The 288,358-nt window shown below is 40.0% G+C and overlaps 1 protein-coding gene, 1 long non-coding RNA gene and 2 pseudogenes across 5 annotated transcripts; 2 read left to right on the forward strand and 2 right to left on the reverse strand.

Annotated features, from left to right (window-relative positions):
* Nucleotides 1-3,965: 3,965 nt before the first annotated feature.
* Nucleotides 3,966-129,717, reverse strand: LOC129047867 (uncharacterized). Its single transcript, XR_008509718.2, has 9 exons — nt 127,845-129,717; nt 115,716-115,824; nt 110,929-111,142; nt 92,561-92,792; nt 37,644-37,767; nt 16,377-16,551; nt 15,423-15,749; nt 5,850-6,120; nt 3,966-4,374 (listed from the first exon to the last, which is right to left on the reverse strand). It is a non-coding gene; the product is annotated as an uncharacterized LOC129047867 (long non-coding RNA).
* On the forward strand, nt 39,107-41,265 carry LOC129047866 (large ribosomal subunit protein eL33-like; annotated as a pseudogene).
* A 4,473-nt stretch (nt 129,718-134,190) lies between the features above and the next one.
* On the reverse strand, nt 134,191-220,457 carry CEMIP2 (cell migration inducing hyaluronidase 2). 4 transcript variants are annotated; one of them, XM_002819862.6, is made up of 24 exons: nt 219,878-220,457; nt 201,308-201,650; nt 197,382-197,522; nt 196,210-196,771; nt 191,280-191,449; nt 185,983-186,171; nt 183,535-183,704; nt 181,885-182,094; nt 181,227-181,432; nt 181,024-181,093; nt 176,847-176,975; nt 173,707-173,795; nt 169,221-169,352; nt 167,793-167,828; nt 166,224-166,379; nt 163,383-163,560; nt 160,544-160,759; nt 155,861-156,069; nt 151,901-152,083; nt 149,255-149,474; nt 145,777-145,875; nt 141,265-141,419; nt 136,557-136,660; nt 134,191-136,211 (listed from the first exon to the last, which is right to left on the reverse strand). In XM_002819862.6, exons 2-24 carry the CDS (start codon nt 201,636-201,638, stop codon nt 136,015-136,017), a joined length of 4,152 nt encoding a protein of 1,383 aa, XP_002819908.3. In that variant the 5' UTR covers nt 201,639-201,650; nt 219,878-220,457; the 3' UTR covers nt 134,191-136,014. The 4 variants fall into 4 exon arrangements, with proteins under 4 accessions (XP_002819908.3, XP_054376015.2, XP_002819909.3 ...); XM_054520040.2 differs by lacking the exon at nt 219,878-220,457 and adding an exon at nt 212,392-214,043; XM_002819863.6 differs by lacking the exon at nt 185,983-186,171 and having other exon boundaries at nt 219,878-220,444.
* A 36,427-nt stretch (nt 220,458-256,884) lies between these two features.
* LOC112134883 (glucosamine-6-phosphate isomerase 2-like) lies at nt 256,885-257,405 on the forward strand (annotated as a pseudogene).
* The last annotated feature ends 30,953 nt before the right edge of the window (nt 257,406-288,358 follow it).

Genomic DNA, 288,358 nt, shown 5'->3' on the forward strand with positions numbered 1-288,358 from the left:
GTGGAATTGTACTCAATCTCAATCAAAAGGGTTTAGCCAGGTGTTTGCCAACAGACAAGGAGGTATTAGGAATTTCTCTTGGCCTCACTGTTGGTCCAGTTGGGTGCTGGACACATCCCCTTCTCAGATCTGCTGCTGGGAGGTAAACTGATTTGCACAGCCCTGGCACCAATTTCTAGGTCTAGCAGTATTTGCCCCCATGGTTCTGCTGGCCTTGGTGAGTATTACTTGCACCTACGTGGTCTGAGTTTCCCGTGCCCTAAAAGACAAGGCCACCACTAGCACATACAGGAGCTTTGTGTGAGGCATGCGCGTGCGCACACACACACACACAGGCGCACACAAATTTCAAAAAGGAGCTTATTTTTGGAAGAGCCGCATCTGCCCTGTTTGTCTGAGGCAGAGAACAAACCGGACAGCCCTAACTCAGGTAGCCCTGGCTGAAGAAACGGAATATATTAAATCCCTTAATCCCATATGCACTGCTCTTAAGTTCTTCTATCTCTATGCCTGACTGCAGAGCCTACAAAGGGGTGTGGGGCACTATCACCTTTGTTTATCTTCCATCCTCTTTCCCTGCAATTGTCTTCCATTTCTGATGGTTTTAGAGAGAGAAATACTAATATTTAGGGGAAGCACGTAGAGAAAGTACTTTGGCTTCCTCAAAAGCGGCACCAGGTTAAGGGGTGAAGATTCAGTTCCTTTTTATGTATAGACTGTGAAGTTGTAAATTAGGAGTTAATAACAAGAAAGGTACAAAGTGGATTTTTTTTTTTCTACTTTCTGATCACATTGAAACTTAAATCACTGCTATGTTCTAGTCCAGGGAAGTTTCTCCCAGATACTAGCAATTGTTCAACTATCAGTGTTGGTCTTTGAAAATATTATAAATTCATTTTTTAAAACACATTCCTAAGAGTTTAGTGGAAAGTGGGGAACTGTGGAGTTAAGGACTGCTAGCCAGATGCTATTTTAAGCTAGTAGCTGATAATTAGTTTTTAAAAATCCATTGCCCCCTACTAATTTTAGAATCCATCTGAAACCATAGTCCTCAGTTGACATTACTACTGTTATATTAGAGGTAGTAATAGTGGTATCAAAAGTACTTTGAGAATTTTAATAAAGCCAAATATCCTATTTGCTTGCAAATATACTAGTGTAATGGTACTCTTCAGGGAGAAAAATGTTCTAAATGATTTTGAAAGGAGAATCTTTACAAGGTGTTCCCTTGATGTATTAATGGCCTATCAAGTCTTTTTAAATGAATCTTGTAGAACTCAGTCAACATTAGCCATAATAAAAGATGTTTGCAATGCTTATTGTTCAAATTAAAATGAAGGAGTAGAAATCACTTTAAGAGCCTCTCTTATCTATTTCCATAATGAAGTATTCCATTTTGGGGAATTGAAAATATCCAGATTTGGAGAATATAAAAGAGCCAATGTTTTGAATATCTAAAACACATCGTACCAAGAAATTGGGTTGTATCCTCTTAATAGAAAATGAACTTTTAAATATCAACAAAGGAATTTTTTAAGTTATGGTTTATCTGAACACAAAAAGGGGAAAATAGACACCACTTGAGAATGGAGGAGGGCGAGAGTCAAAAAACTACCTATTGGGTACTATGCTTGCTACCTGGGTGATGAAATCATTTGTACATCAAACCCCAGTGACACACAATTTACCCATGTAACAAACCTGCACATATACCCCCAAACCTAAAAGTTGAAAAAGAAAAACTAAATGAATAAAATAAAATGAAATTATGGTTTATCCACTTTGTAGAATATTATATAGTTACTAAAAGTAGCCCAGAATGCTTTAAAATAGTTAATATTTTATTAGGAAAAAAAGCAGAAGAGAGTTTCTATACAGTATGATTCCAATTTAAAAAAATACATGTATTTTATACTAGCAAATATACCATGATATTTAATAGTTGTTTGTGCTTGTTGAGACTGGGTGGTTTTTATAAACGTTTCTGTATTTTTCTGTATCTTCTCATTTCTCTACAATAAACACATTTCATGTTTAAGATTTTTTTTCAAAAGTCACATGTTTTGCTTTGAATTTAAAAGCAACTACCCGATAAAGTTTTCAACTCTCATGCCCATGTTCCCTGTGAAAAATAAACCTCAGTCAAATGTCCAGCGAAATTATTTTTAAATATTAGAGGCTTTATTTTAGAAATTGAATGGCTTTATTCTAAAATATATGAGTTAGAAAATAAAAACTTTAATTATGCCAAATTAATAGAAATGGAGGAATTTAATACAGAAGGCAGAAGATGGACAATCATACTCCTTTCCAACAGTCAAAACATATTCCAATCACCAAATGAAAGTGTTTATAAATCAGTCTTCATATTTGAGGGTTAACAAAAATAGCTTTTTTGGTGAATGACTATAAACTGTTTCTAAAGTTTTATTTCCAGAGATTCTACACACATCATTTAAAAATTAGATAGATACAAGTAATCAGTTGCCTTCCACTTGAGAACCAACCAATGCCACATCTCAGTAATTTGACAAGACAGGGTACCCAACCAGCACCTCATTTGGAATTCTTCTGGTAAGCTGCCTGGTATGAAGCTGAAATAAAAACCTACCTTTGGGGAATCCTGTCCTCAAACCTACCTTTTATGGAGCTAACATCCCAGAGGCTAAGAAAATGAAAATCAGGTCAACAGAAGAAGAAAATATGACAAGGAGGTTAAGATTTATTGGAGAAAGAGATCAATGTCCATGGTCAGCTGCAATTTAGAATTATTATGATGACAGTCATGAGTGTTTGATGTTTAACCTTTATACATTTTTAATTCAAGAGCCTCTTCCACACTCAGTTTCTCTTTCCTCCTATTAAGCCCCTTAAATGCTGTCAAAATAAGATTCAAACTTGACTAAATAACTAAGTATTAAACAGTTCTCAAAGTTGTTGATTAAAACAATCCCAGATGAAAAATAATTTTTTAGATACATTATTGTAGCCAGGAAAAAAAAAAGTAGTTAGCTGAAAGCAACTAATTGAGTCTGGAGAACAAATAGGGGAAAAAAATCTCAGAATAACCAAAATAGATTTTATCACAAATACAAAAATTATAAACAACAATACAACAAAAATATATTAGTGAGCACATTTGCTTCAGTTCTACTTACATAGCATTTTAAACTTTTCTGCTACTAAGTAGAGGAGTGAGATGGATCGAAGTCATTTAAAATATGTTCAAAGTAAAGAAGATGACTATAAAGTACGCACCATTTACAAACCAGCATACTAACCAATCCTGACCAAAATAAAACTGAAATTGTGACTTTAAATATATGTTTAAGATTTTTTTGTTCAGAAAATTTTAATACTAAAATACTATTTTTTATTGTAACCCACAATGAAAATTAATTTTACCAGTAAAATGCTAAGAAAATTAACAACTGCTAAGGCACCAATAGAAAATAATAAATACACATTTTGTTTGCCCCAATTATTTGAAGTGTAAGCTATTTAAAATATTGCAATGTACACTGAAAATAATATGCCAGTTATTTTACCTACATAATGCCTTGATATTTTTAAGGGACAACTTCAAACTTGGGAGCTAAGGTTAAATTTCATTTTACTCAAAGTACTGAAATTATTGAATGCTTCAGAATATATTTCTTTCTCTCTAATAGACAATTCATAGGCAATAGTCATAGTACCTTATTTCTGTATTAAAGAAATGTTTTTCTACTTTGCACTTGAGTTCAATCACCCAAAACACAACCTCTGGGTTCACTACACTATCACATTCTCCACAGAAATCTGCAATGAACACACAATGAGCTTTACAAAGAACTTTCCACAGCTCAGACGAGTTTAATACACCTAATCCTCTTCTGTAACTTCCTTCTAAAGTTTGCTAACAAATCTCCACCAAGGATCAAACCAGCAAGAACACTTTGGTGTCTTGAATTTAAAAGGCTCCTTTGATCTCCTACACAACTTAGCAGCTGCATTTCTGTACACTTAAAAGAAACACGAAACTCACCAGATTTGTTTGTTTGTTTTTCATTTGGGCAACCTTCAAACAGATGAACTATAATGACTCCAGCTGTCTCCTCACTTCATTCTGCCAAAACCAGGAGGTGCGACAGGTGCGGGGAAAGCTGCAGCCAGCCACGTCGCTGTGCAGGATTGAGGGGGAGGGGTCTCACTCCAAGGGCAGTGGGAGAGCCTGGGCAGGGAAGCCTGCCACAGGTTGCAGTGGTTGGCTTTGGCAGCCCCGTCTTCTAGCTTTGCTTCCAGTCGGTGGTGAGTTTGCAAATGACAGCTAACCCCTGTGGTCCAAGGACTGACTCTTAGAGTAAGCACCAAGTGCCTGTGTCAACTGTGGAGCTAAATCAATGCAAGGGGGGGAAATTAAATTAATAAAGAATCCTCCATCCGGTCACACCAACTGCCACCGAAAGCAAAGGAAATCACTTCTTGGTTTCCTCAGGATTTCATTGATTTTCCTAACTGGATAATAATTACCCCAACCCTTACCTTATACTGTCTGTGTAGTGCATTGATTATTAATACTTGCAGAAAATGTTTCCTGACCCAGGTCCTATTTATAGCCAAAGTCTCCTTTGTTGACAGCGCCTTGCGGGATCGGGAGGGAATATACCATTTACCCTGCACTGCATGGAGCTTTGCCTCACCAAGGCTCATTACTTGCACTAAATATGAAATATGATGGTTCATAATAATGACAAAACACAATAAAACAGCTGGTGGCTTCATCATTGTTCACTTCACTTGTTTATGCATAAGTAAGTGCACACCATTAAGGTGAATCAGCTGAACCCCCAGCATCCTGATGGTGATGAGAAGGTGCTGCCTTCTGACATAAAAATCTCACCTTGGGAGTGTGCTCAGTTCTCTCCAGAGATGCCAAGAGTTTGCTCCGTTTCCCTCCATTATGTAATGCTCCAGAAACGGGAAGGAATCCCATCTAACTCGTCTTTCACATTTCTAAGAAAGTAAAATTCCTATCTTTTTTTTTTTTTTTTTTTTTTTAAACAGAGTTTCACTCTATCTTGCCCAGGCTGGAGTGCAATGATGCAATCTTGGCTCACTGCAGCCTCTGCCTCCCGGGTTCAAGCAAAGTGATTGTCCTGCCTCAGCCTTCTGAGTAGCTGGGATTACAGGCACCCACCACCATGCCAGGCTAATTTTTGTATTTTTATTAGAGACAGGGTTTCACCATGTTGGCCAGGTTTGTCTTGAACTCCTGACCTCAGGTGATCTGCCCTCCTCGGCCTCCCAAACTGCTGGTATTACAGGCATGAGCCACCGTGCCTGGCCAGATCACCACACAATTTTTCTTAAGCACCTTCTGAACTGATCCTTAGACCTCTTCCTGCCTTCTTAAATCAAAATCCAAGAATGCTGATTTTAATGAACTATTTTTAAACTTGGAGTGTTTGGAGAACGATGACAAAAAATCAAGAGTAGACCAGATTAAAGCATATGGCAATAATATGCAGTATATTTGGTACGGCTAACAATCCTATAGCAATTCATTTCAACATTAGTCAAATGATTGTAGTAGCAAGACCATAAAGAGATCTTTAAAAGGCCTACATTTCAAATACTAGGTCACTGAAGCTCCCAAAGGCTGAGGGACTTGCTTGATGCCCCATAGCAAGTCACTGGGACAAAAGGAGTGAACCTATGTCTCCTATGTTCCAGAACTGTATTCTTCCTATGACCTCATGCTTTGTGCTTACTAAATATTATGCTTCTTTCATAATAAACTTAGTGGCTTAAAAGATAAGTGGCTTATCTCACAGTTTCCATGGGTCAAGAGTCCAGGCATGGCCTACCTGGATCCTCTGCTCAGTCTCACAAGGCTGCAATCAAGGTGTTGGTCAGACAGCATTCCTTTTTGGAGCTCAAGGTCTTCTCCAAACCCCTTGTGGCTGTTGGCAGAATTTAGATCCTTGAGATTGTATGACTGATGTCATTTTTCTTGCTGGCTGTCAGCAGGTAACATTCTCAGTTCCTAGAGGCCACCCATATATCCTTGCTGTGTGACCGTCTCACTACATGGCAGCTTATTTCCTATAGAACAGAGAATCTCTCTCTCTCTCCAGTCTGCTAAAAAAAAGCCATATATCATAATTGAGTCATGGGTGTGACTATCTCTTACCTTTACCATATTCCCATGACTAGAAGCAAGTCAGAATTTCTGCTTGGATTCAAGGGGATGGGATTATACAAGTCCATCACTCCTTGGAGGTCATCTTAGAATTGTCTACCACAAATATTATTTAAGAAAACAAAAAAGCACAGACATATATGTGCAATAGTCCTACCACTTCTTAAAAGCCAAAGCTAAAAGACTAGTTGTGTCGATTATTTCTGTTCAACGGTTGCACCTTATATTTTGGTTCTTTTTCTGTTTTTGTTTGTTTTCATTGTAGTAGCCTTCTTATTCATGTAGGGCCTTTCTATTCATTCTGGGTTGTTGTTGTTGTTGTTGTTGTTGTTGTTGTTGTTAGCACTCAGGTCAAGAAAACCTTGGCCATGGTCTAGTTTAAGGATCAGGCTATTTTGCTTGAAACAGAAGGGACAAGTCTTTTTTTGATGCCATGCTGAGGAACCCAAATGCTTTTACAAATGGGTTTTACAAATGCCACGCAGAGAGGAGAGGGCATCAGAGATGGAAAAAAAATGGCAAATAAAGAAAAATTTCACTGTGTGACCTGAGCAGCTTTATGCCCATCCATGCTCATCCATGGATGAGTGTTGGGTTTTGGAAGAAGATAGGAAAACACCTGTTTAGCAGCGTTTGTGATAAAAACCTGAAATTTGAGATCTGGGTTTAGCTTTATGAACTTTGGCAGTCAATGAAGCCTTCTGATTCTCTCTTTCATATATGTAAATAAGGGATTAATAACTTCTCAGGCTGTTGGTGAGAAGTAGAGGAAGAAGTTAATGGCATCTTAGCTAGCTATCACTCAGCATAAAGAAAGTATATTTCACTTTGGGACAAAGTCAGAGTCTGGCTTAGGTAATGTTGGCCGTAGCCACCAGGGTTGGTACATTATTTGATTGAATCAACATCTTTGTGGAGCATGGAAATTATACATACGTAAGGTAGTATCACTTAAATTCATTTGTTGTATTATAAATTACAAAATTAACACAAGTTTAGTGTAACAAATAAAACAATGCATAACGAAAACAAAGATCTCATCCTGTGCTTGCTATACATTCCCACTGCCTAAAGTATGCGACGTTAAGTCTAGCATATACTTTTCCATATCCTTGCACATATGTGTGTGCATCAATATATACACATATATGTAGAAATGTATAGACACACATATCGGTGATTCTTTTCTTAATAAAGTTAAAATTACACCGCACAAACCACTCTATAAACTGAAACTTGACAAAACATCATAGGCCATTCACATAGGTTCGTACATATAGAGCTAGATTTATCTTTTCCCCCTAATTTGTGTGAGTGTGTGTATTTGGGGATTGTACATTTGTTTTTTAGTCCAGATATTTTTTTACTTGCTTTCCATCCATCAACTTTCCTTTGCCCTCATCCTCATCACCACCACCCCCGCCCCCTTGCCCAGGTAACCCATGTTAAAACCTAGTATGTATCTCTCTAGTCACATACACACACCTACACACAGGCACTTCCATGGGAGAGTTGCTATCATTTTATAAAAACTGGATCCTATTATACACATTTCTCCAAATCTTTGCACAGTTAATAGTATTTCATGGAAATCTCTCCCAGCTAAGACTAATAGAGCCCTAATTCATTCCTTTTAATAGATGTATAACTTTCCACGCTATGAATGTGTCATAATTTATTTAACTATTACAATGTGGTAATAACCATCCTTGTATATATTTCCATTTGTAGTTAACTCTTTATTTCTATGGAACACATTTCTATAAGTGAACTTGCTAGGCCAACAAACATGTGTGTTTACTTCTAATTTTAATACATATTGCCACCTCTCTTTCTAAACATTGTAACAAACTCTGTCATGGGGACATGAATGTACTCTTTTAGGTGTTTGTCCCATAAGACAGGCCTTTACATTGTGTATCTCTTTAATTTTGCCAGTCTAATGCCAGTAAATTGACATATCGTGTCAGCTTTTCATGTGTTTATTGAACATATACATTTTTTATATTTCTAGTGACTTGTCCTTTTCAAGTTTTCATTGCCCTATGTATGGGTATGTTTATAAATCCTTTGTCATTTGTATTACCAACACTTTTTCCAAACCCATCACCTGCTTTTTACTTTGTTCATATTACATATTATAATTGTTTTTAACTTTTAATAAATACATCTCTATTTTTCTTCTATATGTTCTGAGTTTCTAGTCCTGATTATGAAGCTCTCTTCTACCTCTATGTATTTTCTGGGTTTTACTGCAATTTTTTATTTGTATATTTATTTGCATTTCCATCTTTAATCATGATGCAGAAACATATATATAGCTTTAAGTTCTAAGCTCATTCTAGCTTCGTATTTATAAACTCATTCCAATTACTAGAGTGAATTCCTAAAGCCATTCAAATATTCAGTGTTAGACCGATTCCTTTTTTTTCCTAACTACTAGCCTTATAGTAATATTACAACTCTGATTAAATCTGATATTTTATGCTCATTTTAAAGGTTATCAGCATATTCATTCCTAAAACTCTTTCATTAAACTTAGGTAAAATAAGTAAAAAGTAATTCAAAATATTTTATTGTTTCATTTTATTATGGCATAATTATAATAACTGCTCCCATTTATTCAATGCATAGCAAGATAATTTATTGAGATGTTAAGGTATGTTTTGATTTTGCTGCAGCAGGCCTTTGCTTAAACACAAGAGGCATTCCGCAGAAAGTAGAAAGTTGCCAACATCAATCTTCCTTACTGGTTTTTGTTTCCAGAGTGTGATCTCCTACAGGAGATTATGTTGGGTTGGCCCAGAGGAGAAGGGAGGGAGTGTTTTTGGGTGGGGCGACAGAGACATGAGAGATATCTGTACAGCTGCAGGTCTAGGGAAGGTTGGAACTGCTCCCTCCTCCCTGCCTGTCACATAGGAAAGCTGGGCTAGAAATTCTGAGGTTCCCAGCATTGGCCAATGAAGTCCCAAAGCCCTGCCTAGCCTAGAGGCAGCACAGGGTCATGTGGAATGACAACAGAGAGAGAAACACACATGAACTGTTAAATATTTTAGCAATTAAAGACCTCCATATTCTTTACTCAACTCTAGACAAAGGGAAGGAAATCCATGACTGAGGTTGGAGCTTAAACAATCTAACAGAAGGCAGGCTCCAAAGAGATTAATACTGCTTAGAAAACTATAGTGTGGCCTACATATATGCTTCTATTTCTTGAAGTAAAAGTCATGCCAATTACAAATAATGTGTACCAGGCATTATGCTAAGTTCCTTATATAGATGAAGTTTTATTTAACACTGATTATAGCCTTATGAGTATGGTACTGTTATTATGTCCTTTTGTCTGCATGTTACAGATAAAGAGAGTTAAATTAGCTCATCCAATATCACATCACTGGCGAGCAGCTGAACCATGATCACTTTTAATCATTATTCTATACTGCTTCAAGATGACATAAACAAAAGCCCTTTGTCTACTATGACACTTTATAGAACATAAATGCCATGTAAGTTATTGCTGCAAATGGAGTAGGATAATATTTGGGGCTACTAAATTTTCTTCCTTGCCTGCCGTCACCCACCTGTCTTTTTTGAACTTGTTATCCTTTCCACCAGTAAAGCGGAGCCACGAAAAGGAGGCTCAGTTCCCTGGATAAGGAGAGGGCAGATACCTCCTTTAACAAAGAAGTCATTACTTGGCTTTGAGTTTCAAATAAAATGTTTTTATACCCAGAGGAAAAATAATTCTCCAAAAGCCAAAACAGTTTTGACTATTCAGAGCTAGGCACTAAGGTGAAAAAGAGTTATATTTTAAATGGAAAAAAAAATTTCAGAAAAACTTAGAAGACTGAGCTCAGAGGGTTTATAAAATTAAGTCATAAAGTATAGAAGAAAGAGAAGGGTTTAGAAGATGCAAGACCAGGGTTAACATGCTACGTAGGTCACTAAGACAGTTTCCAATAACCCATTTCACTGGGTCTTGGCTGTGGGGAGTATAAAATAATAGGACCCCCAAGGAGGCTTAGTGGAATAACAGAGAAAGTCTGTTGGGCCTGGCTTTCCAGGGAATATCTTGGAAAGAGTGTAAGCTGCCTCAAGGGAGCCTGGCCTTCAGCCTGGCAATGTAAAAACATGGTGCTTACATGATAAAAATAGCACATGTGCATGGACCCATGGGAGCCTGAGAGACATGCACACTCAGAGATGGTGCAGAGAAGGCAGCTGAGGTTTCTTGGTTTCTTGGGCTTTCTTTCTTTTTTTTCCCTTTTCCGTTTTTTTTTTTTTTTTTTTTTTTTTTTTTTTTTTTACAGAGTTTTGCTCTTGCTGCCCAGGCTGAAGTGCAATGGTGCAATCTCAGCTCACCACAACCTCCACCTCTCAGGTTTAAGCGATTCTCCTGCCTCAGCCTCCCGAATAGCTGGGATTACAGGCAGACACCACCACGCCTGGCTAATTTTGTATTTTTCGTAGAGATGGGGTTTCTCCATGTTGGTCAGACTGGTCTCAAACTCCCGACCTCAGGTGATCCACTCGCCTCTGCTTCTCAAAGTGCTGGGATTACAGGCGTGAGCCACCGTGCCTGGCTCTTGGGCTTTCTAGAGACTAAGAGATCTTGTGAACCAGAAAAGATATAAATTTGAGGTGAGTGAGATGCAAAATATAAGGCCCTCAGGATCATAGGCATGTCAGGACCCGGACACAATCAGGGATGCCAGCTGATGGCCAGTAACCAGGCAGTACCAGCACAGGATGCCCAGTGGCCAAGCAGGACAAACAGCACCATAGCCAGGAGCCAAGGGTCATTCCAATAACACTTTTCACTGGGTCTTGGCTGTGGAATGACCGCAGAGCATGCCATTAGATGCTCCCCTTCTAAACCTATTGAAGTACTAAGTCCTGTTTTAGTGTCTGAGGACTATAACTGAAGATATTTTGTCACTGATGGAAGCATCTGCTTCAGGCTAATTGGAGTGAAAGCTGTAGCCTCTCTTTTTAAATCTGATTTCAAATAATACTTTAAATAGTTATCGAGCACTTGTGTTTTGGGCTCTGTAGTAGGTACTGAAGATCAGGTGGCGACATGACAGAAATGAATCCTTCCCTCATGGAGCTTACATACCAGTGAGGAAGAGAGACATGGAGATGCTTTGTGGCCCAGCGTGGGAATTATAATAATGAGAGGGCACCAGCAACTATGGAAGAACACAGAAGGACCACTGAAGCAGTCTTAGAGACAAAGGAAACCTTCCTGGAGTATGTGAGCCCTTGGCTAAACCCTAAAGGGAAAATCAGCCCTTTGGTAGAGGTGGACAGGTGCAGAGAGGAGAAAGACTGCTCTGGCAGTAAGAACAGCAGGTGCAAAGGCTGGGATTGCACATGGAGCTTGCCATATGTAAGGAGTTGAGAGTTTCAGTTTGGCTGAAGTATTCAGTTTGGCTACTGCATACATACATATATACTCCTCCAGATTTCTCCTCCTTTCAAACAGCAGCCTTCACAAATGAATCACTAAAATCTGAAAGCACCGCTCTCCAGGATCCACAAATGTTATTTTCAGTTTCTCAGGAAAGATTTCTCCTATTCTCTTTGCATCCTCCCCACTGCCCAATTCTCATAGCCCAACCTTGAGTTCAGTAATTCTTAGGTAAAAATGCAATGATGGTGGGCAGGAAGTTAGCTGCCAAGACACTGAAGAATTAACCTCCCTAGGTATTCTCTATATATAAAACCACAGTGGGTAATAATATCAATAAAGCTTAATGTTAGAGGTTCTCAAAATTTCTCAGTTCACTTAGTGTCTTAGAAATTTTTTTCACAGCTCCTCTAGACATAAATATACTCAACATTTACTAAAGTGGTTAGGTCACAGCAACTGCAAGACATCAAAAAGGAATGTAGCACATCTAATGTTAAATCTGTAAACTACCTCAAGCTAGTATTTCATGTGGTAGCCAACTGATTTTTTTTTTTTTTTTTTTTGAGTCTCGCTATGTTGCCCAGGCTGGAGTGCAGTGGCGTGATCTTGGCTCACTGCAAGCTCCACCTCCTGGGTTCACGCCATTCTCCTGCCTCAGCCTCCCGAATAGCTGGGACTACAGGCACCCACCACCACGCCAGGCTAATTTTTTTTTTTTTTTGGATTTTTAGTACAGATGGGGTTTCACCATGTTAGCCAGGATGGTCTCGATCTCCTGAGCTCGTGATCCGCCCACCTCAGCCTCCCAAAGTGCTGGGATTACAGGCGTGAGCCACTGCGCCCGGCTGTATCGAACTGATATTAAGTATCACTGCATTAACCTCGAAAAATGGAAAATCTCCTGTGGCATCTCTGTAAGCTCACTGCAGAACCCTGGGACCCCTTGCTGCAGATCTTATGCAATACATATTAATATATACCAGTCCTGGGGGACTGCTTGCACTCAAATCCATTGCTTGCTTTTCCCCCCTTCTGCTCTGTCTTGTAGGAGGGCTGACTCTTAGAGGCTCCCTTGTCAACTGACTTCCAGCAAGAGAAATTGGACTGTCTACTTTGGTGTAGGGCAAGGTGGGGAGGAAACCAGGTTTTTCTCCCATTTTCTTTCTGCTCATGTAGCATTTCTGGCAGCAAGTAAGCCTTTCCATGGCTCTAGCCCCTGCCAGACAGCCTACCATGGACCAGCTTCCGTCAGTCACCTCATTCACTAGGCTCTTTAACATCGTCTCCTCTCATTGTCTTCCAGACTAATGGTGTATGGGAGTCAGCCTCAAAGATGGCCTGTAATGATGTGCATAGTTCTAAATTGGGTCCCCCACAAAAAAAGAAAAAAAAGTTATACTGAAGTCCTAACCCTCAGTCCTGTGAATGTGACCTTATTTGAAAATAGGGTCTTTTCAGATGTAGTCAAGATGAGGTCACTAGAGTGGGCCCTAATCCAATATGACGGCCATCCTTATAAAAAGGGGAAATTTGGACACAGAGACAAATGCACTCACAGGGAAAGTGCCATGTGAAGATGAAGGCAGAGAACAGGGCAATACACCTGTGAGCCAAGGAAGGCCAAAAGTCACCAGCAAATCACCAGAAGCTCAGAGAGAGGCATGAAATAGATCCTCCCTCACACCCCAGGGAAGGAGCCAACCCTGCCAACACCCTAATCTTACTTCTAGCCTCCAGAATGGAGACAATAACTTTCTGTTACATCACTCAGTGTGTGACACTTTGTAACAGCAGCCCTAGCAAGCTAATATTCCCACCTGTGGAATCCAGTCTGTGTGGACTGGACTTAGGGACTGACTTATAACAAATAAAAAATGAAGTGAGGGGATATTGCTCCAGATATTAAAATATGAGAATCTGTCTTGAGCATCTCCCTCACTCTCTTAAACTAGTTGTTTTGGGAAGCCAATTTCCATGACATCAGCCTACCTTGTGGAGAGGCTCACATTGCAAGGGACCAAAGCTTACCAACCATCACCTGAGTGAGCTTGGAAGCGGATCCCTCGCCCAGTCAAGCACCAGTAGGTGAGGCTGCAGCCCCAGTCAATAGCTTGATTACAACTTCATAAGAAACTTGGAGCCACAGAAACCTACCTAATCTACGCCCAGATTCTTGACCCTCAGAACCTTTGTGAGATAATATTTTGTTGTTTTAAGCCAGCAAGTTTTGGGTCATTTGTTAGACAGCAATAGATAACTAACATAAGGTAGCAATGGCTTCCTGCTGTTATCAACCTTTAGATTGATAAGGATTTTGTTTCTCAGTTTTCCTGTCACCTGTGTAGGCAATCTGGCATTAAATTTCCTCTGTTTTAAACTCACAGTAGTTTCTATTTGGAGCTTGGCTGATATTTATGTGCAATTATCATCTACTCTAAAGTATAGGACTAATATAGCTGCTAAACTGCATCCATACCTATTTTATATATTCAAAGGCAAGCCTCTTCCAAGAATTTTAATAAACCCTCCAAATAATCAGAATATAGCATTCCTACCTTTCTTTTCTGATAGCCAAGAAAAAATGTCATGAACTTGGTGTCTTAGTAAGTGAACTTATAGGAGCAATGTTGATTTTCACTTTGATTGGTCAGAAAAATCTTCAAATAACTGTGAATGAGAGCCAATATTTCTAAGATCATTTCAGCATCTCAGGCTTTTAGATATAAAATGAAGCAAACATTAATTATTTATGTACTGTCACTGTTATGTATGGTCATAAACAATAGCTGACATTCCACAAGGTCTTTTCCAAATTCCAAAGAGCTCTATGAAAAGATGATATCTTAGTGCCAACTCTAATGTCTTTGTTTTTTTAGACCGGTAGTTTCTATCTAGCCAGCTTCACACCGATTTGAAATGAAGAAGGAAGAAATTGTTTCGTTTTTATTTTTTCTCTAAAATGGTATTTGGGGACATTTATCTCCTCTTTGAATTCCTTATAACTGGGAGTTTGCAAAGGGACTTTGGAACTGTATGTCAATGTATTACTTTCTGAGATATTTCTGTAGGCTATTCATCTGCCCATAATCACTCTTTTTCATTTTTCCAGGCCTCAAACCAGTGCGCTTCAATTTCTGGGGAGCTAATTACTAATCTGAACATTGCATTTCACATGCAGGAGCCAGATTTTAGATTTTTCCTCATTTTTTTCTTCTTCTCACAGAATTCTTCAGCTTCTGCTATTTTTCCAATGATTCCCTTTTCTTAGGTACCTTGTTTTGCAACCCCATTTCACAGGCATGGCAGTCTGAAAAAAATTATACTTTGCCTGAAATGTAACAACAGCATTCAAAGCATTGAGACAAGATTTTTGCATTAGGACTGATTTTTTCCATTATATTCTGTTTGCATTTCATTATTAGAAGCCTTCAGACTAGATTCTTGATTCTATAGGTCAATATATTGTAGCTCATTAAAACTGCATGTTTTGGAGGGCAGTTAGAAATGAAGGGTTCTGAAGACTAGGTGGTGGTTGTGATGGTGATTTTTTATCAAGATAATTAATACATCCTAGAAAGTTGAGATTATCTCCAGATGTGGGGTATTTGTGGGCAAACCTCAGAAGCAAAGAATCTTCTCCTAGTTTCTTCTTTACATAAATATCATCCTTTCTCACTGAACCACAAATACAAAGTGGTGCTCTGAAATGTTCAAAACCACCTAAGAATGAAATAAACTAGAGGTAAAATAGACGCTGGTGAAGAAATTAACATGAGTCAAGCCTCAGAAAATCCAACAAGGAAAAAGAAGCTGTTCCCATACCTTTATTTTTGCTCCTTTTTCACTGAGAATGGCTTCTGGTGCTATTTGTGTTCCTTTGGTCCCCTGGGATTCAAAATCACCCTCCACATTCTGGAAAGCCCACATCCAGCAGCAGCACCTTGACAAAGGTGAAGACCACTAGTTCATGTGGCTTGTTCATGAGATCTTTTCACCTCTTTTGTGATCATCAAAGAGATTAAAATGATTTGATTTCGAATCATTCTCAAAAGGTAAATATTAACATTCTCAGGCCATTTGGCCATGTGTCATCCCAGACCAGCTTCCAAGGGAGGCCAGGGGACATCCTGCACACTCCTCACAAGTACTCTGAAACAAAAAGATGGTGAATTTGAACAAATAAGTAGCCTCTCATAGATCTCAGGTGTAACTCAAATACAAGTGGCTTCCAAGTACAGAACTCCAGGGTTCTTTCTTTAAGGAGAAGTCATATGTTGGAAATAAATAAACGTAACTCAAGGGTTATGTATAATATCTTTGTTTATCACAAAACTTTTTACTAGTGGCAAAAGTTATGATTGCTTTTACATGGCTCATGCCATCATTATGTATTCTGTATGTTATAAAGGAAATCAAGAACATATTGAATTTGGAGCACAATTCTGGATAATGTATCAGGGTTAAAAGTTGTAAATTTTAATAATGCTAATTTTAACATCTTTGATATTCACCTGAGCTTCTGCAATACTTTGAAGGCAAAAGGAAGATGACCTGTACTTAAGTGAATGTAAAGCAATTGTGCTTATGAATTTTGTTTCTCAAATAAAGCAAGAGCTAATGGTATGTAAAAGCAATTACCACTCTGCCCCAGCAAAGTTGTTAGGTCAGCAAGGTAGAAGAGGTTAGAATTGCTATATGTGGACTCTTTTTATCAGTCTCAGGAGTAATGCTCCAAGTTCCACAGGAAGGGAGAATAAGGAAATGAAAAAGTCTCACCTCTAAAATTTATATTACTCCCAGTTGGAAATAATACTATAGATTTCCAGATCACATGGCCACATACCATATGAACAAGATCCTGGAAGTCAGGCCAACTGGGTTTCTAATCTGCATTGTATCAATTTTTTCTTGTCTGTTTTTCAGCAATTTCTCTCAGCCACAGTTTCTTCATCTGTAAAATGGTGATAATATAATTCCAAGAAAATTTCCAAAATTAAATTAAATAATACATACACAATGTTTAATTGTGGTACCTAAAAACCATTGTTTGTCTGACAAATAAGTTTATTTTCCAGTAGAAATACAAAACAGAAAGTGCAACAGCATATATTATTTTTATATTACTCAATATTTGGCTATTATCACACTTTTTCTCATCTCCATTAATACTGATAATTAACAGTTAACTTTAAAATATGAGAGCCTTAGAGATTTTGCCATTTTAAAATCCTCTTTGGATTCAAAATAAGTCAAATTGTTTGCTTTCTTTCCGAAATAAGGAACTTGGTGTGCATCCCACTGATCAATATTTTTATGGATGTAATAACCAAGTCACACCAGCTACATAAATAGTCTCGCAGTGAGCATGATACAGGTCATTCATATGAAATAAGAAAAAAATCAAATTAAATCCATAGGTTAGTGAAAGGAAAATAAAACGGAACACCAATTCACTGTGCCAAAAAGAAAAAAAATTAAGCTGAAAGCTGAGTCATGCAAGAAACTGCCTTTCCCTTTGTTCCTAAGCAGATAACTACAGATAAAAGATTAAATATCTCCACAGATAGCCACTTTATGTTCACCTTGTCTTATGTGAAGTGCTGATTTACTGAGCACGAGACAAACACATAATTGACTATTCCCCTATCCCTTCTCTCTTGCAACATGTGGATTCTGTAATGTGACCATACCCTCCCTCTTTCCTCTCTAGCCTGCTTTTCTCCTTTAAATATTGAAGCCCTCAAAATCATCTTTGGAGAAAAACACAGTCTGCAGGACTGTTTCTGTGATTTTGTATTCCTTTCTTCCAGGCATGTCCTTAACCTTGGCAAAACAAACTTCTAAGTTGATTGAGAGCTGTCTCAGGTATTTTTTGGTTTATATGTTACTGCCATTTAAAAATAGATTATATTGTATATCATCAAAGTGTTACTTCTGATGTGATACTTCTGAAAACAGGGAAATATAGGCCTGGGAAAGCAGGTCCTTTTTCCTCTAGACATAAACTGGATTTGTAAATAAAACGCCTGCGTCTTTCAAGCTACAAAAATATATAATCAGCTATGGGGGGATACAGAGGTCAAAATTCCTCTCCCCACTCCACCCACCATCCCAAATAAAACAAGATTAAACCTGGAAAAAAATTATGCAGAACAATTACTTTGGGGTTCTGGCAATCAGCCAAAGACAGACAACAAATTGGGAAGCATTTATTCATTGAAATCTGCTTAACTTTGGGTAAGAACAGTAGAATTCCATGATCTTTTTGTCTAGGGCTGCTCCCATAACACCTCCCAACCAGCACCCCCCACCACCCCCCTACACACACACACACTTTATCCATGAAGTTGTTTTACAAGAGCTGAGTTGGCCAAGAAAACCAGCAGCTTTGTTTCAAAGGAGAAAGACTTGATTTGGGGCACGAGGTGAAAAGCCACACACAGTGAGCCAAAATCATCTTTGGAGAAAAACGTGCCAGTAAAAGAGCCAAACTCAGCAGAAAATAAATGGGGCAAATCCATAGTTCTGCTAGCTTAAGATTGAAGTTAGAGCAAATGGTAAGCCAACAAGAGAGATAACAGGAAGAGCCTGGAAACGAGAGAGACACACAAGGGCTAGATAAGCAAGCTACACATCCCCATATGACTGGTAACCTAAATATGCATGTGAGGGAAATTTGAAGTGGCCTGGTAGAAAGTAAAAGCTAAAGCAAAAGAATTACCTGAACTTTGGATATGCTCCCAAGACCACGAACAGATCTACCAGCAGTAGGTGGGAGATTATGGGTGCAAGGTTTTTGAATACAACTTAAGCTGAAATCATTGGTTGACAACTAAAGTATATAGACACAGGAACAACCATCAGGAAGCCAGACAAGAAATAAAAATAAGAGTTTACAAACTGAGTGGAAACATTTGTGACCATATACTGCAGGATAAATTCTGCAGATCAAGTTCAAGAAAGTTACAAAATATAAAATAAAGCCCTGAAAGGGAAACATGAAAATTCAGGAGTACTATGATACACCATCTAAAATGTCAAATTTTCAATAAAAAATTACAAGACATGAGAAGAAACAGGTACATGTGACTCATACCCAAGGGGATCAGGGGAGGACAGGAAAAAATAAATACTAACTAACTTTGAGTCAGTCCACATGTTGGATTTAGCTGACTATAATTTCAAATCAGCTAACAAAATTATGTTCAAAGAATTGAAGAAACCACATTTGAAGAATTAAAGGAAAATATGATGAGAATGAATAAACAAATTAGAAATCTCAATGGAGAAACAGAAATAAGAAAAAAGAAACAAATAGACACTTTAGACTTGAACAATGATCAAAATGAAACATTCAGTAGATAGGCTGAATGGAATATTTGAGATGTCAGGAGAAAAAAATTAATGAACTTGACAATAGGTCAATAGAAATTATCTAATCTAAACAAATTATCTAATCTAAAGAATAGAAAGAAAAAGTTTAAAGAAAAATGACCAGAATCTCAGAGACTTATGGGGCAACACCAACTGTACCCAACACATGTGCAAGGGACATTACAGAATGAGAAGAGAGAAACAATGAGTAGAAAAACTGTTTGAAAAAAATGGGTAAAAACTTCCTAAATTTGTTAAAATAACATTAATCTAACAATTCAAGAAACTCAATAAACACCAATTACTATAAACGCAGAGATTCACACCTAGACATCTCCCAGTTAAAAACCTGAAAGTCAAAGACAAATGTCAAAATCTCAAAAACAGTAAGAGAAAAATGACTTATCACATACAAGAGACAGCAATACAATTAATGGCTGACTTCATGTCAGAAACAATAAAATCCACAGGGCAATAGAATGACATATGCAAAATACTGAAAAAATAAACCCTGTCAGTCAAGAAATCTATATTTAGCAAAACCCTCCTTCAAAAATAAACAGGAAATAAAGATATTCCAAGATCAATTAAGACAGAAAAATCATTACTAGTAGATCTGCCTCATAAGAAATACTAAAGAAAATCCTTCATGCTGAAAGAAAATGATACCAGAGTTAACTCAGATACATAGAAAGAAATAAAGTGTACCAGAGTTGGTAAATATGCACATAGGGATAAAAGGCTGTATAAATATACATTTTTTTCTTTTCCTTTCTTGACTTATTTTAAAAACATAAGATTATATAAAGCAGTAATTGTAACACTGGATTATAAGGGGTTTATATATATATCATGTAATATATATATGATAATAATAACACAAAGGAGTGGGGAGAAAAAGGAGCTATGATGGAATAAAGTTACTATTTTGCACCTGAATTGAGCCAGTATTAACCTGAGTGATGAATTAAAAGTTACTTCTGCCTGGCAGCCATGGCTGTGTGACCCCAGACCCAACTGTTTGAACCAGGGGTGGACAACTGTATTAGAGGTGACCCCTATATTGTCCAACTGTCACTTAAACTTTTGCACCGAGAGAAGAAGATCTGGCCCATTTAGACCCTCTTTCAGGTATTTGAATTGGGAAATAGAAATGTTGTGATCGACTGCAGAAGTTGAAGAAGAGAATAAATGAGGGTAAATAGGAGCTGAGTTGGCATCATTCAAGCCCAAATTATGGACAAGATAATGTTATGGTGCGTGAGGGTGACAGAATTCTGAGTAAGCAGAGCAAGCCAACTGGAGGAAAGTGAGAAGGAGAAAAATGGAATGGGAATGCTGTGAGAAGCAAGCATGAGACATCAAGTGTTGTGGGTTGAATGCTGTACATCAAAAACACACGTTCAAATCCTAGCCCCCAGTACCCGTGAATGTGACCTTATTTGGAAATAGGGTCTTCGCAGATGTAATCAAATTAAGATGAGATCGTACTGGATTACAGTGGGTCCTAATCCATAATCCAATGATGGGTGTCCTTAAAGGAAGAGGTAAATGTGGACACAGAGAAACACAGAGAGGAAGGCCATGCAAAAGCAGAGACAGAGATTGCCACTAGCCAAGGGACACCAAGGATGGCCAGCAACCACCAGAAACTAGAAGAAGCAAGGAAAGATTCTTCTTGGAGCCTTCAGGGGAGCATGGCCCTGCTGACACTTTGACTTCAGACTTTTAAGTCTCCAGAACTGTTGAGAAAATAAATTTCTATGTTTTTAAGCCACCAAGTTTGTGATACTTGGTTATAGTAACCCTAGGAACCTAATATACCAGGTAATGTTTGAATGAAGAAGAGAACAGCTTCTATTCCTGAATCCAGTTCCCAGGTAACCTGGCTGAGGCCACTTACCCTTAGAATCTCATGAGAGCTCCCTGAATCCTAAACATAGGCTTGTCATGTGAATATGAGTGGGTCTCTCCTTCTTGCATCAAAAGGAGCCAAAAGAGAACATGGATGGCAACACAAGAAGAAATAAGCTTCTATTTCCAAGTCCAGCAGTACCAGTGATCATGCTTTCCACAGTTTATAACTAATTTAAAATATAAAGTAGTTAAGGGGATAGAAATGGCCCTAGAAAAGGTATAGAAAGAAAGAAATCTACTTACAGCAAGTAAGCTGGCAGTCTCAAATATTGCCCAACTATATATTTTCATTGCTGAGGGAAAATCTATAAGAAACAGTACATTAAGACATCAGCTAAGAAGTGCTCTCTCTGTTTTTCATGCTTCTCTAGCAAACTGGTTACTGATAATAAATTGAAACTGGGTTTATGGTCTGCTAATGGATGACTCAATAATCCACTCCTGTGCAGGGATAATATAAATGTGTGAATTCACATCTATTAGGCACTGTTATTTATGTGTATAAATTTTTCTGGGCCACAGTGCCTAGATATTTGATCAAACATTTTTCTGGGCATTTCTGTGAGGGTACTTTTAGATGAGATTTACATTTAAATCCATGGACTTTGAATAAATTAGATTGCCTTCCATAATGTGGGTAAACCTCATCCAATCAGATGATGGCCTGAGGAGAATAAAAGACTGACCTCCCCCAAGCAAGAATGAATTCTGCCAGTGTGAAACGAACTCAGACTCAAACTGTAATACTGGCTATTCTCTAGGCCTTTAGCCTACTGGCCTGTCCTACAAATTTTGGACTTGCTATCCTCCAAAATTATGTAAGTCAATTCCTTAAAATCTCTTTCTCTCTCTCACACAGGTAGATAGATAGATACATACATACATATAATATATATGTAATATATGTGCATATATATATATACACATGATACAAATGTGTATATGTGTACGCACACACACATCCTATTGGTTCCATTTCCCTGAAAAACCCTGACTAATATAGGCACTTTCTATGTGTAAGTTGCTTTTACTTAAGAATTCACTAATTCAGATTTTAACAAATGTTAGCTAAGCATTTACTAGACACTGTACTAGGAGCTGAAAATATAAGAAAGAAAAAATAAAGTTCAGAGAAGAAAAAAAGAAATGAAATGAAAAGAAAAAGAAAAAGAAAAAAGTCCCTGACCCCAAGAAACATGATCTCACCAAAATCTCACAATTGCTCTGTTATTATCCTTATTTCACGTAATAACACTTAGCTTTGGAGAGCATAATAACATGGCAGTCACTAAATCCCAAGCTAGGCTTTCAAAGCCAGCACTGTAACTCCAAACCCTGGACTCTTTTAATTACTCTCCATTGCTTCCCTTGGATAAATTGAATAAATAAATAAATCCACAGACCCATGGCTGGATTCAATTCCAACTTAACTATTCCTGTGATTGAACTTTTAAAAATTTTGATAACAACATTCACTCTCCTTGGCCTCATTTGTGGTGAAAATGCTAGGGTAGAGAGGAAAGGTGAAATAATATAAAATTATACAAGATACCAGTCTCCTCTTACCAGGTTCATCGGCCCCTAGAAAATTGTGAGTGATGAGGAGGACTCTCTTAGTCAATTTAGGTTGCTATAACGAAATACTATAGACTGGGTGACTTAGACAACAAACCTTTTTTTTCATAGTTCTAGAGGCTGTGAGGACCACGATCAAGATGCTGTCAGATTCAGTTATTGGCGTGGGACCTCTTCTTGGCTTGCAAACAGCTGCCTTCTCACCGTATCCTCACATGGCAGAGAGAAAGAGCACATTCTGGTGTCTCTTCCTCTTCTTATGAGGAAATTAAGCCAACCACAAGGGCCCCACCCTCAAAACTTCATCTTAACCTAAATACTTCCCAAAGATCCCATCTCCAAATGCCATCATGCTGGGGGTTATGGCTTCAACATGAATGTTCATATGTTGAAAATAACAAGTCCATAACAAGTACCCTCTACTGCTGGTTATTCAAAAAGAGAAAGTCAAGCCTTATCAAGAACTATTACAAACTCACAATTAATTTACACTTTCCAGTCTTATTAATTCTTCCTATGCCACATTTATTTACTGTCCCTTCATTGCCCTTGGCTCAACGCAAACATAACTATAAAAACCATGACCAGAGAATTTAACTAGTTTGGAATAGGTTTGTTTGTTTGTTTGTTTATTTATTTGTCATTTTGTGCAGTTTACTACAGAGATAAATTTTTCTTTTCAGTCAAAAATCAACTCACCTGATAGATTAAAAAACTCTACTCAATGGAAAGCTGTTCAAGCAAATACAAGAAACATTTCACCCTGAGTTTCATCCTGGTGGTATTCCAAGAAATTTTATCCCACAAATCTTATCAATGAAATTGGTAAGAGTATCTTAAGCCTCCAAGGAAGTGCCCAGAAACTTCTGAAATCTCTTTCTTCTGTGAAGCCTTTCCTGCACACAAATCTGCTCCTGTCTTGGGCAGACATAATTAAAACATGCCACAGGGCATAGTACACACTGAAAGGTAACATAAAATGGCAACTAAAGTATTAGACATGCCTTTTCTCACTGATTTCATTTTCTAAACTTTTGTTGATTACTTTACTTCATGTTTTTTGAAACATCTCTTCCATTGTCTATCTCCTGATGATCTGCCCACATAAATGAGCTCTGCCCTAGATTACACACTCCTAAAATGTCAATCACAGCACCAACAAAGAAAGACATTGGCTATCCACATTCTATGCATTTTTCAAAGTCTAGCTCAAATCCTACATCTTCACAGACTCTTCCTCTGACAACTCACCTGTAACCATTTATTCTCTTGGAACACCTATCTATAACTTCTGTCACTTTGTGACTCACTCCAGCTATTAAACATATTTGTTTTTGCAGTGGCTCACATCTGTAATCCCAGCACTTTGGGAGGTCGAGGTGAGCAGATGGCTTGAGTTCACAAGTTTGGTACCAGTCTGGGCAACATGGCAAATCCCCGTCTCTACCAGAAAATACAAAAATAAGCCGGGCTTGGTGGTGCATGCCTGTAGTCCCAACTACTTGGGAGGCTGAGATGGGAGAATGGCTTGAGCCTGGGAGGCGGAGGTTGCAGTGGGCTGAGATCACACCACTTCACTCCAGCCTGGGCAATAGAGTCAGGCCCCTTGTCATATATATATATATATATACACACACACACACAAATACACACATATTAACATATATACACACACGTATACATATATGTGTGTATATATATTTGTTTTTGGAGAGAGCCTCAGAATGGAAAACCAAGCTGAGAATGGCCATCACATATGAAATTTGCCATTTGAGAGAGCTTAGGGAAATGAATTTATGTTAAAAGAAGGAGAATTGAGGTGGTACGTTTGGTTCAAGCTCATTGGGTTCTTCCTGAGGGGAGGGATGATTATATGTTTGTGTCTAACTCTCAAATTATTCACAGTACAGTTTTCAAGGTTTAGTTCCTGAGTCCTGGGGTGAGAAATGGGCTGCAATAAACATTACATTAAAATGAAAGAACTGTATCATCTATTTGATAAGAAACTTTGGAGATTGAACTGCTTTTCCGCAGAGGGTAAAAATGAAGCAAAAGACATTTTCAGCATACCAGTAACGTGATATTCAGGATTTTCCCTTAGAAACAACAGAGGATAAGGCCAGGCATGGTAGCTCACGCCTATAACTTCAGAGACTCAGGAGAATCACTTAAGACCAGAAGTTTGAGACCAATCTAGGCAACATAACAAGACCTCATCTCTGCAAAAAATAGGAAAATTATAATAGCTGGGTGTGGTGGTGCGCACCTGTAGTCCCAGCTACTCAGGAGACTGAGGTGGGAGGATCCCTTGAGCCCCGGAGGTCAAGGCTGCAGTGAGCTATGATTGTACCACTGCACTCCAGCCTGGACAACAGAGCAAGACCCTGTCTCCAAATAATAATAATAGTAATAAATTAAATTAAAAAGACATAACAGAAGATACACAATCAGACACTCCCAGGCTCAGGGTATTGTCCACACCCAGAAGTCAGGCTAGTGGGAGTCTTCAGTGTTATGACCTCAGACAAGCTCAATAAGCTGTAGCAAAAATGTCATGGTGTTAAGATGGAACTACAAAAGGGAACATGTGTGAGAAATTCTTTAGCAGCCTAGGGGGTTAGGAAGAACTTCAGAGAAGCTGAAGCTTTTTAAATGATACAGCCCTGGAGGGAGAAAAATAAAGAAGGCCTACAGGATATTTTTGTCTAAAAATTCTGTTACTCTTTTGGACAGGTTGGGTGGCATATTTACTGCTCTTTATTTTTATTTAAATATATTTGGGAGTATTCTTTAATTGCAGATTCTCTGAGGGTATATACTTTATTGCACAGTCCTCCCTCAGTATCCAGGGATCAGTTCCAGGACCCCCATGCATGCAAAATCTGTAGATATTCAAGTCTCTAGTATAAAATGGCATAGTATTTGCATGTAACTTGTTCACATATAACTTACCCCCATACAGTTTTAATCATCTCCAGATTACTTAGGATACTTAACACAATGTTAGTCCTATGTAAATAGTTGTTACACTGTATCAGCTTTTTATTTATATTATTTTTATTGTTGTATTGTTACTTTCATTGTTTTTTTTTTTTTCTGAATGTTTTAGATCTGTGATTGGCTGGTGTGCAGATGCACAACCTGTGGATACAGAGGACCAACTGTACAGGCTTTTAGTACCTCCCATTCAACACAGTTGCTGGCTATTGAAAAACACATGCACACACACTCATTATTGGTTAAACTGAATTAAGAAATGCTTTTTTATTATGATAGTGAGAATGCTGAGTTCTTCTGCTTGTCTACTTCAAATATAATCTACTGGTCTTGCTTTTGCATATACAGGATGCATAAGATTTGTAAGAAAATAAGCAAGTGGCAGAAAATTAATAGAGCAGACAAAGCTAAGGGAAATTAGTTGGGCAGCTTATGCAAAGCCTGTATTTTGGCTGATGTTCAACCTCATTTATTTATTTTTTTCTTTTATTCATCTGGGACTAAAATGTGTGTTCTCTCATTTCAAGAGTAAGAAAGCAAAAACAGAGGGATTGTTTGAGTCACAGCAAATATATTTTCCAAAGAAGATTATATATGTCGCTTACAAGTTAGATTTGAAGTGAATAGTGAAGGGAAGGGATTAGGAATTATGTTACAAAACTACGAAGAGAAAAAATGAATTAAATAACGTGGAGGAGAGCAGTGAATATTGAATCTATAAACTCTGACCAGTCTTATCCACATTTTGTATTCTTGACCCTATAAATTGAAGATATTGCCACTTGTGTGGGGAAGGGGTATGAAAGATTAGACCACGATATTTTAAAACAAAGTGGAGATGCAGCAGAGGCTGTGATTTGCCTCATGAAAATTTATTGAATCCTAGTTAGTTTGGAAGCTGTAAGAGAAAGAAAGAGCTAGGACACTTTAAAGCAGCATTGGTAAACTATAGCCCATGGCTCAAATCCAGTCTACTGCCTGATTTTGTTCAGCCGATAAACCTAAGAATCATTCTTACATTTTTAAATAGCTGAAAAGAAAATCAAAAGAGAAATAATATGTGTGACACGTGAAATTATAAGCAATTTAAATTCCAGATTCCATAAACAAAATGTCATAGGAACATAGGCATACTTGTTTGTTTCTATGGGTGCTTTTGAACTATAATGGCAGACTTGAGCAGTTGTGCTAGAGACCACAGTATGTGCAAAACCCTAACTATTCACTCTCTGGTTCTTTACGGAAAGTTGAATGACTGTCGCTTTAGAGAATTCAGTTGGATAGCAAGTTTGTTTGATTTTAATCTTCACAACTTAACGAGGGCTTTATGCATCAGTACTTTTGTCAAATTAGAGTGGTTGCAGGAGGATCTTATTCCAGTAAACCAATCTGCCTGTTTCTATATGAGTATTTGCACTTTTGAGGAAAACTCAGTCCTCCTAAAGACCAAAGTGGTTATTTATAGTGATTTCTCTTCATCCTACTAAGTATAAAGAGCATGATTTATTTTGATACCTCTCACCTACAACCATGTTGTCAAACAAAATTGTCCCTGTTCTATAACATAATTATGTCATTACTTTTCACATACAACTATAACATCTTTCTGGGATGCAACAGACCTTCAGAACAAGAGAGTCGATGTGGATGGTCGATGTGGATGCAGTTCATAACATAAATTAGTAAAATGGGTGATGATAGAGTAGATTGTTGATATTAACTCTTTGCCCATGTTTAAACTTCTGCATTTTCCTTCCAAGGTCCAAATAAATCCAAATATTTTACCACATTTAATATACCAACCTCGAACTTTTTAAATCTGGCAGTATATAATTAAGAAAATCTTTCCACTACTCTTGCCTCTCAATATGATGAGGTTTTTATATAATATCCCTTCTTGCTTGTATCTTGCTTCTTACAGACTCCTTTTATTGCCTATCAACTTTGATATTTCCCATGAGTATTTTTCTCCTCCTCCAAAGCTCAAATAACAGTAAACATTAAAGATAATTGTTGCTCCTGACACCACTTAACTAATTCAGAGCAAATACCCAGTTGTACTTGTTAAAATTCAGGTTTCCAAACAAAAACTCCGAAGGAGTTTCAGAATTCTTTATTAAATTTAAAACACTTACATTTTTCTCTTGGGATGGGTGCTGTAATTTTGGGCTAAATATCCAGTCTCCCCACACTTGAATCCCAAATATTCAAATTATTAAGTTATAGAAACACAAAGCTATATATGGCTTTTATCAGTTATTTATTTAGCTCCAACTGAGAGAGATTTGTCTTAAATTACCATGAGCTCTGCTCCTTAATATAAGGAATAAAACTAACTTCAATAGAGTTTGGTACAGTACCTAGCATAAAATAGATATACAGTATATATACAAGTTACTTTTTCGAATGAGCAAAAGTAATTGCAATGAATAATTATGTAGTGCTATTTTAACTTTCCAAAGCATTTTTCCATTTTTATACTTCACTGTCTCAGACATACGAAGATACGTGTTCTCAAAGGCTGCGCCTGCCTGACCTTTGACCCTTTGTCAAAGCCCCAAAGGGTTGTTTCATTAGGCACAGTTTGGTGAATATTAGGAGTTACAATTTCAGGTGTCCAGCTAAGGAGGCGGCTCAGATTTGTTCATTATCTAAGCAAGAGAAGGAATTGAACCTTCTTGAAAATGTCTGGGATCACAGAGCTACCAAATACCCCAAAGTAACAACTACTGTCCCAGGAAAGCTAAATAAACCTATAAATGTACTAATGCAATCAATGGCAAGTTAGCAAGTAATCTGAGATGGGTAGTGCAAGACACAAGTCACCCAAAGAACCACAAGGTACCCGTGTTACCTCAGGATACCAAGCATCAGAAAAAGAGATGGGATTACCTAGCCATAATTCCACACTTCCCTTTAAAAAAAAAAATTATACATATATATATATGTTTGTAGAGATGGAGTCTCGCCTTGTTGCCCAGGCTGGTCTTGAACTCCCAGGCCCAAGTTATCCTCCCACCTCAGCCTTCCAAAGTGCTGGAATTACAGGTGTGAGCCATCACACCCGGCCACACTTCCTTTTCTTAGAGAAGAATCTACCACCCCACAGCCCTGGAATGCTCAGCCCTGTAAATAAAGACATCTTGCCTCACTGGCCAGAGTCAATTGGTCTAGAGCTGCACGTCTGACTCAAAACAGATTGTTCACATTCATTCAGGTCTGAGGAAATAGGTTACTGAGTATAGTCACCTTTTGGTTTTCTTTTTTTGTTTTTTTTTTGAAGTTTTGTTTTTTGTGTTTTTGTTGTTTTTGTTTTTTGACTGCCAGGAATCTAAGCCGTGTTGAGTTTGAGAAATTTCCTACCTCATGAGACCTAGTGGGAAGCATATCCCTCTTTCCACAGTGGAACCTGAATTGCCCAATAATTGCTTTCCCAGCCTCCCTTGCAGCCAAGGAACTGGCGCATGACCTAGGCTTGATCGATCAGAAATATCTGCCCTGAACTTTGGATTGGCACCTAGTGATGCACAGTGTGGGAATGCTAGAGAATTGTGTTTTGAGAGCACTGAAGAGAACAGCAGTGGAAGCAGCAATAGCAGAGCCCAGTGCCTTCAGTGTCAAAGGTGCAAACTGTGGGTGCCTGACAATCAACAGATGGGGAGTCTTCCCCGGACATGACCCTGGCTGTCCTTCTGGTTGAGAAGTCTCCCTTGTTTCCTGCCTATTTTCCAAGCCTTCTCAACAATTCTAGGAGCTTTCCAATATTGCCTAGTAAGTTCCTCTTTTACTTAAATTAGCCATGATAGTTTCTGTTGCCTGCAACTGAGAAGAGTAACTGAAACACAGAGTCTAAGTCAGTTGGCTGCCAGCACCAGACCATAAAATAGGAAATGTGGGAGCCGAAGCTGTCATTTGAAAATGACCACAACAGGCCATGCAAATAATAGAAGACAATCTACAGGTGCTCCAAGAAAAGCAGACACCAAAGACAATGAGACGCTGGAAAGAAAAAGTAAGAGAGCGTTCGCACCCTCCCTTAGTATCCTCAAGTCTCAGTCCCACAAGAACAGGCCATACTTCATTTCTTACCTGTGGATTGCCTTAAAATTACCTGTTGTATCCTTAAAATAAATCTTTCATTTTATAAAATTTAATTCATTTTTTAAAAGACTTGTATTCCTTGCAACCAAGTATGTCCTGATTAAGTCAGCCAGAGAAATAGAAAACCATAGTTATCTGCAAATACACAAAACATCATGATTAGGACACAGAGGGATTTAGAGTACAAATCATGAGAGGACCCTCTCTACCCTCCTTCTCATTTGGTGATGACTCTACTTTCAGTTCATGGGTGCTAGAAACATGTGCATCTACTACTGTATTAAAACTTATTAATTAGTAAGTTATTTCTACTACTAAGTACATACGAAAATCATTAGGTCATATCTATATGCCACCCAATATAACCACTACTGTGATCTGGTTTTCACTCCAAACACCACTTCTGACATCAAATGTGTGGGAGTTTTTTCCCATGCCAACCAATTGTCCAACCTTGAAACACCAACGGTGTGTCCTACAATTCAATTCAATTATGATACTAACTACCTGGAGTTAGCACAAGTCTGCCCCAACTTCAGATGACAATCACAAAACTGAACCACCTGTACTTCTGACCAATGAGCTATAAGTCACAGGTTCTCATGATTCCCTCTTCAGGTTTGATAATTTGCTAGAACGGTTCACAGAAGTCAGGGAAGAATTTTACTTGCATATACCAGATTTTTAAATAAAAGATACAGCTCGGGAACAGCCAAATGAAAGAAATGCATCGAGCAAGTTATAAGGGAAGAGTGTGCCAAGCTTCCCACCCTGTCTGGGTGTTCCACTCGCCCAGCACCTTGGTGTGTTCGCCAACCCAGAAGCTCTTCAAACCCCATTGGTGAGGGGTTTTCTGAAAGCTCTATTATATTGATCAAATCACTGATCACTGATCATTAACTCATTCTCTATCCCCTCTCCCCTTCCTGGAGGTTGAGTTGGGGCAACAGCACTGAAAATTCCAACCCTTAATTACATGGTTGATACCTCTGGCTACCACCTCCTATCCTGAAACCTAAGGGCCCACCAAGAGTCACCTCCTTAGCATAAACTCAGGTATGGTTGAAAGGGGCTTGCTACGAATAACAAAAAATGCTTCTATCACTCAGAAAATTCCAAGGGTTTTAGGAACTCTGTGCCAGAAACCAGGAACAAATACCAAATACAATTTTTTTTTTTGTTATATCACAAAATCACAATAATAGAGAAAGATTTAGCTAAAACGTTAACTCTGAGTTGAAGGCTAAGAAGGCTCCCTGGAACATAAAAGCAATTATAATACCACAGAGGAACCATCTGTCAAGATAGACTCTGGATTACAGAGAAGATGGTGGTGAGGCCTGCTGACAGATGGAGCCTCAGATCCACTCTGGGAGGAGCGGTGGACAGCTGGCTTCTATGGCCCAGGCTTCTGGCCATTTTTTCACACTCATGACTACATCATGTCTGCTCCCAAATGTGGACAAAAAGCTCTGAGCAAGCTACCCCAAAGTGGGCTGACAACAGCCGGGAACCCTACAAGGCCAGCACCGCAGTCCACTCATGGCCCGTGAACCCAGAAAGTGCTCAGGTTTGTCCTGTCCCAGGAAGCGTGTCAGAAACCAAAGACAGATCATCTGCTCTTCCCTTCTGTCCTCTGAGCCTTTCTGTCATCTTTTGTTCTTTTCATTTTCCAGGTTAGCCAAGAGGGAAAACAATGAAAACCCTTTAGAGAAGCCACTTTGCCTCTGCTTTTGCTCTTAAAGTGTTCCTGAGTAACTTCTCGGCAAGGCTCCTTCTTATCAAAGGAAGCTAAGGAATGATAGCTTTGAAGACGAAGAAAGCCACAAACCTCTGTAAGCCAGTTTTAAAACAAAAATCTGTAAAATACTTCCAATATGAAAATTCTAAGAATCTAAGACTTTCCACTGAAACTAGAAAATCCCATAAGGTCTCATAATATAAAAATAGCCCTATTTACCTCAGTGATTTGTTGCAGGAATCAAGTGAATAAATGTGAGAGCGGTTTGAAAGGTGTACAGTACTAAATAGTGAGAAAAAAATACTAAAAAGTCATCATGGGGTAGTGCTCATACTAGTAGACACAGTTATAGCCACTGAAATTAGCAAATTATCAGGATCCAGAACCTGATCTTAGAAGATCATAGTCAAATGAATCCATGTATGGGATGCACTTAGAACAGTGCTCCATGGTAAGTACTTTCTAAATATTCGCTATTTTATTATGATGATTACTGGGAATAACAGTGGGGGTGCTGCTGAAGATAGTGGTAGTATATTATATATTGATACCTTTATTCTTATCATTTTTTTCAATAATGGGATGGGGTCTTTGACTTTATTGTACCATGTAACTTTCTTATCATCGAGACTTAAGTGTTTGGGAATTATCAATCCCTTATGCTGTGATTACATTTACCAGTATTTTATACCCAAGGAGGCACTGTCTCACTACCACCCAGAGACCCCAAATTCAACATAGCTGCTGCCAACAGACCAGTGATTACTGTCGCATTTGGTTATGACCCCTTCTCAAAGCCTACTTTTGCACCAGCTCCTCATAAAATCCCCAAAGCCATGCATTTCTTTTTAATTAAAATGAAAGACAATTTAGTTTGGAGAATTTCACAGCAGCCCTAAGGCATCATAAAACCCAACTGGAAGAATCACTGCCTAATAGCTAAATAGTCTTGAAGACAGCCAGAAACCTTTCTTATGTCATTCTAGAGTGTCTCAAGACGTAGTTAAAATACATAACAGCTGATCAATTTTATGCACTATCATAGCCACAAAACCAACCTATATCACAACCTGCTACAGCAAAAGGTCACTTCATGGGTGGCCCAGGGCCCAGCCATTAAAATGAGCCTTCAAGTTAGTTTTACCCATTGGCAATACTAGCATTCAACTGTCACCCTCTCCTTACATTAGCATGCTGTGATTATTCCCAGCAGTGGAGCTGGGCCTCCATGGTAACGCTCTTCAGGGAGCTGGGGAAGCTCTTTAATTATTAAAATGAATAATTCTTACCAACACACTTAATTGGGAAATATTACATGTTAAAGGGGCACTAATGGAACAGCTCTGAGAACCAAGCAGTGTGATAGAGTATGCTTTTTGATGTGAATTTTAGCAATAGTCTCCTCATCCCATCGCATCATGCATTATTTAGTTGCTTCTTAAAAAAATCTATCATTTCATTTCTAAGTGGAGATGGAATTATTGAACGCGCAAAAGCAAAGCTGTGAATTACTCCCATGCATTTGAACCATAACCAGCCCACAAAAAAAAACAAATACAGTGAATCGTCATATTATCTCTGACTGTTAGGAAGTCAACCAAAAAAGACCCTGAATATTAACATCAACCAGTTAACACAGAGAGTTGAGTTAGCTTTACAGAGGGGTAGCTGCAGTATTCCCTCTATCAGAAACAAAAATTTGTACATTGAAAGCATTTGTCTAACTTCACCCATGAAAATTCTTTTTTTTTTTTTGAGAGAGTCTCGATTTGTCGCCCAGGCTGGAGTGCAGTGGTGCGATCTCGGCTCACTGCAAGCTCCGCCTCCTGGGTTCACGCCATTCTCCTGCCTCAGCCTCCCAAGTAGCTGGGACTACAGGCGCCCGCCACCACGCCTGGCTAAATTTTTTGTATTTTTTAGTAGAGACGGGGTTTCACCGTGTTAACCAGGATGGTCTCGATCTCCTGACCTCGTGATCCACATGCCTCGGCCTCCCAAAGTGCTGGGATTACAGGTGTGAGCCATCACATCAGGCCAAAAATTCTTAAACATACTTGCCATAAGTGTGTATTTCTCTGCGTTATGTTATGTATTCTCAGACAAATAAGACTTATTCCAGAAATAGATAAAAGAACTCAATCTTTTCATGAACATGTCACCCACAAATATAAATAATTTAAGTGCTGTGGCATGGTTCTCTTAATGTTCTTCAAAAAGACAGTTTCTATCATTAAAGAAGAAAAAAAATCCAAGGGCAGTGTTCTTATTCATGATTACAAAATGAACTGAGATTACAAAATAAATTTCTATGACAGAGAAAATGATAGAAGCACAGGGCATAATAATACTGGAAAACTAAAGAATGAAAAGCAAACATTTTTAATACATTGACAAGAGCTTTTTGTGCGTTCAGTTTAATTAACATAAGATTTCATAAGCATTGAGTGATCATTAACATCTCACATGCTGCCCACAGGAAAGACGATACCATACATCTTCTAAAAATTTCTCCAATGGTCACTGGCGCTCCACCCACAGGCTCTTTGAGCACCAGAAGGATCCCATAGGGAAAATGAAATTGCTTGCAGCATGTTAGTTTTTCCCTGACCTTGGCTGGTCCCGTGTCCACCAGTACAAATCCTCGGCATTGGCCAGGTCTGTGTTTCCCGGGATTCTTGATCCTTGCCTTCACCCCTCACTCTCCCCCACCAGTTTGCCCCCACTGAATGTCAGTTTAGCAATTAAAAAGAATGATCAGTGTGCCCCTCAGATAATGCAAATGTCAAATTACACTGCTAGCTCCAAATTCCCTAGTTGGCTTTCTAGATCCTCTAGCTTTCTGAATCACCCTCTTGTTTCACTGTATCTGTCAGGCTGCCTGGTCTCCAAATGCTGAGAGGAAAATCAAAGAGTCACTTGCCTGGAAAGGGGTAATTTCTATCAGTGACATTTCCATTAGGAAGTTTCCTACCGAGCTGCTCTCATCTTAATACCAAATACTCATATTAATGTCCCTCCCTAACTCAGGTCCCTACACTAATTTTTAAAATTAAAATTCGAATGATTTATAATGAACGACTGCTAACTGTCAGGCTGCAAAACCAATGACTCATGGGCACCCTCCTAGACTTCCATGTGCCTGATCTCTACTGTGTGTTTTATGTCAGACCTCTCACTGTTTGGGAGATATCATAGGATAAGCTTGCACAGTTTTTAGTTGTTTAACAGCGCTTGCAACACAGAATACATGTAAACAAATAGAGCAGAGGTTTTCAAACCTGCTTTAGCAGCAGCTCTACTCTCAAGTGAAATTTTACAATAAACAAATATAAATACATTATTTATGATCATGTATTTACTAAATGTATGCATTCATATATGTAACAATTATATTAAGTCAGTTTGTTTTAATGAAAGAAAAAAATGCAGAAATCAGAGATTTACATGAAAATTATGTAATAACCTTTGCATCCAAGTTATTTGCATATTTTTTGTTTGTCTGCACAGATAACCTGTTTCTGACAGCTTGTCTGTATTCTCAAGCTATTCTTCAATTAGGCAGAAATGGCAGGGGTTTTATTCCAAGGCCTATAGAAAATCAAGATAACCCGGCACAATAAATTGTCATATAAGTGGTCCTGAATGTGTTAAAATTTGGTACATAACACACTTGAGTTATTTCACATATCATGTTTTAATAGTTGAATATATTTGTACAGGAAACCTAAATCACTCATTTAGGAATCACTAAAATACAACCATGAAACACTAAGTCTTTGTAGAACACAATTTGAAAACCCAACTGATGCAGATTCCATTGATGTTTAGGGAAATGTAAGCAGCTAAAGAGATAAGGAAAAAGTTAACTTGGAGAAAAGGCTGTGGCTGTTACCCTTGGTAACTTAATTCCCTGAGCACTTGGCTGTATCCATACTCCACCCTCCAGCACTGATTACATTCTTCCATGCGTTGTAGGAAGGTAAGCCTGTGGCTGTCCCCTGTAGGAGATCATATGCAACTCAAGACATTGTTGCATATCATCGTTAGAGACGGAATTGTGTCTTCCCCAGCCCCACAAATTCATACATTGAAGCCCTAACCCCTATGTGACTCTAGAGACAGGGCCTTTAAGAAGGTAATGAATGTTAAGTCTAGTCCAATAGGACAGATGTCCTATAAGAAGAAGCAACAACAGAGAGCTCTCTCTCAACATATGTGCCACAGAGAGATGAGCAATGAGAGGATCGAGCAAGGAGGTACGATCTGTGAGCTGAGGAGAAAGGCCTCGCCAGAAACCAAGCCTGCTGGCACCTTGACCCTGGCCTTCCAGATTTCCAACCTCCAGAACTTTGAGAAAATACATTTCTGTCATTTAAGTCACCCAGTCTGTGGTAGCATGTTATGGCAGCCCAGGCAGACTAATACAATCATAAAATGAATATTTCAGAAAACATTTTTAAAATGAACACCACAAAAGCAATTTCTTTTTTTATCATTGTGAGGTCACCTGAATGTGATGCACTATAAAATGTTCAGCAGGATTACTTTGTAATGACTGTCATTATTCTTCTGTTTGAATGAAAGCAAAAGTTTTGGCAGTTAGGTTTGAAACATGGGTGTCCATGGGTTTGATGTGATCTCAGCTCTATCTAACAGCCCCATAGATCATTGTACAGGGCTTTACATACACTGTTAGACTGGTAACATGTTAAATTGAGGAAAGACATCTTTGATTTTTTTGAGACTAATCTACTTGGATTTTATAGTTTCTTTTTCTCGATTTATGTTTTTTTGATTTATATTTTTCCCATATTTTACACTAGGGATAACAAAAGCATTGCACAGGTATTGCCACTCCACCATCAGTGTCTGTGACAACCAGGAGCAATTGATCCTGACCCCTTCTCCCCTCTAGGTTTAAATATAGACTCAGAATCCTTTTTAACACAGTTCTTCAGGTGGCCACTCTCAGTCATGTGAAAGGAAAATTATTTACAAACACTGTTTTTTGTCTTTTTGTTCAAATGTGGCTTTAGATATCAACATTTGATAAAATTTAAACATTTAATTATGGGTATGTCATTTACTCACTGGATGAGATGATTTTAGTCTGATCAGAGGTGCTGACTTAACTCCAAGGGCATCATTCATTCCCTGGAGTTGTGTGGTCCACAGATATGTGACAGGTTTTCCCCTCATTATTCACATTTGATTTTATTTATCAGTTTTAACTATTTTTAAACAAAATTCTTTTTTTTTTTTTTTGAGACGTAGTCTCACTCTGTCACCCAGGCTGGAGTGCAGTGGCACGATCTTGGCTCACTGCAACCTCCGCTCCCAGGTTCAAGTGATTCTTCTGCCTCAGCCTCCTGAGTAGCTGGGACTACAGGCACACACCACCACACCTGGCTAATTTTTGTATTTTTAGTAAAGATGGGAGTTTCACCATACTGGGCAGGCTGGTCTCGAACTCCTTACCTCGTGATCCGCCTGCCTCAGCCTCCCAAAGTGCTGGGATTACAGGCATGAGCCACTGCGTCAGGCTAAACAAAATTCTTAAATAGGAGATAATATCCAGCAATGTTAACTTCTTGCTTATAAAAACAACTAATTTGTTTTTAAATATCTTAAATGCCTTTAGTAATTTTTGAATAAACAAAATTTTTTACTATTATTAACTATTATTAAAAAGAACTTAAGATGAGACCTTCAGTTTGGAATGGCAGACCCAGTGTGGACCCTCCAAGTTTTTCAACAAAATATCATTATAAGCGGAAAAGATAAAAACATACTACATTTCCAAAATCTAAGGCAGATATAACACACTGCCAAGCCTGGGCTATTTTTGCTTTATCATTATAATTAATAAAAGAGACTATTTTTGCTTTATCATTATAATTAATAAAAGAGATTAAAAATCACATTGATATCTAGAAACAGAGAAAATCTTGGAGGCCAAGAAGCTAGAACCAAACACCTCAACTTGCCCCCCCAAGCAGTGACACTAAAATGGACGTAAATGGCACTCAAGTGCCATGGCCATCTGCACTCAAGTGCCCTGGCCATCTGCACTCAAGTGCCATGGAGCCAAGGCCATCTGCATTTTCCCTTTCTTCAAGTATAACTAAGTAGGGACAGACACTATGAAGTCTGGTCCTTTTGAAATATATTTTTTCTTCATGCAATCCTTTGAGAATGATAACATTTTTTCTCTGGATGGTACCGTGGATTATTTTTCAAAGTTCTGCTCTTCCTCTGAGTCTGCCAGATATACTTGCCTCCCCCTTATACTGCAGGCTTCTTCCTTAACCTTAGGTAGGCTAATTTTCATTACTCACCCTCAATCCATGGATGATTTGCCTGGGCTCAGCAGCGCTTGCCAATGGACAAGCTGTGTAAATGACCGGTGGTCCTGCTCTCCGTCCACTCATGCCCAGCCCCAGTCCAGATGCCGCGTTCATCCTGGCAAGTAGAAGGGAGCAACATTTTGACATTAACTGTTCTGGGCTTTTTAGAAATTATTTATTTTTATTGTGTTCTATGTATTTGAGGTATACAACATGTTCTGATACACATATACATAGTGGAATGATTACTGCAGTCAAGCAAATTTATATCCATCTCCTCACAGTTACCTTTTTATTTTCTTTTTCTTTGTGAGTAGGGGTGTGTGTGTGTGTGTGTGCATGCACAGGTGTGCTAGTGCATGCATGTACTGAGAACACCTAAAATCTTCTCTAACTGCAACCTCTGCCTCCCAGGTTCAATTGATTCTCCTGCCTCAGCCGCCCAAGTAGCTGGGACTACAGGCGCCTGCCACCATGCCCAGCTAATTTTTGTATTTTTAGAAGAGACAGGGTTTCACCATGTTGGCCAGGCTGGTCTGGAACGCCTGACCTCAGGTGATCCACCCTCCTCGGCCTCCCAAAGTGCTGGGATTACAGGTGTGAGCCACCGCACCTGGCCAGAGCCCAGTCCCTTTTAAGGACTCATCTGAGTAGGTCATATCCACCTAGAATATATTTCCCTTTCTTGAAGTCAACTGTGCCATACAACATAACCTTGTCATGGAATGATATCTCATCATATTCACCTACTCACAAAGAGAGGAGATTATACAAGCACAAGGATCACTGGGGTCATCTTAGAATTCTACCTACCACACCTCCTTTCTCCAAGTGTATCAAAAGTCGCAAAGAGATGCCTGATGAGGGCAAGGCCCCAGTACCTCATCAGACACATCCAGACAGTCTCACTTGAGGTTCTTCAGTATTAATCAATATTTCGATATGTTCATGCATTGTTTCTCATGGAAAAATTATTTACAGAAGTTGTATTGCAAGCCTGGCACTGTGTTAAGTGCTGGAGACACACGATGACAAGAGGTATGACCCTTGCCCTTGTTCAGTGGTGCAAAGTTAATCAAATAAACATATTATGTAAAATTGTGTCTTTGATTATTACAAAGGATATGAGGTATATGGTGATATAAGATCCTATAAGGGGAATATTTGACCTCATCAGAATAAAAGAACAGAAGCAGAGGCTGCTGGCTGCCCACCAAAACCCCTTCTCAACTTCCATTAGAGAAGAAGGCACAGGGCTGCCCATCTGCACTGCACTTCCCAGCTTCTTTTGACTTTGGGAGTGGCTATGTAAAGAAATCCCCTCCAATGAATAGAAGGCAATAGTGCCACTTCCAGGCCTGGGCCATTAAACTCATTGTCACTCCTATGAGTGACAAAGGCATTGCCCATGGCAACCACGAGTCACATGTTAAGGATGGCAGAGCTTCAGTCAACTTAAGTCCTTCAATGACTCTATGGAGCAGACTCCTCAGCCACCACCAGACTACCAGTGCTCTCACCACCAAAACCACTCCGGACTGTGATGTGAGAAGGAATGAAACTCCTCTTTCATTTAAGACATTACTTTTTAGGTCCGTTTCAGCAATTCAGGCTTCCCTAAGTAATACAGAACTACATGCTGGCAGGCAAAAAAAAAAAAGCTTTCTTATATTATGTTTATGTGATGTGTCTCTGAAAGGCTTTCACATCTACTGGGAGATGGAATTCTTTCAATAACCCCGTGAAACAGATAGTAGGCCATCTATTATAGGACCCATGCACCCATGCAGATGAGGGTCAGAAGAATTCAGTGACTCAGGGAGGGCCCCACAGCTCAGTAGTCATTCTGGAAACTCCATCACTGACTCACCATTTGGATTTACACAGCTCACCTCTCTCTTTCATCATTGATAGGATATGGTCATCCCTGTCTTTCTACCTAAGAGAGAAAAATTCTATGGGGGCTGGTCTGTGAATCCCTTACTAAAAATGACACAAATGTGATATTCAGTTCCATAAGTTACACAGGTAGGAGAGATTTAGCTATATTATTTGGCAATGCCTTTTTAATTGTTTACTCTTCAATATCTTAGCTCCATTGGAAACAGACTGATAGGCAAAACCAAATATAGGCTGCTAAGCTACTATTGGTCTTAGATCTCTTAAATTGTAACATCTGAGGTAATGTCATTTTTGATCTCATTCTTGATGGAGTTCTTTTGACTGTGTTTACTTACCTGTGTATGTTATCAGAAAACGTACCATTTCAAAATTTTTTATTCACTCATGTTCACCAAAAGTTATGAGCATTTACTCTGTTTAAAGTCATTGTGCTAGCCCCTGGGTATCCAGTAGTAAACAATGTGGGCATAGTCCTTGCCCTCAAGAAGATTATAGTCTGATCAGAAAAGCGGACAATAAACAAGAAAATATGCAATCTTATTTAATTATAAATAGTGATTGATGGAAAGAAGGAATGAAGAAATGAAGATGACGAGAACTAGGACACACTTTTTATCTCTAGTTAAATCTTCTAAAATGCATTCTGCAGAATTAGAATTACTCACAAATGTATTATTTCCAACTTGCTAAGATAGCCTATTTTCTACCCTTGGACTGCTTAAGTAGTTTTGCTTCACTTCTAGGAAATGCAGAGCTACATTTGGTACTTAGCAATAGAATGGTTCCTAACTCAGCTGTCTTTCTACTTCTTCCAAATTGTTTCTGCTTTATTTTCTTTTTCAGGTGAGAAAAATACATATTTTAATCTCAGTCTTTCATTTCAATCCCCTACTCATGCAGTGTTCCCATTTTTAAGCCTAAGAGATATCGCTCTGATGTTCCTTCCTTTATTTTATTTTTCAGGTGAGAAAGGAAGGGAGGGAAGGAAGGAAGGCGGAGAACAAACACTAATAAATGAGGGCCTTGCTCTTTTGCACGTAACATCCTGATGATCTGTTCTTGGGCCTTGACGGGGTGACCAGATGTGACGTGTGTGAGGAAACCCAGGCACTTCTGGTGGCTGAGGAAGATGGAAATCCCAACTTGACACTCACAGACGATGGCTGAAGCAGGCACAACCACAGGGGCAGAAATCTGACTGCGAGAAACCTGGACTCTGACTCGAACACCTGCGAAGGACAGGGACTGGGACCCTTACTTATATTACTGTGTACCTAGGAGTTACAAATCATTGCTCTTCCCGCCATCTTGGCTTCTGTGGAGGCCTGTTGGAAACAGGACTTCTAAAAGGAACTATGGCTGGAAGGCTGCGGTTCAATGCCATTCTTGCCGGCTATAAGCAGGATCTCTGGAACCAAAGGGAGCACACAGCTCTTCTAAGAATTGAAGTTGTTATGCCCGAGATGAAACAGAATTCTTTTTGGGCAAGAGATGCGCTTATGTATACAAAGCAAAGAACAACACAGTGACTCCTGGCAGCAAACCAAACAAAACCAGAGTAATCTGGGGAAAGGTAACTCAGCCTCATGGAAACAGTGGCCTGGTTTGTGCCAAATTCCGAAGTAATCTTCCTGCTAAGGCTACTGGACACAGAATCCGAGTGATGCTGTACCCCTCAAGGATCTAAACTAATGAAAAGTCAATAAATAAACCTGGATTTATGCTCTTGAAAAAAAAATCATTGACACACTGAGTTGTGACTTTTCTGGCACCCCATTCGGATATTCTATATGATGGGTATGTTTTTATTTGCTCTGTGGCCTTGGATGAGCCACTGAAAGGCCTTCAAGGTTAAATTTCTATCCTGTCTCATAATGACATCTTAACCCCTCAATAAAGTATTATATTTTTAAAATTAAAAAAAAAACAATCTGAGAGATACTTCGATTCAAGGTTTAAAATACTCCAGAACCATCATTTAATTTGAGAAAACTATGTCCTTGCCCTGAAAGCCAGAGTAGAAACTGTGGCCCTGTTATCATAGTCCTGTTTCCATAAAGCCTGTTCTATGTCCCCAAACAGGTTGGCAGAAGAGTTGTAAGGATTTGAGGGCCAGGGTGATGAGGGAAAAGATTTTAGGAAATAGAAAAAGAAGAACAGTTATTGAGTGCTTATTATATATTCTAAGTGCTCTCATAGCATTCTCTTGCTAAATGCTCACAACTCTACAGTTCTAGCCTTCTCAGAGATTCCCCCAGCCCACACCACGTGGTCCAGAGAGGTCAAGGTCTTATGTCATGTTCTCCCTTAAACCTCTCTGCATCTCTAAACCCATGGGGCAGAGGTTAGCCCGTCACGTAGGTAGCCTTGTGTCATTTTACATGTACTAATTTCCACATTTAACTAATAAAAAACTTGCCAGAAATTGGATTGGGATTTTTTTTTTTTTTTTTTTTTGACACAGAGTTTCACTCTGTTGCCCAGGCTGGAGTGCAATGGCACAATCTTGACTCACTTCAACCTCTGCCACCCACATTCAAGCAATTCTCCTGCCTCAGACTCCCAAGTAGCTGGGATTACAGGCATGTGCCACCATGCCCAGCTAATTTTTTTATATTTAGAAGAGACATGGTTTTACCATGTTGGTCAGGCTGGTCTCAAACTCCTGACCTCAGGTGATCCACCCGCCTGGGCCTCCCAAAGTGCTGGGATTACAGGCATGAGCCACTGTGCCCAGCCCTGAATTGGGATTTTTCGCAGATTATAGGCTCAGGGCCATATGACAATGAGAATAAAACTTTAGGGCTACGTATTTTAATCTCAGTCTTTTGTTTCAATCCCTTGCTCATGCAATTTTCCCTATTATTAAGCCAAGGAGATATCACTCCAATATCCCTGGCTCCCTACACAACAAAGAGATGTGCCACCTCAGAGCTGAAACCTTGGGGGAACTCAGGTCGCAAACATCCAAGAATAGAATGTATGGCTTCGCTGAAGCAGAGTGGCACAATGACATGTGTCTTTACAAATTTAACAGGCTATAATCAGCTACAGCTGCCATGCAATGGCCTGTCTTGGCATCCACCAGCCTCTGTCCATAACATAGCTTCTCAGCCGGTTTAGGTATGGGAACCACACAGCTTCTAAAGTGAAGGAGGCTTCTCCAGCAAAACTGAATGACATATTCAGATGCTGGGTGACGATTCATAATATTTAGCTATTTTGTTAATTAATATAAAAGTAATTTCTTTATTCAGTCACAGAAACATCAATGTATCTATGCTGAAGCACCATAATTTTATAAGCACAGTTATTGGGGGAAAATGTTACCTTTTTGTCCTAAAAAGACTCTCCACGCATGTAGCTAGGGAAAGCTAAGGTCAGTGGGAGAGTTATATATGCACACTTCCACCACCATCACCACCACCACCTCCTCCTTCACCTCTCATCCAGGTCTGTCTTAGGCCCGTTTTTCTTTTTTTTCTTTTCTTTTCTTTTCTTTTTTTTTTTCCGAGACAGGGTCTCGCTCTGTCACCCAGGCCGCAGTGTGGTGGCGCAATCTTGACTCACTGCAACCTTCACCTCCCCAGCTCAAGTGATCCTCCCACCACCTCCGCCTCCCAATAGCTGGGACTACAGGCATGCACCATCACACCTGGCTACTTTTCATATTTCTTTTTGTACAAACGGGGTTTTGCTATGTTGTCCAGGCTGGTCTTGAACTACTGGACTCAAGAGATCCAGCTGTCTCTGCCTCCCAAAGTGCTGGGATTACAGGAGTGAGCCACTGCACCCGGCCTGTCTGAGACCCTTTAACCCATTTATGCCTGAGGTTGTACTTTTTTGAATTTTTGCAATCAGACCTTGGCAATGATCTTGAGCAGTAGGATATAAATAACTCCCACATATGGGAGGTCAGGGTGGGTGGATCATGAGGTCAGGAGTTGGAGACCAGCCTGGCCAACGTAGTAAAACCCCATCTCTACTAAAAATACAAAAATTAGCCAGGTGTGGTGGTGCGCGCCCGTAATCCCAGCTACTCAGGAGGCTGAGGCAGGAGAATTGCTGGAACCCGGGAAGCAGAGGGAGGTTGCAGTGAGCTGAGATCATGCCATTGCACTCCAGCCTGGGCAATAGAGCGAGACTCCATTTCAAAAAAAAAAAAAAACTCCCACATACTTAGCGTTCCAATATGGAACACTAGGAACAAATGGGTTTTAACCTTGGGGGTTTTAAGTGCTCCCATGGCAATGATCCATCACAGCATTTATCATTCTCTTGTGACTCTTTTCTCACTTGCCTGTATCCTCCCTAATACAGAAGGTTGAGGACAGAAACCACATTAATATTGTTGACCATTGCATTCCCAATACCTTACTCAGAAACTGACACATAACAGGCACTTACTGAGTATTTGCTGAATGAACAAATACATTTCTTCTGCTCTTAGTCCCTCCAGGTTTCTTCTCCACTTTGATCCTGCTTCCTTGGCCTTGAGGTGTGCTTCCTGACCTCAGACTTTACCTTCTGCCAGATGGCTTCTCACATGGATCGATAGGTTGATCTGTGGTTCCTCACTTCGTGAATTTTTTCAAAATTCGTATTTGCTTCATACATGTGTTGATTGTCAAAGAAGTACAATTAATGTACATGCAATTGAGGAGTGGGTTTATGCATCACAACCTGGGATAGACGGAGGATTTATCTTTCCTTGAGGTCACAGGGAGACAGTAATATTTTAGGATCACCTAACATCTTAAACAATTATTCCAAAGGGTTTTTTCTCTGCCTGATTCGTGCTGCTAAGCTCTTTCTACATCTGACTTTTTCCTAAGTCCCTTTTTAGTATTATAAAAGTACTATTGCTCCTTGTTAAAATGATTTTTTTAAGTACAAAAGGTGAAAACAGGAGGAGTAATAAATCTCCCGTGGTATCCATGTCTACAGTCACTATGAGCATGTTTCCATCAGACTTTCTACCCTAACTCTTCTTTCACAGCGGAGTCCTGTGATCCAATGCCTGCTCCTTGAATGTGGGTTTTTTCTGAGGATCCTGTCATCTTTTCTTCATCTTTTCTCATTTTCCATACTCTCCCTGGGATACCATACTGACTTCCAAGGCTTTAGGTAACCTGTGTGTTATTTTAGTGGCAGTAGAGGCTTGAACTGCCACTCTCCCTTCTCCAATTTCAAAGCCATGGCCAATGGAGTATGCCTACAAGGATCATTAGCCAAATAAAACACAGTGTTTATTAATGGCATTAACAAAGCAGAGCTTGGTAGAACCTGGATTGAAAAAAACAGCTTAGGCTCAGGATCACGGTGATACCTTCTGCTTGTCAGCCCTGAGACTCAGCTATGCCTGGAGTATTTGAGCAACCAAGGCCAGCACTGTATGGCAACCCTGGGTCCACTTACACAACTACCCATGTGGATGAGAATCAGAGGTCTGCCTTGCCAGCCCAGACACAGGAACAGAGAGACCACCCCAAAAAGAACATGCTTCCCTCCAAAGCTTTGATCTGAGCTGATCTTGCTTTGCGGTTTACAGCTGGCCCAGCCAATCTGATCAATGGGGGAAGACAGAGCAGAGAAAGAGAAAGACCACCCTTTCCACGGGGGAGATTCCTTGACACTAACCTGACAGCAGCGTAGGTCCAGAAAGTGGGAGGAAGAAGAGGGCATACCATTAATACAGTGGCCCTACCCACAGTAAAATGCTGCCCTTTAATTTCCAGTTTAGAGTTATTGATTAACCTTTTCTCTTTTAGTAAGGAGTGAATGAGGGGTGGGTGAGAAGAGAAAAAGCACCCTCCCTAGCACTCCTCCAATAAGTCCAATTATCTATGGGCTAAAGCTGCAGTGAAAGGAGAATGCTGCTCCCCTAAAATGTGCTGAGCACATAGAAAGAACTCCATAGGCATTTGTTGAGTAAATACATACATACATACATAAATTCTGACGTTTGAATCTGTTTCTTTAGCTCAGTCCCCTGTCACAAACTTCAGACGTGTATATTTCCATTTCTCCCATGCTTGCTTTCTGTAAACCAAAAATAAAATTCTAAGCCCCCTAATTGATGGATAGATCCCCCTTCTCAGCCAAGGGCATTCCAAAATAAACCTGAAAATCTAGTTCAGATCATGATAGGAAGGTGGGGTCAGACACGTCTCATGATTCTACCCTCTCCTCTTGGGAATGTAGGCCCGACTGACCAGCATTAACATTAAAACAGAGATCTTAGAAGTGACAAAACAGACTTTTTGTAGCAATAAGACACCAAATTCCAGCTGTATTATAGCATCAAATGACAAATAGCCGGCCCTGGAAGAAAGCAATTGAAGTATTTTACCTCAAAATATATTTCTTTGACATACTTTAAAATGACGCTATAAAGCTGCCTCTTACAGGGATAATCTCGATTCTGCAGAGAATCCCCTTTCCGTTCCAGGTCTTTCCTCAAATCCATGAGAGAATTAACCAAGAGTGTGGCAACATTTTAGGTCCGATAAGAGCTCTGAAGCCTGCTACTTGGGGGTTTCATCTGCATGATGAAACCTTGGTCTCCACCACCCCTTATCTTAACCCAGACATTCCATTCTATTGACTCCAGGTCTTTAGATAGTAACTCTTTCAACCAATTGCCAATCAGAAAATCTTTGAATCTGCCTGTGATGTGGAAGCCCTCCTACTAGGTTGTCTTGCCTTTCCATATTGAACCAATATACAGCTTACATGTATTGATTGATATCTTATGTCTCCCTAAAATGTATAAAACCAAGCTGTAGTCCAACCACTTGAGCACATGTTCTCAGGATCGTCTGACAGGCTACTGGTCACTCATATCTGGTTCAGAATAAATATCTTAAAATATTTTACAGAGTTCCACTATTTCCATCAACATTTCTATTTCCCATCTTAGTAAATGGAACCATTATCCATGCAGTTATTCATATCATAATATTCATCCAGCTCCGCATAACTCTCTATTAAGTGCAGACCACTCCAAAAAGAACTGGCTTAACCCAGTAGTCAGACTATTTCTCTCTCTCTCTTTCTCTCTGCACCCTCCTTCTCTCTCACTCTCTCATTTCTAAAGAAATACAGGAAGAAAAAAATTGTCTTATTCAAAGGAATTTATCGAGCCTCTTGATATCTAAGAAACATTCCTCGAAGGCAACAAAGGGTGGACTCGTTTCTTACATATATCTCACTGTATTCCCTTACTTGATGGATAATTAGCCTGCAAACTTTCTTTTTTATATCTTAGAAATTATCTCTTTTAGAAAATATGTAAGGGCGGTTCCAAGATGGCCAAATAGGAACAGCTCCCAGCGTGAGCGACGCAGAAGGCAGGTGATTTCTGCATTTCCAACTGAGGTACCTGGTTCGTCTCACTGGGGCTTGTTGGACAGTCAACATGGAGTGTGAGCTGAAGCAGGGCGGGGCATCACCTCACCCGGAAAGCGCAAGGGGTCCGGGAATTCCCTTTCCTAGCCAAGGGAAGCCGTGACAGATGGTACCTGGAAAATTGGGACACTCCCACCCTAATACTGCACTTTTCCAAAGGACTTAGCAAATGGCGCACCAGGAGATTATATCCCACTCCTGGCTTGAAGGGTCCCACGCCCACGGAACCTTGCTCACTGCTAGCACAGCAGTCTGAGATCGAACTGCAAGGCAGCAGCCAGGCTGGCGAAGGGGCGTCCACCATTGCTGAGTAGGTAAACAAAGAAGCCGGGAAGCTGGAACTGGGTGGAGCCCACCGCAGCTCAAGGAGGCCTGCATGCCTCTGTAGACTCCACTTCTGGGGGCAGGGCATAGCTGAACAAAAGGCAGCAGAAACTTCTGCAGAATTAAACATCCCTGTCTGACAGCTTTGAAGAGAGTAGTGGTTCTCTCAGCACGGAGTTTGAGATCTGAGAATGGACAGACTGCCTCCTCAAGTGGGTCCCTGACCCCTGAGTAGCCTAACTTGGAGACACCTCCCAGTAGGGGCCAAGTGACACCTCATACAGCCAGGTGCCCCTCTGAGATGAAGCTTCCAGAGGAAGCATCAGACAGCAACATTTGCCGTTCTGCAATATTTGCCATTCTGCAGCCTCCACTGGTGATACCCAGGCAAACAGAGTCTGGAGTGGACCTCCAGCAAACTCCAACCAACCTGCAACTGAGGGTCCTGACTGTTAGAAGGAAAACTAACAAACAGAAAGGACATCCACACCAAAACCCCACTGGTACGTCACCATCATCAAAGACCAAAGGTAGATTAAAAACCACAAAGATGGGGAGAAACCAGAGCAGAAAAGCTGAAAATTCTAAAAATCAGAGCACCTCTTCTCCTCCAAAGGATTGCAGCTCCTCACCACAGATGGAACAAAGCTGGACAGAGAATGACTTTGGCAAGTTGACAGAAGTAGGCTTCAGACGATCAGTAATAACAAACTTCTCTGAGCTAAAGGAGGATGTTCGAACCTATGGCAAAGAAGCTAAAACCCTTGAAAAAAGATTAGACGAATGGCTAACTAGAATAAACAGTGTAAAGAAGACCTTAAATGACCTGATGGAGCTGAAAACCATGGCACGAGAACTACGTGACACATGCACAAACTTCAGTAGCCAATTTGATCAAGTGGAAGAAAGCATACCAGTGATTGAAGATCAAATTAATGAAATGAAGTGAGAAGAGAACTTTAGGGAAAAAACAGTAAAAATAAATGAACAGGCAGGGTGCAGTGGCTCATGCCTGTAATCCCAGCACTTTGGAAGGCTGAGGCAGGTGGATCATGAGGTCAGGAGATCAAGACCATGGTGAAACCCTGTCTCTACTAAAAATACAAAAAATTAGCCAGGCATGGTGGCAGGTGCCTGTAGTCCCAGCTACTCTGGAGGCTGAGGCAGGAGAATGGTGTGAACCCGGGAGGTGGAGCTTGCAGTGAGCCGAGATCGCGCCACTGCACTCCAGCCTGGGTGACAGAGCGAGACTCTGTCTCAAAAAAATAAAAAATAAAAAAATAAAAGAAATGAACAAAGCCTCCAAGAAATATGGGACTATGTGAAAAGACCAAATCTACGTTTCATTGGTGTACTTGAAAGTGACGGGGAGAATGGAACCAATTTGGAAAACACTCTGCAGGATATTATCCAGGAGAACTTCCCCAGCCTAGCAAGGCAGGCCAACATTCAAATTCAGGAAATACAGAGAATGCCACAAAGAAACCCCTCAAGAAGAGCAACTCCAAGACATAATTGTCAGATTCACCAAAGTTGAAATGAAGGAAAAAATATTAAGGGCAGCCAGAGAGAAAGGTTGGGTTACCCACAAAGGGAAGCCCATCAGACTAAGAGCGGATCTCTTGGCAGAAACTCTACAAGCCAGAAGAGAGTGGGGGCCAATATTCAACGTTCTTAAAGAAAAGAATTTTCAACCCAGAATTTCATATCCAGCAAAATTAAGCTTCATAAGTGAAGGAGAAATAAAATCCTTTACAGACAAGCAAATGCCAAGAGATTTTGTGACCACCAGGCCTGTCCTACAAGAGCTCCTGAAGGAAGCACCAAACATGGAAAGGAACAACCGGTACCAGCCACTGCAAAAACATGCCAAATTGTAAAGACCATCAAGGCTAGGAAGAAACTGCATCAACTAACAAGCAAAATAACCAGATACATCATCATGACAGGATCAAATTCACACATAACAATATTAACCTTAAATGTAAATGGGCTAAATGCTCCAATTAAAAGACACAGACTGGTAAATTGGATAAAGAGATCAGACCCATCAGTGTGCTGTATTCAGGAGACCCATCTCATGTGCAGAGACACACATAGGCTCAAAATAAAGGAATGGAAGAAGATCTACTAAGCAAATGGAAAACAAAAAAAAAAGCAGGGGTTGCAATCACAGTCTCTGATAAAACAGACTTTAAACCAACAAAGATCAAAAGAGACAAAGAAGGCCATTACATAATGGTAAAGGGATCAATTCAACAAGAAGAGCTAACTATCCTAAATATATATGCACCCAATACAGGAGCACCCAGATTCATAAAGCAAGTCCTTAGAGACCTACGAAGAGACTTAGACTCCCACACAATAATAATGGGAGACTTTAACACCCCACTGTCAACATTAGACAGATCAATGAGATAGAAAGTTAAAAAGGATATCCAGGAATTGAACTCAGCTCTGCACCAAGCAGACCTAATAGACATCGGCAGAACTCTCCACCCCAAATCAACAGCATATACATTCTTCTCAGCACTACATCACACTTATTCGAAAATTGACCACACAGTTGGAAGTAAAACACTCCTCAGCAAATGTAAAAGAACAGAAATTATAACAAACTGTCTCTCAGACCACAGTGCAATCAAATTAGAACTCAGGATTAAGAAACTCACTCAAAACCACTCAACTACATGGAAACTGAACAACCTGCTCCTGAATGACTACTGGGTACATAATGAAATGAGGGCAGAAATAAAGATGTTCTTTGAAACCAATGAGAACAAAGACACAACATACCAGAATCTCTGGGACACATTTAAAGCAGTGTGTAGAGGTAAAGTTATAGCACTAAATGCCTACAAGATAAATCAAGAAAGATCTAAAATTGACACCCTAACATCACAATTAAAAGAACTAGAGAAGCAAGAGCAAACACGTTCAAAAGCTAGCAGAAGGCAAAAAATAACTAAGATCAGAGCAGAACTGAAAGACATGGAGACATAAAAAACCCTTCAAAAAAATCAATGAATCCAGGAGCTGGTTTTTTGAAAAGATCAACAAAATTGATAGGCCACTAGGAAGACTAATAAAGAAGAAAAGAGAAAAATCAAATAGATGCAATAAAAAATGATAAAGGGGATATCTCTACCAATCCCACTGAAATACAAACTACCATCAGAGAATAGTATAAACACCTCTGTGCAAATAAACTAGAAAACCTAGAAGAAATGGATAAATTCCCAGACACATACACCCTCCCAAGACTAAACCAGGAAGAAGTTTAATCCCTGAATAGACCAATAACAGGCTCTGAAATTGAGGCAATAATTAATAGCCTACCAACCAAAAAAAGTCCAGGACCAGACAGATTCACAGCCAAATTCTACCAGAGGTACAAAGAGGAGCTGGTACCATTCCTTCTGAAACTATTCCAATCAATAGAAAAAGAGGGAATCCTCCCTAACTCATTTTATGAGGTCAGTATCATCCTGATACCAAAGCCTGGCAGAGACACAACAAAAAAAGAGAATTTTAGACCAATATCCCTGATGAACATTGATGCAAAAATCCTCAATAAAATACTGGCAAACGAAATCCAGCAGCCTATCAAAAAGCTTATCTGCCACGATCAAGTTGGCTTCATCCCTTGGATGCAAGGCAGGTTTGACATATGCAAATCAATAAACGTAATCCATCACATAAACAGAACCAAAGACAAAAACCACATGATTATCTCAATAGATGCAGAAAAGGCCTTCAACAAAATTCAACAGCCCTTCATGCTAAAAACTCTCAATAAACTAGGTATTGATGGGATGTACCTCAAAATAATAAGAGCTATTTATGACAAACCCACAGCCAGTATCATACTGAACGGGCAAAAACTGGAAGCATTCCCTTTGAAAACTGGCACAAGACAGGGATGCTCTCTCTCACCCCTCCTATTCAACATAGTGTTGGAAGTTCTGGCCAGGGCAATCAGGCAGGAGAAGGAAATAAAGGGTATTCAATTAGGAAAAGAGGGAGTCAAATTGTCCCTGTTTGCAGATGACATGATAGTATATTTAGAAAACCCCATTGTCTCAGCCCAAAATCTCCTTAAGCTGACAAGCAACTTCAGCTAAGTCTCAGGATACAAAATCAATGTGCAAAAATCACAAGCATTGCGATACACCAATAACAGACAAACAGAGAGCCAAATCATGAGTGAACTCCCATTCACAATTGCTTCAAAGAGAATAAAATACTTAGGAATCCAACTTACAAGGGATGTGAAGGACCTCTTCAAGGAGAACTACAAACCACTGCTCAATGAAATAAAAGAGGACACAAACAATTGGAAGAATATTCCATGTTCATGGGTAGGAAGAATCAATATCATGAAAATGGCCATACTGCCCAAGGTAATTTATAGATTCAATGCCATCCCCATCAAGCTACCAATGACTTTCTTCACAGAATTGGAAAAAACTACTTTAAAGTTCACATGGAAACAAAAAAGAGCCCACATTGCCAAGACAATACTAAGCAAAAAGAACAAAGCTGGAGGCATCATGCTACCTGACTTCAAATTATACTACAAGGCTACAGTAACCAAAACAGCATGGTACTGGTACCAAAACAGAGATATAGACCAATGGAACAGAACAGAGCCCTCAGAAATAATACCACACATCTACAACCATCTGATCTTTGACAAACCTGACAAAAACAGGATATAGGGAAAGGATGCCCTATTTAATAAATGGTGCTGGAAAAACTGGCTAGCCACATGCAGAAAACTGAAACTGGATCCCTTCCTTACACCTTATACAAAAATTAATTCAAGATGGATTAAAGACTTAAATGTTAGACCTAAAACCATAAAAACCCTAGAAGAAAACCTAGGCAATAGCATTCAGGACATAGGCATGGGCAAGGATTTCATGACTAAAACACCAAAAGCAATGGCAACAAAGCCAAAATGGACAAATGGGATCTAATTAAACTAAAGAGCTTCTGCACAGCAAAAGAAACTACCATCAGAGTGAACAGGAAACCTACAGAATGGGAAAAAATGTTTACAATCTACCCATCTGACAAAGGGCTAATATCCAGAATCTACAAAGAACTTAAACAAATTTACAAGAAAAAATCAAACAACCCCATCAAAAAGTGGGTGAAGGATATGAACAGACACTTCTCAAAAGAAGACATTTATGCAGCCAACAGATACATGAAAAAATGCTCATCATCACTGGCCATCAGAGAAATGCAAATCAAAACCACAATGAGATACCGTCTCACACCAGTTAGAATGGTGATCATTAACAAGTCAGGAAACAACAAGTGCTGGAGAGGATGTGGAGAAATAGGAACACTTTTACACTGTTGGTGGGAGCATAAACTAGTTCAATCATTGTGGAAGACAGTGTGGCGATTCCTCAGGAATCTAGAACTAGAAGTATCATTTGACCCAGCCATCCCATTACTGGATATATACCCAAAGGATTATAAATCATGCTGCTATAAAGACACATGCACACGTATGTTTATTGCGGCACTATTCACAATAGCAAAGACTTGGAACCAACCCAAATGTCCATCAATGATAGACTGGATTAAGAAAATGTAGCACATATACACCATGGAATACTATGCAGCCATAAAAAACGATGAGTTCATGTCCTTTGTAGGGACACAGATGAAGCTGGAAACCATCATTCTGAGCAAACTATCACAAGGACAGAAAACCAAACACCGCATGTTCTCACTCATAGGTGGGAATTGAACAATGAGAACACTGGACACAGGGTGGGGAACATCACACACTGGGGCCTGTCGTGGGGTGTATGAAGGAGGGAGGGATAGCATTAGGAGATACATCTAATGTAAATGACGAGTTAACGGGTGCAGCACACCAACATGGCACATGTATACGTATGTAAGAAACCTGCACGTTGTGCACATGTACCCTAGAACTTAAAGTATAATCTAAAGAAAAGAAATCGTCTCTTTTAGAAGATTAACCCAAGTTTACAAAATTTTCTCTTTTTTAACCGCAATCTCAGCCAAAAATAGCCCCACAACACAGCCCTCTTTGGATATTATTTGTTACATATACTACATTTCTTAAGCAAATTAAAATAAAATTATTTCTGCAAACTTTTTCAACATTGCACTGGTTAAAAATACAGCCCATTGTCTTTTCATGCTATGTATTTTTTTCCCTTGGCTTTAAAATAATGGGAGTTATTTTCAACTGCTGAATGATTGATCAAGAAAAAGCACTGTTTTCTCTGTAATACGAAGTTTTCAAGTCAATGTTAATAACTTCTTTTCCACATAATTTTAAGACATCTAATCTCCTCCACAAATCTCTGAAAATAGCCAAAACTCAAAGTATCAGGAGGAAAAATCCGTATCAATAGCAGTATCTTCATTATATTTCATGTTTTTTAAAATTTACCAAACAGTTCTCATCTGAGCAAGAGCCTGGCTAGTTTGTTTATAGAACATTTTGTAGTTTACTAGTTTGATGTTGCTAGAAGTGATTCAGAAATGTGTGACATTGAAACTGCCTTTGCATAAATTATAACAGAAAATGATGGTAGTAAAAGAGATCTGATCTAACCCCCTGCCCTCCCCATCTTGCCTTTCCCTTAAGAATTCCTGGGCTTAGGCTAAGCTAACTTTGGTAGACATTTAATTTATAGTTCAAATGATAATAGGCCTTTCACAAAAACTCAACCACCTTTGTAAAGATAACAAAAGGCCCTCACGCGAGGGGGAGGAGAGGAAACTGAATTCTGCTAAGGTGTTGACTGGTCACAAGATATGCAAATTTACTGTTGTAGATTGACCTTTTGAACTATCTTTTCAGGTTTTATATATGTGTGACACCCATGGCTCCACCTGGACTCACTGACTGATGATTCCACACTTCCATGCCCCACCTAGAAGTACCTCAGTTCTAGAGGACAGCTTCAACAACCCTGTGGTTTCATCTTGGACCCAACGAATCAGCAGTAAGGCCTAGCCACCCCCATCACTTCCCCCAAACTGCCTTTGAAAAAAAACCTAACCTACGAGCCTTCAATGTGATTGATTTGAGTAATAACTCCGTTCTTCTCCCACATGGGGTGGCTGGCCTCATGTCAATTAAAATCTTTCTTTACTGCAAATACCCAAATAGTCTATTCATCCACATTATGGAAATTAATATATTTTGCTCTATAAACTGGTTCTTGGCATTCTCAGCCATATTCATGACTTTTTTTTTTATTATCTAGCACACATGAAGTTATTAAAGTAATTTTTTCAAGATTGGGCATTTTATTCCAGGGAAAGTATTTGTAATAGATTCTAATTTATGAATTTATTCAACCTTAATATCTGTAGGCAGGATCATCTCTGGATATTAAATACTTGAAAAGTTTATATTCCATGAAGTCAGAAGTCTGACCTCTAAGCATGGGCCTACCACTTCTCGGCCTGGTGATCGTGAGTAAATCAGTTTTCCAACCTGCAATTTTTAATTTGCAAAATGGAGATGATGGTAATACCTACCTCATAAGAGTGTGGTGAAAATTTAATAAACTTATACATGTAATAAGCCAAACATAGCTCCTGGCATATGTAGACATTCAATAAATGCTATTTTCAAAGAAACTAGGGGTGAATAATTTTACATCTTTAAATAAGGAAAGTTTTTCCATGCAATGGTGTTAAAGCCAGAAACCATAAATGAAAATATTACTGTATTTAACTGCATAAAACAAAGTTTTTAAATAACAAACACATTGCAATCAAGGATAAAAGATAACACCTGGAGAAAAAGATTTGCAACATATGTGCCAGGAAAAGGGTAAATACCCATAGTGCCTCAAGTTCTTATAAATCAGCACAAAAGAGAAAGAAAAAAGGGTAAAAAAAAAAAAAAGAATAAACAATTTAAAAAGAAATAGGGCTAGTAAATATATGAACAGATGTTCAGCCTCACTAGTAATCAAAGAAATGCAAAAAAACACAACAGATTGGTTATAATTAAAAAGATGGACAAAGCCCAGGATTTGCAAGTGTGCAAGCAATAGGCTGCTCTCACACACTTCTAGTAAGTATGTTTATTGATCTAGTCTCTTTGGAGGGTTATTTAGTGATACATTCCAAAGTTCAAAAGATGTAGTCTCTTTTCTTTTTTATGTTAATGTTTGAATACTCTACATATTTTAATATATTTCTAAAATATTCTATATAAACATATTCTATAATATTTTATGTATTCTATCAGACAAAATAAAGCTAGCTTCGTTTTGGAAAATTAAAGTAGTTTCTTTCCCTTCTTCTTAGGGTTTTTATGAGAATAAAGTTATATTCTCTTCCAAATGAGATCTCAGGCAGCCTTATAGGGAGTGAGTGGTCATTGCGGTAATGATTGCTAATATCCCTGTGGCAACCTGTGGATTGCAAAGTATGCCACTTACCTTAATCTTACAACTACTGAACATAAACAGAGCTGGAATTATTATTGATCCCTTATAAATGATTATGAGCCTCAAGCCTCTTTTAATTCCCAAGTCAAATCCGGCACTGCCCCAAAGACTGTTCAAAAGAGGAAAATGGCCAATATTCAGGGACCTGGACCATCTTCTCCACAGGCTATCCCCCAGGGGGCGCTCAACTGACAGTAAATTAGACCTGCAAAGCATCTTCAGGCTCTCTTGCCTGTGGTTCCTTTACCATCTGTTGAAAGGTAAAGAAAATCTCTCCTCATTTCAAGTTTGTAAAACAAGTCTTTTTTGTTGAAGCTCCTTATCAGATCTGTCCATGGGGCATGAGAATTTTCCCTTCACCCCCTCATAAGGCTTGAAATTTTCTTTGTCATCTATGCTCACATCAGAAATTATGCTGGGAAAAACTATGACTAGGCAAATGACCCTGTAGTGATTCCAGACATCAAGTTCATGGAAGCTTCACCCTTGCCCCACCTCCACCCCTCCACACCCGTCAGGCCACTGTCCTGCATTAGATATTCAATATGATTATCCGCTTTTCTTCTCACAACAGTTTTTCAAGAAGGGATGTGAGAAAACACACATACACACACACACACAGCTTCTGAAGCTCATTTATATCATAGCATAAATGATGCCAACAGCAACAGCATTTCATAACCATGGAACCAAAAATGCAAGGTAAAATAATGAAGTTATTGTAGGTGAGATTTCAGGGTATTCAAATATTGACAAATCATTTTGAGGTGGGTTATTTCTGACATCACATGATGATGGTGCCACATAACATATGTCCAGAGAACATAGGCCCAGCTTTAGCTAGACATAGGTATCTAAATTCTGTTAATCAGTAGATTCTGAAAGTTAGGGAATTTTTCTGAAATTCATTCTAATCTTCTCTATGGGACTTTATAATCTCACCGGCAATTGTTTGACTGGTTAATAGCTGATATGAGCATCAAGTTTAGGATGTTCTAAAAGCCTTAAGGGACTTGAATAGTTTCTAACAGCTAGAGAAAAATATGCCAAAGTACAGAAGTAGCAACTTTCTGGCCTGAAAGAAATCATAGCAATTACTACAAAAGAGCTCTATTAATGAAATCCTTCATTTTTTAAGTTAACAAATAAAGGTCAGGTATACTATGGTGTAATAGCATGGAGTTAATGAAAATAACAATGCAGGCCTATACTTGAGGACATAGAAAACTGTCCATGATATTTTTAAGTAGGTTACAAAAATATGACTACTACGGCCTCATTTTTGTAATGTAATAAAATAGGGGCCAGATGCCTGTAATCCCAGCACTTTGGGAGGCTGAGGCAGGTGGATCACTTGAGGCCAGGAGTTCAAGACCAGCTTGGCCAATATGCTGAAACCCCATCTCTACTAAAAATACAAAAATTAGCTGGATGTGGTGGTGGGTGCCTGTAATCCCAGCTACTCAGGAGGCTGAGGCAGGAGAATCACTTGAACCCGGGAGGCGGAAGTTGCAGTGAGCTGAGATCATGTCATTGCACTCCAGCCTGGGCAACGAGCAAAACTCCATCTCAATAATAATAATAATAATAAAATATGGTTTTATTTTGGAGAAGGAGGAATTAAACTGATATCTTTTCATTCTCAATAATCTGTAGTTCCAAGTCATCCTATATCTATCTTTAGCATCAATATCCATGTTGTATGACCTTAGGGAGGCTCCGACAGAATGTAGAATGGACGCTCCTTCCAATACTAGGAAGCCACCTAAGGCTGCTCCTTCCAGAATAATGGTTAAAGAAAGAATAAGGTAACAAGGTAGAGGACACAGATTCCCAGGCCTCCTCTATTGGGCTGATGCCTCAGAGAGGAGGAGGTGAGAGCCCACCTGGCAGATAGTTTGAAGAGAATGCAGAAGACAAAAGAACTTTTTCTCTGCTTCCTTCAAGAAACACTGAATTGCTGCAATGTTTTCCTCTGTACTTTTAAAAGAAAAATTTCAGCCAAATTAAATTTAAAGTTTAATTGAGCAATGAACAATTCACGAATCAGGCAGCCCCCAGAGTCACAGCAGATTCAGAGAGACTCTATGGATGCCTCAGGTTCAGAACAAATTTATAGACAAATAAAGTGAAGCAATGTACAGAAATTGGAAGTGAGGTACAGAAACAGCTGGATTGGTTACAGATTGGGGTTTGCCTTGTTTGAACACAGTTTGAACACTCAGCAGTATGAGTAGTTGAAGTGTGGCTGCTGGGATTGGCCAAGACTCAGCTGTTGTTACCGGCACATACTCCTAAGTTAGGTTTTCAATCTTGTCTACCTATTAAGTTAGGTTACGGTTAGTCCACAAAGAGTCAAATATAGAAGTACAGAGTCCTTGTCAGGCCATACTTAATTCACTTTAACAATTCTTAATAGGCATCATATAAGAAGTGAACATACTGTTGGAAAATAAAAAAGATAGATGACCTCCATTGTATCCAACATACCATAAGGGCAAAAATGAACACACACAATTTTGTATGTAAGAATGGGGGTAAATAACACTTGCCCAGTAGAAATGAGAAAGGTAGAGCTAGATAAATAATGTGGCATATGACTTAGAGGAGATGATCTTCCAACTTGATCTGGCAGCAAACTTTTCTCCCCTATAGTAGATAGATGCTCCATCTCAATTCAATGCCCTAGCCACTTTTTGCCAAGAGAAATTGACTCCGTTCTCTAAACTAGACAATAGACCATCTACAGGTTTCAATTACTCACGACGAGTGGTCTGATGAGTAGAAAAAAAAATGTATTCAGTGATCAACTCAAAGAAGAATCTTCCCTAAGGAAATTTTGATTAGGATTCTCTAATAGCACAGCCAAAGAGAAGATCTAGAAAAAGCAGGCTTTGATTAGCAAATAGGGGAGAAAAAAAGGATGAAAATCTCATGGTTTGGATTTGAAAACTGCTTATGTGCCATTTAACACAATAATATGTTGCCAAAAACAGTCAGGCTGTGGAAATCATGACCTGTAATCATCAAAAATAGAGCTTATGTTGTCTTCAGCCCCAACAAATTTAAATTTAGGACAGATGATATTTCTAGCCTCATCTCAGCCAAGTCAAAGAGATTGTTTTCCTAATTGTTCCTCGAGTATGCTTTTCTAAGAACGAAAACCTTTACAACTGTAATTGACTCTTCTAACCAATTGGAGTTGCCAGTTGGTTCTGAGCCGAAGGCCATATCCAGGGAGTTCCGTAAACTTTGTGCCGTGCCAAGTATATAATTCTGGTCTCTAAACTTTCACAATATGCTTTGAGAAAGTGGCAAAACAAAGTAAAAATTGTTATTCTGGTTAAAGCAATTGCTCAATGGAGCCCAAAACTTGTGGAAGAAAATCTTAGATTGAAAACCTTAGATTCCGACTTCTTGGATATGACACAGACCATGGTACTACAGCGGGTACAGCAGCCTCCAAGACATCTGCCTGCTAAGCTAATGGAACAAAGTTATCCAACCATGAGACTGGGAGTTAAGACTCCTGACTTTAATTCTGACGTATATGATGTATTTGACACACTCTTGCTTCAGTTTTTTTAGACATCACCATCCAATACCATTTTAATTGTTTGGAAATCCTCCAATTAAGGTGCTCTGTGATTCTATTTTCCCTTTTTGGAAATTCAAAAAGGGCTTAGTCACCTATGTTATTAGAGAGGACCAAAAGTTGAAAAGCTGCAATGGAAAATACTTCAAATATCATTGTGTGACTGCTTAAGCCAGGCTTAGTCTCCTCTTTTGTCCAATATTGAAAGTGTTTCTTTTTTCTGATCACATGGTCTAACAGAGAGTGGTAATTTCAAATAAGAAGTATTGTCGGGCATGGTAACTCACGTCTGTAATCCCAGCACTTTAGGAGGCCGAGGTAGGCAGATTGCTTGAGTCTAGGAGTTTGAGACCAGCTTGGCCATCATGGTGAAACCCCGTCTGTACCAAAAATACAAAAATTAGCCAGGCACATAGTGGCACACACCTATAATCCCCACTACTCAGGAGGCTGAGGCATGAGAATCACTTGAAACTGGGAGGTGAAGGTTGCAGTGAGCCAAGATCGTGCCATTGCACTCCAGCCTGGTCAACACTGTAAGACTCTGTTTCACAAAAAGAGAAAAATATAAATATTAATTGAAAACTGTGTAACAATGTAGTACTATGTCCATGTTGCAAAATAAAACAGGCAGATGAGATTTAGCACCTGCCTACGGGAATCTATAGTTCATATATTTGAGTTAAATGCATTTTGCACCTACTACATGACAACATAGGCATAATCCCTGCCTTAACGGAGCACACAAAATGGTGAACATGATCAATAATTAAACAAGCAATTACAATGCATCGTATATGTGGTGTGTTAGAGGAAGCCCAGCATGGTGTGAGAGCACAAGTGGGCACCTCAGATGAACTTGGAAACTCAGGCAAAGCTTTCTGGCCAGGCACAGTGGCTCACACCTGTGAGCACTGTGGGAGGCTGAGGTGGGCGGATCAGTGGAGATCAGGAGTTCAACACCATCCTGGCTAACATAGTGAAACCCCGTCTCTACTAAAAATACAAAAACTAGCTGAGCAAGGTGGTGGGCGCCTGTAATCCCAGCTACTCAGGAGGCTGAGGCAGGAGAATCATTTGAACCCAGGAGGTAGAGGTTGCAGTGAGCCGAGATTGCACCATTGCATTCCAGACTGGGCGACAAAGTGAGGCTCTGTCTCAAAAAAAAAAAAAAAAAAAAAAAAAAAAAAAGCTTTCTGGAGGAGGCGGAAGTCAGAACAATAAACAGACTTTTCCAGATAAAACAGAGAGCAATGTTAGGAATGTTCCCAGTTTTAAAGAAGATTATGCTGGTGAGAGTAGGTGTTTAGTTGTGGCTTATTATTATTCATTCACCAATTCCATAAATATTCATTCAATTTACACTATGTTTCAGATATATAGTAAAATAAATTCCCTTTTTAGTTTTATTGTATTAATACTAAAAGTAATAGTATCAAAAATAACATTAATAAGGCAAGCACCATATGTTTATTAATTTTGTCTTTCATTCAACAAACACTGGACTGGAATGCCTAAGAAAATAGCTGACATTCATCAAATTATTACTCAAGTTGCAGACATAAAAGAAGTCAAAATCAGGCAAAGCTTGTGCCATAACTCATGTCAATTCCATTGGTTAGACAATTATTCATTTGTATTTCAATCTTTTGTGCTGTGGAAAACATTCTAATTTGAAAAAAATATAGAAAGTTGTCAGGTATCTGTGATTCGATTCCACTCATTTCATTCATATATAAATACCAACTATACAAAATAATGTTAATAATGTTTTGTGGGGTCTAAAATATATATAACATTAAAATGCATGGAAACAGTAACATAAATGGAGATGAGGCAATAATGTGTTAATGTTTAAAAACATGTTTTCAAAAAAATTATATTATTTTATGTTTCTGTGGTATAAATACTCACACTATGCCAATTTCAAACTACCAGTGTTCTAACAACAGGCTTGCAAAATTCCCAAATATTTATCAGTCAATCTTCAGGAATTGGTATAAGCCATCAGCACACTACTGGGCAGAGCTAAAGAGAGAGAAGCTCTTCTAAGTTTGTTGCATTATCCTGGATATATTTAAAATAATAGTTTATGTTAGGCTCTAATAAATAATAATATATATTGTAATTTCTAAGTAACTATTAAAAGAAAAAGTGGAGATATGTATGACTAAGGAGTAAATAGAAGGAAAGTGGAATAATATGAAATATTTAATTGGCTGGGTGTGGTGGTTCACACCTGTAATCCCAGCACTTTGGGAGGTGGAGGCAGGAGGATCATTTGAGCCCAGAAGTTCAAGACGAGACTGGGCAACATAATGAGACCCTGTCTCTCCAAAACAAAAAATTAGCTGAGTACGGTGACAGGTTCCTGTAGTCCCAGCTACTTGAAAGACTGAGGTGGGAGGATTCCTTGAGCTCAGAAGGTTGAGGTTTGAGCAATAATTGGGCCACTGCACTCCAGTCTGGGTAACAGAGTGAGACCCTGTCTCAAAAAAGAGAAAAGAAATATTTAATTAATCAAAGAGAATGCAAGGAAGGAGAGTGAAATGGTGGGACAAATAAAAAGCTAATAAGACTGTAGACTTAAAACAAAATATATCAGTAATTATATTAAGTATAAATGGACTATATACCCTAATTAAATGTCAAAGTCATAAGGCCTAAAGAAGAAAAATTACATGACCATACAAATGTGCAGAAAAAACATTTGACAATATCAAACACCATTCATGATAAAAACTCTCAGCAAACTAGGAATAGAGGGAAACTTCAACTTGATGAAGAACATTTGCAAAAATCCAACAGCTAACATTATGCTAAAGTTAGCTTTCCTGCTAAAATCAGAACAAGACAAGGATGTCCTTTCTCATCATTCCTTTTCAACATTCACTGGACGTCCTAGCTAATGCAATAAGATAAGAAAAGGAAATAAAAGCTGTATTGAGGAGGAAAGAAGGAATAAAACTACTTATGTTTACAGAAGACATGATCATCTATGTAGAAAATCTGAAAGAATCTACAAAAAAATTTCTAGAACTAGTAAGTAATTATAGCAAGTTTGCAGGATACAAGATTAATATGTTAATTGCTGCTTTCCTATATACCAGCAATTAACAAGTGGAATTTAAAATTAACACATTATCACTTACATTAGCACTCACAAAAATGAATACTTAAGTGTAAATCTAACAAACTATGTGTAAAATCTATATGAGGAAAACTACAAGTCCGATGAAAGAAATCAAAGTAGAACTAAATAAAGAAGAGCTATTTCATGTTCATGGATGGAAAGACTCAATATTGTCAAGAAGTCAGTTCTTCCCAACTTGATCTATAGATTTACATCAATCCCAATCAAAATCCCAGCAAGTTCTTTTGTGGATATTGACAAACTGATTCTAAAGTTTATATGAGAGGCAAAAGACCCACAATAGCCAACTCAATAATGAATGAATGTCAGCCAGATTACTGACACTACCTAACTTCTGGACCTACTATAAAGCTACAGTTATCAAGACAGTGTGATACTGGCAAAAGACTAGATGAACAGAACCCAATAGAGAGCTCAGAAATAGACCCATATACATATATAGTCAGCTGATCTTTGACAAAGGAGAAAAAGCAATACAATGGAGCAACAAATGGTGCTGAACAACTGGACATCCTTTTGAACATCAGACCTTACATTCTTCACAAGATTTAACTCAAAATGGATCATAGAGTAAAACACAAAACTATAAAACTTTAAAAAAATGATATTGAAGAAAATCTAGGATCCTTGGATATGGCCATAACTTTTTAGATGCAACACCAAAGAAAGGCACAACCCATGAAAGAAATAATTGATGAGCTAAAAGCTTCTTCTCATTGAATAACAATGTCAAGAACATTAGAAGACAAATCACAGGTTGGGAAAAAAAATTGCAAAAGATACATTTGATAAAGGACTGTTATCCAAAATATACAAAGAATTCCTATGACCCAACAATAAGGAAATGAACAATCCAATTTAAAAAGTGAGCAAAAGATCTGACTAGACACCTCACCAAACAAGATATACAGATGGCAAGTGAGCATATGATGTTCATTATGATATTCATCATATATCATTAGGCAATTGCAAGCTAAAACAATATTGAGATACCACTATACACTATTAAAATGACCAAAATTCAGAACATTGACAACGCCAAAGCTGTCGAGGATGTGCAGCAACAGGAACTCTCATTCATTGCTGGTGGGAATGCAAAATGGTACTTTGAAAGACAGTTTGGCAGTTTCTCACAAAACCAAACATACTCTTACCGTGTGATTTTGAAACTATACTCCTCAGTATTTACCCAAATGAATTGAAAACTTATGTCCACACAAAAACCTGTACGTGGATGTTTATGGCAGCTTTATTCATAATTGCCAAAACCTGGAAGCAACGAAGATGTCCTTCAGTAGGTGAACGGCTAAATAAACTATAGTACATTCAGAAAATGGAATATTATTCAATGCTAAAGAAAAATGAGCTATCAAGCAATGAAAGACATGGAGGAAACTTAAATGCATACCACTAAGTGAACTAAGCCAACCTGAAAAGTCTATAAACTGTATATAACTATGTGACATCTCAGAAAAGAAAAACTATGGAGACGATAAAAAGATCAATGGTTGCTAAGGGTTGAGGGGATGGAGGGATGAATAGGTAGAGCACAGAGGAATTTTAGGATAGTAAAACTATTCTATATGGTGGATATATGTTGCTATACATTTGTTAAAACCCAAAAAGTGTTCCAGCATGGGCAACATAACAAGGCCTCATCTCTACAATTTTTCTTTTTAATTAGCTGGTCATGGTGGTGCAAGCCTGTAGTCCCAGCTACTCAGAAAGGTGAGGCGGGAGGATTGCTTGAGTCCAGGAGGTCAAGGTTGCAGTGAGCTATGACCATGCCACTGTACTCTACACCAAGAGTGAATCTTAAAGTAAACTATGGACTTTGGGTCATAATGATACCCCGGTGCTAATTCATGGACTGTAACAAATCCCCCACTCTGCTCCGGATGTTGATAGCAAGAGAGACTATGCACATGTAGTGACAGGAGGTATATGGGAACACTGTACTTCTGCTCAATTTTGCTGTGAATCTAAAACTACCCTAAAAAATTAAGCTTATTAATTTAAAAAAACATACTCAACAGGAAGGTAAATCGCAGCAACTCCACAGTCCACAGTGTCATCAATTATCCCAAGTTACTTCTTTCTCTCTCCTCTGCCAGTCTCAGTGTGTGGCCCTCACCCTCATGGTCTCCTTATGGCCTCAAGATGGGAATTTTACTTCCATCCCCATCTCAACCCTCCAATCAAGAAGCACAAGGAAGCGACAAGAGGAAAGGAGGGCACCACTATTAGGAAAGGAAAACTTTTCCAGAAATCACTGCAGGCTTTTGCTTTTTATCAGAACTGTGTCATGTAACCAATTCTGGCTGCAAAAAAAATGCTACTTTTTTAGCTGGGCACATTAGGGCTTTCTTAGTTAGAACTATGGGACAAAATAGATCATGTAGACAAGCAGCAGTATCTGCCACATAAAGATTAAATAAATGTGAATTACTTTTATTTACAAACAAAACTAAGAGATCAGATATACATACCTAAAAATATATGTGTGTATATGTATATATTTAGTCCTGAAGCTCCCTAGTTCAATGTTCCCATGCAGTCTTTGTTTGGGATGCCTGTAAAATCACTAGCAATAATAATAACTACTAAGTATGCCCAGGCCCTAAAATATGTGTCTATATTATTAAGTTTATCCTTACAATATTCCTAAAGGCAGCTAGTATTATTATACCCATTATACTGATGTGGAAACTTAAGTTTCAAAGAAATAATAACTTGCCCAAACTTATATAGGTAGTAAGTGGAATAGTTAGCATTCAGATTAAAGTCTGACTCACTTAAAAAACACTTTTTCTAAAATTTCTACAGGACCACCTTTTTCCTTCCAAGAGGAATACATTTACCACTCGTTAACAAAGTAAGCCTGACCATCCTTGCTCGCTTAGCAGTTTTTTGCCCAAATATTTCTCTCTCAGACAGAATATATTTCTCATTAAAATATGGTCCATAGTCTGAACAAGTTTCTTGAGTGGTTTTTAAAAAATATTTCTCTTTCATATCCGCAAAATAAGGTCTTTTAGGCGTAGAAACAGCTAGTTTCCTTTTAGTTCTCACCCTTAACCAATGGTCACATTGTTCCTATTAGAGACACTGCAGTTCTCAGCGATGCATTTTAGTAGTATCTTTGTAGAAAAAGTATAGGTATTTTTTTTCAACACTTAGACCTTAGAAGAATGTGAGGAAAGGGCAGGTGGGAGGATAGAGTCCCTGCAGTTTATTATTTGAGAAGACAAATTGCTTTTTCACAGAGGATGAACGATGATCAGAAAACAGCAGTCACTGCTAAAGATACAGCATTGTTAGGATGGTTTAAAAGGAACTGGTGTGTCAGTGGAAGAGCAAAGTCCAGGAAGACCCCAGGGGGAGATAGTGGGCCACAGTCTGCCAACCTGTGCTGTGACTATTTCCTTGCTGTGAAAGCAACAACAAAGCCCTGAGTTGCTCAGATAGATCATAGAAAACTGAGAAGTGCACACACTGGACTCTCAATGATTAAGTAATGCTTGAAAAAGGAAAAAGAGCTAGAGTTCCAACCTGTTTTTCCTTCCCCATGGCCAGTTTTTCCTAAAGCATCCTTATAAAGGATGGTGTATACTTACAGTCAGGAAATGAGGCAACCAGGCCCAATAACATGGTTCTAATGGGAAGCTCATTAAAATAGAAGGATAATACTTTTTTGCACCATGTCTCCCATAGAACAGAATTAAAATGATGGGTTGTTTTCCAACAGAGACTCAGTTAATAACTGTGGATTACCTTCCTAAAATAGAGGGTCATATTGAATATTGCAAGTAGCTAACAAAAGACCAAACTGAGAACCATCTGCAGTGATGTCTTTATAGACATTTCTCATCAGAATACATGGAAGTTGTGGTAGATACTACATATTGATTCACTCAGCACACACTCAGACCCTCTCTAATGTGTGCTGTCATGTACTAAAAAGCTAGTATTTGCATCCTTCAGATCCTCTTGTAGACATACCTGTGAGAGACCTATATTGCATAACACAATGGGAGGTGGCAGCTATCTGGGGAGATCAGATATTCTGACAAGAAGAAGCATTTGGATCTCCTGTGGGGCATCTGGTGGCTGAGGTTCTACTCTCATGCCGCTAATGTCATGTATGCCATGCAACAGGCAACAGCAATGGGAAAGTTTCCATTAAAACAATTTAGAGTTTAGAGTGTCTCTACACTATGTTGTTCCTGATTGTACAGTATCCAAATTTAGCTCGTTGGTCCTTTTAGAAATTTATCATACCACTCAATGCTCCAAAATTAATCACTTTGTGATTAAACTACCTAGAATAGATTCCGTCATCTGCAGTTACTAATCCTGGCCCATATAGAAATTTGTACCAGAAATGTTTGCTAAAAAAATGGATCCTTTAAGGAAATGAGAATTTAATGCTGGTTATTGTATTTATCCCATCAGGCTGCCATAACAAAATGCCATAGGCTGAGTGCTTAACCAACAGAATTTTTCTTTCTCACAGTTCTGGAAGCTGGAAAGTCCAAAATGAAGGTGCCAGCCAATTTGGTAACTGGTGATGGCTCTTTTTCTTCCTGGTTTGTAGATCTCAGGTTTCTTACTGAGTCTTCCCATGGGAAAGAGAGGAAGTTCTCATGTCTCTTCATCTTTTCACAAAGACACAAATCTCATCATGGAGGCCCCACTCTCATGACCTCATTTAAACCTAACTAATTATCACCCAAAAACTTTACCTCCAAATACCATCACATTAGGAATTAGGGCTTCAGCATGTGAATTTAGCGGGAGACAACATTCAGTTCATAACAGTTATATATTCTGGCTGGATGTGAAGACAGTCAGAGATGGCTAGCATTAGAGGTTGGGGCACTAATAGTATAATGTATTTCGATGTAATTCAGTGTCAAACTGTCCCTATGGTCACCCTGAATGAAGGAGCTAGTAGAAGGCTTTGGTGGGCCAAGTTACTGCTGCAAAAAGCTATTTTGAAGAACATGGGGCATACAATGGTTATATGGAAAGTGGGCTAGTGATTTCTAACTGTGGTGGAGTACTTTCATAAAGAAAATGACAAACTCAAGGTTTTAAATCCTTAGCCAAAGGCACAGTTGGAGAACCATGACTTCCCTAATGTGGACATTATCACTTGTAGCTACTGGCAGATGTAACCAAACAGAACTTGCAAGGTCTGATCCTATGGGTTGCTAAATTACAATATAAGTTGAATTCCAACCTCACCCAAGAGTCTTATATGACAGGGCACTAATTTGGAAAGTGGGACTTCAAGAATGGAAATAGAGATATCAGTGGAATTTGGACAACTTCAAGTTATCCATTCTCTCAAATACCACTGACCCTTCCTTTTAGCAAAGGTAGCATTTGCCACCCTCTTTCTCTCTTTGTAAATTATTTTAAAATAGAGATGGAGTCTTACTTTGTTTCCCAGGCTGAGATTGAACTCCTGGGCTCAAGCAACCCTCCTGCCTCAGCCTTCCAAAGTGCTGGGATTATAGTCATGAGCCACCACACCCAGCTCGCCTCCCTCTTTGATAAGACTTTTGCTGCCTCACTTGAAGATTTTGTAATGTTTCTTTAAAAGGAGTTGTCCTATTCTAAAATTCATATGGAATCAAGAAAGAGCCTAAATAGCCAAAGCAATCCTAAGCAAAAAGAACAAAGCTGGAGGCATCAGGCATCACATTACCCAACTTCAAACTATACTACAGAGCTACAGTAACCAAAACAGCATGGTATTGGTACAAAAACAGACACATAGACCAATGAAACAGAATAGCTAGGCCATAAATAAAGCTACACACCTACAACCATCTGATCTCCAAGAAAGTCAACAAAACAAGCAATAGGGAAAGGACTCTCTATTCAATAAATTGTGCTGGGAGTTAACTGGCTAGCCATATGCAGAAGATTGAAACTGGACCACTTCCTTATGCCATATACAAAAATCAACTCCAGGTGAATTAAAGACTTACATGTAAAACCTAAAACAACCCTTGAAGAAAACCTAGGACATACCATTCTAGACACAGTCCCTGGAGAAGATTTTATGACAAAGATGCCAAAAGCAATTGCAACAAAAACAAAAGTTAACAAATGATACCTAAATAAATTAAAGAGCTTCTGCACGGCAAAAGAAACTAGAGTAAATAGACAACCAACAGAATGGGAGGAAACATTTGCAAACTATGTATCTGACAAAGGTCTAACATCTGTAAGAAACTTAAATTACCAAGCAAAAAACAAACAACCCCGTTAAAAAGTGGGCAAAGGACATGAATCTCTACTTTTCAAAATAAGACATACATAGGGCCAACAAGCATATGAAAAAAAGCTCAACAACACTGATGGTTAGAGAAATGCAATCAAAACCACTATGAGATACTAGCTCACACAAGTCAGAAAGGCTATTATTAAAAAGTCAAAAAATGACAGAAGCTGGCAAGATTGTGGTGAAAAGACAATGTTTACACAGTGCTGGTGAGAATGTAAATTAGTTCAGCCACTGTGGAAAGCAGTTGGCAATTTTTCAAAGAATTGAGAACTACCATTCCACCCAGCAATCCCATTATTGGGTGTATATCCAAAGGAATATAAATTGCTCTACCATAAAGACACAGGCATGTGTATGTTCACTGCAGCACTATTGACAAAAGCAAAGACATGGATTCAACTTAAATGCCCATCAAAGGTAGACTGGATAAAGAAAATGTGGTATATACATGTCATGGAATACTACACAGCCATAAAAAAGAATAAGATCACATCCTTTGCAGCAACATGGATGAAACTGGAGGCCATTATCTTAAATGAACTAACACAGGAACAGAAAACCAAACACCACATGTTCTCACTTATAAGTGGGAGCTAAACATTTAGTACACACGGACACAAAGAAGGAAGCAATAGACACCAGGGCCTACTTGAGGGTGGGAGGAGGGTGAGAATGAAAAACTACCTATTAGGTACTATGCTTATCATCTAGGTAACAAAATAATATGTACATCAAACCCCCACAACATGCAATTTACCTATAGAACAACACTACACCTGTACCCCTGAAACTAAAATAAAGTAAAAAAAAAAAAAAAGTTGTCAATTTTCTTTATTCCTGTCATTTTCTTAGTACCTCCAAATCTGTTTATTTTTTATTTTTTATTTATTTATTTATTTTTTATTTTATTTTATTTGAGATGCAGTCTCGCTCTGTCACCCAGGCTGGAGTGCAGTGGCACAATCTCAGCTCACTGCAACCTCCGCCTCCCGGGTTCAAGCAATTCTCCTGCCTCAGCCTCCCAAGTAGCTGGGGACTACAGACACCCACCACTATGCCCGGCTCATTTTTTTTTCTTTTTTTTGTATTTTGTTGTAGAGTTGGGGTTTCACTGTGTTAGCCAGGATGGTCTTGATCTCCTGACCTCATGATCCGCCTGCCTCGGCCTCCCAAAGTGCTGGGATTACAGGCATGAACCACCGTGCCCAGCAGTACCTTCAAATCTGTAACAAAAGTCAGATGCCAGGATTTGTCAGGAGGTCTGTTACAAACCCAGAAAAAAAAAGCCTTATGCACCAATAGAATTGTGAGATTGTATATATTTATACCACCATAATCATCAGGGATATGTGCAGATATAGATTCTGAGGGTGATGAACAGAGTTGAGGGGGAAAAGTACTTTAAGTTCAGGCTGATATTTTCATATGGGTACACTTAACAGACTCTAGATTCACTGAGCTTGTTTGAGTAATTGGCAATGGTTCTGATTCCTCAACTAGCTGATAAAATTTAGCCTTAATGGGGCTAAAGTTGAGATCCCAGAAATCCTTGGCAAAATGTAGATGAAGGGAGCTAAAGATTGAGGATACAGGAATATTAAAATGGATGTATTAGGTGTGGCCCATTTAACCACCAGTGAAGAAAATACCAGGATTTCCTAAAGTTCCTAGTGTCTGTCTTCTGTAGGCCAGAAATGAACATGGGAAAAGCTGCTGTTGAAATACATTATGTAATTTCAAGGAAAATAATGAGATCCTGGAGCCACAGTGGCCAACTGACATCGTGTAACTGTAAGAAACAGTGAGAGTGGCTACTGTAATAGACAACAAGCCTTAATGGTAATAAGAATGATTTGATCTGCAAGGGTCTTTGACAGTGACTTACAAATCTTGCAGTCCTTTAGATAATAGGATTGGCAGTGCACAATTTTTGATCAATTGATCAATTTTGATCAATTTTAATGTAACAGAGAAAACCCTAGGTTTGGCAATGGAGCTTTATTATAGTCCATTAACCAATTCCATACTTGAGTTGGTTCATGGCCCCAGGGATCTTTGAATCAGGAGGAAAATGGTACTGTTGAAGGACCCTCAAAGAAGCCTTCACTGTGGCCATTTATCCGAGCACCTAGGCTCTGAGGAAAGGAAAATCCTCAACCCTTTGGGGATTGAATAATCCTAATGCTAACCTCTGGGAGTCCGGGACACCATTGTCATCTACTCACCTTAGTGGGAGCTTGTGTGGATCAGATGATAAACTCATTTTTTATTGAATCATATCAATTTCTTTAAATTCACTTTGTGGTCATTTCCACGATCCTTGAGTTTACAACTGAAATAAATACATCTGGAAACTGATCTAAACTGCACTCCAACTGACTTCCTTACCCACTGAGTAAAGACTTTCAAGGCCAGGAATGGCGATTCACACCTGTAGTCCCAGCACTTTGGGAGACGGAGTTGGGAGGATCCCTTGAGGTCAGGAATTCGAGATCAGGCTGGGAAACATAGCAAGACACCATCTTTACTAAAAATAAAATAAAATAAATAAATAAATAAAAAATTAGCCAGGCATGGTGGCATGGCCCTGTAGTCCAAGCTACTCAGGAGGCTGAGGCAGGAGGATCACTTGAGCTCAGGAGGTTGAGGCTGCAGTGAGCATGATTGAGCCGCTACATCCTATCCTGGGTGATCCAGCAAGACTCTGTCTCAAAAAATAATGTTTAAAAAGACTTTCAACTTAATAAACTTAAAAATGTCACATCTATAAGAGAATTGGTAAGCAAGATGGCAATACCATTATGTCTCCATTTAGCTTGCCTGTTTAACTCTTGTAGAAAACAGCTGTTTCCCGGTGAATAACAGATTGTAAACTTAATCTGATGTTAATTCCAATTGCTGCTGCTTTTTTCATTTTAGACTATTTACTGGAATATTCACATAGCACTTAGCGTATAATAAATATGCAGTCTGGGAAACGCTTTTTCTCTTTTCCATTATGAAACTCCAGAAGCTGTTTTCCCCTAGTAGGGTTGGCAGATTCCCTATATCCTTTTGTCACAGGGCTCTATCTAATCTATGGTTTTTTGCCACAATTTACTCTGCAGAGACATGACTATTTCACTACTCCATAAGACATCATGCCAGTCCACTACTTGAATGAAATGATGGTGACAGGACCTTGTAAATGGAAAGGAGCAGGTACTTTAGATATTGTGATAAGACACATGCATGCTGGAGTGTAGGAGATGAATTCCATGGATATTCAGAAGTTTCTGAAAATCTCACACACATACTTCTTCCTTGGCACTCTGTCATCAATCCAAGTTCATGACTATCCAGACCAACCATTAGCCACTCAGTGAAGTTTCTGGCAGGCTTGATGCTTTGGGACAATTGGTGGGTTAACATACACTACATGTTGGCTTGTTGCTTCCAATCACTCACTGAGTAGTTTGTAAGGCTGCCAGCTTTGAATAGGGGCCCAGAAGCATGAATAGGCTCCCAGTTCTCTAGCTGCAGGGCAAACAATTCGGCCAATTGCCCATTATAATCCAGCAAATTCAATGATGTTTAAGGTATCTGTCACAAATCAGATGTTATTTGATCATTGTGACAAGACTGGACAGGAGGATCACAGCAAAAGTCCTTCGGAATTTAAAAAATAACCATTATCTCTTTAGAAAATCATGGCTCTAAAAAATAGTTTCCGACTTGCTCCTAAGCCCTGAAAAGATGGACAAAGGGACACAAAGTGACCATGAGATCTGTGATGCACGTGCTAAACTGGGATTGAGCCAACAACCCATAAACTGCTGCCCAGAAGCACCTCATAACCAGTGAAGTTTTATGTTTAATACCAGGCTCAAGTAAGTCCTGAAAGCACAAATAGACTGCATGAGCATGTACCGTTAGATACATACTCCTGGTAGGTCTACTTCTGCTGTACTGCCACATGTATGACCTGATGGGAAGTTACCTTTCAGGAGCTGATTAAAGAAGGGGAAAAATATTTGGCTTACAGATAGTCTTGTTCAATATCCTGGCACAGGCCATAAACAGACTACTGCCTAACGACAGCAAGAGACGACAGCCTTAAGCAGGAGTGACCTTAATCAGGAGTGACCATAAAGGACAGCAGGAGAAATGGTGGCAGACTCAGATCTACAATTACTCCCAGAGGGGAGTGGCTAATGGTTGGTCTGGATAGTCATGGACTTGGATTTATGACAAAGTGCCAGGGATGAAATATGTGTGTGAGATTTTCAGAATTAATCAAGTATTAATATGTTTGTATACAAATGCTCATCCAATGTCCCCGCTTCAGAGAGTTTATCAATAATCATGTTGAGAAGATGACTTTCTCTGTTTATGTCAATTGGTATCTTTATCCAGTTGCTTAAGGATTTCTCAATAGAGTCATTTATCAAGTAATGATACTGGCAGGACTGAAAAAATGCACTGGCAGAATGGCACCAAAGCTTATCTGGCTAATACCACTGACGATTGCCCAAACTTCCAATCACAAAAACCACCACTAGGGAATAGACATTTATCCTGGATATGAATTGCCTTTCCTGCCAGCTTATGCCAACATCCCCATCCTTGGACTCTCCATTAAAGTAGACCACAAAATATTGCTTCTGACCAATGACCTCATTTTTATAGCAAAGAAACTAAAGCCAGCGTTACAAAAGACACTGATCTTAATGATGTTTTCCATCACTCAAAAGCAGTTGACTCTGTTGAATACTGGAATTGCCTAGCAAAAACTCATAACCACAGCTAGGAGTTTGGATTGCTACTGTTTTTTTTTTTTTTTTTGAATGTCACTAGACAATTAAACTTTTATTGAAACACAAATTGTGGTACAGAAATACATTTCAACAGATTTAAGTCCAACACCAGTGAAAGGAGAAATTACGGCACCAAAACTTTCCTACCTCTATCATACCATTATTTAGATTATGATTCAATCTACATTTCTGTTTTCTAGGCTTTGTCCCACACAAATCTGTGCAGTTTTTCAATATTAGAATTCTTAATTCTATTAGGAAAAAAAAAACAGACCTCAATATCTATTGAGATATCGTTTATGAACAAAGTCCACCTTGAGCATTGGTCTTCAAAACAGAGCACCTCAAAATATTAGGTGCTGTGCTCATTACAGAAGCAAACTGAGCACACAGACTGAAAAGTTCCTCAACGAAACTTTCAATCAACAACATGCTTCAAATAAAAGTCAAACAGCATTCCAACCACTTGATTTCAAACCAAGTAGATTTTAGGTTTAGAAACACTTTAAAAACATATTTCATTTATAAATACAGAAGGAACAAAAACATCACCACATCAATCCAGAAATTATCAAAATATTTAGAAGACAAGAAACATAAAATTTAGTCAACTTTGCTATTTTCTCGGTTCCTTAAAATCCCAGAATATCTGCAAATATAGCTAAAAGATACCAACTCTTGAAAGCCTATATTTCTAGTCATTTCCCCTTGAGTATTTTGGAATTTTATGTTATGTTTTACTTAGTTACTCATGTATTCTGCTCCATGATGTTTATCTGAATAATTTGGACAATTCTCATTCGGGACCATCATTCATTTCATCCTATGAATGCCATGGTGAGGGAAACACCTGGATTGCTATTCTATAGTTAGTTCTAAACAATATATGAATGCTGTGTCTCCATAGCCAAAATATATGGGTCCACGACTGGACTAGTGTGCTAGCACTGTCATAAGTTCCACAGACTGCGTGGCTTAAACAATAGCAATCTATTTTTTCATAGTGTGGAGCTGGAATCCAAGATGGAGGTGTTGGCAGGGTTGGTTTCTTCTGAGGGCCATGAGGGAAGGAACTGTTTCAGGCGTCTCTCTTTGGCTTATAGAGCGACTTCCCTCTGTACCTGTCTGTGTCCAAATTTCCTCTTCTAACAAAGAGAAAATTAGATTAGGGCCCATCTTAATGACTTTATTTTAACCTGATTATCTCTGTAAAGGTCCTATTTCTAAATATAGTCACATTCTAGGGTTTTGGGGGTTAGGACTTCAACATACGAATGTGGAGAGGACCACAATCTAGCCCATAACAAAGATCAAGGGAGTGAAATTTGGAATAGCATTTCTCAATGTTACTACTCATAAACTCTTGACAAAATTTATGTTTTCCATTATTTGGGGCTCTGCTTGTTTAGAGGTCTTAGCATCTAAGGGAAGGACAACTTTAGCTGATGAAATAATGGTTTTATTGATCTAGAAGGTAAGAATGCCATCTGGCATTTTGAGCTCCTCAATCTCCTAAATGTTTCCTGTAAAGGGCTGGGGTAATACTTCATTGGTTAAGATGACTGATCATAATAATCAAGAGGAAAGGAGCCCTGAGCTCCACAGTGTAAGCAGAAAAGCATATATCTGAATGCCAGTAATTGCTCTGGATCCTCTCCTAGTATGTTCAATGGCAATAGTCAAGAAGCAACCTCAGCAGCTGTACAAGGGCAGGACCTCTGAAGTCACATCCATGGGAATAAAACTACGAGCTATCTCATCAGGGTCTTATACCCTAACTGGGGGTAAAGGGAGCATGGAATGAGGAGTGAGGAAAGTGTAGAAATGATGAGTATAATATATATTCATATTTCTTCCTTGCTCAAAGATATTAACTCATCTTTTCTTTTGTTAATTCCTTGTTCTCTATTATTTCATATATGGTGTGATAATGATGAAACAATCTAATTGTGGTATAGTAAGACAGAATTATGATCAGCTAGAAAAGGAGTCAATGAGGCTGGGCACGGTAGCTCACGCCTGTAATCCCAGCATTTTGGGAGCCTGAGGCAGGTGGATCATGAGGTCAGGCGTTTGAGACCAGCCTGGCCAGCATAGTGAAACCCCTGTCTCCACTAAAAATACAAAAAATTAGCCGGGTGTGGTGGCAGGCACCTGTAATCTCAGCTACTCGGGAGGCTGAGGGGGAAGAATTGTGTGAACCCAGGAGGAGAGGTTGCAGTGAGCGGAGATTGCACCACACACGCTCCAGCGACAGTGTGAGACTCTATCAAAGAAAGAGAGAGAGAGAGCGAGACAGAGAGGGAGAGAGAGAGAGAAAGAGAAGGAAAGAAAGAAAGAAAGAAAGAAAGAAAGAAAGAAAGAAAGAAAGAAAGAAAGAAAGAAAGAAAGAAAGAAAGAAAGAAAAAGAAAGAGAGAGGAAAGGAGTCAATGAACTTTTTCTGTAAAGGACCCAACAGTGAACATTTTAGTTTTAGGCTTTTTTAGGCTTTGTGTGTCATAAGGAAACTACAGCAATTACTCAAATCTGCCACTGGGGTAAAAAAGGAGCCAAAGACAACATGTAAACAAATAAACAATTTCAATATACATTTATTTTTCAAAAATGAGCAGTAGGCTGGATTTGGCCTAAAAGCTGTAATTTGCCAACTCCTAAACTAGAGGATAAAGGTACATCCAGACGTTTGCGGTGATTGGTGAGATTTTGATTCTCCCCTTTAGAAAGAAGGTGAAGGATAGTTGTTTTCATTTTTTCAAGAAAATGGGGGTGTTGATGTTTTGAAGTTTAATTACAGGCCTTTGTGGGCCCAGCAAAGGAGATGGACTGTCAACAGTATTGCAAACTGGCTCACTTAACTCCTAACCCAAACCTCTTTTATCACGCTTTCCTGTACAATAGAGGCTGGAAAGCTAAAACTTCATTTCTAAGAACCCCTTTCCACTGAGGGTTTGTTTTTTTTTTTGAGACAGAGTCTTGCTCTTTCGCTGAGGCCGGAGTGCAGTGGCGCTATCTCGGTTCACTGCAAGCTCTGCCTCCCGGGTTCACGCCATTCTCCTGCCTCAGCCTCCCAGGTAGCTGGGACTACAGGCGCCCACCACCGCCCCTGGCTAATTTTTTGTATTTTTAGTAGAGACGGGGTTTCATCGTGTTAGCCAGGATGGTCTCGATCTCCTGACCTTGTGATCCGTCCGCCTCGGCCTCCCAAAGTGCTGGGATTACAAGCGTGAGCCACCACGCCCGGCCTCCACTGAGGTTTTACATGTGACTTAAGTGCCACCAAGAAGATGCATTCTACAAGCCCTGAGGGGAGAAGTGAATAAAGTGGGTACAGCAGTGCTCAAGCCCATTAGCTGTTGGGGCAAGCACAATGGCAAGAGTGCTTCGTTCTCTGCAATGGTGGAGCTTTTACTGTGTGGCACCAAATATCATTAGAGTTGAGCAGAAGGCAGCATTGGAGGAAGACTACACTAGAACCATTTTTGGCAGCATTGGCTTGGTGGGGTCCTCCAGGCTGCCTTGTTTTCTACTATTAGCATCCAAGCTTGCTTTACTGCCCTCCAGGAGAGCAGAATACTAACAAATTCTACTTTTATCATACAAAATTCTCCCTTTCTGAATACAAACTCTGTTTTAATAATTTTTGATTACCCAGCAACTAGTTTAATGCCTAGCACAGAGTCAACATATGTTAAATTGTAGTGAGTTGAAATTAGTGCCTTGTTATTATCAAAAATAGAAGAGATTGTTGCCTAAAATATATATGGCTAGAGAATGCTATAATGGTCATACCAATTGTCTTTTCCCCCTACCAACCAACTTCTGAAACCTTGGCAAGGGAAACTAACAACACAAAAACTTTTGAAATGAGGTTCAGAAGTGGACGGCCCAGATTGCATTGGGGTGAAACTTCACTTTTCACAAAGTCAGATCTCCAAAAGCAATGCGGGGATACACACAATGGCTGGTGTAGACATACATATGTATATATATCTGAAATAATTCATTTGCATTCATCATTAATAATTAAATCATTAGTATACTTTCAATATCTCAATGGCAGAGCCTAGATATTGGAGGAGAGAACACTCATAGTCTAGCTATTGTGTACAATATGCTTTAAATACATTTTTCTTGTTTGATTCACACAACATTCACAAAGTAGACATAGTTTAATCTTCACAGCCCCCATAAAATAAATATCATGAGAAACCAAACCAGGTAGGGTTGGTTGAGTAACTAGCAATAGACATTTATTGAAATGCCACTCCTAGAATGCATCATTCTCCCCGTTGCCTCAGGCTTTGGACAGGTCTTTCCTCCGCCTAGAATATTCTGTGTGCTCTGTATCAGTGAATTACTATTTATTCACCTTTCAGATCTTAGCCTACACAGTACTTACTCAGAAAAACCTTTCCTGACCCCAACCAGATCAAGTTCTTTTGTTACTCCCTATGTTTTCTTCTCAGCACATATTACAGTTTTCAACTTGTTGTGTGGCCATCAGATTTTTCTGTGTCCTTTACTAACTTGTAGATTCACTGAGGCTTCATAGATCTGTCTCTCCATATCCCCAATGCCCAGCACAGAGCCTGGCACATAGTAGGCACTCAAGAAGTATTTCTTGAAAGAATAAATGCATGAATGAGTGAATACAACGTGCCAGGAGTTGCGCTAAGCACTTTGCCCTATCTCATTCAATCCTCACAGCAAACCCATGAGTTATATCCTAGTGTTATCCCTGTCTGGCAGACGAGAAAACTGAGGAGCAGAAATATAGTAACTTGCCAAGGCTCACGTACCTTATGAGTGGCAGAGTGGAGATCCAAGTCTGAGATCCTTCCACTATATTGTATTACTATAATATATTTCAATTTGTATTTTCAGGTAGATTCTTATTGCCCTTCATGTAAAAGTGAAGAATAAAACGAAGTCACTACAAGAAAAGATGGCCAGGCACAGTGGCTCACGCCTGTAATCCCAACACTTTGGGAGGCCAAGGTGAGCGATAAAGTTAGAGGACGATCGAGTTTGAGTTGACCCAGGAGTTCAAGACCAGCCTGGGCAACATGACGAAACCTCATATTACAAAAAATACAGAAATTAGCCAGGCGTGGTGGTGTGCACCTGTAGTCCCGGCGACTCAGGAGCCTGAGGCGGGAGGATTGCTTGAGCCTCAGCAAAAGAGTGAGACCTTGTCTCAAAAGAAAAAGAAAAGAAAGAAAGGAAAAAGAAAAGAAAAGACAACATTCATGAACATGGTTTAATTACATGTAAAGGCTGCTACAAATGGAAGAAAGCACAATGTCGACTCAGATTTGAGATTCTTTTCACACTGTGGTAGCAGGAGGCAAAAGCTGGGGATTTCATAAAGCAGACTTTGCACTGGAAGAGCTTTAAAAATAGCTCAGCAAATCCTGCTACACACACTGAACTTTCATAACGCCATCATTTAAAAGGGTGGTCATTCTGGATTTTTGCAAAGTTACTAGACAAAAAAAAGCACTAAAGTCATTTTTAAAAGTAACTTAAAAATCCTCTATAAATAGATAAGTAGGTTATCTTCCATACAATTTCACATTTTGGGGGAAACTTTTCAAAAATGTCATCATCTGGATTATTTTACTTGTAAATGGACCTTTATTTTTGAATATATATGTATATTCAGATTTAATTTTATATCTCGAGCTTTTTTTCTTTTCTCTTTTTGACTTTTGGAATCTCTTATCTTTCTGCTACATTCATTAGTTATTACTCCCACTCCAGGGGAATCCATTTTAATAACCTAATCTATATCTTTTCATATATTACTTATGTTCACATAATTCTATTTAATCATATACTTATATATACACATCTATACATTGTCAGAACAACTTTTTTTGGTTCTAGTTTAGCAAGAAGAGGTTCACATTATTTATGCTTTTCTGTGCCCTGCTTTTCTCAACCCCTCATGGAAATCCCTCCAAGTTGACTGGGATCGCTCTAACTCATTCTTGTAAAACAGCTGCATAATATTCCATATTCTTCCTGTTGATAGAAAATGCTGTCTTCCTATGGGCCACTAGAGAGCACCATTGAAGCAGTGTCAAGTTAAGCAGAGTCTCGTTTGGGGTAGAAATTTGGAGACATATTTGTTATTAAATTTACCCCTTCATCCTCACTGTTCTGATCAAGATTTTGTTTGTTCTCAGCTGAAGATGCAGAATTGTTTCTGACTTCTCCACAAGCCTATGCTCAAGGAGGGAACTCAGAACTCCCTAGCTTTCTCCAAGTGTATCTTACCTACTATTTCAGCCCCAGTGAGATGATAACAGGCTTCCCAGGGTTGCCTGTTCAGATTCTCCACAGTTGTTCACAGACCCAGGGGAAAAATTCTCTGCAGAAATATTATGATTGGCATGACAAACAAGAACAGCCCCTATCAAAGCTGTAACTTCTACTGTAATTCATAGAGGACAAAAAAATTCCAGTAAACAGGCTGAGAACTTGACACGTTACCTCCCTTGATATTCACAGCAATCTTTGAAGTAAGCAAACTTGTTAACCCATTATAAAGATGAAGTGTGTGGTATCTCTATACACACATGATAAGACACACATCCAGATGCAGACCCTTACAAGATACCTTGGGTTTTTCCTCATGCCCATCTAGTAAGTCCGTCACTGTGTGGCCCTTCGTGCATCTCCATCTTCAACCCTTGGCACCATCTGTCTCCATCCAAATTCAATGCAAATTCCCCAGTTTTTCAAAAACTGCAGAGTTCTTAGAGCTTTGCATTTGCTATTCCCCTGTCCTGTGTGCTCGGCTCCCTTCCTCAGAGTATCATCCTGACCCCAACCAACCCTTTATCTGCAAGGCAAATTCCTCTTTGTTAAAGAAGTCAGCTTACATTTTGCCATCTGCGGAGCTTCCCCGGGTAAACTAAATATTCCTTGTACTTTAACGTAATGGAAAAAGTTGCTTACTTATCTAACTTCTCTACTAGAAAAAATTTCTAAAGCTGAGACTTACTGGTATTAGTCTCTCTGTACTACTGGTATTAGTCTCTCTGTACCTGGCACAGTGGTTGGTACATGGCAGATGTTTGATGTACATTCAGAAATGAAAAAATGACTGAGTGAATGAGCTGTGAGGGCTCTCTCTGAAAGAACCAGAGTCAACTTCAATTCCTAGCAGCATTAAATAAATAAATAAAAGCCAACAGACTTGGGTCCCTTTTTTTCAGAGAAGATTTCTGTGACAAATTCATTTACCAAGCCAATCTGTAGCAAATAAAGAGCCCCTGGCTTTTGTTCTGCAGCTGAGCCTGCAGCACGACTTTGCCTGTGGATCTGGACAGCTAAAATTGAAGAAAGAGCAAGGGTGTCAGGCCATTCATATATGCCCAGGATCTGCTATTAGTTGCTGCTGAGAGATAAGGTTCAATTTTTTTATTAGAGTGGAAGTACTTCAGGCTCCAGAATTATACAGCAGCCATTGGGGTGACAAAGAGAGAAAACTCACCTTTTATCCAAAAAATGTGTGGTAAAAGTATATGTGAGTTTTCTCATCAAAAACACACACAGGGACTGTTTGGCTTGGTTGGGCTTCCTTATCATTTCCTCTTGCTAAAGACAGATCAATGCTCCTGGGGAAATAATTGAAGGCCCAGTGCAAAAGTCACTGGGCCCACAATTACTAACGTTACTACTTATGTGGTGTTTTCTTTCCAGCAAACTCCAGATGTTGCTAAGGAGAATGCCCCATCATTACATCTATTGACCAGAGCAGTGCTCTTTGCTGCCCAACAACACCACATTCTCTGGAAGCTCATTCTAATGAGAAACTGGGTTATTGTGGGCTTCTTCACCAAGGAACACAGTCAAGGTGCTATAGCCCAGGTAGAAATTGCAGCTACAAATGCATATATTCAGGGTTACTGTGAGATCTTTGGAGAAGTTTTCCTCTCTCTCACAGAAGTTGGCTTTCTACTTTGTATATTGGATGTTTCCAATCTAATCAAACAGAAATACATATAAAGTATTTTTCTTCTTCATGCCCCCAAATTTTAAACACATTTTTAATATAACAGGATCAGAGATTTGGATGGGGGCCCTAAACTTTCTCGGCTCCTTGCAGGGAGAACTCTACTTAACTCATCCCTGGAAGCAAACTGCCCACCCTGTTCTCAGAAATACCTCAAGGAGACTTGGGACCACCTGCGCATCCTGCTATCTCTTAGCACAGTTTGCTTCCTTGAGGCTCAAATACCATTGTCTCCATTTCCTCTACTGCTCAAGTAGAAGCTTAGCTTTTCCATTACTTTCATTTCCTCTGCCGCCCAAGTAAGAGCTCAGTTTTTTTCCATTGTCTCCAGAGTCTATAGAGCTGTTTTGTGCCTCTATATCTTTGCACATACAATTCGATCTGCCTGGAAATCTCCTTACCCTTTCTCACAGTAAGAAATTCTGTTTATTCTCCAACACTCAGATCCTTGGCAAATAGCCCTCTCATCTCCATATTCTGCTGCTCTTTAAGATATTAATTACTAGCTCCTGATACTAGCAACAGCCCTTCTGAAACTACATTATTCAAACTATGGTCCTTAGACCAGCAGCAGCAGGAGATTAAAAATGAGAATTCATGGGCCACACTCCTGAACTACTGAATTATTATATCCTAAAATGGGGTCTGGGAATATGGGTTTTAACAGGCTTACCAATCTTTGAGAAGCCCTACTATGCAATAATTTAATCTCAGATAACCTTTGGCATTGGTGGATTTAACACTCTTAACAGATGAAAAGGATCGTGGTAAGTAGTTATTATTTTACTGAATAAAATTGGAACAGAATCCTGAGACAGTCATTAGTGAAAAAGAATCTATGTAACAGCCCAGACTCTACATCTCCCTGAGATTATTGCTCTTCATTTTTGATTACAGACATATTTTGGAAGAAAATTATTTGGCAAACTTGAAAACCCACAGATATCTCCCTTGAAAATGTCAAAGGTCAATGCTTTTGCCTTTTGCACATTATTTCGGAATCATTCCTTTGCATGTTTGTCTCTTAATAGCCATAAAGACTAGGCCCATCTTGGAATCCCAGGATTGAGCACAGGCCCTGACACATAGTGATAATTTAATATGTTAACAGGAAAAAAAATGCAGGAATGAATGTCCACAACAGAGCATTTCTTTCTGAAAATTCACTGCCTATTTTTGACAATACAGCCATCAGACTCAGTTTTGGTTTAGTCTCTGCAAATAGTTTTGGCATCTGCTAATGTTTCTCAAAGTGTGTTCTCTGGACCAAATGGCCGTCAGCATCATCCTGGGTATATATCCTGTGCAGATTCATAGACCCATCCTATAATATTGAATCTGAATCTCCAGCTTTGGGTATACAGAAATCTCAGTGATTTTTATGTAAACAATGTTAAAGAACCACGGGATTATATGACTACTCCAATTGAAGGCACTCTAAAATTGGTCACTAACCAAAAAATAAGAAAAAAATCCCCAACTAGATGGCTTACCATCTAAATTCAGTAAGGGAGAAGTCCTAATGAAGTAGAGAAGAAAGCAAAGATCCCATGGAGAAATTTCATTATGCAAAGATTCCAGACAATCCCATGAGTTTCATTGCATGTTAAGATTGAGATCCATATCTTTGTCAATAGCTGCTTTGGGAAGTGGGAAAAGAGTTTAAGAAGTTTTTTTTGCTAAGCTACTCCTTACATAAGAAGCCAGTGAAATATACTCCCAGGAATTCAAATCAAGGGAAGGAAAGCAAGTGGAGGCAGTAGAGGAGTTGTTTTTGGTTTTTGTTGTTGCTTTTACAGGAAAAAGAACTAAACATAGAGCTATATATTCTTCCCAAGACCACTTCTCTCAAAAGAGCCTGATGCAAAGGCCCAGTAGACACCAATTCACCATGGTGTGCCTTCAAGGGGTTCAAAATGAGGTATCTATTTCACGAGAGTTCTTTAACTAAAGACGCCTTCTCCTGTTCCACAATTTAAGATAATATCTACAATAGAAATACCCTAGGAAGAAAAAAAATAGTTTATTTTCATAATATAATATGGGGAGTTGGTGGTGGAGGTACGCAATTTTTAATCTCCTTAAATCACCTCATAAGAAAGCAACCAGAGCCAAACCAAATAGCCACAGACAATAATATCTGTAACCAAATCAGGTAATAAGTTGTCCTCATGAACCTGAGTAGACGTGGGTGGGAACAAATCATCAAACCCCAGGGAGTCTCAACACGTATGGGGGGGAAGCCATGGAAAGTAAGGGGACATCTAATGGATGTTGAAAGAAGATAACTCCAAAAAATATTGGCTGGAAAGCATGGTCAGCCAATTTGAAGATGGTGGCTGAATTGGAAGGGCTTTTTGCAGATGAGACCAATGGGATGGCAGTGATATTTTAAGAGGCTGATTTAATCTGGAATTTATGAACTGTGGAAACATATTTGCCCTAGTACTCTTTCAAGAAAAAGCGCCATGCCAGAAAAAACTTCTCGGAATAGAACCCAAACTGACCAACAGGTGAAAAAAAAGAGAGAGAGAGAGAGGAGAGGGAGAAGGTTCAGATAAAGTTGGGATGTGTAATAAAACCAAAGATCTCCAAAAGTATGAGGCCTTGTTTTTGAACAAAAGCTATTAATCAACAAAAAGACAGAATTCGACAGCAATGAAGCTAGAAATGCTATCCTGACTCAACCCTTCCTCCTGAAAGTTGAGGAAAACTTACTTCATATAAAAGCAAGCAGCAGAAAAAGATTACGGTTGAATTCTGGACAACGATTTTATAAGGAAATAGAAAATAAGTCACAGGAAAACACGCCTGCAGATAATGAAAGCACTCTAATGCCCACAAAACAGATGAAAACTATAACCTTATTTTTTAATGAACTAATTAAAATTGTAAAATGATAAACCTATGTGAAAGAACAACACAAATAAAAATTTTTAAAACTCGGAAACGAGGTGTTAGAACCAAGGACAAAATTAAGCCGGTCGCAGTGGCTCACGCCCGTAATCCCAGCACTTTGGGTGGCCGAGGTGGGCGGATCACTTGAAGTCAGGAGTTTGAGACCAACCTGGCTAACATGGCGAAACCCCGTCACCACTGAAAATACAAAAATTATCTGGGCGTGGTGGCGCATGCCTGTAGTCCCAGCTACTGGGGAAGCTGAGGCAGGAGAATCACTTGAACCCGGGAGGCAGAGGCTGCAGTGAGCCGAGATTGCGCCGCTGTACTTCAGATTCAAAGATGGAGAACTAAGCATTTTAGGACCAAGGAAAACGATATGCAACTTAGCAAGCTGGATTTGTTTCGGGCTTTTACCAGCCCAAATTTTGCTCAGAGAAGTAGCATGTATGTTACTTGGCATGACATGACCAGGTCATTATGGTTATCAACCATCATGCCATGCTGAAAGCGATAATGCAATGGGCTCTCCCACTCTGAACCTAAGGCAGATGCCATTTTTACCTCTCGACATAAAGTAATATAGAGCATGGATATGACTTCAACTAGGAACACTACTGAATCCTCAAGGCAAAATGATGGCGTCTGAAGAAACATAAACGCGTACACAATTTTCCCCTTGTTAGAGTCAGGTCACATTCTACCTTTTATTTTTCATTCATCTCAATAGATATTTATTATATAGCTATGGTTGGACTCATACAGTATATAGCCTTTTCAGATTGCGTTTCACTTAGTAATATGCATTTTGGATTCCTCCATGTCTTTTTTTTTTTTTCTTTTTCTTTTTTTTTGAGACGGAGTCTCGCTCTGTCTCCCAGGCTGGAGTGCAGTGGCGTGATCTCGGCTCACTGCAAGCTCCGCCTCCCAGGTTCACGCCATTCTCCCGCCTCAGCCTCCCAAGTAACTGGGACTACAGGCGCTCAACACCAGGCCCAGCTAATTTTTTTGTGTTTTTAGTAGTGACGGGGTTTCACCGTGTTAGCCAGCATGGTCTTGATCTCCTGACCTCGTGATCCACCCGCCTCCGCCTCCCAAAGTGCTGAGATTACAGGTGTGAGCCCCTCCATGTCTTTTAATGGCTGAATTTCTTTTTATACACGTAAACTGTGGGTGTGGGGAGGGTAAAAGCACATAGCACGTCATGAGTTGAGACTCCAATGTTGTTTTCCTTCTACAATAAAGCCCCAGGCTCACACACCTTACGTTATGATAGCCCACTGGTCAACCTGGGAAGTGCTTATATGCTAATTATCCTAAACCTGTTTTGCTACAGTGTGTAGTCTGTGTCAGGCATTGTGCTACAGCTTAAGGATGAAATATAGGAGTCCCAGGCCCAAAGAGTTCACAGACTGGTCAGAAAGACTACACATAAATGCATGAATTGCAATAGAGAATAGTAGGGGCTTTAGGGGAGGGATAACAAAGAGCTTCAGGATCATACAGGATAGGACTGAGCCTTAGTCTAGTCCGTCTGGTTTCTATGTCGACTGTGTGCTCACTGCTGACTATTAAACTGAAGGGCCGATAGGATAAACCAGCTACTTTCCAAAACTGGTCAAATGAAAAAACACTGGGCTCTAGGTAAGGTCGGAGTGCCCTCTACTGAAACAGGAAGATGGAATTAGAAGACAAACTAGTCTGAGTAGAAAAACATTAAAATATTCTTTCTATCCTTTCATTTGTAGAAATGAATAAAGATCCACCTCTTACAATAATAACCATCTGAAGTCTAGTAGATTGTGCTTACTGGGATGGAAAACAATAGGAGGGCAGGAGAATAGCAAGCAGATGTGAACATCACAGTGGCAAAACAAGTTTAGGATAACTAGCATATAAACACTTTCCAGGTTGATTTGGGGGCTATCAAAATCAAAGGTGTGTTAGCCTGGGACCTTATTGTAGAAGGAACTGGAGCCTCAACTCCTGACGAGCAATCATGCGCTTTCACTCTCCCTGTTCCCACATTTTATGTAAATAAAAAGAAATCCAACCCTAAAAAGACACGGAGGAAACCTAAATGCATATCTAAGTGAAAGAAGCCAGTCTGAAAAGACTACATACTGTATAATTCCAACTATATAATGCTTGGAAAAAGTCAAAACTATGGAGATAGTAAAAAGGCCGATAGCTGCTAGGGGTTAGAGGGGCTGGAAGCATGAATAGGCAGAGCACAGAGGATTTTTAGGGCAGTGAATCTACTCTGTATGGTAGTATAATGGTGAATATATGTCATTACACATTTGCCCAAACCCATGGAGTGTACAACACCAAGAGTGAACCCTAATGCAAACTATGGACTTTGGGTCAAAGGATTGAATTAGATTTTTTTTTAAAAGAAATTCTGGCTCAGGGCAAGTCTCAGAAGGTAAAACAAGATCATAAAAAGGCAATATGTAAATTGAACATTGTATCTGTAAGCACATGGCCCGTCAGTGGGGCAGGGCACTCCCAGGCTGGTGGGGGTGGGCCCTCAAGCAAGCCACTTCTTTCTTTGCTGTTTTACTTCAGTCTGAATGTCAGTTTGAGTTCTACAGTTTAAGATCTATGTTAAAAATAAGTTAGTTATGATTACAATCATTGCTACTTTTGAGTGAATGCTGAAATTTCCACTAAATCAATCAGAATTTAACCAGTTTCTGGAAAATGTAATGATAAATAGGTTCATCGATTGTAACAAATGCACCATGCTGGTGCAGAATGTTGATAGTAGGGGAGACTGTGCATGTGTGAAGGTGAACTTTCTGCTCGATTTTGTCGTGAACCTAAAGCAGCTCTGAAAAAAAATAAGATCTTTTAAATAATTTTTAAAGAAATTCAGGCTAATTCCATCATAAGGGCAGGTCTCAGAAGGCAAAAGAAGATCATAAAAAGGTAATCTGTCTTGCCATCTAAAGTGACTGTAGGTAAGAAGAGAGAATGTGTGAAGGACAGATGACATGGTAATACGAGCCTCAAAGAAAGCTGCCTTATTTACTTCCTCTTGCTCAACCTCCCTATCAAACAGCAAGCTACAGAGACAATATCATTACATATGCCAGAAATTGGCTAAATTCTGACTGATTTAGTGGAAATTTCAGCATTCACTCAAAAGTAGCAATGATTGTAATCATAACTAACTTATTTTTAACATAGATCTTAAACTGTAGAATTCAAATTGACATTCAGGTTGAAGTATGACACCAAAGAGAGAAGTGTCTTGTCTAAGGGTCCACCTCCGACAGCCTGGGAGTGCCCGCCACACTGACTGGCGATGTGCTTACAGATCAGTGTTCATTTACGTTATGCAGCAGAAAAGACAGAGGCTTCTAAAACTGGAAGTTCTGCCATAAGTGACTCTTGAGCAAATGAGATATTTTATAGCAGCAATTGGGGCTGCTTTTTTTTTTTCAAACAAGGACATATGCTAAATGTGGATAACTGTCCTTTAGGTTAGATTATTTGGTCTGAAGTCCTTTTTCCACCTTGAATTAGCTTCCAAAAATGGAATCCCATATTTTGAAACAGTGTTGTTGATAAATCTTGAGAAATATCCCAAGAGGAGCACTGTAGTCATTTACTTAAATGGCATTTAGAGTAATTAACAGTTTTAGAATTTTTCCTGGCCTCTTTAATTATCCAGTGAGGACTAAATATTTCATCGCTCCTGCATGATTAACGTGCTAGTACAGATGAAAAGGTAAGGGGAGGTCTCTGTAGAACAGGTGCCGAATGCCTTACTTGCAATAAACATCCCGGCCACCATGAGTTTGGACATCTGGTAGAGATTTTGTAGTGATATAACATCTGGAATTTAATTTGCTACATGTAGTAGAAACTCCTTCTATTTTTAAAAAAAACCTCTAGTTTATTCAAAGCAATTTGCAGTCTTATAATCCATTCATACCCCCACCCAGCCCTTGAGAAAAAAAAAATCTCCACAATGCCTATTGTGAAAATCCTTGGAATTTCTTGGCTTTGCAAAATGATAACTTAATGCATTTTAAGCAACGTTATTCCAGTTCCTGCTTCCATGTTTCCATCCATTAATAAGCTCTGGCTTTATAATTAAAGTGACATAGTGTGATATTTCAGCTTAATTACTCAATGCTGTCATCTCTTTCAGGGCCTGTGAATTCAATAGTATGTATGGAGGCCCAGTAAGAAGTGAGGGAGGAGAGCAAGCAGAGAGTTCATTTGCATTTATTGAGTTCATTCGTGTTTATGTGCACAGTGTTCTTCTGCTGTGGAAATGGACTTTTGTGACTGCTCTTTTCATAGTTCAGTAGATTGCTCACTCCACTGCAAATGGCTGCTAGCAATAAACACCCTTACTTTCATCTGTGAGACCCAATCATTTCCTGGAGATAAAGATGGCTTAGATTAATGTAAAATACATTCCAAGACATTTCTTGGATGGAGTCAGAATATTTAAAGAAAACCTAACAGGCAGACCTTAGATAAGATGGCTCTTTTTTGCTCGCTCTCTCTCTCCTTTTTTTTTTTTTTTTTTGCCATCCTCAAATGTGGGGCCAACTGACCTTTGGAAAGCAAGAAGGGGCTATTAAATGATATCAACCCCTTCTTCAGTCTCAGGGTGGCAGAGCTCCCTCTCTAAGAAAGCAGGTTGCCCACCAGATGAAAGGCTGGAAGTTGACATTCAGACCCTGGGTGTGCCTTTCACAGTCCTTTCTAAACTTGTCCTATGGGCAGTTTTGTGTGTGATATCAAGCTGATAAGTATTTCTCGGAATGATTTCCTCCTCCATTGAACCAGATCCTGAAAGGAAACGTTGATTCTGGCTCTTCCCTAAATTATTCATCCTCAGCATTTCCTACCATCATTAACATTAAACAAAAACTGTCCTCAAATAGTTATGACTGTTACAAACATCTTATGTTCATTTCTTTCAGTGATTTCTCCTTATAATAAATTCTGCTTTTGGATCCAATATATCAAATTCCGCCTGCTAAAGCACTTACTATTTTTCTAATAATTGAAACATGAGTTTACTGCCTGTGAAAAACATGTTCAATCCAGAAAAACACATCCTCATAGTCGAGACCTTTTGAAATGTAAACATTACATATGGGAAACATACAATATGGGAACAGTTTAAGTGGGTTTCTCTAAGTCATTACCAGATGATCTTCCAGTAGGCTTTAGCCTCAAGACAAAATGAAACCTAAAGTTGCCTGAGTAGATTTGTGGTAATCAGCTTTAAATATATTAGACTGGGAACATATGTTTTTTAGGCAAAGGAATCTTGATGCAGCAAAACCTTTTGACATGACAGAGGAAGGAAATTGATCTGAGTAGCTATCTGTAATATGCCATTTGCTGTGATCAGTCTCTCGTCTAGCCTGATCTCTGGTGTCCCTGTTTGTATTGGAGCCATTTCCTGCCTGATAGTACGTTCCTGTTCAACACACCATGCCTGGGAAAAGGCAGTACCATTTACCCCCACCCAGGCACAAGCTGTAAGACGTCATCAGAACCCTCTGTTTCCGTTACTGGGTGTTGGTCATTCTGCAGGGTTTGCATCTTTCTCTATTTACTTCCTGCCCAGTTAAGGGAAATCAAAAGAAGTGTCCAAAGATTTGGTTTCAAGATGAATTGACAAAGCTCAAAAAAAAGAAGACAAGGAGGAGGTGAAAACATAGTTCAAGGTCCAAGATTTATAATCAGAATTTTGAAGCCTATAGAATTTATCTGTTCCTTGCTACTCAAAGTATGGTCCATGGACCAGCAGCACAGGAATCATGTGGAAGCTTATTATAAATACAAAACCCCAGACCCCACCCAAGACCTACTGCATCAAAACCTGCATTTTAACAAGATACTCAATTAATTTGTGTGTGCCGTGAAATATGAGATATACTGATCCAAGTCAAGCCTTTTATTTACAGATAAGGAAACTGAGTCCCAAGTGAAAGGCTTATGCCAAACCACAAAGCTATTCATCCCAGAGGAGCTGGGACTAGAACTTTAATATGAATACTCTGGCTAGTCTTCTTTCTCTGTATTTGAATGGAAGACATACAGCTCATGCCCTGGGGACAAAATTTCTTCAAAATTGTCATCCTCTTCAACTCACAGATTTCTCATTCATCAGAGCTTCTTCACTTCTCTCCTCATCCATGTTAGATTCCATTACAATCCTCATCCTGCAAATTTCTGAACTCCCCTTGAAACATCTTCTCATTGTTTCACACACTCTGAGCAAAGCACCTACCATGAGTGAGCTCAACCAACCACTTTCTCCACACCTGCACCCAAACAGCTGAGCAAGGCTGGAGAAATATCATTGAACCATACAGATTGCTGTCACTTTATATTTACAGTCAGCAATCTCAACTAAGCCCTCAACAGTGTCCACTAATCTTACTATATGTCTACAGTAGTATAGTACATTTTCTACCCTTTCATACTTTTTTCAATTTCCTCAAAATTCCCGTTACCTATTATCTCTCTCTCTCTCTCTCTCAGACAAAATCTCGTTTTATTACCCAGGCCAGAGTGCAGTGCTGCGATCACAGCTCACTGCAGCCTTAACCTCCCAGGCTCAAGTGATCATCCCACCTTAGCCTCCTGAGTAGTTGAGACTACAGGCACACACCATCACTCCTGGCTAATTTGTTTTTTTATAGATTTTTTTTAGAGACAGTGCCCCTCTATGTTGCCTGGGCTGGTCTCAAACTCATGAGCTCAAGTGATCCTCTCGCCTTGGCCTGCCAAAGTGCTGGGGTTACAGGCGTAAGCCACCACACCCAGCCCATCACCCATTCTCAAGTAATGATTTGTCTCCAATTTCGCTGAGACAATATAAGTAATTAGCTATTAAACCTTTCAACTTTCTACCACTAAATCTACATACCCGTCTGCACCTGCCCACACCCATATTCTCCTTTCCCCTCTCTCCCACCTCTTAACACACTAGTTTGCAATGGGCCCTGTGAAACCACCCACTCTCCCCTTCTCAGGAAGGATTCTTGCACTATAGATCATTTTTTCTTTTCTGAATATGCCATATGTACACATCCTTGCTTCTGAATCAATCTCATCAGCATTCAGTTATATCCCAGTACCTCCCTTCTTCAACAAGAAGCAAGGAGGCAAAGCTTTGGAGAGAATTTCCTTAATCTGGGTTCTCTCAATTCTCTTCCTCACAGCAGCTTCTTGAAAGAGTGTATTCTCTACACAAATACTGTTTACTTTTCATCTTTTATTCACTATTTCTTTACTTTGTTGATTTTATAAAAGTGGCACATGCTCCTTTTTTAAAAATTTAAGCAATAAAATATTTTTTAATTATGAAAACAGCCCCAGAACTCCCACAACCCAGAGATAATCATCCCTTGTTTCTTTGTAATCTCTCTTTTATATTAATATATGTCAACATGAAGGGGGATAGATAGAGTAAAAAATACAAAATGAGATATATTCTATATGCTGCGTTTTAAAATGTAAGATTTAATTGTATTTTTTCAAATTCATTTTTCCCCAAACCTTGTTTATTTTTTATTGTACTTGAATTTAACAACAGAACAAGTTTAGAAAGCAAAATTAAAAGACGTCCCTGGCCAGGTGCAGTGGCTTATGCCTGTCATCCTAGCGTTTTGGGAGGCCGAGTCAAGCAGGTGGTTTGAGCACAGGAGTTTGAGACCAGCATGGGCAACATGTTAAAACCCTATCACTACACACACACACACACACACACACAAACCTACAAAAATTAGCTGGGTGTGGTGGTGCACACCTGTTGTCCCAGCGACTCAGGAGGCTGAGGTGGGAGGATCACTTGAGCCCAGGAGGTTGAGGCTACAGTAAGCTGAGATCACGCCACTACACTCCATCCTGGGTGAAAGAATGAGAACTTGTCACCAAAAAAATTAAATTAAAAAAAAAGAATAACTACTTTGAACAATAAGAAAAGTAGTCTTTTAACCTATCAGAAACTCAAAAGAATGCAACATTTGTCTCTCACCTACCTGTGGCCTGGAAGCCCCTGAGATGACTGGACGGGGGGTGGGTGGCTTGTTTTGAGTTGTCTCCACCCTTCTGGATGGAGTTAATGTACTTCTTACATATATTGATTGATGTCACATGTCTCCCTAAAAACCAAGCTGTGCCCCGACCATCCTGGGTACATGTTGTCAGGACTTCCTGAGGCTGTGTCACGGGCACGTCCTCAACCTTGGCAAAATAAACTTTCCAAATTAACTGAAAAAAAAAAAAAAAGGAAAATTAGTCTTTTATAATTGTCTTCACATTCTTAGTTTCATAGCTTATCTTGTTAACTGTGTCAAAGTTTTTAATACTTATAATCTGTTCTGTAATTATCATCCTTCAAGTATTGTGTTCTAGTTCTCTATTTAAATATATCTAATCCTCAACACTGATTATTTTTACTGTAGGTTTTCCATTTCTGAGTATATTCAACAAATATATTTGAAGCATCTAAACATTGGAGATGAGAGTAGAAAAACAGGTAAGAGCTTTGTTTTTATGAAACATATTCTAGAACAGGAGAGAGAAAACAGAAGTAAACGAGACAAACCAAAAACCAATATAACTTTCAGATTGTGTGTGATAACTACTGTGTACCTTATATAAGGACATATACTGAATAAGCAAGGAAAAAGCTATTCTCATCAAGAAAGGCTTCCCTTTGGATGTGGCATGTGAGCTGAGTCCTGAATGATTCAAAAGAGCCAATCAAAGAAAGGGATGGAGGAGCAGGAAGAGGAGGGACATTTTACATAGAAGGAACAGAAAATGCTTACGGCTACCTAGAAGGAACAGAAATAACCTTGGCGTATTTGAGTAACAGAAAGTAGGCCCATGTGGCTAGAGCTCAGTGGGAGACCAGGAGAGGGGAACATGTGGTTGGAGATGTAGACAGGAGTCGGTTCACAAAGGGGTTTTACGCCAAGGCATGAAGTTGCAACTTTATTCAAAAGGCAATGCAAAGCCTTCAGTAGGCATAAGCAAGAGAGGGAGAGAGGGATATAAAGTGATTTATGTTTTCAGATGACCAGTTTGACTCCTGTGTAGAGAATAAATTGAAAGAGGAGATGAAGTGAAAAGGTAGAAGCAGGAAATTCAGTTAGGAGATTATTGTAGTAATCCAGGCAAGAGATGATGGTGGCTTGGACTAGAGAGATACCAGCAAGGATACAGAAGAGTAGCAAATTTGGGATATATATTATAAATAGAGGGGATGGGACTTGCTAGTGGGCTGGAGGTAGAGAAAAATAGAACCAAGGACAAATCCTAGTGGTTGGTTGGTTGGTTTTGTTTTACCGAGCAACTGGGTTAAAATTGACGCCATTTACAGAGAGAAAGAAGGCTGGAGAAAGTATAGGTTGGACTGGGAACAGATGTCCAGGAATTTCACATTTGAGATATCTACTGAAAAATCCATCAGACAGAGGTATCTACGTCTAGTCCAGAGATGAATGGAGAGAAAAATTTAGGAGTGCTCAACATGTAGATGCAATGAACACCGTCGGAAGGATTGAAATCACCTAGGGTGGGTAAAAGGTCCACAGTCCTCATTTTGCAACAAAATTATCTGAAAACCCTAAGAAACACTTGTGGCTGGGCACAGTGGCTCAGGCCTGTAATCCCAACACTTTGGGAGCCCAAGGTGAGAGGATTGCTTGAAGCCAGGAGTTCAAGACCAGCCTGGGCAATATAGTGTGACCCTCGTCTCTACTAAAAATAAAAAATAAATAAATACTTCTGCCCAGTTCCTAACCCCAAAATAAATCAGCGTGTGTGAGTATGGGGTCAGCATCAGTGTAGATAAAGAAATGGGCCAAGGGCTAAACTGTTGGGTACACTAACATTTAGGAGAATCCAGTAAAGGAGGCTAAGAAGTCGCCAGGGAGAAAGGAGGAAAACTAGGAAAGTGTGCTGTCCTAGAGGCCAAGAAAAGAAAGTGTTTCATGAAGGACGGAGAGGCTGCTCTTCTGCTGAGACATTGGGAAAGATGAGGACCAAGTAATGGCAATGTGGAGGAGAAAGTTGAGCAAGTTGCCACCTGCTTTTGTTTTATCAGCCATGTAAAGGGAGACCATCAGCTGAGAAAGTGTAGGAACACAATGACACTAAAGGTTGGAGGAGAGAGAGGAAATTGTGTAAATGTTATTTTGAAGAGTCAGAGAGTAAACAGAACATTCAAGTAAAGCCAGGAAGTGTCAAGTGCTGATGTGAAAATTAGGAGAATAGTGAGTTTACTGGTATTAACTATTCCAACCCCATTCAGGTGCTCAAAGTGGGCAAGTAGTTGGCTTTCATAATGGTAGGGTTTTTGTTTTGGCTTTAGTTTTATTTTTGTTAGTTTGTTTGTTTTGCCAAGTAAACACTATGAAGGAAGACAGGGAGGCAAGACAGTTAACTTAAACTCCTAGTTTCCCAGGGGTTAATTACAGTGACAGAACATAGCGTCAACACCTTCAACATGGGAAATCTCGTGCTCTAAACCAAGCAGGGGGGAAATTTGCAAAAAAACAAAAAGGAAATAAAAAGCATTATTCAGATTTTCAAAGGAATGTGCTTTTAAGTAAATCTAAGCTGGATAAAGAGAGAATGAGACTGGAAAGCTTGATAATGAAATGCTGAATAATGAAAAGTGGTGGGGTTAGTAGATGGGGATCCCCACGAAATAGAAGAACTGGTAGGGGGCTGGACACAGTGGTTCACGCCTGTAATCCCAGCAGTTTGGAAGGCCCAGTGGGAGGATTGCTTCACCCTGGGAGTTTGAGACCAGCCTGGGCAACATAGTGAGACCCTATCTTTATGAAAAATTTAAAAATTAGTCACACATGCTAATGCACACCTGTAGCCCCAGCTATTTGTGGACTGAGGCAGGAGGATCATTTGTGCCCCAGAGTTCATCGTTGCAATGAGCTATGATCATATGACTGCACTCCAGCCTGGGCAACAGAGTAAGATCCTAGCTCTGAAAAAAAAAAAAAAAAAAGAATTGGTGGAATGTAGACCTAAGAGTGAGCCAGAGGATCAGTGGTGGTGAGACCTTTCATTCTAACTGCGTTCAACTCTTACCTTTGTCTGCTGCATTCACTATGATATTGTCAGTATTTCCTCTATGTAAATAATTTGATTTTCAGCTGTGTACTCTACTCTCTGTTGTTTCTAATTTATGTATGTTTTACAATATTGTTTCTTAAGTTATTCGCTTGACTCTGAAATCTGTCTCATTTTGTTCTGCTTTTTGTGTTTTTTTTGTTTTTGAGGTTTTCCTGCCATCGTGTCCTTAAATTCTTATTTTATAAATTCCTGTTTTTAACAAGGAATCCTATTTCTAATTCTTTTATGACCCAAAGGACCCATGGAAATGTGGACTATTCAACAGTGTTTTGCCCACTACATTCCTTCTTCCCTCCTTAGTCTCTTCTTCTTTTCCCTCCCTTACTTCCTTCTTTTCCTTCTCTTTCCTCCCTTTCATTCCTTTGTCTGCCTCCTGTCCTTTCTTTCTTCTCTTCTTCCTTCCTCCTTCCCTTCTTCTTTCCCCTTACTTCCCTCCATGCTGCCTTCTCCCTTCTAGCCTTCCTTCCTTTTCCTCTTTTCTCCCTCTTCCCTCCTCTCTTTCCTTTCCTCCTTCCCTCTTTCCCTTTTTCCTTCCTTCTTTCCTTTTTTCCTTTTCCCCTCCTTCCTTCATTTTTCCTTTTTCCTTCCTTCCTTTTTTTCCTTTTTTTCTCTTCCTTTTTCCTTCCTTCCTGCTTCTTTCCTTCCTTATTCTCAATTTATCTAGCACCATCGCTTGGTTTTTTGTTATTGTTGTTTCACACAAGTTTAAGGCTGACAGCTCTAACCAGAACTTCTCTTTACTCTGGTAGACTGCAACTCAGGCCTCATTGGCACCCTTTGCAGTTCATCTAAGACTGTGCCGTTTTCTCCTCTGGGCAGCAGGTGAAGGAGTGAATGTTGTATTAGACCCATCTTCCTGTGGCCTGTGGTGCAAGGGAACAGGAGGACCTTCTGCTGGGGCTCTGAGTAGCCTCAATCCACAATGTGAAGACATGAGCTCTTCTATTTCTTCAGAGTTTTTGTTTGTTTGTTTGTGTTTTTGAGATAGTCTTACTCTGTCACCCAGGCTGTAGTGCAACGGCACAATCTCGGCTCACTGCAACCTCTACCTCCTGGGTTCGAGTGATTCTTGTGCCTCAACCTCCCGAGTAGCTGGGATTACAGGCACGCACCACCACACCTGGCTAATTTTTGTATTTTTAGTACAGACAAGGTTTCACCATGTTGGCCAGGCTGGTCTCGAACTGCCCTCAAGTGATCTGCCCACCTCGACCTCCCAAAGGTCTGGGGTTACAGACATGAGCCACCACACCCAGCTAATTTCTTCAGAGATTCTCTTAATATCCTGTATGACAGCATATCACCTGGCTATTGGCGCCAGTCCCCCAAAACCTTTCCCATGGGGCAAGAGTGCCCAGAGCCTTCGTGTTATTGCCCAATTTCTTGGAAAGCCCTTCTTTTCTCTACTGAGACCCTGTGATGATACTTAAGCATTTCTCTTAACTTTCCCTAGGCTTCCTACTCACCCCCTCAGTCTCCTTCTCCACAAACTTGGGAATTTTGACAAGAATGTTCAGGACTCTATGGACTTCCCATCTCTCCCATGCTGTCTCTGGAAGGTGGGTGTGGGTTAGATGCCATGCTAGGCCCAGCCATGGTAGTCTTCTGATTCTTTCTTTAGCTACCAGGTTTCCACAGTTAGTGAAATTGGAAACTTCCCCTCATTTGACTGCAGCTGGTGAGCTTACTGTTGGTTTTGATTATATTTGTTGTTGAGATGCAGATTTTTGTGATCCTCTTTCACACGACTAACTGGGAAGCACCAAAAATGAAATCTCTCCCTCTGCCTTCTTGTGAAGACAGATCTTAAATATGTAAATAAACAAGAAAGTTTCAAAGCATTGCAACAGAAATAAAATACAAGGAAAGCAACATTTCTTTGGGTTTGTCTTACTAGCTTTACCTTCATTACTCCCTGGAACTATCATTTATAGGGATCTAGCCCTATAAATGACAAGTTGTTGCTTTAGTTGGATGCCGTGAAGCTCTAAATAAAACTGCTCCTAAGTGGATTGTGATGTCATACTTAATAAAAACTTTATTTTATGGGATACTCATGGGAACAATGACAGGTTAGACACACTAATCTGTCTCGAGGTGGTGGGCAGGGGTCGGGGGGGGAGGGACTCCTGATCTCTAGCATTTACAAATTTCTGTAGTATAAATACTTATACCATGCTGATTTCAAGCTACTAACGATTTAATAACTGGCTTGAAAACTCCTAAATGTTAAAAAAAAAAAAAAAGAAAACTCCTAAATATTTAACAGTGGGCTCTTGTAAGTCAATACAAGACAGCAAAAGCCAAGTCCTTCAGTCTGTGCCCCATTGGGGCTGATACTCTGGGACCTAAGCTCCAGTTCTCATTTTCAGAGTGGCCTTGAACAAGTTATATAACTGTTCTTAGTCTCCATATTTTCATTTTTATAAAAGGATCAATAATATGATAGAAATGTATGATGGTTAGATCCCATAATGTTTGGTTCATAAAATCTTCCTAATTCATCAAGCACATACATGATAGAGGGGGAGAGGTCTATCATGAGCTGAGCTGTGAACTTGAGATTCTGAGGAGCTTCAGAATAAATGAAAACAGGTTCCTGCGCTCGCTCCCCATATAATTCGTTTGTTAAATTGCATCCCCTCTCTTTCCGTCCCTCTTTCTCACATGCATACATGTCCAGTTGAAGCCACCTGAATGTTCGATGTTGAAAGCTCAGTCTCCCGCTGTTGTCCTGACTTCCTTAGGGAGTTCTGATGAGTCATTCTGGCTCCGAGCCCCGCCACTTCCTCCTCCTGCAGAGGAAGCTCATTTTCAGCACTCACACCCACAAACCACACAGGAAAGCGAGAAGTGGGATTAAGTGAAAATGTTGAGCTCCTTCCATTGCCTCTGGTCCACTATTATACATGATCTTGCCAACTGTGCCTTGACTGTAACTGCTGCTTGTCTGAGAACTGGAGTGGCCCCTGGAGCACACATCCCTGCCTGTGCATTGCCTGGAAAGTCGAGCTCTATAGCCAAGGAAAAGCCTCCTGATTGGAAGGCAGAAAGCACTGGGTTTTGATCCAGCTGAACTGGATACAAAGATCTTAGTCTCTTCATCAGCAACCTGAGCATAAATAGTTAGGCATACTTCATAGTGTTATGTAAAGATTAGTTGAGATAATGCACGCAAAATGCTCAGGAAAATGCCTGGTACATAGAATATCCTCATATATGTTAGCTAAAATAATAATAACCTTTTCTTGAGACAGGGTCTGGCTGTGTCACTCAGGCTGGAGTGCAGTGGCACTATCAGGGCTCTCTGCAGCCTTGACTTCCCAGGCTCAAGCAATCCACACACTTCAGCCTCCCAAATAGCTGGGACCACAGGCATGCGCCACCACACCTGGCTATTTTTTTTTTTTCTGGTAGAGATGGGGGTCTCACTATGTTACCCAGGCTGGTCTTGAACTTCTGGACTCAGTGATCCTCCCACTTCAGCCTCCCAAAGTGCTGGGAGTGCAGGCATGAGCCACAGCTCCTGGCCAATAATTATTATCATCATTAAGTAGATCTGCCTAAGGATATCTTTCCAGTCTTTGAGAAGCTTCCCCTATGACTATTTTAAAACATGTATCCTTTAATAAATTTCAAACTCACTATTCAGGATTTGTTTCACTGAGTTGCTATTTTTAAATTTATCCAAAAGCTCTTTCATAATCTTTTATGCCATTTTGCCTAATAGGAATTTTTCTGTATGGTTTTGCTCTAGATGTCAGTCTGGACTGTTTTAAAAACCTCATACAAGATTTGCTTGTTCTCCAGACATTTATTTATCATTTGATTGAGAAATCTTTTTATCTTTTTTCTATTATTTCCCTTTTTCTTGATTTTTACAATGCAGATGGAAAAAGGAATCAGCATTGGGCTGATGGCCATGGGTGCTTAGGGAAGCCTGGATTCATTTATTCATTCCACACACATTTGTTGAGTACATTTCTTATGCCTTTGTGTCAGGCACTACTCTAGGAGATAAGCTCACAGGGAACAAAAACACAGTCTCTAGCTTCAAGGACTCCTGAGACTAAGCAGAAACTACAGACAAATCAACTGGTGATAAATGTATGGTGTGTTAAGTGCTAGATACAAGAATTCATATATCACTATGGGAACCTGTGGGTCACAGGGAGCTAAACTGGGAAAGGAGGAGACAGGGAAGTTTTTTTGAAGTTTGCAAGTGACTTTCAAGAAAAGAAAGTGGACAAAAAAAATCCCAGGCAGGGCCGGGCACGGTGGCTCACGCGTGTAATCCCAGCACTTTGGGAGGCCGAGGCAGGTGGATCACGAGGTCAGGCGATTGAGACTATCCTGGCTAACACAGTGAAACCCAGTCTCTACTGAAAATACAAAAAAATTAGCCGGGCGTGGTGGCGGGCGCTTGTAGTCCCAGCTACTTGGGAGGCTGAGGCAGGAGAATGACGTGGACCCGGGAGGCGGAGCTTGCAGTGAGCCGAGATCGCGCCGCTGTACTCCAGCCTGGATGACAGAGCGCGACTCCGTCTCAAAAAAAAAAAAAAAAAAAAAAAAATCCCAGGCAGAAGGAACAATAAACACATAAGCACAAAAACATGAGGGAGCCTGGTCTACCAGCAGCCGCATGTGGTTGTATTTGTTGGAAATTAGGAAGAAGGTAGGGAAGTTCCAGCAGTGGGGCCTTACAAGCCAGGTCAACCTGTTTATAGAACATCCTGATATCAATAAGGAGTGATCAAAAGATTTTAATCAGGGGAATAAAGAGACCAGACTTGTGCTTTGAGATGTCACTGCAGGAGCGATATGGAAAGACTTAAAGTGGGGCAAGCCTGAAGGTGGAAGGAGGTAAACACAATGGGTAGAGAACAAGGTTTGAACTGAGGAGATAGCAGAGGGAACACAGAGAAGTGGAGGGCTATGAGAGAGATGTGACGCAGCAAACTCAATAGCTCTTGGTGACCGAATGGACATGATAGATAAGGGAAAAAGAAGAGTCAAGGATGACTCTTAAACTCTTGGCTTAGATATCTAAAGACTGTGGTGCCATCCAATGACAGGAAGCACAAGAGGAAGAATAGATTTAAGGGGTTAAATAATTATTCGTTTTAGATATCTTAGGTTGATTTGCCTGTGATACGTCCAGACCAGACCAGGTGTGGCTCACGCCTATAATCCCAGCACTTTGGGAGGCAAACGCAGCAGGATTGCTTGAGCACAACAGTTTGAGACCAGCCTGGGAAACATGGCAAAACCTCGTCTTCACAAAAAATATGAAAATTAGCCAGGCATGGTGGCGTGCACCTTTAGTCCCAGCTACTGGGGAGGCTGAGACTGGAGGATCACTTGAGCCTAGGGAGGTCAAGGCTGCAGTGAGCCGAGATTGCACCATTGCACTCCAGCCTGGGTGACAGCATGAGACCCTGTCTCAAAAAATAAAAATAAATGTCCAGGTCAGACAAAAGTGTTTCAGAGTGGTGCAATGTGTCTAGTTTGGAGTTTGAGAGACAGATCTTAGCAGAATACAGGTGGTAATCGAGGTCACAGACATATATAGGGAGTCAGCGGAATGAGAAGAGAATAAAGAGTCAAGGAGGACAGACTGATGCTATGGTTTCCATGTATGTGTCCCTCCAAAATTTACATGTTGGAACTTAAACGACGAGGTGAAGGTATTAAGAGGTGAGGCCACCTGGAGGTGATTAAGCCATCAGGGCTCTGCCCTCATGAGTGGGATGAGTGTCTCTATAAAAGGGCTTGAGGGAGTGAGTTCACCTCTTCTGCCCTTCTGCTTCCTCCACCATGTGAGGATACAGTTTCATTTCTTTGGCCATGTGAAGACACAGCAAGAGGCACTATCTTGGAAGCAGAGAGCAAGCGCTCACCAGACACGGACTCTGCTGACACCTTGATTTTGGACTTCCTAGCCTCCAGAACTGTTGTCTGTAAATTATCCAATACAAGGTAAATTTTGTTATAACAGCAAGCAAACGAAGACAACTAGTAACCATAAATAGCAAAAAAGAAGAGAAATAAAAAGGAAAAGCCAAAGGATAGAAAGGAAATAAGAAGAGTGGGAAACCATATTAATACTTAAGATTTGTGGCCAGGTATGGTGGCTCACTTCTGTAATCCCAGCACTTTGGGAGGCCAAAGTGGGAGGATCACTTGAGCCCAGGAATTCAAGACCAGCCTGGGCAACATAGCAAAATCCTGTCTCTATTTAAAAAAAAAAAAAAAAAACCTACAAAAATTATCTGGTGCGGTGGCAGACACCTGTGGTCCCAGCTACACAGGAGGCTAAGGCAGGAGTTTTGAGCCCAGGAGATTGAGGCTACAGTGAGCCGTGATTGTGCCACTGCACTCCAGCCTAGGTGACAGAGGCCTCATCTCAAAAAAAAAAAAGAGATTTAAGGCTCAGTTCAGGTACCACATTTTCCAGAAAGCAATTACCTGTCTCCTCCTCACACCGAAGCCCCATCCTATAAAACCCTCAAGGGTATGGTCCAACTTTTACACATCTCCACATCTCTAGCACCTAGAATGGTTTTCTGACACATTGTATCTATTTGGTCCCTCAATATATGTTTTTTCAAAAAAATTGAAATCAAGGGAAGAAAGACACTCAAATGAGAGGAAATGATCAGCTCTGTGAAATACTTCCAAGAAGCCAAGTCAAAACATTGTACTTCTAAACAAGACAGTCAATTTGCAAGGTTCTTGGCAAGAGAACTTAGTAAACTAAAAGAGGCAGAAACCAAATAACCCTGGGAGTGAATTGAGACAGTGGGGAAAGAAAAAGTAGATTTCTCTTCTGAGAACTTTGTCAGTGAAGAGTTACATCACTTCATATAATAGCTGGTAAGGAAAGGATTTTCACCATAATGGCTCTTGAAATATTATGCCACTTTTGAGGCAATTTCTTCTGCTTTATTACAATGACTTTTTCACCCAAAACATACGAGACAAATCCTCTATAAGAAGTGATATTTTGGTATTCTGGTTCCAGGCAAAGTCACACTCCCCAATTTACTTGACACAACAGTTTCTCATCAGAGAGTATCATGCAAAACAAATTTGAATTGCACTCATGTTTGTATAAATCCAAATCTGTTTTGAATATGTGAAAAAGAGGCTAGGGAGATGGCATCTTCTTCAGTCTTTTTTCACACATAACAACTCCACATTTCTAAGCATTCTCTTGTCTGGACTTTATTTTATGCTGCGAGTGTGTTTCTATGCTATAAGATCACTTTCACTGCACTTTGAGTGAAGACACCTCAAGCCCCCAAATAATTGAAAAATTGTTGAAGAAGATGATGCAAAGAGAAATAATTAGCTTAAGAAATTTTCATTCTATCACATTTAATGCACAAATTATTGACTTTCAGAATGTTATCCATTACTTGTAAAAATTTGTTTTTATCATTCAATACATATTTACTAGCTATGAAAATGATTTGGGTATCATGGGTTCTGATGAAATTCATCAAAATATTTCCATTAAAATTAATGAAAATATTTTCTTTATGGAATGGCTTTTCATTTAGCAACAGACTTTTCAGAAATGAATTTAAATTGTTAAAGGAGGGACAGGTGTTGTGAAAATGGGAGGGTGATAGAGAGTCATGAAGATTTTTTTTAAAGATGGAAGATAGTTTAGTGCAAATGCATATCAAAGCAAAACAAAAACACATTAAGAGAGAATGAAGATATAGAAGTCAGAAGGCATCACTGATAAAGTGATTTCCTGAGAAAGTAAAAAGGAAAGAAGATCCAGAACACAGGTGCCTTGGACTAACGTGGAATGAAGGCAACTGTTCTCATAGAAACTCAGGGGAATGGAGGAAATAAAGGCTTCAGATTCAGATCAGTGGGTCAGGAGAAGGAAGGTGTGATGCCCAAATTTACATGTTAACTTGGCTGGGCTGTGGTGCCTAGCTATTTGGCAAACACTAGTCTAGATAGTGCCATGAAGGTATTTTTTAGATGTGATGTGCATTTAAATTAGTAGACTTTTCTGAATAAAGCAGATTACCCTCCATATGTGGGTGGGTCTCATCTAATCAGCTGAAGGCCTTGAGAGAAAAGACGGAGGTCCCTGGAAGAGGAAGGGATTCTGCCTCCAGACTGCCTTCGGGCTCAAGACTGCAACATCAGCTCCTAACCAGAATTTCCAGACTCCCAACCTGCTCTGCACATTTTGTACCTCCCAGCCTCATAATGGTGTGAGTCAATTTTTGAAAATAAATTAATCTCTAGACAGGTAGAGAGATAGACATAAACATCATATAATATATGTAGGGCTAGGCATGGTGGCTCATGCCTGTAATCCCAACACTTTGGGAGGCTGAGGTGGGGGATCACTTGAGCCTAGGGTTTGAAACCAGCCTGAGCAACATAGTGAGACCTCATCTCTACAAAACATAAAAACTTAGCTGGGTATGGTGGCACACACCTATAGTCCTAGCTATTTGGGAGGCTGAAGCGAGAAGATGGCTTGAGCCCAGGAGGTCAAGGCTACAATGGAACCATGATCATGCCAGTGCACCCCAGCCTAGGCAACAGAGCGAGACCCTATCTCAAATATAAATATATATATATATACACACACACATGTTGTACATACACATATTTATTGGTTCTGTTTTTCTGGAAAAGGAGAAAAGAAGTTCAGGAAGTTCAGGGAGAAATGATTTCTGGCCACTATTCCCTGGATGAAATCCTGGATGGCATCATCCACTGAGAGCTGAGGATGCTGCTGAGGGAGCATTAGGAAACTGGCAAACATTTGCATAGTTATTGTGGACAAGCAGGAGGTTGCTAACTCAAAATGTGCAGAAACATTGTTAGAGCAATTTAGAGATACTGACAGCTCAGTGCTGCAACAGCAGAAGACCACCTCTGTGAGGCCCCTGTTCCTGGAGTTACGTGTGGTTGCATAGATTCTGTATGAATATACAAGACTTGATTTTTGGTGGAGCATGGGGAAGGATCTGCTGTGTAGAACTGTTAATGAGAATTTTATATATATAAGAGGGAATAATACATTTTTTTACAAATGTATTTATTCATTTTCTGCAATACAAATAAGAATACATGTGATGATTTATCCTTTCAAAATCCAAATATCCAAGTATCCATCCCCATATTCAACAGGTGATATTTTTGCCATATTCTCATCAGATCATTTGTTTTCAGAAGTAGACATAGCAAATATCATTGAAGCCTCAATGTTTCTCCATCTCTCCTCAGAAGTCATTAGCATCCATGTTTTCATAATTTATCTTCCAGGTATTTTATGCATAAGCAATATTTATATTTATTTGACATTGCCATTTCCAGTAAAATAATAGAGAATTGTTTTTTAATGATTTTGTTGTTTAAATAAATGTCATCTTACTGTACAACAGTTTGCTTTTCTCTACTTTTTGTTTTTGAGTGTTATCATGTTAATACATGTAACTGGAAAATGAGATTTTTTATTATAGTTTTTAAGTTAAGAATAGAATAACTAATTTATTTTACTTGAAACATCTTTTTACAGAGAGTTTCTTCTTAAATTTCCATCTTAAATTACACCTTTCTAATTTAAATGAACAGTTTTTATATACTGATTGTATTAATTGAAATAAGAACAAAATGACCAACAAAGTTTATTTTTTTAGCTAACACACACACACACACAATTCCCTATTATGAATATTTTAACAAATGTAGTTTCCTAAAACAAACATACATTGTCTCAAGTTTACAAGTCAACATTCTTGCAATCTCTACTAAACAAACTTTTATATATGGCAGGGAAGTTCTTTGCTCTTTCAAGTAAATAGTCTTAGATAAGAGATCATTTCATGATAACTAAAGACAAAAGAAGCACAGATAAATTTTATAATCATGGCAACTGGAATGTAAATATTCTCTAAGCTTCTGCATTATCTTTTTCATCTAAACAAAGAATAAGGGCTAACCCAGTGTTTGGGATTCTGAAAAACACTATGCTAATAACCTCATTGAAGTTTTTTTATTAAGTATTACTGAACCATGTGGCTTAGAGTTTCAACTGTAATTTTAACTGAAGCTGATTCTAAGTATTTGAGGTAAATAATGTTCTATGATATAGAACATTAAAGAATCTATAGGCAGGATCTATGGCCACAGAGTAGCAATTCATGTTAATTCTTCACAGTATTCCATTGTATAATGATCCTACATTCTAATCTACTCTCTGGCAATAAGATTAGTTTATTTCCAGTTTTTAATTATCACAAGGAAACCCGCAAGAACGTTTATGCATATGCCTCTGAACTCACATGCAAGAGTCTATGTTCCACATTAAGTGGAACTGCTGGATCACCGGGTACAAAGAATGTGCATCTTTGATATGATACAAAGATCATATCTTTACTAGAAATTGTCAAAATTGTTTTGAAGAAGTTGCACCAGCATAGCCTCTCACCACTCCTGTGTGAGACTTCTGGCTTGTTTTTCCACATCCCAAATCAGACTTGGAATTATGAGACTTTTAAGTTTTCACCAATCTGCTGGGTATAAATCTGTGCCTTTAATCTGTATTTTCCTAGTTACTGGTGAGACTATGCTTTGCTTTTGGATTTTGGATATGCTTTGTGGCCATGTTGGTTTCCTCTTCTGTGAATTGTTTGATCACATCCTTTGCAAATTTTCTCAAGGTCTTGTATTTTCTTTACAGGTTTGTAGGAATTCTTGATATATTCTGCATACAATTGTTTTTTCAGTTTTATGTGTTGCAAAAACCACCTTCCAGTGTGTGGATTTAGTGCTACCATTTTAATTTGCACTTACCATTCTTCTCCTCCTCCTCCTCCTCCTCCTCCTCCTCACTCTTATGTTTGCTCCATTTTTGCCTTCTGTTGTACTTATAACATTTATAAATATATACATATGTGAAAGGAAAATAAATCTTGGGATAAGCCAAAGGGGAAAGTCAAGCTGGGAACTGCTTAGGGCAAACCTTCCTCCCATTCTACTCCTAAAAAAGACAGCTACTGAAATTTAAAAAGCCACATAACCTCCTTCACAATTTGTCCACAGGGAAATTCCTTACAGACAAAGGTCAGATAGAACTCAAAGTCATTCCTCTGCTCACTGAGATAAATGCATATCTGCTTGCTTACTTTGGAGAGGCTAATCAGAAACTCAAAAGAATGCAACCATTTGTCACTTATTATTTACCTCCCCACTTCGAGTTGTCCCACCTTTCTGGACCAAACAATATACATCTTTACACATACTGATTGATGTCTCAAGTCTCCCTGAAAATGTATAAAATCAAGCTGTGCCCCAACCACCTTGGGCACATGTCATCAGGATGTCCTGAGGCTGTCACAGATACGTGTTCTTAACCTTGGCAAAATAAACTTTCTAAATTTATTGAGACCTGTCTCAGATATTTGGGGTTCACACATATATAGTCCATTTCTTTTCCTTTGGGTTTTAAAGCTATACATAGTTTCTATTCTTTTAATGGTCACTCACGTTTTTTTTTTTTTTTACCTACATGCTTAGTCTTTCCAGTAAAGTCAGCAGGAGTGGTTCCCAAAGCATAGACCCCAGAGCAGCAGCCTGGGAACTGTTAGAAATGCAGATTCTCAGGTCCCACCCCAGACCTAATGAATCAGAAACTCTGTGGGTGGGTACACAACCTGTGTGTTCCAAATGATTCTGACGCATGCCAAAATTGGAGAAACACTGGTCTAGAATTACTTAAGGATTTCTATCCACCTTCTCCTACCCAATCTCGTAAGAACCCTCATCCCTACTCCACCTTCTTCCTTGGTATTCTTGCCTGGAATTTTGACGTCTGTGCTGTGTTTGTGTGTGGGGGTGTGGAAATAGTGTCCATAGTTAATTAAATAAAACAACATTTCAGGAAGATTAGTTTCTCTTGGGGTTTTTGTTTTGCTTTGTTTCATCACAATCCTTGGATCTCTGTTAATGGTTCTTTCATTAAGGATCTGAAGTTGTTAAATTTTCCTAATGCATTTTTGAAAGTCTTTATATGGTCTTTATTTTTGAATCCTGGTTCATTCGGGTTTAGAATTCAAAGTTTGCAGTTATTGTCTATCAGTACCTTGAAAATATTAATCTGTTGTGATGCGGTATCTGTTGCAGATGAGAAGTCTGTTGATCATCTAATGAGATCTGTTAGCAAGAATTCTGTCTTTCTGTCCTGTGTTTTTTTTGTTCTTTTGTTTTGTTTTGTTTCAGAGAGAGTCTCACTCTGTCGCCCAGGCTGGAGTGCAGTGGTGCAGTCTAGGCTCACTGCAACCTCCATCTCCCGGGTTCAAGCAATTCTGGTGCCTCAGCCTCCTGAGTAGGTGTGATATGTTTTGGCTATGTGTCCCCACCCAAATCTCACCTTGAATTGTAATAATCCCCATGTGTCAAGGGCAGGGCCAGGTGGAGATAATTGAATCTCGAGGGCAGTTTCCCCCATACTATTCTTGTGGTAGTAAGTCTCATGAGATCTGATGGTTTTATAAAAGGGAGTTCCCCTGCACATGCTCTCTTGCCTGCTGCCTTCCACCATGATTGTGAGGCCTCTCCGGGCATGTGAAACTGTAAGTCCATTAAATCTTTTTTTCTTTATAAATTAACCAGTCTCAATAAAATAAATAAAATTTCTTTATTTGCAGTGTGAAGAACAGACTAATGCAAGCTGTGATTACAGGCATGAACCACCACACCCAGCTAATTTTTGTATTTTTAGTAGAGACAGGGTTTTGCCGTGTTGGCCAGGCTGGCATCGAACTCCTGGCCTCAAGTGATCCAGCTGCTTCAGCCTCCCAAAGTGCTGGGATTACAAGTGTGAGCCACTGCACCCAACCTTCTCCTGTGGTTTTAAAAACTTTTGTCTTTACTCTTGTTCTGCAATTTTACCATCTTGTGTCTACATGTGCATTTATTTCTATTTATCCTTTTCATTACTCTTTGTGCATTTTTAATTGTAAGGATTTGTGAATTTCTTTGTGAAAAGTCTTCAGTTCTTTCTTTGAGTATTGTTTCTCATTATCCTTTTTTCCCTTTATGTATGTATATATGTATGTATGTATGTTTACAGAGATGAGGGTCTCACTATGTTGCCCAGACTCGTCCTGAACTTCTCAGCTCAAGTGATCCTCCTGATTTAACCTCCCAAAGTGTTGGGATACAGGCATAAGCCACTGTGTCTGGCCTGAATTTCTAATACAATTGTTCAGAGTACTTTTTTCTTCAGCTGTGTCAGCCTAGAGTTGATCCAATCTATTGTGTGTGTGTTTTTTTTTTTTTTTTAACTTTTCAGATTTTGCATACATGATATCTAGGCGGTTCTATTTCATATATAACTGTTCTTATGTCCTTTCTGCCTTTTTTTGTTTGGTTAATTCTTTTCCTTTTTTTTTTTTTTTTCCATTAGAGATGGGGCTCTCACTCTAATGCGCAAGTTGGTCTTGAACTCCTGGGCTCAAGCAACCCTCCTTCCTCTGCCTCCCAAAATACTGGGATTACAGGTGTGAGTGACTACACCCAGTCCTTTTCCTTTTATTTACCACTCTGATGATCCTAAACTTGTGTGTTTAAAGCCTTCTTCATCTTATTCTATTATTTTATTATTTTCTTTCTATTTATTTATTTATTTTTGAGATGGAGTCACTCTGTCGTCCAGGCTGGAGTGCAGTGGTGCAATCTTGGCTCACTGCAACCTCTGCTTCCTGGGTTCAAGCAATTTTCCTGCCTCAGCCTCCAGAGTAGCTAGAATTACAGGCGCCTGCCACAACACCCGGCTAATTTTTACTTTTTTTTATTAGAGATGGGCTTTGCCATGTTGGCCAGGCTGGTCTTGAACTCCTGGCCACAAGTGATCCACCCGCCTCAGCCTTCCAAAGTGCTGGGATTACAGGCATGAGCCACCGTACCTGGCCTTATTCTATTATTTTAATTATATGTAAAGTGAATTTGTCACAAATGTTGGCTTTCTCTCTTAGACTAGACTTCTTCACATTTTGGACTGTGTACTTCAGCTCATCTTAGGTAAAATTTTTTTCTCTTTCATCCTTTCCAGCCAGTCTCCAGTTTGGGGTTGTTTCTACCTGGTCTTTCAGAGCTCTCAACTTCGACTTCTAGTGGTGGCTCACAACTACCTCTCTCCCCCGTACGCTGTGTGGTATTGCAGTTATTGATGATCTGCCAAGGTGCAGGGCTTGCTTAAGATTTTGGTTGTATGCTTATACAGTTTCTTTCTTTCCTGGTTACAAAACTTCACAGAAATGATAGCCCTAAGGAGTTTTCCAGACTCGTTTCTTAACCAGGGGAAATTCATTCAGTCCCCTAGTTTCAAGAAACTCCTGCTCCCTTTCAGACATAAAGCCCAGCAAGGCCCATCACCAACCCCCAATTATAACTTTGTGGGTTTGTTGTGTTTCTGATACATGGAAATATTATTTATTATTGGTATACCAAATGCTTTTATTTTCTATTTTTATGCTAAAGATGGCATTTCAAAGAATAAATTTATAAAGGCTACTGAACTGTATTAGTCAGTTCTTGCACTGCTATAAATAAATACTCAAGACTGGGTAATTAATAAGGACAAGAGGTGTAATTGGCTCACAGTTCCACAGGCTGTACAGAAAGTGTAGTGGCATCTGTTCAGCTTCTTGGGAGGCCTCAGGAAACTTACAATCATAGCAGAAGGTAAAATGAGAACAGCACTTCACACGGCTAGAAAAGAAGCAAGAGAGAGAAGGGGCACCTGCCACACACTTTTAAACAACCAGATCTCATGAGGACTCACTATGGGATGACAGCACCAAGGGAGATGGTGTTAGACCATGAGAAACCACCCCCATGATCCAGTCACTTCCCACCAAGCCCCACCTCCAACACAGGGGATTACATTTCAACATGAGATTTGAACAGGGACACAGATCCAAACCATATCATTGACTCACAGATTCTGACAAGAAATCTGCTTTGTTATGTTTTTAGGGCCCAGGAAGGTAAACAGAATGATGCAGACTTCCAGTTTCTGGTCTGACATGTAAGAAGCTTGGAAGTCATCACTCTGTCCTAACAACAAGTAAAAAGCTGAACAAAATGAAAATCAATAACTTTTCCTAGATCTGTCAGAGAAGTGAGGTCACATCAAACTGCTGCCCTCAAAGCTGGAGAGACAGACAGGTAGTTATGGAGAATAATAACTTACCAGAGCAGAACTCCATGAGCAGAAACCTCCACAGGAAAGGCTAGGAAAACCTAAGCTATAACTGAAGAGTTGCTGAAGCCTTGGTGTGGACAGGTCTGAGAGTTAAAAACTCCAGAGGGGCCATTCACAGGAACAACCTCATGCTTTTGTGAGTTCTCCACGATCTCTACCAGGTTCTCACGATGAAGGCTGGAGAGAAATCCACTGAGACTTCCTGCAGGTGGAGGGGAAAGGGAGCCATTTTAAAATATGCCAGAGCATTCTGTGCATCTTAACAAAGTCTGCTCTCAAGAGTAACTGTTTTACCAGTGCCTACCTTAATGGGTTATTTTAGAGCCTAACCAACAGGGAGTAAGGGAAGAACCTAGCTCCAGCCCCCTTAGCCATCCTGTCCCACCCAAGGGGAAAGAGAGAACTGAGAAGCACTTAGGAGGTTCACAGCCCAGCCCAGGGGCACAGACTTCCTCTCTCCCCACACCTTATGCCACATTGCTAAAGGTCTATTTACTGGAATTACTTTCACCTAGTATGTCATGTCTAGCTTTTAAGAAAAGATTATAAGGCATACTAAAAGGCAAAAGACACAATTTGAAGACACTGAGCAAACCTCAGAACCAGACTCAGATATGGCAGAGATGTTGGAATTATTAGATGGAGGTTTTTTTGTTTGTTTGTTTGTTTTAGACAAGGTCTCATTCTGTCTCCCAGGCTGGAATGCAGTGACACAGTCACAGCTCACTGCAGCCTCAATCTCCTGGCCTCAAGCAATCCTCCCACCTGAGCTTCCCAAGTAGCTGGCACTACAAGTGCATGCCACATGGCCAGCTATTTTTTTTATTTTTTTTTTAGAGATGGGGTCTCACTATGCTGCCCAGACTGGTCTTGAACTCAGGGCCTCAAGCAATCTCCCCACCTCAGCCTCCTAGAATGCTGGGATTATAGGCATGAGCCACTGTGCCCAGCCCAGATCATGAATCTGAAACAACTATGACTATGTTAAGGACTTTAATTTAAAAAGTAGAAAACATGCAAAGACATATGGGTAAAGTAAGCAGAGAGATCGTTACTCTAAGAATCAAAAAGAAATGCTAGCGATCAAGATTACTGTAACAGAAATGAAGAATGCCTTTGATGGTCTCAATAGTAGACTAGACATGGCTAAGGAAAGAATCTCTGAGCTTGAGAATACCATAGTAGAAACTTCCAAATCTGAAGACGAAAGAAAGAAAACACTGAAAAAACAGGAAAGAATATCCAAGAACTAAGGAACAACTTCAAAAGGTATAACATATGCATAATAGGAATAGCAGAAGCAGAATGATGTATAATAATCATGTTCACATATATAATCAATTTAATGTCATCTTCTAAGTTCTCCTGGAAGATAAGACAATTACCCTCACTGTAATTGTTTGTGAAATTTCTTCATAACTAGGTTATAAGCCTCACCAGAAAAGCAACTTTGAAATCACACTTCATATGCAGCAACGTAGAGACCATGTGGACTCTCATTTTAAAGTACTTTCAGTAAGGTCTAAACAAGTGGTTGCAAACTCTCAGCACACATGCCATGGTTGATCTAGGTAATTGTTTGCTGTATTCTATCCCACCATACTGTGGCAGTACCTCATGATCCTTCTCAACACAACACACTAGGTAGTCATTTCCAATTTTCTGGAGTTAGCCCACAAAATACATTGTTTACCAATATTTCCTAAGGTGTTTATGTGGCAACTTCCTTCTACAAAACATTAATTTGTGAAAAAAAAGGATTAATAGGGTCCCATGAGTTTGAAAACACTGAATCAAAATTACACACATTCTTCTTCTAACTGTGAGACTTCATCGTTTTCATGATGTGTCTATTTTCTAAACTTTCTAAACCAGGAAGGTGCAGCTTGTAAAACAAGCATGCCCTGGAGCATACTTGGACAAATATTATTCTAGAAATATTCATGGATACATTGTTTACAGGAAACTAGAGGAGTTTGGGAAGGGTGCCTAATGTTTTTAGGTTAGTGCTATAGTACAGGGATTTTGCGGATTTTCTTCACCAAGGCCAGATGCTAAGTATTTTAGACTTTACAACCCATAAAGTCTCTTTCACAGCTACTCATCTCTGCTGTTGCAGTGCAAAAGCAGCCATAGTCAATCCTGGGTGTGGCTGTATTCCAATAAAATTTTGTTTACAAAAAGAGGAATGTGGGTTGTAGTTTGCCAACCCCTGCTACAAAGAATAATAATGATGCTTTGTCATAAAACATTTTTATTCAACAAATACCGAGTAGCTACTGTGTGTTTTTTGGTTCCATAAATATTGTTGGATGCATGAATACAGTAGTCACCTCTTATATGTGGGTTATATATCCCAGGGCCCCCAGTGGATGCCTGAAACCACGGAGAGGACTGAACCCTGTATATGCTGTTTTTTCCATCTAATAACCAAGATGGCGATTGTGACTAGCAGGTGGGTAGCATAGTAGGTAGTGTATATAGTGTGAATACATTGCGCAAAAGGATAAGTCCCATCCCAAAGGGACAGCATGAGATTTCTTCACACTACTCACAATGGCATGCAATTTAAAACTTATAAATTTTTTACTTCTGGAATGTTCCATTTAATATTGTCAGACCAAGGGTGACCATTGGTAACTGAAACCACAGAAAACAAAACAACAGATAGAGGGGGGCTACTGTAGGTGAAATCAGCGTGTCAGGGAGAGACCAAGGTGTTTAAGGCACAGACACTGTACAAAGTCCTACACCTTTACAGTTGACATTTACTTATGGTTTTTTTGCTTGGCTTTTTGTAAAATTATTATTTATGCATCACCATTCCACAGAGGAGGGAACTGAGACTCAGACTTCCTTTGGTGGCCATGCCCGAGGTGGCATCAAGGAATACAGGATGCATAGGCACACCACCAGTATAGCTTTTCTAAGTTACTGATGCTTTGTGTGTCAGCTTGACATTGCCCCAACTTATGGTGTGAGTCCTACAAATATTAAAACCACAATAAAAACATCACAAAAAAACAACTAATTTGCTTTAGGTAATCCAACCCTGCAGTGTTTATGTGTTCCAGGATGGGATCTGTTCTTGAGTTGTTCAAAGAAACCGATTACATCTTTTTCCCACATCCAGTTCTCCCTGCTGAACTTAAAACCTGGCCAGTAGCAAGGAAAGATAAAGGCACCCTCTGTTTTTTTTCAATGTTTTGTTTTGAAACCCTGATGGAAAAGCTTTATTTAGATCTGGCTAGCCTTTATCCTGCAAAACTTCCCAAACAAAGGCTTCATGGCTTGGAGTTTTTCCAGGTCCTGTTGATTCCTGTAAATCAAGATAACCCAAGGCAAGTTTGGGCTTTGTTCAAATCCCTACCACCCTCCATTTCCATGCCTGTTTCCCATGCCAGCTGTTTAGACTACAGCATTCTGATATCTGCAACCCACCGTTAGGTTAGGCTATGTTCTTGCCCAGCGAAAGAGAATCCCAAGATGACAAGTATTTAGCATCTGACAGCTACAGAAGCAGGGAAAGGGAAGCGATTTATAATGAAAAGGAGATGGGTGCCCCCATGTTTACTTTCTCAGGCTCTGTTGCACCATCCTTTCTAATTGTAACCTTTTTGAATAAGTACTAGAAATTAGCCTGTTTCTAACAAAAGAAGCCATTGAAGCCCCCCTTACCCACCCCCCTGCACCCCTATAGCACAACATACTAAATTGCTGATGTGAAACAATTAGCATTGTGGCCAGACATAGGGCTCCAATTCAAAAAAAGGGCTGTGTCCCTTGAAATTCCTTAGGCTTGGCTGCCCTGCTGGCCACAGAACCAGCCACTGGAATGTTTAATAGACCAAATGCTCTCTGCCTAAACCATTTGTTTCTCTTCCTAGAATTCCTATGGAAATTTTCTTATGAAACAAATCTGAGAGTCAGTATGTACAAAGAGCTTCCTTTTGAACAATTGTCTTCCACTCCCCTATTCCCAGCCAGATTGGATGAAAGCAAAAAATGTTCTCAGATTGCACAAGCAAAATTGGGCCTCATAAAGGCTTATAAGAGTTAAAAAAATGTGGGAGCCATTCTTCAATTGGATCAAATGTCTGATCTAAATGAAAGCAAATTCCTAGGATTCCCCTTCAGCTGGCATCATTCAGTATAGCCAGTTCTCAAAGTATTGCTACAACATCCGCCAACAGGGATTGTCACCACTCATAAACATCTGTGGATTTAACTCACCCCAGAGCTCTGAAGACTGGGAAACCCAGGCATTTGTTATTTCTGCAAAACAAACTAACCTTGACCCAACAAGGGACAAAAACAAGGCAAAGCAAAATTAAATGACAAGAGCTAGGTGTGACTGATGGAAGGCAGAATATAGAAACGGGGAGAGGATTTGTTCTTGGGAATGTGTAATATCTAGTAAAGAACACCTGACTGGCTTTAACAGCCATGTCTGCTAAGCACAATTTTTTTACTTACTAAAAACTCTAGTTTGGTGGCTTAACCTCTGTTTGTTTTTTCCCTCCACATCAAAGAGTAACACACTCGACCATGGCTTGTCACATGTGACTTGCATTAACTAGTCGTTCAATCTGTAAACATGCCACTCTAGAACTAGATGTTTTCTGAGATCCTCCAGCACTACAATTCTATGAATGATTTTTATCTTTAGAGTTTCAGAAAACAGTATGGCATCTTTTCCCTTCCCTGAGATTAAGAAAAAGAATTCATAGAAATTAAAGCAGACCCAGTTTCACCTATGAAGGAAAAATACCTACCGTTGTCTGATGGAGACACATACACCAGTTTGAGTTATTGGGGGCAAAATACACAAGACTTCATTTTTCCCCTTCCCACAGCTCTGGCTTCTTGGGCATTTCACACCTCCTTCAGGGGATAACAAAGAATATAAGAAAAGTTAAGACTCATATCAGTTTTTACATAGTATCTGTTAGGAATGCTAAAAATAAGCTAGACAGCAAAGAGTAGTCACAGTTAAGGTTGAAGTTTAACTGTAAATTTCAATTACCATATTTCTGTAAAATTTAATTTTTATATTTCAGCAATACTAAGACACATTTTTATTTTCACATTTAACATCTCTGAAATTGGAATGCAATTCTACATTCCAGGGAGTTGCATTTTACAATTCCTGTCATCGAGGCACCGTCATGACGTAGTTGCCATTGCTGAGGTATGTATAGCATTGGCCACTCCTGTTCGTAGGAATGTCGTCATCTCTGTTGAATGATGTACAGCCTGGTTGCTATGGTTTGAATGTCCCCTGCAAAACTCATGTTGAAACTTAATGTGGCATATTGAGAGATGGGGCCTTTAAGAGGTGATTGGACCATGAGCCAGCATGTTAGCACACTCAGTCCCCTCACCGTGTGATGCCCTGCACCGCCACATGACTCTTCAGAGTCCTCACCAGCAAGAAGGCCCTCACCAGACACGGCCCCTCAACCTTGGCCTTCCCAGCCTCCATAACCTTAAGAAATAAATTCCTTTTCTTTATAAACTACCCAGTTTCAGATATTCTGTTATAAGCAACAGAAAATACACTAATACATCAGTACTACAGCATCGAATTTAACTATGATTTGACATTTAGATAAAAGATTTCAAGAATGTAAAAAGACACAGAAAACAGACCAGAGGGGTATAAATTTGACATAAGTGAAATAAACAGTTTATTGTGTATGTACAAAGACATAAAAACTGAACAGAGAATATTCACTGTAGGAGAAGAATGACTATGCTTCCATATTTTCTTATAAAGGAATAACAAGTGCTTTACGGGAGCTAAAAAAGATGTTCACAAGAATATGATGTCAGGGTTTGTTACTGAGGTGTGTGCAAAATGATTGCCTATCACAAGGCAAAGAAGGCAACTGGGGGCAGGACAAATTGCCACACCCTCTGGAAGAGCTGAGAGACATTTCAAAGCAGTAAGAGGTTGCTGTGATCAATTCATATAAAGTTGTTTTATTTTTTCTTCTCTTTCTTACTTAGTAATACATAAAATAATGGTAAGACTTGCAATTGATGGAGTCTTAGGGTTGATGGGCTGTATCTTCAGCATCATAACTAACTGAATATGAAGTAGACCTTGATAAGAGATTGAAATAATATGTGGTGCTGTACTCATGACTCATCCATGGAAACTCATCCTGTTGGTGACCTCCAGCCCCTCAACCCCTCAGAGTCAGCAAGACCACTGACTGCTCTTCCCAGCTAACTTCACATCCATGGCTACTCAGCCCAGGCCCCCCTAATTAGTCCTTTCACCATGTTCTTACCAATACCTTAAAGACCAGTTTTTTTTCCCCATGATTTTCTATCTTGGTTAATGGCTTCTGCATGTACCTCGTTACCCAGTTTCAAAAAGTAAAACCTTCCGGTTCATAGTAGATGTTCAATAAATGCCTGTTTCTTTTATCATATGCCTCCTCCCCAGCTCACAAATCCCCTCTTCTGGGCCTAACCACACTTCGTGATTTCACAGAGCTCATATAACCAGCTTTCTCCAACACCCATTACATTCACACTAAAAGTTCCCTGTTTTCCAAAAACTTTGATTCCACCCTGACTTTCTAGCAACTTGGTAGCAACTAGAAAAGATAATTTTTAGTTCGCTTTTTGCCACTTTATTCAAACTGCCTTTTCTGTAAATAAATCTCAGGGGAAAATATATATATATATTTATTTATATACATATATATATATATATATATATATATACATATATATAATGGAATTCTACCTGTTTTTGGTTTTAATTCTGCTGAATGTCTCAGCAACACTTGATACTATTTAAAACTTCCTCCTTCCTGAAATTTTCTCCTTTCTGACTTCTGAAATGCCATTTTTTCTTGGTTTTCTTCCAAAGTTTATGAAAACCTCTTTGGTTACCCTTTCTGGAATCTTTGCCTCTATTCAGCCCTCAAAAGTAAAGTGGTCCATTGCATATACATTTCCGTATTATCTCATTCCAAATCCATATTTCCAATTCCAGCCTGAGCTCCAAACAGCATTTCAAACCATCTCCTGGAAATCATCATCTATGTGACTTACAAAGATCTCTGTCAACTATATCCCAAACTAAAATAAACTCCTCTATATTCTGACTGTCCTTACACACAAATACTCAGTTAAGAACACGATTATCTTCACACACCAAGTGAGAAACCTCAGCATCATCTTACACTCTTTCTTCTTCAACTCCAACGGTAAGTACCACCCAGTCTTGTTAAGCTAAATTCTGTGAGATCTATTGAATCAAATCCTTTTTATTTTTATTCATTTATACAAATGTTTAATGAACACCTTCTCTTGGGGATGGCTCTGTAAAGTGCCAGTTATAACCCTCTCCTCCTTCTAAGTTCGATTCTCAGAGATAGATCCATTTTTCAGACAGAAATTAGAGTGTGTGCAATCCAAATGAGGCTCCCTACCACCATACACACAAATACACACATGCACATGCACACGAGCACACACACACACACGCAAAAGCCCAAATTTGCAATCCATCTAAAAAGAGAGTCTGCAAAGCAAATATGTCCAGTCAGCCACATGGGGAATTGTGTGCTGTCTTGCAACCCTTGAGCCTAGAGAGCTTCTAGAAAACAGGCTTGGGATCATCAATCAGGCTTGCTTACTTTGTGGAGGAGATCAGTAGAAGAACATATCCACCCTATAGACTAGCCTAAAACACAGCCCAGAAGAATATTAGCTGCTATGAGTGAATCCCACAATATCACAAATCGGATAAATAATTCTTATTTTGTGAAAAAGGTGGAGTATAAAATGAAGAGAGAATGTAATTGGAAATGTTACCGTAATGCTATCTCACCTGATAAGCGGAGTGAAAGTCCTATATTCGTTTTCTGAGGCTGCTATAAAAAAATTACAACTAGGCCAGGGCCAGTGGCTCACACTTGTAATCTCAGCACTTTGGGAGGCCAAGGTAAGAGTATCTCTTGAGCCCAGAAGTTTGAGATCAGCCTGGGCAACATAGGGAGGCTCCAACTCTAAAAAAAAAAAAAAAAAAAAAAACTACCAACTTGGTGGCTTGATGACTTAAACAATAGAAATTTATTCTCTCACATTCTTAGGGGCCAGAACTTTAAAATCAAGATGTTGAGGGGGTTGGTTCCTTCTGGAGGCTCTAAGGGCGAATCCATTTCTTACTCCTCTCCTGGTTTCTGATGGCTGCTGGCAATTGTTGGTGCCCTTTGGCTTACAGTTGTATAACTCTATTCTCTGACTCTATCTTAACATGTCCCTGGCCCCTGTGTCTCCCTGTATGCTCTATGTCAAATCTCCTTCTCCTTTCTGTTAGAAGAACACTAGTCATTGGATTTAGAGTCTATCCTAAGTGTAGGATACTATCACTTCACGATATTTAAGTAATTATATCTACAAAGACCTTATTTCCAAATAAAATCACATTTATAGGTATCAGAAGTTAAAACTTGGACATATCTTTATCTTTTTGGGGACACTAAACAATCTACTACAAGTCCTTATGAAAGCGTGAGCACAAGGATTCTCCCTCTACTTCTCTTTTATTCCAGGAACTGTACCAGGCACCAGAAACACAGAAATGAGTAAAATCAATGCAGTCTGTGTCCTCACACTCACTGTCCATTCTTCACTTTTCCTACTAATAATGCCTGACCAATTTAAATGGTCTCCTAATTTTTCTCCTGGTCTCAAGTCTAACTAGTGACAGATTTTAAAACATGCACATTAATCAGAACAGGCAAGGTTATGCTACAACAAATAACCACTGTATTTCCATGTCTCTCTTTTTTTTTTTTTTTGAAATAGGGTCTTGTTCTGTCACCCAGGCTGGAGTGCAGTGGCACGATCATAGCTCACTGTAACCTCAAACTCCTGGGCTCAAGCAATCCTCCCACCTCAGCCTGCCACACTCGGCTCATTTTTAAAATTTTTGTTAGAGACAGAGTCTTGCTTTGTTGCCCATGCTGGTCTCAAACTCCTGGGTTCAAGCAATCCTCTTGCCTTGGCCTCCCAAAGTGCTGGGATTACAAGCATGAGCCACCACACCCAATCTTCTCAGTGTCATAAAGCAGAGAAGGCTTGTGTCTTCTTATTCATGTCCCTGAAAGAATAGCTGAGTCTTCTCTATGTTTTTCTCATTCAAGGACCAAGTCTCATGCTTCCATAAAAGCTAAGGCAGAAAAAGGAAAAACGACAAATCGAACAATGTTTCTTAAAATTTCTACGCAGACATGGCACATGTCACTTGCACTCATTTCTCATTAGCATTGGTCCAAGTAAGTCATGTGACTTTGACTCACCTCAAAAGTATACAGAGAAGTATGTAATCCTAATACAGGCTTAGAAGTGTGAAGAACTAGCAATATCCAGTGAACAGCTCTAATAACTACCAGGATCATCCTAATGTTTCAATCTATAATACACGTGCCTTGCTTGCAGATTAAACTATACACTTCTCAGCATGGCATTCCAGGCTTTATATAGAGATCCCAATCTCTATTTTCTGCTTCATTTCTGCCACAAATGCTCCAGCACTTTGACTACTCAAATTCCCTGCCATGCTGTGCCCTGTCTAGCCTCCAGGTGTTTGTTTACACTGTTCCCTCCACCGGGAACAACCTTTGTCCTTACTAATTTTCCAGGTCTCTTCTTAAAGGTCATTTCTTCTATGAAGCCTTTTCCTTAGGTAGAATTAATCCCTCCATCTGTTATCATATTTCATTTTTACATAACTCATTCCTTCACTAATTTATTTCCTCAAGAAGTAAACCACGTGCCAGGCACTGTGCTGCAATAAAGAAAACGGCATAGCCGTAGTCCTCCAAAGCTTTTTGCCTAGCAGGGGAGGAAAAAAAATGTAACAGGCAATTAAAATACAGAATTTCACATGCCACTTGAGGAGAAGGATGAGGTACTATGGGAGCCCATTAGCCAAGAAAAGTCTTGGGGAGGAAAGATCCAGGTGAGAAAACCTTGTATAAAGGCCCATAGAGAAGAGAACTCATGATGAGTTTGGAGAACTGAAAATATGTGCTTAAATACAGGGGAAATGCATGGCACACACTGTAAAGTGAATTGAAGATGGCACCATATCTTGAACTGGAGAACAAGACAGTCTCATACTTTGACAATTCATCAGAGCAATTGGTTCCTTAGTTTGGCCTCTTTGATCTATCAGTTTCTGAGATCTGAGAGGGATATTTCTCTTTGTTGTTGTGTTGGTGGGCTTTGTTTTGTTTTGTTTTTCTGAGACATAGTCTTGCTCTGTCATCCAGGCTGGAGTACAGTGATGTATGATCATGGCTCACTGTAGCCTCCACCTCCCAGGCTCAAATGATCCTCCCACCTACCTCAGCCTTCTGAGCAGCTGGGACTACAGGCACGTGCCAACGCCCAGCTTGTCTTTTGTGTTTTTTTGTAAAGAAGGAGTTTTGCCATGTTGCCCAAGCTGGTCTTGAACTCCTGGGCTCAAGCGATCCTGCTGCATTGGCTTCTCAAAGTGCTGGAATTATAGGTATGAACAACAGCACCCAGTCTTCCTCTTCATTTTGTAATGCTACTGCCTATTAATATGCATTGTCTTTTTTCTTTATACATTTTTTTTGCTGAATATTCTATTCATATTCTACTATTAGTATTATTAATTTTATCAACTTTTAAAAAATTAACAAACCATTTTCTCTTTTCATTTTTAATCATTCCATAACATTTTAAGATGTGTTTATAAACAACACATAATTATATTTTCCTTTTTAGTCCAGAGATTGTCCAATTCAATATTAGAAAAGTGAGTTTAACCTGTATCTATTTTGTATAATTATTAATATATTTACACTGGCCAGGTGCAGCAGTTCACTCCTGTAATCCCAGAACTTTGGGAGACCAAGATGGGTAGATCACATGAGACCAGCCTGGCCAACATGCCAAAACCCCATCCCTACTAAAAATACAAAAATTAGCCGGGCGTGGTGGTGAGTGCCTGTAATCCCAGCTACTTGGGAGGCTGAGGCAGGAAAATCACTTGAACCTGGAAGGTGAATATTGCAGAGAGCTGAGATCATGCCACTGCACTCCAGCCTGGGTGACTCAGCCAGACTCTGTCTCAAATATATATATATAGTGTGTGTGTGTGTGTGTGTATATATATATATATATATACACACACACATGCGCTCACACTGATTTTTGCCACCTTTACATTTTACTTTTTGCCATTCTTATTTTTTTCTTTTTGCTATTTTATTAAACAGATCAATTTTATAGACTTCTTTCTTTTCACTTTCCAGTGTAGAAGTTATGCATTTTGTGTTTATTTTAGCATACAGTCTTACATTTATAATACGCTGACAAAGTGAAAGGTAATCAGTATTTCTTTTCTCTACGGAAAAAGACAAGGACCTTAGCAAACAGTAACTTCCTCCAAACTTCCTCTGCTTCAAGGTTTCCAAGTTACTGTGGAGTATTTTATTTCTAGCTTCTTTTGAAACAAAACACAAAAACAACTGTTCTTGTTATTTTATGGAAAATACTTTTTGAAATTGTGTTCGACATTTTATTGCTTCCTTTGTTCATCATTGCTTCTTGTACTTTATCACTCCACCCTGCAATCATTTATCTTCTCACTGAACCCCAGGGCTTTAGCCCCAGTCAAATAGATACTTTAACCCTAGGGCTGGTTAAAGAACCACCCTCATATATGGGTATCTGGGGTCCCTGATTTGTAACCCAGCACTTTGGAGCGTCCCTCTGGCTCTTCATCTACAGTGCCTATCTCCAAGAGCCAAGGAATCCAGGAGCCCAGGAGGACACCCCACCAGAGCAGGTACAGAGGTACCTCCTCTGAGCCATGTTTCAAAGATCCAGGACCCAGGAATTTCCTCTGAATGGCAAATGTTAAGGGCAGGCTTTCAGTGTAGCTTTCTGGTCCACACAGACCTTTACATCCTGCTCATTGATACTAGTTCCTTCCACATTCCCAACAAGTACAAATTTTGCTTTATGTTGAGCCAGATTTGTGTGAGTTAATATAGAATCTAATAATTCTATATGTCTCAAGAGGAAGGGTTGTTAGGAGGAGCGGAAAGTAGATTTTATATGTACAAAATCCACTGCCTTAATCTTAATTTTACATAAAACTAAATGTATGATTTAAGTGAAATAAAATTAATTGAATTACATTGGTTAATTTTACAATTAAATTGATTGAATTAAAATTATTAAATTATACATTAAGAAAATCCTCTAACTGTGGCCCAAATCGTAATGTGGACCAGATAAGTCTATGATCTGGGGCAAATTACTTTATTTTTCTGAGCTCCAATTTCTCCTTTTAAGAAAGACACTGATGTGGATTGCACATAGTGACTTCCTTCCAAAAAATACAGCATGGAAAAGAGGGAGAGGGCAGAAAAGCAACTCTGCAGCTAAGAAACATGGCAAATCCTACCTGCACCAGGTGATCAAGGTTAACATCAAAAGGGATAAGTCATGATAATAATATGTGCAGCTGATATAATGTGATGGGAATAGTACTTTATAGTCTTCCTCACTGAAACTCAGTCTAAAAGTGAGAAAAATATCAGACAGCCTCTAATGAGGAACATTCTACAAAATAGCTGATCAGTACTCTTCAAAACTGTCAAAGTCATCAAAAAAAGGCAAAGTCTGAGAAATGGCTACAATGTAGAGGAGCCTAAAAAGATGTGACTGATAAATTCAATGTAATATCCTTCATGGGACCCTAGAACAGATAAATAACATTTGTTAGAAACTCTGAATAAAATATAAACTTTAATTGTTATATCAGCATTAGTTAATTAAGTGTAACAAACGTACTATACTAATGTAAGATGTTAGGCTGGGCATGGTGGCTCACACCTGTAATCCCAGCACTTTGGGAGGCTGAGGCAGGTGGATCATGAAGTCAGGAGTTCAAGACCAGCCTGTCCAAGATGGTGAAATCCCCGTCTCTACTAAAAACACAAAAATTAGCTGGGCATGGTGGTGGGCGCCTGTAATCCCAGCTACTTGGGAGGCTGAGGCAGGAGAATTGCTTGAACCTGGGAGGTGGAGATTGCAGTGAGCAGAGATCACACCACTGCACTCCAGCCTGGGTGACAGAGCAAGACTTTGTCTAAAACAAAAAACAAAAAACTAATGTAAGATGTTGATAGGAGAAACTAGGTGTAGGGTATATGGGAACTCCCTGTACTATCTTCATAATTTTTCTATGAATCTAAAGCTATTCTAAAATTAAAAGTCTATTCTTAAAAAATTTAAATGGGGAGATTCGATAAGATAATTTCTAGGAGAGTTTTTAGCCCCAACATTCTGAGATCTAAATGTAAAATAATGCATCTTCAAGTTTAGCAAGGAAAGAAAGAAAATCTCTTCTTAGAGGTAAGAAATTGGATCATGCAACCTCAAAAATAAGTGTATATCTATAAATATAATATTACCATTTCATATGAATTCATTTGTAACTTGTCTACCCAGCACTGTTTTCTGAACGTATCCATATTGATACACAGAGACATAATTCATTCATAGTTAACTGAAGTAGAGTAGTTCAATGTATTCTATAATGTGTTTATGTAGTCCCGCATGATGAACATTAATGTTCTTTCCAATTTTTCACCAATATAAACACAGCAATGAATTTGTCTAAACATGTTTGCTTGTATACATGAGCAAGAATTTCACAAGTGTATATATATAATTAGGGTAGCAAATATACAAAGCTTTTAGATACTGCCAATTTGACCTCCAAAGTATTTGTACCAACTTACTTTCCAACCAACAATGTATTCCACAGTTTTATTTTCTCTACATATTCACTAACCCTTTGAATGGTATTTCATTTTTTAATTTCATTTTCCCTGAATACTAATAGAGTTGCCATTCAGATTTCTATTCTATGAGTTGGATATGATTAACATTTGCCCATTTTTTTCCTGGCTTGCTTTTATTTTCCTCAGTGATTTATAGAATACATATATATATGTATGTATTCTATATATATATTCTTGATAGTAATCCTTTACGGGTTATACTTGTTACAAATATCTTGTTCAAGTTTTTGGTGAGTCTCTTGACTTCGCTTATGGTATCTTTTGTCATACAAAAAATTCCATTGCACTATGGTATGAAAGTTTGTGTTTCCCTAAAATTCCTATGTTGAAATCTAGTCACTAATGCCATGCTATTAGGCGCTGGGGCCTTTGGAAGGTAAGGAGAAAGCAACAAGGCTCCATCTATGAACCAGGAAATGAGTCCCACCAGACATCAAATCTGCCAGCACCTTAATTTCAGACTTCCCAGTCTCCAGAACTGTGAGAAATAAATTTCTGTTGCTTGTTAGCTACCTAGTATACAGTAATTTATATAGTAGCCTGAATGTACTACAACAAAATTGGTACCAAGAAGTGGGGTGCTATTATAACAAATACCTAAAAATGTTGAAGTAGCTCTTGGACCTGGCTAATAGATAGAGGCTGGAAGTGAGATCCATGCTAGAAAAAGCCTACGTTGGCATGAATGGACCATAAAGGGTGATTCTGGTGAGGGCTCAGAAGAAAAGAGCTGTAGAGAAAGGCTGAATCTTCTTAGAGAATACCTACATGATCATGAACAGAATGGTAAAGGCTATTCTGATAAGGTCTCAGATGGAGATGAGGAATATGCTATTGGAAACTGGAGGAAAGGTGATCCTTGTCACCTTTGACAAGTGGCAAATAACTTGTCTGAATTATGTTATTGGCCTAGTGTTTTTGTGGAAGGTAGAACTTATGAGTAATGAAATGGCATATTTGGCTGAATAAACTTCTAAACAAAGTGTTGAAGGTCTGGCTTAGATTCTCTTGAATGTTTATAGTAAAACGTGAGAAAGGGGAAATGAATTAAAGATGGATTTTTAATCAATAAGGAAGCAGAACTTAAAGATTTGGAAAATTCTCAGCCTGTGTATACTGTAAAAAGTGAGAAATGTGTTGGGAGCTAACACCAAGGGTGTGGTCAAATGACCCTTTGATAAGGAAATTAGTGTGGATTGGCCAGGTGTTACTCATCAAGACAATAGAAGAATGACCCTGAAGGCATTTCAGATTGGGGCTGCCACTCACAGGCCCAAGTGCAAGGACCTGGGGGAGAGAATGATTTCAAAGGAGGGGTGATTGGCACCCCTGGGACCTTGGCACCCTCTGCCCAGCCCTGCCTCAAGGTTCTGCTTCCTGCACTTTGTCACCATGCTCCTCCACTGCCCCAGGTGTGGCTCTCGTGGCCCTGATTCAATATGCACTACACCCAGCACAGCTATAAGGGTCTGGCTCCCTCTACCTAAATTTCAAAGGATGACCTGGAGAGCCTGGAGCCCAGGCAGAAAGCAGCCATGAGGTGGGGCCACTGCAGGGGACCCACACTAGGACAATTCCCAGTGGAGCCATGGGGGGTATGGCCACATTGAGACCAACAGTTAGAGCCACTGGCATATGATTACATCTGGGGAGAGCTGCAGGTTCAAGACCCAGGCAAGGAGCCACCATGGAGATGGGGCCTGCTCAAAGCCCCATTAAGAGAACTGCCATGGGAATGGGGCTCCTCAAAGCCATGAGGGCAAGGCCATGCCCCAGTGGGTTCAGAAAGGGGAACTTCAACCCCGCTAGGACTGGCAGGAAGAGCCTCGAGTCAAAGAAGATTATTTTCAAGCTTTAAGGTTTTGAATTGCTCAGGACCCATTACCCTCTTCTGCCCTTAAATAAGCAACCTAACTAGTAGAATGAGTCACAGAACCTGGAAATAGATGTGTGACAAAGATGGCATTACAAATGGAATGGAAATGTCTATCCTGTTCCTGTCCCACCATTGTGTTTGGAAGCACATAACATGTTTGATTTCACAGGTTCACAGCTGGAGATAATTTGTCCCATGATGTGTCATACCTTCAGTCTCACCTATATCTGATTTGAATTATATTTAGATGACACTTTGGACTTAGATTTTAAAGTTGATGCTGGAATCAGTTAAAACTTTGGGGGCTATTGGGATGAATATACTTTTCATGTGAGATGGAGTTTATTTTGTTTCATGGTGTGAGGTAGGGATCTAATCACATTTTTTTCCATATGGAAAACCAATTTTTCTCACATTATTTATTGAATAATTTATCATTTACATGCTGATTTTTAATGCCATCTTTGTCACACATCATTTCCAGGTTCTCTGACTCATTCTACTAGTTAGGTTGAAGGGCAGATTTCTAGGTTTCAACCCAAGATTCTAATGCAATCCACCTAGAATGGAGTCCATGAATCTGCAGTTTCCATAGTTCTGATGGATATTGGCCATAAACCTCACTTTAAGAAACATAGTCCTTGGCTTTGGTAAACAAAAGAGAATGCCAGAGTCCAGGGAAGATGATATTCTTTAATACAGGGTAGCCTCCCCTTTATAACCTGTTCTTTTTCCAAGTGGTACCTGAAACCTTAACATCCACTATTCAACAGCCCATTTCAATGCAACTTGACTCACAGAAGTCTGACCACAGAGAGAAGCTAAGCCCTCATTCCTTCTAAACTAAGAAACTCATACTAAGCAGGTGGGTATATCTAAGTAGCTAACTTCCCCACGGTAATTAACAGATTTAACTTTTCCCTTGAAGCAGGAGTCTACCTACCACACACACCAGTGTAACATTATTTTTGTAGCCCTCAGCAAGATAATTACATTAGTACAACAAATGAACTCTGAGACATATGAGAGCAACACACACACACACATACACACAAAGTAACAGGGAGGGCAGAATTTGCTTAGAAAATTATTCTCTCACTAAGCACACTCAGAAATTCAATGAATAGATAGAGTCCGCTGGCTCTGACCTGCTAGTGGAAGAGCAGAGATGGTAGGAAAAGTGAAAGAAAACCAAGGTAGAGTCACTGTTCTTCTTCCTCATTCTTTACTTCCAATGTTACCATTCTGTAAGTCTAAAATTGGCTACCTTTATGCTTCATATTAGCCACTTGTCTTCTGTAAACAGATAAAATAAAGTTAGCACCAAATAAAAAGAGCCTCTTGTGTTAGGTAGCAACAATAAAAATACTAAATTCTTAATTTAGAAGCTGACTCTCCAAAATATCCAACACTTACACTTGTTATCAACTTTAAATCCAATTATTTTAGATAATATTACAGTAAATTATGACTGAAATCAACAAATTGACTCATTTCAAGGAATTTGAAACAAGAGCCAGAAAACTTAGATTATCAATATAATCTCTATAATAAAATCTAATCAATAATTGTATTGATTATAAAATAAAATATAATCAATATAACAAAATCACACCTTCCCCTCACAAAAATAATTTTGTGTTTGTAACTGACCCTCTTCCTGGGGTCAGTTCCTGGATAAAACTGCACAGGAAGCCCCTAATCCTCATGATTCCTAATCCTGTTTGTGTATCATCTATCCACTTGCATCTTTCCTTAACTTTTCTGGCATATGTTTTCAATATAGAGCTGCAACAAAGGAAAGCTATAATTAACAAATCTCTTCCTCTTAGCTATTAAAATAGGTGACTTACAGAAATGCAAGACATTACAAAAAGAAAGAATTTTCCAGTGCTCACAGAGCACAGCTTCCAGGAAGATGTTAGGATAAACATGCTTTCTTGTGGCCAGGACCCTGGGCCTGGAATCTGAGTAGATTATATGTTTCAGAGCCAGGTACTGTTTCTCATCTAGTATCTGTGTTCTGAGAACATTGCTTAAGCTGGAGGAAAATCACAGTATAATCCATGACCTTCCGGAAGGTAATCAGAAGGGATTCTACTCAAGTACAAATACTCATATCCTGTAGATGTACTGACTTCACTACCCAGTGACTAGTTCTCCAGGGTGTGAATTTTCCAGATCTGTAATTTCCTCTACACACAGATGAAATCAGTCTCATATGGAGGTCAATATGCTGCTGGAGGGCAAAAGTCCTCTAACAGCCAACAAATCAGATATGTCAACAAAAATTCCAGATACACATTACTTTTAGAACTATAAGGTGCTGTGGGCAGATATTTAAAATCATATTGTCTCCCAAGAGAGAATTTGTTTTAGACATGAGGACTGACCTGATTTTGAATTACTTTAGCAAGGGCTGAGGATCCTGACGGTTAGAAGAAAACATGTGAGCAGCAGTGGAGCATGGGTTACGAAACAGTTCTGGGAATGTGGTCTTCCAGTATAACAAGGGCCCCAGGAGTGGAACTTGGGCAGTTGGGAGGGGGCAGAGATGTGACTAAGCAGAAATGGGGCACAGAAACACGGGAAGGTTTGTTGTCAAAGGCACTCATTTTCCAAGTCCTTGAACTCAGCTTAGCTTGTTATATGAATCTTAGCTCTAAACCATTTCACTACATGTTAGCATTTTTTCCTACTTGATAGGAAGGAAAAGTGAAATTGTGTGTGGTTAAAAAACTGAGAGATAGTGGGCTGGGTGCGGTGGCTCACGCCTGTAATCCCAGCACTTTGAGAGGCCGAGGCGGGTAGATTACCTGAGGTCAGGAGTTCAAGACCAGCCTGGCCAACTAGGAACCCTGTCTCTAGTAAAAATACAAAAATTAGCCGGGCGTGTAGCACATACCTGTAATCCCAGCTACTCGGGAGGCTGAGGCAGAAGAGTTACTTGAGCCTGAGAGACAGAGGTTGCAGTGAGCCGAGATCGTGCCATTGCACTCCAGCCTAGCCGACAGAGCGAGACTCTGTCTCAAAAAAAAAAAAAACCTGAGAGATAGTTAGAAATGAGATGTTTCTGGTCCCTGTTAGTTTATGGTACAGAGGGGTTAGAATAGACAAATTATTAACTGAACTAAAGTTTCCTCTCACAAGAATGAAGAGCTAAAAACTATACATACTAGCAGCAGAACAGGGTGAAGCCACATGTTTTCCACGTTTGTGTGTTTTTTTTTTTTTCACATTTCATAGCTCCAGTCTGTACACAGCTGATTTGTTGAGTTATGGTGCTAGGGCAACTAAGAGCATGAATGCAAACCTCATGATGTTCAAACCAAGTCAGTAAATGGGTATTGCCTGGCCTGAGGTCCCATTTTCTAGATACAAGTAACAGCACCAGAGTGTGTCGAAACTAGGGCAGGGTTTGCATCAGGTATCCTCAGTGGTTCCTGAAACTGGCATAATCTTAGAAGTTTGTTTTTAAAAAATCCAGATTCCCTAATCCTTAACCCTCAAAACAACAACAACAAAAAAACTACTAAATTAGAATTCACAGGGGTCTGGAAATGTAATTTTTTAGAAAACAAACCATCAGGTGTTTCTAATGTTCAGGAGCCACAGCTGTTCTCATTTAATCCCCCCTGTAATTTCACAAAAGTTATGAATGGTTCCACTTTATAGATGAGAAACCTGAGGCTCAGGAGGAAGCTGCTCCCAGGACCACCACTAAGTAGAGAGCCTTAGTGGAATCAAACCTAGATTGGTCACGAAAATATCCATACCTACAGCAAATAACTGTATCAGACACTTTACCCTGACTCCACTTCACTTCCTCTAAGAACTATTTTACTTAAAAAACAACTGACTGCATGCACTCTTGAAGGAGGCAACAAGTTTTGTCATCTTTCTCTCCCATCAGAACTCTCTCGTTCTCCTACCCATAGTGGGAGCTAAGGATGTTTCTTGCCTCCTAAGACTTGTAAATCTTGCATTCTCCCACATCAGAAACCTACCTGACCTAGGCCCTCCTCCCTCAGGAACTGGATGTTGACAATCAATATGGGCTGATGGGAGAAGGTGAACCTCCCACACCCACCCTGTTCGCTGGCAAGGGTCAATCTCATTATCCACTACTCAGCCACCTCCTGCAGCCCTCCATAAAGTTCATGCATTAAAAGGTTTTTGCTTACAAAGCAAACTGCTTGCATGAAATGATTCATTCTACCTCACAAAAAATACATCTGAAATTACCAATCAGAGCTTCAATAAATGTAAAATTAGTAAAAAGGGTGGATACAGTTTCATCAAAAAGCAAAGAAACTTATGTTTTTGTTAGTCTGTGCAGCCTAATTGTGGCCAAATGTACATTTTCCTTCAAAATCCTTAAAATAATAAAACGAACTTGCAGAAAATAAAGAATGGCTGGGATTTCAGAGTAGGAATAACTGTAGCCAAAGGAATCATTGTAGTGGTATTTCAGGCATCATGGCAGGAGGACTTAATCACGGGCTCCAAACCTTTGCCCCAGTAACAGCCACATACTCTGCCCAATATCAAATCTGCCCTAGTCAGAAAAAGTTCTAGGGAAGACTGTGTAGATAGAATCATTAAGGTTAAAAAAAAAAATCAGTTTTGTTCAGATGTGTTCTCTGTTGAAGGGAAAGAGGGAAAGGAAGAACAGCCTCACTACATGCTATGAGATGGTCAAACTTTAGTGTTCACAAGAAACATCTGGAGAGCTTGTTATAATATAATATTCCCCGCTTCACAACTCCTGGAAATGTCAGTTCTCCTGTCTGAGCTGGGGCTTGGGATCCTGCATTTTCATCAAGCACCTCAGGCGATTCTGATGCAGGTTTTTTCCTTAAGTTGCTATTTAAAAAATTCTGACAATGTGGGAAGGTTCCAAGAACAGGACAATGAACGCCGGTCTACACTACACTGAGATCAAAGGTTGGTAAACTTTTTCAGTAAAGGGCCTAATAGTAAATATTTTTGGACTGACAGTCTCTATAGCAACTACTCATTTCTACCCCTGCAGCAGGAATTGCCCACAGTTAATAAGTATACGAGAATGAGCTTGGCTGTGTTCCAATAAGATTTGATTTATGGACACTGAAATTTAAATGTCATAGAATTTTCACCTCATAAAATATTACTCTTCTTTTTCTTTCTTTTGTTGTATTTAAAAACATAAAAACGATTCCTAGCTCAGAATTGCAGGCAGAGGTTTGCCAACTCGGATTTTTCAATTGTGATCATGAAGCCAGCTTTTCTATGGATGAACTTTAAAACTTAATTTTTCATATTTAGACTAATTATTTTGTCCCTCTTAGGAAAATTACAAAAACACATCTATAAAGATGTTTTCTGGTCCACCCTTTGCTGTATTTTCAGATATAACATGTTCACAGCTTGCTATGGCTGATAATTTTGGATGTCCTGTGGGGCACAGTTCCTCATTTAGAAATCACAGTTCAGTCAGTCATTCTCTAAATTTACCACATAAAAATAAAAAGTGTGTGTGCCCTTATCCACACCAGGGCCTACTGAAGCATCCTTTTATTAGTTTTTTTCTCAAATTGAAGATAAATAAGGGAAAAACAAAAAAAAACTTTTCTCTTCCAAATGACTCAAATGGCCTAGCAAGTCATGAACAGCATTTTGCCATTTGTGAGCAAGGAACCAGGAATGGAGTTCCTTTATTTTTTTCCCCTCCGTGACCTTTCGTTGAAAACTAGCTTAAATAGTGTCTGCTCACATTTCCAGCACACTGGGTTATAACCAAGTGAAGACTAACAGTAATGATACAAATCTGCTGCCCTATTAAAGGTCTTTACCTCCAGGGGAATTTCTCAGGTTATTAAACATTGTTTAATAAGTGTCTGAAAACCAAATAAGAATTCCAGAAGCTCCAACTCTGCATGATGAAATTAACAAACAATGTCATCATTGAATCTATGTATTGTGTTTACCTACTAGGAACAACAGAAAAAAACACTTGAACTAAGCTCATTCCTTCTTACTGAAATGCTTCTCAACCAGACACATCCAAACATGACCTCATCTCTTATGGAATGAAAACCTACTGTAGTTATCTAAAGCACTCAAGCCTCGATCTGTCACTTCATTACCTTCCCCTCCTCAAGACAAAGTAACCCACTTAATGGCATGAGGATGTGTTGTCTCTTGATGAAGTTAGAGAACAGAGGAGTCATAAATCCTCTCTTCCCATCCCCGAGCCTAAACATCAGCTTAGGGGCTGCTTTGGAGTCATAGCCCATGAGATGGTGTGTCTGCCTTTCATCTTCTTGCCAGCACTCTCTTCCAGCCTCTGAAGATAATATATGGCATGCTGACTCAGGTGGAGAGGCAGGAATCACAGCAAAGACTTAAACCCCAGTCTGTGGATACATGAGAGCCCTCTGTGTTTCTCATCAGCTGGCTGATTTGTGGACGACCACATTTTTGGAGCCCAACCAACTGCCTCACCTGATGGAAAACGCTTACGAACTTATAAATCACCTTTGAATATATTTTCTTGGTAGAAATAGAACAGATTGCTAGCTCCCAATTGCCTGAAATGTATATATCAGTGTATAGAACCAATTTAATGATTTGAGAGGACTGAGGACTAAAAACTGTGTTAAAAGCTTCTATTAAAAAGAGACAATAGAGAAATGTTTTGTTTAGGGCTGGGAGTTTTGTGAATAATATAGGAAATGCAAATAAAAATAATAGATAAATGCAATTTTGTTTTAGTCACAAAAAAATTATAGACTGGAGTTAAACAGTGGGCCTATTATATTAGTGCCGTGGATCCGAAACCTGGCTGCATATTAGAATCATCCAGGGAGCTTTAAAAAAAATTCCAGTGCTCAGGCTGCACCCAACACCAATTAAATCTGAATCTGGGGGGAAGGGAGTAAAGTCTAGGCCTCTATATTTTTTTTAAAGCTCCTCAGGTAATTCCAGTGTGCAGCCAAGATTGAGAACCTCTGCGTTGGAGAATACAGTCCCTGCCCTTCTGAAGCTTACTCTTACAATATTTACTTGGTGGATTCTGTCCACCAAGTGTCTTCCTCACTTCCGTCAGTAACTTCTTTAGAGCTGGAATATGGAATTTTAAATTTATAGATAGAGACATAAATTCACATACAGGCCAGGCACGGTGGCTCATGCCTGTAATGCCAGCACGTTGGGAGGCCGAAGCAGGAGTATCACTTGAGGTCAGGAGTTCAAGACCAGCCTGGCCAACATGGTGAAATCCTACTTCTACTAAAAATACAAAAATTAGCAGTGCATGGTGGCAGGTGCCTGTTATCCCAGCTACTTGGGAGGCTGAGGCAGGAGAATCACTTGAACCTGGGAGGTGGAGGTTGCAGCGAGCTGCGACTGCATCATCTCACTCCAGCCTGGGTGACAGAGTGAGACTCCATCTCAAAAATAATAATAATAATAATAAAATAAATAATAAATAAATTCACATACACACATATATAAAATACATGCACACATCTTTTTATTTAACTTAGGCCCTGATTATTAGTATATAAAACAGAAAAACCAAGTGCCTTGGTAATTTACATATCTTCTCCAAATCTTTAAAGAACCAAGCTCTAAAAAAACACACAAAGATATTTAAGTCATAAAACACACACACACAAACACACACACTCAAACTTTAATGACCTTCAGGAACCATGATCCAATCATATATTTAATAGGTAAGATCTCATTCATCAATATACAAAAAAAAAAACCCCAGAAAACAAAAAACTAACTTTGATTAAGACATGTGCCCTTAGTAAGGGCACTTACAGTTAGAAAGGTTTATCGGTAGCACTTTGAGGTAGCATATTTTGTAAAGTCACAGGGCTGCTCTGCAGTTGCTCCTGGATACAAAGGTAGAGGCCATCAGCCTTTGCCCCTGGAAGAGGAAAGTGAAATTATCTGTACTTATTGCCAGTGTCAGCCTGAACACACTTTCTACCACCCATCCTTGGCCATCCCTCCTCTACACTTTATGCGTGGGGGGTTTAGAACAACATAAAGGCATTTTGCTGCTTCTTTCCTCTTGGTATGGCAGCATCCCAGGCTGTGGAGCCAGTTGCCTCTTGCCGCATGTGATTCACCAGCAGGAGACGCATGCACCCTGTGGAAAGGGAAGCAGGGCATCACGGCACACTTTTTAATTGGCTTTAACATTTCATTAAGTAAGAGTGACTCATTCCTGTAAGGCTTTAAAGAGGTTCATTTCTGAGTATTCTCTCCACGATTCTGACCCTAGAAAGCGCTCCTTTTTTTCCTCCCTGGGTTTAATCATTTTGGGGTATCATTAAGCTTTCTGGGATTTTCCTGGCAGGAGGGTGAACAGAAAAGCTTTAAAAAATCCACACAAAAAAACAACAACAAAAAACCCAAGTGCAAGAGCAATACCAAGAACAGACTTCCTTTGTGCAAGTTAAAATGATACAAGTTTACGGTTCAGGAAAACAACCTACTTCTTAAAACAAAACAAAACAAAAAAGGAAATATTCAGTTCAGCTCTGCATTTTAAACACAAATATACAGTCAAAAGAGGCTAAGGATTAAAGCTGCAAAAATGGTCCCAACAGCCTCAGACTTTTGCTGCAGGAAAATTTTTTGCCCACTGGTCACAGATTAAAGGGATATCTAATCCCCAAGAGCCCTTTTGTCCCAATATACTTCCTGTTTGAAAGTTTAACCCTTACAAGTAATTGATATATAAGTGAATAAAAATAGCACATGTCCAGGCAAAAAAGGGCATGAGCTGGGCCTGAGTTGCCACTTAAAACTGTCATTCAATATCATAGAAAATCCTCCAAGGCTGCCCAGAAACAGGGCCCCAGGCACTGCTGAACATGCCAGCCACCAAGTCAACTGCCACCCGACACAACTGAGCATTAGACTTCAAGTATCCAAGGTGCTACAATAGCTGGTCCTCTAAAGACCTCAGGCTGACTCTCAGAAGCCCCCACTCCACCCCACCCCATTATACAAAAAGTAAAAACATTGCTCATGGTCATTACAAAATACTGGGGTGGAAAGTGAGGAATAAGAGATCTGCTCTCTGAATACACCAGCCTTACAAATACAAATAACGTCTTTAACATTTTGTACAACTAGAAGGTGCATGAAGCTGGTATCCAAGCAAGGATTTCAAATGCTTTTTTTTCTCCCCGTTCTGTATCAAACTGGAAAATGGTTCCGTTGGGTTAACAGTGTCATTTTAAAATGCCATAAATTAAATAAGTTAGTTCACATTTTTTTTTCCCCCAGCACTTAAGTTACAGTTAGTCTCTAATGTGCTTTTGAAGCTTGCTTTAGCAGTTCCAGGTCTCTTCTGCGGACAGTGGTGGCTCTGGGACAACCATATTCGTCCAGCTGCAAAGGTATGAATTGTTCAAGCACCCCAAGGCCCTGTCCAGCAGGACTGGTAAATAGCTTAGTCCATGATGGTTTAAAGTTTCCACTGAATCCCAAAAATATGGTACTCCCTAAAAAAAAAAAAAGAAAAAGAAAAAAATTCAATTTTTATAGCTACATTCCAGCAAGAGAATACAGGAGGTGAGTCGGAGGTGAGCAAAACAAAGGCAGCTATTAAAAAACTCTTGCACTTCCTTACATCAGCAAATGAACTCTCACCACCCACCTTTTGCCCCAGATAACAAACCACATCCCAACACACTTCCTCTCACACTGTGCCCTTATTTAGAAATCATCTTAATGATACCCACTCCAGCAAACAAGCTCATGAAAATGGTCTGGTAGCTGAATTGCACCATAAAATTACCTATGTTGCTGGCCCTGTAAGAACTTCATGGAATAATACAAATACAAACCTTTGTCATAAAGATGAGCTGGTTTGGCTAATCCCAGAGGTACTAGTAAGTGTGAAATGTTCAACTGCTTTATTTCTCCTCTTGTGCTCAACAGAACAATTGACCTGTATGTGAAATTTAGAAAGTCAGAGCCAATTTCAATCCTTCAGCATGAGTATCTTTCTATTGAGTATCTTTCTGAACTGAGTGCTGAATAGAAATATTAGATAAAAGCAGAACTCCAAAAAGAAAAAAGCCTAGATGATTTTTCCATCCAATTCCCACTCTTCCACCCCACCACCATGGGCTTCGCATGTTGCTCTTACAAGGGGTAACACATACAGAAACCAAATCATTTACGTAAGTTCACCTAATGCAGGGCTTCTCAACCCCTGGGCCATGGATGGGTACCAGTAGATTAGGAACCGAGTTGCACAGCAGGAGGTGAGCAGGCGAGCAAAGCTTCCTCTGTATTTACAGCCACCCCCCAACACTTGCATTACAGCCTGAGCTCCACCTCCTGTCAGGTCAGCTGTGGCATTCAACTCTCATAGGGGCAGAACCCTATTGGGAACTGCACATGTGAGGGATCTCGGTTGTGTGCTCCTGAGAATCTAATGCCCGATGATCTGTCGATCATCACCCCCAGATGGGACCATCTAGTTGCAGGAAAACAAGCTCTGGGCTCCCATTGACTTTACATTATGGTGAGCTGCATAATTATTTCGTTATATATTACAATGTAATAATAATAGAAAAAAAGTGCACAGTAAATGTAATGTGCTTCAATCACATTACATTACTGGAGGTGAAGGGCTTCAAACCATCCCCCTTCACCTCCGGTCCATGGAAAAATTATCTTCCATGAAACCAGTCCCTGATGTCAAAAAGGTTGGGGACTGCTGACCTAGTGGATGGTTTGGGGCACAGCTCTTTTAGGGAATAGTCTATTGTTGTTGCTGTTGTTTATAATTTGTATAAATTTGTGAGGCACAAGTGCAATTTCATTACATACATAGGATTGCATAGTGGTGAAGTCAGGGCACTTAGGGTATCCATCATCCAAATAATGTACACTGTGCCTATTCAGTAATTTCTTGTCATCCATCCCTCACCCTTCCTTCTCCATTGTCTTTCAGGGAGTAAGTCTACTGTAACATGGGAGAATGGTTTTGTTTTGTTTCAAATACTCTATTTATTTAATTAAATAAATAAAAAATAAATTTATTTATTAAATGGATAAACACAATTCTAAAAATAAATAAGTAACTAAATGTGTTTTCCATGGTTTTAATTGCCATTTTTGTCACATAGTAAACCAACACACATACTTGGACCTATCTGTGGATTCTCTGTTCTTCTCTGATCTTGCTCTTCTCTGCCAAAACTATGCTGGCCTATGGCTTCATGGTCTATTTTAATATTTGATAAAAACAAGCCCCTTGTATTACTGTAATTTGTTTATATTTTACTACTTTCTCATTTATTCTTCCAGATGAACTACAGTATCAACTGTCAAGTACAGTAGAAAAGTACCTTTTGGGACACTAATGGAAATGTGTCAAATTTATATTTTAACTAAGTAAATGTAATGCACTTGAATCATCCTGAAACCATCCCCCTCCACCTCCAGTCCATGGAAAAATTATCTTCCATGAAACTGGTCCATGAAATTAATATTTATTAATTTTCCCATTCAGAAACAGAGTCTCTCCTTTTATTCAACTTCTGTTGCATATTCTTTATATTATTGAAAGAATAATTATATTGAAAGAATAATTGAAAGAATATATTGAAAGAATAATTATATTGAAAGAATAATTATATTATTGAAAGACTATATAAAGAATAATTATATATTATTCTTTATATAGTTGAAATTTGTGTAGTATGTCTTAATGTGGGTCTTGATAGTTCTTAAGATTAAGTGCCTTAAGTTTCATGCTGGTATGAGTTCTTTATGGTAGTCTTTCTTTCTTTTTTTTTTTTAGAGACAGAGTCTCGCTCTGTTGCTCAGGCTGGAGTGCAGTGGTACAATCTTGGCTCACTGCAAAAGAATATGCAACAGAAGTTGAATATTCACATATATTTAATAATGTGTTTATTTTCTCTGTGTGTGTGTGTGTGTGTGTGCATACATACAAACTCACTGTTTCAAAAACTTTAATCAGAAATGTTCTTGGCCAGCCAGGTGCAGTGGCTCATGCCTTTAATTTCAGCACTTTGGGAGGCTGAGATGAGAGGATCATTTGAGCCCAGGAGTTCAAGACCAGCCTGGGAAACACAGCAAAACTCCATCTCCACAAAAAATTAGAAAAATAATAAAATTTAAAAAACAACAACAACAACAACAAAAACCAGCCAGGCTGGTGGTGTGCACTTGTAGTCCCAGCTACTTGGAAGGCTGAAGTAGGAGGGACACTTGAGCCTGGGAAGTCAAGACTGCATTGAGCTGTGGTCACATCACTGCACTCCAGCCCGGGCAACTGTTTTTTGTTTTGTTTTTTTAGAGATAGGGTCCTTGCTCTGTCACCCCAGCTGGAATACAGTGATGCAAGTATAGTCTACTGCAGCCTCAAACTCTTGGGCTCAAGGGATCTTCCTGTCCTAGCCTCCTCAGTAGGTGAGACTACAGGTATGTGCCCACATACCCAGATAATTTTTAAATTTTTTATAGAGACAGGTTCTCATTACATTGCCCAGGCTAGTCTTGAACTCCCAGCCTCAAGCAATCGTCCTGCCATGGCCTCCCAAAGTGCTGGGATTATAGGCATTAGGCATGAGCCACTGTGCCTGAACTCTTGGCCAGCATTACTGAAACAAAATTTTCAAGAACAAATCAGTGTTTAGGGGGCTCTGAGTAGCTCTTATTAATTAAAAGGTAACATTAGATTGATTTATTTTCAGAGTCATCAAGGATGTCTACAGGAAGTTGAAATTTGTGTAGTATGTCTTAATGTGGGTCTTGATAGTTCTTAAGATTAAGTGCCTTAAGTTTCATGCTGGTATGAGTTCTTTATGGTAGTCTTTCTTTTTTTTTTTTTTTTAGAGACAGAGTCTCGCTCTGTTGCTCAGGCTGGAGTGCAGTAGTATAATCTTGGCTCACTGCAAACTGCCTCCTGGGTTCAAGCAATTGTCCTGCCTCAGCCTCCCGAGTAGCTGGGATTACAGGTGCCACCAACATGCCAGCTAGTTTTTGTATTTTTAGTAGAGATGAGGTTTCACCATGTTGGCCAGGCTGGTCTCGAACTCCTGACCTCAGGTGATCCTCCTGCCTCATACTCCCAAAGTGCTGGGATTACAGGTGTGAGCCACCGTGCCCGGCCTACTGTAGTCTTTCTAAAGCAGTGGTAACACAATCTAAAATTAGTGCAGCAGTCTAAGCACGGCTACCCTGCAGACCTGACCTTCTTCAATAGGTCAGAATTACCCATAAGATCATTTACAGGTCACCCCGCAACCCTATACACATAGACACGTGCTCAGTCTCCCTAAAAGTCACTGCCAGTTGCTCCACACCTTCTTAACACTTTGTTAAAATACAACATACGCATTGAATTTTTGCAAACAAAACCTATCTGCACAACCAGAGGGTGGATCAAGAAGCAGCATTACCAGTATCTTAAAAGCCTTTCTGTTAATGAGTTGGTTTTACCTCTTAAATCTATGGGGTACCTTGCAGGATTGCCATGTTGTCCTAAATATTTGTGGTGAGATTTATGTCCTGGATTGTTTTAGGGGAAGTGAGTGCATGTATTTTCAACATTGGGAAAAATCTTTAAATCCTGCAGGAAAATTGAGGCTGTACAAGTGTCTTAAGCCAGAAGACAGAACTACATATATACATTTAATGTTACATCCAAATAATCCAGTGACTTCATAGAATTTATTGGCATCCGGTTCTATAAAGCATAAGCTATTGGAAAATGATTCTAAAGCTAGATAGGCCTTTAACTTGGGGAAAGCTTAAGTTCCTTCCTTAATGGTTCCATTAAATGAAAGCGGGTATATAAATCAACATCTGTGGCAAAGGCAGAAAACACCCTGAGTTCATCTCCTTGCCTCCAGGCAGGGTCTCACCAACCCAGAAAAAGAAAGGTTTCTCTCCTGTGCAGCTTTCTTCAGAGACATCAAAGAAAACCAATCAGACTAGTGCTCTGTAAGAGCGATTGCACACTCAACCACTTCAAAAATCAATTTACTCTTTTCCAGCCATTTCCAAGTGACCCAGGTGATGACTTCCTGTATCACAATCATAGTGCAATGCTGTCTAAGACCATCAGTGGGACAGAGGGCTGCAAAGGTAAACCGCCTGGAAAATCACTTCAAAATAGTAATAAGCCTTCTGAGGGAGTTGTGGACAAAGTATATCAACTTAATACTAAAAAGTATAATGCTTTGATATTTATTTTACGAGGCTCAAAAAATAAATAAAATAAAAAGTGGGAGGTAATGTTCCAAATAATGAGCTTTTTTCCTCCGAAGAGCCTTCCCACCATTTGCAAAATGTTGCAACATCCAAGTTCTGCCACGGGTAAGCAATGGCTTGTCAATGATAAGCAGCTTAGACGACATGGGCGTCAATCTGAGGTAGGAGAGGAATGAACACATTGCATAGTGCCCTGAATGTCCAGAGAGTAAAAAATCGGACTTGACCAGGCATTATCAGTTTGGAGCACTCCACATCTTTAAAGTGGCTTTTCCCTGTTACAGCACAAGCTTGACCTACCTTGGAGGGATGCTTGTTTTTAAATACTCTTCAATGTGACTGACATCAGCAAGAGGAAAAAGCTTTTTTTCCGTCAACCGGAATGGAACACTGCACGGATCCACAACAAGGAGGAGGACGCCTGCACTTCGGAAGGTAAAGTCAGTGCCATTGACCTGAGAATGCAAAAACATCTTCTGCTGTCATCATCATTTTGAGAACATCTGCAGGATGACTCATTTTTCCGGCCCTTTCCCTGTGTCTTCTAAACCCATGATTCAAAGTATATTTCCGAGATTCAAATTGTGTGCTTCACTTGCTTTTTCCTCACCATCTGAAATTGCGCCTGTGTTCCCAGGCACTGCCTATAGATTCTGCCTTGACTGATGTTTGCTGACTGGAGAAGCTGCTTTGAGCAAGGCATGGTGGCCCCCACTCAGCTAAGCTGGGTGACTTCACTCTGAAGTGCTCAAGGTATTCCTTCTTACACACACTCTCACTGGGGTCAAAGCTTTATAAGTCAATGATAGGTGGCTGTCTCTGTACTTCAGCGTAGATGGCTTATTGTCATATTGGTTCAGAAAAAAATACACACACACACATATAAATATGTATCATGCCTTGATCGACAGGAATTCCATGTTAGTTTATATTTGTAGTTTGCTACAAATAATAGCTCTCCTCTGAGATCAAAATGACAAAGCAACAATTTTACTGGAATTTAAGCTACAAAGTACTACTACATTTATTTCACAACTATTGTGAGCTAAATTTTCAAAGTCATCCTCTTTAAATCAGTGGTTTGTGACTTTTTCAAGAAAAAGGAACTCCAGACATTTCCAAATATCATTAATTTCTCAGCCAAAAATGAAGGAGCAAAACAAAACAACTAAGCACTAATTAAACCCATAGGCACTGTTCCTGTTTATAAGGTGTAAAATTATAAACTATGCTAAAGGCTAACAAAGGAGAAATGTTCTTACCACTACACCTGTCCACGCCTGGGGAAATTATAATATTTAAATTTTACTTCTAATCAGTTTTGATCTCACTGGTATTCAAAATGGCACTTTAAGGCCAGGTGTGGTGGCTCACGCCTGTAATCAAATCCCAGCACTTTGGGAAGTTGAGGTGGGCGGATCACCTGAGGTTAGGAGTTCAAGACCATCCTGACCAACAAGGTGAAACTCCATCTCTACTAAGAGATACACTGGGCGTGGTGGTGCATGCCTGTGATCCCAGCTACTTGGGAGGCTGAGGCAGGAGAATCGTTTGAACCCAGGAGGTGGAGGCTGCAGTGAGCGGAGATGGTGCCACTGCATTCCAGCCTGGGCGACAGAGTGAGCCTCTGTCTCAGGAAAAAAAAAAAAAAAAAAAAAAAGCCCTTTAGCTACGTTTAAATTGCACCAATCCAGTGAAAATACTTCTGGAAGCATTTGAAGTAAATTTTATATGTGGAAAGACTAGACGTGATTTCCTTATGTTTTTAAATCTCAATACTTAAAATTGAGGTACATTTAAGAAAAAAAAGCCTAACAGTCCTCAACATATTCAGACTGCCCCTATGAAAAGTATCCCCAAAGCCTGTTGCTTAAAAAACCCACAATACTTTCCATGAAAACTAAAGCAAAGCAAGGTACTGTGGCCCATGCTTGTGATCTCAGCTACTTGGGAGGCTGAGGTAGAAGGGTCACCTGAGTCTAATAGTTCAAGGTCAACCTGGGCAACATAGCAAGATACTGTCTTAAAAAAAAACCCCAAACCAGCTGGGTGCAGTGGCTCATGCCTGTAATCCCAACACTCTGGGAGGCCGAGGAGGGTGGATCATCTGAGGTCAGGAGTTTAAGACCAGCCCCCTGGCCAACATGGTGAAACCCCATCTCTATTAAAAATAAAAAAAATTAGCTGGGCATGGTGCTTGGCACCTGTAATCCCAGTTACTCGGGAGGCTGAGGCTGGAGGATCTCTTGAACCTGGAAGGCAGAGGTTGCAGTGAGCTACGATCAAGCCACTGCACTTCAGCTTGGATGACAGAGCGAGACTCTGTCTTAAAAAAAAAGAAAAAAAAAAAAACCCCTTATGCAATCCCAGATCTTAGGGAAGAGTTTTCAGATAATGAATGTAAAAAAAAAGTATTGGGGATAAATATGACTTTTCTAGAGTCCCAGGCACCCAGTGTGTAACAATAGAGTCAAACAATCTTTTCAGACTCTGGGGCATAGCCTGCCTGAAATTTTTTTTTTTGGCAAAATGCTCTCCCCATCTCTCATCTCTCTCTCTCTCTCTCTCTCTCTCTCTCTCTCATCTCTCTCTCTCTCTCTCTCCTCTCTCTCTCTCTCCTCTCTCTCTCTCTCTCCCCCCCCATCTCTCTCTCTCTCTCTCTCTCTCTCTCTCTATTACCTAGTAAACTACTAGAACTGTGAGACTCAGCACCCACCTGCTTCCCTTATGCAACTCCCACCAGTTACCATGCTAACAGGCTGGGATCAGGTTCCTCATGCAGCTGACTGCATTCAGATGCTGAGCTAGCAAATTTCATGCCAATAAAATTACATCACGGGTGTATTACAAAATGCAGGACTGCTAAAGGAGGGGAACAAGCATAAACACAGACTAGAAGAATCTAACCTGGTGTGGTGGCTCACACCTGTAATCCCAGCACTTTGGAAGGCCAAGGCAGGAAGATCACTTGAGCCCAGGAGTTCAAGACTAGCCTGAGCAACACAGTGGGACTCCGTCTCTATAAAAAATATTTTAAAAATCAACCAAGTGCTGTAGCATGTGCCTTTAGTCCCAGCTACGTGGGAGGATCAATTTAGCCTGGGAGGTGGAGGGTGCAGCAAGCCGAGATTGCGCCACTGCACTCTGGCCTGGGTGAAGAGGGAGACCCCGTCTCAAAAACAAACAAACAAACGACAACAACAACAACAACAAAATAAAATAATAAAAAAAAAAACCCAAGAATCTTTGAGCTACATTTACATAGGGATAGTCTTAATTCAGAGTTGTGAAGTAGAACTTAAGTTCTGGAGCTGGATGGTAGTGATGGTTGTACAACAATATGAATGGACTTCATGCCACTGAACTGCCCACTTGAGAATGGTTAAGATAGTAAAGTTTATGTGTACTTTATGACAATAAAAAAATTAAGAAAAAAAGTAAAATTTAATTTTCTCCACATATATATGGATTTGTGATTATGTTGCCCACCACTAAAAAACCAAGCCCCTAAAAAGACCACGTGAGATGGCACAGGCCTTGGCTGAGTATTAGTTGAAAGGCTGGATACCTGTCACCCAAAGATTTCTTTGTATGGTGGCACCTAGGTCAACCTGATTTTGGACAAGCCACATGCTGAGACCTGGTTCTCAGTGGCTAACCTTGCTCTATGTGCAAATGCTATTGTTGACACTGAAACTCATGTCTATACTTCCATCAAGCCACTTAGAAAAGACAACTAACACTTTGCATCTTCATTTTCCTCAACTGAAAAAATAGAGAAGAGGCAACCTTAAAATAAAAGGCCGAAGAGATGTTAACTTTCATTTCCCATATCTTAAACAATCTTGAAACTTATTTTAAGTTTCAAAGAATAAGGTTAATGAGTAAACACAATCTACTCAGGAAAAAAACATTTCTTAAATGTATTTAAAAACACAAATGTTTAGGAGGTATTTATACCTCTATTGTATTGCTTGCTACCAACAATAGAAAATGTGATGACAAACCAGTGACTATAGTCAGAAGTAATTCACGTCACCAAGACAGAAGATAAAAGCAAGAAGCTGTGACGGTGTACACATCTGCTTTGGTCTGAATGTCTGTGTCCTGCCAAATATTTCTATGTTGAAATCCTAATCTCCAAGGTAACAGTATAAGCAGGTAGAATCTTTGGGAAGTGATCAGGACACAACAGTGTAACCCCCATGAATGGGATCAGTGCTGTTATAATAGAAGCCTGAGAGAGCTTCTTCTGGACCGTTCTACCCTGGACCGTTCTACCCTGTGAGGACACAGTGAGAAGGCGCCATCTATGAACCAGGCTCACCAGACACTCAATTTGCTGGTGCCTTGCTCTTGGACTTTCCAGCCTCCAGAACTGTGAGAAATAAATTTCTGTTGTTTATTTTTATTTATTTATTTATTTATTTATTTATTTATTTTTGGAGACAGAGTCTCGCTCTGTTGCACAGGCTGGAGTGCAGTGGCGCGATCTCGGCTCACTGCAAGCTCCGCCTCCTGGGTTCAGGCCATTCTCCTGCCTCAGCCTCCCGAGTAGCTGGGACTACAGGCACCCGCCTCCATGCCCGGCTAATTTTTTGTATTTTTAGTAGAGACAGGGTTTCACCATGTTAGTCAGGACAGTCTCGATCTCCTAACCTTATGATCCACCCACCTTGGCCTCCCAAAGTGCTGGGATTACAGGTGTGAGCCACCACACCCAGCCAATTTCTGTTGTTTATAAGCTACCTAATTTATGGCATTTTGTTATACAACCTAGAACAGACTAAGACAACACCAGATGGTACTTACAGAAATAACAGACGGGTCTCCACGCTGGGTTTCTGCTTTATCAGGTGACTGGAATTGCACAGGGAGGTAACTTTTATGAGGATCACTAGTAAACACCACCTAGACAGAGAAGAAGTTCCATATTTATGGCAACTGTTACCTTCCTCCAAAAGGTTCCCTCAATATAAACTTAATTATAATTAAAGCCAGTGGTTGTATTTCTTATTCTGAACTTTTTGTACATATTTCATGACCTAGAATTCCATCTTGATATTCTTAACACAGTAAGTATATATTTGTTCCTCATTTTCTGGAGCAATCCCAGTTTCAAATAAATATTATTCTTGTTATTCACTTCAGTTCCATAAGTGATTAAATAAATGTGATTTATATTTAAATCTTTGTAAACATTTTATGGAAAAACAGGCACAAATATTTTTTAAAGTTTTTTTCAGACCATGGTCCCTCAGTCACTCTGGGACCGAGGAAAGAAGTGTAGATAACAAGGACTACCCTGTTAAGAAACGTTTACTAACTTTGTACATGCGCAGGTCTCAACTCCTCTTTGTGACCTGCAAGGCATTCCATAAACAGAGTTGTGCCTTACAGACAGGCCCCTATTTTTCCCTGTGCTGTTACACTCAGGCAGGGCCTCACTTTCCCACAAGCACTCCACCCTCTTTCTTGCCACTCTGCCTTTGCTGATGCTGTTCCCTTCCCAAGAATGCCCTTCCCTTTTCCCTGTACTCCTCCAAATTACTCCCAGTCTCCAAAACCTATCTCCTCCCTAACGGCCCTCTTCTCATTCAAAAACACTTAACTCTCACACAATTTAACACTTAGAGGTACACTGTCCATATAAATCCATGTTAAAAACTTCCCTGCAAGAATAAACAATCAGCTGGGCATGGTAGCTCGTGCCTGTAATCCCAGCGCTTTGGGGGGCTGAGGTGGGCGGATCACCTTAGGTCCGGAGTTCAAGACCAGCCTGGTCAACATGGCGAACTCCAGTCTCTATTAAAAATACAAAAATCAGCCAGGCAGGTGGCACACATCTGTAGTCCCAGCTACTTGGGAGGCTGAGGCAGGAGAATTGCTTGAGCCTGGGAGATGAAGGTTGCAGTGAGCTGAGATCGTACCACTGCTCTCTAGTCTGGGCGACAGAATGAGACTCCATCTCAAAAAAAAACAAAAAACAAAAAATAAACAGCCAAAATGATCCCAAGTCGGAAGCTGGGTAGTTCTTTGAAGTCTCCAAGTTTGGTGTCAAAAATTCCTGTGAATTTTCCTATTTACTCCTAATATACATGTGTTTGCTTTTGACAGTCAGAACAAAAATTAGGCCGGGCATGGTGGTTCACATCTGTAATCCCAACAATTTGGGAGGCCAAAGTGGGAGGATCGCTTGAGCCCAGGACTTTGAGACCAGCCTAGGCAACATAGTGAGACCCCGCCTCTATATTTAAGAAAAAAAAAAAAAAAAATTACCCACAAATTTTCAAGTAAAAGTGATGTTCCCAGCGACTTCAACTACTTTGCAACTGCACAAAGTCAGTAATCAATACATTTTTAAAAAATGAATTCTGATCAATGCTTCACGCACAAAAGATAAAGAATGCTAAGTATTAGTGCATGGAATCATTTAACAACATAGGCCTAGAATATTTCCAATGTTAATTAAATTATTTTTATATGTTATAATGTTTATTATAAATTATATAAAGTCTCTTCAATGTCGAAGGGTCTTAACAAATCCAGCTTGAGAATTAGGCTGGAAAATTTACTTCCCCACAAAGACTATCTCAAAATGTCACTTTAACAGTCAGATTATTATATCAGCCTGGCAAGGAATCATATAACTTTCATATACAGGGTAGTTTTTGTTGTTGTTTTGTCTGGTTGGTTTATTTTTTATTTTACTTGTATGAGAGAACAGAGGTGGCTCAGAAATATGAGAGACTAAGATTGTGATAGTAGAGTTGCCATTAAAAAAAAAAAAAATTGGCCAGGTGCAGTGGCTTACACCTGTAATCCCAGTACTTTGGGAAGCTGAGACGGACAGATCACTTGAGGTCAGGAGTTAGAGACTGGCCTGGGCGATATGGCAAAACCCCATCTCTAGTAAAAATACAAAAATTAGCCAGGTATGGTCACATGCACCTGTAGTCCCAGCTACTCAGAAGGCTGAGGGAGGAGAATCCCTTGAACCCGCGAGGCAAAGTTGCAGTGAGTCGAGATCATGCCACTGCACTCCAGCCTGGGCAACAGAGAGAGACTCCATCTCAACAACAACAACAAACAGCAAAACAAAACAAAAAAAGACTTACACATTCTAGTGGGAAACATAAATCCACCTCTTTCTTCCTGCTCTTACTGCCATGAATGGATATAAATAATGAAAAAAAAAAAGAGAGAGAAATATGGAACTTATTAGTGGAAGTAATTTTGTTTTCTTAAATCACTTAGAATAGTAAGAAATGAAAAGAAAGATTTAGTTTTCTCCATATTAATAGGCAGTATGCATATCTGTGGTAATTATTGCTTTTTAAAAAAAATTATCAGTGGAACTCAAATGTGAACAGGTATCAGAATCAGCTGCAGGGCTGGTTAAAATAGATAGCCAGGCCTCAGCCCTGCAGTTGCTGACTCAGTAGGATGAGGGTTGGGCCCAAGAATTCCAATTTTCCACAAGTTTCCAGGGGATCCTGATGCTGCTGGTCTGGGGGCCACACTTTGAGAACCATTTCCCTTAGCCCATATTTGTTTGTGTGATTTATAAATCAGGGCAGCTCCATCCTTTGTTTTTTCACTTGGAACTATCTGATTTCCTTTGGAACCCCTTCTGTATGCCCAATTTTAGTTTGTATTTTGCGTTCACTTTCATTGCAGTGTTTTCTTGAGATCCAGTAGGCGGCCATCTAATCAAGAATGTTAGAAGAAGCATTTTCATTTCTAACCAAAGTCAGTCTGTACTTTTTTTTAAAATAAAAATGATAGAGTGATGTGATAGTCTGTACTTTAACTACAGATAGATATAATAGCATATGCTTCAAAAATAAGAGCGGATTTCCACCTTATAAAAAGGAAACAATTTTCATATTAGCTGTATTTTTGAAAAGAAATTTCACACTGTGCCAACAAAGCAAAGTATCTTTTTTACATCACTAGCATGTAAATCCAACAGTCATATTGCAACAGAATCAAACATCTGAGAAAGAAAAAAAATGAGGACCAACATAGCAACCTCTAATTTCAAACTGTGGAAAATCTGCAGTTGTTCAGGGTAAACTGACGTATCACAGGGGCAAGTAACTCTGGTATAAATTTGAACTAGTTGCTTCTTACGTGCTTCACGTTTTAGCATGGGCCAAAATTCAGGAGATGCCATGCAATGTCCATAAATGGGCAATATAGATGTTTCAAAGAAAAGTGCTCCTATTGCAAAGAAACCCTCTGACTTTTTCTCCTTGGCCACAGACCACTTTTCATCCTTGTTTACCTGCCGAGTGCCACAGCCTTGACAGAGTCCAGTGAGCATGGCCGGCATCCGCTTGACCACTGATGGCTTTCTGTAGTACTGTGGGTATGCTTTGGCCATGCAGTTACTGATGTCCTTTGAGTCTGTGGCTGCCTGGATCTTGACTCTTTCACATCCCTGAGATGAACAGTAACTGTGGCCATGCCTGTGGCTTTTGGCTTTGAGATACAAAAACAGTAACCTGCACAAAACAGAAACCAATCCATGTAGTTAGACTTATTCTCAAAAACTTACAAAATTCCTCAAATCAGCTCATGGCCAAAAGGGATATTCCTCCAATTAGTAACTTTTCCTTAAAACATAAATTACAAAATGAATAGTTATTTCTGTTTTCTTTCTATCCTTCAAGGGTCCTAAGTCAAATGCAATAACACTTTAGGAAATATTTTCATACCCTGCTTCCATTGTTGTGGAACATATCAAAGCTGATTTCTGGTTTGAATTAGTTCGATAGGTAATTTGGGGGGATGAAATTTGGTTTGGCTCAAAAATTCCTTGGAACACTTTATACATAATGTGTTGAGTTTAGGATCTGGTAAATTAGTGTGGTTCATTCTTTTTGTTGTTCTCGTTCGTAAATCATTTTGGTTAAGGCATAAAACTGAAATAATAAAAACAGGAACAACTGTGACTTCTTTGGCTAAGGCCAAGATAAAGTCTCAAATCAATTCCTGTGATATTTACGAAGAGCAGATGGACCTAGGTTTCTTCAGTCTATATTAGGGCCAAAACCAGGCAAAATAAACAGTCCATCCCACCCATTCTGAATTATCTTCCCACTGCCAAGATGAATGAAAAAGTCTAACTTCCAGGTAGGAGTTCAATCTCTATCAGCAAACCCAGTCCTTCCAAACCAAAGGAAGTCAAGATTCTAAAAAAACTTGATCAAGTGTGATTGATTACTAGAGATGAAGAATTCACATTTTAATGAGGTCAATAAACAGTACAAAGTTGAGATTATGAGGTATAAATCAGCTCAAATGGCACACTGAGTATCTCTAGGACTGAGAGCATTAAAAAAAAAAAAAAAAATGGCAAAACCCACAATTACTTTTGCACCAATCTAACAAAAAGAATTAGGACCTCGGGATTCTTGAAATACCCAGATCAGAAAGTATTTCCCATCTTTTTGCACTTTTAATAATTAACTTGTCACCAGACTATCCTTCCAAATGTGGATATTCTTTTTATTCTTGGGGAAAATCAAGTGGGAATCTGGAAGTTCTATCATCTACAGAATGAAAGTCCAGGTAGTTGTTTAAGTCTAACCAAAAATTGAAAATCAGTGCTGGGTGTGGTGGCAGCAGCTACTTGTGAGGCTGAGGTGGGAGGATCACTTGAGCCCAGGAGCTCAAGGCTGTAATGTGCCACAACTATGCCTGTGAACTGCACTCCAGCCTGGGCAACACAGGGATACCCCGTCTCTTAAAAAAAAAAAAAAAAAAAAGAAAGAAAGAAAAAGTAAAAATTGGAGACAATTATGACAATAAAACTTTTAAGCTGATAACACTGGCTGGTGGGGGACTGGGAGGGCAAATGAGTTGCATCTTATTTAAAGGCTAACCAGGCACTTAACAACTGAGCCCCAACTTCATTCCCCAAGTCAGTCTTGCCACCCTTCTCCCCACTCTGAACTTCTTGCCTTTCCCCAAACATGCAATGCCATGTTCTACCATGCCCCCATGCATTTGTGCACACTGTCTCTTCTGTGTAAGACATCTCACCCATTTCTTTTTCCATCTCCTCCTAAGTGTTTCTCAAGAATTAGCTCCAGGGTCACCCTCTCAGGATGTTACCGGTTACTCTAGGCTGAACTTCTGAGGCAACCCAAAAGTCGCATTGAATATAGAACCGAGAGCATTCAACCTTTCCTTCTCTAATGACTTGCTTTACATGCCCACATTCCTCAATGGACTGTGATTTTGCAGAAGAAATGCATCTTCTTTCCATTGGTATCTTTATAGTGCATAGACAATGGCACATAGGAGGAATGTCTGCGTGAGGAGAGAGGCTGAAGGAACATGCTACCTGCTGGAAGAGTACAGGAGATGGAGCCTACCATAGCCCACAGGCTGAGAGACTGTAACTGGGTAAAAGCAGTCAAAACCAACAGGACCCCAGAAGAACAGGATTGGAATTAAAAAGTGGAAAGATGCAGCCTAGAGAAAGTTGAAAGCAAATATTCCACAGTTACACAGTGATTTTCAAAAACTCAAGGTCAACTTGAAAGATAGCCTTAAATCAGGAAGAGAAAAATGAGCTTTCACTGAAATATGAACTACATCACATGTAAATAATCATATGAAGAACATTATTATGGGAAAAGATTATTGTAGTTTCCAACTGGGCCTACTGGTTCTTCATCGACAAGGGATAATTTCTCTCCCTAAATTGCCTCAATACATATACAGCAAACATCTTCACTCCATCCCTACTGCCAACTATAATTACGAGCCATTCTAGTTCCCCTCTAAACCTCTAATAGAGATGTGCAGAGAATTACCCACATCAGCTGCTTCATTAAACAGCCGCGATGCTGAAGAACTAGCAATTTCACCATTAAAGAAAAATAGGAATAATTCTCATTCCCTGGTTTCACTGAATTACCCTGTGCTGGAGTCAAAATAGAATTTCCTCTCGGATTGCTTTCTTTGCAGTTCTTCCAGTGAATGCACAGGCTCATATTCTTCGATTTTGGATAATGAACCATTCTGCCGCTGCAAATAGCCAAAGGTAACTTGAAAACTTGTGTTTGATGGATAGCAAAGGCCAACTCGAATCCAATCATTCCTTTAAAGGAGAAACATAAAAAAATTAGTTTACACTTCAGCCATTATCTGTTAAGTACTATAGCGTATGCAAATAACTGGCCTTCACGTGCCACTTCTTCCACTTCCTGCCCATAGTTTTCTCCTCCTTAAATTTCTTCTGTGTGTTGGGCCACTGACAGTGGAAGTTCTGAACCACGGCATACTAACAAATCACCCACCTTCATCTGTTGCTCAAATTTCTCATATCAATAGATACACAGCAAAAATATGAGCCTTTAAAATTTTTTTTGTTTTTGTTTTTTGTTGTTGTTGTTGTTTTTGAGATGGAGTCTTGCTCTTTTGCTCAGGCTGAAGTGTAGTGGCGCGATCGCAGCTCACTGTGACCTCCGTCTCCCAGGTTCAAGCAATTCTCCTGCCTCAGCCTCTCAAGTAGCTGGGATTACAGGGGCACACCACCATGCACGGCTAATTTTTGTAATTTTTGTAGAGACAGGGTTTCACCATGTTGGCCAGGCTGGTCTCAAACTCCTGACCTCAAGTGATCCGCCCACCTCAGCCTCCCAGAGTGCTGGGATTACAGGCATGAGCCACCGTGTCCAGCCCTAAAAATTCTTAGTTTTAACAGGATTTCAAAGAACATTAAAAAGTTGGATAAAACAGACTTAGACACTCTAAAAAGATAAGAAAATTAAGTGAGATGGTTGGGTATAGATGTACAAGACAGAAACACTAATATATGAAGAGTGGAACTGTACACTGGCAAAAGGATTCTAAAGAATTTTTTTGTTTATAATATAATTTTACCTTTCATAAATGTATTAGGATGAGTTCCTAGTGGGAAAATTGCTGTATGTAAAGGTATATGCCTTTTTAAAGCTTTTGATGCATATCACTAAATGGCCCTAGGATTTTCTTAGTGTCCTTAAATATAAAATTAATCCTTTTTAAAAATTAAAAACACTTCCACTTTTTATCATTTTCTCTCTTTTTTGACCTTTTTATTATAGTAAATATACCTACAATAAAATTTACCATTTTAATAATTTCTAGCCATATGGTTCAGTGGCAATAACTACATTCTCAATGTTGTTCAATCATCATCACTATTTCCCAAACTTTTTTGTCATTCTAAAAAATGTTTAAATAATATGTAACAAGGCCTTAAAATTCTTCACATAGCCAGGCAGAGTGGCTCATGCCTATAATCCTAGCACTTTGGGAGGCTGAGGTAGGTGGATTACTTGAGTGCATGAGTTCAAGACCAGCCCGGGCAACATGGCAAAACCCCATCTGTATAAAAAGTACAAAAATTAGCTGGGTGTGGTGGCATACGCCTGTAGTCCCAGCTACCTGGGAGGCTTAGGTAGGAGGATCAACTTAACCCAGGAGGCGGAGGTTGCAGTGAGCCAAGATTGCACCACTGCATTCTAGCCTGGGCAACAGAGCAAGATGTTGTCTCAAGGAAAAAAAAAAATATTGTTCACCTAGGTTTTCAAGTGAAAAAAAATAATCCCACTAAAGAATAGTTAGAAAATGCAGACAAAAGATAGAAAAGATGTTCTATGAATTATTGTCTATAATCGCAAAATGCGGGGGGAGGGGGGGCGGGCAGGAGAAACAACCTAAATGTTCATGGGGTAAGAAGGCAGTTAAAAAAATTATGGCACATCCATAGACACAAAGCAACTTGAGGTTAGAAAGAGGGGAATATACTATATATGTTTACAATGCCTCGCTTTGGTTAGGAGAACTATAGATTATTTCCATTTTCTTTATGTTTTTCTATATTTTCTTTATTTTGTTTAATGAATAAGTACTGCTTTCATAACTTCTGAAAGTGTTATTTTCAGAAATGGCATTATGACAAAATCTATGACTTCCCTATAATTATCTTAAATTGAGGGGTAAAAAATTGTCCATCTCTTCCTTTTGCCTCTGACCATCATGTAATTTTTATAAACTTTCAGCTAATTAAACAAGTATGACTGAATTTCATGCCCATGTGGATTTTTGAAACTTCTAGGCTCAGCATTTTTTTTCACTTTAAAATGTCTTTACTTGCTCAGTATCTGATGGAAAGGTATGCACGGTACTTTACAGAACACTGCATATCATTTTATTGTCATACCTCACCTCCAATTCATAATTCTGCCCAATATAACTTATAGAGTACTGATCACCCTTTGACATTTCTCCATCCTCTCTGACAATTGTTTGTTTCTTTCATTGACTTCTCTGCAACTCACTGATGATATCAGATTGGGCTTTCAGAAATCCCACTCTGGCCACAATGTGGACTAAGGATTGGAGATGGGGAGACTGAAGTGGGGACTGCTCCACAGAGCCAGGCAAGAGATGATGAGGGCTTGACTTAGCCACAAACACTGTGGGTAGAAAGAAGTGGACAGATTTAGATGACTTTAGGAGCTGGAACCACCAGGGTGCAGTTATGGATAAGATGGAGTGATGAGGGAAAAGGAAGAGACAAGAATGAGTACTGGCCTTGGGGCTTGGTTGACTGTGTGGGTGGGGCACAGAGGGCCGCAGCAAGGATTACAGGAAAACAGTAACAGTAATGGTAACGGTTCAGCTCAGAGCACATGCCAGAGCCCTAACAATCTCAGAACAAGGGCATCTGCCACGATGTTCATCATCCTTGGAAGTGACTTGCTTAAAGCTGAATTCCTATATGCTCTAGTCCTTCTATGTTCATTTCAACTGGATGTTTTAAGAGTGTTCTGACAAGTCAGGGCTTGATGACCACTCAGGTGAACAAGCCATTTCAATTTTTCAGGTACAAATCTCAGCAGTTTCATGGAGTCGCATGGGTTAATAGCCACATGTATCTAGATTGATAAGATACATTTGGTTTACCCCTCCCTTTCTAAATAGTCCCATCCCACCTTCCTTGTTTCACCTTCTGTCATTTCCCCTGATACACTCTATGCCCCCATCACACTGAATCCATCATTTCCCCCAGGAGAACTGGCCCTTTCCCAACACTGTGCTTTTATTAATATAACAAGACAGATTGCTTCATCAGACTCATTCCTCACTGCAGCCTGGCTCAACTCCCTTAGGCAGAATTATTTAATAGTTGCTCTATCATTTGTCCACTAAAAAATAGCTTTGATTTATCTGTTTACTTGAGTTTTTTCTACCTGTCTACTCTGAACTCCTAGAAGGCAAGTACTTCTCTCATTCACCTTTATGTCAACTTACACACAATAAACACTTGAATAAATCAATAATAAAAATAGCCCCTTGGATTGCCTGTGATATTAGAACAGACAACTGAGAAATCAAGAAGGGATAAAATAGTGATTTCAGGCAGGGCTAACAAATACCTGGGTTTCATGTCCCAACTCTTTCACTTCTTGCCCCTAGCAGGCATTACTAATCCATCCCACAACTTTCTTCTGCCAAGTCTAAACTCAGCCTCAATAATCTTTTAATTTTTCAGGTAAGCAAATGCTCCACTGGAACATCATAGAAAACTACTTCCCATCCCAGCTAGAGGGAATTAAAGCATTCAGCAGTATTAAAACCTATTGTTGAATGGCTTTATGTGCATAATAACTTGACCACAGAGAAAAAAAATGCTTTTGAAATGACAGGATTCAATTTGTATAATCTCTTAATTCCATCAATACAAAATATACAGCCTCCCCACAAGAGAAGCAAAGTATATAAAATTGGCTTTCTTTGCTTGCTGCAAAGGAGATATAAGTTATTCTTTTTCTCCACTAAATTACTACTCGCTCAACTATTTGAAATAACAGTAACAGAAATATACTTGTTGAAGTTGACAAGGTATAGAAATGTAGTCCGTGGTGCCAGCCCATTCCAGTGGATGGTATATCCCTTCTCCAGCATGACGACGGGCTGGTACTGTGGAAAGGCAGCCTTCTGATTAATACCTCGGAGCACCATAGGGTGGGACGGATACTCATCTCGTGTAATGGTCATAGAAAGATTCTGAGTGCTCCATGTCTGTACATAGACCTTGAAAAAATAATCAAGAAGTAAAGGGAAGAGAATGAAAATTTAAACAGCTAAAAAGACATTTTCAGCACAAAGTCAAGTGTCTCAACTTTGAAAAGGGAGATCCTGTGATCTGTGCCAGACTAAGTGAGCAGCAGCCAACTACATCCTAAGCCACTTATAGTACAGCTGACTTAAACCAGAAATGGTAAAAACAGACCATGTGCTCTGCTAGCCAAGATCTTCATCATCGCTTCCACCACTACAGGCCAGCTTATTCATCAGAATATAAAACTTCTGTGGCTTATACAGCTTGTCAAAGAAATCTCTCAGTCTAAAGAACACACATACAAAAAAAATTAGTAAACTAATGTGAAAACTGATATCCTCTACTCAAATCTAAGAGACTTTCCTCTAAACCAAGAGATGAAAAATTTATATATCTTAGAGCTTTGGCTTTCAATTTTCCATGACCTACGTCAGCCCACAAAGCCATTTTTCACCCATTCAAAAAAAAAAAACAGTTATAAAGTACTGTGCAACAACTGAAAAAACATTAAACTGAGACAAATTTGAAAGTCCTGAATGTATTCCAGTGGCATTAGAGCTACTTGCCATGCCAAAACAAAGCCATCCCCAAATGTATCCTACAAAGGAAAATTCTTAGAACAAATCTCCTAAAACAAATCAATATCTGTAACCAAATTCTCCAGAATATTAAAGCAGCAGCAGAATATTGACATTTAATCTACAATACTTCTGTATTTTTCCCTGTCATTTCTATAATCTTATCCATATTGACTCAATTTTATGTCCTTTTTAACTACCTCAATTATTTAATACTCTACTGACACCACTTAAAGATTTAAAATAGGAAACATTTTTAAGACTATTGATTGTCTTCATTTAAATATATACTCAATATATAATATATATTAATTTAAACATGTTTAACATATTTTATATATATTTATGTATATGTATCTTTACATGTACATTTATATATGTGTATGTGTGTGTGTGTATATATATATATGAGGCTATACATACACTGCATATCTGTCCCCTGCCTTAGTAAACTTAACTCTCCCTATATCACCATCTTTCTCCCTGAGTACCTTTATCCCTCAGGTCATTAAAAAGCACATATTCGGCCAGGCACAGTGCCTCAAGCCTGTAATCCCAGCACTTTGGGAGGCCGAGGCAGGCAGATCCCTGGCAGTCAGGAGTTCAACACCAGCCTGACCAATATGGTGAAACCCCGTCTCTACTAAAAATACAAAAATTAGCCAGGTATGGTGGCGGGTGCCTGTAATCCCAGCTACTTGGGAGGCTGAGGCAGGAGAATCGCTTGAACCTGGGAGGTGGAGGTTGCAGCGAGCCAAGATAGCACTATTGCACTCCAGCCTGGGCGACAAAAACAAAACTCCATCTCAAAAAAAAAAAAGGAAAAAAAAGGCACATATTCCACTAAAAAATATTTACAAATACTTAAATAATGATCATTCTATTTCGAGATCCAATTGCTCCCATTTTTGGCATACTACATCATTTCTAAGTAACAACAAATGGCTGCAGATCTGGGCTTCTGGCCCAAATTTCAAATTCTCAGGAGTAAATTTCTCGTCCATAGTCCTATGATTCCCAGTGTCCCCTGAGGAGTATTAGATGACTTATTTCTTTCTTCATCTATAAATAAAAACAGAATTACTACTCTGATTTGTAATATAGATCAGGTTAATATTCTCAAATACATCAGATATTCAAAGGACTGAATGCTTTACTGAGTGAATGTTGAATAAATGAAAAATATGTCACATTGGTAGTCGCAATGGTAATTTATAAAAGAGCTACCATAACCACATATTTATAGAAACATTTATGATCACATAAAAAATATAGTTTCCGTTAGTGTGTACCTGCCACTTTAAGACAGACAGATAGATATACGCACACATGCATGAATACTCATGGCTGGCAAGAACTTTAGCCACAACTGTAGCTACAAAAAGGCTAAAAGCTTTTTATTATTTATTTATTTATTTATTTATTTATTATTATTTTTGAGACAGAGTTTCGCTCTTGTTGTCCAGGCTGGAGTGCAATGGCATGATCTCAGCTCACTGCAACCTCCGCCCCGGGGTTCAAGCGATTCTCCTGCCTCAGTCCCCTCGAGTAGCTGGGATTACATGTGCCCACCACCATGCCTGGCTAATTTTTTCTATCTAGTAGAGATGGAGTTTCACCACGTTGGCCAGGCTGGGCTCGAACTCCAGACCGCAGGTGATCCACCTGCCTCAACCTCCCAAAGTGCTGGGATTACAGGCGTGAGCCATCACGCCCGGCCTTAGTTTTCATTTTCTAGTTTTGTTTCAGTTCTAGAACTTCTATAGTTCCTAGGCATTGATGGGTAAACTTAATTTGGGGAAGGCAATTCTGATTAAGAATAAGATAAATGGAAAAAATAAATCACATTATAAACCGTGTTCCTTTCTTCTTTATTCTACTGTAGTTAATTCTCCACCCCTTCTGGGACTTAGGCAAGTATTACTTCTTTTTTAGTATTTTTTGTTTTTGCTCATGGGAATGAGAAATCCCATAGCAATAAAGAAGCTAATACCCCCACTAAAATAAACCAGAAAGTCTCTCCCATCTTTATTCCTCTTAAGCCCTTTGTTTAGTCTATAGATAAGGGTCTAAACTTTTTAAGTTTTAAAATTTAAAAATCACTTTCTTTAATTGTCATAATTCAAAGTCAGAAGAACAAAGAAGAATTCTGATCCAAGAAGCTCCAATTATTGAAAGCTCAGGTGGTAGAAACTACATGTAATTCAGGGGGCTCAGAGAAGTGACAAGCGGGAGCCCGAAAACACACTTTTGACCGGCAAAGTGAGCAGAGCTCAGTAGAGGGGAAATAGCACAGCACAGATCCTCCCCAGGAAGAGCCCATGCTACGAAAAGAACATCTAGCAGCAAATCAAAGAAAGGGGCTTCTTTCCTGCCTTTAGGGCTATCACAGTCCAATTCTATGTGGAAAATCCCTTGCTCTTCCTCTAATTCTCGTCTCCATGTTCTGATCATCTATTTCCTTTATCTCCTCTGACAGTCTATTATTAAATCCTGGCCGGGTGCGGTGGCTCACGCCTGTAATCCCAGCACTTTGGGAGGCCGAGGTGGGCGGATCATGAGGTCAGGAGATCGAGACCATCCTGGCTAACACGGCGAAACCCTGTCTCTATTAAAAATACAAAAAAACTAGCTGGGCATGGTGGCGGCCGCCTGTAGTCCAGCTGCTCAGGAGGCTGAGGCAGGAGAACGGCGTGAACCCAGGAGGTGGAGCTTGTAGTGAGCCATGATCGCCCCACTGCACTCCAGCCTGGGTGACAGAGCGAGGCTCTGCATAGTCAAAGGGAGACTATGCAGTCTCAAAAAATAAAATAAAAATAAATTCCTACCCTTTAATTGTTTGCATGGGGCAGAGGGAGGGGGCAGGATCTGCTCCTTTCAAAATCCTGGGCAACTGGTACTTCCATTCTGCAATCTCTTCCATCCACCAAAATGTCACTATTAAAATCACCTTTGCAACTTACAGCTCTTCTCCTTAAATAATACTAAGAGCAGCGGGCACTGAACTATGTGCCAGGCCATATGCTAAATGCTTTACATATATGCATGTACTCTATCTTCACAACAGCCTCCTATGAGAGTAATTACTATTATCCCCATTGTGTACCGACATAGAGTAGTTAATTAACTTGTCCAATGCATACTTTAGAAAATAACAAAGCCAGAATTCAAACCCAGGCAGTCTAGCTCTAGAGTCTGCGCTGTTAACCATATATACTACATTGCAAATTAGTTCAACCTCTTATACTAGGCATCAAGTTAATACACATTAATGCTTAATGTCTTCAAAGAGGTGTTTCTCAATGTATATCATCTCCTCCATATTTTCATAGACATTATATCATAATATAATTAGGAAATTTTCCTTGGATTCCTTTCTTGTCCACTCATTCTAATCTCCAGCTCTGTCCCCGGGAACATCTCACTTTTCATGTGACCTATTGATATTTTGCCTCAAAAGTCAGATTCTTTAATTAAGTAGAGATTAATGACCCCAAAAGCAAAGGATAAAAATCCCTCTTAGAGGGCATAGCTGTAGTGTGGCAAGAAAACCTGAGTCAAGAAACATGGGTTCTTGCCCCAACTACGTTCCAACCACATTTAACCCAGGGTAAATCAGCTCTCCTCTCTGGGACTCACTCTTTCACCTCTTAAACAGATCTAGAGTTGGGGAGTTTTAAGAAAAATTCCAGGAGTCCATGACTCCTAACGAACCGAAAGAAAGAAAAGAAAGGACAGGACAAGACAGGAAGATAGATCATACTTTGGAAAATGTCAATCACACTGAAAAGCTGAAGAGTACTTCTCACAGAAACAGTGCTGGCAGGAGCTGGTAGGAACTTGAGCATTATACGTTTGCTAAGCCTACCTGTGCATAGGTCCCGCTGCAGATCACTGCATTCCACTTAGTCACATTTACACAGCTTGGATGGCGGATCAGGTAGTTGTCCATTCTTCCCACATAAGCATCCTTGTATCCTGTCACAGAGCCATCAATGTCGTGGAATATGGAGTTCTTATCACCATCCATCTCACAATCTTCAAACCAGGGACCAGGCTTTCCAAAAAAGACATTCAGAGAGACCTGACCACAGTGAAAAAGAAAGACATCACAAAGTGAGGGCTCCTGCCATCTCAGCATCCCCTGCAATGACTCAACTGCAGGTCCATTGTGATTGCTTTAAGGTTAGAGCAGTTCTGAGTTACAGTTCATAGTTGTCAGCTATGGCACTCAAGTCAGCCTGAGTTTTCTACTCAATTAAAGACATGCTGGGGTTGGGGGGAATTTCCCAAAACCTTATGGTGTTTAATGGGCAAATGTTAAACTTCATCTTTATTTGTATTCTTCTTTTCCCCACTTAAAAACTATTACCTGTTCTCCCGACAAAACTCATTTGTGGAGAGAGAAAGCAGAAGAGTTGTGGGAAGGGAGACTATGCAGTCACATACATTTGTTAAAAATCATAAACTGTACATATAAGATCTGTGCATTTCCCTATATGTAAATTATATCTCAATGAAATAAAAAATCTATGATAAGTTATCTTCAGAGCTACTTAATCATTTTATCTCCAAATGCTTCAGTTACTTGTTCATATGACTCCCCCCCACCAAAAAAATAAACAGATAAGTACAGGTCAAAACAGAAACACAATTTAAGTGTTGACTTAGTATGGCTGAGTTACTGATAAACTCACTAGAATCTGCTAAAAAGCTTATATTACTATCTCGCTCCTCAATACAGACCAAACTCAGCTCAATAATTTTCACATCCAGTGGAGTTTACTTAAAGCCTTTATCAAACACATAATGCACAGCTGCAAAATGGGCTGCAGGTGACATGTTTTACAGTCTTTAGCTGCTTCTTATTAGCAGTAAATTATACAATACTAACGCTATTGAAGTCACGCAGATACATCTCTTAAATGCTTTTATGCACTTTTTGCCCTGGTGTGTTTTTAAATCAACAGAACATCTAAATGATAAGCAACTCAATGGAAAACTGTGACATCTAGGACAAGTAGCTGCAAGTTCTTGGTTCCACACTTCTCTTTTCTTACGTGGTTAAATCTGAGAAAAGCTTAGAGCATATTTTCCACCCTTTTAAGTAAAGCAAATTTTGCAAACTGCTCCTTTTATAAGCTTCAGAGCATTCCCACCATAGAAAACTCCAGACTGGATGAACTGCTGGACTTAAACAATATGGATTGTATTATGCTGTTATAACTTTAGGACAACAAATGCAGTATCTAACAAACTGCTTTTCAGTATGCCTATGCCAGTGATCACTAAACACGATACATGGAGAACTACGGGGAGGTCCACGCGGGCAGTAAGGAAACAGCAAGTCTCTATATTGGACAGGGGATCCAAGACTCATCCTGCTGATTTATGTGGGTACCATCTACCAGCCTAGTCCTACCCATCCCCTGGAGTCACATGGCCTAAAAAAGAATCAGCCAACCAAGCTGACACTCCAATTTGTACTTGTGCCTCTGATCCACGCCCAAGCTGTTGTAGAAAACCAGACATAGACTTTGATAAACCTATCAAGCTCTATTTTAAATTGGGCAACTATAAAGTTTGTGGGTGGATGTGAATGAGAGAATGATGACTTATTTCCCAGGTGTAGCTGCCTGTGGGAACAGGCAGCTAGATGTCCTGAGACTTCTCTGTCTTGTGCCATTGCCATCATGGAACTGGCAAGATGATGAAAGCCCGGGGGCATGTAATCAGATCGTCCTGTGTGTTAAGGGTACAGGCAATACTGGTGAAATTGGTAAGAAAACGATTCCTGTGGGCTACTGTACTGTAAATGGTAATTTTTACAGTCTATCTGCAATCTTCATAAAAACCTTCCAACAGTTTATATCAGAAATAACCCAATTTCAGCCAGGTGCAGTGGCTCACACCTATACTCCCAGTACTTTGGGAGGCCAAGCTGAGAGGACCATTTGAGGCCAGGAGTTAAAGACCAGCCCAGGCTAATGAGGCCCTTTCTCTATTAAAAAAAAAAAAAAAAAAAAAAAATTTTAAGTAGCCAGATGTGATGGCATATGCTTGTAGACCCAGCTACTTAGGGGGCTCAGGTGGGAGGATGGCTTGAGCCATCCATCCAATTGAGGTTGAAGCTGCAGTGAGCCATGACTTTGCCACCGTTCACATCACTGTACTGCAGCCTGGGTGACAGGCTGAGACCCTGCCTCAAAGAAAAACAAAAAAAAAAAAAGAAAAGAAAAAAGAAATAACCTAATTTGTATCACACTGCCACAGTATTCTGCTTTATTCACAACCTCTTATTCTCTAGTCCCCCCAGAAGAATAGCCCTCAGACAAGTAAAATAGCAGGAAGGATCCAAATCTCTTAGTGGAAATGGGCTACCCAACCAGTGTATTTCACTGAATTTTCCAAAATCATATGTCCTCTTGTTCCTATGAAACTCTACAACCTCTGTATCATCACTTGAAGTCATTTTCCCTATCAAGGTATGACTTGAATGTCAAACATACCCAAAGTCACACGGGACTTCTGTTCTCCCCTTGAACTCAATGGGAGAGAGTGCACGGAATTAGGAGCTAGCTCTGTGTGTATTTCTCCTCCCACTCATACAGACTCAGTGCAAATCCTTTGCGTTTCTGTCTTTGGAAACATGCTATCCCTCCTTTTTTCACCATAGTCACTACATAAGAACTACAGAACATACTTACATGTGGACCAAACTTCACGAGGGAGATATTATTCCTGGGGGTTATCTGCCAGGAATTCTTCATGAGGAAGCCAATTGCACTGCTGTACCTATCTGGAGTTGGCACATATTTTTTGAAAGTGCTCCTTGTGAGATGAATGGGCCCATCATAAATCTGAAAGCCTCTAATTGGGAACGTCCTGTGGAAATACAAGATTTTGTTTAATGCATATGGGCTGTCCCCTTAGCAGCACTTCACTTACTTGTTTTATAAAGACAGCTAAACATCCTGTATGAACTAAGCAAAATTCTAGGATACAGTAGGAACCAAAACAAGATACCTGATTGAATGAAAGGTATGCTGTAGTGGGAAAGACAAACAGAAAAACAAAAGATCATTTCAGAAAATAAGTGCTATAGAGACCATAAGACACAACATTATAATAGATTGGGTGGGGAGAAAGATGCTATTTTAGACAGAATGGAGGCCTCTCTGAAGAGGTGACTTTGTCTTCCTAGAATCAACTCAGTTAAGATCTTTTATTTGGAACCTCAGATACTTTGGTCTTCGTTTCCAAATCTCCAGCCATGAGAACAAAAGACAAGTCTGTGCTTAGGCAGAGAACCGCCTCTTAAGCCACTAAATGATGGTACAAAGGTGAAATGATACATTTAAAAGTGTGAAAGCATGAGCCCTCAAGGCTTACCATGTCAACAGGGTTAAGCTAGACTGAGAATTTTGTTTTATTCATTTTCCCTCTTTCTGTTCAAACACAAACTCCTTAGCCTACTAATCATAAATCAATAACCGTAATTAATGTATAGGAACTGGTAATATTCTGAATTCCTTAAGTTCCTCTCCTATTAATTCTTTAATTGCATGGCAGAAGATCTCTATAGCAACTAATTATTCTACAACTAGGCAATGTTTTACAGCAAAAGCATATATGCTGGCAAGAAAACCAAATAGCCTAGTTTAAAAACCTTCGCATCATGATGTATTTAATATTTCTAAGTATACATCTCAACATGGTTCTCCCCTGTAGAAAAAACTGTGATATGGTCTGGCTGTGTCCCCACCCAAATCACATCTTGTAGCTCCCATAATTCCCATGTGTTGTGGGAGGGACCCAGTGGGAGATGACTGAATCATGGGGGCAGGTCTTCTCCGTGCTGTTCTCGTGATAGTGAATGGGTCTCACGAGATCTGATGGTTTTAAAAACAGGATTTTCCCTGCACGAGCTCTCTTTTTGCCTGCTGCCATCCACCTAAGATGTGACTTGCTCTCGTTGCCTTCTGCCATGATTGTGAGGCCTCCCCAGCCATGTGGAACTGTAAGTCCAATAAACCTCTTTCTTTTGATTTCAAATTGCCCGGTCTCAGGTATGTCTTTATCAGCAGTGTGAAAATGGACTAATACAGGTTGTAAATATATGATAATATTAAAGCTGTTTCCATTAATCAATGAGAAAGTTTGATTTTGGAAAATCCTCTTTACCAAACAGCAAAAAGCATTTTGAAATAAAACTGGAGGTCAATATAAAATACGAGTGAAATTGATTTGGCGACCATCACATTGCAGCCCATATGCCAACCAATACAGCTTTTTAAAAAATCTACACCTTAGAAACAGCAGCAAGAGCCTAATTTTGAAGAGCACAGCACTGAAGACAACCTAACTGGGTTTGAATTCCACCTTCTCTACCTTCAGTAAGATACTCATTTGTAAAACAGGATGCTGGCAGAACCTATCTCATTGAGCTTTGTGAAGATTAAGTAAATATATTTACAACAGGGCCTGACATATCATAAGCATTTAATATATGTTAGCAATTAAAAAATCCATGAAGTTCTTTTCCCAGTGGCTTCTATGGGCTAACAGGAGTTCCACACAGAGTGTAGCACATAGCAGTGTTCGATATTCCACAACGACAAGCACAAGGGGTGAGAAGCCAAGCATAGTGACCTTTTTCCAGAAAATAGTACAGCTCTCCCCCGAGTCCTCGCTCTGCGCCACCACTCCCCAAAACTACAGTCTGTATGTCCCATTCCTCTGCCTTGTTCTAGCCCAACATTCAGCGACAGCACTCCTCTAGGGGAGTTGATTCTTGAAGAATTATGACATAGGCTCAGATGTGAGGCCTAAAAACACTGTTGAATATTTTTCTACCTGGTTTTCTCACAAGTAAAATGAGAAGTCCAAACTGTGCCTCAGAACTGAGATATGAATTATTAGTTAATAGTTTCCTTAAAGCTTTGAAGACGTGCTAAGTACAATTTTAATGACTCCGTGATGATGATGATGACAGAAAACATGCCAAGAGCCTACCCCGTTCCCTTCAACATCTAAACCGCCATTAATTAGACAGCCGTGGTGGGGTTTTGAGTTAACTTTGGCATCAGTCAACTCTCATTTCCTAGGACTCTTTTCAGTAGGTAATTTCCTTTTTCCAGTAGCTATTTCTGAAAACCAACAACACACATTGAGGAAAAACTGACCTAATGTCATAGTTTAGGGTTTGGCAACTTTCTATGGCTCAAGAAGGAAGAAAAAAACAGTTTATAAAAGGTCTTATATAAGGAATGAGAAACAAGACAGGTTTGTTATAAAATTGATAATTAAATCTATGAAATGTTTAATAACTAATGCTCCAAAATTTCAGGAGGATAATACACATAATAATTATAATAGTAGTAGTAGTAGCAGTAGCAGCTGTAGCAGTAGTAGTAATAAATAATAAAATAGGGAAAGAGTCTCATGGTAGGAACCAATCCATCCAGGATTATTACAGAAACTTCCCTGAGGGTTAGGTTTTCCTTTATTGCTTAAATTTAACACTCCACAGCTAAAGCAATGCTTACCTGTTCCTGGGTAATGTCCGAGGCTTCTGGTCTATTCCTCCAGTGCCTACATACTTGTTCTGACCACCCTGAAAGCCGTAATTCCTGCTCTCCCCAACAAAGAGAGATTCAGATACCTCTTGGCTGGAACCTTCATCACTTGGGAAGCTTCCATCACTGTTAAAATGAGAACAATCATTAGCTACATTTCTCCAGAAAATTTAAATGTATTCCCAAATGTAGGCATGCTATAACTGAAAAGCTAAAAGTTTTAAAAGAAGTCAATAGCTTTTTCTAATACATATTCACAAGTCTTCAGAAACTGCTTTTTTTTTTTTTTTTTTTTTTTGGAGACAGGTTCTTGCTCTGTCACCCAAGCTGGAGTACAATGGCAAGAACATGGTTCACTGCAGCCTTGACCTGCTGGACTCAAACAATCCTCCCACCTCAGCCTTCCAAGTAGCTGGGACCAGATATGCGTGCCACCATGCCCAGATAATTTTTTAAAATTTTTGTAGAGATGGGGTCTTGCTATGTGGCCCATGCTGGTCTTAAACTCTTGGCCTCAAGTGATCATCCTGTTTTAGCCTCCCAAAATGCTGGGATTATAGTTATGAGCCATCACACTCAGTCTTGAAATTGCTTTTAAACTATAAAAATACCTATACCTACTTATAGCTTAATATATATACATACATATATCCCTCTTAAGATATATATATATACTTTTTTTTTTTTTAAAGAGACAGGGTCTCATTCTGTCGGCCAGGCTGGAGCAGCAACCTTGAACTCGAGCTCACAGGATACTGCCATCTCAGCCTCCAGAGTAGCTAAGATTACAGGCATGCCACTATGCCTGGTTAACGTTAATTTTTTTATTTTTGCTAGAGACAGGGTCTTGCTATGTTGCTCAGGCTGGTCTCAAACTCCTGGCTTTGAGCGATCTTCCTGTCTTGGCCTCCCAAACTGCTGGGATTACAGGTGTGAGCCGGTACGTCCAGCCCTCATATGAATTAATAAATGATTTACAAATTATATATAAACAAACTTTAATTTAGCAGCAATAATTGACTGCTCTAGACTCAAGCAACAACACTGAGAATGAGGAGAACAAACTTGGCCTGAATATAAGAATTAAATGACATGCATATTTAACATGACAACTAGAATGACTATTATCTATAGAAAAACATATAGAACAAAAAGTTTAGTTCTTAAAGACTGTTGCTAAATTAGAGCAGCTTCTAAGAAAGAAAATATTAGTTTTTTAAATTTTCTCCCTAATTTTACTCCCTTCCTCTTTTTTCCCCTACTTTTTAAGAACTTTAGTCTAAATCAAAAGTGTTTTCTTCTAAGCAGAAATTATCCTTCTGTGAAATTCCAGCTATATTACCCTAGTACTTTGCTATGAATTCAATTAATCCAGAAAAAAAAATGTATTTTTGGCCCTCTAGTGGCATCAGGAAGAGGTTGCTAATTTTTTTATGTTAAAAAAATAATAAAACATTCCTGTGTATTTTCAGAAAAAAAAAAAATCAAGGGTTATTTTAAAGCTTTAAAATAAGTAAGTATTTTCAAGCAATTACAAACCTGGCAAAGGTCAGTCCTATTCCATTATCTGCAAATCTGTAAAAGAAGAGAATGAAGAACATTTTAATTCACCATATTATGTAAAAAGAGGTAATTCTCTCAATATTTAATTATCATGAAATCCAAAAGGTCCCAATATTTACTCTATACATGACCACACAAAAATTTGATTTCACAATAACTAGGAGCACAGAATCTGCAGTGAGGGCACTCAGTTCAAATCTGGGCTTTGCCAATTATTAGCTGTGTGACTTTTGGCAACCTACTCAACCTCTATCTCTCACTTTTCCCATCTACAAGTTGAAATGAAAATATAACCTTCCTCATAGGATTCTTGAGAGTATTAAACATACTAAAGAATTTCTAGTGTTGGCAAGGTATGGTGGCTCATGCCTGTAATCCCAACACTTTGGGAGGCTGAGGTAGGAGAATCGCTTGAGCCCAGGAAGTCAAGACCAGCATGGGCAACACAGGGACACCCTGTCTCCACAAAAAATTTAAAAGTTAGCAGGGCGTTGTGGCACATGCCTGTGGTCCCAGCTACTTGGGAGGCTAAGGTGAGAGGATTGCTTGAGCATAGAAAGTTGAGGCTGCAATGAGCTATGATTGCACCACTGCACTCTAGCCTGGGTGACAGGGCAAGACCCTGTCTCAAAAAATAATAATTTCTAATGTTAGAAACAGTGCCTGGCAAACAGTAAGCAGTGTATCAAAGTATTAGCTATAATTATTATTTTTATAACTATGTTTTAAAAACAACTAGACTGTGGTATATGATTCTGAAGCCATTTCTACAGATTCAACACAATATCAGTTTTTTGGATGAAAAAACTCAGAAACGACGTGAAATGCCAAGAAGCTAATTTCAGTGCCAGAAAAAAAAATACACACACACATTTTTCTAGACTGTTGAACACTAAATCTTAGCTCAACATGCGTGAGACCACTCCTAAAATTATACAAATGGGAAAAAAGTGAGATACTTACTGCCTGAAGTCATGTTAAGACATAAGTCAACAGATTTACTGAGTTGGAATTATAAAGCTTTTATTTTGAATGGCAATAGAAGAGCATCAGAAAAACTAAGGAGTTTTCAAGAGGAAGGGAAAAGATCCAGGTAGTTTTATTTAGCTCTCTGACATAGACCATGCTTGTTATATAAAGTTAAATTCCCGGTTTCTGTTCAATTTCATCAAAAACTCTCATGTCACCGGATAAGTTCTGTTCCAATAAAAGCACCAGAATGAGACAACTTCAAACATTTGTGGTCTTTTAACTCTAGCATACGTCCTCAGAGCTTGTCCTGTCTTAATAATAATAATATGATTCCAAGAATCATCACTGTGCTTTCATGCTACTGGCTTTAAAAAAAATCTGAAAAATAATAGATCAGTGTCATCATATAATAACTTGGTAGAGAATACCCACGCTGAATTTTGAACAATAATATCTCCTCCTCTGACCCAAGCTCCATTATCATTATTTTTAAAAGCAATGAGCCTGTCAATTAGAGCAGCAACACGTGGTTTTTCAGGGTTTGCATCCTGATGAGGTCGAAATCTAGGGGTTAAAAAAAGAATTTTAAAAAATATAACATAAAAGCCATAAGAATTAGCTAGTTATAGTTTAAGTGTCAAGAAGCAGAATTTAAATTTGACCAAAACAAGTGAAAAATTCTTAAGATACAACTTAGTTACATTTTAAAGATTCAAAGAAGAAATTACATTTATTTACACACAAGTTTCCAGAGAACCAACTGCTTTTACATCTTCTTAGTTTGTTTTTGAAAAATCAGTTAAAATGGACACTGCAGAATATTATTGCATAAAAATCATTTCCCAAAAAACCCAGATCAGGAAGTCTGGCATGTCTTTACAAATCCTTAAGGTACATGTTACCAATATAAACTTATTTAATAAATTAATATTTCAACATACATATATGTGAACTAGAGTATAATTTGAGTTGTATGCTGGTTAAATGTTTAGATATAGACAAAATTGGGTTCAATATCATTAAAATGCCTAAATTTAAAATAGACTGTATTTATTTATTTATTTATTTTTTTTTTTGAGACAGAGTCTCACTCTGTCACCCAGGCTGGAGTGCAGTGGCACAATCTTGGCTCACTGCAACCTCTGCTTCCCGGGTTCAAGCATTTCTCCTGCCTCAGCCTTCCGAGTAGCTGGGATTACAGGCACCTGTCACCACGCCCACCTAAGTTTTGTATTTTTAGTAGAGACGAGGTTTCCCCATGTTGGCCAGGCTTGTCTCAAACTCCTGACCTCAGGTGATCCACCCACCTCAGCCTCCCAAAGTGCTGAGATTACAGGTGTGAGCCACCGTGCCCAGCCAGACTGTATTTAATTAACATATTTATTATAAAGACTTAACTTCACCTTTCCTTTTTCTTCTCTCTAAAACAGTTATAAGGACCTTAGTGAAAAGATAAAAATAGTTGGTGTCAAAAACTGTCCACTATAACAACTCAAATAGTCAAACGGCCCCATGATGCTCAAATACTCAAATACATGATACTCAAATACTCAAATGGCCCCATAAGGCTACCTATTATTTTTTAATCATTTCTATCTTAATCTTACAAAACAAACGGAAGAAAAAAAGAAATCACAGCTTTTCAAAAACCAATTCAGCAGGTAGAGATTTTCAACCAGTGAGGAAATATCATTTGCCTAATGCTAATACCATAGCTGTTGGCACACCGTAGGTGCTTACTAAATGGATATGACGGCAGAAGCAGCTGTGGAGAGAAAATAGCAAGTGCAAATGTCCTTAGGCATAAGTGAGCTTAGCATGTTCAGGAACAGCAAGGAAGTTTGCTGGAGAGAAAGAAGCAAGGGAGACAGAATAGAGAGGAGGGCAAGGGCTAGGTAAAGGTCTGGATCTCCATTGGAAATGCAATGGGAAGTCAATGGAAGCATGGAATCAAGGAAGGGATGTGATCAAATTTCTTTTTTGTTCTTTTAACAGATCACTGATTGCTATTTGGAGAAAGGATTATAGAGAATGGACTCTAAGGAGACCAGTCAGAAGGATCTTCATGTGTTTCAGACAGATGTACGTGTGGTATAAACTGGGGCAGTAGCTGCGAAGATAAAGAGTGTCATACCCATCTTTAGATTATATGGCCCAAGTCCCTTTACCCTAACTAGCTCTGACTTAAGAGGTAAAAAGTTTGACTCTAAGCCAACATCTACTCTCTGGCATTGTAGTTCCTGCCAAACAGCTTTGTAGTCATTACATAATAGTAAGCAGATGGAAGAGTTCCGGAACGGAGACATACTGTTCTAAACGAAAGCAGACAAAAAAAAAAAAAAAAAAAGAGTGCTATAAGGCAGCATCTGATTCTCTGCTGTAACCATCTCAACTTTTCTGAACTTCCTATCAATATAAATCAATCATGACACCCCCACAGTGCCCAGGCATGTACAGGGAGAAAAAAAATAATCAGTAACTGACCACTTGCTTTGATTCCCTTTATTTCCATCTTCTTTCCCACTTGGCATACAGACAATAGTTACTTTTTCCCGATTTTCTTATTATCATCATTGAGTTTTCAGCACACTTCTCAACTGTCTCTTAACTGTCCTCTGCTTTAAATGTACTAGTTGGTTCTAATGCCCTTTCACTCTTGTAGATTAAATTTCCTAATTTCAAACCAAGAGCTTTCTTCAGTTAAAATTTTTCATCTTTGGATTCCTATATTTTCACATCTTAAAGACACAAGGAAAGGTTTATGTGATTAACCAGGTTTTTTTGTTTGTTTGTTTGTTTTTTTGAGACGGAGTCTTGCCTTTTTGCTCAGGCTAGAGCACAGTGGCACGGTCTCGGCTCACTGCAACCTCCGCCTCCAGGGTTCAAGTGATTCTCCTGCCTCAGGCTCCTGAGTAGCTCAGATTACAGATGTCTGCCATCATGCCTGGCTAATTTTTTGTATTTTTAGTAGAGACGGGGCTTCACCATGTTGGCCAGGCTGGTTTTGAACTCCTGATCTCAGGTGATCCACCCGCCTTGGCCTCCCAAAGTGCTGGGATTACAAGCCTGAGTCACCACACCCGGCCCTGATTAACTGTTCAGTCAGCTTCCTCTTTGATGAACAGATTAAATATCTTCTGGATGCCCTAAGCCTGGTGTTTAATATATGAGCTGGCCTATTACTCATTTATGCTAGTTTTTATCATTTTTACCATGTCTAAATTGCATGAATATATATATGAACATATTCTAAACACTAGTTCAGTATATGCACAAGCTCTTGTTACTTTTCTGCTATAATCAGTTTTTTTCAATAACAACTTCCAAATGGAGCCCAATTCCTTATCAATATGTATGTAGTTATAAACTAGTAAGAGAAATAAATAATGGAGAGAAGAAAGATAACCATTTTCATAATATCAGATACACACACCTAGTAAGGAACTACTTAAGCCATTATGAGTAAATTGTTTTATTGTCAAGTCTAATTAAAACATCAATGAACTCAAATATATTTACTCTATTCATATATATACACACATATATTCACATATATACACACACATTACTATAATTATACATAAATATATATACATAAATAATTTTTTAAGGCAGGGAAGAGAACCAATTGTGTTTATGGATTTTTTGGCAATGCTAAGCAAAGAACACATTACTTTCTACTAATTATAATAAATTATATTAGTTCTACCAATTATAATAAACTCTTCAAAGCTAAAAAAGCAGCAGTAACCTTCTAGATAGAATTCTTTATTTGCCAGCTAATATTCTCCTCTTAGTTCATAATTTATTCTCATCTATATACTCTTTTTTCTTTTTAAGTTTATCTCCTCTATTTTTTCACTTCATTTGTTGATCAGCTTTTAGGTATCCAGTACTTTGTGTTTTATTTTTTAAAATGCCCACAGTTTCTGGGTTTCTGAAATGCTATCTGATCATCGCATCAACATATTTCAGGCTCAACTTGATGTTTGAGGAATCCTCAATACAAACTAGACTTTCCCCAGTTTTCTTCTGACCTCATGTCTTATTAAAGTGTTGTAAGAATCTGCCTCACCCTGAAGTCAGGCTCACCAACCTATGGTGTGCTTCCTACTTGATTCTCTGAAGAACAATCAGGCCTGGTATTCTTTTCCTAAGTGTCTGTCAACAAAGCCTATTAAATCTAGCACTCTATCAACTCCATAAACTGGTCAATCAATTTAAAGTATGGAAAATAATAATATGTACACAGTTTCTACTGAATATGACTTTAAGTCACCATCTTTTCCAGAAAAGTTTATTTTCATCTGGGACATTTTCTTTATTTTGGCTCATATATAGCATGTAAGAGAACTCTGCTGAAATGCTGATCCATACCTAACGCATTTTGTGATTACAAAAGAAAGTAACCTAGAGCCTGGCTATGATGTAAATCTGAGGCTACAAAGGGCTGAACCAGAACCAGGTTGCTCATCAAATTTGGGATCTTCCTTATGAAATATTAAATGCAGTATTCATTTTGACCATGAAGAATAAATTCTATATGGTTTGGTTTTTCAAGGATTAGACTAAACATCTTAGTTTAACTTATTTTTCAATGAATCATACTGCACACCAAATTTGGAAACTTTCTCAACATATCTCCTCTTTTTTCTTTCTCTTTCTGCAACTCTCTCTAGCATCTATTTATAGCAATGAAAAAGGAGAAAAACATCAATCTCTTTGGTATTTCAATAAGATAAAAGCCCAGTCACAGGACCTGGAACAACAGAATAAGTGGTTTTCAAAAAACCCTTCTATGAACTTTTAAAACTTCATTTTGAATGTGTTACCACAGAAAGAGCACAATTAGCTCCAGTTAGAAAGTTTTGCTTTGGCAAAGTATAGCTTGAGTGTGACTTAAAAGAGCCAGCTTTACCTTGCACTATTGTCCAAACAGAGGTATTCCCTTGGGTCAGCAGCACTAGAGTTGGTTGTTTTGACACCTTTGTCAATAAATAAGCCAGCCTGAAAAATATAAATAATGGACTGGAATGAATATGAATCCCAACTTACAACAACATATACAATGATTCATGAAAATAGATTTTAGCTTATCACTTCTACCAAAAAAAGTGGGGCAGGGAATCAACGGCAAAGGTACTGTAAAAAAAACAGCCACTTTCCTGGATATTTTCTACTCATTTAACTCATTTCACTCATTTAGTCATTCAACAAATACTTACTGGTAGGCACCCAGTGTTACACATTAGTTAACAAGAAAAATATCCTTGTTGTTGCTAACACAAAAACTAGCAGAAAGACATGCAATTAAATAAATAATTATAATCCAAAACGATAAGCATATGAAAAAGGAAGCAGATGAGGCTTGGGCAGAAAAGAAGGGCATCTGGAGGAGGCCTTTTTTGTGGGTGGAGGTGAGAGGATTCAGGGAATGTCTCCTAAAAGAAGTGACCTCTTAAAGCTGAAACCTGAAGGATGGAGAGAAATTAAGCAAAAGAACGGATTGGTGGTGCAGGGGAGGGGGTGGGAGGAAGCAGCTGAAGAGCCAGAGAAAATAACTGAAGGGAATAGTTTGTACAAAAGTCTAGAGATGACAGAGAGCATGGAACAGCCAAGGGAAAAAAAAAAAACCTTGATGGACAAACAAGAATGTATGAAGGAAGGAAATATAATGGAGAAGGCTAAAGAGGAACAAACATCAGATCACATGGAGTTGATATGCTACAGAAGTCAGGACAATAGGAATTTAATAAATGCACTGTAACCAACTGCAAGTTAAGGAAAAAACACTGTAGCTATAAAATGGATAATGGATTGAAAGAGGATTAAAAAAAAAAAAAAAAAAAGGAGGCAAATAAGGTAGAAGATGATTTCAGTAATCCAGAAGAGAAATAAAGATGATCTAGACTCATGGCCATACTAACAGTGGAAAACAGATAAAGCGAGAATTATTTACTAAGTAGAATTGATATCATTTTGTAATTGATAAATTCTGTGGGTGAGGGAATGAAAGCAATAAAAGCTCATATATTTTTGGTTCAGGCCACAGCTGAGTAGTAGTTTCGTTCACTGAAACAGACATACGGGAATACGTCTGGGCCTAAAAATAAGAATTTTAGTTTGCAACATGTTTTATTTATGTCCATAAGACATTCAAAGGGTACTCAGTAGGCAGTAGGATAAGCCTGACCAACCTGGACTAGTACAGATTCGGGAGGCATCAGCAGTTGAAGCCATAAGGACCAGTGTGTGTGTGCACACATGTGGGTGTGTGCCTGTGTGCGCATGTATGTGTTTATGAGTTATTCCAAAATGACATGTTTCTTTTTGAGTACTCCAAGAATTCAGTCTCCTTTGGCTATAAAGTATTATCCTGGACAGTCATTTCCAAATTTAACAAATTAACACCTAATCATCCACTCGTGTCATTTAAATTTAATATTCATATTAATTGAGTAAATTACTGTATGTTAAAAATCAATTAGAATGGGGCCAGGCGTAGTGGCTCACACCTGTAATCCCAACACCTTGGGAGGCCGAGGCAGTCAGTTCACAAGGTCAGGAGTTCAAGACCAGCCTGTCCAAAATGGTGAAACCCTGTCTCTACTAAAAATACAAAAATTAGCCGGGCATGGTGGCAGATGCCTGTAATCCAAGCTACTCTGGAGGCTGAGGCAGAGAATTGCTTAAACCCAGGAGGCAGAGGTGGCAGTGAGCTGAGATCGCACCACTGCACTCTAGCCTAGGTGACAGAGCAAGACTCTGTCTCAAAAAAGAAAAAAAAATTCCATTAGAATGAGGTGCTTTTTATACCATTTACAATTAAGAAAATTTGAGGATTTCTACTATGAAATGCTACTTTCAATAAACATTAACTTAATCAACTATTCAGCTCACAAAAATCAGTTTTGTATAGTTTTTTTCCTCAACTCTTCATCAAGTGATTCTAAGCTCTTCAAACTATAACACACTTAGGTTTTTAAAGGATCCTCTGAGTATCATAAATGCAAAGTATTCCTTTAACTCTGGTGTGGGTCACATCAGAGTAAAGGATCTGGGCATTATATACGTAACAAAACATTAAAGTGCTTGTGAGCACAAAATAAACCAAATGTATTTATCACCAGGGGGTGAAGGGTTAGAGCCAAATTTCATGAAAAAATTGAAACTCCTAATGGCCTTTAGGTTACTTGATCTGTATCATTTTAAATTAGGTCAACTATTCTTAAGCAATATTTCACTATTTATATAATTAGTATAATGCCTAATAGGACACTCTACCAGCCACTGTGAATCAAAAGAAGGGATGAATTATGCTTATCAACCCCTAGAAGCATATTATTTAATGTGTACCTCCCTAGAAACAGGTAACGACATTAAAGATTGGAAAGAAGTTGAGAGGGAGGAAGAGGTGAGAAGAAACAAGAGAGAGGATGAGGACACATGAATCAAATCCATCATGTAATTATTCAGGTTACACGTGCATGTATGTGTTGCACATACCTGTATGCACAATAGGTATGTATAAATGGAATGCTCTCTATATATCCTGAACAGGGAGGGGTTAGGTGTCTGTTTTTAATTACAAATTACTTTCTCTGATGACAAGTTCTACCAAAAACTGACATCTCTCAGCTACAATCTACTACCAGTTTGAATACATCCCCCAAAAAGCATGTGTTAGAAAGTGCAAAAGTATTGGGAGGTAGAGCCTAATGGGAGGTGTTTAGGTCATAACGGATTCACCCTCTTGAATGGATTAATGCTGATTATAAAAGAGCTTGAGGCAGCAAATTTGTTCTATAGCTCTCCCGCCTTCTCCTTGCCCTTCTACCGTGGATGACACAGCAAGAAGAACCTTACCAAATGCTGTCCCCTTGATCTCGGACTTCCCAGCCTTCAGAACTGTGAGCCAAATAAATTTCTGTTCACTCTAAGTTAACTAGTCTGTGATATTCTACTACAGCAGCACAAAGTGGACTAAAATACAATCACAATAGTTCATCCTTTACACTGTCTAGCATATGTACTAATTGTTAAAACTTAGAAACCTACCTTAAAATTTGAATGGACCCTGTTGTTATAAAATATACCCAATGGAGTGAGTTCTGGTTTTGCCAAGAGCTGCAATCCACTGGATTCCCCAGTAGGTTCCTTGTGGAATAAATACCATATTCCAGCATCCTACAAATGAAAGGACAAGCCCATTAAAAGCCTGATTTACACAGATATCTATGAAACACTCTCATAAACTAACTGCTTCATCAGCAAGTTTAATCTTTTTCACCCAAATTTTTCATTATTGCAGGTTCAGAATTGACAGTAAAAAGTTGTACACACATCTCAAAGTGGTTATATCATGTATTTTTTTAAAAAAGCAAATTTAATTTTGCTTGCAGGATTGGACAAAAGAGAAACAATTGGCTGGTATAAAAATTCACTTTCAAAACTTTTCCATCATTATCTACATTAAAAGTTACGCAGAATTAAAACCAAATCGGCTTTCCATGTGACCAAGACAGCACAGACGTTAAGCAATACGGTTTTTAACTGTTTACCTCCAAACCTGTTCAATAGATGACTCATACCTATTAAACAACTGTCCACCAGCACGCAGAGATCACTGACTTCTTTCAAACAAGTCTAATGCCCTTCCTGTCCCGAGGCAAATTTTTGCCAAAGAAAAAAAAAACCACCACACGTATGAATCAGGATGCTGTCTCAGGCTGGGCCCTGTCTGTTCAATTTCAGTATTACTGACCTTAATAGGAACATAACAGTTTAAAATTTTTTGACACTCAAAAATTAGACATAAAAATGGAAATAAATGTTAATTCCCATGACAAATCTTTATTTTACAACTCAATTAAAAATCAGCCCAATGTGAAGGACAACTTCACTTTATGGAACTTCGATTAAATAGTTTGTTAAAACTTAATCATACAGTGTAAAAGGACAGCATTAATTCAAATTCAGCACACATTTATTTAGTGCCCACTATATGCCAGGTATACAGTAAGACTATTCTCAAATAATTCATAGTCTACTAAGAAAGATAGAGATAATTAAAATATAATATACCTAATAAGTAGTTACTAGCTGTAACAAATAGAGTCCATTGGGAGGAGAGATGAGAGAGGAATTATGGAAAACATATATTTATACCTACACATCAAAATGAATGCCATGTGTAACATTTTCCATGATAAAAGTTTACAAATGGGTCTTAATAAAACAAACTACTCTGAAAAATGCTTGCTACCTCAACTCTTCTGGGCACAAAACAGACAAGTCGACGGGATAAGACCTGGAGGGTCAGAAGAAAACTCCATACCATAACCCATAAGCTGAGGGCAGAGTGGACCATCCTAGGATGCAATGGAGATGGAGATGGGAGTGGGACGGGGATAAGGGAGTAGCGGCTGTTTCCTGTTAAAACACAGTGGTGTCAACACAGGTAAAAGGAGCTTTGTAAAGGGCAGTGGAAAGGTACAATGAAAAAATGGTTTGATTTACTTTGGGAGGAAAAACCCTGCCCAAATTAGCTTTTACTGGAACAGTTTTTCTAGAGAGAAAATAAACAGCTCACAGAATAAAAAGAAAGAACATACATGGAATGCTTTCTTCTTTTCTCACATGAGCCACAGTAAGGGTATCTGGCAGCCTCACCTTCTATTTTTCATGAACTCTCAGCAATTTGCTTTAATCTTCAAGCCCTGACTTCTAAAAAGAGCTAAAAGAAATCTTTGTTCTGACTGTTGACGCGTAATGTCACATAGATCAGAAGATGGCTGTGCATCAACTTCTTGGTCATCTTTACTCAAAAACTCACTTTCCAGTTAGAAAATCTAGCACAAACCTCATACAGGCTCAACAAATATTTGATGAAAAATGAATGAATGAAAACCTAAAATGATCAAATGTCTGGGTTTCTGCCCTGTCAAATAAGAATCTTCAATTGACAGGGACCTTCAGATTATGTTTTATGTTTTTAAAGAAAATAACAGATATGAGTTCAAACCATCACCCATTGATGCCTTTTTTCTTGTTATCTCAAATAAATACTCCCTTCAACTAATCTTTTACTTCATCTTAGCAAAGAATGTTAGGTATTTATTTCCTTTTAAAAACTTTAAATAGCCATGATGTATAAATATGAATATTTAGGTATCACTGCAAATTTCATTTTTTTAATTGCAGTCTTCAACACAGTTACAATCTCGATAGCATACTATCTTAAAAGATTCATTTAGCGGCTGGGTACGGTGGCTCACGCCTGTAATCCCAGCACTTTGGGAGGCCAAGGCGGGCGGATCACCTGAGGTCAAGACTTCGAGACCAGCCTGGCCAATATGGTGAAACCCAGTCTCTACTAAAAATACAAAAATTAGCCAGGCATGGTGGCAGGGGCCTGTAGTCCCAGCTACTCGGGAGGCTGAGGCAGGAGAATCGCTTGAACCCAGGAGATGGAGGTTGCAGTGAGCTAACATTGCGCCACTGCACTCCAGCCTGGGGGACAGAGCGAAACTTCATCTCAAAAAAACAAAAAGATTCATTTAGCCTGAGTATGGTGGCTCATGACTGCAATCCTAAAACTTTGGGAGGCTAAGGCAGGTGGATAGCTTGAGCCCAGGAGTTCGAGACCTGTCTGGTCAACACAGCGAAACCGTCTCTCTCTCTCTCTCTCTCTCTCTTTCTCTCTCTCTCTCTCTCTCTATATATATATATAAAATCAGCAGGTGTGATGGCTTGTGCCTGTAGTATCAGCTACTCAGAAGGCTGAGGTGGGAAGATGGCTCTAGCCCAGGAGGCAGAGGGTGCAGTAAGCCACCACTACACTTCACCCTGGGTGACAGAGCAAGACGCTGTCTCAGGGAGAAAAAAAAAGATTCATTTAGGTTTTAAATGAGCAGTTTTAATAACACTAAAACTCTCAATAATAAATACAAATTTCTCCAAACTTATCCAGGGGACATTTCTACTACCCAAAAATATCATTTAGTCTCTTAAAAATTATTCTCATTTGTGTTTTAATTCATCATAAAGAGTTTTGCTGCTTTCCCAAGGAAATGAAATTCCCACGTGTATATAAAGCCTTACATTCAACAAAAGGGTGTGCCCCCTGACCAGAGTGACAACTGTCATGGTATTCTCCAAAATAATCCATTCTCATAAAGAAAAGCTAAGGCTTTTTTGTGGGGTTTTTTTGTTTTTTGTGTGTGTGTTTTTATTGACACGGGGTCTCACTCTGTTACCCGGGCTGGAGTACAGTGGCGCAATCTTGGCTCACAGCAGCCTCCACCTCCTGGGCTCAAGTATCCTCCCACCCCAGCCTCCCAAGTCGCTGGGACAATAGGCACGCACCAGTAGGCCTGGCTTTTTTTTTGGAGGGTGTAGGGGGAGGTGAAGATTGGGTTTCACCATGTTGCCCAGGCTGGTCTCGAACTCCTGAGCTCAAGCGATCCAACAGCCTCGGCCTCCCAAAGTGCTGGGATTACAAGCGTGAGCCACTGTGCCTGACCTAAGCCTATTTTTAGCAACACCCTGAAATTGAAATTATCAGTTACTTGGCCACATATGACTTAAATATGAGAAGCCAGAAAGGTTGTACCTAATACACCAAAAATACACTCTGGAAATAACATAACCCTAGTGATTAGCCCACTTCTTTTCCCCCTTTGGCATCTCTCTTATTAAACTCATAGATACTAATGGGCACAGGCTGGGCGTGGTGGCTCATGCCTGTAATCCCAGCAGTTTGGGAGGCCAAGGCAGGCGGATCACAAGGTCAGGAGATTGAGACCATCCTGGCTAAAAAGGTGAAACCCCATCTCTACTAAAAATACAGAAAATTAGCCAGGCATGGTAGTGGGCACCTGTGGTCCCAGCTACTCAGGAGGCTGAGGCAGGAGAATGGCGTGAACCCGGGGGGCAGAGCTTGCAGTGACCAAGATCGCGCCACTGCACTCCAGCCTGGGCAACAGATCGAGACTCTGTCTCGAAAAAAAAAAAAAAAAAAAAAATACAAAAAAGATACTAATGGGCACAAAGAATGTAGGAGAAATAGAATAATCATCTCTATCATATTCTGCTCTCAGCTAAACAAGTAGTACCAGAAAACAATGTCATGCCTGGGTTACACTGGCACGCATGACATTAAATCCAAATAAACCAGACTATTTATAAACAAGAAAAACATTAAAACACCTGAGGTCACTTTAACATTATTTACCTGTGAGCCTGCAGCTGCATTATTAATCAGATTATTGTTGGGATGAGCAATCCAGAAAGTCGAAACAGCCCTGCAAGGCATTTTTCAAGGTGATTTAAACATTCTTCATAAAAACTCCTGCCCACTAAAAACTTCCCCCAAAACCTCTTCCCCAAAAGTCAAAGGCCCTGACGCATGGGTTTTTCTCTCTGCCAATTACTCACATACAGTCAGTAGCAGGCACAGGAATGTAATTTCCAAACACTTTATCTCGCATGGTGGTACACATGGAGTTGTTCCTATCGGTGGGCAGGAGAGTGCCCGGCTTGGTGAGGAGTCCCAGATTGTGGAACAAAGTATTCCTCTGTTCAATACCATCTTCCAAAAAGAAACAATGACCTAGTGTGTCAAATCCAATGGTGTCTTTTATCTGCAGAAATAAAAGTATATTAATGTCATTGGTAACAAGACTGATTGTGATTTAAGTGACAAGCGCTATCCAGTGTAGCATGTTCAGTACAAGTGGAAAAACAGGTATGAACCTTAGCAGAATGGGCAAAGTGAAATGTCAGGCTTAATTTATCTCTGAAGGGGATAATCTGCTTGGGTCCCACAGGGGAAAAAACATATAAATAAATTGTAAATAAATAAATAAAAATAAAATACAAAATATAACATTGAATTAAATTTAGAAGAGGATACTCTGGGTGGTTGGAAAGGTAGGCTTCCTTCAGACAGAAAAATCGTGGAATGCTCAGAAAAGGCAGGATAGAGCAAGGCATGTGGCTAAAGAGTTTACTTATATAAAATTGAGAAGACATGAGAATTAAAGAGAATTAGCTATTTCAATAATATGGGTTGACCTAATGTGAGGCTACTTACTAGCAAGCCATTTGTCCCATGCACAGTGATGCACCTTGAGAAGCTATGATGAATAGACAGGCCGTCCACAAATGTTGCATATCTGTATCCTCCTTTATAATCCACGTCTCCACACAGATGAAAATGAACAGGATATCGCCCCATCTGCTGCTGACCCATGTGTTTCAATTCCACGTAAGAAAGATGGACTGAAGTAAAATTTTTCATTATCTGTAAGTCAAGGTACTAAAATCAAACTCATAATTTTCAGAATAGGGAAGTAGCAAAAAATATTGTTTTAGTAGAAAACATCCAAAGGAGAATACTTATTAAAACATTTGATTTTCTTTTGCATCCTGTTTTCCCAGATTGCCAGTTAATAATTTAGCAAATGCTTCTTTACAAAAGCAAATGCTTTAAAGAGCCACAAAAATAGCCTCCAATTAGGAATAAAGGCAAATGTAATCAGGAAAGCTGCAATAATGATCTCTGCATAAGTGTTTTGATGTGTTCAAATATTTTGGTCATTCCCAGTCTCGTCTTGTTCTTTCACTTCTATAACCTCCATCAGAGTCTGATAAATAGTTATTTATTTCTAGATCTTCCCCAGTGTTTTAGTTAGCACATAATATTGTTGGCTTAAGTTATTTTTAAAAGTTCTTCTGTGATCCAAAGTTTGAGCACTCTCAATATTTTTAAACACTAGATTTTCAATCATATCACTAAAAACAAGGGAATAGTACTGATCAACATTTCAGAAATCCTTGTAACAGGCGGGGTACAGTGGCTCCCACCTAGCACTTTGGGAGGCCCAGGTGGGCAAATTGCTTGAGCCCAGGAGTTCAATACCAGCCTGGGCAACATGGCAAAACCTTGTCTCAAAAAAAAAAAAAATGCAAAAATTAGCCAGGCGCAGTGGTGTACACCTGTAGTCCCAGCTATTTGGCGGGGCTGAGGTGGGAGGATCACTTGATCCCAGGATACTGAGGCCACAGTCAGTTGTGCTCACGCCACTGCACTCCATCCTGGGTGACAGAATGAGACTGTATCTCAAAAAAAAAAAAAAAATCCTTCTAACAGAAATGCTACTTACAACCACAGCCTACTCAATGCACAAAAAGTGATTTAAAAACACATGTAGCCAAAATGCAGCTCAGAAGTCCAACAGATTAGTATATATTAATAGAACACTGCCTAGCATATAGTAAGTGCTCAAAATTTTTTCCAGAACAAAAATTTGCATACAAAAAATATTTTTATAGAAACATATTTTGCATGTGCTTGCTAGTACTGCTAACCCTTTGGTAATACTATGCTTTTTAAAAAATTAATTGATTCTTTCAGAAATCGCATGCATGGATACCAACCAAGAGCTTTCGGGTTTTTTTTTGTTTTTTTTTTGTTTTTTGTCTCTGTAATTGGTTCTTCCCAATATATTGATTTGACTCTTCATGGAACAATTCTTAAATGGTTTAACTAGAGGTCCAAGTCAACTAACTGAAGTCACAACATTCTATTTTAATCATCTAAAACCTCCTACTTGTCATTTGAGAAACAAAACATGATTTGCTTTTAATATTCATTTATATCAAGTTCCAAAACTTGACAGTTTCTTCAAACATATATTTAGCAACCAGGATTTCAAAGAAATAACCAAATCCTTTTGCCTACCATAATGTGTCCCCCAAAGGTATCATAATCAAAAAATTGGCACTGATTTTCTGCGTAGCACGAGTCCTCCACTTCTCCTTGGATCACAATATTCCGGGTAAGAATTCCAACCTCAGCTCTCATGTCTACACCGTCTATGATCTCACCCATGTGCAGGAACTGAGGGGTTTCTGGTTGATATGACCAAGGAAAAAAAAGAATATTAGAACAAAGAAAACATGAAACTCAGTTCAAAAAGACATTCTCTTCATTCCAAAACCCCAAGATGATCCTGACAACTTATCATCTGCTCCCATTCTCTGACACCTCAGAATCAGAATCCCAGGACACGGGGAATATATATATATACTTTTTTTTTTTTTTTTTTGTGAGACAGAGTCTCACTCTGTCCCCCAGGCTGGAGTGCAGTGGCATGATCTTGGCTCACTGCTAGCTCCGCCTCCCAGGTTCATGCCATTCTCCTGCCTCAGCCTCCCAACACAGGGAATTTAAAGATCATCTAGTCCAGCCCCCACCCACTGCCTGAACCCTCACTATAACTGTTCTGCCAATTCTCAAACCCACACACTGACAGAAAGCTTGTTCCTTCCTGAAGCAGCTCAGTCCTCCCTTCAACAGCACTAATAATCTGGAATCTAATAATCCATAATCTTTCTCTCCAGTTTCTGTCCATACGCTCTTGGTCTCCTCCCCTAGGGCATATAAACAATCAAATGCATAGTGAGTCCACAAAACAAATGGTGTGTAGATATTAATATCAGGGTGTCAAATTGTTTATGCTTTTGCCTGGAAGCTAAAGTAATCTGCAACTGGACATTAACAGTAGATAAATTACCATCTTTTCTTTCTCATTTCTTCTTATTTTATGTTATTATGCATTCTTTTAAATTCCCACATTTACTGGAAGTGTAGAAGCACTTTAATAATGAGCTTTTCACTGATGATCTTATTATATAAACTCAGGAAGGAAAAATACACATAAATCATGGGAGGACAGTTCATGAAGACTCATCATGCAGACTTGTTAACAAGAGTTGGAATTTCCAAAAAAAATTAATGCCAGATGGTATCATAGTTTTGGGGGTTTTTTGTTGGTGGCAGTGTTCTTGTTTTGTTTATGCCCTGTATTATCAAGAAGGAAAAGTACAATATTGACTGAAGCACCGGGAAAAAAGGCCAGGTGAGCCAATCACTATTTTTTTCCAAAGCAGAAAATTTTTCCTTAAATGTTGAAGCTCTACCTATTACTCTAAATTACTGAAAAACTAAAGAAGCACTTACTGAACAGTTACTGTGAACTCTTTTGTTTTATACCATAAATGTATAATGTTGAGTTCAAAAGAAAAGCAATAGAATGAGTGAAATGCACAATGAATCCCATAAATGAAGCAATGTACAAAGGGGCTGTGCCTAGTACCAGGCTCAAAATGAGTACCCAGTGTCAGGCATTCTTTCAATATGCAACTTACAGTAAGAATTTCTTTGTGTAGTCTTTTTTTTTTGAGACGCAGTCTCGCTCTGTTGCCCAGGCTGCAGTGCAGTGACATGATCTCAGCTCACTGCAACTTTCGCCTCCTGGGTTCAAGCGATTCTCCTGCCTCAGCCTCCCTAGCAGCTGGGATTACAAGCCTTGTGCCACCATGCCCGGCTAATGTTTTTTGTATTTTTAGTAGAGACGGGGTTTCACCATATTGGCCAGGCCGGTCTCAAACGCCTAACCACAAGTGATCCACCTGCCTCAGCCTCCCAAAGTGCTGGGATTATAGGCGGGAGCCACTGCTCCCAGCCAGGAAATGTAGTCTTATGAAAATACCTATTTGATTCCATTTTAAATATTAGTGAGTTTTTTTTTTTTTTTTTTTGGCTAATCAAATAGGCACTCGAAAACCACAGGATTTCTTTTAATTAAGAAATACTTCTATTAATAAATGGATCTAATTCATCATTGGGTTTACTATTATCTGATACCAGAAAATTAATACAAAAGAAAATGGACGGGAGGCAGGGGGAGGGAAAGCATCAGGAAAAATAGCTAATGCATGCTGGGATTAATACTTAGGTGAAGGGCTGGTAGGTGCAGCAAACCACCATGGCACACGTTTACCTATGTAATGAACCTACACATCCTGCACATGTAACCCAGAACTTAAAATAATGGAAAAGACCTTGGAAAATCAATTTCTCTAGTGGACATCTCTTTTTTTTTTAATACAAAGAAACTGAAGCAATATGTATCATTAGCAGCAAGAATATTGCTCAATAGCTATTTTTATCTAATATTTCCTGGAATCTAGTGTTTGATGCACTCCACTGCTATGACTTTCAATACTGATGATGGTGATGGTGGTGGTGGTGGTGATGGTAGTGACTGAGAGGAAAAAGGATTCCAGGAATCAAATCCCAAGAAAATAGTGTGTTTCCCAAGAATTACTCTAAGCAGTTTAATACCTTTGACTTTGACCTGAAAATGGCTGCATTCAGAACAGGGAAGAAGAGTGAACTCCTCTGCTTGGTACATGGAATAGTCTGTGCTTGCGACCACAATCTGGTCTCCAGGTTTCCAACTACTAACATCATCTAGCAAATTTAGCTTCACTCCATCTACAACCTCTACCCGGAAACCTGAAAGAGAAACGCCTAAACCAAAAAAAAAAAAAAAAAAGAAAAAGAAAGTGATACATTAACAGTATTTTTTCCCTCTAAAATCAACCCTCACACTGATTCACAAATCAAAAGTTAAGATAACCACGATTCAGCAGATGTTTACACATGCTACCATGTATTAGTCACTCTACAGATATAAATAATAAAAATATGAAAACAGAGAGATCCCTGCCCTCAAGGGGAGAGTGCCCCATGTACCTCTAGCCATGAAGGAACACAAGATGTCACCTTAGTAAACCATTATTTTATACTTTTGAAGAAGGCTCTAGATCCTCAAATCTCTTGCTATATTTAACTCAGTGCAACAACTGTTATACTGACCCCAAACCATCCTAATATGTGACAAGTACATATATTCCAGCAGAAGTTGTCAAGCAGAGGATAGGTCTGTAATAAATACCCAGTGCTTCAAGTTGATCCAAGCACAGAAAAATGGATAGGACATTAGCACACTAACAATCTTAATATTAAGAATAAGAATTTGTGGGCCAGGCGTGATGGTTCACACCTGTAATCCCAGCACTTCAGGAGGCCAAGGCAGGGGGATCACTTGAGCTCAGCAGTTGGAGACCAGCCTGGGCAACATAGTGAGACCCCTGTCCCTACAGAAAACATTGGCCAGGCATGATGGTGTGTGCCTATATCCCCAGCTCCTTGGGCAGCTGAGGTGGGAGGACTGCTTGAGCCAGGAAGGTTAAGGCTGCGGTGAGCTATGATTGGGCCACCACATTCCAGCCTATGAGACACAGCAAGACCCTGTCTCAAAAATAAGTAAATACATAAAATAACAATTTGTGGCTGGGCACAGTGGCTCATGCCTATAATCTCAACACTTTGGGAGGTCAATGCCAGAGGATCACTGGAGCCCAGGAGTTCAAGCCTAGCTTGAGCAACAGAGCGAGGCCCCATCTCTACAAAATATTTTTAGAAGTAGCTGGGCATGGTGGCACACGCTTGTGGTCCCAGCTACTTGGGAGTCTGAGGTGGGAGGATCACTTGAACACAGGAGTTTGAGGCTGCAGTGAGCCACAACTGTGCCACTGCACTCCATCCTAGGCAACAAAGCAAGATCCTCTCTCAAAAAAAATAACATAAAAATCTGTCTCAGAAAACCCTTCATCTCTGTGCCTTTGCTCATCATTTATTCTTCCCCTAAAATGTCCTTCCATTCTTCTTGACCAACCAACATACTGTCCTTTTTATGAAGTTCAGGCAATTCTTTAAGGACTTCCCAAACATTCTTGTTGGAAGCAACCTCTCTCTCTCCGGTATTCTCTTGATATACTGCCTGGTATTGTTCATATCTTCCCAGTGGGAGGACCGCTTACCTCCTTGGAAGCTGCATCAGTGAAGGTAGCAGGGTACATTATTTACGTATGCACTACTCTGTCTTGTTTGTGGTATGTATCCACGGATGTCTACTGAATGGATGAGTATGACCAGTATGATCTGCAGTGTAACGTGAGGTCACATGATGGTGCCCCTGTCCAACTCAGCTCCTTTCCTGGGATGATGTAATTATGTAATCTAATGACTACTAATTACTGATCTTTCCTAATATCTTCTTTGAAAGTCAAAGTTAGTTCCCAATTAAGCAGACAAGAACTGAAAATCTGATCCAACTTCATAACTTGGCTTCTTTTACATGCTATCCAGTATAGAAATGTTTTCTGCTTCTTAACATTCATGATATAATCTGTCATAAATCAAAAGCTGATTTAATGGAAATGTCTATGAAATAGATGAGAACTACTTCACAACACTGACAGAGAAGGAAAACATGACATTTCAAAAGATAGCTGTTTAATAAATATCTGTACTTCTCTGTCGTCTTTCTAATTAACAGCATACTACCCTGTGGCTACTTTAAGATGCTGACTCTAGGATGGGCGTGGTGGCTTATTCCTGTAATCCCAACACTTTAGGCGGCTAGGGCGGGAGGATCACTGAGTCCAGGAGACCAGCCTGGGCAACACAGTGGGACTTCATCTCTACAAAAAAAATCAAAAACTTAGCCAGGTGTGGTGGTGCATGCCTGTACTCCCAGATACTGGGAAGATTGCTTAAGCCCAGGAGGTCAAGGCTGCAGTGAGTTGTGATTGGACTACTGCACTCCAGCCTGGGAGACAAGAGTTAAGACCTTTCTCAAAAAAAAAAAAAAAAAAAAAGAAAGAAAGAAAGAAAAGAAAAGCCTGTAATCCCAGCACTTTGGGAGGTCAAGGTGGGCAGATCACCTGAGGTCTGGAGTTCAAGACCAGCCTGGCCAACATGGTGAAACCCTGTCTCTACTAAAAATACAAAATTAGCCAGGTGTGGTGGCACGTGCCTGTAGTTTCAGCTACTCAGGAGGCTGAGGCAGGAGAATCGCTTGAACCCTAGCCTGGGTGACAGAGTGAGACTCCATCTCAGAAAAAAAAAAAAGAAAAAGAAAAAAAAATATGCTAACTCTAAGGGATGACAATATGAGTGAAAGAAGAACACATTCACTTTGGAGAATCAAAAGTGGGGAAATTCAAGCAAGGAACAACCAATAATATGTATTCTTACAGTCTTTAAAAAAAAATTATAGACATGGTCCCACTGTGTTGCCCAGACCTAACCTTAAGTGATCCTCCCACTTCAAGCTCCCAAAGCTCTAAGATTACAAGCATGAGTCACCTTACCCGGCTCTGCCAACTATCTAGATAAAACTTAACCTGGGCAAGTCTTGGATTCTGTTTTTGTACTCTTGATCTACCCTGCTTTTCTATCTCTCTAAAGCACAGAAATAAAGTACCTAACAAATCTAAAATGTTTTCTGAATATGTGTCTTGCATCCAGATACTAAAGCCTGTAAGATCTTATACAAATAATAATATTAATAATAGTAATTCTAACAACAATAATGATAGCTAATAGTTGTTGAGATCCCACATGCATAATAACCATTCATCAAAACAACCGTGAGAGACAGGAGCTATTATATTTATTAGAGATGAAGAAACCAAAGATCAGGGAGTTTGAATAACAGCTAAATATGGTAGAGCCCCCAATTTAAAGCTAATCTAATTCCAGAGCCCAATTTCTTCCAAAGCCTCTATATTATACTCTCCAAGAATCAAAACAAGCAGGTTAAGAACAAATAAAGAAAACCTCATGGAGGCAAAAAAAACCCCTACCCCAAATTTCACATTTTTGCCAACAAAATAAATTCCCCTAAGAGCAATTAAGAAACATTCTTTTTTTCATATAAAATTTCAGTAATGCAACCACGCTTGTCATCCCAGCACTTTGGGAGGCTGAGATCGACGGATCGCTTGAGGTCAGGAGTTGGGGACCAGCCTGGCCAACATGGTGAAACTCTGTCTCTAATAGAAATACAAAAAAATTAGCCGGGGGTGGTGGCACGCACCTGTAATCCCAGCTACTTGGGAGCCTGAAGCAGGAGAATTGCTTGAAACCAGGAGGTAGAGTCTGCAGTGAGCAGAAATCGCACCACTGCACTCCAGCCTGGGCGACAGAACAAGACTCCATCTCAAAAAAAAGAAAATTCAGTAATGCTTTAGAAAAAGATGACTAACCGGGTGTGGTGGCTCACGTCTGTAATCCCAGTACTTTGGGAGGCTGAGGCGGGTGGATCACGAGGTCAGGAGTTCAAGACCAGCCTGGCCAAGATGGTGAAACCCCATCTCTACTAAAAATACAAAAATTAGCCAGGCGTGGTGGTGGGTACCTGTAACACCAGCTATTTGGGAGGCTGAGGCAGATAATTGCTTGAACCTGGGAGGCAGAGGTTGCAGTGAGCTGAGATCAGGCCACTGCACTCCAGCCTGGGCAACAGAGTGAGACTCCATCTCAAAAAAAAAAAAAAGATGACTACTAGACAAATAAATTTCGATTTGAAAGATCACTAGAATTTGTTTCTTTCTGTTAAATTTTTTTAAAGCCAGAAGGTTAGATGGGGAAGATTTGTATTAGTCACTAACACATTTTTTCTTGGCTTTAAAAGAAAATCCTGTCTTGGATTATCTCCTACTAGCACTACTGAATGGGAAACATAAAAAAAAGTTCATTCTCTGATTCCTGAAGAAAATTTTCTACCTCTTCCAGAAAGTAAGAGTCACTGAGAACATGAGACATGAACAATATCTTACAATAGATAGCTAGAACATACCATCTTTCAGAAATGAGTAGTTATCACTAATGTGGAAATGTAAATAACATTTCCTACAAAGGAAACGTTGACTAGAGGTCTGTCAGTAATTATCCCCTGTCTAGAATACCAGCTATTTGGGAGGCTGAGGCAGAGAATTGCTTGAACCTGGGAGGCGGAGGTTGCAGTGAGCCGAGATCATGCCACTGCACTCCAGCATGGGTGACAGAGTGAGACTCTGTCTCAAAAAAAAAAAAAAAAAAGAAAGAAAGAAAGGAAAAAAAGATGACTGCTTTTTTTTTAGTGGTACTGGAGACAGAACCACTAAACTCCACTTACAGGACAAAATTCCTGCTAAGAAACGCTTCTTATCCACCACCTAGGCTTTTTGGCAGAGGCAAAGAAACAGCAGTCATCTTGGAGGCAGAAAGCTGGGGCTTGATTCCAGCTTCCTCATCCCTAATCTTCATGCCAAGCCCAGAAGATTGTTTCTAGACTAGAGAATGGTCTATTCTAGTTTCAGCACCCCCAACTCAGCTTTGTTCTAAAACAAGCTTGTCCAACTCACAGCCCGTGGGCCACATGCGGCCCAGGACGGCTTTGAATGCAGCCCAACACAAATTCATAAACTTTCTTAAAACATTATGAGATTTTTTTTTTTAGCCCATCAGCTATCATTAGTGTTACTGTATTTTATGCGTGGCCCAAGACAATTCTTCTTCCAATGTGGTCTAGGGAAGCCAAAAGATTGGAGACCCCTGTTCTAAAAGATTACTGGATTTTGTTCTAAAAGATTAAGCACAGTAGGAAAACTGTAAGTTTCAACTTCAACTAGTTGAGAAATCTAACCAGGCAGACTGTCATTTGAACATAATACTATTCTTAGAAAAAAAAAATCTGTCATAATACTTATCAGTGTCTTACAAGAGTATAAACTCTGCTTGCCTACCTTCAATCCATTCACTATAAGCTGTCACAGAGAACTTCTGGCCATCCACGGTATAAAATTCTCTTTGGGCAAGAGCCTTCCCGCCACTGCTATGATTTTCATAATTTCTCACGGATTCATTGCAAGAAGTGCTTCCACCATCAATGACACCAACTAAAGCCCAAGCTTGCCTAGAAGGAAAAAGAGCATGTGCATTTGATTACTTGTCATGGTATTCACAAAATCCCTGACAAAGATGTTATTAAAGAGTGCTGTTTAATTCTCATATTTCATTTTTGTCAATCCCTAATGTTTTTTCTATATGAGGTTGCAATTCCAAACCTTGACTGCACCTAGTTTTCCTAGAAGGAAATGCAGCTACTTTTTAAATACTTGTTTGTCCAGCTCTGTAATAGGTGAAAGACCGATGACTACAATTTCAATTAATCATTGACTTACTTCCTCAATACACATCCACATCACACATAACATTCTGGCCAAAATTCATTTACTTTCTTTTAAAATGATTATCACCTGCTCTCTTTTAAACTATCCATTCTATTAATACAATGTTCTCAAAAATCTAATTGCATAATAGAATTACCCAGGGAGTCTGAAAAATATATCAATGCACAGACCCCATCCCAGATAAAGGGAATCATGTTAATAATTGCAAAAGATTGGGTCCAGCATTTGTAGTTTGTAATAATTTATTTTTATTTTTTGGAGACAGGGTCTGACTATGTTTTTAAAGTTCCCAGGTGACTTGAACATGCAGTTAGGCTTAAAAACCACTGAGTTTGGGCAGTGGTTCTCAAACTTCAGTATGCATCAGGATCAACAGAAGAAAGGAAGGGCATGCTGAATTAGATTGCAGGTCCCGCTCTCTCAGTTTCTGAGGAGGGACCAGAGAATTTGTATTTCTAACAGGTTACCACATTATGTTAATGCTGCTGGTCAGGGCACCATACTTTGAAAACCCCTAAATTAGAGACTAGAGTAGTAATCATCAACCTTCAATAGCCTGGGAGTCTTATCCTTCTTTTATCCCTCTTCCTGACATAATTGATCTAAGGTGCACCCTAGGTGTCAAGATTTTTTAAAGTCTCCAGGCGTGCAGGCAAGGTTGAGAACTGAGTTAGATTTTTTTTTTTTTTTTTTGAAATGGAGTTTCGCTCTTGTTACCCAGGCTGGAGTACAATGGCGCAATCCCGGCTCACCGCAACCTCCTGCCTCCCGGGTTCAAGCAATTCTTCCACCTCAGCCTCCTGAGTAGCTGGGATTATAGGCATGTGCCACCATGCCTGGCTAATTTTGCACTTTTAGTAGAGATGGGGTTTCTCCATGTTGGTCAGGCTGGTCTTAAACTCCCCACCTCAGGTGATCAGCCTGCCACGGCCTCCCAAAGTGCTAGGATTACAGGCGTGAGCCACCGCAGCCAGCAGAGATTTCTTAACGTTGCTAAATTAAATCAAAGCTGTAGAATCACTATCCAACAGATTTTAAATTTTATATACTATATGTCTATTTGTTGACAGCAATGTGTTTGAAAACACCATTATTTCTTTTTCTTTTCTTTTTTTTTTTTTTTTGAGACAGAGTCTCACTCTTGTCGCCCAGGCTAAAGTGCAATGGCGTGATCTTGGCTCACCACAACCTCCACCTCTGGGGTTCAAGTGATTCTCCTGACTCAGCCTCCCAAGTAGCTGGGATTACAGGTGCCCACCACCACATCCAGCTAATTTTTGTATTTTTAATTTTTAGTAGCGACAGGGTTTCACCATGTTGGCCAAGCTGGTCTCGCACTCCTGCCCTCAGGTGATCCAACCTCCTTGGCCTTCTAAAGTGCTTGGATTACAGGCTTGAGCCACCGCACCTGGCCTAAAAACATTTCTGATACTAAATATCTGAGAGGCATGCTCAAACTTGTGACCAAAAGCAATCAATGCAAAGGGACAATTTTTAAAAACCAGAAAATCTGCTTTAAGACTCCTGGTTTAAAACATGAAAAGAAAAATATGTCAACTTCCTACTCTAGAAAAAAAATAACAAATGTAATCTGTGTCTGACAGATGGCTAGATATTCACAGATAAAAGTTAACCGAAGCATGCCTACACCCTTACAAACTCCACAGCCGCCCCTATATGGATTAGCCACTCTTTGGACGACAATGCTTTGTAGCTTTTTTTATACCACTTGATAAAGCAGAAAGAATCAAATAAAGAATGTCTCAATATATTATCTCCTATTTGGAGAAGAAAAGAGAGGAAGAATTATCACAGGCTTCCTTTCTTTACCAGAACTGCCTCAGCAACTATAAAACAATGTTCTTTCTCTTCTATTGACATTATCTCCAAAACACTCCTACTTCCCTCCTCCATTTGAGGGAAAATTTCAGCGCACCAGAACATTATCTTCAAAGGCCTATGTGTTTATGTACATTGGAGATAATGTCAATGCAATGGAATGCTGGCAAAAGATCACAACTCTAAGTTCTCTATGAAATCAAGAGCAATATTTTAAAAGGAATTTAGAAACCAGTAGGGAGAGGAACCTAAGAAAGTCAAAATGGTCACAGCTAATGATCATGCAAAACTAGAAACAATAATAGCATGAAGAAATAGAAGTTGTAATCCCTGGCATTACTGGATAATGAAAAAAGTAGGCCTCTAACTTTGAAAAGATCATGCTTCCACTCCTAGGTTTATATATTATAGAAATATATGCACATGTACATTAAGAGATGGATCAAGGAACATTTAGGGAAGCAATTTTATAACAGGCCCAAACTGGAAAGCCACTCAGATGGCCACCAATAAATAAACGGTGGTATATTCATACAACAGAAAATAAACAGCAAAGAAAATGAGCCTCGGCCGGGCACATGGCTTATGCCTGTAATCGCAGCAATTTGGGAGGCTGAGATGGGAGGATCACTTGAGGCCAGGAGTTTGAGACCAGCCTGGTCAATAGAGTGAGAACCCATCTCTATTTAAAATTAGAAAAGAAAAGAAAATGAGCCAGCACCACATGCAACAATATGAATAGCATTCAATAACTTAACACTGTGCAAAGAAGCCAGACGCAAAATATAATATATTGTCGGCTTTCATTTATATAAAGTTGAAAAACAGGCAAACCTAAACTTTAGTAGATCCCACAAATTCAGGAGCATGGCTCCCTTCGGTGGGGAAGAGAGTGATTAATGCATAGCAGAGGGGAGGAAGGGAACTTCTGGGCTGCTGGCAATGTCCTATTTCTTGACCTGGGTGGTGGCTACACAGGCATCACATTGCAGCAACTTATTAAGCTCTACATTCTTATTTTTGGCACTTTTTTGCATGTGTATCATATTTCAAAAACAAAAACCAGAAAGAAAAAAAAACCCTTTGAGGTTTTCCACATGGAATTCCCTCGGTCTGAAAAAGCTTCCTTCTCCACTGTCTACACAGCACACTCCTGAACTTCTTTCAGGTCTCTTACATTTGGGGAGCCTGTACTGATTCACTAGGCCAATTTAGAGGCTCCTTTTATTAATACTTATGCTCCCATTGCACCCTGTAACTGCAGCATGTCTCACTGTATGATCATCGTCTATTTAGGTCTCTGTTTATCCACTAGATTAACCATGGGCTCTGAGACAGTGTCCTTTCGTCTAAGCATCCATGGGTATCCAGCACTTAGCATCTCCTAAATATCCCCTACATGAATAAAAGTCATTTCTAAAATGTTACAGACTGTTTTTCTTCACTATTTTTGTCTTTCTAGCCTGCTCTAGAATTGCTGTAGGTAATACCCCATTCCAACAATCTACCATCAAAGGAAAAAATAGTAACTAGATCATTACGGCATGTGGGTTTTGAGGTCCTCTTACTTTTTCCACCACAGATATTCCCTGACTTTACTAAAAGCATTCAGCAGAATTAAAATCTTCTGCTTTTTAAATGAAATGTTAGGCCGGCTACTTCCCCTAGACTCAGAACTGCGTTAGGAAATCACAGTTAATTAGAATATGGCACAAGAAGGCTGGGTGCGGTGGTTCATGCCTATAAAGCCAATGTTTTGGGAGGGTGAGGCGGGAGAATCACTTGAGCACAGGAGTTTGAGACCAGCCTGGGCAACAAAGTGAGACCCCCTCCATCTACAAAAAGTTTAAAAATTAGACAGGTGTGGTAGCAACTGTTTGTAGTCTCAGCTACTTGGGAGGCTGAGGTGGAAGTATCACTGGAGCCTAGGAGGTTGAGGCTGCAGTGAGATGCGATTGCACCACTACACTCCAGCTCGGGCAACGGAGCAAGACCCTGTCTCTAAAAATAAAAATAAAAGGAATAGGGTACAAGAACCATAAATAGCAGAAATGAATTCTACTATCTGGATGAATTTCCTAGCCCTTTAACTTTTTACTTCCTCATATATGCCAGGGGTCCATAGACCTGTGCCAATCAAACATGCAGATTCCAATCAGCCTCCAAAGGAGTCCAAAAAAAGAAAAAGAAAAAGGAAAACTGCATATTCTATCCCCTCAGCCTTTTAAGACAGGTTTAAAACTTAGCATGAAATTCTGCCCTAACCTTTAAACTCATTAAGTTGCCTCAATTAGCCTGAGTTTCATATGATCTTCAGAAGGTAATGAAAGGAGGAAATATCTTCAGAGGCAAATTGTCCTTAAACTGCCTGACTGTTTTTCAGTACCACACTTCTGCTCTCAACTTTTCACAAGCCTGGCACTCCAGTTCACAAAGGGCTTCGTAAACCAAAGCCAAGGAAAATAGCTTTTGTATGCGGTGTCCTATTCTCCAGCCCCATGTCTAAAGCTACCAGACATGCAAATGGTAGAGTGGCCCTTCTGCTGCCTGAGTCATGCTGTGGCTGTGGCTCCTTTCCCCACCCTCACCCTCCTCTCACACAGACACGGACTCTGATAGGGATCTGGAAAGAAGGTATGCCTACCTGTAGCCCAGTCCTTGGATCAGTTCACTTCCCAACCGTTCCTGGATCATCTGGATGGTTCCTTGTAAGAGACTTTTAGCAGCTGAATCCCCGACAGCTATGGCAACAATCCGACCTGGATCCTGGAATCTCAGAAACTCCTGAAGCCGCCTGCTCTCATTGTGGTATTCATGGGTATCAAACCTCTCACTTTCCAAAATTTTGGCTGTGTCTTGGTCAATGACCCTCACATTGAGGCCCCGGGAAAAGTCCTTTTCAAAGGTATAGGACCCAAAGGGCAAGCCTGAGGAATTCAGGGTCTTTGCCAACAACGTCCACGATGTCTTCCGTGCCCCATGTAACTCCAGTGTCCCGCCAGCTTCCACACCAATAAACTTTTTGCCAAATGTTGGCATACTTTCACCTTCATCTGACTTGCCATACAAGGTAATTGTCGCTTTGGATTTATAGCGGCATTTTTCTGCTCCAATATGAAGCGCCCCACCATCCTGGATCAGGATGTAATGAGTCCTCAAAGTAATATTTCTGGATCCATCTTTATTGTCCCCAAATACAAGCAGTCCTGCAGGGAACACCACCCTGTAAGCCAACTTCTAAATCATCTTTCTGAGATACAACGAAATAGATTTCACCTTAAGGTAAAATACACTTCCGCAATTAGGTAGGAAAAAAGAATTCACTAAGAATCTGCTTAGAAAACTAAAGGGAAAAATGAAGAGTTCATATCTTAATATACTCTCAATGCCCATGACTATGAATTTCAACCTATTCACTTTGGAGGTTAAATCATTTCTCTTAAAAATATCTAAGAGTCTACAAATCTGAATCTTACTTTTGTATATGTTTACTGATGTTAACTCTCTCATCACTCTCAGAATTGTGACAAAAATTTAGCTCTAAGAGATCACCTCTCTGGAACTGTTTCCTTGTCTATAAATCAAGGGTCTTGATTTGAGTGATACCTAAGGTCTAAGCTCTTAAATTCTATGTTTTTTATCTCTGGATAAATTCTCTGGTTTTATCTCATGATCTTTCCAAATCTCCATGGTCAGAGTGACACCACAAACTAAAGGCTATTCTGCCTAAAAATAGCTTTCTACATAAGGAACATCAAACATCCCCCACATTAAAGAGCAACCTTGCAGTTCCCATAGGCAGGAACCATTACCTACCTCCATCCTGAATGACTATAGAATGCACGGTGGCGTCTGAGGTCAGACGGAGCATATCTCCCTCCTTGATAACAACTTGCTTTGCAGAATCTTGTCCTGGATCCCAATTCCTGAGACGAGGATTTTGATCTGGGCAATTTTCTATAAACACATTGATATTCCATCCAACCCATTAAAATGCATGAATAATATAGCCAAATCTAAGCACTACCATTATTTACTGCAGATCTGCAAAAAATGTGCTAACATATGTTGATTTCCTGCCATTAGAATGGAAATCCCACGCCTTCCCACCAGCAGAGAAACATCTTACCCTTTAATTTCTCATCACATTTCCATTTTAAAGTTTTACCACAAAACTAAATTGCTAGCATCTAGTTCAGGACAAACTTCACCAAAAAAAAAAAAAAAAAAGTTCCCCTGAATCATCTACTCTGGAAATAAACCAATAGTAAGAGGCAAAATTATACATTCTCTTGGGATTCACACTAGAAAGCTGTTTTAGAAAAGAAATATGTTCACAACATCCTGGTAAATCAAAAATGAAAATTGCTAAACAATACATTGATCAGGTCTTCACAAGTTCCTTCTTGTACCAGTGAATAATGAAGTAGGTACTGATAGCACCTCTCTCCAAGACTGAGAAACATCGCTATCTTCAGCCACGTGCACTCTCCCAACAAAATGAAAGAGGCAAGTGGCTAAAGACATAACTTCTCATTTTCAGAGATGAGGAAATTACAGGTTAGAGAAACCAAAGATTACTTAGCAAGCTGAGTGATACGCAAGTTTCCCCTTTTAGAAAATGAGATTATTTACTTGTAGTGTTCCTTTACTGGAATTAGAACTTGCCTCTAGAATAGGTATTATAATAACAAAAATATAACAGTATTTAATTAAAATAGCCATAGCTATTTAATGTATGAAAACTTTAAGGTCCACCATAATTTTGAAGAGGGGAGAAAGAAAATCACGCCTTCAATTTTGATCAACTTACGGCCAAGTATTTGTGGAGCATCAATTTATCCACTCTGTACCAGATATTTTAAAATTTATAAAGCATAGAATCAGCTCACATTTCCTCAGAGTTTATATGCAAGCTTTGGAGGGAAAAAACACCAAGTATGAAATAATGAAACATTAAACAATATGGTAGTCAGTCGAGGTTCAAAAGACCTCAAGCAAAGGAGGCATAGGGCTGGAGTAACTGAGGCAGCTTCATGAACAGGTGACTCAAGAGCTGGACATCAAAGGATGGGCAGTATTTAAATAAGAGGATCATGAGAACACTAGTAATGCAAGTATCCCTTGAGATCCAAGTAGTCCATTTGGTTGCTCAGTCCACAAGGATATTAATGTGCATGTCTCTCTCATTTGAAGCTTATTTTCTTAGAAGTACTAGCACTACCTCTCCCAGAACCTTAAAATTTTAAAAATCCCTTGAAAGCACTGAGCTAAGGTAGGAATAAGCAAGATATACTTGAAAAAACATATGAAGAAATTCCTTTCATTAAGGTGGAAGGTACATGTTTAGGAATAACATGAGAAAAAGTAGAGAGGTAGGGTGCTGCACAAAGATATTTTTCTATACAGAAAAAAAAAAATGATTCCTCATTTTGAACTTGCATAACACTAATGCAAACATCTTCCTGTTTCTGAGCTCTTACAATGCCCTAGGTTTATGCTTTCTCTTATTAACCACAGCTACAATTAGTCTCACCAGTTATATCCTTGGCAATTATTTCATGGAATTAGTTTTTCTCACAGCAGTATCATAACTGTTGATATTTAATGCTTCTGATAAGTCAATGAGTATCAGTATTATACTAAAAACAATCTTTAAGCTTTTCTTCCCATCAAAGAAACAAAAAAACTCTTAAATTTGTTTTGCCTTAATAATGAGGATTCCTTAAACTTTTCTTCTACCTCCCTCTTCCCATAAAACATCTAGCTGAAATTCTCCATAGTTTTATAACAAGCACTGTACCCAGCTATAAAGAAGGAAATCCAGTCTTTTGAGATCTGGAGCCTACTTCAATGGTTATATAATTTCTCTTAATTGTTTTTAATTATTCCCCAGGAGAGCATGGTTCATTAGAACCATCACCAAAAATTCCAGTCTATTTCCTTCCAGTAAAATGTGCTTAATGAGAAAATGTGTGGCCTGTACAAAGCACTGAAAAATAGCTCAGCCAACCCCACCTTCCCAGCTACCCACTTGAAGAGCAGTGAGTGTATTATCAAAGTTATGTAACAGCAATAACCACAGTCAAGCTGACCCTGAAATATTTCAGCATACCAGATCTTTCCACTGATGATCTGCACTTACACTGCCAAAATGTGAAACTAAAGAATGTTGGTTCAAGGAACCATATCAGCAATACCCTGTTTTAGATGGAATATGAAAACACCAATCAAAGCCATAGACTTCAGGTCTGATTTCCCACTAGTCTAGCATCCCTTTACTGCAGAATAGTTGGGAAGTATGAATCAGCACAGTGAACTTGGTTATTATGAATCAGCATACAGAACTTGGTTATTCTGCTGGGAAAAGGAGAGAGGAAGTCATACCGCATGCAATGGAAATCAATGTTATAAGTTCATAATGTGGTCTACTTGTTTGGTCCACAAGGATATTAATGTGCATGTCTCTCTCATTTGAGGCTTATTTTCTTAGAAGTACTAGCACTACCTCTCCCAGAACCTTAAAATTTTAAAAATCCCTTGAAAGCACCCAGGAAAACTAAATAATAAAATATTTGTAAGTCTTATAAGTAGTAAAACGCCTCTGAACTGTTACAGCCACTTAAGGAAGCATTTAACTTGATAAAAATCTGTTGTAGACAAATATGGTACCCAGTCCAGGCTGTTAGAGTCTTCTCTCTTCACAGCCCCGAGCCCTTTGATTTTAGACAGATGGATGGTATTCTTTTATGAGGCAATTCTTTTTGGTATTCTATTAAGGCTGACTGGCAACCAACTTCTTCAAAACTTTTCAAAATATTGATATATCATTAACTTGAAAAGAAAATACCATTTAAGAAATTAAAATCTCCCTGCATAATATTTAACTATGAAGTAATGACTGATTTTTAGACAAAGGTGTCAGAACTTATATATCCTAAAGGATGCTTCCCTTCCAGGATATATATTGTTACTCAAAAATATTTGAAGCTTTTCCTTTGGAACTGCTTCCCAAGCCCATTTCAAGCCACAAACACAAATATTATTATTTTTAGTCACTTACTTAAACAAAAAAATCTAATATAGTTCACTACACATATGATTAAAAAAAAAAACTTGCAGCCGGGCATGGTGGCTCACACCTGTAATCCCAGCACTTTGGGAGGCGAAGGCAGGCAGATCACCTGAGGTCAGGAGTTCGAGACCAGCCTGGCCAACATGGTGAAACCCTGTCTCTACTAAAAATACAAAAATTAGCCGGATGTAGTGGCACTTGCCTGTAGTCCCAGCTACTCAGGAGGCTGAGGCATGAGAATCATTCGAACCCGGGGGGGCGGAGGTTACAGTGAGCTAAGAACACACCACTGCACTCCAGCCGGGACAACAGAGCAAGACTCTGCCTCAAAAAAAGAAAAAAAGAAAAAAAAATTGCAACAGTCCAAAAATCATACCTACCATAAGAATTTAGTGAAGGCTCTCAAAGCATTTCCAAAAGAGGTGCTCCAAGACCTCCCTGAGCACTGGAACAAAGTGGCACAATGGACAGGAAGAGCAACCATTTAATCATTTCCAACAGATTATTGAACAATTCCTCTCATTCATAAGAAGTGATACCTCATATTACCTAACTGCATATTAGTTAGCTAGGGCCAACTTAAGATACATTTTTTTTTTAAGTATTCTACTATTTCCTCCTCTTTTGTCTTCTAGAATATGTTCTATGTGCATACATACACACTTACCATCTGGAGCATATTTTGAGGATATTCCTAAAATGACTGCAAGTGCAATAAAAAATGAGAAACTAGTAATAGCAAAACAAATGAAAGTATTTTTGTGTCTCTTTTGCTTTTGACTTTCTCTCTGGGCTTGCTGTTCTTCAGGTGAGAACGCGAAGGTTGCCCGGTCTTCTCGTCTGATGGAGGTAAATTTGGCTGAAGCTTGACTCTTTGGAGGAGGAGGGGGACGCAATGGGACAACCTTCCCTGGAACATAGCCAGATGAGTGATGACTGTTTCCATTCTGAGGTTGGAGGAAAGCAGGGGAGTGTCCCCTGGAATCAGTGGCATACATGATACACTGTTACTGTGAAAAGAAAAAAAATTAAGCTTCAGTATGTGTAAATTATTTTTTAATTTCTTTTATTTATTTATTTATTCATTTATGAGATGGAGTTTCACTCTTCTTGCCCACGCTGGAGTGCAATAGCATGATCTCGACTCACAGCCACCTCTGCCTCCCAGGTCCAAGTGATTCTCCTGCCTCAGCCTCCCAAGTAGCTGGGATTACAGGCATGCACCACCACGCCCAGCTAATTTTTTTTTTTTTTTTTTTAAATAGAGACAGTGTTTCTCCATGTAGGTTAGGCTGGTCTCGAACTCCCAACCTCAGGTGATCCACCCACCTCAGCCTCCCAAAGTGCTGGGATTACAGGTGTGAGCCACCACAACTCGCCTTTAATTTCTACTTTTTAGAGACAGGGTCTCACTTTGTTGCCCAGACTGAAGTGCAGTGGCATGATCATAGATCACTACAGTCTCGCACTCCTGGGCTCAAGGAATCCTCCTGCCTGAGCCTCCCGGGTAGCCAGGACTACAGGTACATCCCACGATGATTGGCTAATTTTTAAATTTTTTGTAGAGATGGGATCCTGCTATATTGCCTAAGCTGGTCTCAAACTCCTGAGCTCAAGTGATTCTTCCACCTCAGCCTCGCAAAGTGCTGGGATTACAGGCGTGAGCCCCAGTATCCAGCAGGAATGTATGAATCATAAATGGTTTTTTTAAAGTACTTTTTAAATTGTGTTAAATATACCATAAACTTACATTTTAACTATTTTAAGCATACAATTCAATGGCATTACGTACATTCACAAAGTTGTGTGACCATCACCACTATCCATTTCCAGAACTTTTTCATCATCCCAAACAAAAACTCTATATCCATTAAGTAACTCTCCATTTTTCCCAGCCTCTGGTAACCATCATGACTTCTTGAAAATATCAAGTCAGCTTACATCCCTGATCTAATAAACCATGTTGACAATCACCTTCATTACTTGTGTTCTAATGTCACTCCTTCTCAACCCTGGCTGCATACTATAATCACCTGCTAAGGTGAATGCTCAGGGCACCACTGCTAAACAATTCAATCAGGATTGCTGTCCCTGGGATCTAAGTATCTGTAGCTTTTAAATGCTCCCCAAGTGATTCTCATGAACATCCAGGTGAGAGCCGCTGTTCTATGCCAACTGTTCTCAATTTTCAGTGTGCCTAAGAATCATCAGAGAAGCTTGCTAAAAACCTAGATTCCTGGCCTCTTTGCCCTGTAATTCTGGCTCAGCTGGTGCAAAGAGGGCCCTGGATTTTACATTTTTAAAAAATATATCTTGGTGACCCTGAAGCAGGTCACACTTTGAGTATCATTATTCTAAGCTCTTCAAATTGAAGCTAAAAGTCCATGTGTCATGAGGACCCAAAGTGGCCCTAAAAGTTCCAATAGCTAGGCACTTGTGTTTGGGTGTTTTCATTTCCCCACTAGACTTATCTAGTGATTAAGCAATTTAAGTGTTACTATCTGTGTTATCACTCAATGATATAGACTGTGAATTCATTTAGTGAGAAAGTCTAAAGTCTATCTTATCTCTTTAAATCCTTAAATTTTGTTTGAAAAAACAGACATTTAAATATTATGGTTAAGATTATAAAAACAGCTAACACAACTAGTGCCTTATGTGTATGAGTTCATTTAACATATTTAATACAACAAATCTATAAGGGTAGATGCCATTACCTCCATTTTACACATGAGAGAAACTGAGGCCCAGAAAGGTTAATTAACTTCCCCAAAGATCATACAGTTAATATAGAGGAGAACCAGAACTTAAACCTAGGTATTTTTACTCTAAAGTTCAGGCTCTTAACTTACACCACAGTGTCTTTCCAAACAATCAAGAGGCAAAGAATGAGCTTTGCAAGGGTGCTAAGTCTGAAAGCCTATTAATCTTCTCAGGAATTCTTCATAAGGAAGTTTAAACTATACATGCTTCATTTTTAACAGAAGCTTACACACAAAAACAAGGAAATCCTTTTTAATTTTTTACGTTCTCTATAAAGAGCAATTATAAGTTTTTGAATGAAAGAATAAGTTTTGAATAAAACCTTACTTTGTTAATTTGCCAAGAGGAAGGAAGGAAAGAAGGAAGGGGGAGGGGAGGGGAAGGGGAAGGGGACGGGAAGGGAATGGAAGGGGAGGGGAGGGGAGCGGGAAGGGAGGGGAGGGAGGGAGGGAGGGGAGGGGAGGGGAGGGAGGGAGGGGAGGGGAGGGGAGGGAGGGAGGGAGGGGAGGGGAGGGAGGGAGGGAGGGGAGGGGAGGGAGGGAGGGAGGGGAGGGGAGGGGAGGGAGGGAGAGGAGGGGAGGGGAGGGGGGGGAGGGAGGGAGGGGAGGGGAGGGAGGGAGGGAGGGAAGGGAGGGGAGGGAGGGAGGGGAGGGGAGAGGAGGTGAGGGGAAGGGGAAGGGGAAGGGTTCTTATTGCAATGACTGGGGATAAATGTATGGTGTACCCTATGGCTTAACCTCTTACATCCCTTCCTTAACAACTGGAGCATCTCAGAGTCACCTGACTTCATTCAATACCCTTACAATTAATCCCCTTCATCTTCTGCCAAACAGTGAATAAGATTCTAGTCATAAAGGTACTTCCAAATTGCTCTAAACTATCAGCAAACCCATTAAACACAAAATGGTCATTAGAGAAGCCACAAACAAGCAATTCCCAGGACCCAAACGACCTGGAAATTAATGGGGGCAGAAAGAGAATCTAATCAGGAATTGATGCTGATTTTACACGGGGCAAAGAACATTCTCAGAGTCAGTGTGTCTGTCAAAAACACTTGGTTTGTGGGGTTTGATTTCTGAACAAAAGTAATTATTTAGATGAAGCTCAAGCTTCATGACAAAAGAAAAACACCACCATTCAAGGTGCTATTGAAGAACTGCTGCATGTGCCAAGCAGCAGACCAAAATAATGGAGACATACTGCTGGAACAAATGAAAGACTACAATAAAGACCCCGTTATGATCCTCTCTGAACAAATGAAAGGGCTAACATAGGTATTCTTGAGTGACAGCTCACCAGGGTGGGAGGGGAATCACAGCCCTAATCTGCTCTGAAAGGGAGTGGGAATCTTTTGTTTCTGAGGCTGCAATCATCTGATACCTTATTGTTTCAGGGTGAGAGATATTACTTAACAGGCTGGTGGGGGCAGGGGTCTTTGGTGGGAGATAATGGGTCTCCAGATGTGCCCACAATAAAATAAAAGGCATGAGAGGCTAAATGAAGTCACCAGCCTACTGGAAATAATTTGTGTCTTCACGGTCAAAAAATGGATCCCAACACGAAAATTCAGATGGCATCTGTCACAAACTAAAGGGGTCAATAAATCAAAAATAAGCATGGCTGTGTTTTTCCTATAAAGCTCCTGCAAAACATGTATGTATATGTGTATACACATGTTCTGAATCCATTACCTCTATTTTATTGAAAAATATGTAAATGTATAAGCAGCAAATACAAGATTCTTTTCCTAAGAGGTAATATAGTGTTGCACCATATATTAGAATAAAATAACAAAAAAAATCATATTTTAAACAGATAGCTCCCTCAATTTATTCAATTTTTTAAAAATATAAGATACAAATACATTGCTTTAGGATTTCACTTTATGTTTGTGGATTTACTTCAGGTACAATATTATGTATTAATTACTTAAAAATATATTTTATTGATAATTATAGATCTAAATTATTCGTGAAAAAATCGACATTTCATTCATTCAGTAAGCTAATTGTGAGCTCTTGCTATCATTAGAGGATTGTGGTAGGAACTATGGGGTATACAGAAAAAAGATTTACAGCATCCCCAAGAAATGCAATTCCTAAATTCAATTTTAAATCACTTGTTTGGACCACACATTCTCACTCATAGGTGGGAATTGAACAATGAGATCACTTGGACACAGGACAGGGAACATCACACAGTGGGCCTGTTGAGGGGTGGAGGGCTGGGAGAGGGATAGCATTAGGAGAAATACCTAAAGTAAACGACGAGTTGATGGGTACAGCAAACCAACATGGCACATGTATACCTATGTAACAAACCTGCACGTTGTACACATGTACCCTATAACTTAAAGTATAATAATAAAAAAAAGATTTTTTAAAGAAAATAAAATAAATCACTTGTTTGGAAGGCAAGTGAAATTGACCAAGTTTCCCGGCCACTCTCAACAATGGCTGTTTAATCCCTAAAGTTGTTAGTACTTGTGTTTGGGGTCCTGAGAACAAAAGAGGGGTCTACTAGGGAAAAGACAATGAAGTCCTCTCTGGCTTTCAAGGCAAACTTAGGCGCCATTTTAATAATTTCGCTACAGACCAGTATTTCACTTTAATATTCAGTTTGTATCACGTTTTTTTTTTTAAATGGTCGTATTTCTAGTGGAAAACACATGCTATGAAGGAGCACATGAGTATTTTATGACACATTTTTAGACCAACTACAGACTGTGACAACACCTAAAATAAGACAGATAATCCAAAATGGGGATAATCTAAGTCATTCATATTAAAATTGGAAATGTACTCTACAAAGCTTTTAAAACATAATTTTTGGTATTTAGATATTCCTTGAGAGAGTCATTTTGTGAGTATTTATTTACCGGATTATAAAAAGTAGTAGCCCAAAAGGCTTGGTTATGAATCAAGCAAGCAAGTAAGCAAAGCAATCAGAAAATTGCACAGGCAATTTAGGCAAATATTAAATTAAATAATAAAGAAATTACTCAGACTATGAAAACATATCAACTTAAAATATACAAATGCTGTTAAAAAAAAAATACAAATGCTGGAAAAACGTAAGCATTCCAAAAAGTACCTAGTGCTTTTGTCTAATTCTCAGTTGCCCCCACAAAAAGATACCTTAAAAACTCACTGTTATTTTAAATTAAATTCTTCTCTTGGGGAAAAAAACTGGTGTATTACCTCAAAAGCAGTTCAAAGTGAGACAGACTTGTATAATTGGTAAGAGCATCCACTTTATTTGGTAATAAATTACAGTAACTAAACATAGAAAGCAATTATTTTGAGATTTCAATAACATTAAAGGAAATCATGCTTTTTTTTAACCTATAAAAAGAGGCATGATTTTGGCCAAGCGAGGTGGCTCGCACCTGTAATCTCAGTGCTTTGGGGGACCAATGTGGGAGGATTGCTTGAGGCCAGGAATTCAAGACCAGCCTGGGAACCTAGTGAGACACCCTGTCTCTACACACACACACACACACACACACACACACACACACACACACACACACACACACTCTTAAATCAGCTGGTGTGGTGGTTCGATGCCTGTAGCCCTAGCTACTCCGGAGGCTGAGGCAGTGAGGCAGGAGGATTGCATGAGACCAGTAGTTCAAGGTTGCAGTGAGCCATGAATGAACCACTGCAGCCCAGCCTGGGTGACAGAGTAAGACTCTGTAAAAAACTAAAAAATAAAGTAAAATAAATAAAGGAGAGGCATGATTTTAATAAAATTGAGCTATTCTCATTTAATGCTTTCAAACACTGCACTATCTCATCCATGAACCCTTCTCAAGTTTCCATAAATTAGAAGGGCACAATGGCTCACACTTGTAATCCCAGCACTTTGAGAGACTGAGGCAGGAGGATCGCTTGAGCTCAGGAGTTCGAGACTAGCCTGGGCAACATAGTGAGTGAGACCTTATCTCTACTAAAAACCAAAAAAATTAACTGGGCATGGTGGCATGTGCCTTTAGTCCTAGCTACTCACAAGACTGAGGCACGAGGATCACTTGAGCCTGGGAGGTGAAGGCTGCAACAAACTGACTGTACCACTGTGCTCCAACCTGGGTGACAGAGCATGACTCTGTCTCAAAAAAAAAAAAAAAAAAAAACCTCTTACAGGATCATCTTACTTTTTGCCTTATGTTTCAGTTAATTTATGTACTTGTCCATCTGCAGCAGACCACAAGCCTCTTGAGACCAGGAGTGATTGGCATTCTCACAAAAGCTTACATACAGTAGATACTCAACAAATGACTGTTGAATTTAGATCACAAATTCCTGCCAAGGAATTAAGCAAAAATGCTAGATAGATAGATAGATATACTATATGTATATATGTATATATATATGTATATAGGTGTGTGTATATATATATAGGTATATATACACGTATATATATACCTATGTATATATACCTAGCATATATATATGTGCGTGTGTGTGTGTATATATATATGTATATACATATATGTAGTTATTGAGGAGGAAACAAATAGTTGAAAAAATTAAGTCCACTTTCATTCAGAAATCAATTTGATTTTGTCTAAGCATACTCCCAAAGAATGTCTTCAACTACAGATTCCTCTCACTCTCTCTCTCTCTCTCACACACACACAGACACACACACACACCAGGGAGAGAGAGAGAGAGAGAGAGAGAGAAATTTCCTATTTAATCCTTCTTTGACATCCTTGAGGCTCTGGGAAATTTGACTAATTTCTATATCAGTTTCTCTGATTCAGGAGAAAATTGAGAACAATACTACTTAAAGCAAAAAAAGTCTATGTGTTAATTTTTATAAAATGCAATTCTAGTATGAAAACTAATAGGTGACTAAAAGGTATTATTAACAACTGCAGGAAGGAATTCTAAAGATAAAGAGCAGCAAACTACCTAGATAAATTCAACCTTTCACAATATTTTGTAATAGTTTTAACTACACATTATGAAATGCAGTTGGCATACAGAAAAAAAGAAACATTCCACTCCACTTTATATTGTTATGTTGACAGCCATTCAATGCTGTGATCAAAGAGAAAGGCTTCTCAATACAGAGAAAGCGGCAGCAGTTCAAAACTAGTAGGAGCTCTTTAAAAGGGCTTTTAATGTTCTTTCAGCTGCTGAGATGTTAATATGCAAGACTAAGGTACCTATCACTTACGTGGTGGTTGAGGACACTTGCCCCCCAGGCTATATCATCAGTCCCCCCAAATAATCTAGCCCTTCCAACCCAATGCAGAGAAGGTCCCACAGCCACACAGTCCAAGAAATGTATATTGGCTCCATCATCCCCTCATATTGAACAACTAATGAAAATACAATACTTTTGATTCATTTAAGCTCTTTTCAAATCACGCCTAGGCTTTTCAAGAAAACTAATTTTTGAATGGAAGATTCAGGCTTGTGGGAATAGCCAAGAAGTTGGCACGATCTAATCAGGTCAGTTCTTTTTTGATCAAGGACATAATTTTTTAAACAATATTCAACCTAAGGGTCAAGTTACAATTTTTGCTTTCCGAGAGTTTCAGTACAACCGGCCAAAATTTGGCTAAGAACATTTTTTCTTTTATTACGATCTTAGAAGATCTAACACATTCACTAGTATGCCCAAAAAGTAAAAACATGCAGCAAAAAGTAAAAAGAGGAGTGAGCATGAATTATCATGAAAACAGATGCTACTATAATTATTTGTACTTTTGACCTAATAAAATATTTAACCAGATTCTAACTGCCTTGAATTTTCAATTAATAATTCCACATTCCCAACCTCCTACTTTCAGGAGAAGAACACCATCAGGGATCACCATTTAGATCTTCTGGTTTGGTTTGGTTTGGTTTGGTTTGGTTTGGTTTGGTTTGGTTTGAGGGGAAGCAGGGTTAGGGCGTTTCATTTAGTTTTGTTTTAGATTCAGATTATGTCCATTGACAAACAGTGAACTCAACAAATACCCTGTACATAAAAAAGTGTTCAATAAGAAAATAACCTTAGCAAAGCAGACTTTTTAGGTCCTCTAATTCCCCAAGTTTCAAATAAATAATTAAGGGTGACCAATACTCTCAAGAAGATTGTGTACTTAACTATTATAAAGGTTTTCAAAGAGTTTGGGTAGGGAGGAATCTTTTTATATGTAGTTTAGCAGAATATAATGTATCACCTATTCTATTCCCAGAGCACACAGGATAATACACATTTTTTTAAAAAACAACCACTGCAAAGAATTCAACATAAATGCTAGGTCTATACATACAGCTATTTATGAGAAAACAGACATATGGTTGAAACAATTAAGTCAACTTTCATTCAGAGATCTGTTTGATTGTGTATTAGCGTACTCTCAAAGAGTTGAAAACCCTTAGACCTCTAAACAGGTATGGGGCCAAGGACCTTGGCCACCTGAAGGTTCACTGAAAAATCAACTCGCAAAAGCCAGATCAACAGGGGAAAAGACATACAACTTTATCTAACGTGTTATACACAGGAGCCTTCAGAATGAAAACCCAACCCCCCGGTGGGGTACAGAAGTGTGTAAATACCTTCTAGAAATTGCAGAAAGAATGCAGGCTCAGAGCACGGCCGAGAACAGGTTACAGTAGCAAATCAGGTTTTAGCTGTAAGACAGGTTATGTAAGGAGGCTTGGCAAACAAAGGTGGTCTTGTTATGTAGATGAACCTCACCTCACAGGTAGCACCCCTCAGAGAGGAGAGATGGCAAATGTCTCTTTCAGATCTGTAAGGAGTCAGACTTAATTAATCCTTCCTAGAACTGGACAAGAGCCTAGAACCTGGCTGCATTAATGCATATTTTCTATAGATGCAAATTTCCCCCATAAAAGACTGCTTTGCAGGGCGACTTCTGTTTGCTGCTGTTTGCTGACATCTCAAAATATGTCAAAGAAATATACTTGGGGGTAAAATATTTTGATTTCATAAAATAGAAGATTTTCCACAGGACATGCCTTCACACTGTCCCACAAGATGCATTCTCCATTATTACTTTGCCCTTGTCACAGCCCTTCTGTCTTTTTCCTTCAACTCTCAAAAATCAGTATGAGTCACAATCACCTGCAACTGTCTGGCATGTTTCCAAGAAATAAGACACTCTGCACAGTTAGTTTACTTACACAGATCCTTGTTTACTTTTATTATAGCCAGGTCAATGTTCAGAGGTAGAAGGGAAATGCACCAACTCTTAATTATAAACCTCTCCCTATGAAGGGAAAGGACAAGGGACTGAGAACCCCTAATTGTTTATATGTCCCTACCTGCTTTATCTATTTGATCGATTTAGACACATGAGTGATATTCCCAAGTTAAGCTATTGTTATAATAAACATCTGTATGCATCAGACTTCTAGATTCACACCATGTATCACTCAGATTATCTCCTTCCTTAAAGAAAAAAAAAAAAATCTTGCCTGCCCCAAAAACCTATTAAAATATAATACAGCGAAAGCATGAAAAACTGTGGGGGTCATAGGCTTTTGGCTCCCTGAAAGTTCACTAAAATCACTGCCATGAGGCAGTTTGATCCACAGGAGAAAAGACATATTTAATGTGTAAGCATGGGAGCCTTCAGAAGGAAAACCCAACTTCCCAATGAGGCACAGAAGTTATATGACATCCTGAGGTTCCAGGGAGAATGAGGGCTTGGATCCTGGTAAAAAAGGTTATGGGAAGGAGAAGAGGAGGAATTCTATTGAGGGAATAAATGATTACTAGGGAGAATGATTGGATGGGGAAACAGAAATTGACTTCTAAATAGTTCTTTTGGGAATTTAAATGATCCGTGGAGGTAGTCTTTATCTTGAATAGGGCTGTTCGGGTATGGTTAGATTTTTGGTCCTTCCTGCAACGGATAATGAAATAACAGGGAAAGAAGCAGGGATAATTGTTCTCCTTGTTGGGGGGTACAGGGGGGCGGGGGGGGGATGGCAGGGGGTCAGTTCTATCTCTGTAGATAGGGGAAAAGTCTCTCCAGGAACTTTTTGATCTCTAAAGGCTTTTAATTTAAAATACTCTTTTTACCAGGGAAGCCATATATTGCGGTGAAGTACTTTTATTTTCTTCAGAATATTTCAAACCTATAGTTCTAAAAAGACTAAATTTACTAAAAAAAAAAAAAAGATACTAAGGTTTGGATTAGAATAAGTATTATTTAAAGTTGAAAGATTTATTTTCCTGCTTAAAAATTTACTTTTGTATTAAGCTAGTCTTTTTGCTAGAAAACTACTAAAAAACTATAGTTAGGAAATAAATCTCTGGAAAAACAAAAATTTACTATAAATACTAAGAGTTTGCTTAACCTGATAATAACAAAATAATAAATGCCTATGGTCCGTATTTAAGGAATTCAGATTAGCAACTTAGCTACAGTTTCGCTAAAGTGGACACACCTTTGGCAAATTACATTGGCCTCTCCTGTTAAAACATGAATCCCTCAAAACAAAGAGCTGCTATTTATAATGTTTAATGCCGAAAGTGAACCAAGTGAAAACTTAATTTTAAAGTGAAATAAATGACTTTAAAGAAATATTTAAAATTCATTCTTACGTTTCTGTCATTTATGCAAGGTAAAGGAGGCAGCTGTCCAATTTTTCTGATCCCAAATATACTAATTAATCCTATCTCTTTCCAACGATGTTAAACAAGTCTATGAGAAGTAATGCTTGACCCTAAAGCCAATAGGGCTGATACAGCCAAAAGGTTCAAATGCATTATCATGCCCAAAAAGAGAAAAGCGTAAAAGGAAAAAACTGCAGACCTACTACAGACCAAGCGGGGAGGAAGGGTAGCAATTAAGAACAGCTAACACTCTTTGAGCAACCAAAAATAAAAATAAAAAGAGAGCAAAGTACATAGGCTTCTAGGTGGAAGTAAAGAACTAGGAGATAAACTGCAGAAAGATAGATTGTTCTTCAACCCAGAAAATTAGAAAAAAGGGAAAAAGGTCGTTGTACCTACCAGTCATTCTCTATTCCCTTCGGTTTCCTTTTTTCCTATTAATATTTCTCATATTCTTTTTCTCCTTAATTCTTTTTATTGAAAAGCTGTTCTCTTTTCTCCCTTCCTTCCCAGTGATCCTAGACCATCCCCCTTCGCCCTTGTTCTCAACTGGCTGGGAAGATTCAAGAGAGGCTTCCAACCTGCTGGCAGTGACGGATGGCAGTGCAGAGGCACACAATGGCAAGTGCAGGCGCGTCACCAGCCTTGCAGCTGGCCTTCCAAAGAAAGAACCAAAGCTGAAGTCTGTCCTGAGGGAGGCTGATTTAATTAAGGTTATAGCAAAGGGCAGAACTGCCTGTGGGCTGCATTCTCTGCAGAGGGCCAAAGACAATGCATTAAAATACTTCTCAAGAAGAAAAAGCCAAGAAAGTTATGTTGGTAAAATGTTGAAAGGTGGGAAAAATGAAAAGACAACAGGGATGTGTTTGAAAAACAAGCAAAGACCTGCCAAAGTTCATGATCTAGTGATGTACAGATACCAAAATGCAATGACAATAGGAAACAGAAGGAGTATGTTTTGATGTGCCTTTCACACTAGAAATATTTCAGATGAATAATGAGATGCCCAGACTGAAATAATCCAAGGCTGTTCAATCCAGCGTCATAGTAAAGTTTCTATCAATGGCAGGGCCAGGACCAGAACCCAAGTTGACTATTTCCTTCAACTGTAACACATAGCCTATTTTTAATATAACTTAAACCACTTGGAATAAAGCCTTTTCAAACAGGGAACAAGTTCAGTCTTGAGCATCTCTTAGGAGAAAAGGGTTCTGCTAGACACTGGAGACCCAATAGTACAAAAAATAAACATGGTTCCTACTTTCAAGAAGCTCACAGCCCAGCATTTGTGGGGAGAAAGAGTAGGGAGACAACACAAGTAAACAAGTAATTAAACTGAATGTTGAGGCAAAGAAAGTGGGCTGAGGAGGTGATTGCTTGAGTTTATTAAATCCCCATGAATGGAATAGAGTTTAATTTTCTAAAAGCCCTGGCAAATTTACTCACCCAAATGTGCACCACCAGACGATTACTAATATCTTTCTTATTTTGCATGTGTAAACTAAAGTCTACCACTGAACTCCGCCATTAAAATGACGACACGTTGCCCAATAGTGACTAAAAAGTATGGTAGGGAGGGGAGGATGACACACTACAGAAGTCTTTCATATTCTTTGAAAGGGTGTCACCTGCAGGTGAGTTCCAGGCCAGACTATAAAACAGTCATAGTCCCTCTCCTCCTAGGGCATGTGAAACCTAAGCCAAACAAAAGGGCCATCTTACACATTCTCAACAGTTTCCTCTATGTTCCTGAAGACTCAAGGGTGCTACAGAGTCAAAAGGCAGAACTTCTAATGAACAAGTAATTACTCAGCACTAGAGTTGCGGCTGGACTTCACTTAGCCGAATAGGGATACACTGTGGCTAGGAAGAGGGGAACAATGATGTGCACCTGTAGTCCCATCCACTTAGAGGCGGAGGCAGTTGGATGGCTTGAGCCCAGGAGTTCAAGACCATAGTGTGCTAGGACTACTATAGAGCCACGGCACTCCAGCCTGGGTAACCTAACAAGACCCCACGCCAGCTCCATCTCCAAAAAAAAAAAAAAAAAAAAAAAATACTGGCTAGCAGCAGCACAACAGGCAAACCAGGGCTATGTGACAAGCCCAAGTGCCACAAGAACTAACAGGAGGCAAGAAAAAACACTTGAAGGTTAAAGCGAACCTCAGACTCAGCCAAGCCCAGCTCAAGTATAATATTTTTCAAATCCTCATATAAAGTTGATTTTATAGTGGTGGCACTGGTGGCATTAAAAAGCAATGTTAGTACGGGTGCAGTGGCTCATGCCTGTAATCCCACCACTTTGGGAGACTGAGGTGGGAGGATCACTTGAGGCCAGGAGTTCAAGACCACCCTGGGCAACATGGTGAAACCCTATCTCTACAAAAAAAATATAAAGATTAGTTGGGCATGGTGGTGCATGCCTGTACTCCCAGCTACTCAGAAGGCTGAGATGTGGAAAGATAGCTTGAGCCCAGGAGGTAGAGGCTGCGGTGAGCTGTGATCATACCAATGCACTCCATCCTGGGTGATAAGAGTGAGACCTCTGTCTCAAAAAAACATATTTTTTTAATGTTATGTTTTTTCAAACCACAACTTAAAAAAAAAAGAAAACCTCAAGAACTCATTTTTCTAATTCCTCCGAAACAGGAATCAGGCATATGTCCCTGTGTTAAACTAAATCTTTCCCATTCCTAAAATGTTAATAATTAACTTTCCAAACTTCATTGTATGCGAAAAATGACTCATTCTTCAGGGAAGTGAATCACCATTACAGAGACCATTAAGACAACAGAAAGCTTGCTGTCTCCAAAGTGCACACCAATAATTAAGAGTCCCCAAATCGATAACAATTTCACACTGGAGGGGGACTTAATCTGACCTGACCATGATATCAAATTTATAGTGGATATTCGTATGTTTTAAGATACTTACATGAAACTCAGTCAGAGGTCAATTCTTTTCTCGTGGGCTCAATGTGGATTGCCTTAAATTTCAACTCTTTCAGGCAACAATGTCCTAATGACACTTCTAACCAGTGGTAAAGCCTTATTAAAAAATATTAGGATTAAGAATGCCACAATCTCTACCAAGCAAACTTTTCATGACATAAAATTCTTATCAAATATTGAACTTTTACTTATTGTTCAAACTGCAATGGACCCTTGATACAACAAATGTAAAAAGGTTTATCACTCTTCACCATGTAATGAAAATAAATGTCTTGTTACAAATCTCGTTACTAGGTTAGCCTAATAATAACAATTTCAAAGCAGATTTGCCTTATAGATCAAAGGACTGATTTGTTGGGAGATAGCAATTCTGTGTTTTAAGACATATACAGTTTATGAGTCTGTTTCATTTTTTTTAAAGACATTTTAATAAAAACCCTATGCTTCATTTATCTTTGTATTGCTCACAGCAACCAGTACAGTGCCTTGCACATCCTAGGAATGCAATAAAATAGTTGCTGAACATAGTTCCTGACAACCAATATTAAAGGCTTCCCCAAGCAAGTACCAGGGAAACAAAAGAAGTAAACATGACCTACAGCCATAAGTTTTGAAGAAGAAAAAAAAAGAACATGCAAACATATTCTAGTATGCTTTTATTCTATGATTCACAACCCAAATCTGAACAGGGTTTCCAGGAACTTGCTTCTTCTAAAAAATGTGCACATCTACAGTACTTTAAATTTTCATCCTGTTTATAGAAAATACAAGTAAAGCTAATGCTATTTTTACACTTAGTTCCTTATTTCACAGAAATTTGTTACAAGTAATATCACCCCACCATCATGTGTAAATAATAGGAAATGAAAAAATATACATAGTGTCTGCCTTAAACCTGAAAGCAATGACTTTCAAAGCCCAAATGCAAATTATCTGACCATTAAACTAATTAAATTGCTAACAAAGCCAAACAGGAATAAAATAAGAATATATCTGAGAAAGAAAAAAAAAAAAAGTGCTGACTGGAAATAGGGACAAAGGAGTTCTTGTCCCTGCTTGGCTGTTAATTTACTATATGACCTTACCTAATTATTTAGCCTCTCTGGGTCCCAACTTCCTTGTTTTAATATTATCTTTAAGGTCCCTTCAAGTGACATGCTAAGATTCAGCATATGTAGCAGTGTCCAGAAAACTGATTTACATTCATTACCCCCCTCCCCACCGCACCCCTGGCAAAAGGGCACAGTTCACTTGATAGTTTTAAATATCTGAGTTCGGATTTCTATCAAAGGCAATTTATTAAAATGTCAGATGGGCTTAAGTCCATTTCAAGTGGAGAACTAAAGCGACTATTGCTTACAGATTCAAGTTTCGCCTAGACAGCAGCTGCTGCTATTGAGAGAATAGACTTTAACAATCTAGTTGAAAATTATACCTCTTTACAAATGGAGAAAACTAGTAATGGGGATTTTCATACTCTCAAAAAGGCAGATGCATAGTTTTCTTTTTTTTTTCCTTTTCCATATTCATCATATTGAGAGAGAGGAAAGCAGAAGGGCTAGCTTGGCTTGGGAGGCAGAGAGGAGAATGGATGTTACCGTACAAAACCAGACAAGACCCTTTCAATTGATGTACTGTACTAGACAGCCCATTCTTCTCACTAATGCTCACAATCCAAACGAAATGAAAAGATTTCCTGTGGCTGGGATGGGAAGAAGCCTGGATAAGAGAGCAATACCATATGACAGTAGCTAGCTTGAAAGTCTAAAGACTTGCTCTCAAGATGGGATTCAGATCATTCTGGAAAGGGACAATAAAATGAAAATCTGTAGCTGAGACCTGATTGATTAAGCTATGATTTATATCTATTTATAGCTTTAAAAAACTTTTGAAAGTACCTTTTGATACCAGACAGCATTAGCCTGTATAGTACTTTATCATATATTAATACATAGCAAACTTACTCAAATTTAATCCCCAAAACATTCCCATAAAGCATTTTAAAACTCCTTTTTCAGGTGAAGAAGCAATGTGAGAAGGATTAGGGGATTTGCCCACAGCAAATGTTTGGCAAGTGTCACAGCCTTGTTTTAAATCCAAGTCTGACTTCAAGTCCTCCAATCTTCACCATTTTAAGATAGTACTTCTGACACTAGTTTTCAGTCCCTACTATTTTGTCTGATTTAATAAATTTTATTTCTCACAAAATTGCTCCCCTACCCCCAACTGTTCCTTCTCTGGCTTCTTAGAGCATTCTATGCATAATTCTCCCAGACATGCACTTATTGGACCTTCTAATTGTTCATTTCCTTATGTCCGGGGCTAGGCTCATTTCTTCAATAGCAGAGATTGTCATCTCTCTAGTTGCAAATGACACAGGTATCTTCAATCCCTGTGGCCTCCCTGGTTGCAACCACTTTAACTCCTTCTCCTTACCAACATGAATGCTCCACAAAGCAGGTGTTGCAATTGCTTCCAGAGGGTCTGGACCACAATAGGTGATTAATAAGTGCTAGCTGAATGGATGGTGGGTGGGTGAATGATGCAATGCTCATACATATTTTAGAGCACACATTACAATGCACACATTTACATACAGCACTCCATGTGAGTCTAAGACCAGGAATTTGGTAGTGATTATTGTTTCTTCTTTTTTTTTTGAGATGGAGTCTCGTTCCCATCGCCTAGGTTGGAGTGCAGTGGCACGATCTCGGCTCACTGCAACCTCCACCTCCCAGGTGCAAGCGATTCTCCTTCCTCAGCCTCCCAAGTAGCTGGGATTACAGGCGTGCACCACCACACCTGGCTAATTTTTTTTTTGTATTTTTAGTAGAGATGGGGTTTCACCATGTTGGCCAGGCTGGTCTCAAACTCCTGACCTCAGGTGATCCACCCACCTCGGCCTCCCAAAGTGCTGGAATTACAGGGGTGAGCCAATTGTACTCGGCCTGTTTCCTCTTTCTAAAATGTGGCTTGTCTTTCTCAATTTCAGAAACTTGCCCAAAGCATGTAGCTCTAAGTAGTACCCTGTCAACATCAAGATAATGGCCCACAAGACTACATTACCCTCCAGTTTGTCTTCTCTTGATAGCTGTTTGAGGACAGCATTGATTAGGCCTATTAGAACATGACTGAAGTGTTGCCCCATTCTGGTTTCCTGTTATGAATCTGACACTTGTGAAAAGTCACTGGTTACAGACTAGATCAAGGAAGGAGACTACTCAAATAATTAACTGTGACACAGAATATCCAGATAAACACCATGTAAGAATTTACAGATTCTATTTCCCTGTCCACACACAGGAGAGTCCTCGGCTCACTATCTCATTCACAGGTTAATAAGAACACGTGATGGCTCAGAATTCACTTATAATCTTAGTTTTCTGAGCCTTTAAGCACACATACATCAGAAAAAAACAGCGTCAGGAGGACTGAACAGAAAGCCAGAAGACAGATTTCTAGTTCCGCCCAAACTGATCCTCTAATGCAGGTACACAGAAGCTGGGGGGAGTCATTTCAGCGTGAAGAGAAAAACACTCTAAAGTGCTACCCAATGTTTACTAAGCAGAGGACGTGCCTACTGCACATTCTTCTGCTTTGCCCAGAAATGCAAATTAAAAAGAACTCTTTGTATAGGTAATCAGACCCACAACCACAGTATGATACCCAGACCAATTCTGAAAAGAACAAGCGTCCTTCAAGGGTCAAATAAGCATTAGTAGCTCCATTCTAGCCAACCAAAGAAAGATAAGGCTAACCATTTTAAATGTGTTTTTTAACACTGAGCCATTTCCAACAGATTTGCCTGGCTGCTCTGGGGAGTCAGGCCTCCCTCAGCTCAGGTGAAGCCTCTACCCTTTCCCCTCTCTCTAAATTCTTCTCATTTTACCGGGAAGAGCAGCACATCTCAATACATGCAACAGTGCAGCAGCGCATCACTCTGTCACACTGAATCAAGGGGAGTGAACTCAAGGCAGTGAGTAGCTCATGTGCACAATGAAAGTTTTAAAAATTATTAGGCAGTCTATCCTTAATCCCAACTGCTGATAAAAGGAGATATATATCAAAGTCTGTTTTCCTAACCTGCGGAGAATTTAAGTGAGCTGTTTCCGCTCCAGGGCGAGGTCTGGTGACACTCATCAACCCTCAGCAGAGAGCATCCAGGGAATTCAGGACCTTGGTTTTATCGCTAAGGGTGTAGCCACTAGTGCTATTAACAGCAGCACTCTGGGTCCTCGCAGAGAGGGCCCCCCTCGTTTACCAGGATCTCCCAACTCTGCAGAGAAAAGCTGGGAATAGGGTCCAGGGCTAAGGCTATTCCCCAGATTTAAAGGAAGCTGTACACGATTTTAAAGCCTCACCTTACCTCAGCTAACAGAGAGGCAGGGGGCGGAGGGCGGAGGACCCACCAACCCAGGAGAATTGTAAAGAGACAAAGATTACCCCAAACGCACAAGCGCGCGCGCACTGAAGCCCGGACTGCAAAGCACATTCCATCAACCTTTCACTGTAATCGGCTTACTGTAGGGTTTATCCCCTCAGCCCATCCCTCTCCGGAAAGTTTAATGCTGTTCGCACCGACTTTGAAAGGTCCATTGTTCCCTTCCCCGTAAACGTAATGAAAAGAGAGAGGGGAGAGAAAGAAATCAAGACACCGTTCCCGAGGACCCTTTCTTAAGGAGAGGACTGACTCCTGGGGAGTCGGGTCAGTCCCAATCCAGAGATGAAACCGGGAAAGGAGGCGCACGGGGGAAGGGCGGGAGGACGTTTTCCTTTTCGGCAGAAATGCCCAACGCCGGAGCCGGCCAGGCCGCCGGGAGCAGAAAAGGTGGACGAGACCCGGGTCTGCGCCCCCGCAGTGGCCCCCGAGGGCAGCAAACGAGATGGAGCGGGGCGGGGGGGGGTGGGGAGCGGGTGACCGAGTCACTTCTTACCTTCCCCTACCCCGCTTAGCGTCCGTTAACTCAGGTGCCTACACAGCGGTCCAGGGAGACGGAGAGGAGTCCCTGGCGTCCTCGGGTCCAGATCTCCTCTCCATGGCCAGGAAGCCACTCGATTGCCGGCGCCCGCAGCTGCCGCTCGTACTCAACTGGCTGCCGCAGCCTCTGCCTGGAGGTGAAATACTCTCCTCCCGAGAGTGACGCGCACTTCCCTCCGCCTCCGCCTCCTCCTCCTCCTCCTCCTCCTCCTGCCCCGAGCCTCGGGGGCAGGGGCCTCGGCTCGCTCTCTCCCGGAGCCGCCGCTCGGCTTTCTCCGTTCCTTCCCCTCCGGGAGAAAGAGGAGGAGACTCGTGGCCCGGGCGGCGCAGGCCTGAGCGTCCCCGCGACAACAGGGGAGGAGGCGGCGGCGCGGGGCAGAGTGGGGTCCCAGGAGTCGCTCTTGTCCCTGGTCGGCGGGCGCCGCGGCTTGCTAGGGTCGCGCTCAGCCTCCGCCGGCCAGACAAGCAGCCCGGCTCGGCTGGGCCGGGAACTGTGGATTGGGCGGGCGGGCGGGCGGGCAGTGGAGAGCGAGGGAGGTGGAGGGAGAGGAGGAGCCTGCCATCAGAGGAGGCGGTGGCCCCGCCGGGCCCCTCCCGCCAGCCCCGCTCCCCGCGAGCTGCGAAAGCGGAGGCTCAGCGCCACTCGCTGCCGCGCGCTGGAACAGCGCCCGAGCGCACTGCCGGCGGGGCAGAGCCTCAGCCAGCGCCCCCCGCTGCGGCTGCAGGCTCCTACCCTTCCTGGGCGCGCACACCCGCCTGGCCGAACCGGAGCCTGTGCCTCCAGCACCCCCAGATAAGGCTGGTACTGCGCCTGTCACTCCCTGGCTGAGCCTGACACTGCGCCCCCAAAGTCCCCTGGCTGAGCGTGACTGCACCCCATCAACCCTCGGCTGCGTCAGACTTTGACCCCCATCACCCGTAAAGAGATTTCCACACTCCCACAAATGTTCTGAGCGTCCAGTCACAGCCCCCACCTGGCCAGGCGCGAGCGCCAGGTTCTCAGCGCTGTCAGAAGAACCAGCCTGCTCTGGGACACAGGGCAGCTCTTCTGGTCCCTTGGAGCAACCCCAGCATCCCGCTCGCAGGCCGGAATAAATATACTTAGGTCTTCCCACGCCCCCTACCTGCGCCACTCTAGAGTGGCGGCCGCTTGCAGAGGTGGCGCCGAAAGCTACGCCCCGGCCCACCCCAGTGCCAAAATGCCGCTCTGAGGACACCGGCACCGGCCCTGAAGCAGCCCTGCCGCCGCCACCCTGCCCCTTCACTGGAGCTGCTCTCACAGCCTTGGCTCTGGGTGAGGGCGCGGCCCGGGCTGGATCACTCAGACCCACGAGGTCCCGAGCTAGTGACAGCGGCAGGACTGCCAAATCCGGGCCGTCGTCATCCTCGATTTAATTGGAATTGGAAGTTTTCCCTCCAGGAAACTCCTTCAGTGAATAATATACAGGTAGGATAGTTTAGTTTTCAGGGTTGTTCATTCCTCCTCCCTCAACAAACTCAGTCGTGTAACCGCAACACACCCGGCATTGAAGGGGAATCCCCTATTTCAAGGGTATTAGTTCAGGATTTTGTATAAGAAATTACTGTTTCCAAATCTTGGCTGATGATAAGAATCCCCTGGGGCACTTAGAAAAAATTGGATTGCCAGACATCGCCCGATCTACTGAATCAGAGGTATCTGGAATATGTAAGCTTGGGAAACAGGGCTAGAATGCATCCTCTAATTAATTAAAGCCTTGGAAAGATGCCTGCAAAACAGCAAAGCGAGCTAGTGCTGAGATCTTACAGAAACTTCACCCAGCTGCCTTTGGGAGCCGCTGTCCCTTCTGGGAAAGGCAGGGAGGAAAGGTTTTTAAAAGAAGGAAGATAGTTTTGAATAACAAGATGGAAGGGACAAAAGACTGTTTTCATGGTCCAAAGGTGTTTTTCATTGTGCTTAATAAAGATAGAAACTGTGTCACCCCGTGTGCTAGGCTGAAAAATGTTCCCTCCCCAAAGATAACAGGTTCTAAGTCCTGGAACTTGTGCATGTTACCTTACATAGACAGAAGCAGGGCCTTCGCATATGTGATTCAATTAAGGGTCTTCCTGAGTTGGGGAGATTATTCTGGATGATCAAGATGGGTCCTAACTGCAGTCACATGTACTTTTATAAGGGGAAAGGGGGTGGTTAGCACACACAGAGGAGGGCTGTCCACTGTGGAGGCAGAGATTGAAGTGATGCCTCCACAAGTCAAGGAATGCCAGCACAAAGGCAAGGATTCTCCCCTAGAACCTCTGAAGTGAGCAAGGTCCTGCTGACACCTTGATTTTGGCCCAGTGAGACTGAGCGCGGTCTTCTGCTTCCAGAAGTGTGAAAGAATAAACTTCAGTTGTAAGCTACACCGAGTTTGGGTGATATGTTGCAGCATAGGAGGCCTGTGCTGGGCCAGCTTTATATTACAAATATCCATTTTTTGAATCCTTATTAAATGCCAGACACTTTGCTTGGAGTTGGGATATGTTATGGGATATGTTGTCTAATTAAATCCTTCCACTAATTATTGTTTCCGTTTCAAAGATGGGACAGTAGGACTTGAAAATTTAAAGGGTCTTCCCAAGGCCACACAGTAAGAACCTCTTGGAATCAAGTCTGCAAACCACTCAAATGTTAAAAATAGCAATTAGGCAAGGCGCGGTGGCTCACGCCTGTAATCCCAGCACTTTGGGAGGCTAAGGAAGGTGGATCACAAGATCAGAAGATAGAGACCATCCTGGCTAACGTGGTGAAACCCCATCTCTACTAAAAAAAAAAAACACAAAAAATTAGCCAGGTGTGGTGGCAGGCACCTGTAGTCCCAGCTACTCGGGAGGCTGAGGCAGGAGAATGCTGTGAACATGGGAGGTGGAGCTTGCAGTGAGCCAAGATCGAGCCACTGCACTCCAGCCTGGGCTACAGAGCGAGACTTCATCTCAAAAAAAAAACAAAAAACAAACAAACAAAAAAAAAAAAACAAGCAATTAAAAATTTATATACATTAGTCTAATAAAATTTTTGGTTTTAAAAAGGACTTATTTATTTCCACAATCTATGTTTATTGCCCAAACCAAGGGAAATGGATGTCGATTGATAGTGGGGTGGGCTAGTGGGGAGCAGGGGTATAGGGGATCTCTTTAAACTTGCGCTCAATTTTGTTGTGAACCTAAATTGCTCTAAAACATAGTCTATTAACTAAAAAAAAGGGTAGGGGGATTGAATCTGTGTGTGGCCTATCTTTGAGAATTGTATAAACTTTTGTTTTTAGATATTTATCTGGAACATAAAAAATCAAAGGAAACGCCAGGCGTGGTGGCTCAAGCCTGTAATCCCAGCATTTTGGGAGGCCAAGGCAGGCGGATCACCTGAGGTCAGGAGTTCAAGACCAGCCTGGCCAGCATGGTGAAACCCCACTTCTACTAAAAATACAAAAATTAGCCAGGCATGGTGGCACGCACCTGTAGTCCCAGCTACTCGGGAGGCTGAGGCAGGAGAATTGCTTGAACCTGGGAGGCAGATGTTGAAGTGAGCCGAGACCTCGTCATTGCACTCCAGACTGGGCAAAAGAGGGAGACTCCGTCTCAAAAAAAAAAAAAAAAAAAAAATCAAAGGAAACTGATGCGAAAGGAAGCTATGAAGGAAACCAATAAAGTAAGAGGACACAGACTCCTCTGATCAATGGGACTGATGTCACAGATTGAGTTCTCAGGGAAGCAGGCTCTGAGACACTGACAGGATGTTTCACCTGTGGGGGACAGGCAGGAATCAGCATGGGCAAAGGGAGTAGCTGGGGTGTACCCAACAGCCTTCATTGATCCCACTGGGGGATCTGAGACATGGCCCATTGGAATTATTGAGCCTAAATGACTGAACCATTAGATACCCTCCTGAATCAGTCATTGGATGTCGTTCATCCTGGGAAGTGACATGACCTTGGTCAAGGCAGTCTCCAAAAGGGCCAGCTGCTGACAGCACCCAGAGCTGGGCAGCAAGTCCTTCTTTGCAAGCAACTCTGGGCAGTGCATCTCCATGTCACTCACTGATATGGTGTGGATCTGTATCCCCACCCAAATTTCATGCTGAATTGTAATCCCCAGTGTTGGAGGTGAGGTCTGATGGGAGGTGACTGGATCATGAGGGCAGATTACTCATGAATGGTTTAGTACCATCCTCTCGGTACTGTCCACAGGATAGTGAGTGAGTTCTCGAGAGTTCTGATCGTTTAAATGTGTGTGGTACTTCCTCGCTATCTTGCTCCTGCTCTGGCCATGTAACGTGCCTGCTCTCACTTTGCCCCCACCCTCCCTCCCCTGCATGATTTTAAGTTTCCTGAGGCCTCCTTAGAAGCTGAGCAGATGCCAGCATCATGCTTTCTGTACAGCCTGCAGAATCGAGGTCAATTAAACCTCTTTTGTCAATGCAAGAACAGACTAACACACCCACTTACATGTATGTGACATCCTCACCATTGTGCTATTTCTTCCAAATAAGGAGAGAAAGCCCCACAGTGAGTGGGATGCCCACATTTTGCATTTTTTCCTGGTTGTAACTGCATTCACACAGGGTAATACACTGGCTAAGACCTGAGACTCTTTAGTCAGATCACGTGCTGTAGCTCACTAGCACAACCAGATGCTCAGCCTCTCTGAGGCGCCTCCATTTTTCATCTTAAAAGGGAATAATAGTAGTACCTAGCCCATGCAGTTATTATAAGAATTAAATATGGCAATGCTGTAAGGGGCTTCACTGCACTTCTCATTAATGCTCAGCACATTGTGTTATTGGTGCCTCCTGTCATCTCTTCTTCACCCTCCGTGACTGGCTAAATTGTAAATCTGGGGGGACAAGGGGAGATAGCATCTCACTATGTTGCCCAGGGTGGGCTCAAACTCCTCAGTTCAAGTGATACTCCTGCCTCAGCCTCCCAAGCAGCAAGGATAAATTGGAATGTTATATTAGGTTACACTTGCGAAGACTTTGAGGTGGAGATAGGAAATGGAGTGCTCTTGGGGTCCAGGTCATAGGTGAAGGCCATGAGATAAATACAATAAGCACTACCTAAAGGAAGCTGGAACTTTCTTTTTAATGGTGAGAAACAGCGGCCACACTCCAAACAAATGCCAGGCCTCTCCTTCCTGTACCCTGGTGGCCCTAACCCCTCACCACACATGTCGTTGCATCTCCGAAGGACTATATTAAATGTCTGTGGATGCTTAAACAACACGAGGGTTAAGGGCACTGACCCCCACATCTATCCGTGGAAGCTGGCTGGGTGTGGGAGGGTCAATGTCCCTAACGTGTATATATGTATATATATTTATATATACATACACACACACACACACATACACACACACACACATTCACCTTCTCTGTGAAACATTCCAAGGCCAGTCATCGTGGCCTTCCCTTAGCTCCGATGGCTCCATACGCACACCTGCCGCAACCCTGACCACACTGCATTGCAGTTATTTAGCGGGTTTTATTCACAGCCCTTCCCATCCTGCCTGGTAGACTGGGCATCTGAACATTTAGAGATTGAAGATACAGCCTTATTCAACTTCAAATCCTCAGGGCCTAGCACAGTGTTTGATGAGTGATACTGCCCCCTGAGTGGGCAACAAAGGAGTCAGCAGAGGCTTTAGGAGAGAGGAGGGGACCAAATACCGTGATATGGAAAGAGTCTGTGCACCTCTGTGTTCTGCAGCTCCAGGTTTCTGCTTGCTTTGCACTCTCCAGCTCCAAACTAAGACAGAACCTCACTTCACCATCACCCACTCTTCCCCTTTCTGTTTTCCCCCAGGCTGTTAGAAATTAATTCCTTCAAACTGTGTTTCATTCTATGAGGGTCTGAATAGATAGTGTTTTGTATTGTCTTGTTTTGTTTTGTTTTTGAGACAGGGTCTTGCTCTGTCACCCAGGCTGTAGTGCAGTGGCACAATCACAGCTCACTGCAGCTTCAGTCTCCCAGGCTCAAGTGATCCTCGCACCTCAGCCTCCCTAGTAGCTGGGACTACAGCTTGATCCTCCTACTGCAGCCTCCCGAGCAGCTGGGGCTACAAGTGTGTACCACCACACTTGGCTAATTTTTTTTTTTTTTTTTTTGAGACGGAGTTTCGCTCTTGTTGCCCAGGCTGGAGTTCAATGGCATGCTCTCAGCTCACTGCAACCTCTGCCTCCCGGGTTCAAGTGATTCTCATGCCTCAGCCTCCCGAGTAGCTGGGATTACAGGTGCCCGCCACCATGCCCAGCTAATTTTTTGTATTTTAGTAGAGAGGGGGTTTCACCATATTGGCCAGGCTGGTCTCAAACTCCTAACCTCAGGTAATCCACCACCTCAGCCTCCCAAAGTGCTGGGATTACAGGCATGAGCCACCACGCCCAGCCAATGTTTGTATTTTTTGTAGAGATGGGTTTTCACCGTGTTGCCCAGGCTGGTCTCCAATGCCTGATCTCAAGCAATCCACCTGCCTCGGCCTCTCAAAGGATTAGGATTACAGGGGTGAGCCACCACGCCCTGCCTAGGTCATCTTTAAATCATGTTTTTCTGTTCATATTTGCTCCTTTTGCACTCAGTGTACATGTGTAGACTGATGTGCAGGTGACTAATGCCTCACTAGTAAGGTGTTGATACACTGTTTGCCATCAAGAACTTAATTAAAAGTCTTAGAAAAATTTTCCCCCCATTGACCCCTTGCAATAACATTACAGAATGTTAGTGTGACCTTTCTTTGCTGCGGTAACAGCTGCATGTCTACAAAACCATCTGTGCTTTCTTTATTTCCTTCCATCCAACCAGCCTCATTCTCACACTTCATAGGCTCGCAATGAAGGCTGCATGTTTCCTGTCAAACTCTCTGGACACTTGCTTTAAATTATGATGCAAGCAACTCTGATCCAGTATAGCCAAACTTCTGATGCAGTCTTTTCAGAGAAGGGAAAAACATTTAATTATTTTATTTTAAATTCTATTAAATCAGTTGGAATTAAATTTTTCTTTTTCTCATTCAAAAACATGACTTTCACTTTCTGGAAAAAAGTGATATCCCATCCTGATTCCCATCTAACATCTTCAAAATTGGCATAAGTTTCACTGTTGCATAATAAGTTATATAAACTTGGTATTTTTTTGGGGGGTTGGTGGGGGGGCTCTGTAGCCATCTTTATATAAGTGGTTGTGCTTTGCTGCTGGCACCCAGACCCAAAAACATTCCCCTAATTCTCATGTCACAATTGAAGACACTGTCTCTGAAAAGAGAAATGAGTTGCCTGAAGTCACTTAGCTAGAATGAAGTTGCTTCTGTCACTTATTGTGGATTAAGATTTCCTGTGTTGAGGCCAGGTGCGGTGGCTCATGCCTATAATCCCAGCACTTTGGGAGGCCAAGGCCGGTGGATCACCTGAGGTCAGGAGTTCGAGATCAGCCTGGCCAGCATGGCAAAACCCCGTCTCTACTAAAAATACAAAAATTAGCTGGGCGTGGTGGCATGCACCTGTAACCCAGCTACTCGGGAGGCTGAGGCAGGAGAATCACTTGAACCTGGGAGGTGGAGGTTGCAGTGAGCCGAAATCAAGCCATTGCACTTCAGCCTGGGCAACAAGAGTGAAACTCTGTCTCCAAAAAAAAAAAAAAAAAGAGAAAGGAAGAAGATTTTCTGGGTCAAATTTGGTGGTGTGTGCCTGTAGTCCCACGTACTCAGGAGGCTTATGTGGGAGAACCGCTTGAGCCTAGAGGTCAAGGCTTCAGTGTGCCGTGATGGTGCCACTGCCCTCCAGCCTGGGTGACAGAGTAAGACTGTCTACAAAAAAGAAAAAAAAAAATATTTTCTCATAGCATGTCTACAATATATGCAGTATTATATAAATTTGCTGGATGGAGATTACATGATCTGTGTAAACTGAAGAAATACACACAAGAAATGTAGTGGATTTTCATTATATTCACATATGGATATGTACCAGAAGAGTTGATATAGTGAATTTGCATAAGAATTGAGAAACCTGGTTATGAATATAGACTTTAATTTGAAATAATACCAACATCCTGAAATCATGCATTATCTCCAAGGTTTTATCTCTTCCTTCCTGTTCCTTCCAGGCAACCAGCAAAGAAGTATAAACCTGTTCTGCCTAGAAAGACAGGATCCTGTGTAATCTTCAAAGGCGCATAATCAGAAAGGAAAAGCAAGATTAGGAGTACCTTACGTGCATAAATACATAGCTGTCAAAATTCCCCCAAAGTATATTATATCAAAGCTCTCTAAATTTTCCATAGTTATTATTACAAACTTACTAAAGTACAAGAAAAAATAAATAAATCCCTGCAAAGCCTCTGGGCCACCTGGATGACAAAGGAGCTCTTTAGGAAACTTGAGCTCACCATGGATTTGAAAATACACAATTGACAACATGTCAAAAGTTATTATCAATCCAGCTCAATTCCACAAATCTTTTTTTGGACAATTTCCACACTTCTCTCTAAAGAAATGAACATGAGCTGGGCACAGTGGCTCACACCTGTAATCCCAGCACTTTGGGAGGCCAACGCGGAAGGATCACTTGAGGCCAGGAGTTGAAGACCAGCCTGGGCAATAAAGTGAGAACCTGACTCTATAAAAAATTAGCTACGTGTGGTGGTGCACACCTGTAGTCCTAGCTACTTGAGAGGCTGAGCCCAGGAATTCAAAGTTGCAGTGAGCTGTGATAGCACCATGGCACTCCAGCCTGGGCAACAAAGCAAGACACCGTGTCTAAAATTTTTAAAAAGTAAGGGATGAACATGAGACTATTTTGAAAGATAAACAGGATTACTGGATTATGACATATATGATAGATATGTTGATTAATTTGATTGTGGTAATCATTTCAAAATGTATACATGTATCAAATCATCACATTGTATCCTTGAATACACAACTTTTGTCAATTATTCTTTTGTCAATTATTTTCCAGCTCAATAAAGCTGGAAAAAGATTACTTGAAATAATATAAACAAACTAACAGAATCATCAACTACTTTTTGTTTTCAAGAATACAATGGAAAAATGCCATTCATGACAAAAGTAGAAAAATCTGATTTCATAGTCCATTTGGATATAAGAATTTTCTACCTGATTAAATTGAGACATTGTTTTCAGAAAACTATTGTGAAAATACGCACGGTGCTTTAAAAAGAAGGGAAGGAATGTCAACCCTTTCCATGATTGTCTTAACACAGGGTCTTTTGTAGATGAGTTGAACACAGCTTAGAAAACTCAGAGTTCAATTATTTATTCTACAGATATTTATTGTTGTCTTATGTAGCAAACACTGATAGATTCTGGAAGCTGAATAAGACAGCAAAGCCCCTACACTTTAGTAGGGGTTTGTACCCCTAATAAAAGGAAACTGACAAATAAACCAATAACGCAATAACACGGCCGGGTGCGGTGGCTCATGCCTGTAATCCAAGCACTTTGGAAGGCCGAGGTGGGTGGATCACCTGAGGTCAGGAGTTCGAGAGGAGCCTGGCCAACATGGTGAAACCCCAAGTCTACTAAAAATAAAAAATTAGCCAGGTGTGGTGGCACGCGCCTGCAGTCCCAGCTACTCGGAACGTTGAGGCAGGAGAATCATTTGAACTCAGGAGGTGGAGGTTGCAGTGAGCCAAGGGGAAAAAAATAATAATAACACGTGATTATACAGACAGAAATAAGGGAAATAAACAAAATTATGAGTAATAAGTGGGATAAAAGTTACATTGATGGCCTTCCATAAGCCACATTTCCCAATATTTGCATTCTACTAAGGTCCTATCCTACACTGGATCTGAACTTGGCCATGTGACTTGCTTTGGCCACTGTAACAACAGAAGAGTGATGTAAGCACAGGCTTCAAAAGCACTTGCATAGGAGTTGGAGCGGGATTGTGAAAAAGCTTATTTAAGGTGACATGGTCAGGAAAGACATCTCCAAGAAAGTGATAGTTAAGCTAACATCTAAAGAATGTTGACCTTGAGGACAGGAATTTAAAAAGTGAGATAAGTTATGATGATGAGAAAAGAGAGACTGGGCAAGGTGCAGGCTCATCCCTGTAATTCTAGCATTCTGGTAGGCAGAGGCGGGCAGATGGCTTGAGCCCAGGAGTTTGAAATCAGCCTGGGCAACATGGCGAGATTTCTACAAAAAATACAAAAAATTGGCCAGGTGTGGGGTTACATGCCTGTAATCCCAGCTACTCAAGAGGCTGAGGTGGGAGGATCACCTGATCCTCAAGAGGTTGAGGCTGCAATGAGGCCATGATCGTACCACCACATTCTGGCCTGGGTGACAGAGCAAGACCCTGTCTCAAGAAAAAAGAAAAGGAAGGATCAGGGCAGGTTAAGGCTTGAGGACCAGGGAATCAAGGCATGAAACACTGTGGACCCAGCAGATGCCAACGGCAAACTTTTTGCATAATTTCTGCTTGAGCTACCGTTATCCAGATACTACAATAAAACAAAAGAAGTTGTAAAGGTCCAGTAATTTTCTGAACAGACTCTCCACTTTATACAAAAACACAGAAAAATCACTTAGCTAAAAATCAGCAACAATTTTAAGAGGGCCAGACAGCTTCCATTGTTGTGTCATTGGAAGTCCTGGGTTGTCATGTTAAAGCCAGCTAACCTGCTGAAGAGACCACATGGAGACAGTGTTATGCCTTCAATTTTTACTATACTGAGAGGCCATGTGTGGGAAAAGAGGACCAGAGACACCAGAGAGAGAAGAGCCAGCCATCTCAATATCCCAGCTGAGTTTAGCCCCACCTGCCCCACTAATAAATGCAGCCATTTGACCCACCACTGGCAAGAACAGCAGAGGATATGCTCAGCTGAGCCCCGTGCAGATTTCAGAATATAAGCAAATAAAAGAGAGGTTATTTCAAACCACTAAGTTTGGGGTGATTGGTATGCGGCAATAAAAAATCTCAACCCACCCTCTCCTTTTTTTTTTTTTTTTTGAGACGGAGACTCGCTCTGTCACCCAGGCTAGAGTATAGTGCACGCAATCTCGGCTCACTGAAACCTCTGCCTCCCAGGTTCAAGCAATTCTCCTGTCTCAGCCTCCCAAGTAGCTGGGATTACAGGCACATGCCACCATACCCAGCTAATTTTTGTATTTTTAGTAGAGATGGGGTTTCACCATGTTGGCCATACTGGTCTCGAACTCCTGACCTCAAATGATTTGCCCGCCTCGGCCTCCCAAAGTGCTGGGATCACAGGTGTGAGTCACTGTGCCCAGCCCCAGCCCGTCTTCTTAAATGGAGGTGATTTTGTCCTCCAGAATATATTTAGCAATGTCTAGAGTCAATTTTAATTTCACACTCTGCGGGAGGGATGCTGGCATCTAGTGAGTAGAGGCAAAGCATGCTGCTAAGCATCCTTCGATGCACAGGATAAAGGACCATCTAGTCCAAAATGTCAAGAACCAAGGTCGAGAGACTCTGACCTAAACAAAGGATTTTGATAGGTGATTGTCAGTCTTCCACAGAGGTTATGCCAATGTGCTTTCCCAAGAGCAATATATGACAGTATCTATTTTCCTATTGCCTCTCCTGAGTAAATATAATCAGATATATACATCTATAGAAATAAATATAGACATAAATATAGACAAATGTCTTTGTCATAGGAAGAAGTGATATAATAACTTCAACATGTGTTTCTCCAGTAATAATTGAGGGTATCTCTTCACATTTACAAGAGTCATTTGTAGTTCCTTATCTATGACCTAACTGTTCATATTCTTTGCTCATTTTTCTGTATAGCTGTTGTTCTTTTTCTCATTGATTTGTAAAAGCTCTATATGTATTAAGAAAATTATCAGTTGGGCATGGTGGCTCACACCTGTAATCCCAGCACTTTGGGAGACCGAGGTGGGTGGATCACTTGAGGTCAGGAGTTCCAGACCAGCCTAGCCAACATGGTGAAACCTCATCTCTACTAAAAATACAAAAATTAGCCAGGTGTGGTGGTGTGTGCCTGTAATCCCAGCAACTCAGGAGGCTGGGGCAGGAGAATCACTCGAACCCGGGAGGCAGAGGCTGCAGTGAGCCAAGATCGCGCCATTGCACTCCAGCCTGGGCAACAGAGCAAGACTCCATCTCAAAAAAAAAAAAGAAAGAAAGAAAGAAAGAAAAAGAAAATTATCCCTTTGTTTATGATTTGAGTTGAAACTATGCTTTCCCTGTTTAGCAGACAAATTTAGAGTGGTAAATAGCTAAAAAACAAACTATATCAAGAAAACCACACTTAAGTGAAAAGATATGTTTGTAAGCTGTAACTTGAAGCTGTGAAAGAAACAAACAAATGATGTGTCGAGAAAAAAAATACTAATATTTGCTGCCAATAACTGTACATTGGGATATAAAGAGAGCCAGAACATGTGAGGCGGAAGCTAAATGGACTGGGTGCTGCAAACAGGGAACAAGGAAGCCCCATTTAAGGCCAGATATCCAGACTGTGAATCTGAGATACTGAATTTCAAACTGTAGGTAATTATTTAAAATAGTAGCTGGTACATACCACTGGTGAAAGAGGAGACTCCAAGTTCAGACTTTAAGTTACCTTTTACTTTTTGAACACTTGACTCTTCTCCCTCATTCAGCTCCTTCTAGTATAAAAATGACTTTCAACCAGTGTTCTCAAGCCATGCTGTCTCCGATCCAGTTTCAGCTCTATTACTTACTAGCTGTGTGACCTGGGACAAGTCACTTAACCTCTCTGTGCTTTCATTGTCTTCTCTGTAAAATAAGAATATTCATTACCTACCCCCACAGAGTGGTTATGCAGTAAATTAGTCAATCTGACTCATTTATAAGAATACATAGTACACATTTGCATAAAGTTATTTAATGTCGTGAAGGTACACTAATGCACAGACACGTTTACTCTGTTTCAGACAAGTAACGCAATATCATCTGTTGGGTATAATTATCCTCATTTCACAGATAAGAAAACAGAGTCTCAGAAAAAGTAAATAAGACCTATTTTCTTTCATCACCTTTGGATCATCTGCAGTATTAAAGAAAATACTACCGTTACAAGGAAAGCCTGGAGAAAAAAAATCTTAGTCACATAGGAAACTGAAAAACCATCTTCAAATATATGAAGAGCTATTGTGGGGAGCACAAATTAACCTTTTGTTTCTGTTGCTTCAGAGGGCAGGAGTGATAGCAGTAGGTGGAAGATCAATCTATGCAAAATATGGTTCACTCTTTTGAAGAATTTGCTGTTTTCATTTCCCATTGTATCCCCAGTGTATAGCTCAGTGCTTGACATACTGAGATCTCAGCTCTCATTAGATATTCATTGAATAAGTAAATGAATAAAGCCAATTATAAGAGCTATCCAAAATGAAACAGGCTGCTTCAGGAGCACTCCATCCTGGCCATGTCCAAGAAGAGGCTAAGCCAAGCATCTGATGGAGGGTCCGAATAAATGCATATTGTATGCAGGAAGGGATGGTTCAAAAGGGCCTTGACAACACACAAAGTATTATAGAAACTAACAGTCATGGCCAGGCATGATGGCTCACGCCTGTAATCCTAACACTTTGGAAGGCCAAGGCAGGTCGCCCGAAGTTCAAAACCAGCCTGCCTGTGCAACATGGTGAAACCTCATCTCTACAAAAAATATGAAAATTTGCTTCACGTGGTGGCACACACCTGTGGTCCCAGTTACTCAGGAGGCCGAAGTGGGAGGATCCCTTGAGCCTGGGAAGTTGAGGCTACAGTAAGCCATGATAGCGCCACCGCACTCCAGCCTGGGTGACAGAGCAAGACCCCGTCTCAAAAAACAAAACAAACAAATAGATCACAATATCTATCATTTGATAACTTATTATGTGCCAACCACTGTGAAAAACTAAAGTCTCATTGGAAAATGACTACTATCTTCCAATATTTGAAGGTGCTAGAATCTAAAAAGCCCAAGTTCAAATCCTGACTCAACCATCTACTCATTGTTTGACTCTGGACAAATTTCCCAAATCCTCTGTGCTTCAGTTTTGCCAAATGCAAATTGATAAAATGGGAATAAATAATTCCACAAGGTGACAAGAAGGTAGCCAAAAATCTTCCACAAGGTCCAGTATATTTTTGGCAACACATTTCCTTCTTTCCCTGTAATAATCACACACTATAAGGAGCTGTATCTGATTATTGGAATTCACCAAAGATTAAATGTCTTGTTTTATGAGCTTGCTTCCTTGTAAAGGTAGCTTCATGAGCTTCACATCCCTGGATGTGTTTATGAAGAGATTGGACAGGTATGTGCAAATAGCAACACTTATAGAATGCTTGCTATGAGCTAGGCACTGCTGTTTGTGTTTTACAGATAGATAGATAGATATTCATCCTGCCAATCCACACGTTTACAGATGAGGAAACTAAATGCGACTAAGTAATTTGTGTAAGATTATACAGCCAGTAGGTGCCAGGAATGTGAACCAAGGGTGTCTTAGCTCTTAACCACTTCACCAACTGCATATAAGCAATAGTGACAAGGACATTCCACTATTTGTTGGGTGGGTGCTGGTGCCAATGACATCCCTTCCAGCATAGAGATCCATGGGCCCATAATCTCAGTACAGTGTGAACAGCTAAAGGGATTCAACTGTGACAGACTGAAAAACCAATGTAAAACAGGAGGCAAGAGATGCCCACACCTGGAGTGGCCAAAGGAGCAGAATCTTCCAAGCCTGGACAGCATATCACTGAGAGATGGAGCTGCTCAGGCTGGCAAAAGCCCTGGCGTGAGGAGGCGGGGCAGCCAGCCAGACATGTTTCCTACAGCCAGGCCCTAGGTGTCACCAGTGTGACAGGGCCACCGGTCATCCCTCCATTCTTTTGTACGTTCATTTACACATTTCATTTCGTGACAGGAAATAACACTGTCAGCAGCACAGTTGCTCACGGCATGTGCTGCAGGGGCGCTGACGCACAGAGGGTGGAAAGGGCGGAGGTGGGACAACGGGTGTTTGTGCCAGCATGTCAGATACCGTCCTGACCTGCTGCATGCTCTTCCTTGCCCCCGGGGCATGTCTGGCAGCTGCTTACACAAGGCTCAAGTTGTTTGGAGTGGGGGAGGGAGAGGGGACCCACATCACCTATTTGCAGCTTTGCTTTTAAAAGTTAGTATCACCGATTTGGATTTGCGGTTTGGATTTTGAGGGGAACAAGAGGATTATTAGGTCCTAACAGGACTTTTTTTCTCTTGCTCCCCTCTGCCTTCGGAAGTATTTAGATGTAATATCTCGTGCTAACCTCAAGTTGAAAGTGGTAAAGTCATTCTGCTGGAGAAAATGGTAAAAATAATACTGAATTCCGTGTTCATATTCAGTTTGTTTCTAGGAATGACAAACATCAGTGGCTTTTAAATAAAACATTTTTGAGCCGGATGCAGTGGCACATGCCTGTAATCCCAGCTACTCGGGAGGCTGAGGCACAAGAATCACTAGAACCTGGCAGGTGGAGGTTGCAGTGAGCCAAGATCGCACCACTGCACTCCAGCCTGAGTGACAGAGCAAGACTCTGTCTCAAAAATAAATAAATAAATAAGTAAAATATTTTTGTATGATTAGCCCATGTTATATATAAAGACTCAACCTTAGTCAAACTTTGTATTGACACCCTCCCCACCCTGCCACCACAGATTATTTGCTGGTCAAAAGAGGAAAATAGTTACAGGCCAGGGCAAGGAAGGGAACTGTTTCAGACCACGAGAGACTTAAAATGCACAATAATCAAGTACAACATGTAGTCTTTGACTGGATCTTTATTTGAGTGGATCAATGGAAGACACATTTGGGATCAAATGAAGAAATTTCAATATGGACAAGGAATCAGGTGCTTTAAGGAATTATTGTTAATCTTGTTAGCTATTGTCTTAGTTCATTTTGGGTTGCTATAAAAGAATACCCGAGGCTGGGTAATTTATTAACAAAAGAGGTTTATTTGGCTTATGTTTCTAGAGGCTGTACAAGAAGCATGGCATTGAGCATCTGCTTCTGGTGGGGACCTCAGGCAGTTTTCATTCATGGTGGAAAGTGACAGGGAGCAAGAGAGAGGGAAGGAAGATGCCAGGCTCTTTTTAGAAATCATATCTCAGAGGAACTAACAGACGGAAAAGTCACTCATTGCCACCGTGAGGGCAGCACAAAGCCCTTCATGAGAGATCTGCCCCCATGATCCAAAATTGAGGATCAAATTTCAACATGAGATTTGGAGGGGACAAATATCCAAACTATATTAGGAATGTTAATGATGTTATATAAAGAAAAAAAATTTTAATCCACATAATTGTTTAGGAAAAAAAAGAAAAAAAAATTTTTTTTAAATGTATGTTTTCATATGTTTATTTCAGCACTATTTATAATAACAAAGACTAGGAACCAACCCAAATGCCCATCAATGATAGCCTGGATAAAGAAAATGTGTCACATATACACCATGGAATACTATGCAGCCATAAAAAAGAGTGAGTTCATGTCCTTTGCAGGGGCATAGATGAAGCTGGAAGCCATCATTCTCAGCAAACTAACACAGGAACAGAAAACCAAACACCTCATGCTCTCACTCATAAGTGGGAGTTGAACAATGAGAACACATGGACACGGGGAAGGAAACTTCACACACCAGGGCCAGTCGGGGGTGGGGGGCAAGGGGAGGGAGAGCATTAGGACAAACACCTAACGTATGCGGGGCTTAAAACCTAGATGACGGGTTGATAGGTGCAGCAAACCATCATGGCACATGTATACCTATGTAACAAGTCTGCATGTTCTGCACGTGTCTCCCAGAACTTAAAAGTAAAATAAATTTTAAAAAAAGAAGAAGAAAAAAATGTGATTTTAGATGTTCCCACTGAAGTATTAGGGGCAAAAGATCATGACATCTGTTTTTGTTTTTGAGATGAGGTCTCATTCTGTCACCCACACTGGAGTGCATTGGTGCAATCATGGCTCATTGTGGCTTCAACCCCCCAAGCTCAAGCGATCCTTCCATCTCAGCCTCCCAAGTAGCTGGGACCACAGGCATGAGTCACTATGCTCAGCTAATTTTTTTTTTTTGGAATTTTTGTAGAGACAGGGGTCTCATTATGTTGCTCAGGCTGGTCTCAATCTCCTAGGCTCAAGCAATCCTCCTGCCTCGGCCTCCCAAAGTGCTGAGATTACAGGCCTGAGCCACCATACCTGGCAACATCTTTACTTTAAAATACATTAGCAAAAAATAATACATGAATAATAAATAATAAATATGGCAATATGTTGGCAATTGTTAACTCTAGGTTATGGATAAGTGGGTGTTCATTATACTATTCTTTTTTTTTTTTTTTTTTTTTGAGACAGAGCCTCACTCTGTCGCCAGGCTGGAGTGCAGTGGCATGATCCCGGCTCACTGCAACCTCCACTTCCCAGGTTCAAGAGATTCTTGTCCCTCAGCCTCCCGAGTAGCTGAGACTATACAGGCATGCGCCAGCTAATTTTTGTATTTTTAGTAGAAATGGGGTTTTGTCGTGTTGGCCAGGCTGGTCTCAAACTCCTGACTTCAAGTGACCCAGCCGTCTAGGCTTCCCAAAGTGCTAGGATTACAGGCATGAGATGCCGCACCCGGTGTCTACTATTCTATTTTTTATTAGTGAAATTTTTCATAGTACGGAGTTAATGTGTTAGAAGACAGTCACTAATTCTTTATTTTTCACTTGAAAGCCTTTGTCTATTTTATTTTTGTATTTTTATCTTTTCCTTCATTCATTCCCTTTCACTGAACAGATAATGTGGTATATGAGAGACATAAATTGTGGAAAGGGCCTCATCTCACATTTGACTGAAATTTAACAGCTATAATTGTCTTTGATCATATCCCACTCCACACCACTTGGAAAGAAAAGTTAAATGTGCTCTAAAAGAGACTTAAAAATGTTTTTCTTTTCATTTTTTGAAATCATTGCAAACTTACAAAAGTTGCAAGGATAGTTAGAAAACTCTCATGTACCCTTCACTCAGATTCATCAGTTGTTAACGCTTTGCTACATTTACTTTTGTTGTTTGTTTTTTCTTGAGACAGGATCTCACTCTGTCGCCCACGCTGGAGTGCAGTGGCATGATCACAGCTCACTTCAACCTCTGCCTCCTGGGCTCAAGCCATCCTCATGCCTCAGCCTCTTGAGTAACCGGGACTACAGGCACATGCCAAAATTCCCAGCTAATTTTTGTATTTTTTGTAGACACAGTTTTACCATGTTGCCAAAGCTGGTCTCAAACTCCTGGACTCAAGCAATCCGCCTGCCTCGGGTTCCCAAAGTGCTTTGGGATTACAGGCATGAGCCATGGTGCCCAGCCTACATTTACTTTTCTAAATTGATCTCTTTCTGTCTGTCTTCACAGTTATATGTTGTTGTTTTTTTCCGAACTATTTGAAAATAAATGGCAGATGTCACTCCCTTTAACACTTAAATACTTCAGCATGTAACTCTTGGAAACAGAATTTTTTCAACATAACCACAACATAATCATCAAATTCAGAAAATTTAGCACACAGTCCATATTTCAAACTCAATTGGCTCAACAATAGCCTTTATAGAATTTTCCCCAAATCCAGAATTCAAGACCCAAGCGGAATTCAGGAATTGCATTTAGTTGTAATGTCTCTTTAGTTCCTGTTAATCTGGAGCAGTTCCTCAGCCTTTCTGTCTTTTGTGACATGAATGTTGAACAGTACAGGACAGTCATTTTGTACAATGTCCCTTAATTTAGGCAGAAAAACTCATAACTCTATCTGTAATTCCAAGGTTTTGTCAATTCAACCTTTCTCTTTTCCAAGAATAACTAGAATTGTTTTTATAGGAATAGAGAAAAATTGAACTGTTAAGCCGTGAAAGTATACATAAAGTATATTCTCCAGGAGGAGTTTCAGACATGCTCTGCTAATAAGTGAAATTTGTTAAATAAATTTACATGAAAATATCAGGTTTAAGCTTGGCAAAAGGTAACTCATAGCTATAATTTGATATTAAAACATATTACCAGCCTGGGCAACATAGACCTCATCTCTACAAATAATAATTTTTTAAAAAACTAGCCAGGCATGGTGGTGTGCCTGTGGTCCCAGTTACTTAGGAGGCTGAGGTGGGAGGATTGCTTGAGTCTGGGTGATTAAGGCTGCAGTGAGCTGTGATCGTGCCACTGCACTGCAGCCGGGGTGACAGAGTGAGGCCCCATCTCAAAAACAAAACAAAATTATTACCAAGAGAATCTCTAGTGATCTCTAAAAGTCTGGGTTTTCTTTTGTTTAATTAATTAATTAATTTTTTTTTTTTTGAGACGGAGTTTTGCTCTTGTCACCCAGGCTGGAATGCAATCAATGACGTGATCTCGGCTCACCGCAACCTCCACCTCCCAGGTGCAAGTGATTCTCCTGCCTCAGCCTCCTGAGTAGCTGGGATTATAGGTGTGTGCCACCAAGCCCAGCTAATTTTTGTATTTTTAGCAAAGACAGGGTTTCACCATGTTGGCCAGGCTGGTCTCGGACTCCTGACCTCAGGTGATCCACTCGCCTTGGCCTCCCAAAGTGCTGGGATTATAGGCATGAGCCACAGCCCTGGGTCTATTTATTTTATCTTTTTTTTTTTTTTTTTTGAAATGGGTCTCATTCTGTTGCCCAGGCTGGAGTGCAGTAGCAGAATCTCAGCTCACTGCAACCTCTGCCTCCTTGGTTCAAGCAATTTCCCTGCCTCAGCCTCCCAGGTAACTGGAATTACAGGCACATGCCACCACAGATGGCTAACTTTTTGTATTTTTAGTACATACAAGGTTTTTCCATGTTAGCCAGGCTGGTCTCGTACTCCTGACCTCAAGTGATCCACCTGCCTTAGCCTCCTAAAGTGCTGGGATTACAGGCATGAGCCACCGCACCCGACTGTTGATTTTTAATTTTTAGAATAGCATAAATGTTTTCTTATCTAGGATGTGAAGGTGTGTATATACAAAAGCAAGAGAACCAAATTTAACTTAAGATATCTTTCAGAATTGAATTAGTACATCAAAGAAACCTTAGAGATCATCCAATTCAACTCCTTATTTTATAGAAAATGAGAACAAGACCTAGACGATATCCCAAGGAAATATTTGAAGAAGCCAACATGGATGTTTTGCACTAGGATGTTCACCCAACAATGTTTATAATAATAGGGGAAGGGGAATTATCTCACTATCCCGTCATGGAAAGTTGTTTTAAAAATTATTTTGTTGGCCAGGTGCGGTGGCTCACGCCTGTAATCCCAACACTTTGGGAGGCCAAGGAGGGTGAATCACGAGGTCAGGAGTTTGAGACCAGCCTGGCCAACATTGTGAAACCCCGTCTCTACTAAAAATACAAAAAATTAGCTGGATGTGGTGGCGGGTGCCTGTAGTCCCAGCTACTCGGGAAGCTGAGGCAGGAGAATCGCTTGAACTTGGGAGGTGGAGGTTGCAGTGAGCCAAGATCATGCCACTGTACACCAGCCCAGGTGACAGTTCGAGACTCTGTCCCAAACAAAAAAAAAAAAAGAAAAGTAAAGAAAATTATTTTGTCAATACAATAGATTATCTGTAGCCATTAAATAATGATGTAAATGTATGTTTAATGAAACTTACTAATCATATATGAAATAGAAAAGCAAATTCTAAAATAGCATGTATAATATAATCTCATTTTTCTAAAAGTAAATGTGTATGGGTGTGTGTGACTGCGGAAAAATGTCTAGAGAGAAATGTACTAAAATATCACTAGTGATGCCATCTAGGCAAAACTAGAAATGGTTTTAACTGACTTTTCAAAAAATCTTAGTGAAGTGTGAATTTTTACATCAATTCTTAAACAGGAAAAATAAAGTTATTTTCATTTCAAGAAGCAAAAATATTTTTATTTTGACTCTCACTGATAAATATTAATCACCATCAAAAGTATGTTGGGGCTGGCCATGGTGGTTCACACCCGTAATTCCTGCAGGTGGCAGGAATGCCCACCTTTGGGAGGCATTGCTTTAATCCAAGAGTTCAAGATCAGCCAAGGCAACATGGCAAAACCTCATGTCTACAAAAAATACAAAAATTAGCCAGATGTGGTGGCATATGCCTGTAGTCTCTCCTACTCAGGAGGCTGAGGTGGGAGGATCACTTTAGCCCGAAAAGAGGAGGTTGCAGTTAACCAAGATCACACCACTGTACTCCAGCCCGGATGGCAGAGTGAGACCCTGTCGCAAAAAAGGAAACAAAGTGTGTTGGACAGTATTTTGAAACTGTTACTAGAGGCATTATTCTTTTTTTTCCTTTTTCTTTTTCTTTTCATTTTTTAGACAAGGTCTCACTTCACTGCCCAGGCCAGAGTGCAGTGGTGTGATCGTGGCTCACTACAACCTCTCAGTCTCAAGTGATCCTCCCACCTCAGCTTCTAGAGGGTAGCTGGTACTACAGGGGCACCACCCTGCCCAGCTAATGTTTTTTAAAAAAAAACATAAGTTGTACAGACCAGGTCCCACTATGTTGCCCAGGCTGGTCTCAAACTCCTGGCCTCAAGTGATCCACCTGCCTTGGCCTCCCAAACTGTGGAAGCATTATTTTTAATTTCCAAGATCAGAACTCCATTAATGATAACGGATAACATTAATTAAAGATCAGGTGAGGTGGCTCACACCTGTAATCTCAGCACTTTGGAAGGCCGAGGCGGGTGGATCACTCGAGGCCAGGAGTTCAAGACCAGCCTGACCAACATGGTGAAACCTCATCTCTACAAAAAAATACAAAAATTAGCCAGGCATGGTCGTGCATGGCTATAATCCCAGCTACTCAGGAGGCTGAGGCATGAGAATCGCTTAAACCTGGGAGGCGGAGATTACAGTGAGCGACAGAGTAAGACTATCTCAATAAATAAATAAATAAATAAAGCACAAGAGAACAACAGTGGACTTGGCAATGGAATTATACCACTAGGATTCAAATCTGAAAAGAAAGCAGAATGTGTCTGATTCATTTGAGAAATACTTGCAATAGGGAGTTTTTTTGTATGGATGTAGGAATGTAGGAATGGATGGATGGATGTAGAGATGAATGGACAGATGACTGGATGAATGGATGGATAGATATGCTTAAATATTTATGAACATACATCACATATTATTATCTAAATGACTAGAGATGGCTGGAAGGAGAGATGGATTGCTAGAATGACCCTAGGTTTTCATCCTTTAGTATTCATAGCCAACTTTGACAGTAATCATATTTCTTTGTGTTGTAACACCCTCTTAGAGAAAGAAAGGAGAACTTTAGGGCTTTGCTCCTCTGAACCTCTGTCCAATCAATATGCTTTTTTTTCTTTCTTTTTTTTTTTTTTTTTTTTTTTTGAGATGGAGTCTAGCTCTGTCACCCAGAGTACAGTGGCACTATCTCGGCTCACTGCAAGCTCCACCTTCCGGGTTCAAGCTATTCTCCTGCCTTAGCCTCCCAAGTAGCTGGGACTACAGGCACCATGCCAGGCTAATTTTTGTATTTTTTAGTAGAGATGGGGTTTCACCATGTTGGCCAGACTGGTCTGGAACTCCTGACCTTAGGTGATCCACCCACCTCAGCTTCCCAAAATGCGGGATTACAGATGTGAGCCTCTGCGCCCAGCAAGTCAATACTCTTCTATCATAAAATGCTCTCACCCAGCTTTGTGGCTTCAAAGAATGGATGGAGGTGTGGTAAATGGTGACAATTACAACTATTTGAGGAGTTCTTAATCTCTATAGAAGGCACTGGGCCCCTTTAAAATCTGAAGAAAGTTAGGGCCCATCCCTCTAGAAAAAATGAGCATTATATTCTGGCATATTCAGAAGATTCATGAGATTCCAGAGTCCGTCCTTTGATTTCATTGAGGTTCATGAACTCTATGTTAAGGACTCCTAAGATAAGTTGCAGTAAGAGATGACCGGAGCTGGTAATGACAGGCAGAATTGGCCATGGATGCTTTGGAGGTCAAGCCTATGCATTACTGTTTGACACAGAGGATCCCGACTACCTTGAATGGAGCTGAAGTAACTGGATACTTCCAATTAGAACGAAGAGGCTGGAAGTTAGTATATTTTTTTGGTAAATACTTTGAGTTATAACAATACCTTTCAGAATAAATAATTCACCACAATCCCAAGGGTTGAATTAAGGACAAGAGTCCATGATTCCTTACAAAGAAATGGAAGAAATAAAACTAAAGATGTATTCACTTATTCAACAAATCTATATTGAAATCTCACTATGTGCCAGGCCCCATTCCAGGAGCTGAAGACATAACAAAGAACAAAATAGACACAGTGTCTGCCATGTGGAGCTCTCTTTATTGTTGAGGTAGGGGGAGGAAGACAATAAACAAATAATTATGTTACATAATGTCATAGTGTAATAAGTACCCAAAAGAAACATACAACAGGGTAAAGAGAAAGAGAGCAACCAGGAGGCTGTGTGACAGGGAGCAGTGAGGGAAGGACTCACTGAGAAAGACATTTGAACAGATGCCAGAATGGATTGAAGGAATGAGCTGTGCAAGCATCTGGGGAAAGGATTTTCCAGGAAAAAAAAAAAAAAAAAAAAAAGGAAATGCAAATGCTCTGGAAAAGGAATGTATCCCATGTGTTTGAGAAACAGCTAGGAGTCTGCTGCGGTTGGAGGTAGGTGAGCAACGGAGTAGGGAGACAGCTGGGAGGTATCCTGGGGTCAAACCATGTAAAGGTTTGCAGGCCACAGGAAGGGCTTAAAATTGTCTTCAGCTGGGTGTGGTGACTCACGCCTGTAATTCCAGCACTTTGGGAGGCTGAGGTGGGTGGATCACTTAAGGTTGGGAGTTCGAGACCAGCCTGGCCAACATGGCGAAACCCCCCGTCTACTAAAAATACAAAAATTAGCCAGGAGTGGTGGCAGACACATGTAGTCCCAGCTACTCTGGAGGTTGAGGCAGGAGAATCACTTGAACTTGGGAGGTCGAGGTTGCATTTAGCCAAAATCACGATGCTGCACTCCAACCTGGTAGAGTGAGACTCTGTCTCAAAAAAAAAAAAAAAAAAAAGCATAAATTTTACATTTTGTCACAAGAAATAAAGGTAGATCCATGTGGGACAAAAAAAAAAAAAAAAAAGAAAAAGAAAAGAGAAAAAGAAAAAAAGTTGTCTTTTAGGAATTGTGGGAAGCCATCAGAAGGCTTTCAGCAAGGGAGTATCATGATCTGACTTATGTTTTATGGAGAGTCACTCTGGTGCTATGTGAAGAGAAACCCGTCAGAGGAGGACAGTGAAGGCTGAGGGACAGGAAAGAATGCTTATTTTCCATTTCCAAATAGTAACCAGTGATTTTTGGTGGCCCTAGGAAAAGGACATAGACACAAAAATTATTTGGATCAAACTACGTTCTTTAGTCCAGTTCTTTCCACTCAGTATGTTACAAACATCCAGCTGGTAGGTCCTGGAAACCAGACAGCAATCAACCCACTCAACATTAGCTTTTTTTTTTTTTTTTTTTTTTTTGAGACGGAGTTTTGCTCTTATCGCCCAGGCTGGAGTACAATGGCGCAACCTTGGCTCACTGCAACCTCTGCCTCCTGGATTCAAGCGATTCTCCTGCCTCAGCCTCCCAAGTAGCTGGGATTACAGGCACCCACCACCACGCCCAGCTAATTTTTGTATTTTTAGTAGAGATGGGGTTTCACCATGTTGGTCAGGCTGGTCCTGAACTCCTGACCTCAGGTGATCCACCCGCCTCGGCCTCCCAAAGTGCTGAGATTATAGGTGTGAGCCACCACACCAGCCTAGCTCTTATCTTTTTTGTGCAAGTAATTTCTTGTCTTTTCCTCAATCTTCCCACTGCAAGGTAGGGATAGTACCTAAGATGCAGCCAACAAGGCCCTGGACTTGGATTCAGAAGACCTGGTCTGACGACAAAAACCTATATAGATTGGGTAAGTCATTTAACCTCTCTGGACCTCAGATTCTTCATAAGATGAAAAATAATGCTAAATTTTTTCACAGAGAAGTTATAAGAAGTAAAATTCAAAACTGTATTTGAAAGAACTTTGAGAACTGCAAAGGGCTATGCAAATGGAAAGAATGATTACTGAAGCCTGACTCAGCTCCTGTTAAATCTTAACCCAGCTCAGACCTGGCAATCACTAAAGGAAAGAAGATGGGGAAAAAAATATTTCTCCCATTACTCTCTTGCACTTAGCTCTGGAGATGGTCGGCCGGAGGGCAGGCTAAGATTTTTCAGGATAGAGAAAAAGGAATGGGAGAGAGAGTGGGAACCTGAGTACTGGAGGGAAATGGGAGAGAAAACACAAGAAAAAAGCTGCTTCTGGATAGTAGACAGTGGTGCCACTGCCCAGATCGCCTTTTAAGGCTTGCAATCAATAGATAGTCTTTAACTACCAGCTATGTCAGGGTCTGACAGTGAAGAATGCATTGGCCAGAGAAGAATGCATTGGCCAAGGAAGAAAGCACTGGCCTGGGAATAATGCACTGAACTGGGAAGAATGCACTGGACTGGGAAGAATGCGCTGAACTGGGAAGAATGCACTGGACTGGGAAGAATGCACTGGCCTGGGAAGAATGCACTGAACTGGGAAGAATGCACTGAACTGGGAAGAATGCACTGAATTGGGAAGAATGCATTGGCAAAGGAAGAATGCACTGGCCTGGGAAGTATGCACTGGTCTGGGAAGAATGCATTGAACTGGGAAGAATGCACTGAACTGGGAAGAATGCACTGGCCAGGGAAGAATACACTGGCCAGGGAAGAATGCACTGAACTGGGAAGAATGCACTGAACTGGGAAGAATGCACTGGCCTGGGAAGAATGCACTGAACTGGGAAGAATGCACTGAACTGGGAAGAATGCATTGGCAAAGGAAGAATGCACTGGCCTGGGAAGTATGCACTGGTCTGGGAAGAATGCATTGAACTGGGAAGAATGCACTGAACTGGGAAGAATGCACTGGCCAGGGAAGAATACATTGGCCAGGGAAGAATGCACTGAACTGGGAAGAATGCACTGAACTGGGAAGAATGCACTGGCCTGGGAAGAATGCACTGAACTGGGAAGAATGCACTGAACTGGGAAGAATGCATTGGCAAAGGAAGAATGCACTGGCCTGGGAAGTATGCACTGGTCTGGGAAGAATGCATTGAACTGGGAAGAATGCACTGAACTGGGAAGAATGCACTGGCCAGGGAAGAATACACTGGCAAGGGAAGAATGCACTGGACTGGGAAGAATGCACTGAACAGGGAAGAATGCACTGGACTGGGAAGAATGCACTGGTCTGGGAAGAATGCATTGAACTAGGAAGAATGCACTGAACTGGGAAGAATGCATTGGCAAAGGAAGAATGCACTGACCTGGGAAGAATGCACTGGCCTGGGAAGAATGCATTGGCCTGGGAAGAATGTATTGGCCTGGGAAGAATGCACTGAACTGGGAAGAATGCATTGGCAAAGGAAGAATGCACTGACCTGGGAAGAATGCACTGGCCTGGGAAGAATGCACTGGCCTGGGAAGAATGCACTGAACTGGGAAGAATGCACTGGCCTGGGAAGAATGCATTGGCCTGGGAAGAGTGTATTGGCCAGGAAAGGATGCAGTGGCCAAGGAAGAATGCATTGGCCTGGGAGCCCTGTTCTGAAATACAGACCACAGTGATTCTGCCTGAGGCCCAGAATTCAGGAAAAGGCAACTCCAGACACAGAAAATGTTTCTATTCTTGAGAAGGAACTGCTGGCCCTTCCAGAATGAAAGGGGCCCAGTGTAGTCAACTTCTTCCCTAGTCTCTGTTGCTGGCAGCTGCACGTTTGGTAGTGGCAGTCTTGGTAAGTGGGAATCCACAATGCTTGTTCCATGAGTGATCTCAATCTCTGCTACCACGGCCACTTGATTCTTGTGTCTATCATGCCAACACTGGGGTGGTCAATGACAGGGGTGGCTTTCAGTCAACTGGCTAGGACATTTTGGCTACTTGGTTTTTAGTGCCTCTTTTGAGGGTGCTCTCTGGTGGATATTCACATTTTATGCACTTCATGCTCATTCCAGTATGTCTATCCACATCCCTCTCCCCTAGACCTCCAATCTTTTTCCTTCCAAGTCCCAAATCAACTGACCAGACCATTTGCCATTGCTCATGAGTTTGTATATATCCTAACCTCAAGCTACTTCTCTTTCCACACAAAGTGGTTAGCCAAGTGTCCTCCTCAAAGCACTACCTATTGGGAGGATTTTCCCCTGCCACTGTCTCTCAAGACCACCTTTGAGCAGACTGTAGAGAAGCTACCATCCATTTCCAGCTTGCACTCATATATAGGGCAGAGCAATCTACAAAGCAAGCTCAAACATCTTTTTCTTTTTTCGACTTGCAATGAAGAATCCCCCATTCAGCTATTAAAGCGCGGCACTGGGAAAACAGTGGTAGGTACATTGGCAGTCTGGGCTGCTGCTTATGCAGCTTACTTCTGCCCTCTGGTCCTGCTTCTCTTCAGTCCCACAGCACTTTCATTTTAGGATGAATTCCTGCTGGGGTCCCCTTATCTTATAACTTGGTTGATTTGCCCCAGATCACAATGAGAAATTTCACTGCCTGGTCACTTGGCAACCATTGGCAGGCTTTCTGTCTCCACCAGAGCCTTGTAGCATGGCAGGAGTAGTTTTTCCAAAGGCATGTGATTCTCCACCAGAGATGGCATAGCCTTGCTCCAAATTCCCAAGGCCCTGAGTTGTGATTCTTCCACTGGCACTTGCCATGAAACCCATATAGCATCTTTCTTTCTTTTTAATCTACCTATCTTCACACTGAACACATAGCATCTTTTCTCATAACTGATACCTCCAATGCAAGTGTATCTGCAGGATCATATGGCCCAAGTGACAGGGCCCAGACCTGCTGCAGAGCCTTTTCTTGCGCTAGGTCCTATGTAAACTTGGCAGTCTTTCATGTCACTGAGTATATGAGCGGAAGCAGTAATCAAAATATGCACATGGCTTCAAATTTTCATCTATTTTTGCTAAACATAATGTGAAGATGGTTGAAAGCTGGATGACCCAGGAAGAAGTGCATCAATTTACATGTAAGATCTCGGCTCTCAGGGAAAGAAACACTAGAGAACATTCCTCTCAAAACCACCTATGATCGCTTTTTCCTGAGGCATGCAAAAATCAAACTTTCTAGGTGATTAGCCAGGCATGAAGTTCTATCTTGACAAGAAGAAAGTACATCCTGTTGTCTTCTTGTCTCGATCTCAAATGTGCTCTTGCCAGATATTAATACATTGCCTTTCTTTAAACACAGGAAGTGGGTAAGGCAAATTTTCTCAAAGGCTCAGAATGGCACAATATTTCTCCCCTTTGCTTACATGCAGAAGATATCTGAGAATATATCTAGCCAATATGTGTAAAGTTTTCATTGACTCAAGCGAGCAGAAGAGTCCAGACAATAATACGGCATCCTAATTGTTCTAGTGTAAAAAAAAGCTCTGCACTTATTTGTGGTTATTTTTTAAAAATCCACTTTGGAGAATGTGCAGAAAATTTCAGGCTTGGCTAATGCTCCTTTTCCATTTCATGTCCTTTAGCATATGACTCAAGTTTTCCATGTTATCATAAGGTAATTTTGCTATCTTTCATTTATTAGTGTTTATTATTAATTACTTATTATTACAATATAATGCCAATATAATCACACTTAATACTTAGAAAAATCTAGTAAAGGAGGCTGTGTCAGGGATCTACAGGACCACTCCCAGGTTCAATGATTTGCTAGGAATCTAAATATAATGACATTCATAGCTAAAATTTATTACAGTAAATAGATGCAAAGAAAAATTAGCAAAGGGAAAAGGCACATGGGCGAGGTCCAGAAGTAACCAGGCACAAGCTTCCAAGAGCCATCTCCCAGTACGGTCCCCTCCCAGTACAGTCCCCTCCCAGTAGAGTCCCAAAGGACATGCTTGATTCCTCCAGCAATGAGTTGTGACAACACATGTGAAATGTTGTCTACAAGGTGAGATAGGAGGTGGGACTCTGGAGGTGATGCTCAGGAACTGGACCAGATTGAGGACTAGCTAAAACAGGGAAGAGGTAAAAATACCTCTCTGTAAGACATGCCCACAAGAGTGCCATATCAGTTTACCATTGCCATGGCAACACCCAGAAGTTTCTGCCCCTTTCCATGGCAATGACCCAATGACTCAGAAGTTACCACTCTTTTTCTAGAAATTTATGCATAATCCAACCCTTGATTTGCATGTAATTTAAAGTGGGTATAACTATGACTGCAGAACTGCCTCTGAGCTGCCACTCTGGGCACACTGCCTGTGGGGTGGCCTTCTCCACAGGACCAGTACCTCTGCTGCTGCTGTACACTGCTGCTTCAATAAAAGTTGCTGTCTAGGCCAGGCGCAGTGGGTAATCCCAGCAATTTGAGAGGTTGACGTGGGCGGATCACTTGAGCCCAGGAGTTTGAGACCAGCCTGGGCAACATGGCAAAATACTGTCACATCTAAAAATACCAAAATTAGCCAGCCATGGTGGCATGCACCTGTGGTCCCAGCTACTCAGGAGGCTGAGGTAGGAGGATCACTTGAGCCTGGGAGGTTGAGGCTGTAGTGAGCTGTGACCATGCTACTGTACCCCAAGCCTTTGAGACTCTGTCTCAAAAAAAAAAAAAAAAATGGTGCTGTCTAACACGACCAGCTTGCTCTTGAATTCTTTCTTGGGCAAAGGCAAGGCAAGAACTCTCCCTGGCTAAGCCCCAACTTTGGGGCTTACCTGCCCTGCATCAAAGGGAAGCCCATTAGGGACTCATTGCTGAGAATTTTTATTGGGGATGGTGGTTTTAATTTCAGTATTTTTCATTTCTAAAAGATTTATAAAGGAAAAGTAAGGATGTTCATCTATGTAGTTGTCTCTGTTAGTTTCTTTGTGTGATTGTTGGTTTTGACTTTGACCTGATGTGAAAAAGCGTCCCAAGGACAGACACGCAGAAGGAAAGCACGAGATGAGTAATTCATCAAAGCTTCTGTATGAGATGCAAGCCTTCCTCTTTCCATCTCTTCATAGGAGGAAATGGGAAGATTCTTCCCCTGAATCACAGCCCTCCAAGTGTCTACAGGATATACAGCTATTTTCACTTTAGTAGCCTCACATGGGAAAAAATCCCTGAGATGGGTATCAGGTCAAAATGAATCAAGAGATAAGATATATGTATCTGTGAGACTTTTAGACCTAAAACCAGGCTACCCATGACAACTATTTATTGGCTCTCTTAACTGTATTAAAGCACAAATACAAAAAGATAAACATGTTGTCTAAAAATAAGTCAATAAATTGGTCTACTCCTACCCACTTCAGCATTGCAAAGGAGCTACTGTGCAACTCGGTCTACACTGTGCTGTTTCTTCTGGCAAGTTTCTTGAATTTGATTTGGACAGCAGAAAAGAATCCTCTCATAGGGCATTATTTATGTATCAGCACAGCAAATACTTTGGTCAGCTACCCAATACTAATAAAACTAACGCCTGTTTATGGTTCATCTTAGTCTCACTTGTTTTCTCTTTTCAAATTGTGTTGTTGTTGTTATTGTTGCTGTTGTTGTTGTTGAGACAGGGTCTTGCTTTGTCACCCAGGGTGGAATGCGGTGGTACAATCAATGGCTCACTGCAGCCTCAAGCTCCCGGGCTCAAATTATCCTCCCACCTCAGCCTCCTGAGTAGCTGAGAGTACAGGTATGTGCCACCATGCCCAAAGAGTTTTATTTATTTTTGTAGAGATGAGGTGTCACTATGTTGCCCAAGCTGTCCAGTTGTCCTTGAACTGGACTCAAGCAATCTTCCCTCCTTGGCCTCCCAGAGTGCTGGGATTATAGGCATGAGCCACTGTGCCCAGCCTTTTAAATGTTTTAATTGGCAAATAATAAATTTATTTATGGGGTGTAATGTGTGATATTTTGATATATGTATACAATGAAATAAATAAATCAAGCCGATTAACGTATTGATCACCTCACTTATTATTTCAGTCTCTCTTGTTTATTTTCAAGAAGCTTTGTATATTTCAAGAAGCTTTGTTTATTTTAGAAGCTTTGTATAAATAAAAGCATGTTTATCCTTAAGGAACGAAGTCAGTGGTTATTTCAACCACCTCTTGGCCCATATGCCTTTCTGTTTTTCTCCCCAAACTGTGCTTTTATGATCAACATGCCTCTCTAAGCTTAGGTGAAAATTTCAGCCCCATCATTTACAAGTGAAGTGAGCTTGGACCAGCTACTTAAACTTTCTGGTTTCAGTTTCTTCGTCTGTAAAATGAGAGTGATAATAATACTCATCTCTTGAAGTAGCTGAAAGAATTAATTATACAATGCATGCAAAGCCCTTAGCATACTGCCTGGTACTTAATAAATGCTTAAATTTTTTTTATTTATTTTTCTTTATTATCATCAAGGTCACTCGGTGATCATTGACAATCCATTTTGAAAAGTCTGTACAATCTATTAGAACAGAAATTCCTTTGGCCAGGCATGGCGTCTCACACCTGTAATCCCAACACTTTGGAAGGCCAAGGTGGTGAATTGCTTGAGCCTTAGGAGTTTGAGGCCAACCTGGGCAACATAGCAAGACCCCATCTCAACAACAACAAAAAAGAAATTATTTTATTTTCTTCTTTTTCGACCTGAAGCATTTATGTAATGTTGGTATTGTTCTTATCTATGAAGACTGGGTATTGGTAAAGTCATGCAAAAACCCAGGAGAGCCCTTTGGTGCCAAATGTTGAGAGTATAGGGGTCCATCAGGGACTAAATGTGAGCTAAATGTCACAAGGTGCCAGGCAACAGGAAGATAGAGCACCAGCTGAAACCCTGAGATAACTTTGGAACTAGGAATGGAGGCCACCTTTACTGACACTTTCTTGTAATCTTTCCCAATCAACTTTGCTTATTTGGTATGTGGGTTGCTATGGTGATGGGATAATGGGAAGAAACTGTGCAACAGATGGTCCTAATCTATTTAAACTTTACTAAAGTTTATTCCTTTGAGGTAAAACTGTGACAGCACATACCTAGTTGCTAAGATGCCAGTAAGCATCATGACTTTAGTCTGGCCTCTGTCTTCCCTATACATCCTTGTAACCCAGGGATGCCACTATTTATGCCAAGTAATATGATTTGGTGAGGGTTAAAGACTGTTATTTGGTAGCAGTTAAGCATATGCTTATATAAGGATCAAAAGGCTGAGCACAGTGACTCACACCTGTGCTTTCAGCACTTTGGGAGGCCAAGCCGGGAGAATCACTGGAGGCCAGGAATTCAGGTCCAGCCTGGGCAACATAGTGAGACCCCGTCTCTATAAAAACTAGAAAAAATTTGCCAGTGTGGTGGTGCACACCTGTACTCCCAGTACTTGGGAGGTTGAGATGGGAGGAGCACTTGAGCCCAGGAGGTTGAAGCTACAGTGAACTTTGATCATGCCACTGCACTCCAGCCTGGCATACAGAGATACAGAGTTAGACCTCATCTAAACACACAACACGCGCACACACACACACACACACACACACACACACACACACACACACAAGAATCTAAAAGATTTTACTATAAAGTTGTAAAAAGAACTTGAGATTTGGAGTCACAAAAATTTAGATTTCAAAGCTTCCCTCCACCACTTAATAGCTCTGTGTTCTTGGATGTTTGTTTACCTCTAGAACCTTATACAACAGGACAATAGTGTCTGTTCTCACTACTTAATAGTTGTTATGAGAATCAAATGGATTAACAAACTTGAAACTGTTTATGAACTGTCACACATCATAAAGGTATTTTGGTACTATACAAATGACTGCCTTGGAGTGAGGCTCCATGCAACCTTTTCAGAGAAGTTGCTTCCTATCTCCCAGAATAAGGTTAATGAGCTGAATTAGAAGGTGACACTTCCCAACAAACCACCAACCTAATGAGCACCCCAAAAAAAGCTTTGGAAAAGCACTGCATTGAACAAAATGTCTTTTAAACCTGTTTACCTTCTCCCAAAAATTTCTTAGTAGAAAACAAAATCAAAGACCATCTCTCTCTCTCTTTTTTCTTTTTTTTAAGAGACAGGGCTCGTTCTGTCACCCAGGCTGGAGTTCAGTGGCACAGTCACAGCTCACTGCAGCCTCGAACTCCTGGGCTCAAGCAATCCTCCTGCCTCAGCCTCCTGAGTAACTACAACTACAGGCATGTGCCACTGCAACTGGCTGCAAGATCGTGTCTCTAAAAAAAAGAAAAAACAAAATTAAAACTGTAAAATTAAAAGTTTACCAAATGCTTAACAATAACTCATGCCTGGCCATTTTTTAAAAATAAAATACAGGTTGAAATTCGTACAAATCCATTCAGACCTTACCTAAACAGAAAGAACCAAGCTGTAACATTTGATGACAGTTTGAAAATATGATCTATTGGAATAATGGTACGATCTATAAGATACTGAGGCTTAACTCTATAAAAGATATCATCAGCAAGTATGGGTAAGGTTGCTAAATATTTTTCAAGCTGATTTTTTTTTTTTTTTTTGAGATGGAGTCTCGCTCTGTCGCCCAGACTGGAGTGCAGTGGCGCAATCTCGGCTCACTGCAAGCTCCGCCTCCCGGGTTCACGCCATTCTCCTGCCTCAGCCTCCCAAGTAGCTGGGACTACAGGCGCCCGCCACCACGCCCGGCTAATTTTTTTGTATTTTTAGTAGAGATGGGGTTTCACCGTGTTAGCCAGGACGGTCTCCATCTCCTGACGTCGTGATCCGCCCGCCTCGGCCTCCCGAAGTGCTGGGATCAAGCTGATTTTTTAACCTATTAAAACGTTTGACAGGTTATACCTCCATTTCCTTGCAGTTAGTATTCTGGGTTATTTCTAGCCAAAGGTCGAGATTTCTGTACTTAGGATTATGATTTTTATCTTTATATGTATCTCTTACAGTGTGACTGTCAATTTCATAAATGAACTATTTCCCCATCTTCTAGCTTTGATGAGGTTTTTTTTAAAATAAGGAAATTAAAGCCAAAGAGCCTCTTATTTCTATTAAGATTAATTTTTTATCTTTGAATATTTATTCTAAAATGTGGGGTACATAATTTGCCTAAGCCCTTTAGCAATAGCAGAGCAAGCCAAATTTCAGCATATGTGATAGTCATAATTATGTAAGATCATTTTTTTAACATGTTTCCATTTTCTATCTGTTCTGTCTTCCAAGATGTCATATCCTTTGCAAAGAAAATGAATAAAATATAAAATGTGATATATTTCCATGTCTGCAGAATATTTTTCACTTCATTGAAACTTGATACATAGATTCAACATAGACTATTAGTTCTAAAATTATTAGAGTATCTGTATTAAGCTTTAATCATTTTTTAATTGTCGTCTCCGTGGAAAAGAAACCTAAATTTTTTTCATAATGTGCCATATTTTACAAAGTTTGCAACATTTTTAAAAGAATTTTCCTCTCAACAAGAATAATTTTTTTCTCCTAATTAAGCAATACATAGAAGTATGCAAAACAAGCCATTGGTTTAAAACTACATGGCAATAGAAAAGGCTTTTGTTTTCACCTGCTTTGAGGAAATTCAATATAGTGTTTTAGAAAGGTTGGCAGAGGTGCCGACAGGGAGAAAAGGAGGCCCCCTCGCCCCAGTTTCAAGTCTTTTAAACCGAACTTGCATTCTAGGTCATCCACTATGTGTGGTGGTTAGGATCCTAGTTTAGAATACTTTACATAGATAAAGAGAGGCTTTTTTCATATGAAAAAAAGCTCAATATCCCTGATCATTAGAGAAATGCAAATCAAAACCACAGTGAGATACCATTTCATACCAGTCAGAAAGGCTATTATTAAAGAGTCAAAAAATAATAGATGCTGGTGAGGTTGTGGTTATGGGGAAAAGGGAACCCTTATACACTGTTGGTGGGAGTGTAAATTAGTTCAACCATTGTGGAAAGCAGTATGGTGATTCCTCAGTGAGTTAAAAGCAGAACTACCATTTGACCCAGCAATCCCATTACTGGGTATATACCTAAGGAATATAAATCATTCTACCGTAAAGACACAAGCATGCAAATGTTCACTGCAGCACTATTCAAAATAGCAAAGACCTGGAATCAACCTAAATGCCCATCAATGACAGACTGGATAAAGCAAATGTCCATGGTACATATATGCCCCATATATGTACCACATATTTGTACCAAAGTGTATGTCCATGGTTCATATACACCATAGAATATTATACAGCCATAAAAAAGAGCAAGATTATGTCTTTTGCAGGAACATGGATGGAGCTGGAGGCTATCGTCCTTAGCAACCTAACACAGGAACAGACAACCAAATACTGCACATTCTCACTTATGAACACAAAGAAGGAAACAAAAGACACTAGGTTCTACTTGATGGGGGAGGGTAGGGGGAAGGAGAGGAGCAGAAAAGATAATAATTGGGTAGTGGGAATAATACCTAGGTGATGAAATAATATGTACAAAAAAACGATCTGTGTAGCAAACCCTCACATGTACCCCTGAACTTAAAATAATTTTTCTTTTTAAAAAGTAACGTTTTTTTAAAAGAAATGTTTCGCCAGGTGCGGTGGGTCACGCCTGTAATCCCAGCACTTTGGGAGGCTGAGGCGGGCGGATCACCTGAGGTCAGGAGTTCAAGACAAGCCTGACCAACATAGAGAAACCCTGTCTCTACTAAAAATACAAAATCAGCTGGGCGTGGTGGCGCTTGCCTGTAATCCCAGCTATTCGGGAGGCTGAGGCAGGAGAATCGCTTGCACTTGGGAGGCGGAGGTTGTGGTCATCCAAGATCGTGCCATTGCACTCCATCCTGAGCAACAAGAAAAAAACTCTGCCTCAAAAAAAAAAAAAGGAAATGTTTCATAATATATATTGGTAATAAAAATAACAAGATGGACACCCCAAAGAGGATAAGCAGTTTATCCTACCCCATGACATGAAACTGCTTGTGTCAAACTCTTCATGTTTCCAAACATGGTAGTCCTCAGCAGTTGACTGTGGGATAATTTCAAGCCTTTATTGGCAATGACACCACAAAAGAAGAATATAAAGCAAAGATCGATGTCGTGCAACATTCTCTATTATTATGATAGTCTGGTTCAGATTGCCTCTCCAAAACTGGTTCATTGTCAAATGGCTCATCAGCTTTGGCTGTTATGCTACTATATGTCTACACCAGCACAAGAGAGCTAGGAAATCATAATGATCAAGAAGAACAGAATATTTTAACTTTTGAAAATAGAAAGTGACATCTGTATCTTTATATAAAATGAAGTTTGGGTCATTGCATCTATAATTGTAGTGTCACCCAAGTTACTCTGTAAATAGCTGCAAGTTCAGAAGCTAATGTTGTGTAAGTGGTCACAGTTCTCTTTTCAAGGGAAAAGAATGGAAACATGAAAGTTGGGTATTTAATACCACAGCATAAATCAGTGACTTTTCTCTCGGAAAAAGCTATCAGGGGCTCCCACTGCTTTAGCATCAGAAGAGTTGGTCAGTCAACCGGGAGTACGACTTGAGGATGCTACTAAAAAATAAAAGATGGCTGGGTGCAGTGGCTCATGCCTATAATCCCAGCACTTTGGGAGGCTGAGGCCAGGAGTTCGAGAGCTGCCTGGCCAATAAGGTGAAACCCAGTATCTACTAAAAATACAAAAATTAGCTGGGCATGGTGGCGCACCCTGTAGTACTAGCTACTTGGGAGGCTGAGGCATGAGAATTGCTTGAACCCGGGAGATGGAGGTTGCAGTGAGCCAAGATCGCTCCACTGCACTCCAGCCTGGGCAACAGAGCAAGATCCTGTCTAAAAACAAAACAAAACAAAACAAACAAACAAAAAACCCCACAAAAAACTAAAAGACTATTGCAAGAATGGAAGCCTTTCTTTTAAATATGTGAAGACATTTAACATGGATGAGCATGTAGAGTACTGCCCAGAAATCATCCTGAAAGCTACCATTACTGTATGAGTAACTTTTTAAAGTATATTGTTATAGATCCTAATCATGCTCATAACATTTTAAAGTATATTGTTATAGATCCTAATCATGCTCATAATCTTGATGAGTGTGCTGCAAGTTTACAAGCAGAATGTGATGGATTTGAAAATAAATTTCTAAAAGCTAGAGGAATAAATATTTCTGTTGCTAGGAATGATCCTCATAAGAGACATACACAAGGCATTTTCCCTGTACAAAGCAAAAGTGGAAAAGATTATTTTAGCTTTCCAGCAGCATCCCCAAACTATTTTTGTATGTGCTGAAGATGCTACTTTAGAACTAACAGTGAAAATTGTGAAACACTTTATGGTTTAATGAACATGCACAGTAAACTCGTGGGTCCACTCCAGAGTATGATAGAAAGAAATTGAAGGCGATTGGAGTAAAATTCTCTTTGAAAGAACAAAATACTTAAATAACTTTTTAACTACTCGGTATGGTAAAACATGGGGAATTCTGGAGGTTGTAATTGTTTTAAAAATCCAATGACTAGCTGGGTGTGGTGGCTCACGTCTGTAATCCCAGCACTTTGGGAGGCTGAGGCAGGCAGATCACCTGAGGTCAGGAGTTTGAGACCAGCCTGACCAACATGAAGAAACACCGTCTCTACTAAAAACACAAAAATTAGCCGGGCGTGGTGGCACATGCCTGTAATCCCAGCTACTCAGGAGGCTGAGACAGGAGAATCGCTTGAACCTGGGAGGTGGAGGTTGCGGAGAGCTGAGATTGTGCTGTTGCACTCCAGCCTGGGCAACAAGAACGAAACTCCATCTAAAAAAAAAAAAAAATCCAATGACTATATGCCAAACATTTTATATTTAGAGTGTGTCTATTTAATACAAGGGTTTAGGAGACATAGTTGGCTCTCACAACTGACCAGCTGTTTATTATAAATAAATATTTTAAAATAAACTTTGTTATACATAGCCAGCCTATAAAACAGCACAGAAATGAAATATCTGCCTGTTTTAAAATTGTAAAAGTTAGCCAGGTGCAGTGGTGTGTGCCTATAGTCCCAGCTACTCCAGAGACTGAAGTGAGAGGATTCCCTTGAACCCAGGGGTTTGAGTCCAGCCTGGGCAACATAGCAAGACTCTATCTCTTTAAAAAAAAATTCAAAAATTATTTTAAAGGTAAAGATTTTGCACATCAAGTACCATTTAAGAGTTTGACTCCAGTGGCAGAATATACATAGATTTGTATTGTTTAATTACATGAAGAGACAGCAAGCCTTTTCAGTATCAAACAACTTATCTTTGCAAACCTTTATTCATAACATGCTATCTACTTATTTTCTGCGCATTAGACAGAAGCTTTTTTGCATAAAGGTGACTTAATCATCTTTCTGTGTTAGCATCTGGGCATCAAAAGTCCTGCCATATATTGTTGACAAAGGAAATCTGAAGAGAAACAGTGCCTAAAAGTGCAGTTTGGCCGGGTGCAACGGCTCACGCCTGTAATACCAGCACTTTGGGAGGCCGAGGCAGGAGGATCACCTGAGGTAGGGTGTTTGAGACCAGCCTGGCCAACATGGTGAGACCCCATCTCTATTAAAAATACAAAAATTAGTGAGGTGTGGTGGCCCATGCCTGTAATCCCAGCTACTCGGGAAGCTGAGGCAGGAGAATCCCTTGAACCCAGGAGGCAGAGGTTGCAGTGAGCCGAGATCATGCCACCGCACTCCAGCCTGGCCTGGGCAACAGAGAGAGACTGTGTCCCCGCCCCTCCACCAAAGAAAAGTGCAGTTTATGTCCTTTTGAAAAGTATGTATAAGGGCCTGTTCTTGTGCACTTTCTTCTATAGCCTTTTTTTTTTTTCAGATGTGTTTTTATTTGATTTGATAATTTGGGTTCATCCCCTTAATATAAGGTTGTTGGCAATTATACTAAGAAAATTATTTTGAAGAAAATTTTCTGATTGTTGTTTGTTTTTTGTTTTTCTTTTTTTCTTTCTTTCTTTCTTTTTTTTTTTTTTAGACAATGTCTCTGGTTCTGCCTCCCAGGCTGGAGTGCAGTGGCATATTTACGGCTCATTGCAGCCTCAACCTTCTGGGCTGAAGCAGTCCTCCCACCTCAGGCTGCTGAGTAGCTGGGACTACAGCTGTGCACCACCATGCACAACTAATTTTCTTTTATTTTTTGTAGAGACGAAGTGGGGGTTCTCCCTATGTTGCCCAGGCTGGTCTCGAACTCCTGATCTCAAATGATCCTCTCGCCTCAGCCTCCCAAAGTGCCGCGATGACAGGAGTCAGCTACCGGCCTGATTACTGTTAAACTTAATAAATAATTAAACTTATTGTTTACATATAAAAAATGTCTAAAACGATAATATGATAAAGTGCATGCAAATTACTGTATTTTACATTACCATAGCAATGTGCACGATTAAATTGCAAATAAAAGCATACTGCTTTCTACTTTTAGCTCAAATAATGCTTATAATCAGCAAACAAAAAGCTATCAGGAAGGCCTTAGCAGGTACTGTGGTCTGATTTCCTTGAATACCCAAAGCCATTAATAATCCAATTCTCCATCCCCTTCCTGGATGTGGCTCCACTTTGCCAGTAGAGGGCACCATGTGCATACTGGGCAGAGAGGGCCAAAGGCTTATTATTAAGTAGGACAGCCTCTGGCACTGGTTTCTTTGTCTCCAAAGGAATAGCCCAGCCAGTGTGAGTGTGGTTGGAGATCAGAGCTGGAGGGCAGGTTGTTGCAGCAATTATGCAGAACTTCAAACTTTCTTATGATGTCCCTCAGCAGTTCACCATTCAGAAGAGCCTGAGTTCAGCCTTGACCCAAATGGGAAAACAAGGTGTAATTATAATCAAATGGTTGTTTGTAGAGGTTGATTGCTGGCAAAATGGACAAACAGGAGGAAGTGGAGGTTGAGGTCTTTTGTGTTTGAGGTAGTCCTTGTAGCAAAAATCAGACCAAGCTGGGGGGTCAGGAGACCTGGTTATATCAATTTGGGGGTCACTCTGTACAAACTAAGAGGAGGAACCAAAGTTCAAAATACATTTAGAAGCTTTGCTTTTGCTTTTATTACACATGCTCAACATGATAATTACTTTTTTTTAATTTGCTGTTATAATTATGGAAATTAATATGTCCACTCATTTAAATATTTATAAAATATTTGGTTTGGAAGAATACAACCATATTTTTTATGCATGGTATGTTTAAAGATTCAACTTTGGCTAATATTTATTTTAACTCTGTAATGTTTATGTAATTTAGAGCAATCTAACTAATTTTTACTATAGCAAAGAACAGCTAGCAATGGCTGGGATTATTGCAGAAATGTGCAAAATTGTGCTTATCTCATTAAAGATTTCTTTGAGACTCTCCTAAGAGCAAATAAAGTGCCCAACTTCCCAGGGGCAGATTTTATATGGAAAAGAAAAGATATACAATGTAGAATTGTTCAAAATGTTAGAGACAATATATGTGAAGTGGCTGTTGCATACTCAATAAATGATCTCCTTGTCTGCTTTTTAATAACATTATTTTAGGAGTGAGGCTGCATTAAAGTAGATCTCTCTAGGTCATAAATCTAACCTGAAAATAACATGGACATCTCATGTTCAGGTTAATCACATCGTCATATCTATAAAGAACCACATCTCGCCACGAAGAACAATGAAGGGGTTATATAGATTATTTAGGTCTTAACTCTCGGTCTCTTAATGAGGCAACAAAAAAGGAATTTCCACTTTGGGAAGCTGAGGTGGGAGGATTGCTTGAGCCCAGGAGTTTGAGACCAGCGTGGGCAATATAGTGAGACCCCGTCTCTTTAAAAAACAACAACAAAAGGAATTTCATTGCACAACACAGAGCACATCTTCATAAACATCCTCCTTAGAGAACACCCACCTCTCCTTTTCTCCATATCAGCTACTCACTCCTTCATTCACCTTAAAACACTCACCATTCCAGTCTTCTTCTCAATTCTCTTGCCCCTCACTCTTTTCTTTCATTGAATAGCTCCTTGCCCTTGCTTCTGGAGAATAGTAATTCAGCTTTCTACAAAGAGATACTTTTCAAAATGATGTTTTCTTTTGTTAAATAAGACATCAGCCAAATTACTAACAGAATTTGATATTATCTGGCTAAACTGCATTATTAAAATCACAAATAGAATCAGAAACTCTGTAGCTGGGTGTGGTGGTTTGCCCCTGTAATCCCAGCTACTCCAGAGGCTAAGGTGGGAGGAATCCTTGAACCCAGGAGTTAGAGGCTGCAGTGAGCAATGATCACACCACTCAACTCCAGCCTGGGTAACAGAGTGAGACCCCGTCTCTGTAAAAAAATATATATGCATATATATTTTTAAAGGAATCAGAAACCCTTTGACCTGGAAAGGATCAGCAAGTACAAATCTCATATTTTACAGATCAGAAGGCTGAGACCCAGAGAGGGTAACTGGATTGTCCAAGTTTCCCTGATTAATTACAAAGCTGGGATGAGAATGTAGATTCATTGACCCTGAACTGCTTTGTCCATTATAGCACACTGCCTTGAGCTAAGTTTTAAGCTACGTTTTCATTATAATGAGGTGTTTCTTACTATAAGAAATCTTAAAACAGAAATAAAATCATCTTTCATAGGGTTTTCTTTTCCCATTGCTATTTTGGAACAACTTTTCTGCCTATTTCATCTAAATGATACACTATAAATAATTCGGAAATACAGTGTATGTATTTTTATAAAGGGTGATTTTGCAAATATGTTGAGAAAATCATATGTAGGTAACATTACACTAGTTTACTTAAAATAAAACACAACTACAAATCTTTCTTAAAATTGGAAATTTATCTCATCCACTCCATTTATTTGATAAGAAACAAAATGAACTTTTTTTTCTCCTTTATCACCTCTGGTTTTGTGCTAAGATCAAGTACAAATCTTTGAGAGAAATACTAAATTCTGAGTAGAACATATTGTAAATGGCATTGTCATTGGAACTAGCAATACAAAGATGGGTAAGTCATTCTCTTGGGCACCTCAGTCTAGTAGAACAACCTAGCTGTACTCACTCCTTTTGTTTTTTATTTGTCTTTTTGTTTTGTTTTGTTTTGTTTTGTTTTTTTTTTTTGAGACAGGGTCTTGCTCTGTTGCCCAGGCTGGAGTGCAGTGGCATGATCACAGTGCATTGCAGCCTCACCCTCCAAGGCACACGTGATCCTCCCACCTCAGCCTCATGAGTAGCTGGGACCACAGATGCATGCCAACATGCCTGGCTAGTTTTTAAATTTTTTGTAGAGACAAAGTCTCCCTATATTGGCCAGGCTGGTCTCTAAATCCTAGGCTCAAGTGATTCTCCCACCTTGGCTTCCCAAAGTGCTGGGATTACAGGTGTGAGACACCACATCCAGCAGAAATATTCCTTATCATCACTGCAAAAGGCAGAATAACCACTTTCCTTCTCTCCAAAACAAACAAAAAGTATATATATAGGCCGGGTGCAGTGGCTCACGCCTGTAATCCAAGCACTTTGGGAAGCCAAGGCGGGCGGATCACTTGAGGTCAGGATTTCGAGACCAGCCTGGCTAACATGGTGAAACCCCATCTCTACTAAAAATACAAAAATTAGCAGGGCATGGTGGTGCGTGCCTGTGAGGCCAAAGTGGGAGGATCACTTGAGCCCAGGAGTTCGAGACCAGCCTGGACAACACAGGGAGATCCCACATCTATTTAAAAAGAAAAAAAGAAGGGAAAAAATAAGGTATAAAGGAGGATATGTATAGGTGATATGAAAGTACTACTCTACTTTATATTAGGGACTTGAGCATCCTTGAATTTTGTTATCCGTGGGGAGTCCTGGAACCAATCCCCTGCAGATATCAAGGGATGATTATATATGAATCTGTTACCAATAAAACTAATCCCATACATATATGGTTATCTGCTCTACAATATTTTCATCTGCAAACTGAGTGCAGGATGGTATCATGGTTTTTGGTATAATTAACAGGACAAAAAAATCAAATGTGCAAAACTAGCTCAAGTGTGATTGTCTTTATCTGGGAAAAAAAGAGACTGTCCGTGATTCTTTGCAACCTACTTTGGTTTAAATTAAGAACATTTGGCCAGGCGCAGTGGCTCACGCCTGTAATCCCAACACTTTGGGAGGCCGAGGCTGGTAGATCACCTGAGGTCAGGAGTTCAAGACCAGCCTGGCCAACATGGTGAAACCCCATCTCTACTAAAAATACAAAAATTACCTGGGTATGGTGGCAGGCACCTGTAATCCCAGCTACTAGCAGGCGCTGATGCAGGAGAATTGCCTGAACCCAGGAGGCAGAGGTTGCAGTGAGCCAAGATCGTACCACTGCACTCCAGCCAGGGCAACAGAACGAGACCCCGTCTCAAAATAAAATAAAACAAAATAAAATAAAATAAATTAAGAACATTTGTGGTAAATCACCTACATTTAGGTGTAGAGGTTGAATGCTAACATTTTTCACTTCTCACCTTGGCAATGATTTTAAAAGCTAACTCCCCACATTAGTGAGGACACTAGGAAATTTGCCCTCTAATATGCCATTGGTAGGAATGTAAATTGGCATAACACTGGTAAGCAATTTGGCAGTGAATACCAAGTAGAAAATAGTCATGACCTTTGACTCAACAATTTTGTTTTTAAGAATTTGCATATAGCTGGGAACAGTGGCTCATTCTCATAATCCCAATACTTTGGGAGGCTGAGGTGGGAAGATTGCTTGGGGCCAGGAGTTCGAGACCAGCTGGAGCAACATGTTGAAATCCTGTCTCTACAAAAATAAAAATTAAAAAAAGTATCTGGGCATAGTGGCTTATGCCTGTAGTCTCAGCTACTTGAGAGGCTGAGGCAGAGGATTGCTTGAGTCCACGAAGTCGAGGATGCAGTGAGCTATGATCATGCCACTGCACTCCAGCCTGGGCAATATAGCAAGACCCTCTTTGGGAAAAAAAAAAAAAGGATTTGCTTATGAAAACAATCAGAGTTAGGGGAAAAGGATTTTGATCACGGCATTATTTATAATTACAAAAAAACCTGAAGAACATGTAAGTACCCAACAATAGGGAACTGGTTAACTATATTATGGTAAAAGCATAGGATAGAATACTATAGGCTGCTGAAAATATTGTAAAATAAGATTTAATGGTATGAGAAGATGTTTATTATGTATTTTAAGAAAAAAGAATATCTACACACACACACATACAAACACATTGGATCCATACAAACATCTTTTTTTTGTTTGTTTGTTTGAGAGGGAGTTTCACTCTTGCCCAGGTTGGAGTACAATGGTATGATCTTTGCTCACTCCAGCCTCTGCCTCCCAGGTTCACACCATTCTCCTGCCTCAGCCTTCCGATTAGCTGGGACTACAGGCGCCCGCCAACACGCTCGGCTAATTTTTTGTATTTTTAGTAGAGACAGGGTTTCACCATGTTAGCCAGGGTAATCTCAATCTCCTGACCTCGTGATCCACCTGTCTTGGCCTGCCAAAGTGCTGGGATTACAGGCGTGAGCCACCACACCCGGCCAATATTTTTTATTTTTAGTAAAGACAAGGTTTCACCATGTCGGCCAGGCTGGTCTCAAACTCCTGACCTCAGGTGATCCACCTGCCTCGGCCTCCCAAATTGCTGGGATTACAGGCATGAGCCACTGTGCCCAGCCACAAATTCATTTTTAAAGCTGTAAAGAGTATATAACAAAAATGCCACAACGATTCTCCCTGAACGGTAATATGATGAAGAGTATTTATTTCCTTCTCTGTATTTTTCTGTACTTTCTAAATTTTCTACAATAAATATGTAGTATTTTTGTAACTAAGAAAAAGTTATTTCTTTTTTTTTTAAGCCAGACTTTTCTCAGTTGATTGTCCAAATGTGATAAGGGCGTATATTTAAGAGAAAATACGCATCAGTGCTGCAATGTGTTCAGAGCACGCTTGCTATTGCAGTTGTGTGCAAACCATTTGTCAAGCCTCAAGCACACCCTTGGCTCTGGAGCTCAGCACAGTTTCCTTTCTGTGAGTAACATTCTATCCAAAAAGGAGCGCCTCAGCAGGCTGTTCCTGAGCCACTAAACCTTCCAACAACACCCTGTGAGCATAGCAGAAAGGCCAGTTCCCCACTGAACCGGCAGATGGTGAAACATCCCCTTGGCTCTTGTATATCCAGACATATTGGTGCAGACACAGCTGCGAAAAGGCAAGCAAGTTCTCCAAGGCCAGGCAAAATTAGTCCTTTCTCAAGGGAGTGCTCTGCCATGCCAGCTGGCATTTCCTGCCATGCCCCCAGCCTGTTTCAAGGGTGGATAATGGACAAAAATGGAGAGGGCTTAAACTGAGGGACTGAGTATCTCAACCAGTGCAGAGCTGGACTTTGAACACCGTGAATACACTGTCAGGAAGTAACAGTCTTTCAGGAAGCAAAGAATTCCATATGACAGCAAAGTAGAAAGAGGCCTGGACTGTGAATTAGGAGCCCTGGGTGCTTGTTACATCTCACAGTCTCCCCTCTCTTCAGTTCCTTCTTCTATAAAATATTGGGGCTGGGCTAGGGAGTCAATAGATGAAATGAGCTATAAAAGTTGCTTCCAGCCTTCAAGACCTTATAATGATTAATAATGAAGTCATGCAATATAGATTTCAGTCAATAAAAATTTACTCAATACCTAGTATATCTGGCAAGAAGGAGCCAGATACATTAAACACTGTGGCCACCCGCAGGACTCACTGTCCAAAGCACTGGAAAATTCCTTGGTTTCAATATGTATAATTATCCACTATACCATTTATTTAAGATAATGTTTTCCTCAAGATTGAATTTTCTCTGTTGCCAATAAAGTTAATTCCATTTTCGATGAACAATGTGTGTGCTGTATACTGGGAGATAGTATAGGTTTAGGTTAAAAGCATGAATTATAGACTCAGAAAGTCCCAGTTAAATCTTAGCTCCACCATTTCTTAACTGAGTGATCTTCAAAAAATTACTTAAATTCTCTCAGCTTCAGTTTCCTTATCTGTAAAATGGGAATAATAATAGTACTTACTTCTTGGGACCATTGTAGGGAATGAATGACCTGAGTCATTTACATTAAATAAAGTCTCAGTAAATCCCTATTATCTGTTGTTAATATAGGCAGTTTAAAATAATTTTAATATCAGTATTTAAAAAGCACAAAATCTTGGAATGTTAGATTAAACAAGGGACCTTAGAAATAATCAGTTCCATTTCAATCCTTTGATCCTCCCATTTTATGTAGGGAAGCCATGGACTGAAAGAGGCTGAGTAAGGCCCCAGGGACCCTTCCAAGCTTTTTTTTTTTTTTTTTGGTATGTTCTGTTAATTAGGAAATATATTGTGCTTTTCAGAGAAACTAAAAATATACATACTTGTACATACTTGCAAGTCATATAGAAATTATTTCAATCATTACTATTATTTTGAATTTTCTAACCTGCTGCTTACTGAGATTTAACTGCCATTTCAGAGTTTTTCCAAGAATCTGGCATTTTGGCTAAATAGCCCAGTTGACCCTTGCCCCAGCTTCCCAAAATCCATTGTGATTGATCCAAATGGGTTCAGAATTTCCCTCCTTGTGCATAGATGCCACTTGTCTGTTTTTCCATCTTGGTTTTTTTTTTCTAGCTACTTTTGGCTATCAGAAAAAAATAATTTAAAGTTTGTACAAGCCAAGTTTGTTTCACTGCCTCCAATCAGACAAAGATACCTTTCCAGAAATCAAGACTGTGGATATACACCAGTGTCTGGAGGACAAGAAGAAGATAGAAGAAAATGGAACTCACAGAGATTAGAGAGAAAGGGAACTGACACTTATCCTGTGCTTTCTGTGTTCCCAAGGATTCACTTAGCCCTCACAACAACCCAGTGAATTAGTCATGACTCTCCCCGCTTCAGGTGCAAAAGCTGAGGGTCAGAGAGCAACTTGCCTGATGCAGCATAGCCAGGAAATGGAGTGGGAACTTGAACCCAGGCCAGCCTATTTCCAAACTCTTTCCAGTAAGTGGGCCACACTCCTCCCGTGGTCTTAATGTGATTCAATTGACAGAGAACGGCTTGGTGGAAAAAATGTAAAAATGAAAACAAATGGTTCCTATAAGATGGTGTAGTCACATATTTGGAGAAGAGAGATCCATTATGCAATTCACTAAAATGTGTTGAATGTCTACTAAGTGTTACCAAAGTACTGAACTTCAATCATTAAAGACTCATCCCAAGTATCGTAAGTCACGTTTCAGTCCTCCCTAATACGGTTTTCTTGTATTATGTATTATGACTCTTGAATGGTCAGAAACGAGAGTGAAACTTAACAGATGAAGATGAAGACAGGATTATTATATACATGTTGTTTCTATAAGAACTTTTCTCTAAATCTAATGTCTTTGTAATTGATCGATTCATTGTCCGTGGCCTTTTTGAGAGTAAAGGTTTTGTGTTCTCTTTCACCTCCCCACCCTGGCTTTTTTTCAAAGCATTTTTCCAGCCCTACTTACAGTTGAGAACAGATGTAGATGCTGGCCTGCTCCCAGAATCTTGCTGCAAAATCATAACTTCACCATTCCCCATGGACTGAGTAGTGCCGAGGTAGAAAATGACTTCAATCCACAGCAGAATCTGTGTTGCTGCCAATCCAATTTAAGCCCAAAGGAGTCACTCCTATTTGTAGCAAGTTTTTTTCATTTCCAGTTTATGCCGAGAATATATAGCACATCATATTTTGATGATTTATAGAGTATATCTGAAGGCCTCTTTCTCCCCAACTGCCCCGACATTGTCATTTGTCAATTTTGCAGACTTGAAGTGCAGCAAAGGAGTAAAGTTTTCAGAAAATCTGAAGCAAACAATAGATCAAGAATATCAGCCGGGCACGATGGCTCACGCCTGAAATCTCAGCACTTTGGGAGGCCGAGGTGGGTGGATCACGAGGTCAGGAATTCAAGACCAGCCTGGCCAACATGGTGAAACCCCGTCTCCACTAAAAATACAAAAATTTGCTGGGTGTGGTGGCGGGCGCCTGTAATCCCAGCTACTCAGGAGGCTGAGGCAGAGAATTGCTCGAACCTGGGAGGTGGAGGTTGCAGATCGTGACACTGCACTCCAGCCTGGGCGACACAGCAAGACTCCATCTCAAAAAAAAAAAAAAAAAAAAATATATATATATATATAGATGGCCAGGCGCAGTGGCTCATGCCTGTAATCCCAGCACTTTGGGAGGCCAAGGCGGGCAGATCACTTGACTCCAGGAGTTTGAGACTAGCCTGCCCAACATGGTGAAACCCCGTCCCTACTAAAAATACAAAAATTAGCGCGGCTTGGTGGCAGGTGCCTGTAATCCTAGCTACTCGGGAGGCTGAGGCAGAGAGAATTACTTTAACCTGGGAAGTGGAGGTTGCAATGAGCCAAGATTGCACCACTGCACTCCATCCTGGGCAACAGAGTGAGACACTGCCTCAAAAAAAAAAAAAAAAAAAAAAGAATATCTAGACACGGCTGCCAAGAAAAAGAACATGAACTCAAAGAGAAAATAAAATGGGTCTTTAAGAAAATAACAGCAAATCATTTAAAACATGAGTAAAGTTAGAGCATATGACCTGGAAGATTAACACAAAACAACTTTGGGTTACTCATGTGTACTAATGTCAGCTGTATCATTTCCCCATCACTGATAGGTACAGGAAACTGTACTGTGTTGGTAAAAAGCAGATAAGAAAGGGGATGGCTGTCAGTAACTCAGCCCCGTATTATAGTAAAACTACTCCAGAAAACCTCTGGCTCAAAATACTGCAACGTACAACAGTGGGAACACAAAGTGACCAAAAAATATTGTTACAACTTTCCATTTCAGAAACATTTAGAGACGACCCACCACGAGATGGCCTTGACCAGGCGTGGCTGAACATCTTCATTATAGCTACAGCAGAAGCATCATGTGGTATTCTTATGACAAAGTTCAGGGCCCAAAGAAGCTATTCAGGATCCTGTTCCACTTGCTTCAATATATTTAAGCTCCTTGAACTATGACATCCTCCCAAATAGGTTCGCTGACTTCCTTCACTAAGGCACCCACCAAATATTTGTTGAGCTCTTACCATGGGTCAGGAACTGTTCAAGGCACCGGATGTAGGGTGTTGAACAAGAAAGAAAGACATGATCCTTGCTGTCATGAAGCACTCATTTCAGAGTCACATTTCTTATGTTCACACACAAGTTAAGTGGTATTGGTATTTCAGAGTGAATGTGTTTTATAACCAATATTGATATTTTTCTTCTCTAGAGGCTCCCTTTATTTCTTAGTCACAAAATAAATATTTTTGAAAGATAGCAATGAAAACTTGGAACTTTTAGAAAAGCCGTTTATTGCTAGAAATGAGCTAAGCTTACCTTTTCCTAAAATATCTGTAGAATGAAAACATAATCCAAAAAGACACACATTTGCCAAGAGTGCAGCACGCTGGTCTTTGACTTACATAACTCTAAGGAAATAACTAGTTAGTTTCTATTAATGTTTGGTGAACTTTGACAAATTAGCACGAAGGATTAGATCAAATGAACTGTATGCACTGTCTGAACAAGAGGGCTAAGCAAAAAAAAAAAAAAAAAAAATCCTCTCTAACAAGGAATGTTGGACTCAAGTATACTCTCCTAGAGGAGAAAACTGAGACTTCCTAGAGGTAAAGCAACTGGCTCTAAAACACAGAATTAGGATAAAGAGAAGGAGGTCACTGGAGCGGCAAGGGCTGGGGTGAGCTTTACAACAAACAATGATGATCACTAGATTTCAGCTCTGTGTCGATACGGGCTCACTTCCTTCACATGGGGAAACAAATAAAAATTAAAAAAATAGGGAGAGTAGCTAGGAGCCAAGGCTCAGCTGGGAACAACAGGAAGCAGCCGCGAGCTGAGTGCCATTGTGGCCACTTCAAATGGCAGAAGGTGAGAAACCAGCACAGCTGGCAACTAAAAATGAACTTGCAAACATGAGCGGGCAGAAATCAGGATTTCAGCCTTTGGGGATGCAACAGTGAATAAGACATGGGGCCTCTGTTCTGGAGAACTCTGAGATTAGAAGAGGAAATAGATGAATTACACGATGTGATAAAAGGGGAGAAGAGTCAAAATGAGGAACACAGTGAACCCAGGTAGGGGGACAGATGATTAATTCAGTCCAATAACACAGGTATCATAGAGAAGGGATTATGCTCTGGGTATTGAAGTATAAACAGGAGTTTTCCAGGTAGACAACTTGGAAAGACCACAGCATTTCAATTTGGAAAACAGCAAGCTCACAGTTAATGAACTAAAATCATGTATTATGGCTGAAGCTTAAACATCAAGGGGGAAAGAGAGTAGATAAATCTAGAGAAGTAGGTAAGGGCTTTGGATATTATTCTGAGGAAAGCCAGTGAAGCATTTTGTTTGTTTGTTTAACTTTGTTTTGAAAATAAATATAAGCTTACAGAAAAGTTGCCACAATAAAAAAGATTATACAACATACCTGCGTACCATTTATCTACTGTTAACATTTTGCCCCATTTTTCATTCCCCCTCTCTTTCTTTCCATATATATATGTAATTTTTGAACCCTTTGAGAGTAAATCACATACAGCCATTGAAGTGATTTCATTAGCGGGAGAATATGATCAGATTTGTGTTTTAGAACAGTCACTCTTATGGGAGTAGGGAGATCTTCAGGAATATATATCAGAGGCCTGGAACTAAACTAATGAGAAATCAAATGAAGGGTATGTCTGTGGGAATGGAGAGGAGAGAGTACATTCAAGAGAGAAATAAGTTTTGCCAACTGCATGTGGTATCTGAGGGACAGGGGTAAAAAGAGTGGAATCTGAGTTTTGGGACTGGGCAACTGAGTGGTGGAGACCCTGTCAAGACAGAGAATAATAAATACAATGTAAGAAAAATATGAATAGTTTATATCTATTGAATGCTAATTATATGCTAGGCACAGTTCCTAACACTTTAGGTATATTAATCCATTTAATCCTCAAAACAATCCTAACAGGTTTGTTCTTTTATTAACTTCATTTTACAGATGACTTAAACAAAACATGTTTAAGTTTTTACAGAAAAAAAAAATTGTAATTAAAAAACGTGTTTTGGCCGGGCGCAGTGGCTCACGCCTGTAATCACAGCACTTTGAGAGGCTGAGGCAGGTGGATAGCTTGAGGTCAGGAGTTCGAGACCAGCCTGGCCAACATGGTGAAACCCAGTCCCTACTAAAAGTACAAAAATTAGTTGGGCGTGGTGGCATGCACCTGTAATCCCAGCTACTCTGGAGACTGAGGCATGAGAATCACTTGAACCCAGGAGATGGAAGATGCAGTGAGCGGAGATCATGCCCCTGCACTTCAGCCTCTGTCTTTCAAAATAAACAAATAAGTAAATATGCATGTTTTGAGGAAAAAAAATGATAGAGTCATTTTTGGGGACGAAAAGTATAACCTACTCTTTCTAGAAACTCCTCCAAAAAGATCAAGGGAAATGTGGGGCCATGGGTCAAGGAATTGTCTTGGAAAATTTGAAACATTTAAGTTTCATTCACATCAGGATATAGCTTGCCATGCTCCAAACCTCCAACCTTAGCTTAAATACTGAAGATTACATTCATTTTATATGTAATTTTATGTCTATAATGTTGGAGATTATGTACACATTATATTAATATAACTTTAGCTCACCCAGCAAATAATTAAACCTAAAATACCAAAGAGATGCTTTCAATCAGACATTTCTTTCAAATGAGATAAAACAAAATTAGATGTGGAAATAGAAAATCAATTTTATTTCTATTTTGATTTTCAAAAGGATTTAAAAAAAAAAAAAATCACTGAGAAGAAAAGCAGCATCTTCTGGGCGCCCCCTTGTGGCTTGGATTAATGATTCCCAAATTTGTCTAATGGACAGAAATTACCTGGAGAACTTCATGAAAATAGTTTCCAAGGCTGCATCCACAAATAATCAGAACAGAGTAGAAAGAGATCCATATTTTTGAAAGCTCTCCAAAGAGATTTTGATGACCAGCCACTGTGAAAACCTGCAGCTTAAAAATTCTCTCTTTTTTTTTTTTTCTGAAACAACTTCAGAGCCGGGCTCAGTGGCTCACACCTGTAATCCCAGCACTTGGGGAGGCCAAGGCAGGCAGATCACGAGGTCAGGAGATAGAGACCATCCTGGCTAACACAGTGAAGCTTCATCTCTACTAAAAATACAAAAAAATTAGCCGGGCGTGGTGACATGCGCCTGTAATCCCAGCTACTTGGGAGGCTGAGGCAGAAGAATTGCTTGAACCCGGAGGTGGAGGTTGCAGTGAGCCAGGATCGCGCCACTGCACTCCAGCCTGCACTGAAACAACTTCAGAAACAAAGATTGTAGAATCAGGAGGAAACTTAGTACTCATTTTGTCCTGTTGTTGCCCTTTACATGTGAAAAAACTGCAACCAAACACGTGAAACGGCCTGCTCAAGGTCACAGAGAATGTAAATGTCAAAATCAAGAGCAGAATCTAATGTCTCCTGGCCCTAAATTCAGCATGATTAATTGGAACAATGCTGTCTAATCCAATCTATCTCAACATGTTTATCCCTTAACTCACTGACAGTTCTACAATGCTCCGTACACCCCACATCACCTCTGACTGAGAAGGGCACAGGCAAAATTGTCAGTGTCTTCTTCAGAGATAATTTTTTCCTTGTTAATATTTGGCATATCGTAGATTGATTTTAAGGAGGCACAGAGAAATAAGCTGGAGAAAGTATTTCCTATAGGATGAGCCACTTGAACAAGCTGAGTTTCTTCTCTTCTCCAAGATCTGTCTAGAACTGGTACTGGAGGAGTGCTGAGCGAGGACCCTTCCCCACAAATATCAAAGTATTGTCTGTCATTCCACATTAAACATTTATTTCTTTGGGTCTTGAAATTTGAAAGTACATCTGAAATTGCAGCTTCCCAGGGAGGGATGGGGAAGATGTAACAGGAAAAACCACCTTTCTGTCTACCCGTAGGCAAGGATTAGTTAACCAGCTGCAGAAAGATGGGCTAAGGCCCGAGCAAGGTGCTGAGCCAGGAAAGGAATTTGGAAAGTAGAAAAATAGGCCTGACAACATTTGTCTGCCTCATCATTTTGCAAGATCTAGTTTTGTTTATCCCCAATATAATTACATTTCTGAAATTCGTTTGGGTCCTGTCTCAGTGCCCATGTGTACTTGGAGAAGTAGTGAGTACATCGAAAACTCTGATTTCTTAAAAGTCAGTCAGCATCATGGGCATCCCCTGGGAGCTTGTTAAAAATGCAGAAACTTGGGCCCCACTCCAGACCTATTGAAGCAGAATTGGCATTTTGACAAGATCTCCAAGTGACTTGAATTAAGGTGTTTTCTGTGTCTTGTTTTGTTTTTTTTTTTTTTTGTTGTTGTTGTTGTTGTTTTGGAGACGGAGTCTCACTCTGTTCCCCAGGCCGGAGTGCAGTGGAGCGATCTTGATTTCGGTTCACTGCAACCTCTGCCTCCCAGATTCAAACGATTCTCCTGCCTTAGCCTCCCAAATAGCTGGGATTACAGGCATCCGCCACCACGCCTGGCTAATTTTTGTATTTTTAGTAAAGACAGGGTTTCACCATGTTGGCCAGGCTGGTCTGGAACTCCTGACCTCAGGTGATCCACTGCCTCAGCCTCCCAAAGTGCTAGAATTATAGGTGAGCGCCACTGGGCCCAACCTTGCACATTAAGGCTTGAGAAATGCTGCTCTAAAAGATAAGTTTCAGAATCCTGTGGCAGGGTAAGAAACAAAACGTTACTTGGGCAAGTTCAGAGTTTTTTCAATTGTATTGAAATCAAAGATTTCATGGGATATTTCCGTGATTCCAAGAAGCATAATGATATTTTGCTGAAACTGCTGAATGTATACATAATTTGAGAATTAGATCAGAACCCAGTTTCTTTCTCTCTTTCTTTAAATCACACAGTTAACTTCACCTATGGGGGTGCATTTGTTTCCAAATGCAATCAAAGGGAACTAACACCAAACAGCTCAAGCATTGTCATTTGAAGTAGAAAACAAGGCAGAGGCTCTCAGAAATAATATGTGTGGACTTCAGCAAATTACCTGGTTTTCTTGAATATTAGTCACTACATCAATAAGATGGAGACAATATTGTCTGCCCTGTGTCTCTTCCAAGATCAACAAAGTTCCCAGTCTCCAGAAATGGTGCTGCTGACTAATAAGTGGCTCAAATCAGTAATGTGGGGGCTGCCCTTGACTTCCCACAAGTCCATCCCCAATTATGATCAAGCTTACGGCTTCTCTCAAAATCTTTGTCAACCTAAAGGATGAAGCTGAGGCACACAATATAATTTTGAAGAGTTTACTTAAGCCAAAGTGAGGACAGCTGCCCAGGACACACTTCCAACTTTGGGGAATGCTCTGTTCAGCCTTTGCTACAAGCAGGTTTTTAAAGGCAAAAGGAAACAAGGAATGGGCTAATACAAAAGTGTTTGACAGGAATTCTCATTGGTTTACAGGAATAACATGGATTAATGATTGGGTATACATTGGTGATTATAGAGTATGAATTATGTGTCCAGCATATGACACTGTTAGGATTTCATGACTACTTGGCATCAGTCAGTATAGAGCCCACAGAGCAAGTGGCTTCCCTGTTTAGCTCAAAGAGGGAATGAGACATAACTGCTGTCACATTTTATTTTAATAATTTTTTTTTCTTTTTTGCAGAGATTGGATCTTGCTGTGTTGCCTAGGTTGGTCTCAGACTCCTGAGCTCAAGCGATCATCCTGCCTTGGCCTTCCAGGTAGCTAGGACTACAGGTGAGTGCCACTATGCCCAGCTAATGTTTATTTTTGTTTTGTTTTGTTTTGAGACAGGGTCTCATTCTGTCACCCAGGCTGGAGTGCAGTGGTGCAATCTCAGCTCACTGCAGCCTCGACTTCCCAGGCTCAAGTGATCCTCCCACCTCAGCCTCCCCAGAGCTGGGACTATAGGTGTGAGCCACTGCCCCCAACCCAACTAACGTTATACTTTTAGTAGAGATGGGGTCTCACTATGTTGCCCAGGCTGGTCTCAAATTCCTGGGCTCAAGCAATCTTCTTGTCTCAGCTTCCCAAAGTGTTGGGATTACAGATGTGAGCCATCATACTTGGCCATGCTGTGACATTTCAAATGCTGAGTTCCTCAGATTAAAAGTTTATTTTCTTTCTTGCCTTCCATTTCTTTTATCTTCACTGTCACTACTCTGGACCAAACCACCATCATATTTTGCCTAAACCATGTCCTCCTTTTGGTGAGCCCTGCCTCTACTGCCCTTCAAATAATCATTTAGCCTGAAACTAGAAGGATTTTTTAAAAAACACAACTTCGGTCACAAAATTCCCCTATCTCAAACTCTTCAATGGCTTTTTTGTTGTTGTTTGTTTGAGATGGAGTCTTACTCTGTTGCCCAGGCTGGAGTGCATTGGTTAATCACAGCTCACTCCAGCTCAAACTCCTGAGATCAAGTTATCCTCCCACCTCAGCCTTCTGATTAGCTAGGACTAAGGTGTGTGCCACCATGCCTGGCTAATTTTGAAAATTTTTTTGAGGAGACAGGGTCTCCTTATGTTGCCCAGGCTGACCTCAAACTCCTAACCTCAAGTGACCTTCCTGCTTTGGCCCTCCAAAATGATAGGATTATAGGTGTGAGCCATCGTGCCTGGTTTCAAAGGCTTTTTTTAAAAAGCCTTTAGGGAAAAGTCCCAAACTCTCATATGACTCATTCTGCCTTCAAATCTGGCCCTTGCCACCTTCTCTACAATATCTTCTCTTGCCACCCTCTAGGTTATATTGCTTTTGAAAATCAGGACTCAGAACATAATCAGGAAACAGAAGGAAACCAAAATATGCCACCCCAAAATATACTTATTTGTTGTATCTTGATATGGCTATTCAGAGGAGCTGCAGACCACAGGAATAGCTCTGCAAAGCTGTCCTTGTATAGGGGAGATTTGTATCTGTAGAGGAAATCTGCATTAGTGAGAAACAGCAGACGCAAACAGTCTGTCTCTGAGGCGTCCCTTATCTGTCTTATCCAGATCTAGGAAAGATTAACTCACAGGAGAAGCAGACTAAAAGTCAGACTCTTTTAAAGGTCTGACAAAGAAACTTTTGCCACAGGCGCTCCCATCTAATCTTCTCTTTTTCTCTCTTTCTCTCTCTCTTTCCCTTTCTTTCTCTCCCTCCCCTTCCCTTCCTTCTTTCTCTTTCTTTCTATCTTTCTGTCTGTCTGTCTGTCTGTGTCAGTCTGTTGCCCAGGCTGGAGTACAGTGGTACCATCCTGCTGCACTGCAGGCTTGATCTTTTGAGTTCAAATGATCTTCCCACCTCAGCATCCCAAGTAGCTGGGACCACAGGCATGCACCACCATGCCCAGCTAGTTTTTGAATTGTTTTCTGTACAGACAGAGTCCCACTATATTGCCCAGTTGGTCTCCAACTTCTGGGTTCCTGTGATCTTCCTGCCTCAGCCTCCCAAAATGCTGGGATTATAGGCAAGAGTCACCACCTGGCCCCATCTAATTATTCTGAGTTCTGCTACCTGAGGGACTTCATCTGCATAGCAAGACAGTCTTTGCTCACCCTGTATTTCCTCCCCACTCCTGCCCATAACCTGTCACTGGGCTCCAAGACTCTATTCTTTTCTGTATAGTATAAAAGCTTCAGTCATCTGGCTTTGCTTTGAGTCTCATATTTGCAGGACACCATGTCCATGTGCACATTATTACATTTGTATTCTTTTTTTCTTGTTAATCTGTCTATTGTCAGTCTGTTTTATAGACTCAAATGATCAAACCTCGAGAAGGGGAAAGGAAGAAAATTCCCTTCATCTCTACACAACTTAAATCTATCTCCCACTGTTCCTTTAACCCTTTATCTGACTAATTATTCTCTGACACTTGGATGAAAACGTCAGCAATTTTTTTTTGTTTGTTTTTTTGAGATGGAGTTTCACTCTTGTTGCCCAGGCTGGAGTGCAATGGTGCAATCTTGGCTCACTGAAACCTCTGCCTCCCGGGTTCAAGTGATTGTCCTGCCTCAGCCTCCCAAGTAGCTGGGATTACATGCATGCGCCACCAACTCTGGCTAATTTTATATTTTTAGTAGAGATGGGGTTTCTCCAAGTTGGTCAGGCTGGTCTCGAACTCCCAAACTCAGGTGATCCACCTGCCTTGGTCTCCCAAAGTGCTAGGATTATAGGCGTGAGCCACCACTCCTGGCCAATGTCAGCAATTTTAATGACTTTTTGGTTCTTTTGGGGGAAATAGAAAATATTATAGTCACTTTAAGTAGCAAGCACATTTTCAGTCTAATATCTTATTTTATTTTATTTTTTATTTTTTATCTTTTTGTGAGACAGAGTCTTGCTCTGTCTCCCAGGCTGGAGTGCAGTGGTGTGATCTCAGCTCACTGCAACCTCTGCCTCCTGGGTTCAAGCCATTCTCCTGCCTCAGCTTCCCGAGTAGCTGGGATTACAGGCACAAGCCACCATACCCAGCTAATTTTTATATTTTTAGTAGAGACAGGGTTTCATCATGTTGGCCAGGCTGGTCTTGAACTCCTGACCTCATGATCCACCTGCCTCAGCCTCCCAAAGTGCTGGGATTACAGGCGTGAGCCACCATATCCGGCCTCCGTCTAATATTTTAAAATATCTAGTCCTATATAACCATCAAAATACCAAATTTGATCTCAAACTGTGCCCATCTCCATGCTAGGACCGAAAGTGGGCTGGCAGTTTATGGAGGCAAGGGGAGAGTCATGATCTCTTCTTCTCTTTTGCTCCCACTTGGTATTCTCAACTTCCTCAACCTCCTCTATCATGCACAATCTGGTTTCTGACTCCACTAGGGTGTTGAAGCAGAGGAAGAGATTGGAGGTGAGGAAAGAACTAAAGTTCTTTTCTGGCTACGTTTTGGTAAGATGCCACACCAAATGTAAAAGTCAATCCTCCCTTACTGTTGGCCTCTGTCCTATCTACAACTGCAGATAACGCTAGCAATTTTGCCTGTAAATTTTTCATGTGTAGTATTTTTCTGAAAACAAGGACATTCGCTTACATAACCAGAGTACAATGACCAACACTATTATCTTACCTAGGGGTTGGCAAACTGTGGTCTGAGACTCAGTCAAATCCAAATCACCATCTATTTTTACAGGGCTCACCAGCTAAGAATCCCTTCAGATAGTTAAGCACTATTTTTTTTTTTTTTTTTTTTTTTTTTGAGACGGAGTCTCGCTCTGTCACCCAGGCTGGAGTGCAGTGGCGCTATCTCGGCTCACTGCAAGCTCCACCTCCCAGGTTCACGCTATTCTCCTGCCACAGCCTCCCGAGTAGCTGGGACTACAGACGCCCACCACCGTGCCCAGCTAATTTTTTGTATTTTTAGTAGAGACGGGGTTTCACCATGTTAGCCAGGATGGTCTCGATCTCCTGACCTCATGATCCACCCGCCTCGGCCTCCCAAAGTGCTGGGATTACAGGCGTGAGCCACCACGCTTGGCCAGCACTATTTTTTGTTGTTCTTGTTGTTGTTGTTTTGTTTTTGAGACACAGTCTCGCTCTGTCGCCCAGGCTGGAGTGCAGTGGCACTATCTCAGCTCACTGCAACATCCACCTCCCGGGTTCAAGCGATTCTCCTGCTTCAACCTCCTGGGTAGTTGAGACTACAGGCTTGTGCCACCACACATGGCTAATTATTTTTATTTTTATTTTTTTAGTAGAGACAGGTTTTCACCATGTTGGCCAGGCTGGTCTTGAACTCCTGACCTCAAGTGATCCGCCCACCTCAGCCTCCCAAAGTGCTGGGATTACAGGTGTGAGCCACCACACCCGGCCATTAGCTGTTTTATTTCAGTGAATGGAAATGTTTGACAGAGAAACAACTTTGGATGCAAATGCTAAATATCAACCATCCGAGCCCAAATTCAGAGGAGCTGTTTTGCCCACATACTGGACAATGGGGGAAAAGTGGGAGGATAAGAACTATGTTCCAATTTTGGCTCTGTCATGATGTTTACCAGCTGCTCAGTCTTAAGAATCTTGGCCTCAGTTTTCTTACCCACAAAAAAGGAGTAACAACTCCAACTTCACAGGGTTGTTGTGAGGACAAAATGAGAAAAGCAGGTACCAAGTGCTTGGGACATAGTAAGTATTCAGAACATGTTAATTTCCTTCCCCACCATGAAAGAAATAGGTAAGTTTGGCCAGGCATGATGGCTCACACTTGTAATCCCAGCACTTTGGGAGTCCGAGGTGGGCGGATCACCTGAGGTCAGGAGTCCAAGACCAGCCTGGCCAACATGGTGAAACCCCGTCTCAACTAAAAATACAAACATTAGCCAGGCGTGGTAGCAGGCCCCTGTAATCCCAGCTACTAGGTAGACTGAGGCAGGAGAATTGCTTGAACCTGGGAGGCAGAGGTTGCAGTGAGCAGAGATTGTGCCGCTGCACCACAGCCTGGGTGACAAGAGTGAGAATCATCTCAAAAAAAAAAAAAAGAAAGAAATAGGTAAGTTTGTGTTCAAAATGCTGTAGAACTGTCACAGTTACTTACAAACCAAATTTAAGCCTGTGCACTAGTTTAGTGAACTCATTATTTCATTTGACAGATATTTATTGAATACTTACTACGTACCAGATATTTTCATGATAGATCTGTAGCTTCAACTTCATAAATGAAAAATGGTATCTCTTTTAACCTAATGACAAGATTCCTGACTCAAGCCATGCACTACGTAAGAATGTAGTTACAACAACTTAGGCTCTGGGCAAATAAAATGTTTAATAAATAATGACAATATGACCCTTGGCACCAGTATGGCATTTAAGGCCATTAATACTCCCTGCTGTCTGCTGAGTCATTGCTAAGCTGGGGAAACATGAGTTCCTAAAGGTACCTGGAAGGCTGGTTATGTCATCTCTGGTTGAAATAGATTCCAGTATATATGTCATGTCCAGGATGGGGAGGGAAAGGTTTTAACTCCTGAAAAATGAGATATTACTTTGTTCCAGTTTATGAAAAAGATCTGTTGGACTTCATTCCCAGAAACTGTCTCCTGAATGACTTAAGGCAGTGCTAAGGAAACAGCATATTTTAAATTGACTGTTTCTTTGAGCTGAGCTCCAAGTTGCCTAATAAATTTTTAAATTTCCAAAGAGATGCAGAGTGACTCCAAAAAAGATGTTCTAATTTGGGATGTCACCGGCATCAGTGACATAAATCATCACAAACAAAATTGCCGCTTTGACTAATTGTGGGCTGTGTGAAGGATGTCCTCTTTGTCCTCCTTATCTGCTTTCTCCTTCTTCATCTTATTGGGTATCGGTTCTCAAAATTAGGGATAAGAATCCAATCTATTCTCTTATTTTTTTTATTTTTTATTTTTTTCAGAAGGAGTCTTGCTCTGTCTGTCACCCAGGCTGGAGTGCAGTGGCACGATCTCGACTCACTGCAGCTTCCACCTCCCTGTTTCAAGCAATTCTCTTGCCTCAGCCTCACGAGTCACTGGGACTACAGGTGTGTGCCACCACACCCAGCTAATTTTTGTATTTTTAGTAGAGATGGGGTTTCACTATGTTGGCCAGGCTGGTCTGGAACTCCTGACCTTGTGATCCGCCCACCTCGGCCTCCCGAAGTGCTGGGATCACAGGCATGAGCCACCGCACCCAGCTATTCTCCTATTAATAATTCAGATGTTAGGTCATAGAAGTACCATAGGATTTTGGAGCTGGCAACTGGAGCTGGGAGTTGTTGCACGCGTTGCTCAAGGCCACATAACTTAGCTCAGTGCTTCTCAAACTGTATCATGTACCAGAATCACTTGGAGGACTTGTTAAAACATAGATTGCTGGGCCCCATCTCCAGGGTTTCTGATCCAGTATGCAATGGGTAGAGTCTGAGAATCTGCATTCCTAGCAAGTTTCCAGATATTACTGATGCTTCTGGTCCAGGAACTACACTTTGAGAGCCACTGTCTTAGTTAATTGTAGGACAAGGTATAGAAGGAAACTTTCAGACAGTCCCGTACTTTCTCCAAGGGGCTCTTCTTTAGGGTACAGATTTTATGCTAAGATTATAAAAGCCATACTTGTGCCATTACAATAAGAAGGGTTTCTTCTCTTGATATCCTGAAAGGGGAGAATTTCACTGAAGGTAGAGCTAAAAGGATGAGCTTTGGAATCACACAGATCTGGGTAAGGAATCAGGCAGTCCACAGATTAGCTTTGTGACCTTGAACAAATTACTTAGTTTATTTGAGTCCCAGTTTCTTAATCTGTGTATTAGGAGTTATTAGTTCTGAATATTTGAGATTTCTGAAGGATAGTCTAAGAACTATTTGACATAGAGTTATAAGATTGGAAACATTTAACCAATAGAGCATCTAAATTAGCATTTACTAATCTTCATTTTTCAGATGTGGAAACAAAGGTCTAGGGAAAATACATGTCTCAGTCAGGATCTCATGGCATATGGCAGAATGAGGACCAGAACCTGGTCTTTTAATGGGATTTGTTTTGCTTTACTCCTTCACATTGGATGAATATTTCTAAACTAGACGCTTCGAAACTAAACATTTTGGTAGTGGATGTTTGTTCACGTGGCAGGGTAGAAATTTAGGGCTTATGACAAGCATTTTAGAGAGCCGTATTAGCTAAATTTTATGATTTAATCTACTTTTCACAACACCATTCCTTATACAATGTTGTTGTACATTATTAGTAGTAAGATAATAAAACATGTATTCTGCTCACCCCTAACTACTAAAAGAAAATTTATAGGAAGTAAATTGATTTTTTTTCTTTACAATAGATTTTCAAAGTGGTCTCTTTTTTTGGCATAATAGCATATTGCAAAAGGGGTATGGCTATTTATAGAATTATTGTCTACACTGTTTGAAATGATTACATTGAGAAAGAAGAGATTAGTAGATGGGAAAACAATTTCTACATGAAGGGGAAAAAGTTTTAAATGTGTTGGTCAAATGAAAGTAAACGTTTGAAAGGAAAAAAATGCAACGTAAAGGATTCACTCAAGCTGTACTTCTACTTGTTTGGGAAGAATAAAAATTAGAGTGTTTTAAGTCCCAGCTATTCAGGAGGCTGAGATGGGAGGATCCTTGGAGCCCAGGAGTTTGAATCCAGCCTGGGCAACATACCAAGACCTCATCTCTAAAAAAGTAAAATAAAATGAGAGTGTTTTAGACTCAGGTAGATCTCCTTATCCAGCAGACATAGACCCTGGGGTGCAGAGACGTTGAGAGTTATGCTGAATTGAGCAAATGATAATGGCAGAGAGGGGGATGAAGCCCGGGACTTCTCAGCTCTAGTTTGGTGCTTTTGGCACTGTGACCAGCTTGTCATCAGCATTTTCATTTTTGAGTTTAATATTTTAGAGAAGCCATGAGATAAAGGGTCATTGTTATATACTAAGAGACTGTGGTATGCCCTGATGCTCTATTATTATTTATTTTGAAATGAGCCAACTGTTTTACACCCATTAAAGAAAAAAATTATCCAAGTACTTGTTAAAGATGGGAAGGCAGACTAAATTCAATAGGGGGCCATGGTGATAGACAAAGGGACCATTGAAATGAGGCGTTGCAGCAGGAGAGAGAGATTAGACTCAACTCCAACAAGGACCAGTGGAGATATACAGCCAAGGAGTAGGGTGGCAGTCAGCAGATGGAAAATTACTAAGAGAAAACATCAAACATAAGGGTACATGGCTAAACTGACTGGATAGGATTATTGCTGAAGGCAGGTCAGAATGGTGAGATATTGAGGGTGGTCAGACACACCAAGGGTGGGACATTTTTGATAAACCCATTTAGAATAATTCTTGTTCAAACTGGATTCTACAAGGACAGAGAGGGAAGCCCAAGACTGGGGCTAGTCAAACAGAGAACTCAGAAGAGACTGACTAAAGTTTTGGCCAAAGGAGAGAGTCTTTGTCACACGTAAGTCAACACTTGGTTTATACTAAGAGTAGGACCAATGATATATTTTATAAGTTACTTTGATCCAAGGAACACAGCGCTCTCATTCTGAGAAAAAACATTCCCATTAAGTGGCCGCTAGCTGGCTAAGTAGACAAGAAAGAGACCTCTTCCCACAACTATTTAGTTACCTGTTTGAAGCTTCAGTATCAAGATTTATTCAGTGATACAGATAATCCCATACGGCAAGAATTTTCAACTGCCTTGGAAGGACATACTGATGTGTAACAGATCAGTGGGTGAAAAAGGGGGCATGTTCACAGCTATGGGGCAGCGAATTGTGCATATCAGGAAACCTCTGTTATCTACCCAGTACCTGATAATTAACAATACCCACTGGTAGAATGGTGTCCTCCCAGTGAGAGAATGGAAAATCTTTTTAAAAAGCCAGTTTGATCCTAGTCAAAATTTACAATGTGTTTTTCCTCAGATGATTTGTAGCTCTTCTTCATAGGCCTGAAAATCTGAAAATAAATTATTTTGAAGTGATGATATAAATTATGCATGAGTATCAATTGAATATTCAAGTATAATGAGTTTATAGAATACAAGAGAGTGTTTCTTTTGAGATGTTGCAATACTGCTATTGTTAGATTCAGGGCCCAGCTGATTGCTTATAGAAAGCCTTTGTGCAAATTTGAAAAAGGCACCCCCTCTGGGTGATGCAGCCTTGTGGGTACATTATTTGGCTAGTAGAGCTTGAACTGGGTCTTTGCTCCCTTTTGTTCCATTGGCTGGGTGCCTTTCTGCAATGCACAAACTGTGCTTCCCTCAACAGCAGCCCCAGTTGCTATTGGAAATGTGTGCCAGCAGAAAAGATGTAAAGGCTTGAAGTGCTCGCATTGGTTGTTAGAAAGTACATCTGAAATATGTAGGCCAGGTGCAGTGGCTCATGCCTGTAATCCCAGCACTTTGGAAGGCCATGGCAGGTGGATCATTTGAGGTCAGGAGTTCAAGACCCAGCCTGGCCAACATGGTGAAAACCCACCTCTACTAAAAATACAAAAATTAGCCAGGTGTGGGGGCACATGCCTGTAGTCCCAGCTACTCAGGAGGCTGGGGTGGGAGGATCGCTTGAACCTGGGAGGCAGAGGTTGCAGTGAGCCGAGATCATGCCACTGCACTCCAGCCTGGGCAACAGAACCAGACACTGTCTCAAAAAAAAAAAAAAAAAAAAGAAAGAAAGAAAGAAAAAGAAAAAAGAAAAGTAATATGTAAAAGTAAGTGGTTCCTTCTCTTACCCCAACACAGAATGTTATTTGCAAGAGATAGTTTCAGTTCAGTTCTAAAATACCATGAAAGCAAGTGGTGCCTTCATGATAGAGAATTGAGATCTGTCATGGTGGATATATTTCCCGAAAAAAGCACCGCTGGTGAGGGCACACTTCCTTAGCCAGAGGCAAACAACTCAACATCTGGGAAACTTAGATTTTTGGCACCAGAATTGCCTCATTTGCCACCTGTTGCAGTGACACAGGAAGAGAAAAGCTGTGTTGTGTTGGGTGTGGCTTTAAAACTCTTTACACACACCTGGATGGACTGGAATTTAGGAGTGGTGAGTGTTAGCAATAAAAAGTATATGTGTTTCAATGTCAATTTTCCTTCCTAGAACCATTATAATGCCACAGCAGTGAAAGCAGAACCACAGGAATGAATCTAATTCTCAGTTTCTGGTTTCAGGACAGAATGGAGTACACACACATCTTCTTATTTCTCCTGCTAAGTACAGCTAGAGGCCCTGGATATTGTATATAAAACAGGTATAAGAAGTTTCTAAAAGGGAGAGGGAAGATGGGCTCAGCTAGATATCATGGATTTTCTTCTTGCTTCATATAGCCCAAACTGGGTGCTAGAGAAATGGGCAATTAGAAAATGCTAACAGGTGCAGACAAAAAAGGCCTAATAAAAGTCTGCTCTCTCTAACTACAGGACAACAAAGGGGCAGCATAAGCAATCAACAGAGCAAAGAGACAACCAACAGAATGGAATAATGTATTTGCAAACTAAACACCTGAGAAGGAGTTAATATCCAAAATATATAAGATACTCAAACAACTCAACAACAACAACAAACAAAAAACCCGATTTAAAAATGGGCAAAAGACCTGAATAGATATTTATTTCTCAAAAAATACCCATGCAGATGGCCAACTAATATATGAAATAAATGTTCAACATCACTAATTATCAGGGAAATACAAATAAAAACTACAGTGAGATGTGACTTTACTCCAGTTAGAATGGCTACTATCAAAAAACCAAAAGACGACAAGTGTTGGCAAGGATGTGGAAAAAAGGGAACCGTTACACATTGCTGATAGAAATGAAAATTAATGTACAAAAATTAGCCAGGCATGGTGGCACTGGCCTATAGTCCCAGCTAGTTGGGAGGCTGAGACAGGAGAATTGCTTGAACCCAGGAGGCAGAGGCTGCAGTGAGCTGAGATCACGCTACTGCACTCCAACATAGGTGACAGAGTGAGACTCTGTCTCAGACAAAATAAATAAATAAATAAAAGAGAGGAAAATTAGTACAGCCCCTATGAAAAACACTATGGAGATCTTCAAAAAATGAAAAATATGATTACCATATAATTAGCAATCTTACTACTGGGTATATACCCAAAGGAAATAAAATGAGTATGTTGAATACTGCATATTCAGTAAATTTAAAAAGTAATTTAATTCAGTAAATTTAAAAAGTTGTTAAATTCAGGATTTAACAACTTTTTAAATTTCACATATGTGATTTCTCTCATACATGAAATTTAAAAGGTTGTTTTTTAAAACAACTACCCCAGCCAAATACCACTGAAAAAAAAAATGTGACCCATTCATAACCTGCACCAAAAGCCAAGAGGGAGCCTTGATTTATGTTCTTGCCCAGTTACAACAAAGCAACCCCTTTCTCCTCCCCCTGTTCATGGTGTTAGAGAAGACCAAGTGGGGAGTTGGGACTTTTATCCCCACCTTAAGTAATGGGAACACTCCCCAACATCTGCTCAAGGTGTCAGTAAAGATCATGTGGGGTAATAAAAAGCTCCCAGTAAGGAAAAGTGCAGGTCCTGATGGCTTCACTGCTGAATTATGCCAAACATTTAAAGAACTATTACCAATACTACTCAAACTATTCTGAAAAATACAGGAAGAGACAATACTTCTGAACTCATTTTCTAAGGCCAGCATTACCTTGATACCAAAACCAGACTAAGACACACCAAAAAAAAAAAAAAAGAAAACTATAGGCCAATATCTCTGATGAATATTGATGCAGAAATCCTTAACAAAATGCTAGCAAACCAAATTCAACAACACATTAAAAACATCATTCACCATGACCAAGTGGGATTTATCCTTGGGATGCAAAGAAGTTTCAATGTGTGCAAATGAATAAACGTGATACATCACATCAACAGAATGAAGGACAAAACCATATGACATTTCAGTTGATGCAAAAAAAGCATTTGATTAAATTCAACATCTCTTCAAGATAAAACCCTAAAACACAAGGTATAGAAAGAATATACCTCAACATAATAAAAGCCATATATAACTGATGACAGATCCACAGCTGATATCATATTGAGTGGGGAAAACCGGAAGGCCTTTCCTTTAAGATCTGGAACATGACAAGTATGCCCATTTTCACCACCATTATTCAACATAGTACTGGAAGCCCTAGCTAGAGCAATCAGACAAGAGAAAGAAATAAAGAGCATTCAAATTGGAAAGGAAGAAGTCAAATTATCCTTGTTGGTAGATGACATGATTTTATATTTCAAAAAACCTGAAGACTGCACCAAAAACTATTATAACTGATAAATTTAGTAATGTTGAAAGATATAAGATCAACTTACAAAAATCAGTAGCATTTCTATATGCCAACATGAACAACCTGGAAAAGAAATTTAAAAAGTAATCCCATTTACAGTAGCCACAAATGAAATTAAATACTTAAGAATTGTGAACTGGAAGTATCTGAGACAGGTCTCAATTAATTTAGAAAGTTTATTTTGCCAAGGTTAAGGACATGCCTGTGACACAACCTCAGAAGGTCCTGATGACATGTACCTAAGGTGGTCAGGGTATAGCCTGCTTTTATACATTTTAGGAAGACATGAGACACCAATCAATATGTGCAAGATGTACATTGGTTCAGTCCAGAAAGGTGGGACAACTGGAAGTGGGGGCTTCCAGGTTATAGGTGGGTAAGACACAAATAGTTGCATTCTTTTTAGTCTTTCATCAGCCTTTCACTGAACACACAAGTTACATGTGAGAGGTGGGTAGAGGAATAGTCAATTATGCCTTAGTCTGGCTCAGTGAATCTACATTTTTTACATAAATAATAGAGTAGAGGAGGTAATCAGATACGTATTTGTCTCAGCTGAACAGCAGGATAACTTTTAGTTCTGTCCTTTATCTCTCATCTGTGAAGATAAGCTATCAATTTATATTACCAGGGTGAAATTCAACAGAACTGTTTTAGGGTCAAGATCTTGTGGGCAAATTTTGAGGGAGGTATGTAGCTTAAAAAAAAAATCTTGTAGCTATCTTAATTAGGAATAAAATAGGAGATAGGTTTGTCTGACACAGTTCCCAGCTTGACTTTCCTCTTTGTCTTAGTGATTTTGGGGTCCCAAGACTGACTTTCCTTTCACAGAATTAATCAAAAAAGTGAAAAATCTTTACAATGAAAACTATAAAACACTGATAAAATAAATTGAAAGGAACACACACAAAAAAGAAAAGATATTCCATGTTCATGGATTGGAAAAATCAATATTATTAAAATGTCCATACTATCTAAAGCAAACTACAGGTTCAATGCAATCCTTATCAAAATGCCAATGATATTCTTCTTAGAAATAGAAAAAACAATTCTAAAATTTATATGGAACCATAAAAGACTCAGAATAGCTAACATTATCCTTAGCAAAAAGAATAAATTGGAGGAATCACATTACCTTACTTCAAAATGTACTATAGAGCTATAGTAACCAAAACAGCATGGTACCGGCATAAAAACAGACACAAGGACCAATGGAACAGAATAGAGAACCCAGATACAAATCCATACATATACAGTGAACTCATTTTCAAGAAAAGTGCCAAGAACATACATTGGAGAAAGGACAGTTTTTTCAAAAAATGGTGCTGGGAAAATTGGATATCCATATACAGAAGAATGAAACTTGACCTCTATTTCTCATCATATACAAAAATCAAATCAAAATGGATTAAAG

The sequence above is a fragment of the Pongo abelii genome, chromosome 13 (assembly GCF_028885655.2).
Source record: "Pongo abelii isolate AG06213 chromosome 13, NHGRI_mPonAbe1-v2.0_pri, whole genome shotgun sequence".
Taxonomy (NCBI): domain Eukaryota; kingdom Metazoa; phylum Chordata; class Mammalia; order Primates; family Hominidae; genus Pongo; species Pongo abelii.

Coding starts and splice junctions, on each gene's coding strand:
- CEMIP2 (XM_002819862.6), bottom strand. CDS start 201,638: ATGTATGCCACTGATTCCAGGGGACACTCCCCTGCTTTCCTCCAACCT. Junction 156,070..160,543: donor GCAGCGGGACCTATGCACAG/GTAGGCTTAGCA, acceptor TATTTTTTCAAG/GTCTATGTACAGACATGGAG. Junction 152,084..155,860: donor TACCTTGTCAACTTCAACAA/GTATATTTCTGT, acceptor TCTCCTTTAAAG/GAATGATTGGATTCGAGTTG.